Here is a 239,669-nt window from a genome sequence, read left to right on the forward strand (position 1 = left end):
AAGCAGGAAGCAATGGCGTGGGACCCCTGCAAAGCTTTCCACCGTCTTTGACTTTATTAGCCCCTTTCTAAATAGCGTCTAAATCTTTTTTCTCATTTTCATCATTCATTCTTTCACTCATTCTCTCACAAATACTAAGTAATCGTCTATTAGCTTCAAGGCACTCACAACTCCAGGCGCCTGGGAAGGCAGCAAACAGCCTAGTAGAAATAAACGTGCATATTAATCACTGAAACCCGGCCCTGCATGTGATAAATGCCTTGGAGGTAAAGGGAGGGACCACAAGAATTCAACGGAGAAAGGGTTTTTTTTTGGGGGGGGGGTTGTTTTTGTTTTTGTTTTTAAGATGAAGAAATGCTCATGATAAAATGGCATCTGAGTTGAGCCATGAGAATGGATAGGAAACAGGGAAGTTGAATAGAAGGCCGGCTCGGAGAGGAATGTGACACCCTAAGCAAACTGTAAGCTCACCCAGTGCACACTCGTGGTCTTGTCTCCTGTAAGTACTGTCTTAGTCTATGCCCAGCACTCAGGAGGTGCCGTCTGAACTTTCTCAGGTTTGCTACGCCCCCTTACCGGCTCAGGAACACCACCCCTCTCCTCTTTCCTGCTCACACAGGGATGAAAGGAAGAGAGATAAGAAAGACGGGACTGGGCTAACCTTCCTTCGCTCCTCAGCTGCTTCTAGCTTCTTCTGAATCTCTTCTAAGGATGGGTCTCGCCGTCGAGGGAGGGAGGCGTTAAACTCGGGCACCCCGTCGAAGGAGGGTGGCTTCAGGATGACTTCAAAGGACTGGCCCGAGGTGCACTTGTTCAGCTCGATGACTTCCATGTCAGAGATGACGCACCAGTTCAGGTCCACCGTATCTGCTATAGAGGGGCAGAGTTGGGGCTGCTCACCTGCCGAGGAGCGGCTGCGGCCCCAACGAGCATGCGCACATGCACACAGACACAGGGAAGCTGGGGGTCCCAAGGCACACCAATGACTAGGGTCTGGTGGATCCTGAACACTGGACCCTAAGGCCAGTGGCTTTGACAGAGTAAGGTTTGAGGATCCCATGAGCTGTGGTTTGCGATCGCAGCTGCAGGCAACGCCAGCCGCTGTTGTTCCTCGCTGGTGACAGACATCGGTTCATTTCACCCCGCGCCCGCCCGCAGCCCCTCCTTGCCCTGTCCCTCTGATGGCCTGTGAACCTCTCCCCTGGCTCCCGCCTACCCTCTTCTCTTCTTTCTCTCCAGTGAGCACTGCCTTTCCGCTGGCTTTGACCTTTCCTCCTACACTGTCTCCCACACCAGCCTAAACGGAAAAAACAGTCTCAGGTCATCATCCACAGGCCCGCCGCTCTCACCGACAGACCGAACCCATCCCTTCCTGGCAACCAGAAATGAAGAGATGACCTGTCTGTGTGAGAGCGTGGCCATCCAGTACTCGGTGACAGCACCACCCAGTACTCTGGGGACTCGGACAGCACCACTGTCACCAGGTAGGAAGTGCGCTTTCCACTTCCGGGCTGCTGGGAACATCACTGTCTGTCCCTAGAAGCCCTGCTCAACACACTAAGTGTTCGTTTTTTTGCTCTGTGTCATTATGGACAGAATCTCAGAACCTGTGTCTGGCTTGTCCTTGCATCCTCTGGGGTGTCAATTTATTCGAAGAATGTGCAAAAGGGACCCTAGGAGCAAGTGCCTCAGGAAGGCCCTCTAGACCCCTGGCCGATACCTGGCAACTCCAGGCCACATCCCCTGGACTCAGACCCCTCAGGCTCTGGGGAAGAAGACACACTATGACCAGGACAGTTTTACGAGATGGGGGTCAACGGGGGGGGGCACCCACAAACACAGGACACAGAAGCCTCCACCCTTTCCTTTCCCAGCCGAGCTCCCACTTACCTTCATACTTGTAGGATGATTTATTCAGGGGATCGGACAGGAAGCAGGAGCAGAACAGAGACACCAGCGGGAGCTCCTTCATCTTCTCCTTGTAGGCTACGAGAGAGCAAGCCAGTGAAGATGGGCCCACCAGCCCCAGAAGCCGGTGTTTCCGTGAGTCATCCCAGGCTTTCTGGCTCCAAAGTACCGGAGCCTAGGCCACCTCGGGCTTGAAATTTGACCTTCCAACTCACACAGCTGATCCCATTCTTCTGTCCATACCAAACGCAAAGTATTCTCTAGTAAAGACCCCAGGCGCCAGTCCCCATCCTGGTCCCCCATTTCCATCTCCTACTTCCACCCAAGGACAGACTATGGCTGCCTAAAGAATGAAGCAGTTAATACAGGAGGCTTCCTTGCTACTCTCCTTGTGGTCCAGGCCCACTCTAGAGGGAGTCAGACTGGGAGTCTCCTCAAACCTTCCCAACACAGAAATCAAACCAGGGGAGTGACTATCCACAGAGCGGAAATGTACCCCTGACACCAGGAGTCTCCCTGGAGGTCACCACAGGTCATCCTGGGGGCCCCTGCCGGCCCTTCCCCCACCGCACCCTGTTTTCTGCGCAACATAAAAGACTCCTCAGTACCAGTCCCACAACATGCCAGTGCTCATTTTCTCTTAAAAACCTGAAAGCATGATTTCAACACTATATAAAGATATTATTAAAAATTTTTAAATAATGCACAAATGGGCAAATGAGGAATAAGAATTTAGCTGTGATCCCACCCAACACCAGACATGACTTCGCCTCTGCCTTGCCACCAGGTCTTTCTAGGCATCGGTAAGAGCACACATGCACAGAGAAAGAGGGCTGAGGAGCTGGTAACATGCCTGCCTTGCAAGTCCGAGTTTTGATTCTAGCACTCACATGTAAAAGCCACTGGCAGGCAGGAAGAAGAAGATCCCTGACACTCACTGGTCCGTCAGTTTAGCCATATCCACAAGCCTCAGGCCAATGAAAAACCCTTTCTAAAAACGAGATGAATGGGTCTAGAGAAACAGCACCTGAAGTTCTTCACTGACCTCTACACGCATGTGGACAGGCATTTATGCCAGGCACAAACGTGTGTCGTACATACACATGCCTCTCAGCACACATGAACACACACAGAGAGAAATGGCTGGTGCTATAGTGTTCATCACTGAGTGCTGCAGGTACCTACCTGCGAGGGTCATGTTGGCTGGGATCTGGTGCTTGGGTTGACTGCACGTCACAGCGAGTGTTTATTGCCAGCTCAGAACAGGATCACAACCCTAAGGAAGAGAGAAGAGCGCACATTGACAGGCCTTTCTAAGCACCGAGGGAATGTCGGGGATACTGTATCTGCTATGACCTCGAGGCCCTCCTGTCTCTGGCTTTCACTCCCCGCTCACCCTCCTCCACATCTGCCCAGGAAGATTCAGTTCACACCAAGGATCCCTTCACAATGGATTGGAGGCCTCGGAGCATGTAAATATGGGGTCCCCCAACTTCATCCCTGGGGGTGTTTGTCTGTCTCCCTGTGCAGTGTAATAACCTGGCCCAAGGTCAGGGAGAAGGGGAGAGGCAAGTCCTCTGTAGGAATTGCTTGGAAATGTCTATAAATCCGACATCTGTCTGACCTTCTCTAGCCAACTCTGACAGGAATTGAGTAGGAAGAGGACAGAAGATATGAAACCTGCTTTGAGATACCTTCCTACTTCCCTGTCCTCCAAGAGCTACCTACCAGCTTGATCCCTTGACTCCACTGAAAATGACCCTGGACCTTGAGGGGAGACACACACTTAGGCATACCATCGTGATAAGTACATTAGCCCAGAGACATGCATGGGTATGTGAGACCATCTTGGGACTGAAGACAATATAGGAAGAAAGGAAAGGTCAAGAAAGGAGATAGAAAGGTCAAGGAAGGAGTACCTTCCTTGAATACCTGGGAGATGAGAGGGAACGGCACTCCACTGAGGACCAGTGGTGAGTGCTTGGCACTTGGTATTTGGCCACCTTTATGGTCTCTGTGCCAGTGGAGAGTGATGTGAGCCAAGAGGCTATTACTACATTCCTTCATCCTTGGGAGACACAGAGGCTTGACATCCCTTTATTTAGAGAGGGAGTGTGTCTCCCCTCTGGGGCCAAAGCCCATGGAGATGGGAGGTCCTGGGGGAGCAGTGGGTTCAGTTCCAGCCCCAGAACTAGACTAGGGCAGAGTTGATGGCATGTGACATCTCACCCTGTGACGCTGCACACCTAAACCCTGCACTTACTGTCTTCATTCTGCAAGGACTTGTACTTGTGAAATGGGACAAGCTTTACCCACACCCAGAACCCAGGAAACGCCCTTCCTCTGCCCCCTGCATCAAGGTGGCTCTCACCAGCCATGCAAATAAGAATTCTACTCCCCCCCCCCCCCCCGTTTGTCAAGACTAAGAGAGAATAATCGAGCACAGATTTGAAGCAGCAAAACCCAGCTGCCCTTAGAGGGCTCTGTTCTCCATTTTCAAGCCAAACACCCTGCCAGAGCTTTCTTCTGCCAGTACAATAGGCCTTTTCTCCATGGTGTCAGGCTGGTCCTGATGGTACCAGTGAATCCCTGAATATGGAGATAGGCCTGGTGCCTGAGGACAAAGTCCTTCATCATGAGACCAGTATTCATTCAGGTCCATAGCAATTGAAAAGTAGAGTGACTAGATGAGAAACGTTGGTTAGGGGAGGCAGGGACCTAAGACCCTGGTTAATGAATCAGAAGGGGAGATGGGAACAGGGAGAAGAGGAAGAAAACGCGATGCAGCCGTGTGGGGGGCGTGTCCTTACCCTGGACTGGAATGACAAGATCCTACACACATAAAACGCTTTCAACTTTCTCCCAGTTGATCTTTCTACGAACCTAAGTTGTGCCAACAAGGCAGACGCCATCATCTTTGCATTCAGGTGAAGAACCTGCAGCTCAGAGACGTTAAGATACCTGCCTAGGGTCACAAAGCTCTAAAGGGGTCAGCATGGGTCCAGACCCAGAGCTTCTCCTCTCAATGGAAGAGCAAGATGCCTGCACTTGTCCCTCGTGGTCCCAAGGACACAGAAAAAGCCAGTCTAGCCTGGAGGTGGGAGGGAATTTTTTTTTACATATATACATAAGTGCTTTCCATATGGGAAAATCTGGGCTATGAGTCATGGGAACCAGAGTCTGTTAGAAAGCCAGAAAAGAAAGACCAGGGCAGGGATTGGGGAGGTGACAGAGTGGCAAGGAACGTGTCACAGATCTCAGTTCTCTGAGGTTCGAGCTAGCACAGTTAAAAACTCACAGTCACAGAACATTCACTTTATTACACACTCACCCCAAGTTTCACAATTGCCTTTGGGTGGTGGGTAGAAAATCTCTCTCGTAAATGAAAGTGTCAAGGCTCAGAAAAATAAGGTGACATTTCTAAGCCCATTTAGTGCCCTGGGTTGGATAAGGAGTGAGCACATACCCTCACATTACAAATGTGCTTTTATGTGGAGAAAGGACCATTGCAGATGTGATTGACAACTTCAAGATGAGAGCATCCCTGACTACCCAAGTGGGGCTTATGAGTGACACATGAGAGGACAGAAGCAGAGATCAGAATGAGGCAGCCACAAGCCAAGGAATGCCTAGAGACACCGAGCTGGAAGATGCAAGTAAGGATTACCCCTAGAGTCTTTTGATAAGTTGATTTTGAACTTGTACCCTCCTGCTGTGTGGTTGGGTATGCGCCAGCCACAGTAGTCTCAGTACATGACAAACCCATGATTCCTTCACTACATCTCAACAGCTAGTGTGTGCACATACATGGCCTGATTCGTTACTCAATATAATCTGTGTACGTGGACCCAGAGCTACAGGGGACCCTCAAAACTCCCATGCTGACACATCATTACCCATGAGGCACTCTGAGACAGGCTACAGTGGATACCACAGGCAACCACGCTTTCTGGAGAGCACAGCAATGCAAAGCAACATTAAGCCCCTGGGGGTGGCAATCACAGTAGGGAGCCTGGCTTTCCCCATTATTAGCTTGTGACATCAGTGCTTGGTGGCAGCTAGTCCCATCCACCTCTCCCAGCACTCCACCTGTGGTGTGGCTCCTGCCCCATAGCTATGGTCAAGTCACCGTGTCATAACAACACACGGCCTAGAGGTAGGGACTGCTGGGTGTGTCCACAGCTGCCAGGGAGAGAAGTAGGGAGCATGCACAGGTCAGAGCACAGAATGTTAGAACTCATGGAGGCAGCAGGAAGGGGCAACAGTGGCCAGCAGAGGGGCAAGGCAGAGCTTACCTATCAGGAAGAGAGGTTACCCGTGACATCAGGCATCTGAGCATTAGAGGGCAGCCCCCATGCTAGGTACACCCAGATCCATCCCAAGCCTCTTCCCATGCTTACTGTTAAGGCAGAGGCCAATCCTAGCCCTTCAGCAGCCCCCAAGGAAGGCAACGGGAAGCTGTCTGTACACCGAGCTCTAACGGCCAATGTGACACAATCACGCAACAGTTGCCACAGAAACAATAATAAGGGCTCAGAATGGTGGTTTCTGGGCTCCTGCACAGAGCATGGCACAAATGTTGGTCAAAAGTAAGAGTCTCCTGACCACCCAGGACACAAGCTGCAGGGACTGAGCCAGGGTAGCAAGCAGTGAGAGGACTCAAGTGTCTGCTGTCCAAATCAAGAAGACAGCTTATCTCAGGTTAGGGGCGGGGGGGGGGGGGAGGCATTATATAACATGGGCTCCTTGTGCCTAGAACCATGCAGGAGCTTTGGAACTTGGCTGTGCTGAAGTGTGAATTATGCAAATTCAAGAACAGAGGGGACTCATTGGGCTGCCTGCAGACTGCCTTGAGTGTCAGAATAGGAAGAGGAAGATGGCAAACAGAAACCTCCACACCATTGAAGGGGTTTCTATCTATCTTTTCTATCTATCTACTCCATTTTCAAGCCATTGACATCTTTTCACTGAAAACCAAGATGGATGGTGATGCCGAAGGTGACTACCTGCTTTGTTCCAGAGGAGTCACAGATATATCTCAACGTAATCTAAGATAATGAGGACACTGAAGCTCAGTGATGTTGAGTAGATTGCACCAAGTCATATAGGTCATAAGATGTTGAGCTGGGAGTTGAGTCGGTGTGTGTTTCACGGGAAATCTTCTGTCTTCAGGATCTACCATTATGGCCAAGAGGTGTGTCTGGTGGTACCAACTTAGGGACAAGATTAGGAGGGGTGATTGGAAGCCATGGCCAGGTTCAAAGTATTGGGAACCCGCCTTGATCGAGTCACACTCCGGAGTCACACCCAGCACTGTTGTCCCATTTATAAAATGGTCCTCACACAGTGCCAGCGTCTGAGTGGCTGTGTATGGAAACACAGCTTCACTAGCATATTTAATAGGATAAATCTGTGAGTGATATCACGCACCCAAGCAACCAGGCCGCCAAGAAGACAATCAGACATAGCAAATAAAACAAATTAAGTGGGTGTGGTTGATGGTGAAGAGGCAGAGTCAAGGCTGTGGACTGGAGGGGAACCTTCTAGCTGGAAGAGAGAAGAAAAAAAAAAATAGCTGAATTGGAAAGATGGAGCCCTTCACATGATATCAGAAAACAGGTAGACAGGCAATCATAGGGCTGATAGCTGCACATAAGGTGCCTATGAGACCTCCCAGTGACACCTAGATGAGGACTATCATGTTTGGTGAGAAGCCAGGTCATCCCAAGATACTGTATTGCACTTGACTACCCACCCTTGCTCTGCCCAAGATGTCAATCCTATGCTCACTGGGGACAAGGGATCCTGAGGTTACACTGTGAGTTATTGGTAGAGGAAGAACCAGAATATGGTCCCGGGTTCCAGTGTGTGAGCCTTTTTCCTTTGTCCTGGGCCCCTTTCACCTTCTTGGATGGGATGACAGCCCACATCGGGGTCTGCAGAGCTGCCCTCAGTATAGAAATGGGTTCCTAGAAACGATGCTGTTGTAGGATATTGTGGAAGGACCAAGGCTCTAGGCTTTCTGAGATCAGTTAGTGACCTGGAGCCACAGGAGTGTGCTGAGTGCTCCAGAGAGACGTGGCCACTTATCCTGTATATGTCCAACCCTGGAATGTCTCAAACTGCCCACACAGTGTGCAGAGCAGACACATATTTTGTCTCTGTGAGAAATGCCCAGCTTGCTATTGCTACTGGACTGTTTAGAAACCCACGTGGACTATTTCTGAGGGATCAGCAGTTAATGCGTGTCCAAGTGGTTTAAATAGAGCTGTCTCTGGCAAGGGTTCTAGAAGACAAATATAGGGATTCTGGCGCAGATTCAAGATGGGAACTTCGTGGGCGTGGATGTAATGAATTCTAGCCTGGCTCTTCTAACCACAAGAGTGCAGAAAGAGGCCATTCCAGGCTGACTCTATTCTATGTCCTGATGCCATGTGCTGCCCTGGTGACTTCACTGTCACACATCTTCACTTTGGGCTGAAATCATGGTCCCACAGAGGAATAGCCTTGCTTATTTCCTGCCACCTCAAGGCTCTGAGTGGCAGTGTGTGCTTTATCTGTATCTAAAATCAAAAGGAGATCATTTATTTTTTCATGAATGCGGTTTTCATTCTTTCCACACTATTGAATATTGAATGCTACGCCAAGCCCTTTCTTAGGTATTGGAACAGCCACAGATAGTTTGGTGCTGGAGGGAAACTGAGTGGTTAGGGCCTCTGGGAATTCTGCTGGGGCTCTTCCAGCCTCTGGCAGATCCATGCAGAACCTGTATCCTTAAGGGAGAAAGGTGAGAGAGTACCACCAAGCAGGGGCAAGTAGGACATGCGGAGGGGACCTGGTAGGCAAAACATGGTGTGAGTGGCCGGCTTTGGAGACTTAGTGTTGAATCACCCGATGAGTGCTTCTAAGGGCTCCAGCAGAAAGTGACACCAGGCTCGTGGTCAAGATCTCCTCGAGAAGGCATAGCAGATATAGCAGGCTTCAGAAGGAAGCTTCAGGTGCACTTCGAGGACATTGCCCTGCTAACAGCAGAACCCTGGCAATCTGAGTCTGCCAAGACCTCAGAGCTCTAATAGCCATGCTGAGAGGCAAGATTGGGATGGGGAACCACAGCCGGAAAACCTACAGCCCCAAATAATGCACTGTGAAGGGACATCTTGGGCTATTTTTATTTCCAGTTCAATACATGCAGAGGAATCCCTGCCAGAAGTCAAGTTCAGGGCAGGAGTTTCCATTCAGGTATGCTAGCTGGAATGCTGGGAGTATGGGCCAGACACAGATAAGGAGTCAAAGACACTTGTGGGCATCTGTGTGTGGAGAAACACTCCTCATTCCTAACAGCAGCAATGCAGATGTTTAATAGCATGCATAGTATACCACACACTTCCCAGTGTGTATGTATGTATGTATGTATGTATGTGTACACACACACACACACACACACACACACACACACACACACACACACACACACATTTATACACAGTGCCACATGGCCTTATGATTACATGTCAGGAACAAAGAATCAATCACTCCTGATGTCTACCACTTAATCCTATCAGCATTTCCTTCTAGGGTTTCTCTCGCCTACCCCTAAGTTTATTATGTAGTTGTAATCATTTCACCCTTCCTGAATCCTTCAGTACAGATACCAGACACTCATTTACAAGATGATCATCTGGGGGAGGGGTGAGGAACAAAGGAACAAGAAAATACCCCTCCCTGTCCTTTTTTAAAAAGCATTTGGGTTTTTGTTTTGTTTTGTTTTGTTTGTTTGTTTCTTTCTTTCTTCCTTTTATCATTTACACTCTATTCCTGACAGGAGGAAGGAAGCCCTGGAGATATACATATCCACCCACACACATATGTCCTTTCCACTCTACCCCTAAATCCCTCCCACCCTACCCCTACACACGCACATTGCCTCCTTCGCCTCCTCATCCAACAGAGTCAAAGCCAGTAACCTCTTCCATCCATTGCAGCTGTATGTCCCTCCCACAGGGGCCTAGTGTCTGACCCTGTGGACTGTAGAGGATCAGGGGGAAGTGGCAGAGAAAATGGACAGACCTGAAGGGGCAGAAGCCTGAACGTAGCTGGCCTGATTTATGACGACTTCCACAGGGAGGACCTGGCACAGAAGGGTATGGGACAGAGCACTGGGTTTCCGTGGCTTATCTGGGGACTGGATCTTGAAGTCCTGGCCAAGTGGGACACAAAGACAGGATCTTTGTGTTCCGGAGGGGGGGGGGGGGAATAAAACAAGGTTTTCTTTGGTAATGATCTTGATCATTCAATATCCAGATGTTTAAAATCAAACACACAGGTAGATTTGAGTTTTCTCTCTATGTGGTTGGCGTGGTACAGAGACCATCCCCTCTCTTTACCATCTCCCAGCTGCTCTGCTTTCTTTGTCCCACATGTCTGCCTTTGCTGTTCAACCATCTTATTCTCTGTATCCGTTTCTCAGTCTTTGATGCCGGGTTTTGTGTTGTCTTAAACACCAGCAACTAAACCTAGTGCATGGTTGACAGTGCTCCGCCACTGAGCCACATCCCTACATCTCCATCCTTCTCGCTTAAGCATCAACCAGCCCAGTTCCCTCCTACAAAGCAAATGTGGTTGATGGGGATAGTTAAGAGAGGACAGGTAGTGAGCCTCACTGAGACCTTAGATACCTCTTCTCTCTCTCTCTCTCTCTCTCTCTCTCTCTCTCTCTCTCTCTCTCTCTCTCTCCAAAATGAAATCTAAATATTCATTATATATCCAAACCAAAGTAGAAGACACTCCCACTCCCAGTTCCCTTCTTTCTTATCTTCGGAAGATACATCCCAAGAGCTTCCTTGGGTGTCTAGAACCAGAGACAATGCTGAACTCTCTATACACTATGCCCCATTTCTACACATGTATACTTAGAATAAAGCAGAATGTATATGGAGGCATGATTAAAGACCAAACAACAGCAGTTATAAAAGAAAACAAAAATAATATGATATTGGTAAAAGTTACTTCAAACTCTTGAATTGCTTTTTTTTTTCCTGTAAATTCCCATTTAATATTTTGGGATGTAATGCATCTTGGGTAGCTGAGACAAAGGAAGGCAAAATCATGAGTAAAGAGGCAATTGTGGTATATCTATTCAACACTGTGCTGGGTGTGCATGCTATATGGTCAAACCTCTAGTTTTAGGAATCCTTCAGAGCATGCCATGCCCCTGAATAAACATCCTTTCTGGTTAAACAACACTGAGATTTCACTGTAACTTTGGGTCACTTAGCTGGTACCTGGGAGCAGGGGCACACAGTCCACAACATGGATGAAAATGGGAGAACAGCATGCCAAGTAAAATAAGCCAGAAAATGTGTGGTTCCATTGCTAGGGGGCACCTGGCAGAGCCACATTCAGAGGTGGAAATGAAGGCGTGAGTGTTTAATTGGTACACTGTCTCACATCTGCAGGATGAAAATATTCCGGAACATTGCATGGACAACATTGCCGACTTAAAACAATGAAAATAGTCACTTTTGTGTTGATTACATTTTACTACAATTAAATTTTTTTAACTGAAAAAAAAAATGTTCAGCCTAGTGAATTTTTCATCAATGTGTAGGCTTGGGGCTAGAAGAGACAATCAGAAGTTACTTAGTTCAATGATCCTCAACTATTTATTGCCTGGAATCCATAATAAAAGCTAGATTTTATGCCATGAGCCAGCATATGAATGCCAAGACAGAAACATATATGTGTATTTGGATAGAACACACACACACACACACACACACACACACACACATATATATATATATACATACACACACACACATATATATATATACATACACACACACACACACACACACATATATATATATATATATATATATATATATATATATACCTAGCTAAAAATATAGAACTAAAAAGGCACAAGAAGCAGTAACCATTATATGAGGTGTGTTCTGTCTTTTTTCCTACTCTATTCTGTCTAATTTTATTTTTCAAATATCAGTTACATTCTACAAAATTGATTTCATTATCCAATAGTTGGGTTTCAGCCTGCAGTTCAACAGCCCTGGTCTGGATTACCCCCCACAGTAGAGATGTCCAGTATCTCTCTGCTGGGTGGTCATCCAGCTCCCCCTGAATGCCATCAGTGATGGGGATCTCACTTTCCACAAGGCTGCAGGCTCTGTGATGAACCTTCCTAGCAGATAAAGCTCCCAAATCACTTCCCAGTTGTTCCAGATGTGACTGGGTGGAGCTGGGGAAAAGTAGATGTCTAGGACCAGGTGGAGGGATCTGGTCAGCTTAGGAAAGGACCGAGAACACACCTCTATCCACAAGGCAGGGAGCAAGGGGGGGCTGGAGGCAAGACCAGGGTACTGGGAGGTCATGGCTGCCTTCTGGCTCTGCATTGACCTGCCCCCTCTGCCTCTGCTTCCCTCTACCGCTATCATTATTTCCACATCTGGTGCATGATCTCATCACCCAAGCACCCACCCGAGGGAGAACTCTCCTCCCCGAGGGGCCCCAGCCTTAGGGGAGATGGATTCCAACACATTCCGTCTCCACCCTTCACCCCTCAGAACTCCAGCAGGTCATTACCAGGTCATCCCATCAGCTGTCCACTTGGTGTGGGGACATGGGGTATCCCTGCCTGGGGTCTTCAGACAGGGTGACCTAAGGCTGTCTGACCTAGCCTTTGAGGTATCCCCCAAAACTGTCCAGGTTGAGGACAATGAAGCACTTAGACACCTAACTGTGTTCCTGGGAGAAATAAAACAAAGACAGGGCTGCCACGTGGGGACACAGCTATCGGCTGGACATCAGAGCTCTGGATCCCTGCATGAGGGAAAAGAGGGGGAAAGGACGCTAGAACTCCTGGCCGGGGTGGTGGGCTGAGCGCAAAGGGGGCTGCCTGTGACTGGTTGAGGACCAGCGAACCTGGGTGTGGCTGTCCTGCCAGCTGGCATCCTCTGCCTTAGAGCCAGTTGCGGAGCCAGTTAGAATTAGGTTGACCTCAGGGTGGGGCGGGGCAAGCGAGAGGGGATGATCTCACTGCATCCTTCAGGCCGAGAGAGAAAAAGTAAGACTGCACAGAGCTGGGAGAGAAAGAAAAGACCGTGCTCCCCCCCCCAAAAAAAAAAAACAAGACCAAGAACGAAAGAACAGATGAGAACGTCAAAAAGCAGAGCTTCTTCAGCTCGAATACGGGGGTCCTCAGTCAGAGCAGCCTCCGAGGAAGCTGAGCTCCAACAAACCTTCTTTTCTCAAAAGCACATTTTTTTAAAAAAAAAAAAAATGCAGAAATAACATGAACCTCCACGACACGTCCCACTCCTCTGGAACAAAAATGATGCCCAGAGCCCACCCTCACTCCTCTTCAAGCACCATCGTTTTGCCTCACCCTGCTTCTCCCCCAGGATTTGACAAAGTTTAATCGACCGAGTGAACCAAAGGCAACACAATAGACACCAAACCCTTGTTTCTCCCCCTCTCTAGCTGCTGTTGTTTCTTCCTTTCGTTTGAAAAACCCTCCGATTATCCGCCTCTCAGTTCTACTTACCTGCAGTCCGGTTTCCAAAGAGAGCTGTTCTCTTCTCACTCCCTCAATTAGTGGTACCCTAGGCTTCTCTCAACATCAGCACCACTGCTGGGCTCTCGCCATGACATCACCTCCGAGCTCCCTGATTGGCTAACAGTGGGTTGCTTGGCAATTGGACAGTCTCCTCCGGCGGCGGAGCAGGGATTGCCTGAGTGAGTAACTCTTAGCAGGCTGGGGAGTGGAAGATGATGTCAGACAAAGAGCCTGCTTCCCCCCCCCTCCCCGCTGCCTGTGGGGCTGGGGAAGCAGAGGGGGCGAGTATGGCCAGGAGGCAAAGAGAGAGGGTGTGGTACCACGAGGTGGGGGTGCAGGCACAGTTTGCAAGCTAGGGGAAGGATGAATGACTTGAAGAATCTTTAGCTCTCCAGATCTGGAGGAGGGAGAATATGGAATCTAGAGGAGCAATAGGAAGAACAGATGAACCCTAAAAATAGCCCCCCCCCCTGGGAACTTGGTGCCTGTTCCCAGCTCCATCAGAAGAGCTGACACACGTGAAGGGTGGTTTAGATGGCAGGAAAAGGCTGCAGAAATCCCAGGTCCAGGAACTGCTGAGGGCTCTGGTCTCACAGGTGTCCCAGGAGAACGGGTTTCCCTCTGGCCTCCCTCAAAATCATGTTGCTCCGTCTCTTCTGCAGAATCTACAGCCCACTCAGGCAGCCTGAGCCAACCAGAGGGAGCCACAGGTAGGAAATTAAACTGGAGATCATTACACCAGGGCTATTCCTAAATGTGACGGATTCCTGGGGGCATCAATGGGTCACTAGTGATGGCTCTCTTCAGGGACTGAGGTGACCCTCTGTACAGATGCATCAGCTGTTCACACACCGCCTGTCAGCTGCAGATAGCAGGCACAACGGGAAGAACAAGGGCCCTGTGGAGCAAGACACTCCCTCCAAGTGCCTCTCCCTCTGCTGGCCCTGCTATGCATTCTCTGTCCTCGAGTGCTACCACCTCGCCTTGCTGCGCGCCCTTCTCTTTGAAGGGTGTAATATTTTGTTATAAAATAAGGAAAATGTAAAATTTACTCTTACCTCCTTACAAGGAGACAGTTCGGTGGTATTATACGGCCACCACGTTGCATACAGACTGCCACCACCCATATTCAGGACCCTTTCATCCCTTCAGCCATAAATCCACCTTCCCTAACCTGTCTCCTGCACAGCTCAATAAAGCTGCATGTCCTGTGCACCTAGTGTGAGCGAATCATATTACATCTGCCCCCCCCCCCCCCCCCGGGCAGACTTCCTTCGTTCACATGTTTAAACGTCTTTGAGGCTCATTCGTTTTAAGGAAGGTTTGTTGAGTATTGAATGGTATTGGGGGTCCTCATCCTCTACCACCCCATAGACTGAGAACACACAAATTACCTTGAATCCAGCTCAGACTTGGAGGAGAATTTCTTTTTCTCTTTCCTTGTTGTTGTTTGAGACACAGTCTTGTTAGGTAGCCTTGACTGGCCTGAAAAATCACTATGTAGACCAGGCTGGCCTTGAACTCACAGAGCCCCTCCCTCCTTTTCATGAGTGTTGGGATTAAAGGAATGCACTGCCATACCCAGTTTTGAGATGAGGTTTTAACAGCAATAGCGTTGGTGAATAAAGCGTTGGCTGCAGCATACAACACATATGTGCTCACTGTATAGACTGTCCTGGAGACTGAGCAGAGACTCTGGCTCTGGCATTCACCCCTCACCTGCTCCCCCAACACAGCCAAGACACACAGGTTGGCTTCTCTGTACTCAGCACCCTGTGTTGCTCTGCAAGTGTCCCTTGTGGACACACATCTCCAAACCCCTGACTTTACATCAGGAGGAAAGGTCGACCTTATGCTGCTTGGGAGTGCCTGAGACAGGAGCGTGCCTGCCTTTGGGCTTCAGAACACATTTGGTTGTTCTTTCAGGCATTATCCTCAGCAGTGCAGCCAGGGAAGAATGCCATCCTTACTGAAATTCAATAAGAGCTGCCACCTGCCACATGGACCCTCAAGTTTCCGGCTCAGACTCAGAGGCGTCCCTTAGCATACCAGACTGGGGTCCAAATTTAAGCAGATAAAATGTGCCTACAGTCTTCCCTCCCCCAGTCTGCCCTTCCCAGCCTGAGGAGTCTGGACCTCCACAGGCAGATTGGCTAGCTCTGGCAAGAGAGGGAGGGGGAGCAGAGAGAGTGGGTTGCCATGACGATGGCAGCCAATCAGATATCTGCTGCTACTGAAAGAGGGAAAGGTGGTCTGAGTGGCCCTGCCTGTGAGGGAGGGTGGAATGGAGGAAAGGGGAAGAGGAGGGGATAGGTCATCACTACCCAAGGCAAAGAACAGGGGTGAAGGAGGGAGGTGGGCAGAGGGTTGCTCCTTTTACTAGAATTATCTAACTATTGCTTGAGTGACAGGCTATGATGACCACACACACACACACACACACACACAGAGAGAGAGAGAGAGAGAGAGAGAGAGAGAGAGAGAGAGAGAGAGAGAGAGAGAGAGAGTCACTCTGTAGCGGATTACCCATACCATTTATAACAAAGACACTTCAAACAGGGCACCTGTTAGGGCGTAAGGCCTCAATCTGAATTTTGAGGCACAAAGAGTAGGAAGATCATGTTAGAAAGAAAGAGAAAGGTGTGCCAGGTAGAGCCACTGTCGGGAGTCTCAGTGGATGTCTCCCCACCCCCCGAGCTGAGCTGATATAGAATGATAAACAAGGAGAAAGGCTCCATTATTGTAGAAAAATATACCACGCATCAAAGAAAGGCAAGGCCACAAAAGGAATCAGTGGAGTCCGGGCTAGGAGGTTAGCAGGGTAGGAGTGAGGCTGGAGGAGGCAGGTGGGGAAGGCTGCTGCTCCTCACACTGCTCAGCTGAGAAAGCCAGGCGGCAAGAGGCTGTCGCTGTACCTGCCGAGCCAGCTTCTGTGTGAGCCAGAGAGCCAGCAACCGGGGCTCCAGCTGCAGCAGCTGGACCTCCAGCAAAGGCTGTGGGGCCCAAGATATGCAGATCTGCACCCTGGTCCCTGCACTGCCACCTGTCGTAGCTCAGACTGTACGTGACGGGACACTCAGCGCTCAGATCTCCACCTGCTGCCTGATGGCACCGTGGAGACCCAGGTCATGCATTTCTAACCCAGGAATCCCATGACAGGTGCCTCTCAGTGAACTGACTCACCGCCCTTGTAGAAGAAGAGTGCCCAGTCACCTCTGCATGCATCTGGGGGTAGTTCTGCTGAAGACCCATAGGACAGTCAACCTCTGGAGCCTCCGTGTGAGCCAGAGAGCTAGCAACCAGTGCTCCAGCTGCAGCAGCTGGACCTCGGGCAAAAGGATCAACCCTCAGGAAATAGGATCCTAGCCTGACATGAGAGTTTAATAAATCTGAAAACCTTGTGTCCACTTGGCTCACACCAGTGCAGTAGCTAAAACTCTACATTGTAAGTGGGTGGTGTTTGTCCTCCTTTGCTTACAGCGAGGCTAAGGTCTGAGGGTTTCATTATGCAGACTTGGTTGAACTGAATGTTGTCGGTGACTTTCTCGGTGTGAATAACAGCATGTACATATGATGTCATTGTTAAATGTGAACGCTTGTCTCACTGGAAGAGTATCTGCTCTGACTCATGAGCCCTGTGACACTTTAAATTCTCTTTCAGCCAGCAGAGACACAAATAAACTCAGCTCCTTCGCCTTTAAGCCTTGCTGGATGGCGGGAGCCACTGATTCATGCGGACTGTCGGATTCGTAAACTAAGTCAGAACAGTTCACGTTTATAACAAAAGCAGACTATGTTTATAAAAGCTGCTCTTTTCAAGGAAGCTAAGACCTGTGTGTCTTGGAGAACAGCACCTGCACAAAGAAAGGCCTCAGAGAATGTCAGATCTTGGGACTGTCCTTACACACAGGGCAGATGACCCATGAATGTTAGGCTTACAAGAAATAGAAACTCACTTCAAACCTGTGAAAAACACACATACACATTTTTGTTAAAACTTAACAGTAAAATATTTTATTGTTAAACACACAATCCAACTAGAAAATGGACAGAAACTATGAAGATGTGTGTGTGTGTGTGTGTGTGTGTGTGTGTGTGTGGTGTGGGTGTGTGTGGTATGTGTGTGGTGTGTGTGTGTGTGTGTGTGTGTGTGGTGTGTGTATGTGGTGTGTGTGTGTGTGTGTGTGTGAAAATATACAGACCACCTGTTACTTTTCTGTTGCTAACTAAGACACCATGACCAAGGCAACGTACAGAAGAGAGGGTTGGTTAGGGCTTATGGCTCCAGAGGGATAAGAGTCCATCATGGCAGAGAATTGCGGCAGCCGAGAGCTCACATCTTGAGTCACAAACAGGAAGCAGAAGGTGAACTGAGAATGATTTGAGGTTCTGAAACCTCCCTCCGTGACACACTTCCTCCACCAAGGCCACAGCTCCTAGATTTTCCCAAACAGATTTATTTTATCTTCGTGTGTGTGTGTTTGTGTGTGTGTGTGTGTGTGTGTGAATGTGGTGTGTCCACAGGTGTACACGCACACAAGTGAGTGCAGGTGCCCATGGAGGCTGGAAGAAGTTGTTGGATCACCTGGAGCTGGAGTTACAGATAGTTGTGAGAACTAGGATCCTCTGTAAGAATAACAAGTGTTCTTCACTACTGTGCCGTCTCCCCAACACTTCATTATAAACTTATTAAAACAGCTAAGGTTGATGGACACTGTGGTACGTGCCTGCAATTCCAGCATGCAGAAGGCTGAGACAGGAAGATCTTGAGTTTGAGGCTGACCTGGGCTAAATAAAGAGACTCTGTCTCAAAAAAACAACAATAAAAAAAATCAAACCAAAACAACTACAAAATAATAAAAAATAAGTAAATATATAAATAAATAGAAGCTTTAAAAATACCAAATTCAAGTAAGAATGCAGAGAGACTAGATCTCTCATACTCTGCTGGTGGAGAAGTAAATGGTACAACTGCTTCAGAATGTTTCTTAACTAAACATGTATCAGCCAGAGGTCTGAGCAACTGCACTCTTAGACATTATATCTAGAGGATGGAAAGTCTTGTACAAGCATGACTTGGAATATTTTTGTATCTTGCAAAAATATGAAAATATGCTTGATTTTTTTTTGTAATAGCCTCAAGTGGAAATAAGATGTCCTCCACCAGGTGAATGACTAAACAAACTGTGTCGTAGTCATCCCATGGAACACTGCTCAGCAATAAAAAATGAATAGACTATCGGGACAACTTGAATGGATCTTTAGGGAATGATTCTGAGTGAGAGGAAAAAAGCCATCTCCAAAGGTCACGAACTCTATGATCCCACTTATAAGACAGTCACGAGACGACAAGGTTGCAGAAGTTGGGGAGAGATTGGCAGTTATAGGGATTGGGAATGGCATCTCGGAAAAATAAATCTTTATGGAATCCAGCAGCTTTACATCTTTATTGTGGTAATCATTATGAAAGCCATCACAGACGGCCAAATGGGAAGAACTTAGACCAATGTCAGTTTCCTGGTGTTGACACTGCTGGGGAAACCTGCAGTTGGGATCATTGGAAATGAGTGCAGTGGATGTGGGTCTTCTATACTTTCTCTGCAAATTCTTCTGAATCTGTATTTCAGAGTTAAAAGTTACTAAAGAAAGAGAAAAGAAAGAAGAGGAAAGGAAAGGAGTCAGGACCGTTTCATAGAACCAGCAGAGGGATCTATTCCAGAAATCAGGTGGGAGCTGGGATGTGGCTCAGGGAGTTGAACAGGTATAAGGTCCTGGGAGACGCTCTGAGCGCTGCATACATCGGGCATGTTGATGGTATGCCTGTAATCCCAGCCAGCACTTGGGAGGAGGATGCAGGAGAATCAGAAGTTCAAGATCATCCTTAGCTACATAGGCTGTTTGGAGCCAGCCTGGGCTATATGAGAGCCTATCTCAAGGAAGGAGGGAGTGAGGGAGAGAGGGAGGGAGGGAGGGAGGAGGGAGGGAGGGAGAGAGAGGGGAGAATCAGCCCCCCTCTCCTCTCTCTTCTTCGCCCCCTAAGCTGCTGCCACTTTTTCTTCCAGCGGCACCTCATCCTCTCTGCTGCCTAAGAGAGAGCGTCCATTCTTGGCTGCTGTGGCACTGATGTCCTCCGTGTTGGACCACAGAGCGAAATCCACTCGCTAGCACTCGGATCCCATTTAAACTCAGGAAAAAGAAATCAACCAGCCCTGCCCTTGCCCAGGAGTCCACATCTCCCTGACAGTATGGCCACCTGTACAGACACACCTGCCCAGGTCCTTCAGCAGCTCCCACTGAAGAGGAGTACTGGCTGCTTTTCTGTGGCTGTGATAAAATACCACAACCAAAGCAACTGACGGAAGAATGAGTTCATCCAGATGTATAATTCCAGAAGGGTGAGAGGTCCATCTTGATGGGGAGTCAGAGCAGCAAGCAGCAGGCGTGGCAGCGGGAGCAAGGAGCTGAGGGCACACGTCTTGAACCCCGAGCATTAGAGCCGAGAAGGCAAACTGGAGACTCTCAAAAAGTCTGCCCCCAGGGGCATGCTTCTTGCAACAAGACAACTTCTAAACCTCCCGAGACAGGGCCACCAACTGGGGCCCAAGGGTTCAAACACCCAAGGCTGTGGGAGTTGGGCATTTCTCATTCACGCCACCAGGAGAGGTGGTCACAAGTAAAGGCCCCTTCTCCTCCAGCCTGGCCCACCGCCGGGGGTCTATCTGCCGCAGAACAGCGGGGAGGGGTCTGGGCATAGCTACAGGGATGACTCGGGAACCTCAAGGCAGCAATGCATAGCTTGTTCCCGATGGAAGTGCCCACCACGTCAGGCTCAACGCTGGACAGAGCCAAGTACATGGTGATGAAATCCTGCTGTACCTGGAACTGTTTCCCTGGTTAGCCAGTTACACGATTCGGGGTTAATGCAAGGATATCTCCTTGTCCACAGTCCTCCCAGCCATCCTGGGAGGACATTGGGGAGTAACTGGGCTGTGTTCACAAGAGCCTTCTGAGGGGAGCTGGCAACCTCTGGACTTGGGCCTGCATTTTGCGGGGGGACTCAGCCTACCTTCTAGGCATTGATGTGAGTCAAAAAAACAAAACAAAACAAAACAAACAAACAAACAAAAACAACCCTGTTCTCTGGGCTAACCTTTTTCTCATAGCACAATGGCTAGAAAAATCTTAATTGACACTCCATCAATTTAACTTAGGGAGGCCACTTTAGCGGAATGGTAGCCCTCCACAGTTGTTTAAGCTGTGTTTGCGGGTCTCAAGTGTTTTGGCAGAAGCCGGAGGGCTGGGTCCATGTCTGTTTAATGTGTTTTGCCCCGGGGCAGCAGTGGAGAAATTCCACGCCGATCTTTGTTAGTGATATGGAGCATCCCAAGCTGAGCCTTGAACTGTGCTTCTTGGCTGGGTGGCAGGAGGTATCCCACCCTCATGCAGCACCAAAGGTGATCTGGGGAGCAACTGGGAAGGCACAGGGTTCCCCAGCTCCCCTGGCCCTGCCCCTATGTCCTTGTTCCAGTTGCCAGAACCTCGCTGTTTCATAAGTGGTGTGCCAAATTTAGTTCTCGATGTAGGTTGCTGCAGGGCGTCACTGCTGCAGCTCAGCCGGTCCTGTGATTAACTTCCAGAGGAGACTCTGAGTGGTCCCCTCATCCTATAGCTCCAGCAGGAGAGGCATCAGGAGCAGGCTTGCATAACCGACCTGATTTCCTCATCCACGTTAGCCTGTCAGCCTCAGACTGGGTATCTCTCTTGTGCACCTTGCTGGAGCCCCAGGGAGGTTCCAGCAAAACCTGACTTCTCTGCCTCACAAGCAGAATAGCCTAAGTTCGAAAACTCAGCTGACGCCCATTGCACCAGCTACCCCCAGCTGCATGTCACTGGTAGCCATCTCCCATTTGTTCCCAGCTTGGTGGAAGCCTGTTGTCCCCACACCCCTGACTGGCCAGCTGTGAGGCCATGTGCCACTTGATTTCCTGAGGGCGGGCTGCTGCTGCTTATTCAGAATTCATTTTGCTATAGGGGAACTAGAAGCTTCTCCAAACCCCCGGAAACCAAAACAAGAAATTCACTAAGTTTAGAGGAGTGTCACGGAACAGAACCTGGAAATCTACCTTCCCCTTCCTTCTCAGTCTCTTGCTGTGTAAGCCCTCCCCATTCTGCATTTACTCCTATTCTGTAACTCTGTAACTGTATTTAAAAGGCCATTTCCCTCCATCTCTATGGCTCTCCTTCTCTCTCTCTCTCTCTCTCTCTCTCTCTCTCTCTCTCTCTCTCTCTCTGCCTTTCAGAACACCCATCCCATGTTTCTTGATGACAGAGTCACAGACTAGCCCTTCTCTATTCCCATTCCAAAATTTCCAGGTAAGAGAATCTGCCCAGCCCAGTTTAGGACAAGTATATGCATGGTGCTCAGAATCTTGGTCACAGGATGTGTGACTCTGAGAGGGTGTGTGTGTGTGTGTGTGTGTGTGTGTGATGGGTAATAAAGAACTGCTGAATTCCCATGTGTGTATTCCATCAGGGTTAGCAACTCAGGATAAGACAATACAGTGCTCATTACCAAAATGTCATTGAACAAAAGGCCACTGCAGTGGCACATCACTTGAGGTTAGCTGGACCAAACAGAAGAAAAGAGGGGCACAGGAGAGCAGTGGCTTTAGTGTGTCTGCTGCCTAAGGGAAGAGTTGCCTCTGGCCCACTGCAGAGTCACCAGAGGATGGCATCCTGAGAAATGCCAGAGCTGGCAACTTACATGTGGTTGGAGGTGAGAAATGAGCCCCCCACCCCCACTCAGCCATCCATTTCTATGTGCTCTGTGCTTCTCTTTGAGGGGAAGGTTCTGAAACTCATGAGCTGGAGTCATTTCTGGGGTAATCTTGATACATTTCTTCCTTGGCTTGCTCAGGGAGAGCAGCTGGTGAGAGGCTGACTTGAACCCCTCCCTGCCGGGTGTGCACAACCCAGGGCCCAGGAACTGCGTGCATCCCAAGATAGCTATGAGTGTGGCCCAAGACATTCACAGATGACAACATCACAATGCAATGTCAAAAGGTTGAACACTCCTGCTAGACTAAAGGTTTATAGATAATAAGGACCCGAAGACCATGAAAGTAGACTGTAAGTAAGTGTGCAGGAAAAAATATATACAACCCCTCATAGTGATTGCTGAAGATATTTATCCTCAGTCTTTATCCATCTTCCTGAGCAGTTTAGGGTCTGTCCCTAAGGGATCTTTGAACTCTGTAGGAGGGGTACAGAGAACCATTTTAGAGCAATGATGATCATCTTAAAGATGCATTTGCTTATGAAAAAAACTATTTGTATCCAAAAGCCAAAGGAAACCAGAAATGTCAACATGCAGAAAGCTGATGGCATTTTCATATGCTAGCAAAATAAAGCAAGCATTAACAGAAAATCAAAGACAGATGTGTTAGAGATGTGACGAGAGAAGAGACACATGATTATGATCCAATGGGACTATGGTCAGAAAGACCATGCATCAGTGTGTCCAGGTTGTTTTCCTTTAAAAATGGAACTGTAAGTATAATTCCATTTCTGTGAGTGTCTAGGACTGTGGTTCTCAACCTGTGGTCACATCCTCTTTGACACCATTGGAGAACAGATTCATAACAGTAGCAAGATTACAGTTATGAAGTAGCAACAAAAATCATTTTATGGTTGTGCATCACCACAACATGAGGAACTGTATTAAAGGATCATAGTGTTAGGAAGGTTGAGAACCACTGGTCTCGGAGATGAAGTTCCATCTGGAGTGATGAGAAGGTCATCAGGGGCCACCAGACTTGGGCAAGGGCTGAATAGTGGCCTGAGAGGGGCAGAAGGGGCAGAAAGGGAAGGAGGGACATTAGGGAAGATGGAAAGTGGGACAAATCTTGATTGTGGGAGGGAGTATGTGTGTTGACATAATTGTCAAAACTTCCCAAACTCATGAGTAGTCTTCAGTATTGATTGATAAGCTCTATGGTTTTTTTAAAGAATTTTTTTAAGATTTATTTATTTAGTATGTATACAGTGTTTTGCCTGCATGTATGCCTGCACACCAGAAGAGAGCACCAGATCTCACTACAGATGGTTGTGAGCCACCATCTTTGCTGGGAATTGAACTCAGGACCTCTGGAGGAACAGCCAGTGCTCTTAACCTCTGGGCCATCTCTCCAGCCTGCTCTATGATTTTGAAATAACCAAGCACTAGGCTATAATGTAGTATGTCTATATTTACACGTCTATATCACTACATACATCTATGTCTAATATTAAAAGGAGAGTATTGCCCCAAAGCAACAAAAGTGTTGTCAGGGACTATTGTATCATCCTGAAATAAGATGTGTACTCTTCTTTCCATACCAAAGGTAAGCAGTAGCACCTGGGTCAAAAGGGAATAAATACACTGTGTGGCTCAGGGGGTTGCGAGGCAAGGGTGAGGCATTGTGGGCCCATGGAAAGAAAGTTCTGAGAATGGAAAGATCAGTGAGGTGGTTACAGACAGTGATACCTGCAGTGTTTAAGGTGAGAGTTGATCTTAAGAGTTCACATCAACAAAATGAATATGGTACCTGAAGGGAGGGATTTGCTAATCAATGGTTGTAATTGTCCCTTGATGATATATAGGTATCTATTCACCACACTGAGTGCTTTAAGCTGACACAAATTTATTTGCCAAGTATACCTCAACAAAGGGGAGGATGTAGCTGAAGTTTTTCTGTGTCCCACCTGGCCCATGGTCAGGACAAATCTCTCTCATCTGCCAGTCCTGCAGTCACTTGAACCCAAGTAAACACACAGAGACTTATATTAATTAAAACTGCTCGGCCATTAGCTCAGGATAACTATTGACTAGTTCTTACACTTAAATTAACCCATAATTCTTATTTATGTTTAGCCACATGGCTTGGTACCTTTCCTCAGTTTGCCTTCACATCTTGCTTCCTCTGTGTCTGGCTGACAACTTCTAGCTCACCCTTCCTGTTCCCAGAATTCTCCTCTTTGCTTATCCCACCTATACCATACTTCCTGCCTGGCTGGCTACTGGCCAATCAGCACTTTATTTATCAACCAAGTCAGAGCAACACACATTCACAGCACACGGAAAGTCATCCCCAGCAGAGGATGATGAAAGAGACCATTGACTGTCTTCTGAGTGGAGGAAGGAGCATGGATTCACCGGGTGGTTAGAGACAGGAAACTCCAGCCTAGAGCAGCTATGTAAGAACTTAGTATTGACAAGATGATGTGTTGGCAAGATCACCTTGTCCCTGAACAAAAGCTCTGGCACACCTCACAGTCTTGCTGGCATTCAAATAGTAGGTGATCTCAGTATCTACAGTTCAATAATCAGTGTGTGTCCCCAAGTATCCATCTGGGCTGGAAGTCACCAATTTCACCCTTTTCAGTCCAGATGCATTTGGGTATCTAAAGCTGACCTGGAGGTCTTTAGCTTTTTCCACCCTCTCCCCCATTTCCTGGCCCTTTTTCCCTGCAGTTTCTTTGTGGGAGCTGAGGGGTGAAAGCATTTAGTCTTGTTGATCAGAGTCCTCTGGCAGGACCTGTGCATGATGGGTGTCCTTACCAGCTCCTTCATGATGCAAGTCCTCTCCTGTTAGGAACTCCCACCCTTTGGGCAGTGTATAAGACAACTCCAGGATGTATCTCACAGGCCCTTTTTGATTCTTAGAAGATTCTCTTTCTTCTGAAACAGAATTGTCAATCAACCACTACATTGGTCTGGCCAATCTTCAGTGACCTCCTAGCTCCAGAAATCACACAGAAGCTACCCCAGGTGGTTCGTTAGTCATGGTGTCAGAGAGAGACCTATCCTTTGTTACCATGCTTATGCATGCTCAGGGAGGCAAGTAGCAGGGGTGTGAGGTATTGGGAGGGATGGTAGGATTCATAGAATGTCTAAATCATACCTCAGAGAAATCTTCCTTCTGACCCCATTGCCTTTGATTTCCAAGCTCTCATAGAAGAGAGGGGAGTCAGCTGAGAAATGCAAGACAAGGATCTCAGCCCCTGCTGTTCATGTCTGGATGTCCCCCCACAGAATCACCAGCTGGTGGTGAGATCATAGGAGGTCATGGAACCTTCAAAGATTGGAGCCTAGCTGTGATGGCTGTTCTTGGTTGTCAACTTGACTACCTCTGGAATCAACTACAATCCAGAAATGGAGGGCACAGCTGTAAGAAATTATTTTTGCATGGTATGAAACAGGTGAATCCACTCCTAGCCTGGACTTTTTTTTTTAATTGTTTTTTCAAAACAGGGTTTCTCCATGTAGCTTTGCGTCTTTCCTGGAACTCACTCTGTAGCCCAGACTGGCCTCGAACTCACAGAAATCCACCTGGCTCTGCCTCCCAAGTGCTGGGATTAAAGGTGTGCACCACCACCGCCTGGCCTATCCTAGACTTTTGAGGTAGGAAAACACACCTTTAATCTTGGCCACACCTTCTGCTGGCAGCCTATATAGGAACACGGAAGAGGAAGCCTTTCCTCTTTGCCTGTTTTCCCTCACCTTGCTAGCACATCCATTTCTTCACTGGCATTAGAGCCTACTTCTTCAGGATTCCATCATAAACTGAAGACCAGCCGAGACATCGAGCCTCATGGATGGAGCAACTGCTGGATTCTTTATGAATTTAAGGCTAGCCTGGTCTACATAGCGTGTTCTAAGACAGCCAGTACTGTCTCAAAAAAAAAAAAAGTATTTGAAAAAAAATATGCAAAACAAATTAACAGAATATACCAGCCTTGAATAGCCACCCTGGACCCAAGAATGCAGTTATAGAACTCAGTGTGTGGTGTTCTAAGAGTGCTCTGGGGTGGCAAGAGAGAAGAGCTAGGATGTGTGGCTCCAGCTGGAAGACGTCAGAGCTGAGCTGGAACATCTCAAGGACCATCACAGAAGCTCGTAAGGGGCCAGGAAGAAAGAAGGGAGCTTCTAGCCCCTGTCACCAACCCTGTTTTCCTTGGACAGGATACCACACTAGAGTATAAACTAGGCTGGGGCGTTTGGGTGCCCAGCAGGCTGGTACAGCATGCAGGAATTATCCCAAAAAGAAAGAAACACCGAGTCACCATGAGAACTCTCAGGAATTGGGCGGGATCTATTCCACACAACAGCAAATTACCTTATGGTGCCATGCTTCGAGTCCTAAGCACCAACGGTTTCCCCCACAGGGACTGTTGATCCCAGTCTGTTGTGGTTTAAGGTCCATTCCCACACAGTCCAGAGGAGACAGGAGGGAGTCTGGGAGGGAGGAGGGAGGGAGGGAGGGAGGGAGGGAGGGAGGGAGGGCTAGCCAACAGTGCCAAAAGGAACAGGACCTTCAAGGTCTCTCTAGGGGGAATTATAAAAACTGCATGATAAGCAAGAATCAGGAGAAGAGAGCAGCTGCCTTCCCTATCTGGTTCCATCGACAGCCACCCCTCAGTTTCCACAGCGGATTGGTTTCAGAACCCCCAGAGACACCCAAATCCACAATGCCCAAGTCCCTGCTATACAACAGTACAGTGTGTGCACAGAGCTTGAATCCATCTGCCTGTGCAATTTTAATTATTTTTAGATTACCTCTGATACCTACCCTATGCTTCCATATTGATTCGTTGCAATTGTTTTATTCATTATAGTAGTTGGTTCTTGGGAAGTTGAAGTTTCATTCTTTGGAATGTTCTGGAAGTCTGAAAAATATATTTTGGATCCACGGATGTTTGAATCTGTGGATGTGGGACCCATGGATGCAGAAGACAACTGTACTCCACTGTTTTGGGTTTGTAACTTCGCTATCATGTTGGATAGTGTCTAGGTAGAGAAGCTTGAACCAGAAGGACCTGATGCCAGAATGATGTCTCACCATTTCCTCCCAGAGCTGACCTGGGAAGTAGAGCACACACTCTTTGCTCACTGCCTGCTTCCCCAGCCTGTGGACATGCCCTTTGTCTGAGGAGAGACAGAGGACATTGTCCCTGGGGCAAGAGAATGCAGGTGAATTGGGTATGATTTCATCCTGGGTCTCCAAAGGTGCTCTCAGCCCCAAAGGGACACCGTAAGCAGGTACTCCAGGGGCCGCAGCAGCTTCAGGTCTGTGGAGTATGCCGTTACCACAGCCTGACCTCTCACAGAGGATGACTTCACTAGGGTAGGGCCTAGGGGAAGAGAAAGAGGGAAATATGTTCCCAAACACGCTTGACTGTCCTTTAAAGCCTTCAATGGACCCCCAGCAACTACAGGGAAAAATTCAAACCCCAGGGCCATCCATAGGCCCTCCTCTCCCCTCTGTCCCTGACTACTGCCACATACAATCAGACACACTGTGTGAGCTGGGCTCTTCAGAGAAACAGGATAGTATGTTACAGACAAGGATGTGGTTATAGATATGGATAGAACTAAAACTCACTATAAAAATTAGATCACGGCAGGCTATGCCAGCCAAAAGAACAGATCAGTGCCTAGACCAATTGTTATTAGAGCTTTATCCAGCAACTGATGAGAGCAGATGCAGAGACTCACAGCCAAACATTAGGTGGAGCTTGGGGAATCCCTCAAAAGAGTGAGGAGAAAGGATTGTAGGAGCCAGAAGAGTTGAGGACACTAGGAGAACATGGCCAGCAGAATCAACTGACCAGGGTTCAGCTCATAGGGGCTCACAGAGACTGAAGTGGCAATCAAGGAGCCTGTATGGGTCTGAGCTAGGTCCTCCATATGTTATGGTTGTGTAGCTTGGTATTCTTGTGGGACCCTAACAGTGGGAGTGTGTGTAGGGGGGTATCTCTGACTCTTTTGCCTGCTCTTAGGACCCTTTTCCTCCTAGTGGTTGCCTCACCCAGGCTTGATATGAGGGGATGTGCCTAGTCTTATCTCATCTTGTTATGCCATGTTCAGCTGATATCCCTGGGAGGCCTGCTCTTTTCAGAAGGGAAACTGAGAAGGAGTGGATCTGGGGAGAGGGGACAGAGTTGGGAGGAGTGGAGGGAGGGGAAACTGCGGTTGGGATGTATTGTATGAAAAAAGAATAAAAAATATTAGATCACGAGGTTCTGACAGCTGAGGGGCCCCAGAGTCCACAGTCTGCAAGCCAGAGGATCAGTCTGTAGGAAGTCCTGAGAACCAGGAAAGGGGAGGGCTGTTGCACTGAGTCAGTATGTAGAATCTAGGGAGTTGTTGCTGTAACTCCTAGGCCTGGGGAAGAAAGGCTCCACTGTCCACGGACAGGAGAAGATGGACGTCCCAGCTCAAGGAAAGAGAGAGAAGGAGTCCACCCTTGCTCCCCTTTCTGTCCACCTTGGGCTCTCAACACACACTGACAAGGACAGGCCTCCTCCGCTGGGTCTCTACCAGATGTTCTGCCCACACTATATACGGAACCTACATCCGGTCTGCAGAGTAACCCTGCAGGCTCTCCCAAGATGCCGCAGTATCTCCTGCTGCCCGCGTTCAAGCACACCACCATCCCTCATGCCCAGGTTGACTTCCTCAGTCTCTCTAGCCAGCTCCGCCTCCTCTTTGAATTCCCAGCGCACGATGCCATCTCCCCTGAGACACCCTCTCTCACGCAGTAAACAGCCACCTCATCCGTCTCCCAAAGCACGTGAGGGCGACTCTGACAAACAACATGGAAAGGTGGCAGCTTTTAAAATGGGACCCACGGGGAAGTCAGGAGGGTTAAAGCAGCGGCGGCGGTGCTTGAGTGTAGAACGGAGTCTGAAGGAGGGGGGTGTCACGGTCGTACCCACTTTACACAACCGTCACAGCGGTGTGGCCCGGAACTGGCTTTATAACATCAGAAGATCAAAGCCGTTCAGATTCCAGTGTTCAGTGACTGTCCCACAAGCAGCAAGCAGGAGGCCAACGAGGAGAAAGTGGTTGAGGTGTCAGCAGCCCCAGCTTGTTCCTGATAGAACAGAGGCACACAGAGAAATGACATCCCGGTGTAGAAACAAAACTACCAGCTGTGACTAAGGCTCTGGCTCCCTCCAAACCTCCGCCCACTTTCTGGCTTTTGCACCAATCTGGGGGGGGGGGGGGCGGGGAAGCAGGTGCACATGTGTGTGGGTGCTCATGTGTTTGGAGGCCGGAGGACAAGCTTGAGTATCATTTGTTAAACTTCATCCACCTTGTTTCTTTGAGACAGGGTCTCTCTTTTCATCCAGAACTTGCTAAGCAGTCTACACAGGTTGGTCAGGGAGCCCCCGGGGGTCCATCTTTATCCACCTCCCCAGCACAGGGATATAAGAATGTACCACAACTTTTTACATGAATTCTGGAGATTAAACTGGGGTCCTTGTGCATCCAAGGTAAGTACTTTACTTAGCTGTTACTCCAGACTTAGTAACTACTTTTTGGATTTTAAAAGTAATTTTTTTCTGAAGTAAATCCTGAAAATAAACTCAACCTAGATGCTGATTTTGTTCTGTGTTGTTGTTGTTGTTTGTGGTTTTGGTTTTTGGCTTTTTGTTGTTGTTGTTTTCCAAGGCAAGGTTTCTCTGTGTAAGGTTTTCCTGGCTGTCCTGGAACTTGCTCTGCAGACCAGGCTGGCCTCTAACCCAGAGATCCACCTGGCTCTGCTCCCCGAGTGCTGGGAGTAAAGGTGTGGGCCACCACCATCCAGCCCTGGTTGCTGTTTTTAAATAGTGCAGAATTTGCTTCACTATTTACTGTTTCCATTTGGAACTTGGAGCTACAAATGGAATTAGCTCATCATTATATTTTCTAATGATGACCCTCACAGGAATTGCGCTACAATGCCAGTTGCATGGATCTGGAGAGTGTTGTTTATGTTTCCCAAAGAGAGTAAAGACAATCCTAAAGCCACAAAGAACATACACACTGCTCAAATTTCTAGAGGGGGGGGAAAAGTACAAAGAAAACACTGTACCCAGTAAAGATGGCAGGCAGGAGGGGCGGGGCTTGAGACAAAGACACATGAGAGTGACAGAAAGAACTGTCCTCACTTTCCTCCTTAAGACATCTATGTGGGGCTGGACAGACAGACAGCTCAGAGGCTCAGAGCACTCATTGCTCTTTCTGAGGACCTGGGTTCAGTTTCCACCACTCACATCACAGCTCACCACTGTCTGTCACAACAGTTCCAGGGGATCTGATACATCTGACCTCTACAGGCACCAGACATACATGTGGTGCACATACATGCGTGCAGGTAAAACACTCATACACATAAACATGAATCTTTAAAACTTTTCTGCTAGCCAAAGTGACACATGTCTATAAATCACAAGTTCAAGGTCAGCCTGGGCAACTTAGATATCATCTCAAAATTACATGAAAAAAGAGCTGGCAGTGTAGGTCAGTGGTAGAGCATTTGTGCTACTATTTGGAAGGTCTTATACTCCCCTCCTTTCCCTGGACTCCGCCTACTTCCAAACAAGGAAAACAATAAACTAGGTTATAGGCAATGCCACAAAGAAACATGAATAATTACAACAAGCAGAAATTATATAAGAGCGAATTCTTTGACTTCAATGAAAACAAAAACTGCTTAACTAAAGATTATAGTCATAAAGAAAAAAAAAAAAACATGGACCAAAAATAGCCCCTTTCTTAGAAGAAACACCAGCCAGGAATAAAACAGACACAGACACACAGCAAAATGTGAAAGATCAAAAGAGGCAATACAAACAGAAACTGTAACGTAAGTCTGGTACAGCATGATGTCACCAAGCCTATCTGCTATGACAGTTATTACAGATAGGCTAAACCTACTCAATAAAAAAGAAACAACTCACAGATTTGATTGATTCACACAGGACAGATATTGTGGCTTTATTTGTAATAATAGTAACTATTAGAAATAATTTCCCTCAAAAACAAAGTGACTATATAACCAAGGAAAGGATAAATCCCATACACTGGGATAGCAAATGGCTTCTAAAAAGAATGAATTAGTCATATATGTATTACGTAACATCTCTAAGAGACGCTGTTTTTTTTAAGCAAACTAAAAATATTTATAGTCTTTGATATTTTGTGGATGGCAAAAAAAAATGATGTGCTTATTTTCAGGATATCTGTTTTACTTAGGGCTCATATTGTTGTGATAAATCACCATGACCATAAACTTGAAGAGGGAAGGGCTTATGTTCTTCCACATCACAGTTTGCTTTAAAGGAAGTCAGGGCAGGAACTCAAGACAGAAACCTGGAGGTGGGAGCTGATGCAGAGGAAAGCAATATTTGAGCAGGACAGCTCATGGAGGAGTGCTGCTTACTGGCCTGCTGTCATGGCTTGCTCAGCCTGATTTCTTTTTTTTTTTAAATTAATTTATTTTTTATTTTATAATTTGATTTATATCAGCCACGGATTCCCCTGTCCTCCCTCCTCCCGCCCCCACCCCCCCATTCCCATCTCCTCCAGGGCAAGGACTCCCCTGGGGATTCAGCTCAACCTGGTAGATTCAGTCCAGGCAGGTCCAGTCCCCTCCTCCCAAGCTGAGCAAAGTGTTCCTGCATAGGCCCCAGGTTCCAAACAGCCAGCTCATGCACTAAGGTCAGGTCCCGGTCCCACTGCCTAGGGCCTCCCAAACAGTTCAAGCTAATCAACTGTTTCACTTATCCAGAGGGCCTGATCCAGTTGGGGGCTCCTCAGCTCTTGGTTCATAGTACATGTGTTTTCCACTAGTTTGGCTATTTGTCCCTGTGTTTTTTCCAATCTTGGTCTCAACAATTCTCGCCTATACAATCCCTCCTCTTTCTCTCGGATTGGACTCCTGGAGCTCCACCTGGGGCCTGGCCGTGGATCTCTGCATCTGCTTCCATCAGTCATTGGGTGAGAGTTCTACCACGACAGTTAGGGTGTTTGGCCATCCGATCACCAGAGTAGGTCAGTTCGGGCTTTCTCTCGACCATTGCCAGTAGTCTATTGTGGAGGTATCTTTGTGGGTTTCTGGGGACCTCTCTATCACTTTGCTCCTTCCTATTCCCATGGGGTCTTCATTCATCGTGGTCTAAGAAAGACACAGAGATGGCCCAATGACAGAGAAATGGATGAGATCTACATGAGCAAAGTGGATGTGAGGTGGGGTAATGAAGGGCAAGGGTCGAGGGAAAGAGAGCTTAGGGGAGCAGGAGTTCCCAGCTGGATCCAGAACAGAGAGGGAGAACAAGGAAAAACAGCCTGATTTCTTCTAGCACCCAGGACACCAGTCCAGGGGTGGCAGAGCCGGTAGTGAGCTGGGCCCGCCCACATCAATCATCAGTCAAGAAAACCGTCACGGGTTTGCTCACAGACCAATTTTGTGGGGGCATTTTCTAAATTGGGATTCCCTCTTCCAAAATGACTCTAGCTTGTGTCAACTTGACATAAATTGTTTTCAGTACAGGATCTCCGGAAAAAAACCCGCAATAAACCAGGAGTAATGGTTGTTACCGTTAGAATAAGTAGCAAAAGACACAGGAGGCAGGGGAACTTCCCACCATCCTCCCCGCGAATTTTCTCTTTGTGCCCGAGTGAGTGTGACTAATTTAAAATTTTTTGATAAGAAAATCTTCATAAAATATTAACTAAAACCTTAATTACTTTAACAAAAAATAATTAAAACTTAAAATTGTAGTAAGAAACTAATTGGATTGACTATTAGTCATGTAAGATGTTTTAAAAGTGGTCACAGGGTTAACAGCAAGGATGGCTGTGATCCTTTCAATGTCCCAGGAACATGCTACATACACTGTGTGACACAAAGAAAAATAGGAGACACTGTCCAGCTGCCCTGTCACAACACGGGACACTGAAAGAAAAGTCCCAAGGATAAAGACAGCCTAACAGAAATCAAGCCAGCCCCTTAGATACTTGTGAAAATATTCAAGAAAACTCGGTCAGACTGAAATTAAACCTTGCAAACAGATTACTAAACAACCTACCCTGACTGATTCATAAGTGGGCAAAAAACAAAGACATTATTATCACAAAAAATTATGAAGAGGCAAAAGGTAATAAAGGAAATAAAGAGCTAAAACTTACTTATGTGCTATCCTCATACATGAGATTATCAAAGATAATCTCGTTTGGTTAGAATGAAGAATCAGGGGTGCTCATAAATTATGCTATTTTGCAAACACTCGTTAATGTGCCATTTCTTTCCTTTCCTGTTTTTTTTTTTTTATTCCTGGGATCTAACTTAGGACCTATGCTGGGCATGCACCACAACATGTATTTTTATCTTTGACAAGCTTGTCCCTCTAGGGATTTATCCTAAAGGAGTAACTGGACAGGCATCCTACAGTGCCATGTATGTGCAGCTGTGTTCATTTCAGCCTACTTTATAACACTTAGCCTGGCATTTAAAAAAAAAAATAAATCAGCACGTACACAATTCAATTCTTTGCAGGAAGTAACTTGGACGGCTTACGTCATATGCTGGAAAGTGGGATGTGAACCTATGGATGTACGTTTTGCATCCACTCACTCCTAGGCATCTAAAAAATAGATGCAACGGGAATTTCTCACAGTAAATGAAGTCAAGAGGCTGCCAGAAGTATGTGAGCAAAATTCTATAAAGCATCTGACACTGAGTTTAAATACAGGAAAAGACAGGTTTAGTACGTCTCGTTGTAGGCTAGGTGTAACGGTGTAATCTCGTAATCCCAGCTGTTAGAAAGGTGAGTTGCAAAGATTATGAGTTCTAGACCAGCGTGAATTACATAGCAAGACCTTGTCTCAAAAACAAACAGCAACAAAAATCACAAAGTAGAACAAAACGTTTAATAATATTACCCTTGATTATCCTTTCAATAATCTCCTGAATAAACATACATTTACACACACACACACACACACACACACCCTACAAAACCTTGGCATGCTGTTGGACTCCTTTGCGGGAAGAGTTAATTAACTCCTAATTAATTCTCCAGTCTGGGAGGAGCACTGACTTCAGATTGGGTGATAATGACATCATGCCGGTAGCTGTGGCCAATAATGGCGACCCTGCTCACTAAGGCCCGATCCCTGGGTGAGGCCTTGGGCCCCTTCGGTAGCTGTAAACCTAACGTGGCCAGCTGACTCTGCGGGGATTGACACCCGCCCTGCAGATCTGGTTGTTGTCCCCAGTGCCGGGAGAGTTGATCGGGACCAGCGGCGGCCACGCCCCTAGCCCCGCCCCTCTCCTGGCCTCGGGTTCTAGGACCTCAGATCAAGGAGGAGCTTTTCTTCAGGTGGCTCGGTCCAGGGCTGCTTCTTTTGTTTTCCCTCGGGTGGCTCTGGGGCTTGGCGGAGGATCCGCCCCTCTTGTTGGTGTCCAGCCTGTCCCCTCACTGCCGTAAAGCCCCGTTGTCTCAAGGCCACTCGCCATCTCCTAATCTCACACTCTTATTTTCAGTTCTGGTTACCTTTTTTCTGTCCCAAAGTGTAATGATTTCTCAACTTAGAACACAATGGCCAAGTTCAGTAGGAGAAAAGGAAAGGAAGCAAAAGCCGTGAGTAAACAACTCTTCCAACAGATCCAGGATATGCATGTTGGGTGATGCTACAGTGAACCTCATCGCTGGGTGTGTTAAAACAAAAAACAAAACAAAAAAGTAGATAATTAACTGAATAAAAAAAAAGAACAAAAAAAATCCACTATAACTATTTTGGGCAGGACATTAATTACTACTGTATATTTTCTTCAGCCAAATAATCAGTTTCTCCTGCCTTGAAATATTCTTAGTTTTTATTAAGTGGCCCCAGGACAATTAATAACTTATCTATTGCCCCTACTCTAGGATATTTCGTTATTTTCAAATCTTCCTTGTTTTAAATCTGTAATGCACAAGAATGGATCTTTTCTACATAGCTAAATGTTTCCTTTGATAAAACATAACGAAGTGATCATTTCCCTAAAATATTTTGTGAACCTTTTCATGTAATTTCCAGGTAAATTAAAAATCACCTTTTTTTTTTTTTGGTTTCAAAACCTCTAGGCATTCGGCATTATGTCTACTTGTTCTGATATGTTGTTTTAAACATTCCAGGAAGGGTTCCTAGTTGCTTTAGAATTTAATTCATCAAGGCATGGTGGGGCTCACCTGTGAGCCTAGCTCCTTAGGAGATTGGCTGGGGGATCTGAAGTTCAAGGCCAGCCTGGGAAATTTATGGAGACTCTGACTCAAAACAAAATTTAAGAAGACAAGGACTCGGGGTATAGTTTGGGATACAGCCCTCTGCAATGTGCATGAGACCTGTTCTGTTCTGTTGCTGTGATGAAATACCACAACCTAGAGCAGCGTATAGAAGAGAATTTCTTTTGGCTTATAGTTCCAGGGGGACAGTCCATGAGGGTTGGAAGGCATGGCACGGAGCAGGAGCAGGGAGCTGGCTCATCATATTCCCTCACACACAGGAAGCAGAGAGAGAAAGCTGGAGCTGGATAAGGCTATAAACCCTCAAAACCTTCCTCCAGCAAGGTCCCACCTCCCAAAGTTTCCACGGGATTCCCAAACTGCACCACCTACTTGGAACCAAAAGTTAAACGCACAAGTCTGGTGGGGAAGCATTTTGTATTCAAGCCATTACACTAGGCTTAATTTTCAGTAACACACACACACACACACACACACACACACACACTTTTAAAAGAAAGCTTGAATAAAGATACTGTGATTTTTATAATCTTAGCTAGATTATATTTTCTGATAAATATTGCTGATAGAAAGGATGTTGACATTTTCAGGAAAAGCTGGTGATGGTGATGTCATCCTATGAGCCTTCAGGACACTGACGTCATCGAGGAAGGTCCCTGGAAAGGCTGACAGTAAACTTTAACGATGGGCAGCATGGCACTCAAGACAGTGGACCACAGAAGCCTCACTGTAACCAGAGCTACATCCTAGTGAGAGCTGGAGGCCAGCAAGGAAACGGCACGTCCATCTTTAAAGGTGAATGACAAAGAATCCCAGGCCATGCGTGCCATCAGAGTACTGCAAATGCAAGATGGGAACACTGGCTCCAGGAAAAGCACTGACTTCCACAGATGGATGGCGTTTCCCAGTCTTGAGGTAATCTGCTGTCTTCGGGAGACTCTGAAATTCTACGCAATTACTACACGAGCAAACCAGCAGGAGAGGCCTGGACTTGCCTTGTATGTTTTGATGCTGTTAAATAAAAAATAAGTTTATATTTCATTTCATCGTTCTTAATTTGGGGGTGGGGCAGGGGTTCCAGACATGGTTTCTCTGTGTAGTCTCGGCTGTCCTGGAACTCACTCTGTAGACCAGGCCAACCTCGAACTCACAGAGATCCGCCTGCTTCTGCCTCCCAAGTGTTGGGATTAAAGGTGTGTGCCACTACTGCCTGGCACATCCTTCTTAATTCTTGTCTGGAATGGAGAATCTTTTTTTCCTTTGCTTGCATGTATATTGTGAGGAACCAGACTCCTTGCTACTGTGGTTCATCGATCATTTATTGTAAAATAAATAAATAAATAAAAAAGCAGTTGGTTATAGTATTTTTATATCTAAATTGAGAATCTCTTAAAAATATTTACTTTTATGTGTGCATTTGCTTGCATGTACGTATATGCATTACACTTGTGCCTTGTACCCACTCACTGAGGTCAAGAGGGCATTGGATCTCCTGAAATGGAGTTACAGATAACTGTGAGCCGATGTGTGTGTGCTGGAAATCGAACCTGGGTCCTCTCCAAGAGCAGTGAGTACTGTTAACCCCTGTGCCCCATCTCTCCAGCCCCAGGTATTAGTTTTAATTAAGAATTTTGCTTGGGAGCTGAAGAGATGGCTTGGGGGTTAAGAACACTGCTCTTGCAGAGGACCTGAGTTTGATTCCCAGCACCCAACAAGGTGGCTCACAAACATCTGCCCTCTGGAACTGCATGTTCATGGTGCACCGATAAATGCAGAAAAAAAAATGCATACAGATTAAAACAATTCTTTTAAAAAATAGAATTTGTCTTATCTCTTGAATCAGGGTCTCCCACTGTAACCCAGGCTGGTCTAGAACTCATGGCAATGCTCATGCTTCCGTCTCCAGAGCACTGAAATTACTGACCTAAGACACAACACCTAGTTTAATTTTTGAAAACTCTAATATATATATATATATATACTGGCTGGCATATTTTTACTTTGTACACACTGAATATTGGGATGATGGGCACACACCACCAGGCTCAGCTTCTTAGTGTCCCATTAGTCTCTTAAAACAGTGGTTCTCAACCCGTGGGTCGCAGCCATGGGAAAACACGTATTTCTGATGGTCTTAGGAACTGAGACACTGCTCAGTTAGCAACATTACAGTTATGAAGTAGCAACGAAAATAATTTTGGGGTTGGGGGGGTCACCACAACATGAGGAAACTGTATTAAAGAGTCACAGCATTAGGAAGGTTGAGAACCACTGCCTTAAAATAACTTTTCCAGGGCCAGGGAAATGGCTCAGTGGGTACATAAACTTGCACTCAGGACCGATGATCTGTTTGAACTGCGGGTTCCAAAAGGTGGCAGGGGAGAACAGACTCCTGGGACTCGTCCTCTGACCTCCATGAGTGTGGCAGGCGCATGCGCGCCACACGCACACGCGAGCCTACACACACGTTCCGTAAACAAACGGAGTAATTTTAACAATTCCAGGTGATTCAGAACCTTGCCATTCATGCTCCTTTTCCTGCTATCTGCCCTCTGCTAAACCAGACTGGTTCGCATTCATTTCCATTCCAGTCACTCCTTCGTAAATAATTTTTGTTATTTTTGCAATGCTCTTCTAGATGGTAGAATTTGTTTTGTGACTACAAATGCATGCCCTGGTCTGTTGGAATGTGATAAGCAACTTCAATAATGAATGAAAGAAAAAAAGAAAGAAAGAAAAATGAAATGAGAGGAAAGATGTCGCTCCTAGGTATGGTGGAGAAGGTTTATTGTACATAGCAGGAGAGCATACCCAGAGGCAGGGACATCTGGGAGAGTCCAGAGTGGACATGGCCCTGAGCCCTGTGAGGAGAGGGGGCAGGAAAGGGAGAGGACAGAGAGGGGAATCAGATGTAACTGCCAGGAGGCCCAAAGGCACAAACAGCGGATAACCAAAATGCTTGGATTATATACGGAAGCACCTGAGCTGGAGTTTAGGGTAGGGGTGGGGTATACAAGCCAGGAGGGCCCAGTCACAGGTAGGGACTGAGGAATTGTAGGGAGAACCTGGCTGCCAGGTCCACTTTGTTGTGTTAAAGAGGCACCTCAGCTATTTGTCCCACGGTTGAAACCGAACAAATATCTGTCATTTTAGTTCCAAATTCTTTTTATTTTGTTGTTGTCGTCGTCGTTGAGGGTTTTAATTAAATTTTCATTTTCTGCTCCCCATTTCCTCCTGTATTTGGTTCCTCTCCCTCCCTCTGGCCACGTTACTGAAGTGGCCTTGCACATTTCTTCGTTTCTCCTTGTCTTCCGGAGGTCTCTTCTGCAGGGGTCAGGCTGACATCTTGCCTGATGTCGCTGGCTTCCAATTGTAGCCTTCTGCCCTTGACCCCCTCTGCTCCTGCTTACTGAGGACACCAAAGCTACCCCAGGGTGCTCCGGGCACTTCTAAGGAGTCACCCAAGGTCTCCCTTATCTGAGGCTTCACTTAGCTGTAGCTAACAGGCATTTTTAGAGGTAGAGGCTAGAACATCAAACAGCTTATATTGTTTTAATTGTCCTAGCTTATTAGCTTTTAGGGAAGGGTAGCCTGTGCCAATGAATGGGTGCTAGGGAGTCAGTATTGACTCAGCCCTCATATGTGCCATGCCTTGGTTTCTTGTGGGGACATTGTTTATGCTCCACCTGTCTTCTTTTGGGGGCTCCATACTGCCACAGACTGTGAGGGCTGGGAGGGTACAGATTCAAAAACACCCCTGCAAAGGGGGTGAGGTGGAGCCTGGCTCCCCAGCCCTGACTCTTTCCTATGTACCTTCATGTTCCTCTGGGTTCCCATTGTTCCCAGACTGTCTGTTCTCCAAACTGAATTATGCAAATACCAGCCAGCCCAGTTTCCATGGAAACCACATCTCCCGGATTCCTCGGCCGGTTCTCTGGCAGAAGAGACCCACCCAAGTGACAACCACACAAACAAGGACAAATGGCAGGGAGACTTCCCTGTGCCCGAGGCCATCAGTCTCTGTCAGTACGGAACCATCTTCTTAGCCCTTCTGTGTGGCGGGGCAGGGAGCGGCAGACCACAGCAGGGGAGGCTTTCTTTTGACACCCGGGAGACTGATCCCAGCACATCTCATCACTAGCCATGGTCTTTGTCCGATCCAAACAACCCCACTACTGTAAAGACATCTCCCTCGGTGGGCAGGAGGTAGCATCTGGTGTACTGTTCAGCCCGTGCACTCATGAACCATTGCAGAAATGACAGCACAATTTGATTCCGTGCGATCACACGAACGTTGTGCAGATTCTCAAGCTCTGCTCCCAGAGCTCTGTTCTTTTGCTATGCCTGAAACACCGTATGCAGTCTTTTTTCCTCTGGGCTCAGAACAAAAAATCAAAGCCTCCAGGGAGTAAGTACCACACCCAGGTTCTTGTATCAGCAGTCCCTCCCACAGCAAAGACATCGATTCTTGCTAGTGACAACTATGGATCACAAGGCATTAGCACTATAAGAATTAAATTATTAAATTAAAATATAAGAATTAAATAAGAAATTACCTGGTAAAAAATATTACAAGTGTCCAAGTTGACCTGACATTATGTCTGTAGCCAAGTGAAATAATGGTTAAACTCGACTGTTAAATGTGCACCAAACTCTTTAGTATTATACACATATACTCGCCTTAAATCTCATAACCAGGGGCTGGGAAAATTGCTTGGTTGATCAAATGCTTGCCACACAACATGAGGACCTGAATTCAATCTCCAGCACACACATAAAAATCGAGGCTTGATGGTGAGTTCCTAATCCCAGTGCCCAGCAGAGAGAGACAGGCCGATTCTGGGGCTCACTGACCAGTCAGTCTCAACTAATCAGGAAGCCCCAGGTCCCAGTGAGATTTTGTCCCTCAAAGCAGGATGGACGGCCCCTAAGGGATGGCACTAGAGGTTGCCTTCTGGCCTGCATGGAGCAGCACATGTGCATGCAACACACACACACACACACATACACACACACACACACACACACACACACACACACACACACACACACACTCATAATTACCATAAGCACTAGGGGTGGAGGGATGGTCCCTCTTTCACTTGATGAAATTGAGGCAAAGAGAAGTCCCTCTCCCAAGGTCTGACAGAACCTGAACCCAGGTTGTCCTACTCAATTCCATACCCTGTTCTCTGGACTGCTAGACTCCTTGGTGAGGACTGGAATTGAAACACGTTTCTTAAGGTCTCCAGTTTAAAGGGCTTTAGCCTTGTCTTTTTGTTTTAAAGCTCTAAGGTATGTTATTTAAGCAAAAAGCCTGAAACCACCAGTTGAACTTCGCATGAAACGAGACAGGACAGGCCTCTCCTACAGAGAAGAAATGTTTCCACTTATACAGCAGTCTTCATTTTGAGTTCCCTGCTCCTGGTCTGGTTGCAGCAGGACAATTGGCTCTGAAGTCACGTTTATGTGCATACAGAACACACTCATCAATAGAGTAGGTGCCAGACACAAAATTTCTGGGAAGACCAAGGAGGAAATTGATACTACGGATTGCCTAGGAGAATCGCAGTGAGAGACCGTTCTAGCACATTCTGTGCCTTTGGAGTTCTCTTATTTTGGAGTTTTCTTATTTTGGGGGTGGGGGAAATTGTTGTTTTTGGGTTTTTTTTTTTTTTTTTTTTTTTTTTTTTTTTTGGTGTGTGTGTGTGTTTTGTTTTGTTGCTTTTTTGTTTTGTTTTGAGATAAGGTTTCTCCAGCGTCCTGGAACTCACTCTAGACTGGCTTCAAACTCAGAGATTCTCCTGCCTCTGTCTCCCAAGTGCTGGGAGTAAAGGCATGTGCCACCATCGCCTGGTGCTTGTGCTTTCATATATTGCACACCTGTCCATTTAACGTTGGACCCTATTCTTGTTACAACCTAACAGCTGCCCCCGTTACTGAAATGTGAACTTTCTTGTAGCAGTAGGAATTACCCGTGGGGCTCCTTCCTCACTAGGCAATGACTCCGCTACTACACTACATCCACAGGCTTCCTACTTTTTTATTTAGATGACAGTCTCACTAAGATGCCTGATGCACCAGGCTGGCACATGGACCCAAGCTTTGTGTGCTGTTCTCCTTCCCCAAACAAAGGCAGTGTTTTTCTGGTTTTTTTTTTTTTGTTTTTTTTTTTTAAGACACAGACAGGGACTCACTATGCTGTTGAGCCTGGCCTTGAACTCACAGACCTGCCTGCCTCTGCCTCCTGAGTGCTGGGTTTAAAGGTGTACACCACAACAGGCTTGATGCCTGCTTTATGGCGCTTTCTAGGACATAATTTCCAACCCACAGTGCATGGCCTCAATTAGACAAGCCACATGTTGCTTGGCAACGGGGTCACAACCGGAGATGTATCCTTAAGAGATGTTTTCGTGCACTGTACACATCATCAGATGCCATCTACTGCACCCCGAGATGCTGCGACGGTCGCTCCCGGTCCACACACTTGTCACTGTGCTAATCCTGCGAGCAACTGTTAACACAGTGTCCATGTGGTGAAGCACTGAAAAGGCGTAGGGAGAAAACCACAGTGAGAACTTCTCAGTCCTGGGCTGGGGAGGCGCTCCATCAATAGAGCGCTTGCTTGCTGGGTAAGCGCGGGGACCCAGGCTGGATTCCCAGAACCCACACAAAAAGCTGCGCACAGTGCCGTGTGTTTGGAATCTGAGCTGGGTAGGCAGAAACAGGTGGATCTAAGGAGCTCACTCGCCACCAACTTGGTGAGTTCTAGAAGTCTCAAAAAAGCAGATGGCTCCTAAGGAATGGCACCCAAGACAGACATCAGGACATGGAGACAGACAGACAGACAGACAGACAGACAGACACACACACACACACACACACACGTTTAGTCTATTTATAATCTTTCAGGACCTTCACATGTGACCCATCTTTGACAGAAATACCCTCATGTGGTTATGTAACGGCCATTCCCCACAAGTTGAAATGGTTCCTTCTAGAAGGTGCAGGGCTTCTCTCTCACACAGCTCTCACAGGAGGGGTGCTGAGACAGCTCAGTGGTAAAGGCACATGCTGCCAAACCTGAGTTTGCTCTCCTGGATCCACAGTGATAGAAACCCCTCAAGTTGTCCTCTGACCTCCAGATGGGTGCTGTAGCATGCCGCACCCACCCAACCGAAGTAAATATAATATATACTTAATTATATATATATAAATAAAATATATATAAATAAATATATATAAATAAAAATATATATAAATAAAATATAAATATAATTTTTTTCTTTTTTGATTTTTCGAGACAGATTTTCTCTGTGTAGCTTTGGAGCCTGTCCTGGAACTCACTCTATAGACCAGGGTGGCCTCAAACTCAGAGATCCACCTGCCTCTGCCTCCCGAATGTTCACATTAAAGGCGTGTGCCACCACCACTTGGCTAAATGTAACTTTTACAAGTTTTTTTTTTTTTTTTTTAAACTAAAGGAACCTTTCAAGACCCAAGAACCCCAAGTCCCTCTCCCCAAGGTGGCAAGGGCATTGAACAATGGCTGGGGAGGACGTTCTTTAGTGGAGCTGCCACCCAGCTGTGCAGAAGTTCTAGCAATGCAGCCTTTGGGCTGGTTACCCACACCGGGGCAGGTTCTAAAGCTGTGCGCCTTGGAGCTAGCTGCTCATGCATCCAGAAGGAACCCCAATGAAGTAGTAGGTTCTGCAGGCGTAATCGTCCCTGTGATCTGTGCCCTATCTGGGATGAATTAATTGCTCGTCTCCTCACAGTGACATCCCTGGATCTAGGACTGGACAGGGTAGCTCCTACATTCATCATAGAAACTAACGAGATGGGCAAGTCATAGTGGTAGGTAAGGGAGCTCCAGGTCATGGAGACGATGGAGACTAATGGGTAGGAACATGCTGGGAGAGCTTGTTATGTTCCTATGGTGTTCAGAAAACTCCTTCAGGGTTGGAGATTGTTCGGGGACTAAGAGCACTTGCTCTATGAAGATGGAGTTCCGATCCAGCACCGATGTTAGGAAGCTCACAAACACTTTGAACTCCAGCTTCAAGAAATCTAACACCTTCTTCTGGCCCCTGCAGCACATACATAAACATAAATAATAAATATAAATCTTTTACAAAAAAAAAATCTTGGGCTAGGTATGGTTGCACACTGATCTCAGCACTTAGGAGGCAGATGCAGAGGTCAGCCTCATCCACACAGCGTGTTCGAGGCCAGCCTGGGCTAAACATGAGAACTGTGTAACACTATCTCAAATAAACAAATCCTGGCCTTATTTCTTCACTAGTCAAGAGTCATGGATATTTCTATTGCTCTGATATTGAACCAAAGACCATATTGTTGAAATCCACCCTCCAGAAACAAGAGGGAACAAGGTAAAAACAGGCACTATACACTCATGGATGACCCAGGAAGGAGCTATCCTGTTCCCTGGAGTGCAGAAGCCCCACAAACAAGACTATGTCCCAAAGACCCTCCAGGAGACACTGTACTGAGGAGCCGGGACGCTCTCCACTGCTACAGACGGGTGTGGGCAGGTAGGTGATACCCAGAAAGATCCAGTCTCATCTGGTCGCCGTCATGAAAATGGCCCTGTACGTACCAGGTGGCATCTGAAGGGTACCAAGTTTTCACCCAGCCAAAATCTTACGTGTAGGGGTCAGAAAACCTTGGTTACGAAGGCAGGGCCAGGCAATAGGCCCTCTGGACACAGCACTGGAGAAATTCACTCAGGCTTGGGTATGGAGCCACTCTGGGTGACCAAGAGGACATGGAAGGTAGGTTCCTCTAGGAACCGCACTGGATGAGTTCAAAGGGGGAGACTGAACAGGCACCACCTTCAGCAGTAATGAAGGTATGAAAGAGGACAAGGGGGTGGGGGAGCGCTGGAAAGCAAGCAGACTCCTGGACAAGGAAGGGCCTGTCAGCAGCACAACTGCCCCGATTCCTGAGCCCAAACACAAGCCTTGTGTTTGTGTGTGCTCCAGGGCAATGCCCAGGATCTTGAGGCTATGCAAGAAAGGAAAAAGCAAATGTGCTGGATATCACCGCAACTTTATACGTCTGGATTCCAAGGAACATCATTAAGACAGTCCAAGGGGGCTGCAGAGATGGCTAGCAGTTAAGAGCACTCACTGCTCTTCCAAAGGAACAAAGTTCCCTCCCCAGCACCCACATCAGGCAGCTCACAACCACCTGGAACTAGTTCCAGGGGGTCTGATGCCCTCTTCTGAACTCTACAGGCACTGGCACTCATACACATATGCATATAAATACATTAAAAATGTGAAGATTACTTATGTATCTGTATGGGGGTATGTGCACACATGCATGCAAGTACCAGGTGTCAGATCTACTAAAGCTGGAATTACAAGTGGTTGTGAGTCCCTCAATATGGGCACTGGGAATTGAATTCAGGTCCTCTGAAAGAGCAGCAAGCGCTCTTAATCACTGAGCCATCACTCCAGCCCCTTAAAAAATTAAAGACAGTAAAAAGACAACTCACTGAACAGGAGGAAAGTTTTTACAAGTAATTTATATGACAGAGGAACTTTTATTTAGAATGCACAACAAACTCATAAAACTTTCTAATCAAATGACAGACAACTCAATGGGCAAAGGCTTTGATGTCTCTGAAGTAGAAACACAGCAAGCGTGAGAAAAGATGTTCCAGTTCCCACCGTCAGGGACGGCCACGAGAGGCCAAACGCGACCCACTTCCTCCTCACCAGGACAGCTAAGTTAGAGGGCGGACAGTGCTGGCAAGAATGTGTTACAACCCAGCCCTCGCCTGCTGCCGGGGTGGGGGTGGGGGGAGAAATGGGCACGGCTCTATTAGAAACAGTTTGGCAAGTCCTCAAAGGGTTTAATATAATTATCATATGACCTGGAAAACAGACTCCGAGGTATACGACAGAGAATCAAGAAAAAGACACGGCCACACAAAACTTGCACAGATTTCACAGCAGCCGTGCTCTTAAAAGCTAAAAAAGCTGCGACAAGCCAAGTGTTCACCAACTAACTAAACAGTCCATTCACCACACACCAGGAAATCTTACAATGAAAGCAGGAAGGCAGGTACAAGTTACAATTGGGATTATGTTTACAAAAGCACTCAGAGAAAGCCTGTCAGCAGTGGATGAAGTTTTTCTAAAGGAAGTCTAGATCACTGAAATGACCCTATTTAGAACGAGTTCAGGTGAAAGTAAAAAGCTCACTGTAACAGTAATTTCAGAGGAAACGTCTCACATATAAACTGGACGCCCCGCACCAAAGGCATACCTTTCACATCTCCTTGGATCCCAAAGTGCCCAAGCATCTGCCACAAGGTGGTTTGCCCACACTGGCCCTGCTCCCAGCCTGGCCTGCACTGGTATTTCTTCTGAGGCCCCGCATGCTAGCTAAGCAACGAGTATGACCCATTTTAGCCAATTAGTGGGTGAGAGGCGTGGTTTAAAACCAGCAGGCTTATGTAACGAGGGGTGCAGGCTGAATTTGGGATGTCAGGTCTTAGGTCAATAATGTGTCCCTGATTATGACAGTGCACCTGGGAAGGTAGTTCTTCGTACACCACCACTTGGGACTTGGTGGCTGGCAATGAGACTCTACAGGCATGACTGAGAAAGAGAATGTGGAGGTACACACAAAGGAAGTGGGGGTGAAGTCTGGCAGAGAGCAGAGCAAGAACAAGTGGACTGAAGGCAATGAGGCTGGGGTGCAGAGGGCCAGGACTCTCCCGTCCCGGGGTTGTCAGCCTGCAAGCTGGGGCCTCCCAGTTCCTAACTCAAACAGCACTCCAAAGCCCCTTCTCAGAACTTCTGTCCATGATTCCCAAGACTATCACTAATTCACAGATATGGAAGCTGAGGCCCAGAGAGAGGCAAAACAGTTCATTTTTTTTAAAAAATGGTTTCAGGGGGAACTTTCAAAGCATGAATCGACCAATCAGGGCCAATTCCATGCCAACTAGAAGCTCTGCCTCAGAGTGAGCAGGACAGCTCGGGCTCCTGGCCCGCCCACATCAGCTGTCTTCTCCCTGCACTCTGTTGCTTCAGCCTCTAGGCCACTGGCTTGAAACTGGTCAATCCTTAGCCTGCCGAAAGCCTTAGAGCTGCCTTTCCTGTGACATCCACAAACTCCGAGATGTACTCTAGAGTACCCTACACCCTGTACAGTTGCCAGAGCAGGCCAGGACTTTCCTGTCCTAACCATCCCTGTCAGTGTTGGGCCTCGCACCAACCACCAAAAGTCATGCTGCCCAGTTGAGCTGGCTAGTGCTGCGCTTGCCCTACTGAGACAGGAAAGCCTGGGTGAAGGCTTTACCCACCTGACCAATCCTAGGGGTTCCCTGTGTGGCCCGACAAGGCTCTCTTCCTGGGAAATATAAATGACACACTGACTCAACAAGAGGCATCTCTAGGGGTTGGGGATCTAGCTCAGTGGTAGAGCACTTGCCTAGCAAGCACAAGGCCCTGGGTTCGGTCCTCAGCTCGGGGTGTGTGGGGGGGAGGCATCTCTGATAGGCTGGCCTCGTCATCTCTAAAAATAGTCACACCTACATTTAAAATGCCCATTCCACAGGAAAACATTTTCGCCAGCAATTCTAGGACAAAGGAAATCAGAAAACCCACACCTCAAAGGTGCCACGACTCTAAATGGTGCCTAGATCACCAAGCATCTCCTGATGGTTCTTAACTCTGGGGCAGATAGGGGACCAAAAATACAGACAGAGGCATAGAAGGAATTCCCGAAACACGACGAGACAGGATGCAGGACGCTGCATGAGTGTCAACAGTGGGCTACCAGAAGACGTTGGGACAAAACAGGCCCCCAGCCCAGTGTCCAGCAGACCCTGGCAGCTCAGATGTCCAGCTCTTCCTTGATGGAGACACGCAGGTGGCAGATGCGCAGAGGCTCCGGGGGACCATCGCCCCGAGAGGCCCCCAGGTAGAAGTAGGGCCTCACTTCCCCAAAGTGGGCGTGGAAGGTATACAGGTGGCAGTGGCGCTCCGAGTCATAGAAGGACAGCTCACCCTCCTCACACTCCAGCTCCACCCGCAGCCGGCGCGGCATGGCCTGGACCAGAGGGGGGGTGGCCGTGTCTGAGGTCATGCAGTGGTCTCCATCCACACCCTGCGTGCGGCACAGGTACCAGAAGCCTGAACGTGTGTCGTGGTAGCAGCTGTGCGAGTGGCCTTCGCCACCTCCATCAGCCTGCGCCTGCGCCTGCACGTGCGCTTGCACCCTCACCACGCCCACTCGCCAGCTCGGCAGACCACCCACATCCACCTCCCAAGAGTGGGAGCCCTTCGAGAAGACCTGAGAGCCCAGCAGGCAGGGGGCCGAGGAGAAGCGCTCTGGATTCTCCACCTGCACACGGTAGCCATGGTTGATGACACTCGTGAGGTCATCAGCCACTTTGAGCCAGCCAGCAGCCGTGTTGGGATCCAAGCTGAAGGGCACTAGAGACAGAGAGAGAAGGGGGGAGTCAGCAAACTGGCTGAGGTTCCACCTGCCCAGTGCATGCAGGGATATGCCCTGGGCCGCTGGGGTAGCATAAGTCAAACTTCACTCCCACCTCCCCCAAAAAAAAGATATGTCTAAGTCCCAAGCCCACCATTAATTATAATCCATTGGGAATGGATTATAGAGACATAGGTACTAGAGAAAGAAATGTTACATGACCAACCAAGGCAGGAGTCATTTGTCAGTCACAAGCCGAGGACACCCAAGCAATGCCAGCAAATACCAGAATCTAAGGGCCCTCCCACACAACTGAGGGGCATGGTTTTGCCCATTTCCTGGCAATGAGCTTTCAGCCTTCAAAACTATGGGAACAGACTTTGGTCATTTAAGCCAATTTGTGGTCCTCTGTCATGGCAGCCAAGGGAGACTAACACAGGCAAGTGACTAGGAAGTAGGAAGGTTCACACGCTCCCAGGACACCTAAGAGGGTCAACTAATGTTCCCCTGGGCCACTACCATTTCTAGGAAGGAAACCAGGGCACGCTGGCAGGAGAGAGTCAGAGTGACCTTGGGGGAGGTGACCTAGAGTTGGGTTTTCTGTTATGAATGCTAAGAGTTATGAATATAGAAAGGAGCGTTAGCCTCTCCGAAGTGCGGCAGAGCAGGGAGGACCAGAGGCCTCAGGCAGCCTGGAAGGGGCTGCAGGGAGAACCGCCGAGAAGCCTGGCCGGTCTCCGCAGCATGGGATGGTTTCCATTTGCCTGAAGCACCTTGCTGCATGTCCTTACCAGATTCAACAGACCCAAGCATCTTCTTCCAGACACGGTACTGCAGGGACTCCAGATACTTGCACGCATCCATAAGCAAGCCAGGCTGGAGAGGAGCTGGCTCCACGGTGCAAAACAGCCTGGGAAAGGAAGGCTGGGCATGGGCTGGGGCTGGGGCCAGGCAGGCAGGCAGGCCTGGCGGAGTCTACTACAAACAGACAACAGAACTGCTTTCCTTGCCTCATACCTAAGCTTAGTGGCCATCGGTCCCAAGGCAAACCTGGACTGAGCAAGGAGCCACTGGGCAAGGAGCCACTGAGCAAGGAGCCACTGGGCTGTCACTGGGCTACCACTGGGCTGCCTTTAGGACCCAGCAGAACAACTGGGAGACACAATGGGAGGGTCTCCAACCTAGCTGCCCTCCTCATGGTCATAAGCCAGGCAGTGGTGGTGCACGCCTTTAATCCCAGCACTCGGGAGGCAGAGGCAAAGGCAGGCGGATCTTGGTGAGTTCGAGGCCTGCCTGGGCTACAGAGTGAGTTCCAGGAAAGGCGCAAAGCTACACAGAGAAACCCTGTCTCAACCCCCCCCCCCCCCAAAAAAAAAAACCAAAAAAAGAAACCACACTTGAGCAATCAGCTCATGAGAGGTCCAAGCTAGAAGGGCCTTAATGGTACCTGAATCCAAAAAAGCCACAGTGTTGACTGGCCTTGCCTGAGCACCTGCAGAGACTGGAAACTCATCATAGCCCAAAGCACTCACTCTCATCTTCAGACAGGACACAACTTTTCCTTATTCATCCTGGAGAGCCCAATGAGCACCCACCCACAACAATGTATGCCAAGGCTCTCAGAGGATGGAAGCCAGCCAAAAACCAAGTCTGCTGATAACTAAGAAACATGAGTCATGTGCCTGGTTCTGTAAATCCCTGTGCAGAGTATCGACCCTCTATGTCCCAAAACAACTCTGTCTCCATGCCAACCAGAACTGGAATGCCTTTAAAGAGCTCCCCTTGGCTGGCCTCTGGCACTCCCTCTGGATTCCACCCACCTGGAGAGCATAGCTGTCTGGCCTGTCAGCTGCTGGACAGGGTACAGCCCTGGCCTTCTGTCTGCTCACCCTCTCCCCTCCACCAGGCTTGACAACTTACCGGCGTTTTCTGCTCTTGTGTTTCTGGAAGAAAGAAAAAAAGCAGAGACACAGAATAAGAGAACGCAGGGAATTTCTGAACAGGAGTTGCCAGGTGCCCTACACTCATGGATGAGCAGATCTGACATCTCATACCCTACGTGGATCTCATCTCAGATTCAATGTCCCTCCTTGGAAGTCCCAGGTGCCAGGGCGAGGATGCAGCAGAGGGAGACCCTGTTCACTGCACATGAAGCCCAGGGCCAAACTTAGAACTGACCCTAAAATTCATATGGAGTTTCAGGAAATGCAGAATAGCAACCTTGAAAAACTAACTAGTTGGAGGACCTCATACACCTCAATTTCAAACTGGCTACCAAAGCCACTGTGATGGGAGTGGTGGGACGAACGAGGACAGAAGTGACAGTCTAGATAGAAAGCCTCATCATGCTTACTACGCCTGAGCTTCTAGAGACCAAAGCCAGTTGATAGAACTGTCTTCTCAGCAAACGGTATGGGTACAACTAAACAACAACACAGACTCTGCCTTGTGTCAGATCAAAACAACAACAACAACAACAACTGAAATATGTCTAAGACCTAAATATAGAGCTCAGACTGAGAAAGGACTTATACCGAACATAAAAGGAACTCTCAAAGCTAAACAGTGAGAAGACGACCCAACTGAAACCACAGCTGGGCACGGTGGCATACACCACTAGTCCAAGCACGCAGGAGGCAGAGGCAGGTGGATCTCTGCGTTAGAGGCCAGCCTGGTCTATAGAGTGAGTTCCTGCACAGCCAGGACCACATAGAAACCCTGGGAAAAAAAAAAAAAGAAAAAAGGAAGAAAGGAAGGACGAAAACCGTATGAAGAAATTAAACAGACACCTTAAGGAAGTGCTGCCAACGACAAAGGCCCACGAATGAAAAGATGGCCGTTGTTAGCTGTGTCTGGAGACGGCCCACTGGAAGCACACTGAGACAACACCTCACTTAGGAAGGCGACGGAAAGGAAAAGTGGCTAGAGGTATAGAGACTTGAGTCTCATACTCAGCTGATGGGAACACAAAATAGGATGGCTACTTTGGAAAACTGCCTAGCAGTCCCTTAATGGGTTAAAGTAGAATTATCAAATAATCCAGAAGTAAAAACATGTCCACACAAAACCAGGACATACGTGTTTGGAGTTCTATTCCCCATAAAAGCCCAAAGCAGAAATAACTCCAATGAGTAGCGATGGATGAATGATGGGTAAAACACAACACACAGGGAAATTAACCGACCACCAAAGGAAAAAAGTCCTGACAGATGCAAGAAGCTTCAAAACACACTTCTGTGACAGGTGTACATGTGCATGCAGGTGTGTATAAAAATTCCATTCATGTGCCATATACAGAACGGGAAATCCAGATAGAAAGATTACTGACTTCCGGGGGTTATGGGGCAGCTGAGAACATGCCCTGCTTGGGCATGATGAAATGGTCTAAAATACTGTCATGATGGCTACACCACTGTGTACATGGACATCACAGGGCTGTGCTTGAATTAAACCAGGTGTGGAAGCATACGCCTCAGCTCCTGGCACTCTGGAGGCTGAGGGTCCCAGGATCATTTGATATAAGGAGTTTAAGGCCAACCGTGGCAACATAGCAAGATCCTATCTAAAAAAAAAGAAAAAAAAAAAAAGCAACAAAAAGAAGCCAGGTATGGTGTCCCACAACTTTAATCCTAGCACCCAGCAGGTGGGGCAGAGGGGAACGTAGGCCAGCTTGGTCTTTATAGCAAGCTCTTGACCAGTCAGCTCTATCCTGTGAGAATCTCCATCCATCCATCAATGGTCACAAATCAAAGTCACTTCTTGTAGAAACACAGAGGTCCTTGTGCTCATAGATTAGCACTAGAGGAACCTGGAACGTTAAACATACAGGGTTCTTCTTCACCAGAGGCTGGGAGCAGACGTGGCTAATAGCTGGGAGACCTTTGCACTATCTGCGTGATGGGAAACCACACACCAGATGCTCCCCCAGACCCTTATCATAAGCTTGTTTTTCTCAATCTATAGAATCCCTCTTTACAAGGAGGTGTCACATGTAATTAATCTATAGAACCCATCTTTATGAAAGATGTCCCATGTACTTTACAAAGAATTCTGATGCAGTCACATTTGATCTTTATTTAGCTTACTTAATGCTTTATCATCAACACAGAATTGAGTTAATTATCACCAGGAAAGTTTTTGCCCATTTGTGCTGTACTTAAATATGTCTAAAATAAAACACTTGGGGTCAGACTCTCAAGGTCTGAACACCACCAGCTTACTGAACCATCTACCTTCTCACCTCCCACAATTACTCTGTTGGTGTGCTGGTTGCAGAGACCACCTGGCCACTAGGACTGATTTATAAAGTAGCTTTCAAGTCATAGAAACTTCTCTGCAAGGAAGGATAAAATCAATAAAAAGAAGAAAGAAAATGAAAATGTTTTCAAAGGAAGAACAGAACTCCTTTTCCGTGTGTGTGTGTGTGTGTGTGTGTGTGTGTGTGTGAGAGAGAGAGAGAGAGAGAGAGAGAGAGAGAGAGAGAGAGAGAGAGAGAGAGCACACACTCATGCACACATGCCTGGAGTCAGAGGTCAACCTCAGCTCACCCCCCAGGTGCCACCTGCCTTGTTTTTGACCTAAGTGTCTTTTACTGCCCTGGATCTCACCGAGCAGTCTAGTCTGGCTGGCCATGGAGCCTCAGGGACCCCCTGTCTCTATCTCCCCTGCACTGGACCCAGCAGAGTGAGCTACCATACTCAGCTTATTTTATGTGTGTTCTAGGGATCAACTCGGCTCCTCAAGCTCATAAGGCAAGCGCTTTACTGACTGAGCCACCTCCTCAGCCTGGAATCACTCTTTCTCTAACAAGGGAGAGAAGGCAGAGGGAGATTCCCCCTAACCCCCGAACACAAAAACAAAGAAAGTAAAGGTAACGGATAAAGGGTCAGACATGTGTCATGCATAAAACCTAAGCTATGATCCACCTCTGCAAAGGGAGGGAAGGAAGGGGGGAAGGAGGAGAGAGAAACAGAATACTAAGGCTAAAGGGCTCAGCAGGTTATGCTTGCTGTCAACACCTGTCAGCTCTCTGGCTCACACAGCACACGACTGCCTGCCATAAGCTGCTCTCTGACTTCCACACAGGCCCTCTGCAATGTGTACCCATCGTGGTAGTTTGAAATGGCCCCACAGACTCATAGGGAGTGGCACTATTGGAGGTGTGACTCTTGGGCTTTGAGGTCTCAGAAGCTCAAGCCAGACCCAGTGGCTCACTTTCTCTCTTCCTGCTGCCTGCGGATCCAGATGTAGAACTCGCAGCCCCTTCTCCAGCACCATGTCTGCCTGCACGCTGCCATGCTTCCTGCCATGACAATGAACTAAGCCTAGGAACCGTAAGCCAGCCCCAATTAAATGCTTTCCTTTATAAGAGTTGCCATGGTCATGGTGTCTCTTCACAGCCAAAGAAACTCTAAGACACCTATCTACAATAGGTAAAAATAGAATACATTTTTTAGAATTTAAATTATTGCATACTTTTAAAAGACTATTTCACTTAGGGGTGGAGAGAGAGAAACCACCAACCAAGCAAAGAGAAGCAAGAGTTCGTGAAGAGCAGCGGTGAGGGTAGGGGGCTATTCAAAGCTGCAAGCGTTGCTCCGGCACAAGCCATGCCAACGAGGTCCTGGCAGCATCACAGGAAGCCTGCTGAATGGGGCTGGTGCTCTGAGCTGCTGGCCCGAGCCTGTGCCCCCTCAGGTCAGACACTGAGCCTCTTACCATGAGGAAGGTCATGTCGTCTTCCTTCATCTCCATCTGCAGACGCTCGATCTCCCGAGCCAGTGCCTCGGTCTGCTCGGCCAGATGCTTCATCTTCTCCTCAGCCTGCAGGTGCTTCTTCCTGCTCTCTTCCTTCATGGCATCCAAGGTGGCCTGCTCCTCCACTCGCAGGAAATCGCGCAGCTTGTCAAACTCATCCCGGATTCGGCCTTCCAGCCAAGTGGTCTGCACCTGCACCAGAGCGGGAAGAAGGACGCAAGGTGTCAGGGTTTGGGCTGCCCCTCAGCGGGTGACTACCTTCAGCAACGCAACTCAAAGCTCTAGGTGTGATGAGGAACCCCTTTAAAGACACTCACACTCTAAGTCATAACCACGGAAGCACTGAGGACAAACCACAGATCCTCAGAGGAAAAGCAAAGAAATGCGGAATGAAGAAACCACTACTTAACATATGATGCTCCAAAGGCTCACAGAAAGAAGATGATTGAGAATGTAAAACATAATTTTTTGGTTTTGAGGCTTACTATGTAGACCAGGCTATCCTTGAATTTATAGGCATCCACTGCCTCTGCCTCCTCAGTGTTGGTATTAAACATCTCATCTGAGGAACTGCCTAGTTTCAATAGGTTTGTGGACACATGTGTGGTGGACCCTGGGTTGTTAATAATGTAGGGGAGCCAGCCCACTGAGAGGTACGCTCTAAGTAGGTGGTCCTGAACTGGAAGAAAGCTAGCTATGAGCTGGTCTGTCAGCCAGCAAGTCAACAGCATCCTCCATGGTTCCTGCTGTACTTCTTGGCCGTGATGTGACTTCTTTGGCTAGAGGGAATGCTCTACAGGATGGCGAGCAGGCTTGCCTCGGGTCCTTGCTCTAATGTCCCTCAATGATAGACTGGGGCCTGCAGACCGAAACACACCCTTTCCTCCCAAAGTTCTTTGTGGTCATGGTGTTTGTCACAGCAACAAAAAACTCGCTTATGTCTTGAAGGTATAATACTTTCAGTGTTTATCAGAGCCACAATACATCCCTTAACTCCCACTCAATGGCCGAAGTAGAACATGTAGCAAGATCACTAACTAGATGGAATTCATACGTGTAACTCTAAGGTGATTATCAGGAAAATAAAGCACATACTCTAGTTACAGCAGGCTGTCCTCTACTGCAGGGATTCAAAGTTCAATACACATTATGATTCTGGGACAATAATGACAAAATGACTTGCTAAAAAATTAAAAATAACAACAAAAATCCAATTTACTGAAGATATGGCACACTAGGAAAATTATGTGCAACATATATGATGAACATAATCTACCCTCATTTACCAGGAACATTAAACAATTGGAAAAGAGCTTTTACTCCCAACACTCAGGAAACAGGGACAGGTAGGTGGCCTCTATGAGTTCAAGGCCAGCCTGGTCTGCATAGAGAATTCCAGGCCAGCCAGGGCTACATAGCATGACTCTGCCTCAAAAAGACCAATACCCAGACACCTGGGAAAATGTCTTCCAGCAGGTGCAGCAAGTTCCCCTTTTGGACTGGACTTTCAGTTCAGTACACACTCGGCCCTGACATATTGTGATGGTTATTCTTGGTTGTCAACTTGACTACAGCTGGAATGAACCAGAATCCAGAAATGGAGGGCACATTGTTTCTCTAGAGAACCCTGACTAATACACGTGTGATGGTAAGATGATTTCCTGAAGACACAGGAGCCTCAAGTCAGCTTGTTGGTTTGTGAGACATCTTGAGAGGGTTCTTTCCATTGGTGCTTCTATACTGAATGCTGAATGCCTAACCAGGAACTACATGGAGACTGACTTCTCTTTTACTTGGTAGGGCTAAGGGACTTGCCTGGCCACACTGGGTTGGGTTTGTTCTGCTGCTCAGTCCGTTACTTTGCAACCTGCTTCGGATGGTTTATCTAGCTCTAGCCTCTCACCCGATGTGCTACTTCTTCTAACCGCTGCTCAGCTGGACTCACTTGACCCTCCAGTACTGTGTGCTCAAGGTCAAGGCCTCATTGTGCCCTGATGTGGCATTCACACCATCCGAAAGCTTATGCCTAGAACTTCAAGATACTGGGAATAATGAACGAACTTGCATTCCTTACGTTCTTATGGGAGCAGGTAAAAAGTAAAATAGAAAGGTAAACTGCCGGTTATTAAGTACCCAGGGAGACACGCGGTGGGGTAACAAGGTGTGGCTACCTTGGAAACTGGTCAAGAAGCACCTCCCAGAAAAGATATACGAGCTGGGACTTCAGTGTGTGGGGCCTGAGGAAACTAGGACCAGTTAAGGAACAGAGATGGCCACAAGTATGAGAGTAGTGAGTTCTCCAAGGCCAAGGAGCAGGAGACAGGTTGATGGGCAGTATAGGGCAAGAAAGTCTTGAGGTCACCAGAATCAGGGCCACCAGGGGCAGTTTAAGAACGGCACGGGTGACACGGTTTACCAAACCTCCGTGCCTGGACACTGATTCAGGACAGTTGAGGCTGGCGGGAAGGCCAGGTGAGTCACAGCTGTGGGGTGGGGAGTTTGACAGGCGCAGTGCATTCTGGAAGGAGGACTGGAAGGTTTCGTACCACCTCTAATGAGCCCTAGGTCACCACTGGTTTGACCATGAGCTGATGACAGATGACACTCACGGTGCAGATGACGAAGGTGGCTTCTTGATGCACTCCTGTGACTGTTGGCCCGACCGTGCCCTTCGTCAGTGTCCGAAGAGCCCCACTGGTATCCAAGGACATGGCATGAGGGCTCAGTGGAGGCCAATTCTGAGTCAGCCAAAGGCAGGGACTCATCTTCCCTCACCCCTCAATCCTCCCAGACCCCCCACCTGCCCCGGCACTCACTCACCTCATTGTGCTTGGCGATGGCCTCATAGGTCCGCCTCAGGGACCAGAAAGCCTTGGCTTTCTCTCGCAGCACATGCTCCATGTTCTTACACTTGGCCTAACGTGAGGAAGAGAGATAAGTCAGAACTGGAGACCAGGCAGGGGGACTAACACAGCTGTTCACAGCTGGAGTTCCACCGTGGAGTCCAACCACAAGCCAGTGTGCTCCAAATGCTGTGGGCACAGCTGGAAGCTCGGGACAGCCCCAACCTTGAACTGCATGTTTCCCACCTCGGTCCTCTAACCCAGGACTGACGAAGACACCTGGTGCGGGTGGGGGGCAGGTTCAGGGGTTCCAGAGCTGGACTTCTGCCCTACTCGTCACAGTACAGCAAAGAACAGCCAGCTCCAGCTTATGGCTGATCCTAGAACCCTGGAACTGTGGGTATACTGTCAAGATGGCCTGGCCACTGGAATTCCCTAAACTGGACATGTCTACAGCCACTCTGAACAGGGTTGACAATATAAATGGTTCTGGTCATTTCCCAAGAGGCAAAATATTCAAATGAGATCTCACCTAAACTTGTCTCCGTACCCCACCTTCTCCTTTAAGGGTGTTAGGAGCACAGGAAATACCCTCGTTACAAACTCATACACTTTTTTATTTGTTCCATTTTCTGAGACAAGGTCTTACTCTAGAACACAGGTTGGCTCACTACGTAGCCAAGCCGTTCTCAAACTCATGGTGATCCTTCTGCCAAGTGGTGGGATCACAGGCACAAGCAATCCCACCAAACTAGTTCTCTGTACTTAACATTGTTTTTTAGTGTTTTGCTCTTGTGGGTACAGATGTATTACGTAGCATGTGTGTGCCCACGTGCTCTTGAAGTATGGAGGGGTATGCTAGGTAGGTGTCCTTCTCAATCACTCCCCACCATAATCTGTCGTTTATACACATATATTCCCAAACACAACCTGCTCAGTCTGTAATGTTACTTGTATATGTGCTTTTCATGGCTGAACATTTGGTACTGGATAACCAGTTAGTGTGCTCTTCCCTGGGGAAGACACTCTCTCCCCCTCTCAGCTTTGGTTGCCTATAGTTCTTTGTGTAGGGCTGAGGCTTCGTGGGCTTTCCCTCATCCACTCTGGAATGTCCATTGGCATGAACAAATGTCCTTGTTCAGCTCATGTTTAGGCAATCATGTTGGTGAGACTTCATGCGTGTTGTTTCTGACATTACCAGAAGACAAAGACTCACAGCAAACTCCCTGATCGTCTGGTTCTTCTTCAGTGTTCCCTGAGCCTTGGTCCACCATAATTTCAAGATCAAGTCTCTCAGTGAATCCAGAGCTATGTGGTTACCCAGCAAATACTAAGGATTTCCCTATTTCTGCCCCCAAACAGAGATAAGTTCAAGTAATCATGTGATCACACTTTTTATGTGGGTTCTGGGAATTTGAACTTGAGCCAAGCACTCAGCAAGTACTAACCCATCTCTCTAGCATCCTGTTTTATTTTAAAAAATAAAAAAATAAAACTTTATTCTAAAACACACACACACACACACACACACACACACAGACACACCACACGTTTAAGGAAGGCACTTAAAACACTTGCCTAGTACCAATGTTTTCTTTTTAAAGATTTTTATTGTATGTGTGTGTCTATATGTATTTCTGTGGACCACATGTGTACCTGGTGGCCAGAGGTCAGAGAAATGTCAGATCCCTTGGAACTGGAGTTACAGACTGCTGTGAGCCACCATGTGGGTGCTGGGAACCAGAACTCAGGTCCTCTCCAAAGGCAGCCAGTGTTCTTAACCACTGAGACATCTCTTCATCCATTCAAAGCTTTTAAACTTTTAATTGTTGTTGCTAAGCTGCAATTCTGAAGAACCACCTTTAAGTTTTAAGTTGGGTTCCTCCTGCCTTTGTATCCAAGGCCTATTAATTTCTCTCCATTTTTACCTTTACCTCTCTATATTCTATGAGAGTGTTACAGACTTCTTCAAAAAAAATCTCATCAGTAACAAATCTAACACTCGTAGCTATGGTTACTGCCATTTCCTGAGCACTTAACAAACCCGAGTCTGCACTAGCTAGCCAACTGTGAACTTAGCTCTTCCTCATCACTTGAGCTCCTCCTATCAGGTGGGTCTATCATTAGTCCATTTTAGAGAAGGGACTCTGAAGTGCATAGGAGGACCCTGTTCTCTGCAAGTGTACAAACCTGAATTCAGATCCACAGCATCTACATATCAGCAGCCCCACTGCTGGGTCCCTGGAGCTCAATGGCCAGCTGACCTAGCTCTGCAGAACCAGGATGTCAAGCTGTCAAGCTACAGCGGTGAGTCTGAAAGCCCCCAGGACCCTCTCTGTGAAATTCAGCAGCTAGATTAAGCTGCTGAATTGTGGTAGTTCTCACACAGGACAAGTTCCATGCCCAAACATCCCATTCCACCTGGGCCTGACTCATCGGTGAGGAAAATCAGAAAAGGTCTGGCCAAGGCAGTTCAGAGGCTCGGGATTTGGAGCGGGTCACAACAGGTCTGCTGCTGAAAATGGAAGCCAGGGAGTGCTGACCAGTTGTCAGGAAACCCAGGTTCTGACCTAAGAGCCTCACTGAGTTCATGCCCATCTCTACAGAGTGGCTGCATTTCTCCTTCAGGAAGTGCTAAGTATCCCCGAGTTCCCATCTGCTTGACTAGTAAAATGTCTCCTACAGTCCTCCTCTGTGGACCTGGTTCTGTATTCTCAGGAGATCGATCTGCAAGTTACCTCTGAGTGTCTCAGCATTTCCACTGAAAGATGACCCCAAACTAAGATAAACCTACACTGATTCACCTTACCCAGTACTGACACATGCCTTGTTTCCCACCAGCTCGGCTGACCGGGCACCAGCATATACCAGAGTCCCCATCTGACCAGAAATGTGAAGACAAACATGTTGGCCCACCCACATGCAGGCGGTCAAGGCCCAAGAAGTTTCATGACGAGGAGTTTCTGAGCTCCTCATCAGCGACACTGGATGGCTGGCTTACCAGGCTGTCACTCCAAAGAAAGTAATAGACTACATCTACCAGATCTTTGCCAAGGACAAAGATTTCATTTCAATAACGTAAAAACCCCTGAAACTAATCTCCCAGCTACATGTACATTTATTTTAGTTTTACTGCACAGCCTGTCAACCTCTTTTGGTTACTGCTTGCGTATGGCAGAGGAAAGAGAACTTTGCCATACGCACGTAAGCAACAGCACATCTAAGCCATACTGCTAGGATATTTTTTCCTTTCAGAAGAAATGTGGGGTTGAGGAGATGAAGTTTTGCGCAAGTAGGAGAACCTGAATTCTGATCCCCAGCACCCACACGTCTGTAATCCCAGCGTGAGATCCTGGAAGGTCAAGGGCAACAAACCCATTGAATCACTGAGCTCCAGATCCAGTGAGAGATCACTGCTCTCAGAATGTAATGGTAGAGAGATCACGGAAGGGTTGTCACCCCCTCTGGCCACCCCCTCACCCACCAAACCTGAGGCCACTGTACTTGAGGCCTTTCTAAGGTCCCCTGGGCACTCAGGTTGGTCAGCTATCTTGTCAACCCCCCATCATGTCCCACTGTGTTAGGACAAAGTCCCAGCTCATTCATATCCCCCTCAGTGTCTTAGGAATGAATCTGCCCAGCAACAGTAATAATAAAAAAAAAAACACCACACACAGCCTTTATGACTTCTACAGGGCTGTGGCCCACCAGCCTAACAGAACAGCCAAAGGGCAGGAGTCTTCGTTCTGCTCCATTTCAGAAGTGTTGGTTCCGTCCAAAACGGGAGTGGAGGGTGGAGGGTGGCGGAGCAGAGGTGGCCAAGAAACAAAGAAAGGGGTTACAAGACACAGCCCCCAAAGGCACATCCCACAAACTGCCTTCCTCCAACTAGGCCCCACCTCCACTTAGCACCTACCCATGAGGCCATCAAATGATGAACCTGTGAAAGGACTCACTCACTGACAGGGAGGGTCAGGGTCTCATTCTTGGAACACCTTCAGACACTCAAGGAGCTGTACTCGACTGTCACAGTCAAGATGAACCATCACACAGCTTCGGGGTTCTGTGGACATTACATTGTTAACACTTAAGAGGATCTAGCACAGAGCAAGTCAGTCCTCAGAGATCATCGTTGCTGGATTATCACACAGTAGCCAAAGGGATCTTTCTTCTAAGGCCCAATCTGGGGATTCCTGAGGGGTACCCAGCAGGGCCGCACTTAGTCTAGCAGTCTCCCGACTCTTACCTTGTGGTGGATCATCCTACGCTGCTTGCTCCCTCAACCCACACCCATGTCCAACCACACAGAACCATGCTCGTCTACCAACTGCCTCGCCTACTCCTCCGAAATGTCAACTTCCAGAAGCGGTGTTCTAGTTTGCTTTCTGTTGCTATGACAACCAAAAGTAACAGGGAAGAAAGAGTTTGTTCCAGCTTAACAGGTCACGCTCCATCACCAAGAGATATCAGGGCAGGAAATCAAGGCAAGAACTAACACAGAAACTATGGAAGTCATGGAGGTACGCTGCCTTCTGACCCACTCCAAGGCTCATGTTGTTCAGTTCACTTTCTCATGCCACCCAGGACCACAGTGTGCGGGGGCTCTCCCATACCAATCACCAATCTAGACAATCTCTCAGATTGGCTGATCCCTTCTGGGCAATCCCTCCATTGAAATTCCCTCAGATAACCCTAGGTTGTGTCAAGATGAAATTAACTGGGACAGAGAGGCTGTCTTATGAACGCAAGCAACCCTAACACCTATAACAGAGTGCGTTTATTTCACAAACGCCATCTCTGTTAGCGCACAGCATGTGCTCTCCTGGGATCTTTCAGAGCAGCCCATTCCCTGCTCTTAGACTCATGCTGAGCACCCACTGGCCCCACACCACCATTCTAAAATGAAGGATAAAAACTTGGGCCTCAGCCGGGCAGTGGTGGCGCATGTCTTTAATCCCAGCACTTGGGAGGCAGAGCCAGGCAGATCTCTGTGAGTTTGAGGCCAGCCTGGTCTACAGAGCAAGATCCAGGACAGGCTCCAAAGCTACACAGAGAAACGTTGTCTCAAAAAAAAAACGACAAAAAAACAAAACCCAGAAACAAAAACAAAAAAACAAAACTTGGGCCTCCTGGCTTCCCCTGGTGTCTAATGCTTTCTCTCTTCTAGAACCTTCTATATGCTGTACCATCTACTTGCAAACACCTCCCTTAGCCTTCTTCAACTGGTTAATGCTTCTACATCCTTTAGATATTTGCAATAAACTCCCAGAGACTGCGAATTATTAACTTGGATCTCATCTTCTCCATGTTCCTGAGACCTCCCGGTACAAGAACAAAAGGCTGTCTCCAGGCCCATGTTCCCTGTCCCCTGGCTCAGGGGTCTTCAGTTGAGGCTTGACTCCACTCATTCTGGGGGCACCACCCATGCTAAGCTGTACCTCTGCCAGCACCGGGGAAACCAAATCAGGACCCGAGCCTACGGACTGCCCACTTCAGCTATGCCAAATAGAGAACTAGTACTTCTGCTGGTGGAAGTGGGAAAAAAAAAAAAGAGGAACCACTGCTGAGCAAATATAATGGCTGGAGCTGCATGCATGTAGATGGCATCCATCTGCCCCCCTCCATTCTGTACGGAACTGCAATCAAGTGTGCTGATCCTAATAAAGACATCTTAGAAAGTGTGTGTGGAAAGGGTGTCTGAAGCTCAGGCACTGTGGGCTCTTGCCTCCTCTTTACTATGGTAGGCTTCCTGGCAGCTAACACAGACCCTTCCATGTGTAGGTCTGACTCATGTATTAGTAGCTGATGAAACAAATTTTGGCTGTTTCACAGTCTGTCGGTAGCTTTGAAAAATAAAAACAACAAGCCTCTGCCAGAGTAAAATGGACACTTCAGAAACCCTTTTCAAAAGTCAGTTGATACACCAGGATTAAGTGCTTTGGGAAAGCAATGGAACATGTCTTTCTAAGCGATTAAGTCAAATGTTTTCGAAAACGTCTGACCCTGTTTAGTTAAAAACATATTTTTCCCCTCTTTTAGAACAAAGACTTCTCACTGGGCCTAGAGTCACAGGCCTGTAAACTCAGGCACTCGCAAGGCTGAGGCAAGCAGAGAGCAAGTTCGAGGCCAGCCTGGCTAATTTAAGAGCTTGGCTCAACACCAAAACCAGGCTGGGGGTTTGCAGCTGCGTGGCAAAGTACTTGCTTGGAATGTATTAAGCCCGAGTTTGATCTCCTGCAGTACCGACACCCATCCTTCCCCATGCTAGTTTTGCTGTGTCAGTTGCTCTTGGTTTAATTATAGCCACTGGAACTCCACAGATACTTGGATGCTAAGAGTAATCGGAGTAAGGCAGCAGGCCAGCGCCACAGCTATGGCTCTGAAAGCCGTGGGACGCCGCTGGGCTGGGGAAATCTCAAGGCCCCCAAACCCGAGCTAGGGCCTGGCCTTCTCCACTACTAAACTGAACATGCCAAGCCCGAATGTCTGAGGGCGGTACCACTCAGTCATTGTTCAGAGGGGTCCCGACGGCGGGCAAGAAGATGGCTAGGCCCGGAGGCAGTGGGGGGAGTGGGAGGGGGACAGTCCTGGGGTCCCCAAGGTGGTCTGGGGAGATGCTTACCCGGAAGTCCTGAGCAGTGTCCTTGATGGGCTGCACGCGGTGCTCCTGGTGCCGGGCGTCGGCCTGGCAGGCGCAGCACAGCAGTTCCTTGTCCTCCAGGCAGAAGAGCGTAATCGGGGCGCGATGCGCGCGGCAGGGGCGCGGGGACCGGCGGCCGGTCCAGCGCGCGCCCTCCGCCTCCTCCCGCAGCAGGGTCTCCACCAGGTTGTTGAGCGTGTGGTTGGTGCGCAGCTCCCCGGGATTCGCTCGTTCCTTGCACACCGGGCACAAGGGCGTCGACTGCACCTCCCAGCAGCTGGTCACGCACCGGCGGCAGAAGTTGTGGCCGCAGCGCAGAGTCACCGCGTCGCGGAACGGGTCGTAGCATACAGCGCACAGCAGCTCCTCTTTAAAGGAGAGCGAAGGCCCCGGGGACACAGAAGGGCCCGGCTCCATCGCAGGGGCAGCCCCGGTCGAAGTCACCACCGCCGCCTTCATGCTTAGATGGCGGGCGTTGTCCTTGCTCGACAAAGTCTGGAGAGCGACCGCGGCTGCAACCTATCGGGCGGGCTTCGAGGGGGCTGGCCCACCCACTTCCGGTCTGTGCGGGGTCTCCCGGAAGAGGTGTGGTCCGCGGTCTCTGCGGGCTCCCGGGCTATCCACGTAGGCACCGAGCGGAAGGATTTTGGTGCCAACCGCACTGAGGGGCTTCCGTTGTGAAATGAAAAGGGAAGCGGAGGGTCGCCATCATTAAGTAATTCCCAAAGTCTCAGACTCCCACCATAGATGGACGTGGACGTTCGTGTTTTACCTCGTTAGGTCCCCGAACCCGGGTCCCAAACAGTGGCTGGGTCTTGCAACCCTGGGAATGCTTTCTCCAACCCTCACATGGCTCGTTCCCCTGACTTTATAGAGTCGGGCTTACTGCAATCTCGGGGTGGCGGTAAGACCTGACAAGTTGCGATTCCGGGCTTGTGGTTGGATAAACGAGTCCCGTACGTAAAATGGTGGTCTCCGTAAAAAGGGCGCGTGAGAGGAATAAATATGGAAGCATGCTTATGGCATCAGTCAAACCTCCATTAAAGCCAGGATAAGGAAGTCGTAATGAATATGCTTGTAATCTCAGCGCTTGGGAGACTGAAGCAGGAGGATCAGGAGCTCGCGGCCAGTCTGGGTTACACAGGGACATTTTTTTATCTTCTATTCTGGATTCTTGCCAAGAACGACAGCTGAAAACTACCCATTCCGCTCAGTGTGACTATTTTGTATTGCACTTCAGTGTGATTATTTTGTAGCCTTCCGCCATGGACTATCTCTCCCGGGATGGGCTGCCATTCCTCTGTTGAAAGATAACTCCTGTGTGTAGGTAGTGCCCCTGCATGTTTTGAGGACAGAGACCCAACTGCCTTTTTCTGACAGTCTTTTCAAGGGCGTTTCTAAACATCCTTCAATAGCGGTGAGAGGTAAAAACAATGTCATGCCAGATGAAGGTCTGGCCAACTACTCCCTGTTACCAAAGATTCCAGTTCGCTGAACTTAAGGTTTCTCTCCTGTAGCGTGTGTCACACAGGAAACAGGCCCAGTGAGGAACACCGATGGCGTTAATTATCTCTACTAGTGATTATGGTCCTTGCTGGGACCCTGGAGTCAGTCACATGCAAGTAGCGTTGAAATATCAGATCCTTTACAGCACTTACTCATATCTTTCCACACTCTGCAATAGTCCTTATCTCCTGGGATTGACACCATTAATTCATACTGTCTTCAGAGGGTGTCTGGTGTGAACCCTTAATGTTCTGTAGTCAGTCAGTCACCCAGGGCCAGTTTCAGTTTGTTCCTGTCCTGTTCTGTTTCAGGATTGGGATGGAACCCGGGAGGATTTAGGTGAGTGCATTTCACCATTAAGCCCTTGATTTGCTAAAACAAGATCTCACTTTTCTATGTGATTTGTAATCCTTCCACCTTAACCTCTGAGTGCTAAGATTATATATGACTTTCGTTTCCCAGGAGCTTCCTAAATGCTAAGACTCCTGAGCCCACCTCAACTCCCCTCACCCATCCCACCCCGTGTGTGTGTGTGTGTGTGTGTGTGTGTGTGTGTGTGTGTGTGAGAGAGAGAGAGAGAGAGAGAGAGAGAGACAGACAGACAGACAGACAGACAGACAGACAGACACAGACAGACAGACATTGGACCTACACTTTTTTGTATGTTTCGTATATTCCCAGAATGGGGTGGTTCTCAAGCACACCCAAGTTTGAGAGCCACTGATCTATAGCTACTCACCAAGCTTTCAGAGGCTCAAGATTAACTTTAGAAGCAATACCTGAAAACACCAGAAATGTAGCTGATAGCCCTGTGGGACAAGCGGCTCCCTGGAAAATCTTGTCTCTTTCAGTGATTTTGTTATATTATTTATTTTGGGGCAAGGGGCCACAGTGTTTGTGTAGCGTTCAGAGGACAACGTGTGGGAGCTGGTTATCTCCTTCCACTCTGTGGCTCCAAGACTCACACTCAGGTTGTTAGCCATAGTGGCAAGTAAGTGCCTTTACCTGCTGAACCAGCTCACCAGCCCTCAGTGTGTCTCCCTCCCTCCCTCCCTCCCTCCTTCCCTCCCTCCCTCTCTCCCTCCCTCCCTCCCTCCCTTCATGTCCCTAAAGATAGAGATTTTTATTTTAAATATTTAAATATTTCCTATTTATTTTCTTATGGCCTATGCTGGATTTATAGGTAAATGTGATAGAAAGGTTTTCTTAATCTTAGTAACGTTGGGCAATTACAAGACTTTTTTATTATTTTATTTCATATAGTATTGGTGTTTTGCCTCCTGTATATCTGTGCACCCACCGCCTGTGTGTGTGTCTCGTGCCTAGAAGAGGCCATCAGATCCCCTGGAACTAGAGCTACACATGGTTGTGAGCTGTCATGTAGGTGCTGGGAATCAAGCTCAGGTCATCTGGAAGAGCAGCCAGTGTTCTTAACCCAGTAAGCAATCTCCTCAGCCCCCCAAACATTACCTGGGAACCAAAAGTAGTGGCCTCTCATTACCCACAGGAGAGACTCAAACTCACAATCCCTGGCTTAGGAAGCTAGTACCTTAGCCATTAGGCCGCTGGGGCAGAACCTCATTGACTTCCATCATGTTCTCTTATCCATGAGTGCCAGTTGTGTGGACCATTTGTACTACTCTCCCTGAGTTCCATTTGTCCTCGTCTAATTTTCTTTGGTTTGTTGTATGTTCCCCACTCTGACTCTGAGGAGATCCACAAATCAAAACAGAGAAGAGAAAGTAAAGATTGGAACTCATGATGTAAGCCTGAATTCACTGTAGACTGAGCTGGCCTGGAACTAACAGATACCCACCTGTGTCTACCTCCCAGGAGCTGGGATTAAAAGCACACACTGTCACATCAAGCTAACATGGGTGATTCAACTGCAACACAGAAATGAACATGAAGTCCAGGAGGTCTGTAGTCCTCTTGGAATTCTGGAAGGGCCCAGTCCAGCTGTGGAGTGAGCGAGGTTGTGATCTAGAGCTCATCATTTTGCTTTCCTGCCTTCCTTTTTCTCTGCTGTATTAAGAAATGTGGAACTGGTTGCTTCAAGTTCCTTCCAGGCCCAACACTCTGGAATTGTCTTATTCTTTGCATAATTTCAGGAAGAGAAAGGTTCATGTTTCTCTAGAGATCAAGAAAAATAAGTCTTGCTAACTATAAGCCAATCTGGCACCAATTTTGGCCATTGCTTTCATTAGAGAGGGTGTTATTCTGAGGCACTTACTGGATTTCATATTCCCCGTTCTAACTACGGCACTGGCATAGTTCCCCCTGTTTCTGTCTTCTCCCAGCACACACCAAACAGGCCCTGAAGAGTCCCAAGCACCTCGGCATCATGTAAAACATAATTTTTTAAATGTTGCACTAGATAAACATTTACTAGGAACTGAGACAAGAGCCGGTGTTCGGGTCTGTTTCCTATTCCTGTTGCTAGAACCACAGACGTTCCTATTCCTGTTGCTAGAACCACAGATGTTTTATAAAGAATAGAAGTTCTGGAGGCAGGGAAGTCCAAGGGTGGGGTGCCAACCTTCCCACTACATAACGATGAGACAGAGAACATCACGGAGCCAGACAGGCAAGTGTGCCAGCTCAGCTCTCTCTTCCTCTTTTAAAGCCACTGATGCTGTAATGGGAGGTTGTGCTGGTTAATTTTTGTCACCCTGACACAGGCTGGAGTTGTTTGGAAAGAGGGAACCTGGATGGGGAAAATGTCTTCATATGATTGTTCTGTGGGCCAGTCTGGGAGGAGCCTTTTCTTGATTAATGATTGATGTGGGAGGGTCTAGGTCACTGAGGGCTACATGGGACAGATGGGACAGGTGGTCCTGGATTGCATTGCATCAGGAGGAAATCTGAGCAAGCCATGAAGAACAAACTGGTAAGCAGCAGGCCTCCCTGGAGTCCGCTTCAGTTCCTGCCTTGAGGTTTCCTGCGTTGGCCTCCCTCAACAGTGACCCAGGAGATGTAAGCCAAACACATACTTTCCTCACCAGGCCGTGGTCTCTATTCTAGGAATAGAAAGGAAACAAGGACGGGGTTCCACCCTCATGACCTCATCCTAAGAACCTCCTAAAGCCTCATTGCTGTGGATATCACTCTATATAAATAAAACACTGATGGCCAGTGACCAGGCAAGAAGTATAGGCGGGACAAAGAGAGAGGCGAATTGGGGAAACAGGAAGAAGTGGGGAGAGACACTGCAGCCACCTCCAGGACAAGCAACATGTAAAGACGCTGGTAAGCCACCAGCCACATGGCAAGGTATAGATTTATAGAAATGGGTTAATTTAAGATAAAAGAACAGTTAGCAAGAAGCCTGCCACGGCCATACAGTTTATAAGTAATATAAGCGTCTGAGTGATTATTTTATATGTGGATTGTGGGACTGCGTGGCTTGGTGGAACCTGGAGAGAAGCCCTCCAGCAACACCTCATTTCAAATAGAAACATAAATTTAGGGACTGCGTTTCCAAGGCATGAATTTCTGGGTGTCTGCCGAAACCCTAGCAAGAAGGAATACAGCGAACAAGCAATAAAGACCAACTATGTGCTGCCTTCAGGGAATCTACTTTATAGCTAACTGTTTAAGTAGCACAAGCAAACAAAGAGAAAAGGGTAATGCTGATCACTGGTGTGGTTCTGTCCATCTCAGGGGATAGAAAGTAATGGAGCAAAAGGCTGATTCAGCAGGAGAATCTTTAGAGATAGGCAGCCAGAGCTGCAAACACAGGAGAGCTTGTTCATCAGTTGCCTGGGCAACCTGTAAGGAAAGCACAGTGGCCTGATGCTTTCAGTAAAGACTCCATTGCTTAGACCTGCTCTAAAGCCTAGAGCCTGGAAAAGAAGATGAAGGGTGCCTGGTTGTTCCGGGTAATGCAGGGAGATTGTCCCTAACAAGTAATGTGCAGTGCAAGTGACCAGGGATGTGCCAAGGGTCCTCTGGATTGATTGGGCCCCAGACGCCTTTGATTCAGCCTGTTATGCTTATACTTATGATCTTTTAAACTGTAAGCACACATAAGGGCCCAAGATTAGTCATGAAGTTGGCCTCACACTACCTCCCTGGTTTTCCCTAGGACTTCAGAGAATGGCTGAACCAGCACCACTATTCTTGCTGGATGGAAATCAATATCGAGAAAGGGCCTAAGCACATGCTAAGAAACCCTTTCTTAAAACCCTCCAGCAGGCCAGGCAGTGGTGGTGCGCACCTTTAACCCCAGCACTTGGGAGGCAGAGCCAGGCAGACAGGCAGATCTCTGAGTTCGAGGCCAGCCTGGTCTACAGAGCGAGATCCAGGACAGGCACCAAAACTACACAGAAAAACCCTGTCTCAAAAAAACAAAAAAAAAACAAAAACAACAACAACAACAACAAAAAAACAACAACAACAAAAACAAAACAAAACAAAACATAAAACAACAACAACAAAAACCTCCAGCAGACTTTCTCAAAGTTTATTGGTCTGTGGGGCATGGTGGCACACACCCTTAATCCCAACACTCAAGAGGTAGAAATAGACAGATCTCTATGAGTTGGAGGCCAGCCCAGGAGACCTGGTCTCAAAAACAAAGAAACAAAAAAGCCTTATTGGTCTATGATGGAACTGAGCCAATCAGAACTGACCTGAGTCACATAGCAGGGAATTGTCATCCAGATACATTTCAGCCTCTGCTTTTTCTACAAAAGAAGGGAAATCTCGCCACTGGACAGTTAAGTATAGATTCAAGACAACTGTTACCACTTGCAAACTTAGAGATTTCACATAAAAACTTAGATTCCTATCTCTGCCTTTTGCGTTAAAAATTTGTCATTGTGGTATAATATACATGATGGAAAATGCATTAGTGATTCTCGAGGGTGCAGCTGGGCAGTGTTTAGTATTTTCCGTTGCTGTGCAAGCGCTGTGTAGAGCCCAGTACCTGGAAAACTTTTCATCTACACATTAACCAAGTCCCTGCCTTCTGCTCCCTGGAAACCAGGCCTGTACTTTCATCTCTATGTACTTGACCACTCCAGATACCTTCTGCAGGTGGGTGGATGCACACTGGGCTTGCGTTTTTTGTGACTGGTGCTTTTTCAGCTAGCATGAAACATCTCACACACACACAGATGGTGATGACAAAGTGGGGCACCAGGAATAGCAGCCCCAAGGACACCTCAAGGTTTAACCCTGCTGCGGTCCATTTCATGATGTCCCCCATTTTTAATACGAAGTCCCGTGCATGTATGAACCACGTTCTGTGTATCCTCTTGTCCACTGGAAGTTATGTTGCTTCTACTTCCTGGCAGCTCCTAAATCCTACTGTGGATATGAGTGTACAGAGACTGCTTTGAGATACTGTTTTGCAGTCCTTTGAGGATACGCCCTGGTATCGGAGACTATGGGGGTCCAGCCCCTCAATAGTCCCCTCCTAGGGTCTGGGAAGAATCTACAACCAGCTGATAATTAATCTTTGAAGAAAAGAAATGAGTCTATGTACAAGAAATTCCTTAGTCCATACACTTTATTATTCTATCAGTTCTCTCTCTACAAGCTTATACTCTGCTCTCATTTTTAGCTCATTTCTTGCCCAATTTCTCTTTACATTTATCTTTTGTCCCCTCCATGTTCTATCTTAATTCCTTCATCTAGTTCTGCCCCTTCTAGGTTCTCATCCATCTAGGTCTTTTCCATATCAGTTCCTCTCCCATCTCCTTCTCTCTCATCTGGTTCTTCCCCATCTGGCTCTTCCTCATCTTCCACCTCATTCCTCTAGTACTCTCTTCTAGCCCTTCAATCTAGTTCTTCCCCATCTCAGTTTGTTCCTCTCAAGTTCTTACCCATCTAGTTTTTCCATTCTCTTTTTTCTTCTTCGTTTCCCTGTGTCCTGGTATGTATACACTTACAAGCAGTAATCTCTTGGCAGTGCAAAGCCAGGCTTCCAGGGTCAAATGGAGGGGTGATAAGAATCACGTAGAGAGGCAGTAAGTATTAATTATCATTTGCAACCCCAAAGGGAAGTGACCAATGGGGAAATGAATTACCTAAAGGCTAAATTCAGGTAACATCTAAGAAGAGGGATCTTATGTGCTCAACTATAACCTTAAGTATGATTGGTAGAAAATGTTAAGAATCTATAAGTTGCTAGGTCAATGGGAGAAAATAAAACTGTCTTCTTTTTTTCCTGTGGCTCCTGTCTGTCTGAGCTATCTGCCGTTTTTTCTGCAGGGTGGGGGGAAGTTGCTCAGTCTCTAGGCAACCTGTGTACAGCTAGATGCCTCCAGTGATAGTTAAAGGGAGATCTGGCACTAGAGGTAAGATTTGGGAAAGGAGGAAGTTAAGTTTAATTGGCACATCCTCCAGGCCTTCTCAAACACTGTAGCCTGGATGCTTAAGTCTGTTCTTAGAGAGTACAGAGGTATCTCTGATAAGGTACTTTCCTCCATCTGGGGATAGACCTGGCCGGATGCTGCCAATGATGATAATTACAGGGAGGCTTGAACTGGAGTTCTGGCTGAGCATAGCTGTCAGCGCAGAAGGTTATCTAAATATTCCTAGAAGTGGTTAGGTAAGGAGTTAGCGGTCTATAAAATTAGTAAGGCTGTAAGAAAGGAGGGTCCGAACTAAATTGTGTAAAGCTATTATTTAAAGTCCACCTGACCTAGGCGGTGTCTCCTTGTGGAATTTACCTTAAATCAGGAGACTTGATTGTGGACTGTTATTACTGTTAGTCCTTAAAAGTGGCTAAGGGAGATACCTGATTCCAGAGGAAGCCTTTCCTGAGGCTATTCTCCAAATACCTTGAATGTGTGTGTCCAGAGAGTGATCAGTCCACACTGTTAGCCTGTCTAAGGAAAAAATTAATTGGGGAAACTGTGAAGGCATACATGATTTTCATAACAGAATACAGCTGATATATAACAAGCCAAATAACATCAAAAGTTCCTTGGAATTTGGCTTCCCCTGGAGGAATTCCTTGATCCCTCTAGGTAGTGACTTTGCCAATACCAGCTGAGTTCTTATGATATATTCCTGCGGCCTGCATCACCCTGGGAGTGGAATTGTTAGCTCATATGCATTGCCCCTTATATTTCTGAGTGGCCGCCATGCTGCCATGGTCTTTTCCCAGCAGCAGGAACCCTAGCTAAGGCAATGACCTACAACAACCTTGAACTTGATCTGAGGTGCTGTATGGGCAGACAGCACGCGCAGGGCAAAGTGCACGTGTTGTGTGTTTAGTACGAAGGTTGCAGTGAAGTCATGTGATGGAACACAGTCGAGTGCTGCTAGAAACACGCCTGATTCCTTGCATGTTGAAGCTCAAGTTTGGGTCACCGACTGTCATTGCCAATTTTTTTATGATCCCATATTTCATTAAATAATTTCACATAGAGTTATGGCCCACAGCTTAAGAAGCTGAGAACCAACCACACAGCCTCAGCCATCCCCATGGTTTCAAATACCACCGAGAAGTTTATCACCCGCTCAGCCACTACCCCAAGCTCCAATCCCAGTGTGTTAGGTCAGGGGTGGAGACGATGGAACTGGAAAAAAGATGAGTAAGAGAGATATCGGGAAGACTAATGGCTCTTGCCCATGCCCTTGTGGAACCCACTATTTAAATGGGGAAACAGGGATGCCATCAGCTGGGCATGCTAGAAGGCACCAGCTACTCCTTACTGAAGCCATAGGGACTGCTTAGAGACTTCCAGAGGACGTTTGTGGGTGAGAAACTGCATCTGTGACATCCTTCAAAGACAATCATGAGAATAACAAAGGAAAGACTCTGTTCTGAAAAGAGGAAGAACTCCCGAAATCACAAGAGAGGGGACATGGCTAAAAAGCATAGAGAAGCAAAGAGGTGCACAGAAAATCATCCCAGGTCCCAGCGGGGGAACCACCTAAGCTAGGCAGCACTGGTGGACAGAGACTGGCGATCTCAGCCACAGAACCATTCCACAGTTCTCACAGCTTTCAATTCCACTGGGGATTTGTTTTGAGGGTGACATTCAGGACAGGCTAGCTTTAGACAGGAAATCCATTTGGTCACACTCCCTATCTCTGAGAGCAAAGCCAGGGGCCATCCTGAAAGGGAGTCTTTTGTTGAAGACTGGGCAACCCTGCACACGTGAAAATAAGGAACAGTCACAAGCCATGGAGCCCGGGGCTACCTGTCTCTGAGTGACCAGCGGCTGTGTGAAGCAGTTGTGGATGAGGAGAACATGACACAGACTGAGAAGTCCAGGTGGCAGGTGACTGCCGGCCATGAAGGCATGGTGGCCAGTGGCTCTGTAGTGGGAATCCCCATCGCCTGAAGACAGTGATGGAGACAGACGGACGGAATCCTTGGTCAGTGGGCGGCTCAGCCTCCGAAGCTGCCCCTCTGCTGGTGGTGTGCCGTAAGGATCCAGCACTGGTCCATAGGAACCCCTGATTTCTGCATCCTCCTCCGTCCTACTCAGTGTGAGCCTGGACCTCCAGTGCAGGTCTCGGTGCTGTGTGCCTCCTCCGCTCTCCATCAAACTCCAGGGGACTTCCTGGATTGTCTTAGCCACCTCGGGGGGCATACAAACTGGGGTCCCTGGAGCAAGAGGGAGCTTGCCAAATCCACAAAACTCAGCGCGTCCAGGAACAGCTTCTGATACATGTCTATGCAAACGTCTAACTCCTGCCTCAAAAGGAAGAAGAGTTAGTTCCTTTAGGAGCCGAATATAAGTGGCCACAGTCCAGGAACACAGACACGGATTGGTTCAATCCATAGAAACAGTTTTGTGAAGTTTTTGTAGTACCAGAACAATAATAACAAAAAAAGTCATAAGTCATAGCACTTTGAAAATATGTTGGTGGGAGTGTGAAGGCAATACAGACTCCATCTTAGGGTAGGGCCACCATCTTAGACCTCCTGCTGTACTCAGTTCCAGGAAGGACCTCAGGAATGTGCCATGACAACTCGAACAGATACAGAGCAGTATGCTCCTGCAGACATTCTGCCTGTGGTTTATGGCCCTTGAAGATATCTAGATAATGCTGCTGAGCAGCCCAGATAATCCTGCCCAGCAAGTTGTAGTTCCCTGCCAAAAGGTCTTACCCAATAGTTTGAAATGTGGTTTCGCACCCAAAGTCTAGACCAGTAGTTTCAAAAAATCACCTTGCCCCATATCCCTTCTACCCAATCCCGAGATGCCAAAGCATGTAATTCCCTGCTTGCAGTTTTTCCCTATAAAAAACTTCTCTACACCTGGACTCTATCACCACATTTCCCTCCATCTGCCTGGTGGTGACCTAGGTTTAACATGACAATAAAAGGACCCTTATGTGCTTGCATTGGAAACCGGCTCCTCGGTGGTCTCTGGGGTTTTGAGAACCGGGTAAAATAGGAGCATCAGGTAGATGGGTTAAAACACAGCTTGGAATCCTCAGCGATCAGCCTCATATGCGACCTGACGATACGTTTGGCCTTTTGCTTGGTGGGAGCTAGCGGTCAGTTAAGTGAATACATTCTAACCCCGCCACAGTGGCTGAAGCTCTGTCAGTCAACCAACCTCGCAGGAAGGAGGTTCGGAATAAAGTGTGGTTCTCTCTAAGAACTGTTCTTCTTGGATGCCTAGAAGGGAAAGCGCCTAACCTGAAGGGACAGGCAGTGTGGTGATATTGTGTTCCCCAATATATTGTGCACCTTAATAAACTTACCTGGGGTCAGAGAACAGAACAGCCGCTAGATAGACATAGAGGCCAGAAAATGGTGGCACACACACCTTTAATCCTAGCCTTCTGGAAGCAGAGATCTATCCGGATCTCTGTGAGTTCAAAGCCACACTGGAAACAGCCAAGCATGGTGACACACGCCTTTAATCCCAGGAAGTGATGGCAGGAAGCAGAAAGGTAGATAAGGCGTGAGGACAAGGAACTAGAGGCCTGGCTAAGTTTTCAGGCTGTTAGCAGCAGTTCAGCTGAGATTCATTCTGGATGAGGACACAGAGGCTTCCAGTCTGAGGAAACAGGATTAGCTGAGGAATTGGCGAGACCTTCTAAAGATCGTGCTACATTGCAGACCCTTGACAAGAGACTTGGGTACAAGCTAGGCTCAGCACCACCCTGAAGAGCAGAAATGACAAAAGACTCCCACTTGAACTGGCCATCCCCTCCACCTCACAGACACCCTAATGCTGTCATTTTCTAAAAGTTTATTTCTTTTCCTTTTTTCTCTTTACTGAATAGACTTTTAGTGTCTTTTTTTTTTTAGCGTTTATTTTTAGTTTACCTCCTTGTGTTGACCTATTTTAGTTTGCATACTTTTTATTTTGGGAACCCATTATCTCTTGTGCTTTTCACCCCCTCTTGTTAACTTGATTCTTCTTACTCCCCTCCCCCCCATTTCATGGTCTCTTCTTTTCCTTATTCCTGTCTTATTTTTACCTTTACCTTAATTTTTATTTATTTATTTATTTATTTATTTATTTATTTATTTAGTGTTTCAAGATAGAGTTTCTCTGTGCCCTACCTGTCCAGACTGGCCTCAAACTTAGAGATCCACCTGCCTCTGCCTCCTTGGTGCTGGGATTAAAGGTGTGTGCCACCACCACCTGGCTTAATATTTAAATTCATCTTTTACTCTAAATTACTTTGCCATTTCATTTTCTAAGGTTATTGGTGATTCAGCAGTTGGCATCAATCAATTGCAATCATATTTCTGTACCTGGGGTGGGTTGATGGTGTTTTTACAGCATTGTTTTCTCCTCTCTAAGTGTCTAAGTGGTCTTGTGGATTGAGTCCTCAATAAATGATTGCTTACTAAAAAGACCTTCAAAAGAAAACAAAACCCAAAAATACCCCAAACCCCAAACTGGAAGAGATCCATTCCAATTGACCCACAAATCATAACACAGAAACATAAGCATGTGAATCAATGTAATAAACTCTGCCAAAAGATCATAGCTCCTTAATCACTGTGTCTAAAGACACTGAGATGATTTAAAAATGTGAAAAGGATTCTAAAGTCTAATTATAAGAGACTGGAAAGATGGCTCAGTGTTTAAGTGTGATACTGTTCTCGAAGAGGACATGAGTTCAGTTCCCAGTACCCACAACAGATGGCTCAGACCTGCCTGTAACTCCAGCTCCAGGGGCTCTGATGCCCCCCACAAGCACTGCTCTCACTTGTACATACCCACACACAGACACACACAGATACATGTAATTTTTCAAAAATTAGAGCGTTTATAAAAGTCTAGTTATAAAACAATCAATGCTTTCAAAGAAGATACAATCAAAAAGAGAATGAAGTGAACTTGTCAGTTTACGCCTTAGATAAGAACGTCAACAACAGCAATAAAAACAAAACACTTGAAACATGTTGGAAATTTTCAAAGTTCAATAAATCAAAATTAAAATCAACCAGAAATCATCGATATATGAGATCAAGTATAAAGAAAAGGTTGTCAAGGATTGAGGACACAGTCAAGGACATATTATAATCAACCATCATAAGGAAAAAGTAGCAAGCATGGGACATATTATAGTCAACTATCAGTAAGGGAAACAAAGCAAGCATGACCCCCGCATTCAAGAACTCTGAGACATGATCAAATGTATAACTCCACAGGGATTGAAGAAGGAGCCGTAAACTGAAAGCATAAAGTATTTATTCCATGAAAGTTTACACTAAAGTCTAGGGAAATGGATGGACATTCAAGCAAAAGAGGCATTTAGGACCCCAATGAGACATGAGTAGAAAGGAAGCCCTCCCTGACACACTGTAGATAAGATGCTGGTACTGAAGAGCAAAGAAACAATATCACAAGCTGCTAGAGAAGTTTAAAAATCAAGTGCATCAGAATATCTAACCTCTTAGCAGAAACCTTAAAAGCCAGGAAAGTATGGAATGATAGACTTCAAGCCCTAAAAGTAAATAACTGCCAACAAAAAAATCATTATGCGCAGAAAAGTGATCTTTAAAAATTGATGGAGAAATAAAGATTTCCCAAGCTAAGCATAAAGTGAAGCGATTGGTGGCCACTGAGCCAACATTTCAGATGACACTGAAAGGATTCCTATACCCAGAGGAAAAAGCAAGAATTGTAAACACAAGAGCTCACAAAGGAGTCAGCTTTACGAGAGGAAGAGATGAGCGAGTGAGAACTAGGAACGAACCAACATTCAGCAAACTGGCAAGCCCCTAAGGGGAACAGTGGAGAAAGAAAGGAAGAAACAGTATTTCAACCAACCAAGGAAATCATCAATAAAATTACAGGAATAAGAAAATCCCCCTTAATAATAACCCTAATATTAATGGTCTTATTTCTTTAATCAAAAGAGACTAGCTGAGTGGACTAAAACCAAGATCCAGCTGTTTGCTATCTGCAAGAAACATTGACCTGACCATCAGAGACAAAAACAGAATAGAAAATTATACGCCAAGTGAGTAGAAGCCAAAAGCAAGCAGGAGTAGTTATATTCATATTTCACACAGCTCATTTCAAGTTAAAATCAGACATATGAAGAAGGTTACTGCATATTAATAAAGGGAATAGTCCATCAAGAAAATATAAACATGGGTGTACTTTATTTCATAAAGTAAACACTACTCAACATAAAATAACAGGTCCATATGCAATACTAGTGGATGGCTTCAATTCCCCACTCTTACTGGTTGATAGGTCTTCCAAACAAAAGACCAACAAAGAAACTTCAGAGTTACTCTGCTCTATAGGACAAGCGGCCTTCACAGACATCTCTGGAATATTCCATGTAACACATTCCTCTCAGTATTCCATGGAGCTTCCTTTTATGTAGATCACATTTTAGGCCATAAAATCAGTTAACAAGTAAAAAACAAAATCTGGCCTCTTACCAGGTCATAATGAAATATAAAGAAAATCAGTAGAAAAACTACAGGAACTATGTAAAGACGTGAAGCGTGAAGGATACATTCTTGGTGTGGCTCATTGAAGGAATCATGGGGAAAGTTAAACAATTCCTCGTATCAAATGAAACCAAAACGATTTGACAGAAATTGTTTGATGCAGTAAAGGCAGTTCCAAGTGGGAGTTTAGAGCTCTGAGAGTGTAAATTTAAAAGAAAACCCGAGAAGACAGTGGCTCAGCAGTTAAGACGCACATACTACTCTTTTTTTTTTTAATTTTTATTTTATATGCATTGGTGTTTTTCCATGGTTGTTGGGTCCTCTGGAACTGGAGTCATAGATGGCTCTAAGCTGCCATATGGTTGCCGGGAGTAGAACCCTGGTCCTTTGGAAGAGTAGTCAGTGTTCTTCACCACTGAACCATCTCTCCAGCATCCCGGTACACACTACTCTTGCAGAGGATTGGAGTTCAGTTCCCAGCATCTATGTCACATGGCTTGCAACCACCTGTAACTCCAGCTCTAGGGGAATCCTACTCCTCTGGCTTCCTGGGAAGCCTCTACTCACGTACGCAGACCATCTACACATAACTAGAAATAATAAAAAGAAACCTTAAAAAGTATAAAGAACACAAATAACTAATGCTGCATCTCCAGGTCTTAGAAAAATAAAAACAAGCTGTGCATGCCTTTAAAGCACACGCCTTTAATCCCAGCACTCGAGAAGCAGAGGCAGGCGGATCTCCATGAGTTCGAGGCCAGCCTGGTCTAGAGCCAGTTCCAGGACAGGCTGCAAAGCTACACAGAGAAACTCTGTCTCTAAAAACCAAAATAAATAAATAAATAACAAGCTAAAGTCCAAATTAGTGGATGGAAAGAATGATAAAGATAGACAGAGATTAATGAAATGGTCATTAAAAGAGTAATACAAAAGCTGGGTGGTAGTGGTGCATGCCTTTAAGCCTAGCACTCTGGCAGCAGAAGCAGGCAGATTTTTGTGAGTTCAAGGCCAGCCTGGTCTACAGAGTGAGTTCTGGGACAGCCATAGCTGTTATACAGAGAAAGCTTGCCTTAAAAAAACAAACAGAAAGAATAATACAAAGAATGAACAAAGCAAAGAGTTGTTACTTTGCAGAGATAATATCAATGAAACCTTAGCCAAACAATACAAATTAATAAACTTAGAGGTGGCAAGGATAACAGTAAAAATCCAGATCACTATAGCACACTTTGAAAAACTATTGCAGAACATTGGAAAATAGAGAAGAAATGAGTAAATTCGTAGACACATCATGTCTACCAAAATTAAATGAAGAGCCTATAAGCAACCAGATCTATTATAAGTAATGCCATTGAGGCACTAAAAAAGAGTCTTTGTGATAGTTACTTTTATTGTCACTGTGATCAAATGTCTGCAAAGAAGCAACTCGGCGGGCATTAAGTTTGGGTTATAATTTGAGAGAACATACTGCAGGATGTCAGAGAAGCCATGTTGGTAGGGGTGTGAGGTGGCTAGGGAATTGCACCCAACTGGGAATCGGAGAGATGTGAATGCTGGTACTCACGGGGCTTCTTTCTTTTTCCCTTTGTATTCTGTCTGGGCCCCATAGGATGGTGCCGCCCACAGTTAGGGTGGCTTTCCTTCCTAGGTGTCTTAGCTACTGTTCTATTGCTGTGAAGAGACACCATAACTAGGCAGACCCACTGTCAAAGTCTATCAGACCTTTAATAGAGAAGTAAAACAATGTTCCTCCAACTATTGCAGAAAACAGGAAGGGAAAGAATCCTGCCACATTCAGGCAGCGTAAAGGCAGCGTTACCCTGATAGCAAGACTGAACAATGCTGCAACACCAAGAATGAGGAAATGACAGACCACTTGCCTTCCTGAAGAACACAGACGCAGACATTCTCCATAAAGCGTTTGCCAAGTGAATTCAACAACGTACAAAAGATCACACAAAATGATCGAGTTGGTTTCATTCTATAGATGCAAAGATGGCTTGATATATGCAAATCTAATCAATGTAACACAGGGCATAAATAGACTCAGGGACAAAAGTCACTAGATCTAGAAAGGACCTTTCTCAAGTTCAACCTCTTTTCACAATAAAAATCTTGCAGAAAATAACTAAAGGAATGGACTTCAATGCAATGAAGGCTACATATGGTAAGCCTATAATCAATATTATACCAAATGGGAAATATTGAAAGAATTTCTCTATCATCAGGAATGAAACAAGGTATCATCTCTCCCATAATTAACATGATGCTTGAATTGCTTATTTAGAGCAATAAGGCAAGAGAAAGAAATACAGAGGATACAAATAGGGAAGGAAAAAAGGGAAAGGTATTCCTATTTGTAAGTATTATGATCCTAGAGTTGTAAGGCCCTAAAGATCCCACAGAAAAACTTAGACCTCACAAGTGCTTCCAGCAAAATAGCAAGACACAAAATAAACACAGAAAATGTGGTATCGTTTCTAAATGCCAATAACAAACTCATCGAGAAAAAATTAGGGAGAAGGACTCATTTATAATAATTTAAAAAATAAATATCAATGTGGTGATATTTTGAACAAATAAAATTTGCCTGAAGATCAGAGGACAGAACAAGCCACTTGATTAAACACAGAGGCCAGACAGTGGTGGCACATACTTTTAATCCTAGTACTTAGGAGGCAGAGGCAGAGATCTGTCTGGATTTCTGTGAGTTCAAGGCCACACTGGGCTACATGAGATTAATCTAGTTTAAAAAAGAAACAGAACCAGGCAGTGGTAGCACACACCTTTAATTCCAGCACTTGGGATCATACACCTTTAATCCCAGCACTAGGAAGGTTGAAGCAGGAAGTGATATGGCTGAGCGAATAAAGGAATATAAGGCAGGAGGAGACAGGAATTTACACTCTTTCAGGCTGAGAAGTTGGTAAGGTAAGAGGTGGTAGCTGTGGCTTGCTCTACTTCTCTGATCTTTCAGCTTTCACCCTGATAGCTAGCTCTGAGTTTTTATTAAGATCAATTAGGATTCCTGCAACATATCTAAGAGTCAGGTGTAGTGACTTTAATACCTTTAATCCCAGCAGATAGTTGGTTACATCTACAACTTCAAGACATGATCACAGCAAGGACTTTCTGAGCGGGACCCTAAGAACACAAGAAACAACCCTAAGAATTGACAAATGGGAATACATGACATTAAGAAGCGTCTGCACAGCAAAGCAAACAATCTCTGGAGTGAAGAGACACCCTACAGGAAGTGTGTGTGTGTGTGTGTGTGTGTGTGTGTGTGTGTGCCCACTGTACACCAGACAGAGAATAAGTATCCTGGATATATAAAGAGCTACAACAGTGAAACACTATAAAACTAAATTGTCCCATCAATAAATGGACACTGATAAATAATTCTCCAAAGAAGAAGTATGAAACAGTCACTAACTACTTGAAAAGGTGTTCAACATCCTTACCTATCCGGGAGATGCCAATGAAAACTGCCTTCAGATTCCATCTTGCCCCAGTCAGAATGGCTACCAACAAAGGAAAAAGGGGCAGCAGATGCCGAGGAGGGTGCCAGAGTCATACAGTACCCACATACAGGGCTAGTTGGTTGACGCGGCCACGGTAGATGAAAATATGGAGGCTCCACCACAAACTAAATAGAGAACCTCTGTGTCATCCAGCCATACCTGTTGAGGAAATACCTGAAAGAATACAGTTAGACACCACAGAGACACTCAGACGTCCATGTTTACTGAGCTCTATTCCCAGCAGCCAAGGTATAAAGTCAACCTGCATGTCCATCAACAGATGTGTGAGTAAAGACAGTATGGTACGCGCGCACACACACACACACACACACATGCACGCACGCACACACACACACCCACGCACGCATACACACATGCACACGCACATGCATGTGCACATGGTAGAGTTTTATTCAGCTACAAAGAAGAACAAAAATTATGTCATTTTTTTTTGGAAAATAAATGGAAATGGACATCATTATGATAAGCAAAATAAGCCAGACTCAGAAAAACGTGAAATGTTTTCTTTTAGATGCAGAATCTAGATTTTAAAAATTATATGAATTGGGCCTGGGGGTGCCAGCCTGTTGTTCTTCCTACTTGGCTGGAGAAAGTAGCGAGACTGTCTAGGGCAATGGTTCTCAACCTGTGGGTCATGACCCCTCTGGAGTTGAGCGACCCCTTCCACAGGGATCCCCTAAGACCACTGGAAAACACAGATACTTACATCACAATTCATAACAGTAGCCAAATTACAGCTAAGGGAGGGTAAAGTCCCTCCCTTAGGAAGGTCTAGAACCATGGTCTATGGCGAGGGTAGACACCGGCACAACAATGGATGAAGAACACAGTAAAGGCCAAGTACCTGATGTGCATGCATGAGGATGTTATAATGAGACGCGTGTTTTTTAAATAATTTATTTTATTTTATTTTATTTTATGTGCATTGGTGTAAGGGTATCAAATCTCCTGGAATATGAGTTATAATACACACAGTTGTGAGCTGCCGTGTGGTTGCTGGGAATTGAACCTCAGTCCTCTGGAAGAACAGCCAGTCCTCTTAACCACTCAGCCATCTCTCCAGCCCCAAAACATGTATTTCTTTTTTTTTTTTTAGAAACGAAAAGAAAAAAACTGCCCAAAGGGATTTGGAGGAAAGAATACCCCAAGCCAAGAATACAGCATGTGTGCACAGAGCAGAGAGCCTGAAGGAGCAGAGTGGAGATACGGCTGTAGTTCGTGTGTGTGCCCACTTGGGGGCAGCACACACAAACCTAGCTTTTCTCCAACAGCCAGCCTCTGCGGTTCCTTCAGGCAGAGCTTCCGTCCATGCCACAAGACTGTCACCCACCCACTCCCAAATGTAAGGATTCAGAAAGACACCCCCTGCTGACACCGGCAGACAGTTTCTTTACCCCGTGGTCCTTTGCCCCAGACACTGTTCCCACATCTCCACTGGCACCCCCACTTCACCCCTCCAACTTGTCCTTTCTCTTCAAACTGTAGCTGAAGAATCCCACCTGGCCGCCCCTGACCCCTCACTGCCGTCGGCATCGCCTCCAGGCCTGCGTGTGAGCGCAGAGACGGTTGGTCGACAAATGGGTGAATTCGGGATGATGGAGAGGATCCAGCTGGCCCCGCAGACGGCAGGGTCCGGTCTATTGTGGTCTTACAGTTGAGGGTGGGTAACTCTGGCTTCAACTTAGGATTTTCAGTAGACATGGAGCATACAGCTAAAATCTACATTTTGTTACATCTTAAGAAACATGAATTTTATAGCTTTAATAGATTTTATTTGTTGTTATTGCTATTGGTTTTTTTAAAGACAGGGTTTCTCTGTGTAGTCCTGGCTGTCCTGGAACTCACTCTGTAGACCAGGCTGGCCTCCAACTCAGAGCTCTACCTGCCTCTGCCTCCTGGGTGCTTAATTTATTAACTTAATTAATTCTGTTTTCTCTTGAGAAGCCATCACCACCACTTAGGAAGGTGAGTGTTGGTTGCTCTTGGTGTTCTTCCTCTGCTGAATTGAGAGGTGGGGTGGGGGTGAAGAAGTGTCATGGAGATTGTGTTTTTCACACGTAGCTGGGCAGCTTGATGTCACACAGTCTCAGGATTGCTACTGTCAGAGACCAAACTGTGACTAGACCCTGAACCCTACAGGATGCAGGGTAAAGACATCTGGGAGAGGGTCTTCTGCTAAGTCCAGCTCACTGACTTCCACTCATGAGAAAGTCAGAATCTTTCTAGGGTGAGAGAAGAGATGTCACAAAGTGCCTTCCATCTGCCTCCAGTCCCACTGTCTTGCTGACCGAGTAAAGAGGTGGCCAGTCTCTTCAGAGGGGAGCGACACTGATGTAGGAAGAGGGCCCCAGAAGAAAAGTGGGGCTTCTCTATTCTTTTCTGGTTCATTTTTTCTATCTATCTATCTATCTATCTATCTATCTATCTATCTACCTACCTATTTATCCACCTGCCTATCTCTCTCTCTCTCTCTCTCTCTCTCTCTCTCTCTCTCTCTCTCTCTCTCTACCTGTCTATCTATCTATCTATCTATCTATCTATCTATCTATCTATCTATCTCTATCTTTAAGACATAATCTCTCGAAGCCTAGCCTCACCTCAAATTCCCCATGTAACCAAGAACAACCTAGAACTTCTTATCCTCCAGAGTGTAGGAATTAAACCTCCAGAGGGTTAGAATTACAGACATTACAACATTTAGTATTAGGCTGATACCCATTCTACCATCGGAGCTACATTCCCAGTCCCTTCTCTGACTGTTTTTGAGCGGTGCTCTGGTCCTGCAGGGTCTAGGCTCAGAAACCCAGTCTTCAGTGTTTCCAACCTTGTACCAGTCATGTCAGCATCCCTGATATTCACCTGTCCTGGAACTGGGGACCACTTCAATGTGTGGGCACACTGGGCCACAAAAGCTGAGAACGTGAGACAGTTCTAGTGACCAAAGGCTGCAGAGAGGGGTGGGGGGAAGAAGCCAGGGATGGTAGGAGTTGGGGGGTCAACCAATCACAAGAGGCTGGGGACACCTGAGGACCCCTCGTGGGGCCCTAAGGCAGTGGCTCTGGCCCACCCTCCCACCCCTCCCGGGTCAGCCGGGCAGCTCCCGGAATTGCAGGCGGCGTCTATTTCAGAGTTTATGGTAAGAGGCTGGAGCCTGCACACACAGACAGCACACCCCACCCTTTAAGGAAGTAGGGAGGAGAGCAGCAGGGGTGTGGTTAACGACCGAGAGGAGGAGGGGGGGAAAACAACCTGTCAGCCTCTTACTCAGCCTCTGCGGGCAGAGCCGCGCGTCCTACCTGCGGCGGCTGCACTCACCTGGCCCAGCCCGGAGCCCTGGCCGGAGTCCGCGCCTCGCCCGCGGTGAGTCCTGCACGTCGCTACCCAGCGCCGGGGTGGGGGACCCGTCGATCGTTCGACTTAGGTGGCAAGCTGGAGGGAGGGCTACAGTTGTGGTCCTTCGGGGAGCCGGGGACCCGCCTGGGAATTCCTGGAAAGGCGGCCAAAGACCCGGAAAGTCCGAACCTCTGAGCAGGTGCCCGCCCTGAGCTTGCCGCGCTGAGCTGGGGAAGAAGGGATCTATTTTTGGACTTCTTCTGAGACTAAAGGGTGTTTCCCCCGTTTTGTCCTGTTAGCTTATTCAGACAGGGGGAGGCTGGGGCTACGGTTTGAAGAAGGCTCAACGAAGCTGCTTGCTTCTAAAGGTCGGATCTGGTAGCCCCAAACCCAACCTCGGGCTTCAGAACCCAACTTCAGCTCCAGCACAGACCTCTGCCCAGACACTGCGTCCTCTTCTCCCCAGTGCCCTTCGGCACCCTATGTGACCACATTCCCAACCCTATCCCCAACCTCTGGACATTTTTTCTGGGTCCTCCAAGAGGGACCATAGCAAACGTGTGTGTGTGTGTGTGTGTGTGTGTGTGTGTGCCAAAGTTCCAAAGTTCACACTGGCCGCAATGGTTCATTTTGAAGCTGCTTTCTTCATGCCACTCGAAGGGTTAAGTTCTGGGCTGCTGTTCCTGCTGCCAGGCTGTGCGTGGGCAAAGCTTTGGGTGGGTGAACAGTGAGCATATGGGTGATGTTCTGAGGCCCACCAAGCCCTGCCACCTGCCCTCAACCTCAGCCATATGACACCAGCATCTCCCATCACCCCCAAACTAGAAGCAAGATTCAGCTGGGCGCTTTGAAGGAACCAAGCTGGGACCTGGGGGTGGGGTGGGGGTGGCATTAGCCAGGAGGACTTGAAAGCGAGAGGAAGGACCGTAACAGATCTTGAGCCAGTCTGGAGCCCGCTGAGACCATGTGCTTGGTATGGAAAGGGTAGGGGTACCAGGCAGCCCCTGTGTGCTCAGGTTGACAAGCCCTGGCCTTTCTCAACTGCTATGTGTGGGGGCGGGGGTGCAAGAAGGATGCGGAGAAGAAGAAAAAAAAGTGACTCATGACACTAGGGAGGAAGGAAGGAGTCACATTCGTTAAGAAAGACCTAACTTTGGCAGGACAGTCTGCCTTCCTTCGCTCACTTACTAGCTTCCTAGCCGCATCCAGGTGCAGCTGACAGGTGAAGAGAGACTTGGAGGAGTCTGCTGTGGCTCCCGTTGGCCACGCTAGAGCTAGGAGAGGCGGGGCTGCCGTGGGAAGACGCAGAGTTCCACCAATACAGTGCCGGAGGGTGGGCAGGGCTGGTCAGGGACAAATCCTGAATCCTTCTGGCAGAAGCAGCTGTGAGAACTGAAGATCAACAGGGATTAACCAAGCAAGGGGAAGAAAGGGAGCCAGAGCCCGGGAAGTACAAAACCCAAGGCGAAAGGCAGCAAGAGCCAACGGGAAACTGAAAGCAGCCGAGTAGCAGAGCGTGTTGGGAGCACAGAGTGCAGGGGTGAGGGGGAACAGCAACCTTAAGTAGAGGGTGCTCCCCAAGGCCTGGGAAGGCGTGCTCAGGCTGCCATGGCAACTCCTCTGGGCGCAAAGCTTGGAACCCGGCGCTGCTTGAAACTTCCCAGCGTGCCTCCACTCTGGGACGGAGGTGCCAGATTTAGCAAATGCAAACAAGGGGCATTCGGATTTGAATTTTAAATGAGCAAATTGGTTGAAGATTCTTGTTCTCAGTGTTAAGTGTGTTTCATGCAGTATTTGGGAGATACCTAACACTCAGACATTACTCACAGTTTATCTAAAACTTAATTGGATGTCCCGAGTCTGTCTGGGAAGTGGGGGTTGGTGCTCTACCGAGAAGCCTAGAATGGGAACTAAGTCAGTGCCCTGAGAACAGGCTCAGGGCGTGTTTATTTTGTGACAAATCCTGATAGATCTAGTTCGAGGCTCCTTCCATGATTGGTCATGATATTACTATTGAGAAAAGAAAATCAGCTCCTCGCTCAGTTTATTATTCAACTGCACAGCCGAGGGTGTGTGTGTGTGTGTGTGTGTGTGTGTGTGTGTGTGTGTGTGTGTGAAGAAAGTGTGAAAGCAGCTAGGCTACTTGGTAGTACCTTGGAAAGAGATTGGACCAATGGTCCTAGAATCAGGCCATTAGATTCTCTGAGCCTAAGAGCCTGAGTCAGAGTCTAGAGTAGGATCTTTAGGGTAGGATCCTTGATAATATATGAAAATCTGCACTTGAGTGCTGTGCAAAATGTCCTACATGTGAATTTTAAATAATCCATTCAGAGACAGTGACCAAAAGAGCACCCACAAAGTGCTTGGGGGCGCATCTATTTCCGTTTGCATTTATAGGATGCCTAGAGGTCTCAGGGGAAATATGTGGCAGGTTTGGTTCCTGCTTCTAGTGAAAAAAAAAAGTTAGCCTCTGGACAGGGGTGGGGGTGACTAGTGGGGGAGGGTGAGACAAAGTTATTTCCTCAGGGTTTCTTGCCCATTCACTAGCTGCTTCAAAGAGGGAGGAAACAAACAGCTCTCTTTCTGGAGAGCGGCAGGTGGGAAGAGAGGAGCGGCTTGAACTCTAAGGGCAGAGAAATATGAATGGATGAAGAGGGAAGCTGCACACGACACCCAGCACACCACTCAACACCCACAGATGCACCATAAAACTAGGGCTACATTATTCTTCCTTTTCTCCTTATTACAAAAGGGGGGAGTTGAGAATTTGTTGACGAGAGGAGGGGGGATGAGAAGTGTGTTTCCCTTGTGGACTGCTGGGTTATAAGTGGCCCTTCTCTCCAGTGGTGAATCACCCTATCCCCCTAGCCCAGCCCATTTTGTCCCCAGTCCCTTAGCATGCCATTTGAGAAAGAGATAATTAGAGATATTCTGTCAGTTCAAGTTATATGCTGTGCATATTTGCCTGGCCAAATGTGGCTAAATCCTGCAGAAAAGGAAAGTGTGTCCCTGGCTTATCTTAGCATTCCCTGAATGTGGCTATTCAAGCCCTTCAGGTTTTCAGGGAAATTAACATTCCACACACAGAGAACATGGATGCGGGTATGGAGCACAGACCACACAGGTCTATCAGAAGCCGTTGGTCTCCCATAGTTCTAACTAGGATGGATGTAATTCATCCTGGAGTTGGTGTGTCCAATTCAGAGATGTTCAGGAAATGAGCTCTTGTATGCAATATTCCAGCCTCACCATTCTTCAGGGATAACCATCTCCCTTACCTGTGGCTGCCTAGCTTGTCCTCTTACAAACCCTGGGAGACTCTAAATCTGGCACTTAGCTCCATGAGGAGGTGACAGTCATTCCCTATGGTCAAACACTGTTAGGGCAAGTACAACTGCTAGAGAGGAGAGGGGAAGGGACGGAAGCTCCCCTGAGGTGGACCCTGATTAGTGGGGTGGGCCTCAGTCTCTACTTTTCTCACAGCCCAGGATCTAATCATCTCAGGCTACCTGACCTCCCAGGGGAGTGGGAGCTTAAGGTAGTTAGCCAAGAGGCAGTGAGAACAGACAGGCACAGCTGGGATGGTTTGGGAGCGCAAGCAAGGTTTAAAAAAAAAAAGTTTGGTAGTCATGTGATTCTCATATACTTCAGGCCAGTCCTAAGGCAAGAGAGGAGGAACAGGGCCCTGGTAACACCGACAGGCAGCTCGAATGGTCAGGAGCCCAGGCTTATGGTGACTCTAACTGGACCTCTATGACCTTGGGAAGGTCATTTAGTCGTGGCTTCCTTATCTGTAAGATGGGGGTGGTAGCAGGGCTTTTGAGGGTGAGGTGAGGTGGTCTGCATTAGCCAGGACACAGCTAAACTAGAAACAGTAGTAGCCATCACCCATAGCAGGATAGGAGAGCCCTTACTTCCACCTCTGATTCCTACGCTATGCTGGGTCACCCTGTGAGGGCCAGAGCACTGGTAGTCTGGTGGTGGAGCCAGGCCTTCAGAGCCCTGGGGCTATAGACAAGCACCAAGAAGTATGGGCTAGCATTTCAATATTAGCATCCTCTGGGGCATGCTCATGTACAAACTTAACCTCTGCTGTGCATAAAACGTAATAGACACACAGTAGACACTCAGAAGTGTGAACTCTCCCATGTCTTGATATTTATGGGCTGCATCCGAGCCCATGAGGAAGCAATGATTTTTTTTTTATGATTTTGTTTGACTATGTAGTACACATTTGTGGTGTCTGTGGCTGGGGGATGGGGGTGGGGTGTTGTGCAAATGCACGTGTGTTCATGGTCCAGGACAGAGGTCAGCCTCGGGCATCCTTCCCCTGAATGCTGTCCACCTTGATTTCCCAGCTGTGTCTGTCTTCATTCCTTTTCCTATTGCTCTGATACAACACTTTGACAAAAGCAACTTAAAGGAGAAAGTCCAGTCGATCACGGCAGGTTGGTCAAGGCAGCGGGAGCTTGAAGCAGTCAGCCACGTTTATATCCTCAATCCATAAATGGTGCCACCCACAGTGGGTGTGTCTTCCCACCTCAATTAATGCAATCAATCAAAACACTCCTCCACAGGTAGTCCCAGATTCCAGATTCTGTCAAGCTGGCAATTAACACTAGCTGCTGAAGGGTCTCTCACGCTAACTTGCTGATTCTGCTGGGTCAGTGGCTAGTTAGCAGTCCCCAGGACGATGTCTGCTTACTTCTCCTTAGGCCAAGCACTTTATTAGCTGAGCCATCTGTCTGCTTGCTTTTATAAGTTTTTTGGTATAGCTATGGAGCTCAGCTTGGCTTCAAACACCCCCACCCCCACCCTTCTAAGTGTTGAGATTTCAGGAATGTACTGCCATGCCCAGGAATTCATTTCTTCTTCTTCTTCTTCTTTTTTTTTTTTTTTCTGGTGCTGGGGAGGCAATTCAGGATCTCCCAAATGGCAGGCAGCCACACTCTACCAGAGTTGCACCTCAGCCTTATCTTTCCTATTCCTGAGGCCATGGGATACTTTCTGACACAGAAGAACATTCCCTAAGTGCCAACTCAGACAGGCAAGAGGCAAAAACTCAACAGTTTTTACTTTGGCTGCTCCACTCCCAATCCAGTGTGCTCTTGAGTACAGCCAGGCTAAATTAGCTCGTTGGCCAGGAAAGATGATGCCCGCTGATACCCATCAAACTCTGGAACTTGAAAGACCATTTCATCGTGTAGGCAGCAGAACATGGTGGCTGTCCTTTCTAGGCCTTCTCATTTAGCATGCAAAGCTCTGAGCTGTGTGAGGGGGTGGTGGGGGAAGGGGCAGCCTTTTGAGTCACTCTGCCGTTTCTCAAGGTATAATTATTACTCACAATGACAGTTTGATTAAGAGAGCAGACTCCAGGCTGCACGTTTTGATGCATTTTTACCTAGATGCAATGGGCAGAGTGATACAGTGCAGTTTGGTTTTTGAGAGATAGACCCTTCAGATAGACTCAGGTGGTCTTCCTGGCAGGCACCTCTCTGCATTCTGGGTCTCCCCAGCTTTTCCTTTTGCCCAGTGCTAAAGGGGCCAGAACTCTTAGAAGGTACCTATTCAATGTGATTAATGCCAAGATGAACCAGGACCAAGTCCCAGCAAAGTCAGGCACCTTCATAGCTAATGCTTTCTCCCTCCACACACCCCTGACATCTTAGCTGTAGTTCACTAACACCCGCACCCCACACATCTCTCTCTTCCCTTTTATGCTCTAAAAATCCACCCACACAGAATCTGGGAAGACCACTGGAGAAAGACAGGGGACCCACAGGAAGCCACCCAGTCCAGACTGAGGCATGGGTGGGCTCGACTCTTGTCTCACAAAGCAATCTTCTTCTAAAGCGGTTCACTCCTTCCACCAATGCTGAGGGGAGCCTTCCTTTTGTCTGTGTGTCTGAGATTCCTGACGCACACCCCGATCCCACGTTACTCCCTGCCCTTGGCATGGCTGTTTTCCCTGTACCCATGGGGCTCAGAGGTTCCTTTCACGGCCGCTGAGAATTTCTGCCGAGTTTGAGTTTGGCTCTTCCACAGGGTTCCTTTCCACAGCTCCAGCCCTGGCCACTTGAAGCAGGCACACTGTGCCCTGGTTTCTAAAGCAGCCCTGTCCTCTTTCCACCCCCTCCAGCACCCAAAGCTCTTTGTTCCTCTGCAGCATGTGGTGACGGCACATTTCAAGTCAGTCTTCTCCTCGGTTCACCTCCACACCTTCCTACTCAGGGAGTTGGCCCTCCAGGCAGGCTCCCCAACATCGGTGACAACATCTGGTTCCGGCCTTTCACTCACTGCACAGGTGCCTGCCAGCTTCTGACTTTCAGAGTCATCAGCCGAGGTAGTTGTAAGGGGGGTGTTGTAAGCCCTGATTCTCAAGCTTCAAGCTTAGTGCCGAGGAATCTCTGCCTAAGCACCGCTTCAGTCTGAGTGAGCCTGGGCCCTTCAGTGACTGGCTGTACAGTTTTGAGAATGTTTCTCGACTTCTTTTTTTCTTATTTGAAAAAGAAGCGGTACCACCTGTGTGACAGAATCCTTGAGAGAAATGCTTGACGCCTGTCACCATGTCCCATAAAATGTCACAGGCACCATGCCAGGGAAGAGAGATGATCTGGGGTCAGAACGATTGTGAGTTTGAGTCTTAACTCATTTTCTATCTGTGAGAGCATTACCGAGCCTTGGTTTCTCAGCTGTAATTCACTTCCCACATTTGTTCAATGTTCCTCTGCTCCGCCACACTCTACACACTCCGGTAGTAGTCGTCTTACCTCCCCAACCCAAAGGCTCCTATCTACCTCAGCAAGCTCACAGTCTGCCGGGGCAGAGGCTACCACATGGAGAGAAATATCTGTAAGAGAAGATGAAGACTTGTGGTACCTGTGAGAAAGGCACAGCATGTGGAAGACGGGAGGAGAGAGCCATTACTCTTGGCTAGGATGTGTCTCAGAGCTTCCCAGGAAGGTGGTATTGGGAAGTGCTCTGAAGGGGAAAAGAAGATTCATCTGTGGGAACTTGGCATGGTGGTTGTGTCCAAAGAAAAGTGTAAATAGGAGCCTGGAGGTGGGTGGAAAGGTGGAGTTTGAGTGACTCACTTCGGGTGGAGCCGAGGGTAGCCAAAGGAAACAAGAGTTAACACAGGTAAAGGGTGAGATAAGGCCTGGATGGGAAGCTAAAGACAGTGGACGTTGTTGGAAAACTAGGGGACTTTATTGAGAAGGCAGCGTCTGGGAGCTGTTGAAGATGTTGACTTCGGTCAAGGGGCTGTGATGGCTCCCTAGTCAGATTTGGGGAGCAGGGTACAAAGAAAACTTGAGTAGACTTTGAACAGTCCAGGCCTTGCGAGTCAGAATAAACTGTGGGATGCAGGGAGATCTCGGGGGTGGGTGTGGGTGTGGGTGGTGGGTAAGGATGGGGAAGGGGCATCCAGCAGAGTATCCAGGTGTCAATTTTCTTGGCGCTGCAATTGGTTCTTTGGAGAATTTGAAAGCTTCAGTGAAGGCTTATGGGAGCATTCGAGTGTGTAGGCTGGATAGGTTGCTTGCATTCTTCCTGATTCTTTTTTTGTTTCTGTTGTTGACGCAAGCACACACACACACACACACACACACACACACACACACACACACACGCATATTCATTTCGATGGACCTTGTTGTTCTGAGGTCTGTGTTAACTACCAGCCTGTCTACAGTATCCCACTGTGGTCTCTGAACACACAGCACTTTGATCTGCAGATCACATCTCCAGGGAACACCAGGGCCCTCCAGTCACATCTCCAGGGACCACCTGGATATGACTTCCTAGGCTCTGTGCCAAGTCCTCGCTGCAGCCCCCCTACTTCCAAGTCTAGAGAGCTCCCCAGTGGAGTGGCTCCCCTTCAGCTGGAGTCCTTGTCTCTCAGGGGTCCCTCCTCCCAGTCCCCATCTCCATGCCCTTGTTCTCCTACACGCTCAGGAAGGCTACACTGGCCTCCTTCCTCCATGTCCTCATTTCTCCCTGCTTACATCTTGTCTGTCTCTGAATTTCACAGGTTCTTCTTCACGCCTCCCATCCCCTCCTTCCTTATTCTATGACCCCTACTCAGAGCTCAAGCCCTAATATGACTTCATATTATAATAAGGCCTCTCTCCTCATCCCATCCCTAGGATCTCTCCAGGATGGAATTCCAAATTCCTCAAAGTTGTGATTTAAGGCCCCCCTTTTTAATTTTTGAGACTATTATTTAATTACAATGTTTCTTTCTTTCCTTTCCTCCCCCCAAAGCCTCTCATACACCCCTGTCTGCTCTCCTTCAAGTTCATGGCCTCATTGTTTAAAACTAATTGTTATTGCATATATATGTGTATATATGTATATACATGTTATATATATATATATATATATATATATATATATATATTATGTATAATCCAAACAGTCCATATAATGCTATCTGTTCAACCTTAATTGAAACTTAATTGACCCTTCCTACCCCGTGTCCTTATACTTCCCAAACAAAATCCTTCCCCTCTTGTCAAGCTGCCATGGTCATTTGTACCCACAAATCTCTGTTCCTGTGGGATGGAAACCCCAGTTCCATGCAGCTTTCCCAAGCCACGTCCTGCCTGATCTTTTTCTAAAACTTAGTCCATGACCCCCTTTGGAAACATTGTGGCCTCCCGGTTCCTTGGCTGCCATGATCTGCAGAGTTTATCAACATAGCTTCAGATGCAATTCTTCCATGGCAGGGAGGTGCTTTTCCTTCTCAGTCCTTCATACATCCTCAGACTCTAGGGTCATGAGACTTCACGTCCCCATCTCTCCTTCCCTACACACTCATGCCTGTCTGAACCTGGCTACACAGACTAGCTCTTCCTCATTCCTGGCCCGAGGCGTCACAACAGGCTGTTGTGACACAGAAGACATCATCAAGCCTCTTCAGGGCCAGGATGCCTTCCTTCGAGGCAGAGATTTCCCAAAGTCCAAAGAGGGAGTCATGGATCAAGATGAGGAGCCCCCAAATCCCTTTACAAATCCACTCTTGAGTTCCCCAAATGCCTTATTGACCATCTCCTTCATTCTCTTGCTCTGAGCTTGTCTGGGCCAGAATGAGGAAAGCCAGGAAATGGAAATCGAGGTCGCCTCAGTGTAGAGTTAAAAGTACACAGGAGAGAGACCCACCAGGCAGGGGTTGGCAGGATCCCAGGGAACAGCAGGGATCATCAGTGTACCTACAGTCGCTTGGACTTCACCCCCACAGTGGGCATAAGCCTATCTCTTGTCTCATGGACTCTGAGCTTCCGGCTCTTGTGGTCCTTAGAGGTGAGGGCACCTGGTATTCGTTAACTGTTTATTTGCAGCGCGATCTGTCATCCCTTGGTGGGGACCCGACTCTATAGAAAGATACTGTCTGTATGCTTGTGCTGAGCGTTCAGCCCCTAACCTATGTTCACACCGAGAGGTGCCTGAAAGTTTGGAGAGCCTCGCCCTGGGTTGGGGAGCTTGGGTCAGTGGTATGTGTAGCTGGAGGTTGTTTACACAAACTCTCTGAAAGGTGTGTAATTTTCACCTCTGGACTCACACATATGTTTCTGGAAAGACAGTTCATAGCTTTCCCTTGATGCTCCAAGGAACCTGGAGCTTAAAAGATTAGAACCCTGGGGCTGGGAAGATGGCTCAGTGGGTAAGAGTACTTGCTGTACATGTGTATGGATCTGAGTTTGAATCCCTGGAACCCACATAAAAAGCTGGGCATGTCTGAAGGTGCCTGTAACTGCAGCTCTGTGGTCAGGGGAGAGGCAGATGGATTCCGGAGCTTGATGGCTAGCTAGTCTAGCTGAAATGAGAACTTCTGGTTCAGTGAGACCCTGTCTGAAAGAGTAAGATGAAGAGCAATCGAGAAGGACTTATGAGACCTTCCTCCAGCCCCCTGATGGACCCTATACATAGATATACAAGTGCCACACACACATACCATGTACCACACACAAACACACATGCAGCCACTAAATAATTTTTAATAAAGCTCAAGGCATTTTTGTCAGCTAGGTATTATTGTCAGCTATATAGAATTCTTATAAACATGACCTCACACTTGAGCAATTGTTTCATTCAGATGGGAGGCCCCAGGGAGGACACAGTATACTGTTCTGAGAGGCACTGCCACATTCCAAGGGCACAACATGGCACTGGCTGTGGACAATATGAGCCTGAGACACCCCGCCCCCATCCCGTCCCGTTCCCAGTGAAGAGGACCTTTTTAATGAAGCTAATTTGAATATGTCAGATTTTAGGATAATAGTCAATATATTATTTAGAGACACATTTTGTATCACATGCTATGTGAAATAGTATGCTCACTTAGAAAGTTTTCCCAACTCTTTCACCTATCTGATCAGTAGGGCCACCCTTCATCAGCTGTGGCCTGTAAATGTCACATCCCACTGCCTGGGAGAGGTAGCTACCCTTTATTAATTCACAACGTGTTCTCTTTTACAATAATGACATTTTTGAGCTATAGTTTAAATACCACTACCGGGCGGTGGTGGTGCACGCCTTTAATCCCAGCACTGGGGAAGCAGAGCCAGGTGGATCTCTTGTGAGTTTGAGGCCAGCCTGGTCTACAGAGCAAGATCCAGGACAGGCACCAAAGCTACACAGAGAAACCCTGTCTCGAAAAACCACAAAACAAACAAACAAATAAACAAAAAACAAAAAAAGCCCACAAAATGTACTCTTTCATTTTATTTTTAAAATTTATGTTACTTACTTATTTTTTAAGATGTAATTTTTTATGTGCATAGATGTCTCACCTCCATGTATGTCTACATAATGGTGTCAGATCTCCTGGAACTGGAGCTGCAGACAGTTATGAGCTGCCATGTAGGTGCTGGGAATTGAACCTGGGTCCTCTGGAAGAGCAGCCAGTGTTCTTAACTGATGAGCTGTCTCTCTAGCCCCAAATGCACCCTTTGAAACGCACAGGTCAATGGGTTTTCTAAAGTGTATGCTCACAGGTCTGTACAGCCATTGCCCCTGCCAGTCACAGATGTTGGCATTACTCCAGAAGGAACCCCTGAACCACTAGCTCTCATTCTCCACCATTGCCCTGGCATTGCTTGTGTGTTTTCTACTTGTGTGGACTTTGTCTTCTGGACAGAACGCAAGTGAAGTCACAGGCTCTGTGATTTACTTCCTTCTTACAGCATAATGTTCTGAAGGGCTGTGCATGTTGCCATGTCTCTTAGCTCTTTGTTCTGTTTCCATTGATGAATAGCATTCTATTGTATGGGTATATCACATTAAAAAGGTGTTTGAGAATGCCGTACATAGGTACACTGTAGTTACATCACTTCTATCCATACCTTTAACCTCTCCAACTCCTCCTGAGTACCCCCAAACCCCTGTCCTCTATTGCACGTGTACGCGTGTGCGCACGCACACAAACACACACACACACACACACACACACACACACACACACACACACACACACACGCAGAGTCTAGGTAGTGTTTATTGTATTTGCATGAGCATAGGGCTGATCTCGGGACTTGGGTACCAATCAGTTCTTGTTTCTGAAGAGAACAAGCTTCTCTCCCTCAGTAGCTATTTATTGACTTTAATTCTTTAGTTAGGGGTGGGACCTTGTGACGCCTTCCCCCATAATGTGGGCATGTCAACTGGTGTGATCTTGTGCAGACAACCATATTGTGTCTAGGTGACACCATCTTACAGCAATCGTCCTGGTTCTCTGGCTCTTAGGATCCTTTTGGCCTCTCTTCCATGATGTTTCCTGAATCGTGAGTGTAGATGCTGTGTTATAGATGTCTCATTTGGGCCTGAACATTCCACTATGATTTATTCTCTGCGCTTTGACCAGTTGTGGTTCTCTGTAAAATCCCCAAAAGAAACGGAAATAAGAAGCTTCTTTCATAAGGGATGAGAGCTATATTAGCTATGGATATAAGGATAAGCATTTAAAAGGCACTTGAAAAGTGGTATTAGCAGGTTCTCATCTTCAGTCTATGACCTCTCAAGCTATGGGCTCTTAACTATGTTTCCATTAGCAGATTTGAGCTCCTGCCCACTGAGTGGGACTTAATCCCAACCAGATGGCTGTTGGTTAGCCCCAAGATAGTAGTAGTACCACAACTGCTCAGTTGGATGTATCTTGCCAGGCTATGTATCTTGCTCACTACTGCAACAGTGAGTAAGGGTCCTATTTTCCCTGAATCCTTGATGGCCTTTGCTGTCAGTTGATTTCTAGATCTTAGTCATGAAATATCAAAGTCATTTTAATTTGAGTTTTGATAATCACTAATTTAATACTTTAAAAGATACTTTGTAGCCATTTTTATTTCTTCTTTTGAGAATCCTCTGTTCAGGAGGATATGTGGTGGTTTGAATAAGAGGTCCTTCCAGAGGCTCCTATTTGAATGCTTAGTCATCAGAGAGTGACACTATTTGAAAGGATTAGAAGGATTAGGAGGTGAGGTCTTATAGGAGGAAATGTGTCACTGGAGGTGGGCTTTGAGGTTTTAAAAGCCCACACCAGGCTCAACCTCTCTTTCCCTGCCTCCTGTCTGTGGATCAGGAAGTAAGCTCTCAGCCACTGTTTCAGCACCTGCCTGCTACCATGCTCCCCACCATGATGGTGATGGATTCACCCTCTGAAACTGTAAACCAGACCCCAATTAAATACTTTCTAAGTTGCCTTGGTCATGGTGTTTTGTCACAGCAAAAGAACAGCAACTGAAACAATTTCTCCACATTCTTGTCTGCACTTGTTACTGTTTGTAATTTTGACTTTATCATCTTAGTGGGGATGGCATATCTTATTGCTAATTTCATTTTGATTTCTTTGATGACTAATGACATTGTGAATCTTTGCAAATCCTTGTGGACACTCAAGATGTTTTCTTTGAAGAAATAGCTATTCAAATCCCCTGAAAAGTACTTCTAGAAGTCCACAGTATAGCCATCTAATGCATGGCTCTTCAAAAGACTTCCTAAAACACTTAGTTTATAAAGCTGTGCCTATAATAAAAATTACTGTTCTAAATCATTGCTTGAAAAAGAAAATAGTTCCGTCAATGACCTTTATAAGCATACCCAGCTAGCAAAACCACTCAGGCGGCTTCAGACTCATATTTTTCCCAGTTGACTTTTGTTTGAAATACGGTCATTTAGAGAGAAATTCATGATTTGAAAGAAATGTAAAGGGTTGGCTATTAAATTTTTCTTTTCTGATTTGGGGGAGGAGAAATCTCATCTTATAGTTACACAGATGTGATATTTAAAAATGGAGCAGTGAACAGGATGGCAGGATGAGTAGATGATGGCAGGATGGTGGGTGGGTGGATGGAAAAGCAGGTAGATGGAGAGATGAGGGGATGGATGGATGATGGGTGCAAGGTGGACAGATGGAGAGATGGAGAGTTGGATGAGAGATGCATGGATAGATGGGTGGGAAGAAAGACAGGTGTATCAACAGACTAGTGAGTGGATAAACCAGAGAAGGAATGCAATCTAGTGAACTAGTCAACCAAGCATCCAGATCAGTCTTTCCAACTTTACTTAGAATCTTCTCATTCCCACTAAAAAATGGAGTTACTTTTTAGTTTACACTCCACAGAGCTTTATAAAAACAGGTTTTTGATTACAAGTTTGAAACAAGATACTACATTTCCTGTTGCTTGGACTATCTTTTCCATATTCTTTGAAAAGAGGAAGTCTTGCTTGCTTGGTTTCTAGCTGTGACTGAGAGAAGCTCCAGATTTTGTGTGACTCACGGGCTTCTCAGGTACAGGACACACTGCAGGTGCTTCTCATATTTCATCATGTTCAGGACCCTATAAGCACTTTTCCTACAGTGTGAAGACTTTTGGGTCACTGTCACTCTCAGGACCATATCCCTTCTTTGGTGTCCAGGTGGGACAGGCTTACTAGAGGCCACAGTCCCCATGACTCACCACCAGCTTCCACAGTCAGAAAACACATGTGAGCTAGGGAATGAAGCTCTGGTGTCTGGGGACAGAGTAAGCAAGGGAAAGAGGAAATATGTCAGACAAGGAGGTAAGAGAGGAAGCTGTGGCCAGGTACATGAAGAAGTGACAGACGGGGTCCAAAGCTGCAGAGACGATTTTTAAAGCCTCAGACCCTGGAGAGGGGGGAGGTAGCAGGTGCTCTGTGGATAGACCATCACGGCAACAACATGAAGGGTGGGTGCCTGGAAGATTCACTCAAGGGGGCGTATAGTGGGAATTGGGTACTGGAAGCAAGATTTAGTAGAGAGCATTGTGGATGGGGCTGGGACTTGTTTTCTCTTCTCCCCTCCTGTCCTCCTGTTACCCCCTCCTCTATATTTTATGCCCCCCCCTCCTTTCTTTCCCAACCACTACTCGACCCTTCCCACCCTTTCCCTTTTCTCGAGACACAGTTATCACATAGCTCAGGATGACCTCTCACTCACTGTGAAGCCAAGCATGACCATGAACTTCGGATCCTCGTGCCTCTACCTTCTCATTGCTGGCATCACAACCATAAACCACAATGCCCAGCTTTGGGAGCATTAGGGACCAGTGTCAGACCAAGGTTTCATGCATGCTAGGCAAACGCTCTACCAGCTGAGCCCAGGCCCCAGGCTTGACGTCTGTCTTTGTTGATGGTGATCAGTGGCTTTGGAACTGGGGGTTCAGATGTGTATCAGTCAGGGAAGGCTCCCGACCCATTCCATGGGCTCTTAGCATTCATTGTGTGTGTGTGTGTGTGTGTGTGTGTGATGTACTTATTGTGGGCCGCGTGCTGTGCTAAACACTGTGGATGCAGAGGTGAACAGGAAGCTGTCCTCCAGACAAGGATTGCTTCAATGCACACCACATGAGTCACCAGAGACTGGTACAAATGTCACTGAGTCTCTAAGGCCAGAGTACCAATGCCACCAAGGGGAGGCTAGAGTGACTTCACGGATGACGTAGTTCAAAGATGGGTTTTCAAGAGCGAATGGGATCAAGCCAACAGAAGAGTGGGGAGATACTTCCCACGCAGAAGACACGGAAGACTGGCTGGTATGGGAAAATGAACAGCTCAAGGTATCGAGATTTAGCAGAACTGTGGTATGTGCAATGCAAACAGGGGGCGGAGAGGTTCTCTGTCATGGTGGCCTGGCACTTGGCATTATTCTCATGCAGCCAGAAGTCATTGAATGTATAGGAGCAGGATGTTCAGCTATATGGGTTTTTATGTTGGGAAGAGAGTCAGCATTTTGTTTTGGATAGGAGGATTCTGGTCCCAGGCCAGAGGAACTCTAGCGCCAAGCACAGAGAGGTTCCAGCTTTGAGATTTGCAGATAGGCATTCTGGGGCGTGGTCAAGGGCTATGAGCCAGGCCGTGGCACTGATGTACAGCAGGGCACCGTGTAAGTCCCCCGGGGACACAGACCTCAGTGCCTGCTAGCCTTGGGCATCCACCATGTCCCAGCCACCCCTACTGCTGGCTGTCAGAGAAGCTGGTGTTGTGGAGTGGTCCCCCAAGGGTTGTTCTACAGAGCCTACTTCCTGCTTTCTTTCTCAGTGCCAGTATAGAATGTGGGGGAGTGGGGCAGAGGGAACAGAGGGCTTGGCCAGGTAAGCAAGAACTAACCTGTCTCCAGCGGAGGTGCAGAGGGCGAGACAGGGGCCATTCTCCAGGAATGGGGAGCTCACAAAGAGCATGCCTACCTGAAATGCATGGGTGGGCAGGCAGATGTGTGGTTTTGCCCCTCAGTTGGAACAGGCGATTGCAAAGGATCTCCATGGGTATGCAGAATGAGAGGACTCTGACACAGGGAACGGGCTGGGTACTGACAGAGGCTCACGCCCCTCCTTCCCCCAGAGGCCTCTCCTAGAGCACGTGGCTGCTCCACTCTGCTTTGCCTGGCACATGTTGTCTTGAGATAAAATGATTTTTCACAAGTACACACTTTGCTAAACAAAGCGGTGGGAAGGCAGAGGCCTTGTTTTGTGCCCTCTGTCTCTTAATCCTAATCCAGCAAATGTCAGGATTCACAGCTCGCAGTCGGCGAGTAGAGCACTTGGTCAGATCCCGGGAGGCTTTAGAGAAAAGATCTGCAGGCAAAAGCAGGTTCGGAGAGACGGTCTCTGGCCCCTCTGGAAATGATGGGTGGCAGAGGGACTCTGATTGAAACAAGACACATGGCCCCTCACTGGCTGCTGCTATAGGACAGTGCATGGAAGGCTCCCCAGCCCATGGACAAGGCCACCTGGGTAGAGAATAAGCCTAAGCAAAGCATGTGAGAGGACTCAGGGAAGTTGGTGGCAGCCATGATCACCTCACTGACTGCATAGCGACCTTTGATCCTCCAGCATAGCCTAAGAATCTCAGACAGACTCACTGAAGCTTGCACTCCTGGTTCCGGACCCACGGCTTTTGCCCTTGTCCGGATGCAGCCTGAGTATCACACTTCTCACAGCTTTGCAGGCCGAGCAGGGGGCGCCGTTTGAAAGCCTCTGGAGTGAGGGGCTGTAGAACAGTCCCCCAATCAGCCCTTCAGTTGTGCTACTTAGGGGTGCGTATTAGAAACCCCTTCCCCGGAAGCTTGGAGAACAAACAGCAGTTGTTTCTTCTTTCTTCTTTTTGTCTTGGTTTGTTCTGTGCTCCCTGAAATGGTTCTGATGAACCCTGCATAAAACACCACCGCCATCTATCAAGACGACCTTCTTCTATCTGCTCAGGGTACACCGACCACAAGGCTGGCTTTGCCCTTCTTCCACCATACTGTCTTTCTCAGGGCCACCTCTCCTGATCCCCAGCTGTCTCCCAAACACATCCATCTCTGTGCTGTTGTTCGCGTGGGCCTTTCCTTCTGTTGTATGGCATCCTTCATTGCGTCTACAGCTTCCTGAACGAGTTCATGAACCCGGAGGAAGTCCTAGTGCCCGTGTCCTACTCGATGGGTTCCAGGGAGCCTGTGGCTGGCGTCTGCTGTAGTACAGGAAGGGAGGAGAAAGAAACCAAGATCAGTCTGAGTCATTCCCACCCGCTGCAGCCCCCAGTGTGGAGATCTATCTACAAAGACCTGGACAATGGGGAGGAGGGGACAGCGGGCTGGGAGCCAGAGTCAGTGGATTCCTCGGTCTTGAAAATAGTTTGATTTACCCATCTCACCCTGGGAATTTACCTCCCCGAGAGCTGTACCAGGAATGTTTTCTTCAGGCCAAAAAGAAAAAGAAAAAAAAAAAAATTCTGGCTTCGGCAGCTACATCTGTGTCAGGAATTTCACCTATGATCGATCGCTTCTGGTTACTTTTTAATCTTTTGGGCTCATTTCTTCCAGATCTTTTCTTTTCACGCCTCTCTGTGGATGCAGAGATGAACCTTCTCTTGTGTCCTGCAGCTCTCCCCTAGCTCCCTACTGGAACTCCTTCCACCAACCTTGTCTCTGAGGCTTGCTCTTTGCCTTGGTACGTCCTAACAAAGCCCCTGGTGTCCCCCAGGATTATGGAGTCCCCGTGGCCTGAGGATTCCACACCAACCCCAGAAGCTCTGGAAGGTTCCACACTTGTCTCTGGGAAGTTTTCCCCTTGCTGTTTATTTACACCTGTCTAATGGTAATGTTACCCTGAAAGGGACCAGCGGTTCCAGAATGTGCCTTAGCAGAACCCAGCTAAACGTTTTGCCATCCATGCTGGTAACTACCCTTCGATCTTTTCTAAGTCATTAACCATTGCCGTGCACACTGGTTTCCAGAGAATGCTTGGAGAAAGAACTCCTGAGCCCAACATTTGCTCCGTTCCTTCTCAAGACAGTGGTAAGCATGCTTGCTCGCCTCCCTGCCCCAGACACCATGATCCTGAGGGCCCCCAGAGGTTTCCTTAGGAATGGCTAAGGCAAAGAGTGAGCCTCGGAGACAGGGCTCGGGGGAGGAGGTCCAGTAGGGAGTTGGAGGAGAGCTGCAGGACTGAAGATGGTGTTCTGCAATGTCTCCCACCCTAGAGGGAGCCTTGGTCTACACACAGGCAATTCTCCATCGTCAGGACACAGGTCCCAAGGATGAACACTGAGGCCTCTGTTTCTACGTCTGCTCCCTTTGCTTCCCTGCCATGGGACCACACACACTTTGCAAATCCTCCAGTTCAGCCTTCCTACACACTATACCATGCCCAACACTGACAGACAGTGTTCTCCTTACTAGGGCATCGCAAAGATTAAAAGGAGATAGATACGTATGTGTTTAATGCACTCTGCGTGGTATGTCATAGATAATTGAGCTGTTCGGTTCTTCTGTGTATCAGTGGAAACACTTATAGAAGACACAAGTGTGTGTCACTGAAGGGCCAGCATAGTCTCTGGCAGTTTGAGACTTACTTCCTGCGCTGCTGATTCTCCTTCTCCTTCTCCTTGTTCTTTCTCCTCCTCCTCTTCTCCTTTTCTTCTTCTTCCTCTTCTTCTTCCTCTTCCTCGTCTTCTTCCTCTTCTCCTTAAGATTTATTTATTATGTATACAGTGTTCATCTTGCATGCCAGAAGAGGATACCATATCTCATTACAGATGGCTGTGAGCCACCATATGGTTACTGGGAATTGAACTCAGGACCTCTGGAAGAGTAGCCAGTGCTCTTAACCTCTGAGCCATCTCTCGAGCTCCTTCTTGTGCTTCTTACTGCCTCTACGTGGTTGCTTCTTCTTGGCTTCATCACTTCAAGACACATCAGAGAACTTGGTCGTCCCCCCCAATGACCCCAAGATGTCACAGACGACAGGAAACAATGAGGATTTTGCATTTTGCATGGAGACATGGAGGGAGATAGGAGAGACAAGGTTAGAGGATGTCGTATTCACCACCTCTCTGGCCTCCTCCCTCCTCCTCCTTCGGTTTCCCTGCCCAGGCTCCCTGAGTCTGATCTTCTAGTTTCAGTCATTGAAGGGACAGTTTCTATCCAAACAGTTTTCTTCCTGAAAGTACTTCTGTTTCCGTCCCCTCTTCACGATGGACTCATTGTAAATAACGATGCCGGATCTTTGAGACAGATGAGCCAGTGTTGAAATCTTGGTGAACTTGAGGCAAGACTGGACTCAGCAGAGGGCAGCTGCCTGACCCTGGCAGAGCTGGTGTGGTGGTACTTGGGTAGAGCAGGACTCATTAGGTCCCCCCCCAAGGCAAACTGAGCCAGGGGTGGAGTGTGGGTGGGTTTTGTGGCTTGTGAAGAGGTGGGTATTTGTGTCTCGCAGGCTGCAAGCCTGGCATTCGGATGGTGGCACTGGGTGGCTTGTCTGTCTAGGATGACTTCATTGACTTTCTTATCAACTGAAGAGACAGGCAAAGATAGATGGATTGTGGTACGTACAGGTGATTCTTGGCCTGGAAAAGAAACGAAACCTTTGACAGGCCTGACATTTTCATGGGGAGATGAGTCAGAGAGGTATATGTGATACGTGCCACAGAGAAGGCCAAGAGCCAGGGCCCTGGCAGTCACACGAGGAAGGGAAGCAGCGGGAAGCAGGACATGCCACAGGTTACAAGAGACACTGTGGTCTCCCAAGTCTTAATCATGTCTGGTTCCTTATCAGGGAGCTGTTTTTGCATCCCAAATGGTCTTCGTTGCCTCTTACTTTTTCTCTACCTGTTGATAGCCTCGTCAGCTTGCTACCATCCATCTTTACGAAGCCCTCCTAGGTCTCCTCTCACCAGGTCAGAGAAATGTCCTGTACCCACTCTAGAGGCCACACTACCTGGGCTAGGGCTGTCTCCATACAACAAAGTTTTTAGGAGAGAATGGGGTGGACTGCTCTTGGCTCTCGAGTGCAAACTCTCTCTTTATGGAGAGCATTGTCCTCCACCTCAGCAGTTGCTGGAACTGTCTCCTCCCAATGACACTGTCCATCATTGGATATCTCCTGTTGCTAGAGGGTTCGTCCCCTTGCTGTGCTGAATTCTCAGACCTCTGGAACTAGAACAGCCATGAAGCCTACAATGGCTCTCAATGACAGGGGCCCTCCCCTCCCCCAAAGGTTTTCTAATCTGAGTGCAACACAAAGACTCACTTCCTTTCCTCCTTTCATGAAGGGAGTCTTCAAATGCACGGCCTCTCTTACTCTCTGTGTTCTGGAGAAATGATTTGGTCATTGCCTTGAAAGTCACGGCTGGCAGTACACAAAACACAGTGTGTATGACATCACCCTCCTCCTCCTCCAAGATGGGGGTCTCACTACGTAGCCTTTGCTTGGCTCTGTAGAGCGGGCTGGCCTTGAACTCAGAGATCTGCTTCTGCCTCCCAAGCTCTGGGATGAAGGGGGTGTGCTACCCTACACAGGATCTCTTGCCAAGACCACGCCATCGAAGCAAAACCGACGGAGCCTCCTTCCCATTCCACTTTTCAAGTCTCCCTCAGCATGCAGTTCTCCAACATGCACGGCTCCTAGAACCTCGGCCTTGTGCATCATCTTCGTGCTGTCGCCTAGTAACAATATGCTTAGCAACCAGTAAAGGAAGTGTGATCACACCTCCCGGCATTGTACATGGCGCACTGCAGACAATACAAACAGCTCCTGATTCCTCACTGCGGCTCCAGGAAGGTAACTTTCAGAGGTGGCCAGCATTCTGCTCTTGAGATAGTGTTCATCATCCAGGGGCCCAAATTGGCTGCTGTTTGGCTTTTACTTGGCATTGGGTAATATCTCTGTGGGGGCGGCTGGGTAGGTGGTTCTTGAAGGGCCGGATCTCACTGCTTGCACTTGTTCTCAGGATGCCTGTGATGCAGGCAGGGCAGCTTGCAGAATCCTCTCTGCTCCCACGCAGCCCTCCCTGCCCCCAGCCTGCGCCCCCCGCCCCCAGCCACTGTGCTGCCCACATCCTCTTCCATTTAGAGGTGATGCTCCACACCCTACCATCTACCTGTCAGCTATTGCTCTTCCTGTGTTGAGGGTCTCTGTCTTTCAGACACTCCCGTGCTGGTGGACAGTCTCAGCTCTCCAGGATCTGTATGTTCTCTCTCTCTCTCTCTCTCTCTCTCTCTCTCTCTCTCTCTCTCTCTCTCTCTCTCTGTCTCTCTCTCTGATTTTCCATTTAGGTGTCTCCCAACCCTCAGCCTCTGGACCAGATATCACACAGGATAGGCATAGGATTGGCTAGCTACCTGTTCAGGCTCAGACTCTGGCTGACTGCACTGTTTCACAATCCACGACACCCAGGAGTCCCCAGGGAAGTCATAACAACCCAGTTTGGGGTCAGGACACCAAGAGGCCACCTTGTTGTTCTTCCTTTAGTCCTGCTGTCTCTTAAGCTAAGGGTAGCTTCTGGTTGGAGCCTCAGGGCTCAGGATTCTGCAGAGACCACAGAGCGTAGCTGAGTCCCACCACTTGGTCCCTGGGATGATAGCAGGCTCAGGTCCCAGCAGCCACGCTCTCCTTTCTTTCACCTTGGAAATGGACCCTTGAGTACAGGACTTGTCCTGTGCACCCAAGAGCTGCTTGCAAGGCTCAAAGAAGACAAATGCACCAATGTCCTTTGTATATGTCAAGCGTCTTGGTGGATTTTTGAGAAGAGAATTTTCTTGGACAAATCTGGTCCTGTCTTTGCTGTGAGATGGAAAGAGATTCTGAGATATCTAAGGCTGAAACAGAGACATGACAGTCACCCAGTCTCTAATGACCTCGGCTGGAACATCAAATCCTTTCCAAGGTGCTTTATCTGGAAGCTGTCAGAATAAATTATAGCAACACTTACACCTTTTATTCCCTGGGGCCCCATGATTCAGGTGGCTAGGTGGCACCCGGTTCAAAATTTAATCTAAGAACGTTTTACAGGCCTCTTCTCATTCTGGCTTGGGGAAAAAACAAAACAAAACAAAACAAAACAAAACAAAACAAAAATGAGTCAGAGCATGACCAAGGCCTCATAGAGTTGCTGAGGAAGCATCTCAGAGGTAGGGGTTTGGGGTTTATGTCACCTGTACTTCCACGGCAATTATGTGTGGAGTAGTAGCTGAGTGAAAGGTGAATTTGCAGATGGAGGCTTATGGAAGCGAGAAGCGTTAAAGCCCACTACACGGTGGTTTAGAGTAAGTCAAATAGAACTTGGGTGTTATTGAATCTTGGCGGTTGGGAGTCTGGCCAACGATGAACAGACATTCCAGAGGCGTGAGCACTTTCCCCCAACACTTACCTTAGGCAATCGGAGGCTTTTTATAAAAGAAGGTCTCAACAGGAAAGGTGGGGAATACAGCAAGCATGCGAGGCTCTGTCCTCTGCTGAACGATACTTTTCGAAGCCTCTAGAAAGAGGCATGCTGATGCACTGAGAGACTTTACCAACTCCCGCCTCAGGTCTGTGACCCCATTGGGGTGGTAAGCAAGGCTTCTTGCTAAAATTACTGATTTTTAGTAACAAACAAACAAACAACAAACAAAAAAACCTCTTAGTACCTAGAGGTTAGATATAATGCAAGGGTCAGCCATTGACCACGTTAGAGCTAGCTCTTAAGAGACAGGTATTGCATGTGGATCTGTGCCGAGGCAGATTTATCAACTTTCTGCCCAGACAGCTAGAATAGTAAATCATAACCAAAGGCAGATAAGTCAGGAGAGACCCTGGTAACTGCTCAATCTACCCAGCATTTGCAGCTTAGGAAACAGTCCCCAAGATGTGAATAGAGGTTAATTGTGATTATTTAAAAAAAAATGTTTCTTTTACACTACAAATAAAAACACCCAAGCAAGACAACAGGAAAGCATTTGCCCAAGGCTCTGCTATCACATGGAGACAGAATCTGCCTAGATGCCCCAAATCTGTTGACTTCCACACCTCTGCTTATTCCAGGGAAACTCCAAGCAAGGCTGGAACTGAATCTCCAAAAAGATCTTTTATAATCCCAGCATCGTCTTTGCTATTTCAGACATTAAATTGTCAACACTTCACAAGTCACAGGATCATTTCAGACACATTATCTTTTGAATAAAACATAGACAAGAGTCTATGGGGAAATGTTAATCATAAAATAGCAGTAGTAAGCCAATCTCTCAAAACACATCTGCTGCAATGGGGTTAAAAACCACCCGCCCAGGACCAATGTGAAAGTAGAACGTGTGTTTGCTTTTCTGTAAGCCGCAGCCCACGTAGCAGGCAGGGAAACAGTGTTAATGGGGTGGGTAAGAGCAGTTGGAACGCCATCCCCCGCACAGGCTCCTGTCTATAGCTTTTGTTCCCAGCGTCTCTTCAATAAATATGACTCAGTCTGATGTTCGGGTTCCACTTCCTCTGAGCCGGGAGCTGACTCTGTGGTGCCTATCCTGGGTGACTCAGGGGCCCAGAGGCAGGGCTGCCTCTTCTTTGCCCAGCCAGCCCAGCTCCCTCCTGCCCGTGGGATCTCTGCTCTCCTTAGCTTCTCCAGCTTTCTGTATGCTCCCTGAAGAACTAGGGTGGTGTCTCACCCCACCCCATTGTACATAGATCTTGGAGAGCAGCCAAAGTGCTTTTTACACCCACCCACTCCTCTGCATGAGGTATAGAAGGCCAAGTGAGGGTCACAATGGATTCCTGTGAGAAACAAAAACAAAAGCTGAGGGCTGGAGAGATGGCTCAGCAGTTAAGAGCACGGACTGCTCTTCCAGAGGATCCCAATTTGATTCCTAGCACTCACACAGCGACTCAGAGTTGTCTGAAACTTCAGGCAGGGATCCATTGCCTTCTGCTGGACTCCATAGACACCAGACTGTGGTGTACATATAAGCATGCAGGCACAGCACTCATACACATGAAATAGTAATAATAAAAATAAAGATAATAAAACATCATAAAGACCCCCCCCCACAAGAAAAACCATCTAGCCTCTTTCCTCTCTTCTAAATGCCCAACAAGGCAAACAAGCACTTCATTGGGGGTTGGGGCTCTGGGGGGTGGGGGGGTGGGATAGTGAGAGGTCCCACACTTGTGAACCTGTGTTTTGTCATAAGAGTTATCCAGAGGCTGGGGAAGATAGATCGGTGAGCAAAGTGGTTGCCGAGTGAGTATGAGGACCTGAGTTCAACTCCAAGCGTCTGTGTGAAGAAAGTTGGGCTCGGTGGTGTGTACCTGTATCTAAGCACTGGGGAGATGGAGACAAGGGAATCCTTGGAGTTCACTGGTGAGGAACCTACTCAGCAAGTTCCAAGCTAGTGAGAAAACCCTGTATAAAAAACAAAAACAAAAAACAGGTGGATGGAACTTAGGGAACAATACCTAAAGTTGTTCTCTCGCTTCCACACCCACACACGCACACGCACATGCACACACACACACACACACACACACTCACCAGCCATAATAGCAGCTTTATCTATTTGGGTGCACATTTTACTAAAGCCAAATGTGATTTTTTTTTTAACAAGAATAGTAACATTTTCTGCAAGAATAATTTAAGACAATGAATGCAGAAGTATGGGGTCTTCTCCCCTAGGTAGGCTGAAGGGATAGTCTCACCTTAAGGATGTAGAGAAGTGGATAGATGCATGTTCAAAAGACTGCCTGCTAACCTAGTCTCAGAATTAAAGCAGATTTAATTAAAAATATTTATTTAGCAAATTAAACATTTTTTGCTACATCATTTAAAAGATTTATTTAGCATTTACTGTGAGACTAGAAATTGATAGTACAAGTTTTTCATTGGTAGGGCGTGTGAAAGGTTGAATAAGATGTCTCCCATAGTCTTGGGCATTTGAACATTTGTTTCCCAGTTGGTGGTGCTGTTTGGGAGATTTAGGAGGTGTGATCTTATTGAAGAAAGATGTCACTAGAGGAGATGGTATTTGAGAATTTAAAGACACAAGCCACATCTAGCTTGCTGTCTCTACTTTGTGCCTGGGGTTCAAGACGTGCATCCTCAGCTTCCTGCTCTTGCTACCATGCCTTCGCTTTGTATCATGGACTCTATCCCTATGGAACTGTAAGATCAAATAAACTCTTCTGTAAGTTGCCTTTGTCATGGTGCTTCATCACAATAGAAGAATCACCAATACAGGGTTATCAGTGTTGAAGGCTGTGTGTCTTGAGGGACTTTAGATAAGGGTGGTATGGCAGAAGAGAATGACTATGGCAAGCTGTGCAGCACTCTTGGCTTTGAGGGAATGTGCACCTTGTCCATGAGAGCACCCCCAATTTCCATGGCACCCCCAATGCAGTACTTGTAGCTAGTCAATCCTAGACATCTCTTCCATTTAATTTGCTATCATGAGCTAGGAAAGGTTTTGCTTTCGAATCATTCCCTCACAGACTGATCTGTGTGTATGGGAGCACAGATCCCCAGCATTTACATTCTCTCATGCTTCTCAATCTTATGTCTTCATATATCCTTTGTGGTTCAGCCCTTGATCTCTTGAGTAATGGAAGACCAGTGCCTGACCAGCTAGGACACATTCTCAGGGGTGTGCTAAGAGGACTCTGTGAAAAGGTAGGGTTTCCCACAGTTTAACTGTTAGGTGAACTTCAGCCGCATGATTCCCTGCTCAGCTGCTGGAAGGTGTTTATCTGGGGAACTCAAATGTAGTAACTCTTATTGTTCTCTTGGACCTGGCTGTGGGTGGTTGTGATTGTTCATGTTGATGTTCAGCTTGATTGGATTGTGGGTCACCTAGGAGATTAGTAAAGTATACCTCTGGGGATGTCTCTGAGCACCTTTCCAGAAACATTATATCATGATGATTCTGACCTAATCAAAGGTTTAATCCATTGATGAACTCAAAATTTGAATAGAAATTGGTAGAACTGTATGAAGTGCCTAGTTGGAGGCAGAGGGTTGCTGGACATTTGCTTTTGAGGCAAGATTGCGGCCCTGACTCCTTCTGGTTTTTCCCTTTTGTTTCCTGGATGCTATGGAGTGAGACACTGTCCTTCACTCTGTCCTTCTTTCCAGAAGTTTCTTCCTTGCCATGGTTGTAAAAGTAATGGATCAAGATGACCATGGATTGATTCCTCTGAAGCCATGAGCCAAAATAATTCCTCCATCTGTGAGTTGTTTCCTTGGGAATTTGAAATGTCAATCAAAAACTGACTAAAAGCAGAGGAAATGGCATCAGCAAGAAAAGGCCTACTAGGGAAGAATAAAGAGGAATGTCACTGCATTCCCAATTATCGTCAGACTCCCTTATAGTTACAGCTCAACAGACAACAGAAGCCCAAGAGGGTGTTCTCTGGTTCCCATACTCAAGGCATAGGGAAGACCCAGGAAGAGACTGGGTTCAAAGAAGATAAGAAGAGGGGCCTCAAACATGGCCACATATACCTGTGTCTGCCCTTCTGCCTGCCTCACATCCTGTGGCTCTTGAACACACTGGCTTCCTTCTTTCAAAATAGTCTCTGCTGTGGTCACAGCCCCATCACACACGAGACAACTCCTTTCCTTAAGCTAGAGTTTAAAAAAATGTTAGCTTTGGCTAGGACCAGGTGTCCACTTCTGAATGATCCCCTCAGTCTGGAGGGTGAAGGAGGATGTTGGTTTCATTATGTTAATATGTTCCATCCTGGGTGCAGAGTAGGATGAGGAAGCTGAAGAGATGGTCTACCACAATGGGCAGCCTCCACGTCAGGTGTGAGGGGGCGCGAGAAGGGGAATCCCCATCAAGACAGTGAGAGACATCCTCCCGTCCTCTGAAAGGGTGGGAGGAGGCATGGCAGGTGAGCCCCCTATAATATTTTATAAGCCCTGGTGGGTTGGGTAGTGGTTTCTGATCAGTGGCCACACATCTCTAACTATAAAATCTGGGAAATTAGAGCATTGAAAGTGTGTGGAAATCGGTCATGTTATGATATGGCTGAGAACTAAAGCCTTGCAAAGAGAGCCAGGTAGCAAGGTCGAGAGGTAGCCATCAGCAAGTCCTTTGTACAGGGCTGTGCGGCCTGGCCCCCTCCCGGGCTGTACCGCAGCCGCTGCTATGGGAAGAAGGCAGCAGAGTTTGCTTCCCAGCTACAGTGGCCTGCTGCAGTGTCCTTTAGAGCAGCAAGTGTCTTTTCTCATTGTTCTCTCTTCCTGGGCTTGAACCCAGGGTCAGCATTAGTGAGGATCCTGTCACAGAACCAATCCTGGTTTTCAAAGATGATATTTATATCACACAGCTCATGTCGGAAATTGAAGAGCCACCTTACCCCTCCAGTCTTTGCATGGGCGACGTTTTTAGACGGCTATTTCTGGGGCTGCCTTTTGACTCTCCTGACCATGCTTTGCTCTTGTTCAAAGAGTTTTCATGCTTTAACACTTTGCTGGTTGGTATGGAATAATGGCTTCCCAGAGATTTCTACACCCTGATCTCAGAATTTCCAAGTAGGTTGTCTTACATGGCAAAGGAGGCTGAGCATGAGGGGATAAGTCGAGGCTCGTAAAGAGATGAGCATTCTGGCCAGGTTATGTGGATTTCCTTATAAGAGGGTATCAGGACTGATGGCTAGGGTAAGAGAAGGCAATGTCATGGAGAGACAGAGATGGAGAGACCGCAGGGGTCGGGTAGGGGAGACCATGCGCTGAAGTTTGCAAAAAGTCTCTAAAATCTTGAAAGGGAAAATGTTCTTCCCTTGTCTGGCTAACACCTTGATTTTAGGACTTCTGACTCCAAGGACTATAAGATAAACACGTGTTATTCTAGGCAGCTGAATCTCATGGTAATATTTTATAGCATCATTAAAAAACATCCATCTATCTTTCTGGAAAGCAAGTTGGCAGTATGAATTAGGAAATCGACAAGAATTTTGATGCCTTCTCACTGAGTCATTCTACTTATATATCAAGATGTTTGGTGTTATTGTGTGTGACACAGAACCTTGGGACTGCCAACCTGAGGGCCGTGGGTGTTTTTCCTCATTGCAACACAATCTGAGACTAGGATTCTTTTTTTTTTTTTTTTTTTTTTTTTGGTTTTTTGAGACAAGGCTTTTCTGTGTAGTTTTGCGCCTTTCCTAGAACTCACTTTGTAGACCAGGCTGGCCTCGAACTCATAGAGACCCACCTGCCTCTGCCTCCTGAGTGCTGGGATTAAAGGCGTGCGTCACCGCCGCCTGGCTGAGACTAGGATTCTTATGCTGATGGCCCTCCCCTAGAGGATGTTTCTCTGAGCAGTATGTTGTCCTGGCACATGGGGACAGATGACTATCTCAGAAAGTGGCTGTGATCGCAGGTCTGACCTACTGATTCAGCAGATGCTGGTGGACCATGGCTGCACACCAGGCCAGAGGTGGGAGTTCAGAGTTAAGGATTTATGTGGGATTATGGGAAGGTACACGTGGTTGGTTACAGAGATGGTGATCAACACAAAGATTTCTCAGGAATATTGACATGCCACTTAAATTTTAGAGGATCAGTAGGAGCAGAGGGTAAGTTAAGCTGAGTTAAAGAAGGCATTTCTTTCCCTGTTGGTACACAAGTTAATAACAGGTGCGGTCCCTGCTTGCAGCCTGATAACTCTCAAGGCTCTGGACCCTGTAACAAATCAAGCACCCCTGAATTACAGCTAATAGAGGAAAAAAAAACAGCCCAAATATCCTTCAGTAGATCACTGGTATATCTATACAGTGAAATACTACCCAGTCATAAAAGTGATGGAGTTGTGGATATACATCATAACTGAGGTGAATCTCAGCAGCATTGTAGGGAGCGTAAAAAGGTCAGTTTCCAAAGGTTGCATGCTAGATGGGCCCATTTATATAAAATTCTTTAAAAGACAATCCCAGCCTTTACAGTATTTGGGAGGTCAAGGCAGTAGGAAGATCATGAGCAGAAGGCCAGCCTACTATGCAGAGTACCTAGCTAGCTTTAATAGTCAGATTTACCCAGACTAGAGTCATCTGAGAAGAGGATCACAATTGAGGGCTTGCCCAGATGAGATTGGTCTATGGGCAGTCATGTCTGTAGGGGATTGTCTTGATTACTAGTTGATATTGGAGGACCCAGCCCACTGTGGGTAGCGCCATTCCCTAGACAGGTGGTCCTCAGTTGTATAAGAAAGCTAGTTAAACATGAGCCTGTGCAAACCACCAAGAACCATCCTCCACGGTTTCTGCTGTACTTCCATGTTTGTAAAGTGAATTCCTGTTTGGGATAATGCTGTGTGGAATAGCAAAGAGGCCTGGCTTCAGGTTCCTGCCTTGAGTTCCTGCTTTGATGTCCCTCCATAGACTGTAACCTAGAAGCATAAATCAAATAAATTCTTTCTTTTCCTAAGTTGCTTTGGGTCAGGGTGTCCATTTCTCATAGCAGCAGAGATGATACTAGAACATACAGGAAGACCCTGTCTCAAGAACCAAACCAAAAAAGACAACCTTGGGCAGATGCAAAACAAGTTCAAGGTTCTAGAGGTGAAGATGTTCATTATGTGATTATGACTTTCAAAAGGCCACCACACAGGGAAGTCCATTCACACTGATAGAAGGATGGTGATTGTGATGGTCACTGTGTGAATGTCCATGCGAGATGAAATGACACAGAAACACACACACACACACACACACACACACACACACACACACACTCAAGTGAATTTGTATTGCAGGTGATGAAAACAGGGGCTGGGGAGACCAAGAAAGTCTCCTTGCTCAGCCAAGAAAGTGCCTGCTGCATAAGCAGAGGACCTGAGTTTGGGTCCTCAGAATCCACATGAAAAGCCAGGAACAGCAGTACACACAGGCTGTGACAGGAGGACCCCCGGGTCTGACTAGCCAGCCAGTACAGCTGAACTTCAAGTTCAGTGAGAGACCCTGCCTGAAAAAACCAAATGGAGAGCAAAGGAGACAGATGCCTGACATCTATTTCCACTCTCAACACACTTCTCATGCATGCACGAGTGTACACACACACACACACACACACACACACACACACACACACACAGTGAAGACTGTAGTTTAGGCCCACTATTACAGTTTTGTGGCTTTGCTAATGTACCGAGAGATGTCATCATTAGGGAAGATGAAAGGTCGGCCATGAGTAATGGGACTCGGCTAGTTGTGCATCTTCCTGTGATCTATAACCATTTCAAAAGAAAAAGAAAAAAAAAAGCTACAGGCTAAAACTTCCCCAACACTGCTTCTGTTCCTAAGAATAATGCTTTCAAAACCTGAGTATATTGGGGGCCCTTTGAGTTATTGTTTGAGCATCTCATGGTCCTCCTGTGGCTTCCAGAGGTTTGCTCATGGCCACATGGGACAGGGAGGTGATACTAGCAACTGACAGCAGAGGGGAGTGGAAGCTCACTTCCCCTGACATCTGCAGTGCACTGGACTACCTCATGCCCGCCCATCCCATCACCTACACCCAGGCTATCATTCCCAACTACGGGAACAAGGAGATTGGCTGTGCTTGTGAGACATTGTTGATGCTGTCGTGTAGTTTGAATCTAGCTTTCCGTTTCACCAACTCTTGACAAGAGAAGAGACATAGCTAAGAAACAGGCTAGAGAGAGACTTCCTTGGGGGGGGGATCTGGACAAGGGGATAGAGGGCTAAAATTGAGGTAACAAAACAGGTATTTGATGTAGACAGAGTTTTATGTATTGAACGAGGAATACCAGGTGAGATTATATCAGATGATCTGAATTCTGACTCCAACGCTCCAGTGTCATGTGACCTCTGAAAAGTTACTTAGCATCTTTGGGGCTTGGTTTTCTTTCTGCATGTTGGTACCACTCGTAGCAACCGGGCTGAGTAACTTCTTCCGACACTTGCTGCTTTTGTTTGTATTTGAACTCTATGTCTGGGTGTGTATGTGTTTATGATCAGAACTTCTCAGTTGGATTTCCTGCTTTAACATTACAGTTCCTCCACACAGACTCAGAGAGTCCCAAGAGATGGTTCAGGCAGAGTTTATCATGTTCTTTGGCCTCTGTTAGTTCACAGCACCCTTTCTCCTTGCTTCCTCCTGTAGGTCGCTCAGACCCCTTGGGTTCCACCAAGGTGGCCTGGGGCACAGGGCTCAGCTCGGGAGGGAGGACTCAGCTGACTGAATGCAGCACAGTTCTGTAGGGCTCAGGCCAAATGAAGCCGTGGAGGAGAAAAATAGAAATTCTTTTTGTATTTCTGTTAGTGTTTGCTTTATATTTTTTGTATGTCTATGTGTGCTGTGTGTACATGTGTATACAGATGTTCAGTTGTGAACCTAGAGGCAATGGAAATCTGGTCCTCAAAAGTGAGCTTAAGAATTTTGATGGCTGAGACATCTCCTTGACCCAACTTCTAGTATATTTAGCGTATTTCTTTTTTAAAAGCATTTATCTATCTATGTATCTATCTATCTATCTATTTATTTATTATTCATATGAGTGCTTTGCCTGTATGTTTGTATGTGCACCACATACATGCATGATGCCTGCCAAGTTCAGAAGAAGGCATCTGATCCCCTGGAACTGGAGTTACAGATGGTTGTAAACCACCATGCTGATGCTGGAAACTGAACCCAGGTCCTCTGTAAGAGCAACCAGTGCTCTTAACCATGGAGCCATCTGCTCAGCCCTTATTTAGCATATTTCTATTATGTCATTTTATGTGGGTGTTAGTCATACTTGGTGTCTACTTTTTCCACACTGTGACCTTTCATTGAATCAACTGTGTCTGTTGGAGTTCTAATATCTTAACGGTCTTTGTAACTTTTAACACGTGCTTGAATGAAGCCCAACATTCGTTAACATTGCAGTTTCCTCCTCAAGGCAGAAGGTGTTTATGACAAGCTGTCCCTAAACCACGATCAACTAGTGTTTCAGTGAGACTTTCTTTTAAATATCCCCACTCCCCTATTTAGTCATTAGGATTATTGTCTTGAACTTTGTGTGCTTTCCCTGCTACTTAAATAACGCAGATATATTGTTATTGTATAGTTTGAAAGATTGACTCCTGGCCTTGCACATGAGTGGCAAACACTCTACTGTTGAGTCCCTCAGCTCCTCCTCCTCCTCTTCCTCCTCCTCTTCTTTGAGACAGGATCTCACTGTGTAGACCTGACTGTTCTGGAACTCATTATGTAAACCAGACTGGCCTTGAGCTCACAGAGAGCCACCTGCCTCTGCCTCCCCAGTGCTTGGATTAAAGGTGTGAGCCCATAGCTCGCATCCCCTGGGCTTTTTACAGTCCTAAGTTACCCTATCACCCCAGTTTTAGATTTCCTGCTTGAATGTGTATATCTGCCACTGCTCCTCAAGGTTGGCTCTTGCCTGTGTGGAACATAATCACAAAGGAGCAGGCATTTTGTGTGTGTGTGTGTGTGTGTGTATTTTAATTGTGAAAGCATCCTATGGTGTTTTGAGCCCCCCCCCCAACCCTAACTAACATTTCTAGATGTTTTAATTGTGGACGCATCCTATGTTGTTTTGAGTGCCCCCCAACCAACATTTCTAGATGTGTTTATATTTTAATTTCTTGGATTAGAATTTCCACTGCACAGGCTTTGGCCTTCTGTTTTGTTTTGTTTGTTGGTTTGTTTTTCTTTTCAAAGCTAGGCTCCAGCCAGAGGTCAGGCTTCCACACATCAGTGGGCTAGTGAGCAGGGTTGCTGGTCTGGATCTCCAGGCCAATACAGCTCTTTATTCTCTGGATCTAAAGTCAGACGACATCGCTCTGTGCCAACACTGGTCTCCAGTCCTGCTCCACGAAGTTCCATCTGGTTCCCGGCGACCACGCCAGCTTTAGCGCTCACTCGTTGCTCTGAGTTTGAGTCCTTTGATTTCGGATACCTGGGAGTTTCCACTTTCTACTTGGGCATAATGGAGACTTCTGGTTTCATTTTACCCAGCATTCCATGCATGTGGGGAGAGGAGCATGATCTACACAAGTCCCTTGACTAGAGCCACTGAAAACCACACGTGTCTACTCTTTTATGAGGGCAAATGCTCACTTTTGTTCCTTCAGGCAGCAGATGTCAATGAATCCACTCCATCAGGGGCTCCCTGCCCTCTCAGCTCTTCATACACAGCAGGGTACACATACCAGTGTCAATCTCCCTAAGGTAGCAGTTCTCAACCTTTCTAATGCTGTGACCCTTTAATACAGTTCCCCATGTTGCAAAACAATTTCATTGCTACCTCATAACTGTAATTTCACTACTGTTATAAATGGTAATGTAAATATCTGAGATGCCGGATATCTGATATGAGACCCTCAAGGGGGTCTTGACCCACAGGTTAAGAACTGATTCTCTAAGGACTTCACTGGCAAGGCTGCTAAGGAAGGCAGTGGATGCTCTCAGGAAAGCCCAGCCCTGTCAGAGGCCTATAGGACCCGAGCCAACGGGCTCCTCCATCGGTCAGCAGGACCCGAGGTGAAAGGCGGGAATCCTCCTAGCCCAATGCTCCAAACTGCCATAGACTCCCCAGTGACATCATATATACTGAGAAGGAATTGGGGAGGAGGAGGAAGAGAGGAGAGGAGAAAGATGAGGGGGAGGAGGAAAAAGAGGAGAGAAGAGAAAGAAGAAAGGGAAGAGGAGGAGGAGGAGGAGGAGGAGGAGGAGGAGGAGGAGGAGGAGGAGGAGAAGAATCTCTACAGAGCACTGACCCTGGTGTATTTGGATGAGATGAAGTGTGGGGAGCTAAAGGTACCCTCCTCCTGCCCTCTGGTCTAGATGTGGGAATCCCCACCCCAGGATGGCAGCCAGGAAGAAGGGCTTCCAGCTATTCTCTAGACAAAACTTGTGGGTCTCAGCCAGGTTTGGCGGCCCACACCTGTATATTCCCAGCACTCAGGAGGCTGGGGTCAGAAGATCGGTTCAAGATCACCCTCAGCTACATAGTGAATTGGAAGCCAGCCTGTGCTACATAACATTCTGACTCTCACAAAATGAAAATAAAAACAACAACAAAGATCCCATTGGTCCAGAGAGCCCTGAACTGGGGGAGGCCACTGAGTGGGGTCTCCTAGGTCCCATGTGCTTTCACTGTGGATTGAAAGGTTAGGCTGAGGGAGCGGGAAGGACTTTTGTGTCTGCATCTGAGATGGTCTCCCTGTACCTTAGGTGATGCTGAGAGATGCTGAGTGGCCCTATGTTTTCTGTGCTACCATTGACACCAATTGGGCCTCTGTATCCAGTTGAAGGGCACATGGGTGTGCATGAGTACACACACACATACACACATACACAGAGTCATCTGTAATCTTAGTGATCTAAAACCCTCCTTTGGAATTTTTCTCATCCTTAAATCTGCTTTTGCCACTTCCTCAGCTCAGTAGGTCAAGAACATGCAATCTTCGTGTTCTGAAGGCACCACCTGGGTTTCCGTAGTGATGGGAGGGGCAATCTAAGTCTCTCTTGAGATTTCTTTTTATTAATGTACATCGCTGACAAATCCCCATCAGGCTGGTACGAACCCGGGCCTCACCCTCATCCTCTGATGACTTTGATAACCCACTTGTCACTGTAAAAGCAGGGCTAGGTTGAAGTCAGAGTCTGTTTGCACCTCCTGGGTCTACCTCTTCCCCTGAGCTAACCTGCTTCCTCTCCTCTCCTGGGTGTGACTCACAGGTAGCTCCTGTAGGCGGGGCAGGTGTGGTGTGTCATTTCCTTACTCTGAGGAGACCCAATGTTACACTGTTTTCTATCCTCCCATTTCCCATGCCCCGCTTACCTTACCCTTACAGGGCTTGGACGGTTGCCACAGACAGACTTCCAGGGGTGCATCGGCTGTTGTGGGGGGAGCTTCTCTGTCCTCACTGAGGAGTTTGGGAGAAGCAGGAGCCAAGGTCAGGTTACTCATCCTTCTCCCTCACTCTGCCCTGCCCATCCCCCTTTTCTTCCTCAAACCATCCCCCCAATTACACCGGTCCCCCAGCACTGGTTCCCATCCTCACCATGCTTCTCTGCTACCCAGTGTCCCTCTGGCCTGGCCATCACTGGAGAGGGGGGCCCTGTCCCCCATCATTTCTGGCTTTCTGTCAATCGGCCTTCCCAGGATGAGAAGGTGTTGACACCCTCCTCAGGAAGGGTCTGGAACCACTTGGTGGAAGGGAAGTTCAGCTAGTGCTGCTGGTCACTTTTCTGGGACATTGTCTTTTAAAAGTCTTTTTCTTTTTTTCAGTTTTTTTTATTATTTTATTTTATAATTAATTTAATTTTACATATGAGCCACGGATTCCCCTGTCCTCCCTCCTCCTACCCCCCATCCTCCCCCCCCCCTGCAATCCACCCCATTCCCACCTCCTCCAAGGCAAGGTCTCCCCTGGGGAGTCAGCTCTAGTCTTATGGGACAAAGGAACTCCTGTGTGACCAGAGTAGGCTGAGAATTCCCCTGAAACTCGCTCCCCCCCCAGGGGGGGGGGGTCAGGCTCCTGTTCTGCTCAGATGAAAACTGGGAAACCCCAGCCTCACTGGTCAAATGCCCTGTTAGGACAAGGTCTAGGGGAGGGCCAGTTCACTCTGTCGGACCATGGCACTCCTGTGGTCTTAGGTCTGATGTTGAAGGAGCCTCCTGTGCCAACTGTAAAGGCTCTTGGGGTGCTGTAGATGAAGGAAAAGACCCTGAAGACACTGTCTTGTGAGAATCCCTTGAAGGAGTTGACCCATTTAGGCAGAGGGCAGCTGAAGGAGCCAAGAAGGGGGCCAATAGGTAGTCGTGAGATAGGTTTTGTCCTTAAGGCAGACACAAGAAACGACAGAAAATATACTTGGGCCTTCTCTTCTCCTTTCCCTTCCCCCCCTCCCCCCCAAGGTGTTCATTTGTGTGTATGAATGTGAGCATGCATGCGCAAGTGTGTGGGGGACCAGAGCTCAACATAGGAAGTCTTCCTCAATTGCCCCCCACCTTATTCTTTGAGACAGCACCTCTCACTGAACCCAGGCCTTACCACTTCAGCTGGACGGGCTGGCCAGGGAGCTCCAGGGATCCTCCCATTGCCTTCTCACGGCACTGACATCACAGACACAAGCTGCCGTGTCCAGGTTTGACATGGGTGCCGGGGAGCTGGACTCGGGTCCTTGTAAAGCAAGTACCGTACCCCCTGAGCCCCCTCTCTAGATCTGCACTTGAACTTCCTAAGGAAGCCTTTCTCTTTCTTCGAGCAATGGGACAGACAGGCTGCAAAGATGTAGAGGTAAGGAGCCTCTTGTCTTCAAGAGTTCAAACAGAGGGTGGCAAGGGCTGGCCAGGGCCGTTGCTCCTGTGACCGGTACAGCTCTTTTCTGAGGGCCTCTGTGACTGGGATGGGAGTCTATCCTGGTCTCGTTCAACTCTGCTTGCATCTGTAGCCAATCCCTGCTGTGCCTAGACCTTCTCCTTTGAGTGACATAGACACTATTGCATTCCTGGGCCTGCATCTGGTAGTGGGCTGTAATGATGATTCCTGGGCCTGCATCTGGTAGTGGGCTATAATGATGATTCCTGGGCCTGCATCTGGTAGTGGGCTGTAATGATGATTCCTGGGCCTGCATCTGGTAGTGGGCTGTAATGATGATTCCTGGGCCTGCATCTGGTAGTGGGCTGTAATGATGATTCCTGGGCCTGCATCTGATAGTGGGCTGTAATGATGATTCCTGGGCCTGCATCTGGTAGCGGGCTGTAATGATGATTCCTGGGCCTGCATCTGGTAGTGGGCTGTAATGATGATTCCTGGGCCTGCATCTGGTAGTGGGCTGTAATGATGATTCCTGGGCCTGCATCTGGTAGTGGGCTGTAATGATGATTCCTGGGCCTGCATCTGGTAGTGGGCTGTAATGATGATTCCTGGGCCTGCATCTGGTAGTGGAGTGTAATGATGATTCCTGGCTGAAGCCCCAGAAGTGTCGGCCCTGGGCTGAGTGAATTCAGGTACTCAGTGTCTCTGGGATGTATGTGGTATGTGTGTGTGTGTGTGTGTGTGTGTGTGTGTGTGTGTGTGTGTATTCTCATGGGTCATTTCACCACCCCCCAGGCCTGTGAGTTAAGACTGCTCTCTCTGGAGCTGCAGAAGAGGAAGTGAGGAAACAGCCAGGTCCCTGCAGGGAGGATTAGAGATTCTGGCTCCCTGCCCCCAACATGCTTGTACATGCTTGGGTGTCTGCATTCTTCCAAGAGAGCCCGGGGCCTGGATCTTCACACACACACACACACACACACACACACACACACACAGAGCCATTTTTGCTTTGCACTTTCACTACAACCCTACAACATCTGCACTATCCCATTTGCGTCCCCGGGGAAGGAAGTTAAGAACCAGAACAGGTGGCAGGGCGCTTGTGGCATGGCTAAGAGGGGGTAGTTAGAGCTTGCCCCAAGGTCTTTCCGTCCATGCTACAAGATGCCACCAAGAGCTGATTCAAGAAGGGCTATATGCGCCAGCAGAGACTGTCTCAAGAACAGATAGGACTGTTCCGTACCACACGCCTGGGTGAATGATGACCTACTCCTTGTATTCCAGGACCCGTGCTAAATACAGCTTCAGAAAAGGGGTGTTCCATTCCTCACTCAGCTGCAAAAAGCCTGTAGGCTGGGGAAATCACTCTATGGATAAAGTGCCCCTTGCAAGGACCAGAACCTGAATGTGGTCCCCAGAATCCATACAAAAGAGTAGGACTTGGCGAGTGTACTTGTAATCCCAGCACTGGGGAGGTGGAGGCAGCTGGGTCCCCACAGTTTGCCTTCTAGCCAGCCCAGCTTACTTGGAGAGCTCCAGACCGATGAGAGACTCCATCTCCAAAAACAAATCAGTGTGGATGGCCCCTGAGGAACAGAGGTTGACCTCTGGCCTCCACACACACATGTTTAATGCATGTGCAAGCACACTCACACACTCAAGCACACACAAGGACTTGTGGCCAGAAAAGGGGACATAACAGATTATAGTAAATAAAAAGTGCCACACAAAAGTAGAGAGAGCTCACCTCACTGGGGGCATAAAGAAAGTTGCATTGGCCAAGAGGGCATCTGAGGTGGCCATGTGCAAAGGGGGCTTGCATCGGCAGAGATGCAGGGTATGGGCTGGTGAGCTTGCATTCTGTGGCAGAGGAGCCAAACAGAATGTTACCATGAACTCTCCAGCTGTTGTGAAACAAGCATTAGTGACTTTCTCTTTCTCTACTCTCCCATGATGGTCCCACGCCCAGGCAGACTCCAGCCCAGACTCGATGAAGCGCTTCATGATTCCTCCCATTGGCTGGTGTAGACGGCATCAGCAATTGGCTCTTCCTGCAATTGGCTCTGGATCCTTTGGATTCTGCCTTGGGATAACTCACTTCACCCACGCCTTCTTTATCTTTAGTGTTGCCCGTATCCTGGGTAAAATTATTCTTGCCTGAAATCAATGAACAGGCCACCAAATTGTTGCCACCCTCAGGGTCTGTTCCTACTCATCTATCCCCTGGCTAGCTATGGCTGCAGCCACCTTTGTGAACCTCGGGGCTTCTTTTGCACCTTGTCTTTCCTGCCATTTCACCAGGAACCTTCTCAGCCACCTCCTCTTCTTCACAAATGCTCAGGCCCCACCCTCCTTGTGAGATGAGATTAACTCCCTTGCTTGCCCAGCTCACTGTGCGTGGTTACATTTGTACTTCTGCATAAACCACACCGTGCCCGATGGCATTATTTAGCATGTGTGTTCCTCTCTCTAATTCTAAGATTCTAAGCCCTCCCTGGGCTTCTGTATCCTTTGTATCCTCTCTCTTGTTCTCCCACTGCATGGGTACTTGGCTATCTAGTAAGTTTATGGCACTCACAGGCCTAGCAGTATATCCCCAGTATAGTGTGAAAAAGGCTGAAGACAGGGACACCCATAACATGTAGTTTAACCTTGACATTTTTTCTGTAGGATTATTTGTTTGTTCATTTGTTTAGCAAGAACAAGGGCCTGCCCAGGACCTGCTTCCTTTCCTAACCACACGAATTGGTCATATTTTCTTTTTTGCCCGGGTGAGGATGTGGTAGAGCAGATAAGAATATAAAACCCAACTCTGTCATTTCTTAGCTCTGTGATATCCAGTTACTTTAATCTCCCCATGCCTCAGTTTCTCCATATGCAATGCGGCAGAGGAATAATAGCACCAACCTCTTCACTTCATTTTGAGAGTTAAAAATTAGCATGGATGACTGAAACATTAAAAGTATCTAATAGATGCTCATTACCCAACTCCTGGCTGTTATCCGTCCTAGAAGACAAAATGGACACATTCAGGAAGGCCTGAGATAACCCTGATAATGAGGACTTGTTGCTCAGAACTTGTTGGTAATTTACCTTCTGCTGACATCAGAGGTCCTCAGTGGATGGAGATAGGAGCTAACAAGGAGCATCACACCAGCAGTTCCCAGGAAGGCTCCAGACACCACGGATCAGACTTCATCTCTTAGCTTTGTGGAACCATCCACACTGAGACCTGAGAGGCCTTCAGTCAGTCCTGGCTCAGCTGCCCTCTTCCTCAGCTCTGCCACAGTCCACCTCAGCTTCATGCTAAATGGGGCAGTAACTCCACTTCCTGGGACTGACAGGAAGCCTGAAATCCAAAGACATGAATCATGGCTCTTTGGTCTTGAGTAGCACAAGTCACAGCCTAGAAGATGTCAGAACTTCCATCCTATGCCAGACATAAGAATTAGTTCAATGTTCTGAGAACAGACTCAACCCTCAGCACCTCCAGCTCCTTAGTGTCTTTGTCCCCTAAGAGGAAGGTCCGGCTTAACTGTCCAGGTCCTGGGTTTTGAATTGACCTAATTTGTCCCCTATGTATACAGCAGAATCCAGGGGCCATGTCTGGCTTCCAGATCAGGGCTTGCTCTTCTTGTTGTGATGGTCCTGACTTTTCCTAACTAACTTGAAGAGGTCTTTCCAATAGCCAGATCCTCCTCTGCTCCAAATTCCACCTGTCACACTAGGAGCACTGTCTGCAAAGAGAGGTCAGACTCCCTGGGGCAGACCATACCCTCTTCCCTGTAGCCGTGGAGAGAGGAACCATGACTGCCTTGGATAGGAGGAGGGAATGGCAGAGAACGCCCACAAGTGTCCCCTTCCACAGGCCCTTTGGTGTCCCTGCCTCCTGCAGAGGGCTGTTCTGAGCTGGGATCCTGCAGAAACCTCCTCTGTCATTAGAGGCGTTTTTTCAGCATGTCTATTTTGGAGCTACAGCTGGGTGCTTCTCAGAATAAACAGAGCTGTGATATGGGGATAAAAGGAGAAAGGAATCTTACCGGCTCTTTAGCCTGCCGCACTCCCCAGTGTTTTCCAATCTTCCATTCTCAAAAGCCTTTCTCCGAGACCCCTTCCTCTACAATTCTGCCTCTGGGTTCTCCTATAAGCACAGGTCCCCTTCACAGGCAATGTGGGGTATCCTGTTCTGACCAACTCTGTGCTGGGCTCAGGGGCCCGACAAGTTCCAAACTGCACAGATTTAATGTTGAGGATCACAAGAGTTCATTTGAAGGTTGAATATCCCTTGTCTAAAATGTTTGGAACCAGGAAGGCCTTAGAATTTTGTAATATTTTTGATTTGGCAATATTTACATAGACATGATGAGGTATCTTGAAGACAGGTCCTGTGTCAAGTCTAAACATTATTTATTCCTCATGCACAACTCATACGTTATATAGCCCCAAGGTGGTTTCATACAATGTTTTAGAGTGCCTGAGTTCTGGAAGGGTTAGATGTGGAATTTCCCACCTGTGTGTCATGTGGCTTGAGAACACAACAGACACACAGTATCTCTGTCAGGCTTTGGATTTTCAGACTGGGGAGACTTAGCATGTGTTGAGGACTTTCTTGATAAAGGGTACAAGAGCTGGTCCAGCTTCTTCCTGCTGAAACGACACAACTAAGATGACATTACCCCCGGGATTGTGCTCTGGTTCTCAGGTATCCTAGCACTGACCATACAGCTATTCTCCAGCCTTATACTGTCCTCATCCCAAAGCTGTGCTGTATTGAAATCCTTAAGAAGGGAGCTAGTGCTGCAGGGAACAGAGGGATAAACCTGATTTCTTTGTTTGGACAAGGCAGATTTGTGTGACCCAGCCAGTCCACGAACTCAGATGGCCCCCACAGTAAGGCTCCTAGTCCGATGCTCTCTGAATACCTGTGGTGAGAAGACACAGTTACTAAAGGACACATAAGCAGAATGGTGTGTGGCCTCAGTTGAGGCCAAGTCATCAGGTATCCCCTTGCAAGCCTCCCACGTGCGTGGCAAGTGGGTTTGGTGGTGCGTGGGAATGACAAAAGCCTCTGGGTCAGCTTTGCCTGCCAGCCTTTGATTCCTCCTGTTCCCTCTCCTGCTGAGACATGCACAACAGCATTCATCCCTTGTCCCTTAGCTGCTGCCTTGCCTTGCAGCTCAGCCCACAGGGTCCTTAGGAGATGTGTAGAGTGCAAGCAGATGATCATCCTGAGAGGTGGAGACAACACCTCAAAACCTTCTTCCTGCCCGAGGCCAGGAGTGGTCATCTGTTGTAGAATATTATTTTTAAGATGTGTTACATTTATCTCTGCTGTGGAGCATTTGTTTTAATGACGCGAAGATGTGTTATATTCTTTTCTCTTATATTTGCTGAACTCTGTGAAGCTGTGTTACTGTGCCTGTTTAACACCTGATGGTCTAATAAAGAGCTGAATGGCCAATAGTGAGGTAAGAGGAGAAAGGTTAGGCAGGGTTGGCAGGCAGAGAGAATAAATAGAAGGAGAAATATGGGAGTAGGAAAAGAAAGAGCAAGAAAACAAGGAGAGAATGCTAGAGGCCAGGAGTAAGAGTGAAAGTAAGATTTACGGAAGAAAAAGAAAAAACCCAAAGGCAGAAGATAAATGGGATAATTTAAGAAAAGCTGGCTAGAAACAAGGCAAGCTAAGGCCGGGCATTTATAATTAAGAGTAATCCTCCATGTGTGATTTATTTGGGAGCTGGGTGGCAGACCCCCAAGAAGTATAAAAAACAAACAAACAAACAAACAAACAAACCCCAGACATCCTCACCTGCTCTGTGGTCTCACTTAGCCTGGTGCGCCAGATCCACATGGCTCTTCTGCTGCCTGGAAGCATCTCTGGGAAGTGTTGGGGGTGATGAGACACCTGCGGTGTGTTTTTGCTCTTGGCGTGGTTAGGTTCGTGAAGACAGACCCATCCTTGGTTAGGTTCCCAAATTAGTGTAGAGAAACCTCAGTGGGCAGTTGGGTAGCACAGCGGTCGGCATGGAGCAGGACAGGGCTTCTGAGCTCTGCAGGTCCTCCCCACTAGTTTAGAGACTTATAAGTGTGAATGCCAAGGTCACATCGGGAGACAGGTCCGACTCTTCTGGGTATACTGCGAGAATGTGGGGTTTGAACTCAACTGAACTTGGGAGTGTATCTCATTTCTCCTGTCTTAGCCTCGTGACTTTGGGCTGGTTCTTTAGTGTCTCTTAGAGTCCATTTCTTTATTACAGGGGAGTGAGAACTCTATCAAAGAATTTCTCATTCTTTAATTCAAAACAGCATTTATATTCCAGCACTCAGGAGGCAGAGCCAGGCGGATCTTTGTGAGTTCGAGGCCAGCCTGGTCTACAGAGCGAGGTCCAAGAAAGGTGCAAAGCTACACAAAGAAACCCTGTCTTGAAAAATAAAAATAAAAAATTTATTACCCCCCCCCCCAAAAAAAACAGCATTTATTTAGCCTACTCTGTACCAAGCATGACCCAGGAGTGGGCATGCTTTGAGAAAGGCTGATGTGACATCTGTACTGAGGTTGCCTGTGCATTCTGCTAGGAGACAGGGGTTATACGGATTTAATAAGAAAGTTTCCTTGCAGTGCTTCACACCATAGAAAATACTTAACGATCTACAGTCAGCGTTAGAAATCCAGCACAAATGAACAACAGTTTTAGAAAACATGTTTGCATCTGGCAAATCATTTCACTCCTCTTTCAAAACTGTAGCTGCTTTTTGGTTGTAGGGATTATATTAGTTGGGGTTTCCTGGGGGAAGAAGTCAACAGGAGGTATTGAAAGAGATTCACTGTGAAGAGTTGGATCACATGATTATAGAGAGTGCTAAGACTCCAGTTCTGGAGTCATAAAGCTGGAGACTCAGGAGGGCTGGTGGATAAACTCCAGTCTAAAAATGGCAGGCTTACGCCCGAGGGTGAAGCCACACTTCAGCTTGGTTTGAAAGACAGGAAAATCCAGAGTTCCGTTTTGGGCAGGTGTCCTCCCAAATTCTCTCTGACCCTGGAAGGATTCAGTGTCTTGTTCTCTTCAGTCTTCAACCTTTTGCATGAGACCCACCCACCTGGAAGAGGGGTGTTTGCTCTATCCAGTTTACCATTCAAATGCCAATACCATCAAGAAATGTACTGGCAGATCCACTCAGAATGACGTTTAACTAGATGTCTGATAACCTCATGGCTGGCCTAATCAAGTTGAAAAAAAAAAAAAAAAAGACCATCATGAGGCACAGTGGTCGGGGAGGTAGAGGCTGAGAATTTCTTTGTAGGACAACTGGAGACCTCTGGGCTCTACTAGACAGCTTCCGGGTCCTGAAGGGAAGGGGACCCTACCTGTGGTTCAGGCAGGGAATCTCATTTCTAATCTTAGTTAGAGCTTGATCTAATACAAGGGGCATCTTTTTATTACTTTATATTTTGTTCATTTGTGCCAACATAAAAACAGTCCACATTAAAATCTGAATTTGTAGTTTCTCGTGAAAAACAAGAAATCAGTTACGAGAGTGCAGATGTCTGTTTGCGCATGGAAAACACGTCCAATCTGAGCCCGTGCTGCCTCCTTCGGTCTGTGTACTCACTGTCCTGCTTGTCTTGGCCTCTTTAGCTCTGGCACCCCTCTCCAGCTTCTCTGAGCAGCTGCTGTCTAAAGTGCTCCCACTCCGTCCACCACCACAGTCCTTCCCATCGCTCTTTGCTGGGGAAGGGCCTTGGCAAGAAAACTGTTCTCCGTCTAGGGCTTACTCAGGGCTTACTCAAACAGCTAGAGGGACCTGGCTGTGGCCAAGCAGCAGGAAGTGGCCAGCAAGTCTCCCCTGCTTATCATGCTTTATAAACTTGTGCTAATATTTAATAATTTATATATTATTATTACTATTTGAACTCTCAGGAGAGACTACTAGGAGAGGTCATATGAAGGTCAGATGTCCTTTTCTCCTTATTAGCACTTTTAGAGGGGGAGACCTGGAGAGATGGGCCTTGGCATAGACTCTTCTAGAACCACAGAATGGCAAAGATAACGTTGCTCCGTTTCTGAGCACAGCGAACAAAATAAACATGTTTAGGTTAGAGAAAGAAGTTCTCTAAGGGGCCTAGAACTTCTGCTTTTACAGAGCTGAAGGGATAGCACACTGAAGAGGGCTTGAGGCAATTCTGTATGTCCCTATCAGTCCACACAGTCCCACGCAGTGACTGCCACTTGTGACAAGGAAGGTTATACATAGAAGACTGTTGGAAGGTAGAACAGTCTGGTCATAAGGTAGTGAGGCCCTGGTTGGGGGCTTCCAGGGGGTGCACAGACCCCATTCTTAAACTGCAGGCTTTTGACTTGGGCATTGTTGATGCTTTCATGCACACATAGGCACCGAAACCTTTTGCATAATGCAAAGAAAGACACAGGCCACGGAGGAGTTGGAGCTTTAAAGAGGACGTATTTTAAGTCCTAAGGTTCAGACCATGGTAGGCCCATTTTGAAGGCACCTGGGATTTGTTTGAATCGGGTGTGATAATTTATACTTGTGTAGAAATGACTGTGGGGAAGGAAGACATTTGTCTTAGAGATCCTTAGGAATAGGAGTCACAGCAGGCCATGTGCCAAGCAGGGAAGCACTTAGTGTGGTTTCCATGGGAAAAGCAGGTGAGCATTGGAGGCTGTGAATAGTTTCTGCAGACTCCAGAACCAGACCTTTCCTTGGCAGCCTGGTCTTTGGCCCAGGGGTGCGGAGGGCAGATGGGGATGGCTCAGGGTCTGAGAAATCCTTAGAAGAGGTGGTTGGAGCTTGGGATCCATTTGGTTGTCTTGCAGATGAAAAGCATGCTTTTAGGATCTGCCTGACCCAAGAAGCAGCTTTCCCAAGTGTCAGAGCATCAAGTACAGGGTCTAACCAGTGGTCCTCAACCTTCCTAATGCTGTGACCCTTTAATACAGTTTCTCATGTTGTGGTGACCCCCCAATCGTAAAATTATTTCATTGACACTTCATAACTGTAATTTTGCTACTGTTATGAATTATAATGTAAATATCTGACATACAGGGTATCTGATATGTGACCCCTGTGAAAGGGTCATTTGATCCCCCAAAGGGGTCATGACCCACAGGTTGAGAACCACTGAACTAGCACCATGGCCCTAACAAGGCTTTCACTCTGTCCTCCTAAGGTGGAAAAGATCAACTTCTCAGGTGCCCCAGGAAGAATGTGCCAGGTTAGTTGGTGCTTGTTTTTTTCTAGCCCAGAGGTACTGTAAACAGAACCAGAAGTGACCCAAGAGTCCAGCCTTAACTCCCCTTTTGTAAAGAGAGGACTTGAACCCAATGAGTTGAGCCACCTTTATCAAAGTCTCACGGTTGGTCTGGGGGTGTAGTTCATTTGTTAGAGTGCTTGCCTAGCAAACGAAGCTCAGGTCTCAACTGCCAGCATCATGTAAACAGGACCTTGTGGCCCATACTTGTAATTCCAGAACTTGAGAACCTGAGACAACTTACCTCAAGATGGGAGAATCTCAGATATAGGTCCCAGATGGTATCTGAGCTCTCCCATTGGTGGAGGATAGGGTTTTGTTAATACATTCCAAAGGTTTTTAATCTGTTCATCAGGATATTAGGTCTTACACAGAGGTGAGGTCTGACTCTTTGTGGGGCTAGAGATAGTCAAAGAGCATTTGTAGTTAACTCTGGTGTGCAGCATTCTGAATGCTCCACAGTGGTTGAAGTTTTAACCAGCTTCTGTAGACTGGGCTACTCTTCAGGAATTCTCATTCAAAAGTCCATCCTTTGCTATATAATATATTTCAGGCTAGCCTGGGCTATCTAAGGCCTTGTCTCAAAAACAAAAGACATGGTTAATTGTAGAGCAGAGCCTAGAACTCAGTGCTATACCCATGTCCCTCGCAGCTGGCTAAAGCTGGGGAGAGCAGGCCCACTGTCTCTGTCTGTAACAATCCTTGAACATTAGGAGAACGCGAGCTCAGAAATGCTTCCAGTAGCAGCACAGACAGCTCCCTGGGACCACAGGAAGACAGCAGCATTAGTGGGGCCCCTGCCAGGCCTCCCAGTTCTAAGCTTAGCCAAGAACCTAAGATGTCAGAGCCAGGATGCAGCTTAGGATGAGCAAACCTCAGCCCGGTCCCAACCTTGGTCTGAACCAATGGGTGGGTGGCTGATTTCCCCTCTCTGGTACCAGCCAGCCTACTGACTATCACCCAGTCCCTCTCAAATACCCACATCATCCTTCCTGTTAAAGATCCTTTAATGGGGCCAGTAAGTGAAGGCTGGGGAGGTCTCAGAAACAGAGAGGCCAAATTGAGACCTCTACCTAGTGTTTAAAGAGAAAGAATCCAGAGACGAGGCAAAGGGAGGAATCTGGAGGGGGTCTCATTAGAGTTAGAAAGTACAAGCTCAATGGGAGGCGGGCTTCCCCAGAGAGCAGCAAACCCTGGGCTTCTGGGTAGAGTCTGAGATGAAAATGTTAGGGGAAGAAAGGTTACTCATAGGAGGGAAGAAATATTCGTGGGGAGGTGGTGGGCACGAGGAAAGGCAAAGGTAGGAAATTCCAGGAATGGCTTGGGGATTTTTTCCTGAGTAGAGTTTACTCCCACTTTGTGTCCTTACATGGGATTTTTGGATGTGTCATGACATCAGGTGCATGATGGGAACAGTGGATTCTGCAAGGTGAAGCAGTTAGGAGTTGTTGGTCCATGCCTGTTCCAGCTGTCTTTGGATGGTCTTGTGTCTCTACCTATCGTTTGAGAGGTCACATGATGTCCTGCTGTGATACAGGTCTGAGGTTCTATCAATCTCTAGGAACTTTGAATTTATCTCTTTTTTCCCCCAGTGTGTTTATTCACACACACACACACACACACACACACACACACACACACACACACACACGTTTATTACATCTTCAAAACCCTTTGTTCTGATTGGAAGGTGAAGGGTAAGTCATGTGTTTTTAATGACATTCCCCAAGGATCATGCAAGTTCTAGAAGGCAGCGAATTATACAATTTCTGATACCCCTTCTAGTGCTGAATTTTATAGTGTTCTGATTTAGTCAAGTCTGGTCCAAGTGAGTAAATTGTTATTACTGCACCACAGAGGCAGAGGAGGGCGGGGCAGACAACGAAAGGGACATCTGAAGCCATTAACTGTTCAGAGTGGAGGGCTGAAAACCAGAACCCAGGCATCCTGTCTCCTGGGGCCTTGCTCTCTCTTCTGCCCTACAGGCTCCTCCCTCAGCAGGCCCTCCTTCCTCCTTCCCCCTACGGTACACAAGGTTTTCACGGTGTCTGTTCACGTTTGGCTTAACCTTCTATCCTTAGAACCTGTTTGTTCCCAGAAGGGCTGTGGGCTGGGCAGTGAGCAGGACAGCCTGTGTTCTAAATTCTTCCTTTCCTCACCTGGCAGATGGCCACGCAGTGAGACAGTTGACAAGTAATGGCAATGTTGACAGCTGAGACTATAATCCATGAGTGGGAACGGAGTCTGCTCAACTAGTGCTGTGGAGATGAAAGGGTTGGGGATTGCCACCTCAGCTGGAGGATGAGCATGGAACAGAGTTCAGAATGTGCTCCGCATCTCACAGGAGCCAATGAACAGCTATACGGCCCTGAGGAAAGTTGTATTGCCCCTTAAAGCCTACTAAATTCTAAGTATCCAAGGCCTAAACCAGAGAGCAGGGACCTGCTGGCCAGGTTCAGATGCAGCAACTATGGGCTGGACCACTGACTTGACCTTCTGGGGGTGGCTTTCAAAGTTCCTGGTTATCATACCTGGTTTTGACAGACCTTGATAACTAGAATTCTTGAGATGGGAGTTAAATGTATGTGAATAGTAGTGACCTTGGTATGGAAGGATTAGTGAATGCGGCAGACCTTCACTACAATGTTGTGTGAGAGCCATAGACCACTGACTGCACAGCCAGAGTGAGGCTCCCGACCGACACTTCCAGAGGGAAAACGAGAATCTGAAGGCAGATGCAGAAAATCTTCACTGTGTCCTAGGGAAGAGCTGGCGATACTAAAAATGGTCCCGAAGTGGACTGGGTGGGTTGTAGATTTTCTTGACAAGGTGGATCCCTTATCACCAAAATATTTATGGAGATGCTTGAAGGAAGGATCTGTGATCATGACCACGATCAATATTCTGTATCAGAGACATCTACCTGGGACTTTCAGAGAAGGTTCACAGATGAGACAAAGAAATAGGAGGGTGTTTTGTTACAGTAACAGCACATGCTCCAGGGGTGGGAGGGGCATGCTTCCCAGGAAAGCAGAAGACCCCGGGGCTCTGAATAAATCTCATGGGCAGCTTTGATGGAGGGGGGATTATTCATGACTAAGAAGTGGGTTATGAATATTAGTTTAGTTCATCTTCCCGACAGTTCTGGGTTCGGTTCTGATGTCTGGTAGCCAGGATCTTAGCCTGGGTCTTCGGGAGGTGTTTAATGTCTTTGTCCTCAGGTTGACTTTCATCTGAAAAGCAGAGGAAGTAGAAAACCAGCTGGGATTCCCAGGGGCAATCCTTCCCTCGCCTTGGAGTTTACACAGGTGGTTGTCGCCCGTCCCCTGCTGCCCCCCCCCCATTGCCCCTGGTATCTGTCATCCTTTTCTAGAATAGGACACATGACTACATGGCCTCTTGGAAAAGGTCTTCCCTCCTCTTTATCTCTTTCTTTCCTCTCACTTTCTACCCCCTCAGATTTCCCTGTCACATTTCCCCTCCCATAAAGGACTCTCCCAGGGGTCAAGGATTTTAACTCCCAGGGTCCATTTGGGAAAGCTTCTTGCCTAGACAAGGGAACTTACCCTGAGATTTCATCAAGCAGGAACCCTCACAGGGATTTTTTTGGGGGACTTCTGCAAAAGACTTAGAAAGGGGTAATGTATTTAGTTCCTTAAGGAACTTGACCGTTGCTTTACGAACTGTGAATATTCGTGCCCAAGATGTTGTTGGGAAATCATTCTTCTTAGCTAATCTTCTGGGGTTTTATAGGAAATAGGAGCGAGGGCCAGAAGATGAGTTGCCCTACTCAAGTGATCTGGGTCTCTTTCTGAGTGTCAACTGAATGCACCTACAGAGTATAAAATCTTGTTTTGTGTGTGTGTGAGTGAGTGAGTGTGTGTGTGTGTGTGTGTGTGTGTGTGTGTGTGTGTGTGTGTGTACCAGCAAGTCCTCAATCATCACTGGAGAAGTGAAATGTGGTCTCTTTGGGGACCACAAAGAGACCTAGCTCTCTGAGCTCCTAGCTGGGTCAGAACCTCCCACTACCTCCCATGTGTCGGCCCCCGCCACACACACCTTGTGTGCCAGTGGAGGTGGCCCACACCAGTCCCCTGAGCCTTCCGCTCCAGTCTCTGTCCTTCCGGCCACATGTCTGCGGTGAGCTGTGGAGGAAGGTATTGCTTTTCTTTGTCTTAACTTCTATGCTCTTTAGAAACCTTAATGAGAAAGAGCTGAAGGGCCTGTAGGCCAAACATAGCTTTTCATTCCACGCAGGGAAGCTGGACTCATGGTTTTTTTTTTTTTACAGGTAAAAGCCAGGATTCTGACAATGTTTCCCCTAGCATGGCTGCACCGGGGATGTGAAAGCTTGGGAGGGTGCAGGACCTGCATTCTTTTCATATTTGGGTCAGCATATCTTAAGACGTGGCCAAAGCAATCCCAGAGAAGTATCCTCTGTTGAATCAATCCAACATGGAACGGGAAAACTCCTGTCTCAAATAACAGACTTCTTTGCTTTATTTCTTCTCAGTTTACACTCTAGCTGTAAACATGGAGATGGCTTTGCATCCCAACTATGCATAACTTTGAGATCTTGTACTGATTTAACTGAGTATGCCTATGTCGTCTGCTTACTGGTTACTTTTTAGGATGGACAAGAGTTGATTCTGAGTGAGGCTCTGTGTCCAAGTGGGATGGAGGGACGATGGAAACACCTTGCTGGTTTTCTTAAAATTTTATCTTTTTCTTTTTCTTTTCCTTCTTTCCTTCCCTCCCCTCTGTTTACCTCCCCTTCCCTTCTCTTCTCTTCCCTCTCCCTTTCTTTCTTCCTCTCCTGTCTTTCTTTCTTTCTTTCTTCCTCTCCTGTCTTTCTTTCTTTCTTTCTTTCTTTTTTTCTTTCTTCCTTTGTGTCTTTCTGTTTTCAGATAAATTGCTTCTCTCTCTCTCTCTCTCTCTCTCTCTCTCTCTCTCTCTCTCTCTCTCTCCAAACTCCCATTCACAGGGCTTTGCTGCTCAAATTGTGGTCCCCAAGGGACTGGGAGGAGAGTCTTCTCCTACCCACCCTGGCCACCTGGATCCCCACTCCTAGGCCCGACTCTGGGTCCATGTGACCATTTCCTTTCACAGCTCCTTGGCTACAGTTCACGCTGTGAAGGTTTCCAGTTGGGGTTTCCAGGGTCTCTTATTTGAGTGTCTAACCAGGGGATGAAAAGCCTGGCAGCATTAGAGCGGACGTCAGGAAGCAGATATAGAAGAGCTCATGCAGAAGGGGTGGGATAGCTCTGCATCTGCATCTGGGTCCTCCCTGCTTTGACTTCTCATAGCTGGAGTTTTAGAAGACCAAATTTCCCCCAAATTTTCTGAGCTCTGAATAACTGAAACTACTTGCTTCTTTTCTTCATATCCATTTCTCAATAGAAGGCTTGAGTAACAAGACACTAAAATAGAAAATGACCAGGGCACTGGGAAATGAGGCCCTGAGATACCAACTCAGCATTTACGAGTTGTAACCCACTGGGATCTGTTACAATTCAGCTGTAATGAATACCACACTGCCAAGGGGAGGCCTGTGGCCTGGGAACTGGGGGTTCTGGGATCCCACTGATTGGTACACCATTTAGTCTCCTAAATTCAGTTCTCACCAGGGAGGCAAGGACCTGTGGCTCCTTATGCGTCCTGAGAAGGTGTTAGAATTACCTAGGGTGTCAAGGGCTGGGAAACAGGGAGATGCTGGGCCCAGGAGACAAAGTTTCAGCAGTATAGAATGAATTAATTCCAGAGCTCCAACAAGCTATGACTACTTGACAGTTGCTGGGAATATATTTCACCTGCCACTGCCCCCCACCTCCAAATGTTAACCGTGTAAAGAAATGAATATATCAGTTAGCTTGGCCATAATACTGCATGCTTTTAGTATATACAATTTCAAAAAAAATTTAAGAAGGCTGGATGGTGGTGGTACATGCCTTTAATCCCAGCACCTGGGAGGCAGAGGCAGGTGGATTTCTGTGAGTTCAAGGCCAGCTTGGTCTACAGAGCAAGTACCAGTACAGCCAGTGCTGTTACACAGAGAAATCCTGTCTTGAAAAACAAATTAGAAAGAATCAAAGCTGTGCACGGTGGCACGCGCCTCCAGTTCCAGCTAGTCAAGACGTAGAGAGGAAGGAGGATCACTTATATCTAAGAGTTTGATGTCTACAGAGACATCATACCAGCACTGTCTCAAAACGATTGTCTTTTACAATCACTAGAATATTTCTGGAAAATACAGATGGCTGAGCCCCACTCCCAAAGGTCTTCACTAAGGAGTGCAGAGTGAACACATGAGAGATATGTCCTTTTGTGGTACCCGTGTGCACATGGACAGGGTGAAGAAAAGAGCTCAGGCATTATTTGAGTGTATATTACTGATCTAATGGGAACTGATCTCTCCATTAGAATACAGAGCCCCAGGAGGCACTACCCTGGGTGTGTCTGGGAGTGGAGCCTCCTCACTGAAAGGCCAGAGTCTGGCTTATTGCCATCTTTGCGGGTTTGAGTGGCAAGAAACCAGAGTGCTGGCCCAGTCCAACTCCATTGAAACCCTGGCCTTTTCTCCACTTTCATGAGATCCTTGGATAGTTTATTACTCAGTGTGTGGCTCCATGCATGAGGTTGGTGGTGGTAGTGTGTGTGTGTGGGGGGGTGGCGTTGGGGGGTAACAGTACCTTTGGGTTTTTATTAGGATGTAATGGGCTTGTCTTGTGGGTACACTACTTGTCATGGAGGAGGACAAGGAGAAGATTATGTTGCCTGTGCTGTTTTCAGAAATAACTCTTTTTGGGACAGAAAGGGGGGATGGGTGAGTGCTCAACATCTCAGGGCTGGAGAGAAGAGAAGTCACAGGATAGCAAAGAACTCTGAGACCTGATCAGACACTGATCCTCCAGGACAGTGTTTAGGGTCCAGTGTGACATTCCAGGGTCTCAGGTCTCTCTGGCCAGGCTGCATCAGTTGCCTGTCTACACTGTTTACCCCACCTTCAGTTTGGATCCGATCCAGAGATGGCTGTTTGCTGCCTGGCTTTGTGCTAAGAAGACTGGCCCCTCTTCGTGGTCTGTGTGGAGAACACAGGAAGTCAGACTGTAAGGAAAGGGCTCGAGGCAGAGGCGCAGCTTTGTGCAAGTGGGACAGACGGTCCATATCTTTAAATACATTTAACCAATATAGCAGCAGGAGAGCTCAGAATCGTGTAACTGCATGGGATTCTAAATGTGGGTGTGTTTATATGTAGTTACAAATCAGTATGCAAATTCCATTCTCTGTGGCTTAACATTTTTATATACATCCTTTCATGTACTACTACTCTTTTATTTTTATCACGCTTCATCTCTGTGTTATTGATATTGCTGAGATTTCCTTCTGAGCCTTTTGTTCTGATTCTCATCATTTCCCTGTGGTAAAGAGTACAGCAATGAACATCCTTGTACAAATGATCCACTTCCCTCACCTTAAACCCATGGGGGTGTCCTGGATAGCTTTGTCAACCAGACACAACTTAGTATGATCTGAGAAGCAAATCTCATTTGAGGAACTGCCTAGATCAGATTGGCCTGGGGCGCGTCTATGGAGGATTGTTTTAATTGTTAATTGACATAGGGGGGCCCAGCATACTGTGGGCAGCACCATTCCCTAGGCAGGTGGTCCTAAGCTATATAAGAAAGCTAGCAGAGTGTGAGCGCCTACCTGCTAGCCAGCAACCAGCATCCCCCATGGTTCCTGCCACATTTCTTCAGCAATGAAGTTAGTTCCTTGGTTGGAGGCATTGCTGTGTGGAATACCAAACACTTCCTTCTGCAGTGATGGACAGTGATCTGAAAGTGTAAGCCAAGTAACCCCCTGTGCCCCCGAAGTCACTCTTGGTCAATGTTCTTATCATAGCAATAGAAACGAAACTAGAATGTGGGATGTGTTTCCCAAGCCTTGTTAACAGGTGTGAGTTATTTGGTATTTAAAAAGCTTGCTCACCAGAAAGGCAATTCTGAGTAACTCACCACCCCATCAACATGAGTTTCTTTTTCTTCCCTACGGGTCTCTTGGCTCCTTTTGAGGAGTTTATAGTTGGTTTCTTAATGTTGTTTCCACTAGTATTTTTAACCACGAGGGTGACTCCATCTATTTTTAAGTTCCCAAGTCTTTTCACACACAGGTGGTATCCTGTTTGCTTGATGGGCATCTAGATTGTTGTTTTATTCGATTCACATTAGAACGAAGGCTGATTGCTGTAGTGTACAGATGGGGCATCCTGCTGTCTGATGGTTTGGCTGTCTGTTTATATGACGCAGAGCTTTGGTGTAGACTGGGTTTGTAGACTGGCAGATTGGAGGCTGGCAGGTGGAAGCTTGTTCAAGAGGATGTTTTTGTTGTTTTTAAGGTGGTAATGGAGGGGGAGAGCAATGTCCATGCTGAAAGTCTTGTGTCTATACTTTCCAGTTTTTTGTTTTTAAGTACTTGGGTTTTCTTTTCATTACCATTTTTTTCTGTTCATGAAATACATGGATCACATAAGACCCCTTAAATAAAATTCTTTGTTTTCATCTTTCTGCACACCCCGCTCTGCTGAAAGCCTGCGTTCCTTCCAGGGGTGTATAGCTAGCAAGGGGTGAACTTATGGGGAGGATTTTTTTAAACCGCATTCTAGGAGCCATGTCAGAAAATGTGCAACCAAGCTACGCTTTGACACACAGACACAGTCTGGAGGTGCAGACCCCATAGTGGAGTTGAGTCTGTGTACAGACTGTGTGTCTTGGGGAAAGAAGGGAAATGGAGCTGGGCGGTGGTGGCACATGCCTTTAATCTCAGCACTCAGGAGGCAGAAGCAGGCGGGCCTCTGTGAGTTCGAAGCCAGCCTGGTCTACAGAGCAAGTCCCAGGATAGGCAGAGCTATGCAGAGAAACCCTGTGTCAAAAAATTTTAAAAAAAAAAAGGGGGGGGGGGATTGAGCTCTCATCCAGCTTCTGTCTTGTAAGAAAGGAGACTCTAGGGTGGCTCAGTCAGTTGTCCTTATCATCCTCAAAGTGGCAGAGACATCTGTCTCCGGAGACATCGGCAAAATCGCGAGAATACGGACATAAAAAAGGGGAACCATGTGTAACCTAGAAGGCACCTCATCTAAATATTTACCAACCAAAAACTGAAAATAGCTGAAAAAAAAAATGCCATTTGTTCTGAATATTTACAGCCTCAGTATCATTTTCTAAAGTAATAGGATAAAATAAGCGTCTGCGTATTGAGTATTAACTACCGTGTGTTAAGTATAGTCACCTAGAGAGGATTTAAAGTCTATAGGGAGATGTGCATAGGTTAGATACAAGTGCCATGTCATTGGTCGGAGGGGCTGGAACAGCCTTTGATGTTGACATCTGTGATGTCTTAGAGTGAGTTCCTTGTGGACACTGAAGGATGCCTGCATGAAGATAGAGGCCCTCCCCGCTTGCCCTCTGGTAAACCTTGCTGAAGGAATGGGCCCAAGTCTTTTACCTTTGGTCCTCCAGCCTCCTGAGACCGACACTCCATCTTGTCTTCCCAACTCTTACTTTTCTCCTGGGTCTCAGGAGACCTTGTATCCTGTGTCAGAGGGTCCCACACCCCGGAACATAGACCCCCCAAGCCTTGTGGTCCTTAGTGAGCAGAACCCAGCCATGGCCTCCTGTGTACAAAGCCCAGGGGAAAAAAATTTTTAGAGGTTTTCTAGGTTAGTCAACTGTGTGTTAACTTCTGATGGTTCACATCACTTTAACTAACAGTGAGTTACATTACAGTTAGTTTTATCCCACATTTCTAATCCACAGGGCTGCTAAACCCAGTCTTCCCCATGCCACGAGGGGAAGACTTGACTTATTTATCTGTCTATGGCAGGTTGTTTCTGTGTAGCACAGGCTAGCCTCAACTTGATAATCCTCTTGGCATCTGTTTCTTAAGTGGTGGATCATAGCTGTGTGCTACTATACCCGGCTTTTTTAAAGTTATTATTATCTGTAAGAAGGGTTTATCCTATTTCACAAGTTAAACTTGCTTTGTCCTGAAAGTCTGGAGATTTTGAGAATCCTTTTGTGTGTGCGATTGTGAGTGTACAGGTGTGTGTGTGTGTGTGTGTGTGTGTGTGTGTGTGTGTGTGTGTGTGTGTAGGTGGGGTCTGGGATGGAAACTTGTCTGCCTCAGGTGTCATTTTCTGGGTGCTGTCTACCTTCTTTTTTGAGATGGAATTTCTTTTTTTTTTTTTTTTTTTTTTTTTTGGTTTTTTGAGACAGGGTTTCTCTGTGTAGCTTTGCGCCTTTCCTGGAACTCACTTGGTAGCCCAGGCTGGCCTCGAACTCACAAAGATCCTCCTGGCTCTGCCTCCCGAGTGCTGGGATTAAAGGCGTGCGCCACCACCGCCCGGCAAGATGGAATTTCTTATTGGTTGGAACTCACCAACTAGGCCAGGCTGACTGGTTTGTCTAGCTCTACCTTCTCAGCAATGGGATCACAGGCCACATCATCCCACACCTGGATTGTGGGTTTTTTTTTTGTTTTTTTTTTTAACATAGGTTCTGGGAATCACACTCCAATCGTCATGCATGCAGGGCAAGTACTGCATTGACTGATCCATTCCCCCGGTCCCCAAGAGTCCTTTATGGCCTGTCATGAAATTCATCTCTCAACTTGATGCTTCTCATCTGATCGCCATAAGCTCTCTCTGTGGCGTTCAAAGGCACAGACCGGCAGGGACAGTTAGCACAGGAGTCTACCCCCACCAGGTTCTTGCGGGTACTTGGTTAGCAAGAGCTGTTTGAAAACCTGTGAAGTTCCCCACTTATCCTCTGGCCTGCTCACTAACCTCTCAAGAAGATGTGGCCAGACTCAGTCAAATGTCCAGACAAAGCTCTGGTTGATTACAGCTCCAGGCTTCCCTACCCGAGAACCAATTTTGTATTTCACGTGCTCGGAAGGGGAGCAGTCATGGAAGAGTTAAGCCTGGGACTGGGGAATAACAGAGAGTGTGGTTTCTGAAAGATCTTTCAGTGCAGAGAACCGCGAGCACCTCTGAGGAAGGTTTCCATGCACCTGGCGCTCTGCTCTCTTGCAGGACTGGGTGGGGAGACCGTTGAGTCAACAAGGCTGGATGTCAAAGGTCAGAGGTGGGCTGGAAGCCAGCAACTCTGAACACTTGTCTTCCTTACCCCAACTCTCACACTATGCAGACAGGGCAAGGCTGGGCTGCACTCTGGTGAGCCAGCGTCACCCATCTCTCCCCAGTCCTTGCAAGACTTTTAGAGAGAGCATACCAGTAGTTGAAATTGGCCGCGGCGGAAATAGTTACACCAGAGGAATTGGCACGTGCCATAAAACAAGGCGCCCCTGTGCACAGCCAGGACCCCAGCATGCAACCAGGCTTTACCCTAACTGCTCCTGCTGCCTCTGAGGTCATACTGTGAGTGAAGGAGGCACCCCCCACCGCCCACACGGTGGGGGCTCCCTCCTGGACCCCAGATTAGGCACAAGCCACACCCAAACACTTGTTCCCACAGAGAGAACCTTTATTAAGTGGTGAAGACTCAGGCAGAAAACGATAGCAAATGACCGTGTAGATGTGATTTTTTTTTTTTAAAGGAAAAGAAGGGAGGTCTATGTGAGAATGGGCTAGAATTCAGTGGCAAAGGAGATAGGGGGTGAGGCGAAAGGGGAAGGGGACAAGGGAAAGGAGCAGGGGTATTTGTCTCAGAGGGACAAAGGACTGTCTCTGGAGAGAGAGGAGACAGATGTGGCACATAGGCAAATGGCAGTTTATAAAGGTAAAGGCGGAAACCCTGCGTTAGGATGAGGTGTTTAATTTCAATTGGACATGTCAATTAGGTGAACCAAAGGGGGCTTTTGACAGCTGGACCTTGGTGGTCAGCCTCAGGAGGAGGAAGTGGTCAAATAAGGGAATGGACTTGGTGGCTCGCTTTAGGAATGCAGTCTAACGGTTTCTAGCAAGGCCGAGGGAATGGGGGAAGGGCAAGGCCTGCCAGAGCCACACGCTCGAGAGGACCAGTGTCCCTTCAGAGAGTAACCCTATTACCAGGCATGTGTTATAAAAATAAAGCCTTCCCCCACCATATGAAGTTCAGCTTCTTTAATGACAAGTTGCCATCTTCTGGTCTTGTTTCTCAGTGACCCATCTACCACTCTGATCCCCAGACCAGTATGTCATTTTGTTTCCTGATCTTCTGGGTCATACTTTCCAGAGTCCCAAAGCCCAGTGGGCAGGTCCTGCTCAGTGTTTGTCCAGCAGTACACTTAGGGTTGCTTTGGGGTCCCTATCATTCTGTGACTGGTGTGTGTGTGTGTGTGTGTGTGTGTGTGTGTGTGTGTGCACATCCTGAATTCTCTCTTTTCTTGTCTGCTTGGCTTCGTATCATCAAGCCATGGTATAGCTCCAGAGACACAGAAAAGTGGAGAGAAGAAGGGGAGAGAGTGAGAGGAGAGGAGGGAAGGAGCAGAAAGAGAACACTGCAGAAAAGAAGAGTGGAAGGAGGGAAGGAGGGAAGGAGAGGACGGAGGAGAAATGGTAGCCAAATAGCACTCATGAACTGGCAAGTAAGGAATAAAAGATTGTGACTTTTAAAGTTCCTTATCCTTACTGTTATTATTATTCTGGTGTTTATGTTTGTATGTCTCTGTGTATGCATGTGCAGCTGCACTTGTTCCTCTGTGAACACGCATGTAGAAGCCAGAGGTCATCGTCAGGTGTCATTCTAACAGGAACCTTGGTTTTCTCACTGAATCCGGAGTTGCTGACTAGGATAGACTGTGAGCTCCAGGGTCTTCCTATCTCTGCCTTTCCAGTGCTGGAATTTTAAGTGTGTGTCCAGTATTTTATGTGATGCTGGGATTGAACAGATCCTCACGCTTGTGTGGCAAGCACCAACTGGGCTCTTTTCAGCCTCTGCTTGGCTTGAGAAGGGTCTCACTCCACAGCTCAGACTGACCGGAAGCTCATGCTCTTCCCGCCTCTGTCTGGGTGCTGGGATCATAAGCATGATCCCATCACGAGTGCTAGGGATTGTGGGAAGCAACCGAACCCAAAGGCCAAACAGATGAGATGAATCGGGTCAGCAACAAGGGCCAAGCCTTGAACTAATGGGGGGACCAGAGGTCCCCTTAACAGGAAGGTAAGGTGCTGCATCTCCACTGTTCTCCTTGCCCTCCAGAGAGCCAACCCCAGGCAGCTGACCTGTATGGGGGCAGGTGCTGGTAACAGAAGACTCCAAGTGGGTAATGGGTACGGGGGCGGGGAGCTGAAAATGTGGTGGAATCTCAAATGCTTTTTGAATTACCCTGAATTATAGTTGGCAGTAATCACAACCTTTCCAGTTCATTCCTTTGCCTGGAAAGAAGGGAAGAGATTAACCAAATGACAGGCTGGGGGTCCTGGAGCCGTAGAATGCTGGCCCCACAGGAACCTGGGGCCTGAAAGGACCAAGTCGGTGTGTGCAGCATGGAGCCCATGGGGACCAGCCGTGCCCGGGAGCTCAGGAGGCTCCCCAAGACGGTGGGGGTTATTGCAATTAGTTAAGTGCCTGTGCCCAGCAGGCCCTGAGATAGGAAAGGCCTGCCTTCCCCATTTTGTTGATGTGGAAACGGCCAGGGGAAGTGACTCAGAGGCAGAGTGGAAACAAAGTATGTCTCTCGTGACATTCTGACTTCTCCTGGTCTGAGTGGCTGGCCCTTGGACTGTCTCCCGTGGGGCTTCCTTCCATGGAACATGCTTCTTCGGTGTTCTCAGGTCAGGCAGGGGAACTTGTGTGGGCAGAGCGGGAACTGGGGGTTGGGGACACTTTCCAGGTAGACAGATGGGCAGAGGAAGGCAATCTTGGTTATAAAGGCAGCCCGTGCATGGCAGAGACCAAGAGAGCTGTGGCGGCCCCCTTGTTTACCACTGAGGTGGGTTTTAAAAACCAGGTCTTGCTGTTATATCAGGTTTCCAGTCCTTTCTTTAGCTAATTTCCAGGGAAAGAAAGAGAGAGAGAGAGAGAGAGAGAGAGAGAGAGAGAGAGAGAGAGAGAGAGAGAAGAAAGAAAGAAAGAAAGAAAGAAAGAAAGAAAGAAAGAAAGAAAGAAAGAAAGAAAGAAAGAAAGAAAGAAAGAAAGAAAGACACGTGCCAAGGACTGTACTGCAATACTCCTGATTCTTCAGAAAGACATTAGCTTCTTCATGTCCCAGTAGAGGTAACTAGAAAGGTCACCTGGTCCAGATGGCACAGCTGTGAGCTGCAGAGACCTTAGACCAAAATTGCCAAAAATGACTGCTGGCGTTTCATAAGTGAATGGCCACTGTAAACACAGGGAGAATGAGTGCCTAATGTGAGAATAAGAGGATGTCTTTCTAACTGCATACATTAAGTCCTGGGAATGGCGGCCAGTGCCAGTAACCTCTAAACTCAGAATTCCAGGCAGGAGACTGTGGAAGTATAAGGGCAGGACTGGGCCATGTGTAAGTTCCAGGACATGTGTCAAAACAAACAACAAACAAAAGCATGGTGGCACTCACCTGTACTCCCAGCTCCAGAGAGGTGGGGCTGGGAGAGTCGAGAGTCCAAAGCCAGGAGCTAGATAATGATGGAGTTGGAATCCCGGCCCCCTTGTGAAAAACTGAGCATGACTGCGTGTGTCTGTAACCACAGCATTAAGGGTGCAGAGACAAGTGTCCCAAGAGCTCCCTAGACAGCTAGGCTGCGTTACAATGCCCACCAGGCAGAGGACTTTCTTTCTCTGTGACGTATGTCTCTGGATCCTTAGAAACCTTCCCTAGGCTGGGAGCACAGAGCTTGGTACTGTGGCTGAGTCATCTGGAGAAGATTTAAATCCCACTTCAGTCCTGCAGGTAGACAGCTCGCCATTCCGGAAGAACATAATTGAGTTTCTTCCAGAAGATTATCAGGAGCTCAGAGACTGAATAGCCCCCAGGAGTACCCTTTGAAAGTTTGGGCCAAAAAGTTCTTATGGCCAATCAAAACGTTTCCTGTTTTAATCTGGGCCCGTTTCCTTGTGTTTGTTATTCTTTGCCTGTGGTCTGGGCATTTCTGGGAGCTGGGAGGTATGCTGAAGCCTGAGGTGGCTCAGAGCTGGGGTTTCACTGGTGCCATGGTCCGGCCATGCCTTAAACAGCACTTGGAGGGCCAGAGACAGACCAGGACACTGGGTGGAGTGGTCACCAGGGCTGGGAGAGCCAAGAAGTCTGGAGAAGGGGGTAGGACGTTGGCTCAGGAGCTGAGGGTCAGAGGACTTTGCGATCATTGAAAACCAGAAACAGGCTAAGGCTACAGATGAGACCGAGCAATCAGGAGGCACAGGCAAGTCTCATTGCCGGGAATAGGAGCTTCTGGTGGGTTGTTCTCATCTGACTAGGAATTCAGTGATATACATTGGTAGCTTGAAATCATCCATGGTGGGAATATGTACCCCAGAGAATGGAGGAAAAGACTGAAGATGAATACTTTCCCCTGGAGTAGTCACATTAGATTTTGGAACATAGGCAAGGAACAGCCATGAGCCGATTGCCTTTGTGTCCCATTGCCAACAATGGGCTTTCATTCCTTCTCTTCCTTCGTGTTCATGAGTCTTCTAGAAGGTAAGCCGGGTATTATTGTAGCTGGAGAAAAGTCAAGCTGTTTCACTGGAATTTTTTTTTTTTATTCTGGGACAGAGACACAAGCCAAGTGAGCAGGAGAGACCATAGAATCGAGGGTAAATCTCAGACCATGAGGACAGGCTTCCCTAAACACTACCTTCCAGTTATTTCTGCTTAGAAAGAGTTTAGGTAACTCATTGCAGATTGCTGTCTACTGAGGGGAGTCTGGGCTACATTCATGTGTTAACAGAAATACGGGTGCACTGCCTTGTGGGCTGGGGTCTTTGGACTCAAATCCTTCGTTTTCATTCTTAGTTCTTCTAGGACCAGTGGAGACAAAGTGCCCCAGGGAGGCTCGAGATGGTTTCTGGGCTGCTAAATGCGGGCTGACACTTTGGTTCTTGTAGAGTTTATGTCACCGTTGGGGTGGTACTGCCTGTGTGTGTGTGTGTGTGTGTGTGTGTGTGTGTGTGTGTGTGTGATATTCAGGACCAAATCCAGATCCTTGAACATGCTAGACAAGTGTTCCAGCCCTCAAGTTCACTTCTTAACAGGCATGAATTCTTGACCAATATCTTAAACCTTCTCAGGCATGTTTTCCCATCTGTGAAATGGGCTTCTTTGTTTCTGCCCATCTTTCAGGATTGATAGGCAAAGTGTGTGTGTGTGTGTGTGTGTGTGTGTGTGTGTGTGTGTGTGTGTTTTAAGATTTCTCTAGAACCTATAACTATTCTGGCATTTCCTGCAGCAAATGTGTTTTCTCAGGGACAAAATGCAGAACCGAGGGGCCCACATCAGGCTAAAGGTAAAAGCAGATTGTGGGTGACCAGAATGACTTTGCTAAAATATTTCTGCCAGAGTCCTATGGGCCACAAGCCTGCTGGGTTAGAGGAAGCTGCTCAAGATCAGATATCCACATCCTCTGGGCTTACAGGCAATGCATGACTTGTCAGCTGGTGTGGGTGCTAGTTGGTAAGAGGTAGACTATTCGTATTTGGTCATGGTCGGGATGGAGGACAAAATGTTCACTGAGCTAGACACTGTTTGGTCAGGTTGGAGGATAGGCGTGGTTCTCAGGTTAACCAGGCTGTGGTTTCTCATTGTTACACACACACACACACACACACACACACACACACACACTTGATTTTTTAGAGTAGTTTTAGGCTTACAGCAAAATTATAAGAAATGCAAAGACTTCCCATAATGCCACCCATCACCACATGCACAGCATCTCTCATTTCTAGCATCTCATGCCAAAGTGGAATGTTTGTTAGGGCTGGTGAAGACCCACTGATGCCATTGTGGCCTTCTCTGTAGTTTGACATCAGAGTCCTTCCTTCACGTACCTTCTGTGATATAGACAGGTGTGTAAAGATCCTTGCCTACCATTGTGGAATCACAATGAACATTTCTTTCCATTGTCCTGGCATCCTCTAAGCTGTCTGTTTATCCCTCCCCTGATTCCTCACACTGGCAACTGCTGGTCTTAAAACTATCTCCAAACTTTTGCGTTTCCACAGTTGGAACCACACAGGATGTATGTAGATTCTTTTTTTTTTTTTTAACTTAAAAACATTTGTTTAGCTAGGTATGGCACCAGCTTTAATCTCAGCACTCAGGAGGCTGAGGCAGGTGGATCTCTGTGAGTTTGAGGTCAGGTTGGCATATATACTGAGACCCTGTCTCAAAGAAAAATAAAATCACAAAAGGTTCTTCCATGTGTTTCATGGCTTGACAACTCTTCTTTCCCTGTGTGTACACATGTATATATATATATATATATGAGGGTGGCACACATGTGTGGGAATGTGCATGCACCAATGTGCATGTGCATACAGACTTGAGAGCAACCTTGGATCCTAAAAATGGAGTATCACCTACCTTCTTTGAAACAAGGTCTCTCATTGACCTGGAACTCACCCAATAGGCTAGTCTGGCTGTGCAGTAAGCCCCGGGATCTTCTGCACATCCATTCATCTCAGCTAGTTACACATTTTGGCAATTACAGATGAGGCTGCCATCAACCTCCACAAGCAGGTGCTATGTGTAGTTGTTAAGTTTTCAGCTTCTTTGAGTACATACCGAGGGGCGCAGTCCCTTGATGGCGTTGTAAGAACATGTTTGGTTTTAGAAGAGATTGCAAGAATGTTGCTCGAGTTCTAAAAGGTCTTTTAATAAAAAACCCAGAGCCAGCCATTGGTAAATATGGAAATATCAGAGAGACAAAGGAACAAGCCACTGCCACATCTCACCTCTCCAACTCCTCAGCCTGAAAAGGCCTCAGTCAACTGGTCTCTAGCCGAATGAGCTTCCTCAGCCGAAAAGGCTTCAAGCTGAAAAAAAGCCTCTAGCTGAACGGGACGCTTCTGCCAAAAAACCTTTAGTTCCTGTCTCCTCACGCCTTTAAACACCTTTCTCCACCCAGCCATCACTTCCTGGGATTAAAGGCGTGTGTGCTTCCCAGTACTGGGATTAAAGGTGTGTGCCACCACTGCCTGGCTCTGTTTTCTCTCCTAGACTGAGTCAATCTCATGTAGTCCAGGGTGCCTTTGAACTCACAGAGATCCAGATGGATCTCTGCCCTGTAAGTGCTAGGATTAAAGGTGTGTGCCACCACTGCCTGGCCTCTCTATTTAGTCTAGTGGCTTGTTCTGTCCTCTGATCTTCAGGTAAATTTTATTAGGGTACACACTATATCACCACAGGCTGCTGTGTTCAGGGTCTCCACATTCTCACGGCAGCTTTCTCACCCTCGTGGATAGTTCTTGCAAGAGTGGATGCAGCAGTTGGGGCTCGGAAGCATCTGAAGGTCTCGTTCCTAAGCTCCTGCCACTTTGCCTTGGTCCTGTCTAGGCACAGGCTAGACCTTCCCTGCTTACTCTTCAAGTGGGGATTCTTTCCTCCATTCCTCTCATCAGTCAGTGACACACATGACATATGAATATGGAGAGCTCCCCAGTTGTCACCATCTGCTCTTGAATTTTACTGACCCATTTAAGTATTCTCTCTTACTGTTCCCCAGGATTTCGGGGGCAGCTGGGGTGTCTAGGACTTGCCTACTGAAGTCGTGGCCCTTGGGAGGAGGTTGCTCCCTATATTGACAGGACACTCCATGAGATTACCAAAGACTCAGATACGCCCTGCCCTCTTCATTATGGCTGCAAGGGATAGTTATCTGTTGTAAACTGGACGTGGGTAGGATGTCTTTCTTTCCAGCTCTGAGTCCATGCTCCCATGAACACGACACAGCATCGTTGCTGTGCCAGGCTTCCCGATGGGCTCTCGAGGGTCCAGCCTCTGGCATTCACTGTTAGCAGCAGGGGTTCTGTTTCGATTGGCTCATGCTGCTGTCCTAAGGAGACAGGCTGGCTTCCGAACAGAAAGCATTTGGAGGCTAAAAGGCAAGATCGAGGTGCCAGCATGGTCAGGTTTGGATGAGGCCCTCTTCCCGGGGACACGCAGTTTACCTGGTGCTGTGGCAGAAAAGGGGTGACAAAGCTCTCCTGGGTTCCTTTTAAAAGAACCCTAATCCCACCCATTGGGGCTCTGCGTCTCAACATCGGTACCTTCTCACACCGGCATCTTGGGGGTTAGAATTTGAGCATCTGGACATTAAAGGACATTAGCATTCAGTCCATGGCAGGTAAGATCAAGTCCACTGCAGATAAGGTCAAGTCCCTGGGGTCAAGTGTCATACATCACTCAACATCCCCGCTCAGATGTCTGTCTCAGAGTCTTCCTTATGAAAGCCTTGTACAAATTACCGAGTACAGATAGATGTCTGCCAGGGCCAGCAGATGCTGAAGCTGGCAGGTCCGCACACCTACTGGACTAGCTGCAGTTACACCTTTGTACTCCTGACTAGGACAATGCCATTTGGGGACAAAGCACGTTCCTCCTCTTCTCCATCCTAAAGTAGCATCGCCACCATCCCTTCCAGATCCCCCCAGGCCTTGCCACTTCAGTCTTCTCCCCCATCTCCCAGCTGCCAGCTCTGCATCTTTGCCTAAAGGCTTTCCGACGTCTCCCTTGTGCAGAACTGACTGGAAATGCCAGGGACACTGAGCATAAGAAGTGGGAATAAATGCTCCCAGATCCCTCTCTTTCTGAGTGAGATAGGCTCCATCCAGGTCCCTGTAGTTCCAAGCAGGTGGAAATTGGGCTTGCTCAAGAGCACCCTCAGCGCCCAGCCCTTTGTCTGTCTTCCCTTCCATGTCACATTGTTCTCACACTCCTCGGGGTGCTTCCTGCAGATACCCCTCAAGTAACATCTGGATTCCTCCTAGATCGAGGAGAATTCAGATAGATTGTTACTGCAGAATAGAACACTAGGGTCTGAAATGTATAGATAGAGAGAGGCATACAAATACAAATAGACCTCTAGAACATATACACATGTTCTCCTCGCTGTCAATCTTGTCCCAAGCTGTAGCTGCCCTTGTGAGCTCTGAGCCTTCTGCTCCCCCTTTCTGCCTGCCCTGACCTAAGAGGCAAGTCTTGTTTCTCCCCACATCCCTATGACACCTCCTTTGTCCCTTCCTAAAACAAATCTCCGTTTCTGTTGTTGTTTGTGTGTGAATGCTATATGTATGCATTTGTGTGGGTCTGTACACATGTACATGTGTGCACATGGAAGTAGAGGTCTTTCTCATTCAAGATCTCTTGTTGAATGGAGAGCTCATGGATTCAACTAGCCTGGCCAGCAAGCTCCAGGGCCCCACCGGTTTCTCTCTTCTGCCTGCCCCCAGGGCCGGGGTTATGGGAGCACACCAGCACACCTAGCCTTTGTAAGGGTGCTGGGGATCTGGACGCAGGTGTTCACATTTGCACAGCAGCCACCTTATTAACTGAGCCCTCTTCCCGGCCTCTCTTATTTTGTTTGAAAGGAGTAGTTCCTTAGAGTTAGCGACTGTTCACATCTTTTCCTGGTACCTGGCTCGGTCTAAAGAAATAATAATCATAGGCTGTGTTCTGCTTCTAAAATACCTGACTCAGCCGGGCGGTGGTGGCGCATGCCTTTAATCCCAGCACTTGGGAGGCAGAGGCAGGCGGATCTCTGTGAGTTGGAGGCCAGCCTGGGCTACCATGTGAGTCCCAGGAAAGGCGCAAAGCTACACAGAGAAACCCTGTCTCGAAAAACCAAAAAAAAAAAAAAAACAAAACAAAACAAAACAAAAAAACAAAACCTGACTCCGTATCTGCCAGCTCCATTATCCTCCCCTCCATTCCTGGTCTAGGCAATTCCCCCTAAAATCACACCCACGTGAGAAGGGCCACCTTTTATCGCTAAGAGTAAGTCTCAGTACCAGGGCCTAGCTCATTCTAGAGCAAGGTGGGTGGTTTTTGTTTTGAGGCAAGGCTCTGTAGCCCAGGCTGGCCTCACCTTTGTGGTAATCTTTCTCCATTGGCTTCCCAAGTGTGAAAATGACAAAGGGTGAACCGTCATGCCCGACGTTAGTGTGATTGTTTTAGAAAGATTCTTGGAAATTGAGACCACCCAGCCCTCACCACGACACATCCAATGTCAGCACCGAGGACAGAGCTTGGAAATACATTGGTGACCCCAGTATGAGCCTCGGCTGATGTCATCAATGCATAGTTACAACTTTCCTTCCTTCTTTTGGACATTTCCTGCTTTATAATTTTATTTATGTATTTTTTATAGTGTGTGTGTGTGTGTGTGTGTGTGTGTGTGTGTGTGTGTGTGTGTGTGTGTGTAAGTGTAGCCATGCACATGTGTGTATGCAAGCACACGTGTCAGAGTACAGACTACTTTTTCTGGAGTCAGTTCTCTCCTGCTGCCTTGTGGGACTGAGGATGGAGCATGTGGGGGTGGTCAGGCCTCTCCCGCTGAGCCATCTCACGGGCCCCATTCCCTGCTTGAGAGCAGCAGAGAGTAAGTCCTTGATAGCTCGGTTGGATGCAGAGGTGAGGCTAAGCACAGCTGAGATTTGGGGTGAATTACAGTTTACAAGGATTCTTACAGCTTACAAGGATTCATACAGTTCACCTCTGTGTCAAGCCAGGCTGTCATCAGTACTGGCTGCGTCATGTAGAAGCCCAGGCTAGCTCCATCTATCAGGCAGAACAACTTTCCACACTAAATAGTGTGGGATGGGGGCTTCTTTTCCCCCTTGGTGGGTCTTTCTGTGATACCGGACACTCTGCACGATGAGTTCCTACAGGATCCAGGCCTCCGACATTGAAAACTCTGGCTTGCATTGAGGTGGTGGGCAGACCAGCCAGGCTAATGGCCTGGTCCTGATCTGGGCACTGTGTTGTCTTCTTCGTTCATTCCCTTGGGGCCACCTAGTCCCAAGTTCTGTTTCTTCTCAGATTTTCCTCTCGGTGGCGGCTCGTGTCTCCCTCCTCCTGTGTGTCACTGTCTCCCTCCCTGCTTCTTCTGCTCTGCTGTGTCATGCTGCGAACGCCTCCTCTCACAGCTGCTGCATGTGCTAAGTGCGGGCCTCTTGCCTGGGAGCCAGTGTCAGAGGAGAACAGGGAGGGAGACAGGTCCCCTAGAGGATGGAGCCCGTGTGCTGGCGAGCCTCAAGTCTGGACTTTATACCTGGATGCTTTGCAACTGGCTCCTACATGCCGCAGCCTCCCTGGCCGAGGCAGCTGGAGGCCTTTGCGAGGAATTTTTAGGACGAAGAGAACAGGCTGTTGCATCCGTCATGGAGCTTGGGGGTGTGCCAGCCTGGGGGATGAGGCATGTGGCTTTTAGGAGCTCACTCTGGGGTTGTCTGTGTTGTCTCCGCAGGACTGCAATGTGCCGGTCCTAGCCGCTGTCTGAGAGGATGTCCGGGGTGTCTGAGCCCCTGAGCCGAGTAAAAGTGGGCACTTTACGCCGGCCCGAGGGCCCCCCGGAGCCCATGGTGGTGGTCCCTGTAGATGTGGAGAAGGAAGACGTGCGCATCCTCAAGGTCTGCTTCTACAGCAACAGCTTCAACCCAGGGAAGAACTTCAAGCTGGTCAAATGCACAGTGCAGACGGAGATCCAGGTAAGTGGTAGGAATCATTCTGTTTCCTTAGCCGGTCTGACCCTCCTACTTCCTGGGCAGAGGAGCAGCCCTTCTTGAGCCCAGCAGCCTCTTGTAGCACTGTCCAGGCAGGGGACAGGTTGGCATCAGCAGAGATGTTTTCAGCTTGCCAGGCCAGCCTCCTCCAGCTGTGCACACTCCATTTTTCTAGGCAGGACTACAACATACTGACTGATTTTAACCTGCACTTATTGAGCACACATGATATTGAAGTCTCCCATGAGTGGACACGATGAGGACATACCCATTCTCTTCCAGAACACGCCTTCATGATGCCGGGAGGGGAAGAGAAATTGGTCCTCGGACGATTCCCCCAGAGGGCTCACAATTTGAACAAAGGAGTCTGGGTACCTTGGGGGACGTCTCCCCAGGTCCAAGGGAGCTAAATTGGCTCTGTGTCACCAGCTCTTCTAAAGTCTCAAAAGCCAACGTCCATGAATCCACCGGTGACTCCTTTCATTGGCACTGTGGTGGTCCTGGCTGCCAGGTCACTGTGCTGTCTTCCACAGAGCAGAATGCATTGATGAGTGTGCCATCTCTCCTAGTTAACATCCTTGCTGTGGTTTGGTGGACTCCTGTTTCCTGTAGCTGATCTGATTAGGGCCTCGCTTGCTCGCTCGCTCGCTCGTCACGTGGCTTCTGATGAGAAAGTGTGAGAATGTGCAGAGAGAAAGCCTCAGCCACCTCTCAGGAGGCACCTTTTCTCCCTCCTCTGCTGACACTTGAGTCTTGCTTGGGTGCACCCTTTCTGTACATGGCTGATGCCATCCACTGCTAGCTCGACTCATTTGTTCCCCAAAGTTAATATGGTTTCCAAGCTGCAGGGGTACCCTACTGCCCAATCTTGAAGACAGAGCAAGAGTCTTCAGTTACTCTGACTAGGATGCACTCTGTGGAGACAGCAGAGAGAGGGCACTGGAGGGCAGATGAGACTGAAGTAGTGACGTCACTCCCCACGAGGAGGAAACGGTGGAGAATGGCTAGAAGGCTGGCTCAGTGAATGAGCAGATTTCACATGCAGCAGGGCTGTGTTTATAAGTATCCAAAGGAAAGTCGGCCACAGTAATGGAAGGTGAGGGACACTCCCCTGGAGAATCTGGAGTTAGGCAGGAGCTAGGGAATTGCATAGAGTTGCTGTTGGTTTGGTTTCTAGGCAGGGCCTTGCTGCATAGCCCAGGTTGCCTTCACGCTCACTCTGTAGCCCAGACTAATCTTGAACTCGTGATCCCTGTACATCGGCCTCCCAAGTGCTAGCATTACACATGCACAGGATGCCACACATAGTTCTGAAGCAGAGGAGATCTTCCTGAGGTTGTGTGATGGCTTTGTGGGTATTTAAGGGCAGAACGTACACCAGGCCTGTGGAAAGGGCAATGGACCAAGCTCAACAATGGCTATGAGTGTCTGAGGAATTTTCTGGAGCCGATAATAGAGTGAGGTAACTGTCTTCTAGGAACTTATATCCATTTTGATTTTTTTTTCTGTTCATAATGTTTCCTATGGACAAAACCTCACCTTCCAATGTCATCTTGTCATTGCAAGCTGTGACTTTCAAGCTACCTGGACTTCTAGTCAAGTGAGACTCCATCTGGGTTGCTTGTATGGGCTTAGACCTGAGTGCTTAATGGATGTGTGTGCAGATTCTCCCAAGGGGACCCTGCCCAGCTGTTGCTTTGTGATAGGAACTAGAGATGATAGCTGAGGAGTACCTAGCACATAGTGGGTCCCTGGAACCAGAACTGTTGGTTGTATGACAGGTGAGGAGTACCTAGCCCATAGTGGGTCCCTGGAACTGGAACTGTTGGTTGTATGACAGGTGAGGAGTACCTAGCCCATAGTGGGTCCCTGGAACTGGAACTGTTGGTTGTATGACAGATGAGGAGTACCTAGCCCATAGTGGGTCCCTGGACCCAGAACAGTTGGTTGTCTGTTCTGTCATTGCCCTGCACAGCTGTCTCTGAAAGCTGCTAATTTTCCAGATGGGGGGGAAAAAAAACCTTCCATGTTTTATCCATCTACTCAACTGTCTTATTTTCAAACTGAGACAATGACTACATTTGGATTTTAAAACAGAACAATGTTGTTCAAAGAGTATGCCCCAGGGCTGGGGTGTGGCATAAGAAATCACTTACCTGGTTTCTATGTCTACAAAATGAAGGGAGGGAGGGAGGGAGGGAGAAAGAAAAGGAGGGAGGGATGGGGAGGGAGGGATGAAGAGGAAAGGGGAAGGGGGATAGAACCACAGGGAAGCAAGAAGAAGAAGAGATTTGGACTGGATTTTGTCTCAGTGGTAGGGTACTTGCCTATAATGGAGAAACCCTAGGTTCTATCCTGAAAGCACATCCCCCAGGCGTACCCTGAAAATCATGAACACATTCTTTTGCAGCAAGACTTCTCAGAACCCTCAGTGGGCTGTTTTGCCTGATGAATTACTAAAATGGGGCCACAATGTGGTGTTTTACATTTGCTTAAAGGAACCCTTCTTTTGTATGTAGGACCCGTTAATTCTCTGGCAAACCTAAGGCATGCCCTCCCCACACACACACACCCTAAACTCTGTAACAGAGCAGAAGGGACTGAGAGAGGAAGGGTGGTGGGAGATGGGCTGGAAGGTGGTAGCTATAGCAAAAGGGAGACACAGACTTGCATAAACGGCATGTTCTTGGGAACAGATAAGTCGATAGATATGTGTTCATCAAGAAGGTGGAGTCAACAGAAACTGATCATTAATTAAATGTGGGGAGGGAACTAAAGGAAGGAGACAAAGATGACTCAAACTTTGGCTTGGACAGCAGAATGGGTGCTGGCATCATTCACTGGGACGAGAAAGGAAGCACACCCTGAAATTTCAGCTTCACTTCTGTTGTGTTCGAAATATTTTTGAAATGCCCCTGTGGAGGAATGTGGGCCTGCAGCTCAGAAAAGCAGGACCCAGACAAGAGGATTTGGGTACCATCATGCAATGGATGCCATGCCAGAGAACCAGGTCATCTCTGAAGAAGGAGTAGAGTAAGAGAAGGTTCCAGTGAGGGTGATCAGGGAGGCCAGATTTCAAAGAGCTGAGAGAGAAAAAGGTAGTAAAAGAAAAGAGAAATCAGCAGAGGCAGAGGAGCCCAAGACAAGAGTGGTTAGTGGTACAGGATGATGCTAAAGAAAGTCTTCAGGTGTGGTGGTTCCCCAAAATATTGTACACCCTAATAAACTTATCTAGGGTCAGAGACAGAACAGCCACTAGATACAAAGGCTAGAAAATGGTGGCACTCACACCTTTAATCCTAGCACTCCAGAGGTAGAAATCCCTCTGGATCTCTGTGAGTTAAGGCCACATTGGAAAACGGCCAGGCATGGTGACACACGCCTTTAATCCCAGAAAGCGAGCCTTTAATCCCAGGGAGTGGTGGTAGAAAGCAGAAAGATACATAAGGTCTGAAGACCAGAAACAAGAAGCATTTGGCTGGTTAATCTTTCAGGCTTCTAGCAGCATAGTTCAGCTGAGAGCCATTCAGATATGAGGACACAGAGGCTTCCAGTCTGAGGAAACAAGATCAGCTGAGAAGTTGGCCAGGTGAGGTTGGCTGTGGCTTGTTCTATCTCTATGATCTTCCAGTGTTCACCCCAATAACTGGGTTATTTTATTATAACTCAGGTTTGATTTTATTAATAAGAACTTTTAAGACTCCTGCTACAAAAGCCAGAAATGGATTCACTGGCTTCAGGGCTCCATGTCATCGATGACATTTTTCTGGGTAGTTTTAGCACAGGAGGCCTTTGGTATGGGTTGGCACATAGAGAGAGAATTAACCAACATAGCAGAGCATTTTGGGCTGTGAAAGGAAGGAAAGAGGGAAGAGAGTAAGACCATTGCTACCACTGATGATGGCACTGATAATGGCAGGAATGATGGCAACTATGGTGGTGATGATGATGGTGGTATTAGTGTTGATGATGGTAGTGATATTGGTGGTGATGGGGTGGTGGTCTTGGTAATGGTGGTGGTGATGCTGCTGTGGTGGTGATAGTAGTGATGATGTTGGCAGTGATGATGGTGATGGTGACAGTGGTGGTGGTGGCAGCAGTAATAATAGTAATAATAGCAGTGACTATGATGGTGGTGGTGATGGTGATGGTGGTGGTGGTGGTGGTGGTGATAATGGTGGTGGTGGTGATGATGGTGATGGTGGTGGTGATGGTGGTGATGATGGTGATGGTGGTGGTGATGGTGGTGATAATGGTGGTAATAATGATGGTGGTGGTGGTGGTGGTGGTGGTGGTGGTGGTGGTGGTGATGGTGATTATGGTGATGATGATAATGGTGATTATGGTGATGGTGGTGGTGGTGATGATGGCAGTGGTGATGATGGTGGTGGTGATGATGGTGGTGACGATGGTGATGATGGTGGTGATGATGGCGGTGGTGACAGTGGTAGCAGTGATGTTGGTGATGATAGAAGCTAACATTTTTTAAAACCCCACATACATACTATTTCACTGACTTCTCAAAAGGCCTCTCTGAAACACTTTCTATTTAAGGAAACTCAGTGCAGAGGAGTTAAGCAAATTGTTAGCTAAGTGGTGGGTTTTGTTTTCAAACCCAGACAACCCACCTCCAGAGTGTACACTCTTAACCAGTTCAGGCTACGGAAAGAAGCGACTGCAGCTCAGAGAAGAGAGGAGTTGGAAGTGAAGGGCTCTGATGACGTATCAGAGATGCAAGAACACGGGGGAAGTGTGAAGAACTACGGCCTGCCTCGGGTAGACAGGACTGCGTTCCCCAAGATGAACACCGGAGGAAACTGGCTAGGGAGTGGGGGTCCTCCACTCTGTTTTGTCTCTCTGAGTATATTTGAGGTGCCGTCCTATTTTCAAGTGGCAACCTTAAAAACACCATTGCTAGGGGATTCTGGAGAGAGATTCCATCTTGACAAAGAATTTGGACTGGTCAGGCTGTGGACAGCGACTGAATGAAAGCCTGGCTGTGGATGAGACCACACAGAGAAGCATCCTGACTATTCTGTCTTCCATCCCACAAATGTTGTTGTGTTCCTCCAGTGCCTGGCACATGCATGGGACACTGGCATTCTCCAAACATGGGCAAATTCCCTGTTCTTCTAGGGCCTCCTGACCAAGGCTGTGATGTTGACTCACACCCATGAATGCATCTTTAAAACACAATGCAAGTGCTCTGATAGAAAGAAACAGAACCTGGGCAAGCATGCCATGCAGAGGAGGGGTTGGTCCAGGTGCCAAGGACCAGCTTTGCTCACTGCCTATTTGAGGACATAGTCCCCAGGGTAGGTAGGGATGGGGCTCTGGCCCAGCATCCTTGCCTCAGATTCTCCTGAAGTTAGTGGCCTTTTCCTCCCCTGCTTCCTAACCTTATACTCTCCTCCCCCCATCACTTGGTCTTGACTTCAGTGAACTTTTCTGTCTCACTCTATGTCCCTTTATCATCCTCCCAGTTCCCAGACTGCTGCCAGCCCTTTCAGACTTGCCAAGCACATTTCCCTCTCTAAGAACACTGCGTCAACTCCAACCCTCTCTCTTAGTCATGTGTGATGAAACAGAAGCAACAGGACTTGCCCCCCACACAGCTCACATTGGTGTCATGGATCCACAGCGTCCTTACTCCAGGCAGACTGCGCTGAAAGAAAGCAGACACGGCCGCCCTTATCCATGATCCTAGCTCTCTAGACAGGGAAGCAAGAGGATGGTGAGTTCCAGGTCAGCCTGGGCTACACAGTGAGACCCTATCTCCAGAAGAGGACAGGACTGAACATGATCACTGGCCTTAGCACCTAAGTCTTCACAGAAAGCAGGCAGCTGCTAAAGAGACCGGCGGTGCTCAGATGAGGAATGTGTTCTGCCCTTCCCGAATGCCCACTTTCCTTTGCTTTGATAGTCATGGGAAACTGTTTGCTAGGAGCTGACTCTCTGTGGCAGGTGGAGGCTTATGTCATTATGTTTCCCTCTAAGGTGCTCATTTGCTAGTCTGGGAAAGGGATTAAGACAACACCTTGCAAACAAGTAGCAAGGACGTCAGCTGCGGGAGCCTCCTTTCCTGTTTTCCTCTTTGCCCGCTCATACTTCTTGCTTTTCTTTCTTCTCTTCCTCCATCCCCAGCTCGTTTGCAGATAGGGTGACCATAGTTCCTGGGTTACATCTCAGCTTGCACGCACTGTCCAGGGATGATTAGCAGGGTCCTGTTAAGGTCAATCCAACCATGAACTGGAGGATGAATTCTACGATCACCCAGGCCTAAGTGTCACACCCCTCTCTGATCAGCACACTGAAGGGCTAGCTTGCCCTGTCTTCTCCTTCTGGCTGATGCCTGCTGATCCATTCTGTGCCCAACTCTGCCCATCCTTAGAACTTCTCAAGTGGGAAAGCCCTAAGCAAAGGATGGGCTTGTGCCTGTGATACAATATATTTGGAGTTGCCAGAGACCGTATGCAAGAGTTGCCGGAGCCCATGTGATGATACAATGTATCTGGAGTTGCCTGAGCCCTGCACCACCTCCATCCTAGATCCATTTTTCAGCCCCTTCCATGTACATATGAGTGGTCAAGATTTATTCTTACCAGGTTTGGCAGGCTGGAATCTGTAATCTCAGCATTTGGGAAGCTGAGGCAGGAGGATTGCTGTGAATGTGAGACCAGCCTGAGCCACATCGTAAGTTCTGGGCTAGCTAGGGTTACATAACTAAACCCTGTCTTAAAAGGGGCAGGGCTGGAGAGACAGCTCAGTAGTTAAGAGCACTTCATCTTGCAGAGGACCCAGGTTCGATTCTCAGAAGCCACATGGTGGCTCACAAGTCTACAATGCAGCTTGTAAGGGATCTGATGCCCTCTTCTGGCCTCTGTGGGCACCAGCCACTCATGTGGTGCACATACATACATGCAAGCAAAATACTCAGACACATAAAATAAATACATCTTTAAAAAAAATAAAAAGGAAAAAAAGTCATCTTGGTTTTGTCTTGAAACTACCCTGTCCAACCAGGCTTCCCCACCCTGTCCAGGTGCATCCTTTCTACCCACAGTGGGCTCTCCAGATTGCAGGGGACCTTTGGGTGCTGCTTGCCTGAAAGCAGCCTACTCTGCCCCCACTTCCACTCACTACCATCACCTGTGAACCCCCACAAGCCTCCCAGAATCCCCAGGAGGAGAAGATTCAGGTACTATGACACACAGTCCTGCCCTATACTGACACTTACCCCAGGGGCTTCAAGTTTAGACCTGCTGCCTAACTAAATACAGGGTGTTATGGGTAAATGTTTTCTGTATCCCTTGATTCATATGTTGAAGCTCTAATCCCTAATATGATAGATATTGAAGTAAGAACCATTAGGAGGTGCTAGCATTGAATGTTGGCGTGTCCCTCAAAATACTTGTGTTGGAACCTAATACTTAATCTGACAGCATGGGAATGTGAGGCCTTTGAGAATGTGATTAAATCATGAATGTCATTAGAGATGCTTAAGAAGAAGTTGAGGACCTAGTGAGCTGGTTCAGCAGTTAAGACTGCATACTTATCTTGCTGAAGATTGAAATTTGGTTCCTAGCATCCACATCAGGTGGTTCACAACTGCCTATAACTCCAGTACCAGGGTATCCGACAACCTCTTCTGGCCTCCATAGGAACTATACTCAGGTACACATCCCGCCCCCCCCCCACAATACACATAATTAAAAATAAAATTTTAAACATTGTTTAAAAAAAGATGTTGAAGAGAATGAGCCTACCCACCCCCTCTACTGCGTGAAGACTGAGCATAGGCCCCATCTTGGCTCAGGTTCTTCATCACCTCGGCATTCCTCACTTCCATCCTTCAGAGGCTGTAAGATCAATGCCTCAAGGTTGGAGGTACAACAGGAAGAAAGGGGAAGCTATTCATAGGAGAAGGCTTGGCCCACACCAGGCTAGCCCCTGACATGAGAGCAGCCCATGAAATATGCAGGGAAGGGCTCAGTCAGGAAACCACAGACCAGCACCACACAGTGACATAAAAAGAGGCACATTTATACACACTTCCTCTTTTCTGCACCCTTTCTCATTTCCTGTGTGTGTTCCCAGCCCTTCACACATGCAGACACTTACTGCAGTGAGGAAAACGAAGATGTGAAGCCTAATGGGTAGAGACTTCATTTAGAGCCTATCTATGTGCATGGACTCAAAACGTCTGCAAATGAGGAATCAGGTGTCTGTGCTGTTGTTCTATTTTTGATCTGATGGGTTCATGGTTGAATGTCCTCCTTAGAGCTTTTATCACCTTGGAATGAATGCTTTCAGAGTGATAAGTTATGCAAACTTTAGTATTTTGCTCTGCAATCCCCATTTGAAAATTATCTGTTATACGAACCAAGGACTCAGAACTTATATAGCTATTGTCTCTGTTTCCTAACTCTGCCTTAGCAGATTACCAGGAACCAATGATTAAAACAACAGACATGGTCCTCTCATAGCTCTAAAGGCTACAAGTCCCAAGTGCAGGTGTTAGAACCTCACATGCTCTTCCCTTCACTGCCTCTTCCAGTATCTGATGACTCCTGGTGTTCCTGGGCATTGGTAGCATCTATCCATGGCACCTTTCTATTCATATCACCTTTTTTTCTGCAACTTTTATAAAGACACCCTAGATTAAGAGCCACACAGAGAGTCCAGAGTGACTGTCAACAGAGATTTTAACTTAATTCTATCTACATAGCCCCCCTTTTTCAAATGTAATCTAAGATGAGGACATGGGCATGTCTTCCTGGAACATTCAATTCCCTATTAGCCATCTGTTTGGACTCAGGCATATGCCGCAAAAGCACACAGATGTGCAGAGGAGAATGCAAGAGTGTTTCATATACACGTCACCTTGACACCCAGCTGGGTCAGGGAGCTGAGCCCAGATGATATAAGTCTACCATTTCCCCCTACTGCCATGGGTCTCAGTTGCCGGGGAGCCTATGGACTGTGTGCCCTGGCATGAGGTTTCCTGTGAGGCTGTCAGGATACATGGTACCCTGCCACTTTTTAAAAGATTTATTTTTATTTATGTGTATGGATTTTCATCTGTGCGAATGAAATGTTGGGTGTATGTGTGGGTACCTGCAGAAGCCAGAAGAAAGCATTAGATCCCCTGGAGCTGGAGTTACAGGTGAATGCGAGTCATCTGATATGAGTGCTAGGGACCTAACTCTGGTCCTGTGGGAGGGCGGGAAGTGCTCTTAACCACTGAGCCATTCCTCCAGAGTAACTTCATCATTTCTTAGATCACCTCATCCCATCCCCTAGCTTGTGATGCTGACTTCAGTGGTACCCAGATTTTCAGTGTGGCTTGCAGTCTTCCATAATGTTCTCCTGCTCACCTGCCTGCTCTCCCTCCCCACAGGGTGTCCAGATCTTAGGCAAAGACTCAAAGCTCATCATTATCTCTTGAATTCCTCCTTCTAGAAACCAGTTAGAATTCTACTGTGTTGTGGTCACCATGACTGGGACATGAAACTTGGATTTCAGTGGAGTTGTGGCCTTGTGTATTAAACAGCCACACACAACAAAGAATCTTTTTGCCCTGTTCTAGTTAGGGTTACTATTGCTGTGAAGAAACACCATGAGCAAAAGCAAGTTGAGGAGGAAAGGGTTTATTTGGCTAACACTTCTGCATCATAGTCCATCCCCAAAAGAAGTCAGGGCAGGAAATCAAACAGGGCAGAAACCTGGAGGCAGGAGCTGATGCAGAGGTCTTGGAGGGGTGCTGCTTACTGGCTTGCTCATCATGGCTTGCTTGGCCTGCTTTCTGATAGAACCCAGGACCACTATCCCAGGAATGGCACCACCTACAATGGGCTGAGCCCTCGCACATCAATCACTAATTTAACCATGCGCTACAGCCCAGTCTTACAAAGAATAATCTCTGAATTTAAGCTCCTTCCTTTCTGATGACTCTAGCTTGTGTCAAGTTAACATAAAACTAGCCAGCAGATGCACCAAATGTCAACAGCACCTTGTTGACACTCACTGATACAGATTATTAGGCACTACAGCAAATGTGAATTCTCTAGATCCATCCTCCACAGCAAATAACACTCTTTCACCCCTTCATTCTGAAGCAATTAAATGTGACCCATTACCCATGCCAACTTCACAATGAATTATAAAGTCATTATTTTCAAAGATATCTTAGTAGGGGGAACATTTTTTTTTAAAGAAATATATTAACCTGTCTGGTACTTTCCTGTCTGCCTTTTCTTATTCTTTCTTCCTCCTGAAGCTCATCTTAGCATTAAGAGCTCTTCCTTGTGGCATATTAACAAATCAGAATTTGAATAGAACAGGTCTATATTTAACTGAGTATTTTTATTTTTGAAGACAACCCTTGTGCTCTATGTCAATTAAAGATTGATCTTGCTACTGTCTCAGCCTTTTAATTCTCTCTCTCTTTTCTTTTCTTTTTTTTTTGAGTTCTACCTTCTATCTCCATGTAGAAAAAAAGAGAAAAGGAAGATACTGCTGTATTGAGCTTGATTCTCAGGCCCTAAAACTCTTCCAGGCCTTTTCTCCAAGCAGAATGAAGTCATTTTTCTCTTCACCGTTTTTTTTCCAGAGGGCAGATATGGCCAGATCCACTCTGGGTGTGGTCTGATCATCCTGGGATGATTTTATTATTTATCATCTTCCTTCTGTCTGTGCTAGCATTCACATCTGCTCATGCTATCTCGTCACTGCTTATTGGCCCACCATGATAACTACTGTTTATTGAGTACTTAATGTATACCAAGCATTGTCTGAGCTCTTCATGTACCTGGAGTTGACAGAAGGCAGGGCAGTCAGAACATATTAGCCACATGTCAGAACATATTAGTCTGTCATCTAAAAAGAACTGGAAATAAATTTAAATCTGCACTCTTGTCTCTTGGAGGGTTGTCACTGGAAGACTGTTTTTGAGGCAGGACATGTTTCTTGGAATCCTCAACAGATCATCGATTAGAACTCACAGATGGTCCATGTCCATCTGATCCAAGGTCAGACAGGCAGTTGGTTTTGTCCTAATTTGTCAAGGTCTTTATTAGATGCTGAGGAGTCTTCTAGCAAAATACCACACGTAGGATGGCTGAAGAGTACAGAAATGTGTTGTCTCATGGTTCTGAGGCCTAGAAAGCCGACATCAAGGTGTGGGTAGGGCCCTCCCCTCTCTGAAGTCTGTGGAGGAATTCTCACATGCCTCTTCCCCAGGTCTGGCGATCTGCCTTTGTCTTTGGTGTCCTCTGGCTTACAGATCCTTTACTCAAATCTTGCTTCTTCACCTGTCCTTTGCATTATTGTGTGCATGTCTCTCTTGGTGACCTAATGTCCCCTTTTATAAGAACACAAGTCAGATGGGAGTGGGATTACCTAGTGACCTCATTTTAATTTGACTAGTCTCCAAAGACTGTTTCCCAGCAAGGTTGCAGTGGAAAGGAGGCAGAGGTTGTGTCTCCAGTATGTCTTTCTGGAAAAACAAAATTCAACTCACAACAATATGTTGCTGGATGAACATTTGAAGTTCATTCGAGTCAATAGAGGAACCAAAAATGCTGTTAATCCAGGGGAATAAGAAATGGCTTCCCAGAGGCCCTCACATGCTGCCTAGGACTAGATCCAGGGGAAGAACCCAAAATTCTATCAGTTCAGGAGAATCAACAGCATGCAGGACAGAGGGTCTGCATGGAATGACTTTGATAAGGACACTCCTAAAACATGGCAGGGAGGGAAGAACATGGAACTGAATCAAAGAAGCAGTTGGGACTAGGCTATCTAGGTGAAGGATGATGGGAACCAGGCTATCTTGGTGTAGGATGGTGGGGATCAAGTTATCTTGGTGGAGGATGGTAGGGACCAGGCTATCTTGCTGGAGGATGATGGGGACCAGGCTACCTTGGTGGAGGATGGTGGGGACCAAGTTATCTTGGTGGAGGATGGTGAGGATCAAGTAATATTGGTGGAGGTTGGTGAGGACTATACTATCTTGGTGGAGGATGGTGGGTGGGAGGGCCCCAGCTATCACATTAGTTCTTTCTTTCTTTCTTTCTTTTTTTAAATAACCTGGCCACAAATGTGAAAAAGCTTAACAACACTTAAGGAAAATTTGGGCATTTATTAACTAATTGAGCCTGAGGAGAGGTCACTGAGGAGGTTCTGGAATGTGATGGTACTGGGTAGAAGGAGAGTGAGAGGTCTGTTACTTGGATGATCTACTTTTGGGGATTGTTTAATAGTGAGAGGATTACATCACTCTGCAATCTCAAACTTGTGTGAGGGGAATGGGGAGAGGAGTCAGTAGGTCAAACACTTGCCACCCAAGCATGAGGGTTGGAGTTCAGACTCCCAGCACCTATAGAAAAGCCCACCTGTGGTTCCTGACCTCTGGAGGCAGAGACACAGCATCCTCACATCAAGCTGGCTAGATAGTCTAGCAAAGTCAGAGAGTTCTGGGTTCAAGTGACAGACCCTGCCTCCATATGTGAGGTGGAGAGTGGTTTTGGAAGACACTTGGCATCATCCTCTGATTCCACATGTATTCACACCCATGTGGGTATGCATACACACATGCATACACGCTACACACAAACATACAAGCATTAGAAAGAAGACATACACTCACTGTGGCAGCTATGACATCACTGGTGATGTCATGGGACTACTCTCCTGAATGTGGTCTGACACCAACTGAAAAGTCACCATATGGTGTATGACCGTAAACCCTCTGGGGTATGGGTACAAGCTGTCCAGACACATTCCTTCTTTGTTTCTGACCTGCAAGTGGAAAAGTCAGAGAACAGAGAAGGAGGAAAAGGTCATTTGGAGTCTTCACACTATTTAATAACTTGAATAAATCAACATAAACCAAGAAGGAAGGGAAACTCTAGGAATACAAATGTTTGTAAGAAAGTACCAGAAGTCTTTTAGAATCTAGGCTGCAACCAAAGGCAGCTAGAAAGCCTGCCCTTCAGCACCTGGAAGCCCTGGTATGGGAAGAAAGCAAGGTCTTCCTGGAGCAAAAGGAACCCTGGGCCTATCTAAAGAGCGAGCACTTGTTAAAAACTCAGGTTCCAGATGGCAATTGTGAGTAAGGAAACATCATGTACTATCATTTTTAAGGAGTGCTTTGTTGATAGAGAAAGACATATTGACTCATTAATGGCAGCTGATGAGCTGGGGGGGGGGGTCTGGCCCCAACTCTGCCGCTCCTGCTGTTTGCGTGTGGGAAGGCACAAGGGAGGTCGGGCTGGAGGAAGCTCAGGGCAGATGAGTCCCCTAAACGGAAGCCTTTTCATCCTTTGGCCTATACTCATATGCTTCTTTGTAGCTGGGGGGTTTTACTCTTTTGGGGGGGCCCACCACCCAGCTCCCAAATAAATCATACACAGAGACTTATTCTTACTCATAAATGCTCAGCCTTAGTTTGGCTTGTTGCTAGCCAGTTTTCTTAACTTTAAATTATCCTATTACCATTTGCCTCTGGGCTTTTTCCTTTTCTTACTTCTGTTATCTTACTTTCACTCTTACTCTGTGTGGCTGTGTGGCTGTGTGGCTGTGTGGCTGGCCCCTAGCATCCTCCTCTCCTTGTTCTCTTGCTCTTTCTTCCTTTTCCCAGATTTCTCCTTCTATATAGTCTCTCTGCCTGCCAGCCCTGACTATCTCTCTTTCCTGCCTTGCTATTGGCCGTTCAGCTCTTTCTTAGACCATCAGGTGTTTTAGACAGGCACAGTCACACATCTTCACAGAGTTAAACAAATGCAGCATAAACACAAGTAACACACTTTAAAATAATATTCCACACTTCTCCATGGCTGAGGGTTGTGTGCTCCCTGGAGCCATCGTGACATGGCCTTTCATAGTGTGCACGTGGTGGGTGATGACTGATGCTTTGAATACAGAACTGTGTATAGCTTGATAGGCAAGGATAGAGGACCACAGGGGGACACTGGCTTTAGGGAGTGTGTCATCCCGTCGGAAGACCTGTCAGAACTAGATTCACAATCTAGCTTTTTGTTTACTTGTTTGTCTGGTTGATATATATATATCTTATTTTTATGATAATTACATCATTTTTCCCATTCCCTTTCCTTCTCCTAAACCCTCCCATGGACCCCACCTTGTTCTTTTTCAAATTCATGATCTCTTCTTTTTCTTTAGTTGTTGTTGGTGGTGGTGGTAGAGTGTGTGTGTGTGTGTGTGTGTGTGTGTATTCCTAAATATAAAAATATAACTTACTCGGTCCGTATCATGTAACTTGTATGTAAGTTTCCAGGGCTGACCATTTTGGATTGGAGAACTCATCAGTGTGCTCTTCCCCTGAGAAGAAGTTTTCTGCTTCTCTCAGCATTCCTTAGTTGCCTGTAGTTTTTTGTCTAGAGCCGAGGCTTCATGAGGTCTCCGCTTTTCCTTTTATCGTGTCTATTGGTGTCGTCTTTGTTCAGGTCACGTTTATACAGCCATGTTGATGAGACGTCATGGGTGTGGCTTCTGACCTTTCTAGGAGCCACAATCTCGTGCGTGGTAAATCCCTGTTCCTCTGGCTCTTATAATCTTTTTGCCTCTTCTTCCACAATGATCCCCGAGCCTCGGGCACAGGATTTGTGTTGTGAGGGTATCAGTTGGGACTGGGCTCCACAACACTTCATTTTTTCACTTTGATTAGTTGTAGTTTTCTGTAAAGGTCTCTATTTGTTGCAAAGAGGACTTTCCTTGAGGAGGGGTGAGAGCTACATAGTGTAGTTAGGCTTTATACCGCTTTTGTAAAGTGTTGATTATAGATTCTCCTCCAAGGTCCATGACTTCTCTAGCCTCAGGTAGCTGACTGGGTTTCTAGAACCAGGTGTCATTTTCCTCTTACTGAACTGACCTAACGTCCAATTAGAGAGCTGTTGGTTACCACCAAGGTTTGTGTGCACCCTTAGGGTCAGAGAGTCATGCTGGTTGTTGTTATGGTTCACAGGCATTGGTTAAACAGGATTATTGGTTGTTTCCTGGCTTTGAAAGCTTGCATACTGCCTCCTGGTACCATGAAAGCTAGTCCTTAGGGAGAAGGTTTTCAGTTCAGATCCAGCTAGGGTCCTCTGGGCCCTGTTTCTGAAGTGCATGGTCACATCCTAGTTTGTGTGATACCATGTTGATGTGAGCATCAAATTCATTTCTCCGGGCCATGTCTGGAGGATGGACATGGTTTGCAAGGAAGTTCTGACACAATGTGTTTCCACAGCCACACAGTTAACAGACTTCACAGGTTAAGGACCCAGCTCACCAGGCCCCTCTTACCTTGAATCTTGAGCCACCCACACTTTTACTATAAATTGGTGGGTTCCCACTTTCTCCTCGCATTCAATAATTGAATAGAACAAGTCAAAGAACTGAGAAAAGGGCAATACTTAAAGCTTTATCCTAATAGATACAAATTAACACCAGCCAATGAAGATGTACACAGAAATTCTGAGAGAATCCCAGACAGGAAGCCTCTGTGAGCTCAGGATCCATCAACTGCTAGGCACACCAGTATGCATGACCAGGTGACCATCCTGATTCAGAGATATGTTAGGGCTTCCAAGAGAAGTCATGGCTAATGGTGAGTGGACTCTATGATCATATGGTTCAACATGGTCTCCCCTTTTCCTCCCTCCCACAAGCTCAGGCTAACTCTCAGACTCAAAGGTACAACTCTCCAAGAACATGGTTGGCCTTTACAATCTGAAAAGCCAATACATGGTTGGCCAAGGCCCCACCCCCACCCCACCCCACCCACTTATGAAACTATGGGTCCACCATATGTTAGAACCCAGCATGAATAACAGAGTCAGTCCTATCACCTGGGAAATCCCAAGATTTGGAACCAAGAACAAAGACCAGCCAAATCCTCTATAATCCAAGCCCAGTAACCAGTCTGGTCACATGGGAGGAGAGTGGAAGTTCCATTCAGCAAGGCTGTCTGTCCCCAGCAACATTCACACTCACCCTCAGGAAAGAATCGTACAGCTTGGGCTCCCCCAGCCTTGTCTCAGGTGGGCACCTCAGGATGATCGTGTGTAGTTCTTAGGAATGCCCAACATGCTCCGAACATTCTTTTTTTTTTTTTCTGGTCCAAAGTGATGTTTCAGACTCACTGTGTGCTGCCTATTTTCCCTCCCAGCCCTGGAACCATCTGTTTCTACAAGTGTCTGAGGCCATTTCTCTGAAAAATAGTGTTTGGAAACTGAAACCTAGGCTTGGTTTGAAAAGCACTGTGACATGGAATTGCTCATTAAGCCCTTTTAGTAAAGACAACTCAAAGTGAAACACCCTCCCCACCCCTTGTAACTCACCCAACCCACCATTTCAAAACAGTCCCTTATTCCATGGTCCTCCCTAGCTTTCCCCTCCCCAGAGTTGGAATACTTTCCCTGACAGTAAGAAGTTCCCATTAATTTCAAGACTTCTCTCCCTTTGCTCAGCTCCCCTGTAGGTAATCGATCCCATCATCCAGTTCTCTCTGTCCCTGGGCTGCCTGCCTGGGCCAGCTCCCCAGCCCTCTAGTCGATCCCTTGGCCCCTACCACCACTTCCGAGAGAAGGAAAGGGGCAAGGGAAGAGAGGAGGCAAAGAGATAGAAGAATGAAACAAAATGTTGTTTCATAATCGAGTTTAAACCAGACCCTGTAAGAAATTACTGTGTTAAAATAATGCTTTTTTTTTTCAAGTATTAACCTTGAGCCAAGCAATGTTCCAAAGAGTTTTTAGCTCATCGTAACAAAACCACTTCACTCAGGCACTAGTACTTCCTCCTTGTTCTAGATGAAAAATCTGAATCGGGAGACCTGTGAGGACAAAATTCTCAAAGAACTAATTTAAAAAGGAAGGAAAAGAGATGGAGAGAACCAACTGTGCAAATCTGTCTCCAATAGTCACTCTTAGTGGCCAAGCCTCTTCTCCATCCCCGGCAGTTTCTTATGAAGTCCAAGACCCTTGGTCCAGTAACTCTACTCTTTTGGCTCAATTAAAAGCAAATACCAGTGTATCATTTATACACAGAAACACTTCACATTAACTTTCAAAATTTCACAATAGTAAAAAAAAAAAAAAATACAGAAATGCCTTAGGTTTCTAGAAGTAGAGGGCTAACTAAACATATTAAAATTTGTTGATAAGTAGACTATCACTCATCTCCAAAAAGGAACAATGAAGCTGGGGACATGGGTCAGGGATAGAACTCTTGCCTACCGTATACAAGGCCCTAGGTTCGATTCCCAGTGTAACAAAATAAGAAAGAAAGAAACATTACCAGGGTGTGATTGATGATGTATACCTGTAATCCTAGCACTTAGGGGGCTGAGACAGGAGGATGACTAGGTCAAGATCATCCTGAGATACATAATACCTTGTCTCAAAAAAATAAATAAAAATTAAAAGAAACTATGTACTGATATATCAACAATGTGGGTGAATCTTAGACATTATGCTGAGGGAAAGAAGTTAGGGAGAAAAAATTAACATACATTAAATACATGAAATTATAGGGAAAGGCAAAATTCATTGAATCTAGGAAAGGGGATGGGTGTCTGATGTGAGAGTTAGACATAGGGTTGACCCAGACAGTGGATTATCTAAAGAAGTGGAAACATGTATCTCAATTGGTATGTGGGTCACATGAGTGTATTTATATGTCAGTACTGTGTGGCTAAAATTTATAAATGTTAAGGTTATTTATATATATACATACTCCCACATCAGACACTCATCTCCTCTCCTAGTTTCAATGAATTTTGCCTACCCTACAATTTCGTGTGTGTGTGTGTGTGTGTGTGTGTGTGTGTGTGTGTGTGTGTGCATATCACCTTAAAGAAGAAGAACTGTATAGAGAGAACAACAGTGGGTCATGCTTGGGGAGTAAGTGGCAACATCTGGTCATTGCTGACACTGGGCTGTGTGTGCAAGGAGGGCTCTTCGACTCCTGGATTTATTCTGCATATCTTAGAGATTTTTCAGTTCTCCCTAGCTCAGGGTTCTGAGCGATGACAAAATGAGGTGCTAGCTTAATAGATTTCAGTTTGGTAAGGGGAAGGTTCTGCATTTCGGTGCCAGAGGTGGGGACTGCAGGTGGGGACTGCAGGTGGGACTCAGTGGAGATGTGAGGCATTCTGGGTAAAATATCGGGGTGACCACGTGGGCAGAGATGAACAGGAGGTCAGTAACAGAAGTAGGTGGAGATAACGACAGACCAGTCTGCTTCACAACTTTGACCTGAGAGAGATGCCCTGCTCTCCAGAGCCCACCATAGATCACACCCTTCACCTCCAGCCTCAGTTTTGGTTTCAGAGCCGGTGTTAGATTGTTGGCGTGTCGCCAACATGCATCCCATTGCCCGTCATGCATCTCACAGACCAGGAGTGAGCTGCTCTGAGAGACATTAGCTTACTTTGTAGGGAAGGGAATTTTGTGGCTGAGGGTCTTCTAGTTCGCATTCCAAGGAGTTCAAGAGAATTGGAAAGAGGCAGCTGGACCAAGACACCCGGGTGTCCAAGCCGATGCATAAACTAGACATTCTTTTAAACCAAAATTACTTAAATATTAGTCTTGACATTTTCCTAGTAGAGAGAAAAAAAACCCACACTTTCTTCTAATTCCAATAAAGGAATTAATTGCACTTTTGCTTACCAAATTAGACAACTTCTTGGGAGGCATGTTTAAAAAAAAACATACAGTCTAAACAATGAAGCATCCCTCCTCTCTCTGGCCAGGCTAGTGTAGGCTGGTATATAGGCTGATGTAGGCTGGTGAGGGCTGGTGTGGGCTGGTGTGGGCTAGTGTAGGCTGGTGCGGGCTGATGTGGGCTGCTGTAGGCTGGGTAACCATGCATTTCAGACTTGAGGCTCACATAGGCCAGTATCTGTGAGGTTTTAAATCTGCATCCAGGGAACTCTGCTCTGTCAGGAGTGGGCTCGGCTCACTCACTGGATGTGGACCCATGTGAGAGATGTGAGCACCAACAGTTAAGTGGGCCAGTCAGGGCCTTACCGATGGATGGGCTTCCAGACAGCCCTGCATTTGACCTTCATGCTCTCTGTCTGGGCCAGGAAGTGGTGGCACTGAGCTGTGAGCATGGGAGCCGCTGAAACTGTGGGTAAAAGAACAAAAAGAAATCCCTACAAAAAAACAAAAACAAAACAAACAAACAAAAAACAGAACAAGAAGGTTAGTGGTTCCTATCAGCTTTCCTGAAATCATGCTTTTGCGTGGGCAATATACCACTCAATTCCTTAAAGTTGGTCCCATTCTCTGTCTCCTCCCGCAGTTCAGAGGTCCAGGGCCCACGATACCAGCTTAATTCCGCCATCAGTTTCCTTACCAGCTATAATGCAGCGGTGACACTTGCTTCTTTTTCATGTCACATGGACTCAGTGAAGTCATGTGTGGAAAAGACCTAGCCGAGCCTGGTCTTGTGCTGCATCCTGCTGGCTAGACTGGGAACCATCCAGAAGGCGCTTTTCACAGGGCACCTGCTCGGCTGGTATTAATTGTTTTGATCTGTGCTCTCAGCCTCTGCATCTTGTCCTCACTTCTGCTACCTCCTCCCACTTCTGTGTCCGTCTCGTTTTGCCAAACTGTTCATTCATCGGCTAGAACACCGTGTGTCCCAAGGCTTGCACTAACTGTTAGAGCATCTGAAATAAATAATATCCACGACAGATTGCCGCACAAGGTTAGGGGATGTGCACGGGGAGGCTGTGGAGAGCCCGGCAGGAGGTACCCCCCGAATCTCAGCTCTTTCATCTCCTCCCTAGGAGATCATCACCTCCATCCTGCTGAGTGGGCGGATAGGGCCCAACATCCAGCTGGCTGAATGCTATGGGCTGAGGCTGAAACACATGAAGTCAGATGAGATCCACTGGCTGCACCCACAGATGACGGTGGGCGAGGTGCAGGACAAGTACGAATGTCTACACGTGGAAGCTGAGTGGAGGTAGGAATGGCACCCTCCCTTCGAGCATTCTCGGGGTTCAGAATCTTCTAGAAAATCGGAGTGGCTTTCTAGACTTAGTCCTCCCACAGTGTCCTGATGCAAGTATTTTCAAAACCTAAGCCAGGCTGACAGCGAATCCCCATCCCAGGATAATACCTAGGCGCAGTCCCAGACCAGATGTGGTTGGTGCCGTGGTGAAGGGGAGCAGAGGGTGGGAAGGGAGGAGAGCCTAGGTCAAAGGCTGGTCTTTGAACTAAGAAAGCTAGTATCCATTGGGGAGAAGAGGTGACAGTCAGAGCTAGCTAGCTGTGAGGCCCAGTGCCTGCTGGCCACCTCTCTGGCATGGTTCTCTCCCTGGTCAAAAGCAGGAAAAGAAACTGTTCTGGATCCATGGACAGAGGCATCATGGGTAGCCCTTGCATGCTGAGGGATAGAGTAGCTTTGGCCCCTCTTAGGAGTCTGGCTTCCCAGTGTCTACCAGAGTCTGTCTTGTTACAGGTATGACCTTCAAATCCGCTACTTGCCAGAAGACTTCATGGAGAGCCTGAAGGAAGACAGGACCACACTGCTCTACTTCTACCAACAGGTGAAAAGACCCCAGTGTCTCATAGCACTTGAAATGCCGAGTCTCATCTGTTCTCTTCGGGGGAGCTAGAAAGATGAGGCCCGGCCTCGTAAAAGGCTTCCCCCTGCAGCTGTTTCTTATGTCCCCAGCTCCTCTTGAGCTTTGGTGTGGCCAGGCAACTGGCTAGTGAAGCCGGAAAAGCAGGTTAGTGCCGAGGCACTAAGGTGTGCTGTCCAGCCCCCTTCTGCCACTGACCACCCTGGTATCCCCGGGACTCCATTTGCATGAAATTTGTTTTCTCCTCTTTAAGTCTAGAAGAAGAATCACGGCATCCGCTTTAGAGAGCTGTTGTGAGGACCAAGTAATGTCCATGGCAGGATGCTGGTGATTGGCCTGAGGAAGAACCAATCACGCTTTGTAGTTCTTACCAATTCTCATGGTGCAAAAGCCCCTGTGGTGGCCGCTTTCAAGCTACCACCTGGCACCCACCAGCTCACACAACTTTTTAAAAGTGTGCTAGCTGGCTCTCTGGAGCTGTCTGAGCCTCCCTCACATACCAGGGGACTAAAGAAGGGCCGGACACAGCCCCTGCACAGAGGAAGCCCGGAAACGGTGGAGACAGAGCAGGTGCCACCAGTTTCTTTCTGATCTTAGCCTGCACCTCCCTTCTTGTTGGCCAGAGGCATTTCTTAAACTCTGAGTGACATCTATAACCACCTACCAACACAGGCGTGGATAAGTTACCAACTTCTCCCCAAAATCTTCCTTCCTTTCTTCCTCCCTCCCTCCCTCCCTCCCCCTCCCCCTTCCCCTTCCTTTCTTCCCTTATATCTATTGCTTACTATGCCCCCCTTCTATTTTTCTTACAATACTAAAGGCTATACCTAGGACATCACACTTGCTAGGCAACTGTTCTTCTACTAAGCCGAATCCTCAGCCATCCCCCCCCCCCACAGCGTCTCATTTTTATTTCATTAGGTATTTTAGACAGGCTCTCCCTATGTAGCCAGGCTGTCCTGGAACTTGCTGTGTAGACCAAGCTGGCCTGGGACTCATAGAGCGTCATCTGCCTCTGTCTCCCAAGTACTGGGATTAAAGGCTCGTGCCACCATGCTGGCTCTCATTAAGTTGACAGACTCCCAAATAGCCTTGAACTTGCAATCCTCCAGCTTCAGCATCCAGAGTAGCTGAGATTACAGGCCTGAACCACGAGGCCTGGCTTTAGTTTTATTAGCTCCAAAATGGTGGTGGGAGGAGGGGATGGAGACACTGGTCCATGCTGGGAAACTGTCTCAGTTGCTTTCCCAATGCTGTAAAGAGGCATCATGACTAGGACAACTTACAGAAGAGTTTATTAGTCTTAGAGGTTCAGAAGGTGGGTCCAAGATCATTATGGTGGTGGGCTTGGCAGCAGGCAGGTAGACATGGTACCGGGGCAGTAGCTGACACCTTACATCCTTATCTACAGGTAAGAGACAGAGAAGGAGAGAGACCCTAGGAATGGTCTGGCCTTTTAAAACATCAAAGCCTTCCTCCAGTGACACACCTCCTCCCACACCACCTAATCCTTCCCAAACAGTTCCTCCAACTGAGGACCAGGCATTCAAATTTATAAGCCTATGGGGGCCCTTCTCATTCAAACCACCTATATAGACACCACGAGAGACACAGCCCAGGAGACATCAGTGTGCTTAGGAAGGCATGAGTCTGACCCTCGGTCTTTCTCCCACCAGCTCCGGAACGACTACATGCAACGCTATGCCAGCAAGGTCAGTGAAGGCATGGCCCTACAGCTGGGATGTCTGGAGCTCAGGTAGGTGATGGAAAGCCCTCTTCGGGGAGAGCGGTGCCGGCTTTGGACATGTTGGCTTGTGTCTCCTCTAGGAAGTGCAAGTGGGTATATGAGAGACAGGGAGAGGAGGAGGGGAGGCTAGCAGCCTGAAGGACTCACCCTCTAGGCTGCATGGTAGACAAGGTCTGAGAAGGGCATTTCCGCTTGGTCTGGTCTCCTCCTCCATCCACCTTGACCTGTCCCTGCCCTTACCTCTGGGCTGTCTGTCTCTCCCACCTGCCCATCACTGCTGCTGTCACTCAGGGCCTGGGTCTAGGAAAGCTCTCATAGATGGGAATCTCAATCTGGGCTGCCTATGGCTGCATCCCAAGCTCCAAGAGGTAATTACGTAATCTGTATGTATGTTAACATACCATTCAACCATGACTTCACAGTGAATGGAGGCGGCATGTGTGCATACTTAATTATAATCAGAGACAGAATGAGTATGTCCCAGTCTTCTACCAGGAGACATTAACTAGGAAGAAGAAAGTTGAACTATTCCTAGAAGGAAGTAAAAGATAATGGGTGAGGTTAGGGTGGGGAACCGGGGCATTTCCAGACACAGGGATCAGAGAACACAAACGCTTTGGTTGAGAACCACAGGGGATGAGATAGTGGAAGCCATCACCATTATGATGGCAGGCTGCTGACATCCTTAGAATGGCATCATTAGAGTAAGACAAAAGGATAGTCTAAGAAGCCAGGCTCTACTTTTAGCTGTCGGATCCCATTGCCATTTGGGGCAGAAGAGGATCCTGTGGCTAAACTTGTGTTCTTAGCCTGGTCTTGACCAAGGCCACAGCATCCTCAGTTTGATACCCATCTGCCACTCTACCTCTCTCTCTGCTCTGCACCCCCATTTACGAAAAAGTAGATTCAACATCTGACTGCACATTGTGGTTACCTGGGAGGTAGATACACTAGAGTCCTACCCTTGGCTCTGTGGTCTACAAGACCTGTGTGGGACCTTGGAAGATGAACTTTTAGTCAGCTTTGGAGGCGGTTTAGATGCAGTTAGTTGACCGGAAATGCTGGAAGACTTTCAGGAATGTTACCAGGGAAACTGACCAAATGTTACTTCCAGTTAGCCCAATATGTTATTCTGGGGGAATTCTGACTCTACCCATAACTTCCAAATAGACTGAAGATAGAACTCTGTTGCCACCTCCATGGGACTGGAGCCTTGGAGAGAGGTTGATGGGCTCCTTGGGGCGGGGGGGGGAGGGGCGCTGTGCCAACAGAAGGTGAAGATTCCATGTTGATTCAAATATCTGAGATTATTAGCCTCTAAAAGAAATCTCATAGCCTTATAATTAGTGGCAGTTGGTCCCAACAAGCAAGGCCCCATGAGCATCACCATAAGGACCTGTCATCTTAGGTGCTCAGAGCTGGTGCACCAGGGATGTCCTGAGGTTGGTTGCTTGTGCCCCTGTCTGTCTTCTGGGTCTGCTCAACACCGCGTACTATAGGAGTCTTCTCAGAAATGAGCCAATTTGGAAAAGCGGCTCTCTTGAACTTCGTATCTGTGGGGCTCATGCCAGACTGTGGTGTCATTTTGAGATTCCAGTAAGGCCCCTGTCCAGATCTGTTGGCAAGTAATTTCATTTTCTTACACTCTCCAACCATCTCCAAACTGGTATTGGTTATAGCCCAAATGCCAAGCATGGTACTCAAGGGCTAGACAACCAGAGAGGTATCTTAGTTGGCTTCTAAAGACAGTCTCATCAAGAGTGCACAGTGTTCTGGAGCCTGTCCCCTAATCACCATAGGAGTGTCCCCAAACCCATACTTGTTTCATGATCCAACATCCTGCCCCATGTGTCCTAAGCCTCAGAAAGAGTCAAGCTCTGACTCTGAGGGCCAGGGAATGTGATGTTCCAGAGGAGATCTACAGAAAATATCTACGCAAACCTAATAGGCTTCTGGGCCCAGTGATTTTCAAATGGAAAGGTAGAATGCAAGGCTTACATGGTGATGTGATGAGTGGATCTTTAAAATCAGATTACTACTATTTCTCACCAAGAGTAAGACTCATTTCTGAAAATCAGACCGTATGGCAGAACCTTCTAGAACTGTGGTTCTTTGCTGAAAGTCATGGGCAATAGTGCCTCATTCTACCAAGATCAAGGGTTGCATAACCTGCCTACAGATAAATGACATCACCAGAAAAAAATAACATATCCTTTCCTGGCTTAAAAATGTATGACATGAGCATAAGACAGGAGACTGTTGACATCAAGCCTCAGGGGACCAGGTTCCTGTTGAGAAGAATTGGGCTGGCTGGGAAGAACAAAGAGTCTAAAGTGGGATGCCTGAACAGGACTCTTAAGTTTTCACTTGCTGTGCTGCTCTTGACAAGTTACTTAACCTCTCTGTGCCCTGATTTCTTCATCCTTAAAACAAGAATGATGTTAGCAATAACAATCTTGGAGGGCTGTTAGGAAACATGAGTTTTTAGTTAATATATTTACAGTCTTTAAAACAAGGACAGGGACAGATGTGTTCTGGAATTCGTTGTTTATTCATTGAATGTGTAAGGGGTCTGGGATCTGGAGAGTCCCAAAGAGAGGGTGAGGGGCCAGGAGGAGGTCCGAGGCCCTGGCAGGCACCCAAAGGGTGGCCAGGATGGAAGAGAACTCTGCGAGGGAGAGCAGGTAGCCTACCTCTGTCTCCGTGCCAAGTGGGCAGGCTGGAGCCCCTTCTTATTACTATTAATTATAGTTGTGGTATAGGATTTCACGTGTGCCAGGCATGTGCTCTAGCACCGGAAGAGACCCCTGGGCCCCAGTCTACTCACTTTTGTTATCTAGAGAAGTTGTAGGTCCACAGCAAAGATGAGCAGAAGGCACAGGGATTTCTCATGACTCCTGGGCCCCGAACATCCACAACTTTCCTGACTGTGAGTGTCCCTCAAGAGCAGAGTGATTCCTACGGTCGATGATTATCCACACATGTACCTGTGCCCCCCAAAGCCCACAGCTCACATCAAGGTTTCCCTCAGTGTCACACACTCTGAGTGTGGACGAAGGCGTGTGGCCACTATCGAAACGCCACGCGAGAGTTTCACTGCTTTGAACAACGGCTTGCCTCTCCCTCCCGGGCCAACACTCATCTTTTTAGTGTTGTCATGGCGACATGACTGTCACACAGCTGAAATGATAGCCAACTGACGCTGATTTGTTTGTTATTTATAGAGGAGTTCTTTATAGATGCCAAATACATCACTTTGTGTAAATATCCCACTACAAGTTAAAATATGAAGTTCATGGGCCATATGCTAGAAATTAGTCAGAAAGACCAAGTAACTTATCTTCTTTGACCTGAGGCTACCAGGAATATTTCCCATACCCAGCGCAGCAACTGAATTTTCTGAACCGAAGAATCATGGTGAATGTGTCACCCAGGATTTGTTAGGTAGTGACTGACAGGTTAAGATTAGGATTAAAGAAAGAATACTCACCTTGCTTTGATTCAGAAGGAACTTATCCTTGTGGTTAACCTATAAATGTTGATAGCAAGTTAACATTTTTATTACTGCCAACTGGATTTGGCGTGTCTTTATTTTCTTTATTCCTGGGGATTGAGGGTGGATCTGTCATGAGTCTGCACCGGCCCGTAGACTACTGCCATCTAGCGTTTGCTTCTCAGAATTGCAGGCTCAGCCTGGGGAGAGCCAGCCAGTACTGGAGGCACTCTAAGCAGATCTCAGCACAGGGTCCCTGGGGAGAGCAGGGTCTCTAAGGACCCTCCAGACCTCCGAATGATGCATGACGGATCCAAACATTGGAAGCATAGGACTGAAGCACAGTCGAGTTACTAGAAACTTCTGTCCATGGTGATTCTATGACCAGTTTGCAGGACACGGAAGAAAGGGGCCATCAGGGACAGAAGGAGTGAGCTATGAAAACTGCATGTCAGGAGACTAGGGCTATCTGAGCCTCCTTTTCCTAATTCAATACTATTCTATTCACTGCTTTCTGAAACATTCTAAAAAACGCTGCTGGTTTGGGGTCTCATCCCAACACGTGTTTGCCCTTTTGCTTAGCAGAAGGTTTTCATTTCTGGCACAGGGTGTTATGTATCTCAAGTTACTGTGAAACTCACTCTGTGTCCGAGGACAACCTTGAATTCCTGATCCTCCTCCCTCTACCTCCAAAGTGCAGGGATAACAGGGGTGCAGTGCACCACTATACCTAGGTCAAAGCTCCTCAAAAATACTGCTCAAATGTTTTGTATACATATTTCCTTTATCACAAATCTCAAATCCCATTCATTCATTCATTCATTCATCCCACAAGGACTGTATCCCCAAAGTGACCTTAAGGGACCACACTCACTTGCTCCGGGAGGACAGTCTCTTCGTAGGATTCATCCACTCTGACTGGCATACTTTTTTGTTCCCCTCTTCAGCCTGAGAAAGACTCCATTTTTAAGTTTTGTTTTTGATTGACACATCATAATTATCTGCATTCATCAACATATATGATTTCTTTATGGTAAGAATGTCCACAATCCTTTCCTGTTGCCTTTGGAATATTACATTGTTATTAGTTTCAGTTACCCCACTGTGCAGCAGAGCGCACAGCTGATTTCTCTTCCCACACTTTACCATTACAAGGTGGTCAAGGTGGGGGGTAAATGCTTTCTGTATTTGGGCAACTTCTTTAAATTGTGTAAGTCAGTTCTACCTGCCCAGCTTTATCTGCAGAGGGGATTTTAAAGCAGGTCTAGGAAGCATTTATTTAAGGAAATGATCATCCACTCCTCCTGATGAGCCAGCCCAAGAGTCTCTTCATCTTGAAGGCTTTTCTGTCCCCCTGCCTTGGCTCATGTATCTTCCCACCAGCTAGACTCTGACATCTTCCAGAGCCTCGACTTTAGGTTAGTAGTTCTGTCTATGCTGGCAAATAAAAACTTTAGTGACTTGGTGTCTTAGTTTTTTGAATCCTTTGCAATCTCAAATCCCATCCCTGGTGGTATACCTCATCCAACAAAGCCACACCTCTTCATCCTTTCCAAACAGTTCCACCAACTGGAGACCAAGTATTCAAACATGTGAGCCCATGGGAACCATTCTTATTCAAAATACCACATTTCTGTCCTCAGTCCCCATAGGCTTGTGGTCATATCACAGTGCAAAATGCACTTAGTCCAACTTCAAAAGTTCCCATAATCTATTACAGTTTCAACACAGTTTAAAAGTTCAGAGTCTTCTGAGACTCAAGGCACTCTTTTAACTGTAACCACATATAAAATAAAAAAGCAAATGACACATTTCCAACATATGATGGAACTGAATATACATTACCATCCCAAACTGGAGGAAAGGGGGCACAGTGAGGAAATACTGGACCAAAGCAAGACTGAAAACTAGCGGGGCAAACTCCAAATCTTGTCGCTCTGTGTCTAATGTCAGAGGGCCTAGGCGGCTCTACCCCTCTGGATCTGCTGACTACAGCATGCTTCTCTCCCTTGGGCTGTTTCCACTCCCCGCATTGCCGCTCTGCCTGACAGATTCTCATGGCTCTCAAATCTCCAATATGTTGGGATCTCCAGAGCAATCCGGCTTCACTTTCATAGCTTCATGCATTGGCTTTCCAGTGCCTCCATGCAGGACATCCACACTACACACCTGGCTTCAGCGGCTTTCCTTAACCGTGGAGGAAGATTCCACAGCCCCTTTACTCACGTGTCCTTCACGACTCTGAGTCCAGGACCATGTGGACAACACTGCCAAGTCTGGCTTCCGGTGTGGACAGACCCTCGCCCCTTGAACCACATCTGCAAGAGATCTCCTGTATTGTTGCTTTTCAGTGGCAGAAAATTCCCCAGACCTTTCCTTTTTACAAGTTGGAAGCTGAGCTATGTATGGTCTTCCCAGAGAGCAACGTCTGTCTCTTTATTCTATTTCATGTCAGGCCTCTCCTTAGCTCTTTCAGTACAAGCATTGGCTCCAACGTTAAGTTTCCTGGTCCTCTTTTTCTCTTTAAACCCTATATTGTGTATTTCTTTTTGCCCTGCTTGCTCCTTTTCATTGCAGATCTGTATGAGACTGCTTACTAATAACCATGTGACAGAGTCAATATTAGGCTGTCTTGAAATCTCCTCTACCAAGGAAATTAATCCAGTACTTTTTAATTTAACCTCAGGCAGATTCCTAGGACAAGGGAAGAAAGCAACCTCATTTTTTTGTCAAAATATCACAAGAATGGTCTCTAGCCACATCACCAATATTGTTCTCCTCTGAAACCTCTTGAGCTGGTGGTCTTCTATGGTCCACATGGCTCTCAGCACTATGGTCTTCCAAGCTCCTACTAGGATGGCCCATTAGGCTTCACTTAAAGCATCCAACTGCTTTCCTAGTTCAAAGTCCTAACATTTCCCACATTCCTCCAAAAAGCAGCATAGTTAGGCCTGTCATAACAATACTCCATTTCTAATACCAACTTAGTTTGACTTAGTTTTTTTTTTAATTTCTGTGATGAAACACCATGATCAAGACAACTAATAAAAGAAAGCATTTAATTTGGGCTTATAGTTGAGAGGGCTTGCAGTTAAGTCCAGGAACAGCTGAGAACTCACACCTTGATCCACAATCACAAGGCAGAGAGAACACTGGGAATATTGAGAGTCTTTTGAAACCTTAAAGCCTGCCTCCGGTGACACACCTCCTCCAACAAAACCACACCTCCCAGTCCTTCCCAAAGAGTTCCACCAACTGAGGACCAAGTATTCAAACATAGGAACCTATGGGGACCATTATCAAACCACCGCATATGGTAATTCAGAAAGAACTAAAATCCTCTTTTTCGGTTCCTTGACAATCAACATTTGTACTGTTAGAATACAGCTGTGTGAAGCAAGCCAGGGTGTGCATTACCTCGGGCACATGTTGTAGCTCACTCAGTCCACAGTAAGTGTGAACATCCACACAGTCTAGAAGAGTAAAGTGGCAATTAACGAGGTAATCCCATGTAGTTTATCTGGTAGTTAAAAGAGGTTTATTTCGGAGTAACTTACAACCAGTAAAGGGGTTGGTTACAGGATCCAGGAGAGGTGAGATGCAGTCCAGTGTGGTTCTCTGGAGAACTTTGACTTGGTCTGCAATCCAGCACCCAGGATCATGAGGAGCCAAGACAGAGTCGGCACGTACACATCTCAGGTCTTAAGGGGTCTCCTGTCTTGGCCATGCCCCAAGGGCAGGTCATAGATAGCTGTGGCAGTTACCTGCTGCCTCACTAGGGGTAGTGCTTCAAGGTCAAAGCTGCAACAGCTACCCACCACAGAACAGTCCTGGGAAGTTTGCTCTGAGGTTTTCTAGGGATGTGATGGAAGCAGGTATCACTAGCTTGGGAAACTTTTAAAGCTGCCATGATTGACCCTAGAACTTAACCACAGGGAACCTTAGATAGGTGGTGGAGGCACCCTGGACATGCCCCTTATATCTCATAGTTGAAGCTCCTCCTGCTACCCAGCCATCCTGTGATTTCCAAATTTTCAGACCTGCCCTACATAGGCTCCCCCGACTTCTCAGGCACTGCTCTATCCAGAGAGAAGTGGAGGAGGGGAAGAGCCATGGTGTTTTATTTCCTGAGTGCTCTCCTCATTTAGGGACATTCAGGGCTGGGTAATTTCTTGTCATGATGAGCTCTACATGTATCCACACTCTAGTACACATCTCCAGATGTTGTCAGCACCATGTGGAGCAACAAAAAGCAGCCCCAGATATAGATAAGTGTTCCAGACTGTGGAGGATAGTGTCAAGTTGCCCCCATTGAGGACACTTGAGCCCATGCAAGGCTATACAATGAGAATTTGTTTAGTAAATTAAACATATACAGCACAACTACAGATTTTAGTTTAGGCTAGTTTTGAGGCAGGGACTCACTCTGTAGCCCAGGCTCACCTGGAGCACATTATATAGTTCAGGCTAGCCCCAGACTTTTGACACTTTTGCTACATGCTAAGATTCTAGGTATAACCATATTCTTTGTTTCATTTCCTGGCTTCCTTTCATTTGACATGGTTTAAGACTTTCTACCTTTTTTCTTTGCTTGGAAAAAGGTAGGCTAGAGGTATATTCCAATATTGTTAACTAGAATTCAGTAATATTCCCCAGGCAATGATGAATTGTCCCCACCATACCATACTCAGCCAAACATGTCCCTCGTTGATTAAGAAAAATAAAATGAGAGATCTTTAATTTTCTACCCTACTGCATCCCATCCCACGACATTTTAAACACATTCAATGGGGAGGCTCCTGTTGCACTGTACCTTTCTCACTATGGACCCATTCTCCAATCTGTCTCTTACTTTGTGTCTCTTTTTTCTTCTATGTCAAACAGTGAAAACAAATGCAGATAATGGCCTGGTGTGTGTGTGTGTGTGTGTGTGTGTGTGTGTGTGTGTGTGTGTGTAAGGTGGAAGAGGACCTTACATAAATGACTTCTGCGTGAAGTTTATATAACGACATTTCCTTCATATATATGACATCGTAGAAAAGAGTTAACCTTAGTCTTCATAGCTCCAGGGGATCACTAAGAGGAAGGAACAGGGCAGTCCATGAAGTACACATGTAATGGTGGATAGACTTCCTCTGAAGACCATGACCTTGGGATGTTTACATAGCCACTGGTCTCACGACACTCATTATCTTAAATTTTTTCATGTAAACAAGTAATACTAACTTAATATGGAATGCTGAGAACATGCAGGAAAGATAAAGAAAAAAAAAACCTCCCTAAAAGTATCTAAAATTTACTTAAGCAGGGGTGACCTTGTCAATAGGCAATTCTATTCAGAAGGTTGGTTTTCTACCATTAATATTAATATCCATCAAGAGGTAACCATTTCTATTGCTTTGTAGTATATTTGAGAGTATACTCAAAGGTACTGAGTCTTAAAAACTGTTAAGGACGGGGCAGTCCATGTTGGATGTTGGAGGCGGGACATGTTTCTCCTGTGATTCATGGTGTAGTTGTTTTTTTCTTTGCCCAGAGTATGGAAATACTTCCTTGGAATCCTTAGTTTTTAAACAGTGTTATTTATATTTATCTTTTAACTGATCAAGAATAAACATTGTGGGATCTGGAGAGATGTCTCAGGAATTAAGCATGCTTACTGTTCTACTAAAGAACCAAAATTCAGATCTCTTGCCTACACTGAGCCCCTCACAGAGACCTATAAACTCTAGCTGCAAGGGATCTGGCGCCCTCTTCTGGCCTCCATAGGCAACAGTGTGCACGCATGCACATGCTAGCACACGCACAGACACAAATCTTAAAATAAATATTCTAGACAAAGCATGAGGCTAGAGCATTTCTATGTTCCGGTTAGCTAAGTGCACTGTTCCAGAGTCCTGAGTACCACTTGACTGCTTGCAGTGTTACTGCAGAAGTATCTCCAGGTATCTGTGGCCATCTTCATTAAGGGGACCTGAGTGACTATAATGTCAGATCAAGAGTAGGACAAAGTCTACAATAGCTGATGATTGATTCCTAGTCACAGTGGCCTTGACAGTGTAGGAAGTCTGGTGTACTTGAGGGCATTGTCTATTTCATTTCATATTAAAAACCGCAATTGCTACAAGTAAGCTCTTATCATAATTTATACTATTATACTCTGTAGTATTATTTATAGTGTAGTACTTGTTACTTTATATAGCCATAATACATAGTATATATAGTCATATAGCATATGTTACTATATAGATGCATTTCTTAAAGATGGGAAATTTTTACATTATCTAGCAATAGGATTATTAATTATTTTCATTTTTTCCTGTGAGTTCTAAAGTTTTATATGTACTACAGTTAATTATCTAGATGGAAATACAAACATATACACCCACACTGGAAGGTGATGTCCCTGGACTGAAAGCGTGAGGGCCAGCTGCCCTAGATTATTTGGTTTTAGACAGGTTATACGCACACATGCATATGGAGGGGTGTGTAAGAGGTCATCTTATTGGAGTCACTTCTCTCCTTCTATCATGTGTGTCCTGGGGACCACATATGGGTCTTCAGGCTTGGTGGCAAGTGCCACCACCCTCAGAGCCCAAGGGTTGTTTGTTTTTACTGATACCGATAGAACTCTTTTCTCACTTGGTTACATCACTGTGAAACCCAAGGGCTAGAACCCCAAAGCACAAGGCTAGAGTCTCCAAGGAATGAAGTTTGTGGGCTTCCTCTTTTCTTGCAGTTTCATGAATGTCTGGTTTTATTACTCGTTGAATCTTGCCCTCCTCCCCCTGAACCCCCCACCCCTCACCCCCTGCTCCCGTGGCCCCTACATCTGGTAGAGAAAGGTGCTTGAAGGCCAACACATGGAACTAGATGTCCTTCTCTGAGGGCTTCGCCCTCCAGCTATCCAGCCTTCCTCAAGCCATGTCTCCCTCTCTCCCCAGGAGATTCTTCAAGGACATGCCTCACAATGCGTTGGACAAAAAGTCCAATTTTGAACTCCTGGAGTAAGTTCTACGTCCAGCATAGCTTCCCCCACCCCTTCCCCAGTGTCCTGCTGTCCTGTCCACCTGTCCATCTCCCCAGCCCAGAACCCTAGGACCCAGTTCCCTGGTCTCCAAGCCTTCTCACCTCCTTTTGGTTGGTCAGAAGTCCAGTGTGTGTGTCGAATGCGGCTTCTGTTTCCCTTCTTTCAGAAAAGAAGTGGGTTTGGACCTGTTTTTCCCAAAGCAGATGCAGGAAAACTTAAAGGTGAGGGAAGCAGAGGGGAAGGAATCCAGTGAGCCCTGCTCAGTGTCTGTCCTGGGAAAAGAACCAGAGGGATGGGAAGAGGAGAATCTACGGCCTTGGGCTACCTGACATAAGGCAGCTGATGCGTGTGGTAGGCCCTCCGGGCCTGGGGATCAGGATGAGGTGCACCTGGCTCCAGACTGCCTTAGAGGCTTGATTCATTTTATGACCTGGCTCATGGGAGTCCATGTCTCCTGCCTTCCGTCCCAGGGTTAGGGTGAGCTTCCGCAGAGACAGTTGTGAGCTTTAGGGAATGCGTGTGGGCTTCTGTGGCGGTGGGGACCCATGTGGCAGCAGTGGGCAGCCTCTCCACAAGACCCTAAGGCAGGAACCTGAACTGACTCAGCACTGCCCAACCCCCTCCCAGCCTAAGCAGTTCCGGAAGATGATCCAGCAGACCTTCCAGCAGTATGCATCACTCCGGGAGGAAGAGTGTGTTATGAAGTTCTTCAATACCCTGGCAGGCTTTGCCAACATCGACCAAGAGACCTACCGCTGCGAACTCATTGTAATGGCCTCTTCTTCTTCACTTCACCCTGCCTGACCTCCAGGCTTCTGGGATGGGACTCCAGGGGTCCAGTGTGGGGGGAAAGAGGAAGGTGGGCGGGATAGAAAAGCGATGGGAAGAGGTGAACTGTACAGTGGAGTTTAAGATGAGAGGGCTGGAGAGATGGTGGTGTGAGTCTACTTTAATGAGATGTTCTTCAAGTTTCTGAATAGGGCTGGGCGGCACGGGAAACTGACCCCCCTTTCTCCTTTTATTCCAGCAAGGATGGAACATTACCGTGGATCTAGTCATTGGCCCTAAAGGCATCCGTCAGCTGACTAGTCAAGATACAAAGGTAGAGAGAGCCCAAGAGCGAGTCTCACTTCGCTCTGGCTCAGAGGTCTTTCCCTCTTCCCTGGCTCCTCTTCTGCCTCCCCAACAGCTCTTCTCCCCGTCCCCCATTGCTCAGGGCAGACTTTATAAGGCCATGCCCTTGGTGTAGATTCGTTGAGAGGATCTGGGGATAGCAGCATGTGTCAGATGGGTCATTACTGACCATGATGCTGCTGCACAAAGTAGGGGAAGAGTGAGAGAGTGCCATTGCTGTTCTTGTGATGCATAATGAAGAGACTCTCCCAGGACTCCCTGGGAACCTGGGCTCAGTTCGGGCTCTACCGCCAATTTGACATAGGCTCTTGACAAGAGGACCTTCCTCCCTTCCTCTTCCCCAATGCGAACATCTTGGGCTTCTGAGATGGACCTTCCAGCCGCATTCTCTCCATCCTTCAAAGAGACTCCCCGCTCCCCACCCCTCATCCTCACCCCCATCTTGGCCGAAGTCTTTGATCAGATCCTGGGGTTGAATGGTCTTCAATTCTCTTCTCTTTTGCAGCCCACCTGCCTGGCTGAGTTCAAGCAGATCAAGTCTATCAGGTGCCTCCCATTGGAAGAGGGCCAGGCCGTCTTGCAACTGGGCATCGAGGGTGCCCCCCAGGTGAGCATCTCTGGGGGACCTGGGAGCTCTGTGGGTGAGATTTATTCAATTCAGCCTGTCAAGTCCAGCAGGGACTAGAGATTCTGTTGACAGATCTTATTAAGAAAACTGTACCCATGACTGGCAAGATAAAGGCACCTACCACCACGCCCAATAATCTAAATTCAATCCCCTGGCCCCAGCCCATGTAGTGGAAGGAGAGAAATGACTTGTATGAATTGTCCTCTGGCCACTGTGTTCACACAGTAACGACTTTGTGTCCTCTCTTCTCCACACCCTAATAAATAAATAAGTATAAACCAAAAATTAAACTCTACCCAATATCCAAACAAGGTTCTATGATAATGATAAGATTTAAAGAAACATGAAAATTATTTCTTTATTTTCAGGAAAGAAGTAGAAAAGGCTTTAGGGTAGGTAGAGGCAGCTGAAAATAAGGTACAGAGCAGAAGTCAAACATTTAGCAAATCAGCATTGATTTAGAAATCAAGATCTGAGGGACCTGGGGGCTTTTTTGTAGTTAGAAATATGGGCGAGACCTCAGACCACCAAACATTTGTCTCTCCTCTTAGCAGCCTGTGCTGAGCCCCCAGTCTTATTCAATTCCCGCTTCTTAGTTTCTGTAAAAACATAAGGTCTTGTGCTGTCTGCTCAGAGATCAGAATAAGGGTGACCCAGACTTGGCCTTACGACAAAGAGCGCCGGGTAGGCAGTGGGAGGAATGGCCAGCGTGCCCCCTGGTGGCTGTCTCTCACAACACACACAGTACTCTGGAAATGTGTGGGCGGAATCCCACAGAGGTAGGGCCAGGTCCTGTAACCTCCCAGTGGGATGGATTCCAGCTGAGGCTCTGCTTTCTCACCGGTGACTGGCCTCTTCTCTGCAGTCTTTGTCCATCAAAACCTCGTCCCTGGCAGAGGCTGAGAACATGGCTGACCTCATCGATGGCTACTGCAGGCTGCAGGGAGAACATAAAGGCTCTCTCATCATGAATGCCAAGAAAGGTGGGTTTCTCTTTGGAGATAGAACGGCCTAGAGGTGGAGGGCAGAGGGAACATCAGGCGTTGGCCCTTAAGTGGAAGCAAAGATTTGGGGAGTCTGAGGAGGTGCTGAGTCAATTCTAGGTGGTCAACTACTGGAAGTAACTTTTGGAGGAGCTGTGCTTGCAGTCGCTGGCATACATATCAGAGCTTTTGCTAGCATGTGGCTGGCTGTTCTGTGTGACCCTGATCGGGGACCGGTCAGGAAATGGGCAAGGCTGGAGCATGTGATATGGGCAGGAGGAAGTTCACAAGGAGGGTTCTAGTGCCAGCCCAAGTAGTTTCCACTGTGGTGCTGACTGACAACCTTAGAAGCAGGCTCCCATCCGCCACCCATTCAGGCCCGCATGCGGCCGGTTCTAACCCTCCCTCCCACTGTTTTCTGCTAGATGGAGAGAAAAGAAACAGCCTGCCTCAGATCCCCACACTGTGAGTATGAGAGGGATGCCAGGCTAGAGACAGAAGCTCAGACTCGACGGGCTAGGGCTGGAAGAGCATGCAGTGAAGGCTCACTTCCCTTGTCTCTGAGAGAATGCCTGAGTGTCAGCCTTTCAGTGTGGTGTGCGGTCCTTCCCAGTCCACACCCATGGGAATGTTCCCTGTTCCACCTGGTGCCGTCTTAAGAAATCGGCTTCTGTCTTTCCTTCCACCCTTACCCTTTGGGGTCCTGGGCTACACCCCCAGCTCACTGACAGTCAGGTTGACTGCTTTTCAAGATCCAGCCAGTGCCGGGTGGGGGGATGGGGGTAAAGAGAGGCTGACTGAGGGGAGCGTTGCGGGGCTCTGAGGTCAGCCAGCTCCCTGCCCTCTTACCTTCTCCTGCAGAAACCTGGAGGCTCGGCGGTCCCACCTCTCAGAAAGCTGTAGCATAGGTAAGCATGCTCACTGTAGCCTTGGCCTCTGCCCCTCCCTCATGCTTCCCCAGTGCCTTGGCTCCCTCTCCTGATGTTGCCAAGCCTTCTCTCCAAGTCACAGTGAACCACCTTCCCCGCCACTTCTCAACAATGGCTCAAAAATACCATCCGGGGCTGGCCTCGAACTCAGAGACCCGCCCTCCTCAACCTCCTGAGCGCTGGTATTAAAGGTGTGCACCACCATCACCTGGCAGAATAGTTTGTACCATGCTACTGTGTTGATCTTGGTCACTTTTCATGGCACAAACATAATGGACTGAATGACTCAAAACCAGTCATTTATTTCTCCCAGCTCTGGAGACAGGCAAGTCCAGTTTCTGCAGATTCTGTCTGGAGAGGCCCTCTTCTGGGTTTGCCTCCTTGCTGTGTGGTCACTCAGTAGAAAGAGCAAGCTTTAGCATCCCTTCCTCGTCTTCTTTTAAGAACACTAATTTATATTAAGAGTCCCTGCCTCATGATGTCATCTAAGACTCATCACTTCCCAGAGACCCACACCAGTCATCATTCTGTAGGGTAGGACTGCAGCATATGGATTTGGGGGAGACGAAAACATCAAGTTAATAAGAGAGTCAAATGGGTAATGTGGTACTTGAAATAATAAAACCACGGGAGTAAGCATGGACTCAAGCTGAGGTGTCTCCAGCTATGTGGCTTTCTTGAATCCTGAGACAGGAGGCTGGACTGGTCAGCATGACCCAGGCCTCACTCACTCCTTTGACTGCCCTGGCTTCCAGGTAGGAGCCATGGCCTATTTCCTGGCTGTGTCCAGTAAAGACACCTGGCCCACGGGCCCCTTTCTGTCATTACAGAATCAGACATCTATGCAGAGATTCCCGATGAGACCCTGCGAAGGCCAGGAGGTAGGTTCTTGTAGAGTCTGTGACCCCACCCACCATGGTGACCACAGTCAGGGCCCCCAGGAAGTGACATCATGAGGACTCCTGGGACACCTCAGGGGAAACCTTTATTCTCATCTACATGTGCTCTGACAGAGAAAGCCTGAGGGACCCTTGGTTGAAAGATTCTACACAGATTGGCCTTACGTGGGCCTGTGTAGCTCAGTGAGGACCTTAAGAATGTAGACCCAGGGAGCAGGGAGCAGGGTGATAGATCTCCCTGGATCTGAGACAATGGAACAAGTCAGATGCTGTTTCCCAGCTAAGCCCTGGGATCTTTGCTGTTGAATACTCAGTTCTCCCTGGGGAGACCAACTGGACTCAGGATTCTGAGACACCCCCACCCCTCCGTTTTCTCCCTCTGTTCAGGTCCACAGTACGGTGTTGCCCGTGAAGATGTAGTTCTTAACCGTATTCTTGGTGAAGGCTTCTTCGGGGAGGTCTACGAAGGGGTCTACACCAATCACGTGAGTCCCAGGCTCTTTTCTGGCAGCCCTCATCTGTCTGTCTGTCTGAAGGGTGAGAGAGGAGTTGGGTCATAGGTAGCAGCTGACTGATACACAGCGGGTCCTCATTCACATGGCCCAGGACTATTTCTGGAGCACCCAGGGAGTGAAGGGAATGATCCATTCCCAGAACTGGGGAGCAGTGTCCTAGGGGTAGAAACGCAGTGGGCTCTGAGTCTTGTCGGGGATTGCAGGAGGGTAAGTGGGGTAAGATGCAGTTAGAGCGGGTCCTGAGTGAATCCAGCAGGATTGGTGTCCAGGTCACTGAAGCCTGGGTGAGCCTTGCCTACCTATGTGGTTATGCTTTGGCAGGCTGGAGAAGGCCGAGCCCAGTGAGAGTGGTGTGGTTGAGAGCCGACGCTATAGACAAAGAAGGAGCCCCTGTGCGTTCTGCGCATGCCTGCTTGCTTCGGGCAGATCATGTGACTTGTATCCTCACCTGGACACAGGGAAAGAGCTTTCTGGTCGCTGAAGCCCTTTCTAGTTCTGACACAGAACGATCCAGAAGGGAGGGAAAGAGCATGAAAAGAGATAGAAAAATGGGGTGTGGGGGAGAGCTTGGGGGGGGGACAGGGATGAGGTGCCATGGAAGGGCCGCTCTATTTGCCTTCCCTAGGGCGGTAGCCAAGTCTGCGATGGCCGTGCTGAGGGTAGGGAAAGAACACTTTCTCCTGAGAAGCACGAGAGTCCCTGAACATACTCTTCTATTGCAGAAAGGAGAAAAAATTAATGTGGCCGTCAAGACCTGCAAGAAAGACTGCACCCTGGACAATAAGGAGAAGTTCATGAGCGAGGCAGGTAGGCGTCCCCCGGGGAGGAGCCCCCAAGATGCTCCAGCACTCAAGGATGAGGGGGCTGGGAAGGAGCGAGTGCAAACAATAACGGGAACCCACCCCCCACTCCTGATTGTAAAAGGACTCTTGTCCCATATTTCACAGCTGGGGCAGGAAACTGAATTGCTCATATGCAGATACTTATATGTCTGGGGATGGGTTTGTAGCTTGGTGGTAGGACACTTACCTGGTATGCGAGAGGCCATGTTTGATCCTCAGCAGTAAGGTGGGGGTGGGGAGATACTTTCTGTATGACCTTTGACCTGCTCCACCACCCTTGCCGCCATGCAGTGATCATGAAGAATCTTGACCACCCCCACATAGTGAAGCTGATTGGCATCATTGAAGAGGAACCCACGTGGATCGTCATGGAACTGTATCCTCACGGGGAGGTGAGCTCAGCGGCCAGATGAGGAGTCCCGGGTGACATCTGGGCTGCTGTTGAGCAGCGGATGGAAGGCATTTTATAGCAAGGGATCTTTACAGCTTCCTGCCTTCTATATTTAGCTGTTAGGTGGAGGAAATGGCCAAAGCATATTGTCACCTTTGAATTTGTCCCCTAAAGGGAAGGAGGGGTCAAGTGGCTATTGGTAGCCCGGTGCCTTGGTGCCACATTGGGGCACAGTGAGTGATTCTGATGGCATGTCTCTCTTCCGGCAGCTGGGTCACTACCTGGAAAGAAACAAAAGCTCCCTGAAGGTCCCCACCCTGGTCCTGTACTCTCTACAGATATGCAAAGCCATGGCCTATCTTGAGAGCATCAACTGTGTACACAGGTAGGAACAGCATGAGACTGCATGGTCTGTGCCTGGCAACCAAGAGTACTCAGCACTCAGCACCCGGGTAGTCTCCATGAAACATTTCCTCACCTGGAGAGTTAAAATGTTCTAGGGTACTGAGAGGAAGTCCAGAGTCTGAAGTCTCAGTGGAGCTTTGTGCCTTCAGGCCAGTGCTGGAGAGGGCTGCACATGCCCAGAGCTCCATCTCCTTTGCCCCGCCCACTGGGTGACACATGACCTAGGAAGAAGTGGGCTAGAGAAGCGTCCAGAACATCATAGGGTCTGTCACTCTCCATCCTGGTTCCCCGATATCCCTGACCCACCAGCCACTTTAACTATGACTGTCGCTGGCTCTTCCCCACTCTCCACCAGGCTTTGTTCTCGCTCCCTTGAGAACATGAGCCCCAAGGAGACCACGCTGGGGGTGCTCACTGCACCACTGACATGGCCTGTGTAGCTTTGAGCATGATTCTGTGCCAAGCCATTTGGAGATACAAACAAACATTCCCTCGTGCGTCCAGTGAGTCCTGTGGAGCACCCACTCAGTACTGGCCCGTGTTCCAGAACGTGGAACAAAGTCGTGATCAAGAGAAATAAGAATCCTTTTCTTTGGAAAGCTCACAGTCCAGAGTGCGAGGGTCAAATGTGAGACGCACACGGCCTGGGGCCAAGGCACTGTGGTCATAGGTTGTTTCCTTTATTTATCTGAAGGTTGGTGTTTTAAAACCGTCTTTTGAGCCGGGCGGTGGTGGCGTACGCCTTTAATCCCAGCACTCGGGAGGCAGAGGCAGTCGGATCTCTGTGAGTTCAAGGCCAGCCTGGGCTACCAAGTGAGTCCCAGGAAAGGTGCAAAGCTACACAGAGAAACCCTGTCTCGAAAAACAAAAAAACAAAAAAAACGTCTTTTGAAACAGCAGGAAGTGGCCTCACCTGTGAGAAGCAAGTGAGCCTTTGGGGGTTGGTGGTGACAGTAAGGGTACATACAGGTGGCCCATGCCAACAGGCACTCCTCAAGGAGAGCCAGATGCCTACGAGTTTCAGGAGTTATGATCTCTTCCTGGCAGAAGCCTGCTGGAATGTTCCTTCAGGCTGATGCCTGGTTCTCCTCACTCGTACCAGAGTCCCGGGGCCTCATGCTAGTCTTCAATCCTTCTTTCAGGGATATCGCTGTCCGGAACATTCTGGTGGCCTCTCCTGAGTGCGTGAAGCTGGGGGACTTCGGGCTCTCCCGGTACATCGAGGATGAGGACTATTACAAAGGTAAGGACTTGCTATATATGTAGAATTCAAAATCCCAGAGCAAGGAAGCCGGAGGGTCAGGCAGCCTAGGTCAGTGGTCTTGGGAGAGCAGGAATACAATTCCGGCTCTTACATCCCTAAATAATTCCTACAAACCTCTTTGTCCGCACAAAGCCTCTGTGACTCGTCTCCCCATCAAATGGATGTCCCCTGAGTCCATCAACTTCCGCCGCTTCACAACTGCCAGTGACGTCTGGATGTTTGGTGAGTGGTGATTCAGGGGGGCCCCGTGATCTAGGCTGGAGGCCAGCACAGGGAGCAAGTGTCTTCCATGTTCTCCTCAGGTCCCAGGGCCACTGAGAAGTCCCAAAGGTAGAGAGTCAGTGGAGAGCAGAAGTAACATGGGCTAAGGCCTGGTCGGGACAAACTGGGCTTGTCTCCCTTGTAAAGACTCTTATGACAAGCATGTACTACATCTACCATCACTAAGGACTATATGGGAAAGGCTTCAAGGAATCCTCAAAGACAACCGGCTGGTTTCTTTTGATGAGGGGGTATAAGAAGAGAGAGGACCCGGCTGGGTATGACGGACACAGCACTCCATACATGACATATGGCCCTGCAGCTGTTTCTGGGAAATATCTTTGTTCTTCTCATTTTCCACCCGAGGAAATTAAGGCTCAGATGAGTCAAGGGTTTGTCCAAGATCCCACAGGCAACAAGTGTCAGTATGAAGTTTATAACTCCATTTGGAGAGGCTTTGCTCTCCCCACACCCCCATGAGGAAGTTCTGACAATCCAGATGTGCCCTCCTCTGGATCCCCAGAATCCCAGTAGCTCCATGAGGAGAGTTCTAGGGAGTAGACCATGGTTCATATACTATAAGTATAGGCTATCGATGTCTTGGGTGGATCATTGAGGTGGGGGAGACCTCAGAGCAGAACGCTCCTCCTCCAGCTGGGACTAAGTGCCAGTGGCCAAAGCTGTCCCTGGGGAGGGCAGGTTGGTCCCTCCCCTGAGCCTTCTCCCTCTGCTCTCAGCTGTGTGCGTGTGGGAGATCCTCAGCTTTGGGAAGCAGCCTTTCTTCTGGCTTGAAAACAAGGATGTCATCGGCGTGCTGGAGAAAGGGGACAGGCTGCCCAAGCCTGACCTCTGTCCACCTGTCCTTTACACGCTCATGACTCGATGCTGGGACTATGACCCCAGTGACCGGCCCCGCTTCACGGAGCTTGTGTGCAGTCTCAGGTGAGCATATTGTGGGGCGCTATGGGAAGGGGATGTGGCTGTGGTCTCCATCCCTGTGCAGTGAGTGGGTGTCCTGCTCCCCCTTGTCAGGAGAGTTCAGGTTAAAGCCGGCGACTTGCCCCCCTAGTGGTGATAGGTAAAATGGAACTTATATTAGAACTTCCTTCTGATCATCACAGGGAAGGTGCCCTCCCTTCTAGTAGAAGTATAATAGGTTCCAGATAGTGTCGGAGGACAGAAAATTGAGACCAAGTTCATTGCCACATGCAAGCTCAGAGATGAGGGCCTTGTTCACTCAGATGCCTCATGGAGCAGACTACTTATGACCATGATCTTTCTTGTTCTCCCTCTCCATTTGAAATCCTTCCCAGTTATGGAAGAAAGGGGGTGCTTTTGACTTGTTATCAAGACTGTGCCCCAGAAGTTACCTGTCTGTTCTGCTTGAGGATCAGTGGCCTAAGGCTTGGATCCTTCTCATTGCCCAGCTGCTGTTTCTCCAGTGCTAGAGGTCACTGGTGGAGGGGATGTTTTCTATCTTAGGGGTTCAGGGCTTCCTTCTTCCTGCCTACATCTCACACGTGGTCCAACTTCTTTTTTTTTTTTTTTTTTTTTTGGTTTTCCGAGACAGGGTTTCTCTGTGTAGCTTTGCGCCTTTCCTGGAGCTCACTTGGTAGCCCAGGCTGGCCTCGAACTCACAGAGATCCGCCTGGCTCTGCCTCCCAAGTGCTGGGATTAAAGGCGTGCGCCACTACCGCCCGGCACAACTTCTTTTAGTTTCCTTTAGGGTGGGGATGAACAGACCACTGTTAAGGACTCAGATAATAAATATTTGGGTTTTCAAGTCTATGCAAGTCTCTGTTACAACTCCTTGGCTCTACCATTGCAGCCCAAAGTGCTGGTAAAGGAAGGAGTGGGCTGTGTTTGATAAAATTCCATCTGCATACACCCAAACTTGGCATTATGTTTACATGCCATAAATTTAAAAAAAAAAAAATTCAATCATGAGAAAATGTGGTAGCCTTTCTTAATTTGAAACCAGGCAAAAATAGGTAGCAGGGCAGGCTTAGCTGTGGCCATCATTTGCTGACCTCTGCCTTAATCTGACTTGCTTAATGATCTTAGATAAAATAGCAAACATTGTGTGTGTGTGTGTGTGTGCACGTGCATGCGTGCATATGTGTGTGTGCGTGCGTGCGTGCGTGCGTGCGTGCGTGCGTGCGTGTGTGTGTGTGTGTGTGTGTGTATACAGGTGTGTGTGTACTGGGGATCAAACCCAGGGTTTTGCACATGTTAGGCAACTATTCTGCCACTGCACTACATTCCCAGCTCTGGTGATTTTATTTGAGGGTGAGAAAACAGGCCATAGGCAAGACAAGGCAGTTCATGCTTATAATCCCAATGCTTGAAAGGTACAGACAGTAGGGTCATGAGTTCAAGGTCATTCTCAGCACATTAAAATAAACAGTCTGATAGGAGGCCCAAGGGAGAGGCTAAGAATGCCCAGGTGGGGATGACCCTGCATTTGTTTGTGACTTGGAGTCTCTAACACATTCTGCAAAACCACAGTCTTAGGAGGCCTGTCTGCTCCTGTCTGTCTTCCCTCTGTGACCCTTTAATTAATTCTGCACCATCTGTTGGTCCTTCACAAGGATAACTTAGGAAGCCAGAAGGTTCCAGGATTAAAAGTAATTGAAAGATGTAATCTGGGTTGGAAAAGGAGGGGTCTTGAGAACCACAGGGAGCCTTGGTCATTGCCTGTCTCTGGGTTGAAACTCATTCCCACTCCTTGAAGAGACTCAGAGCCCAGAAGAACTCAGATACCTCCTTCAGGCACAGCCTGGCAGTCCTTCCTCCAGGGTTAAGAAAGGGTCCAAATGACACTCCCCAGTCTTGTGTCAAACTTTGAGAACTTGCACAAAATGTTAGTGAACTGCCAGAATCCTTTAGATTGTCAAAACATAGTAGGCTATGCTCACAGTGTGTGTGTGTGTGTGTGTGTGTGTGTGTGTGTGTAAATTTGAAGGTACATACCACATGGTATGCACGTGACAATGTGCACTTGATCTGTTTTCCTTTGAACACGTGGACTCGAAGACTCTGCAGTAATTCCAAGGGTCTCTGGGTTGAGATGTATCACACTGGGACAGAAAAGAAAGACCTCACTATAGCTGAGAGTACCCTATAGCTCACAGCAAGCGACAGAGTGGGAAGCGGGAAATAGCCAGTGTTATGGTGAATCTGCGCCTGGCTCATGAACTCAGATGGGACATTGGAAATGTACACAGGGCTTGTTGCCAACAGCTGGTACAGGACGTCTGGAGATGGGGAGGTTGCTCTGTGGCCAGCTTCCGCCACCTCTTGGGCTAGCTCTCTAAGGATTCCTACCCGTTGTCTATTTGTGTGACCCTCTCAAACCTTGGTGCAAGGGTGACCTCCATATCCTAATCTGTCTCAGAGAGGTCTCCAAGTCTCTCATGGATTGGGCAGGTGGAGATGGGATCTGGTGACTCTCTACTGGTCAGGCCTCCACTGGCTTCAGTGTGCCCCCTTTGACCCTGTTTCTCTCTATCTGCCCTGACTCGCCAACAGTGACATTTATCAGATGGAGAAGGACATTGCCATAGAGCAGGAAAGGAATGCTCGCTACAGACCCCCCAAAATATTGGAGCCCACTGCCTTTCAAGAACCCCCACCCAAGGTAAGCCAAGTCTGGGCTTCATCAGTCCTGCGGTCAAAGCAGAGCCAGGTCCCTTCGTGGCCCAACTGCCCACTCACAGCACAAGGAGCTTGCTTTTTTACAATCCTCTTTCAGTTCTGGACCCAAACCCCAACCATCCACAGGTGTCCCCTCAAGAGAAATCTGGGGCCAGCACACAGCCCGTGGGGAAGCTGGATCAAGAACTGTCCTTTAGTTCCCTGTGAAAGCCTGTGTGCTTCTAGGGATGGCAGATCAGGTGTCCACTCTGATAAGGGAGGGAAATGTCCCTAGCCCCTGACAGTCAGTCTCTATGTCCATGCCTCAATGACAGCCTTAGGCTCAGGATCCAGGACTGTACTGCCCCACCATCACATGGTTGAGTTTCCAGAAACCAGGCCTGTGTTGGCTAGAGCTGGCAAAACAAAAAACCACAGGCAGAATGATTTAAAGAACAGACATCCATCCCTCACAGTCTCTGAAATTTGGAAGTCCACAGCCCAGAAAACCTCAAATGTAGTCTCTGGTGAGGTTCTCTGGTCGCTGTTTTCCTCATCACTGTGATGAAACAACCAATGAAGACAACCTAAAGAAGGAAGGGATTATTTGAACTGTGCATTTAAGAGTAGAGTCCATTATAGCAGGGAAGGCATGGATGCCCAAGGTCACATGATATCTGCAGTCAGGAAGCAGAGAGGTGAATGCTGCTTCTGAGGTAGCCTTGCCTTTTTATGTGGTCCAGGATCCCAGCCCACAGAATGATGACTGTATATCTAGAGTGAATCTCCTCTCAGTTAGTTTAATACAGAAACCCCCTCAAAGACATACCCAGAGTCTTGTCTCTTTGATGATTCTAGACCTGTCAAATTGACAATATTAATTGTCACGGGGCCCCTTCCTAGCTTTCAGATGGCATCCTCACGTGTCATGGAAGGTAAGAGGTAATGAAAAGGACTCTCTTAGTCTACAGTACTGTTCTCATCAGGGTACTCATCCCATCATGGGATGACCTCACCCAACTCTACCTCTTCCTCAAAGACCGCAGCTCATAATACTGTCACATGGGAGTCAGGATACCAATATACAATCAGGTCCCGTTGGGACTGGGCACAGAGGATGAGTCCATTGCATCACCCAGTCTGGGTCAAGGCCCTTTCTCCTAGTCTCTCTCACTTGTGCTGTTCTCATCCCTTCCCATCACTAGCCATGGAACCAGTGCTCAAGGTGTGGCTGCAAAATGGATCCAGTGCCAGTTTTGTTCCCATCTCTCTATTGTAAACAAACAGAACTGCCTCGGACCCGATAGTTCCTTTGGTGTGTCCTTTTTGCTGAAGGGGAGAGTCAGACTTGACAAAGCTCTGTGTTCTCTTTCTAGCCCAGCCGGCCCAAGTACAGACCCCCTCCACAGACCAACCTGCTAGCTCCCAAGCTGCAGTTCCAGGTAAATGTGTAACCAGAAGGTGGGGAGGTTCGACTCCATCCCTCCTCAAGGTCCTTCCTGACGTGCCATGCCGACACCCTTGGGGTGCAGCAGCAAACACCTGCTTAGGAGGTAGAGATGCCTGGGTTGGCTCTTTCTTGGTAGCCAAGAGAGAATTTCAACTTCTATCAAAAGGACAGACATGCAGTTCTTCCGGAAGTCCTGCCTGCAGTCCAGTCCCGCCATCTGCAGTGTCTGCTGCTTCCTGTGCCTGCCTGCAGCTGCCTTCCTGTGTCCCTGGCTTCCCTGACCTCTTACCCTGAACAGAGCCTCCTGGGAAGGAATTCCAGGGTGCTGGGGATGGATGATGATCCCTGAGACTTGAGTGTCGCCCAAGGTTCTATGCAGAGGCTCTGGACAGGACCTAGGTGGCCAGTGAAAAGAGAGCAGGGACCCATCTAAGCTGTCTGCATCCGTCATTGCCAGCCTTGAATCTACCCAAGGCTGTAGCCTGTGACTCATGTAGTCCTGCCCTGTGTCATTCTCTTGCATCTGGGTGAGAGATGGCCTGGCCTCCTGCCTTTCCTTCCCCTACATCCCCTAGCACAGAGTTGTGGCTTCAAAACAGAACACCCCAAGGAACCAGTACCAATGTTAGCTCTGCTGATGCTCCTCACAGGAAGAGTGAGTCTCCCAACCATGCTTTCCTTGTCAGGGAGATGGCCCTGTGTCAAAAACAAGCCCAACCAAGAATGGAAATGTCTTGTATGGGGTGACAATAATGCCTTTAAAACAGATATGTCAGCTGGTGAGGTGGTTCAGAGGGTAAAGGCACTCGCTGCCAAACCCGACGACCCGAGTCTGGTCCCTGGAACCAATGTGGTGGAAGGAGAAAACTGGTGTCCAGAAATTGTCCTCTGACCTCCACAATCATTATATGGCATGCATGTGAGCCTGCACACACACACACACACACACACACACACACACACACACACACACACACACACACAAAGCTAAAACAACATTTAAAATATTATATTGTTAGACTGGGGAGATGGCTTTGTGATTTTTAAACACTTGCCATGGAAGCATGAAGGTTGAAGTTTGAGGCCTCAGAATCCACATAAACTCCAGGTGAGCACGGTGGCTGCCTGTAATTCCAGCCTTAGAAGGCAGAGATGAGGAGTCCCCAGAGCAAACTGGAGGATGTTGTGACAAGTTCTAGGTTTGACCAAGAGACTACGCCTCAGTGAATAAGGGGGAATAGTGATTAAGGATGACTCCTGACATCAATCCAGGACCTCCATGTATAGTTCAAATACATATGCATGCACAATAAGTTTTCAATCAAAATAATTATACCCCAGACACACAAAATATACATATACATACATGCATATACACACACATACATGCACACACACATACACACATACAGACTTCTGGATTTTGACCCTGTGGATTCAACTAACCAATAATGGAAAATATGAAAAAAAAGAAAAGAGCAAAGCCCATATCTACTTGAAATACAGATTTTTCTTGTTATTATTCCCTGAACAAGATAGTATGCCACTTACATAGCCTTTCCATAGTATTCAATATCATAAGCAATCTAGAGTACCTTACAATACATCAGAAGACAGCTGTAGATACACAAATATAACACCATTTTATGTAAGGGATTCCGTATCTACAGTGCATCCTGGAACTACACATCCCTGGGACACTGAGGGATAACTCGTGTGTGTGTGTGTGTGTGTGTGTGTGTGTGTGTGTGTGTGTGTGTATTCATTCATCTGCAGGCTTATCATAACCTACACCACAACTGTGAAACAAGCCCCTTCCCAAAGGGTCATGAGGTCCCAGCCCTGGTCTCAGGAGATGAGTCATCAGTGAGCACCCTCCCTTGCGAAGAGCATTGTGCAGGAGGATTGGCTACAGATGAGAGGCCACATTGCTCTGCCACATCTCTTCGTAGGGGCCAGGAAAATCGCGCATCCCATTCTTTATCTGCCATGGTAGAGCAAGTCTGCATCCCCACAGTGCAAATGCGTCCCTTTTTTGTGCTCCTGTTCGTAGCAGCTAATTGTCTACCCTCTTGCCTTGTCCCTGTGCCTTGTGCTTCTTTGCTTCTCATGAATAGGTCCCTGAGGGTCTGTGTGCCAGCTCTCCTACACTTACCAGCCCTATGGAGTATCCATCTCCTGTTAACTCGCTGCACACCCCACCTCTCCACCGGCACAATGTCTTCAAGCGCCACAGCATGCGGGTAAGAGGACTCTGCATGCTGGGTGTCAGCCTCGCCGAGGAGGCTGCTGGAGGGGGGTGGCTTGGGAAATGCTCCGTGTGTCCATGTGCCAGGCAGGCTACTGAGGGCTTCTGTGCCCTCTTCCCTTTTGCAAACACATCAGCTGGACAGGACCTGCTTTTGTCCATACTGGTGCTGTGGCCAATGATGTCAGACTCTCTCTCTTTCCTGAGTCCTAGGAATCAGGTACTCCAGGCAGTGCAGAGGCTTTTGGGCAGAGCATAGCAGGCCTGGGGCTGCTGAGGAATACAGGACCCTGGAGGTCCCACCCTGTGCTGCATTCCTGACTGATTGCTTTGGTTGCTAACTCTCTCCCTGGAGAAAGACTTCATGGTGGCTTTCCCTGCTGCTTTTGTGAATGGTGCTTCTGCGTGGAGGGTAGAGACTGGCGTGGATACTGACTCACTAGCTAGCTCCCCTGTGGCCTTGTTCTCTTCAGTGACTGCCGAGGCCCTGAAGGCTTCATGGACCAGATGGTCAGGTCTTCTGTGCAGAGCATCTTGGCTTGTGGGCAGATGTCCACCTCCACCAACCATCTCCCTTATGGTCAGTTGCCGTGAGCGCCTGACATATTTTACTAAGTTATGAAACATACCAAAACACTTAGCATTTTAGCTCTTGCTCTCTATATATGTACATTTCAGACTCATAACTCTAAAGCTTTTTGTGGGAAAAAAAATGCATGTTGATTACAATACCTTTTTGAGAAACGTAGGTAATTATGTTGATATGCTTCTGTGCTGCTTATTCTTAATTTAGTAAAAATTTGAAATGAGCATAATTTAGAATTCCAGGCAGTAAGATCTGTTATGAAAGCAATTTTCCCCAAACTCACTCTGTTTTTCTCTCTTACATTAATTTAACCAATTTCTGACTTCGCATGTGCTTACCCATAATTAACCCACAGTTTCAAGCATGTGCTATAATTTAGGCAGTGTTCACTGCCCCCCACCCCTGCCCTGGACCCTTTTATTCAGAGTTAATTAAGTTTCAGAGAGCTTTGTTTAAAATGGCGTTCTTTTAGAAAGAGGCTGTTCAGTGCCTGCGAGGGGTGGTACTGCCCTTGCCCAAGCCGAGCGTCACTGCCAGGACTGTTCAGTTCCATAAAGACAGCCTGTGCAGGTCTTTTGTGCCAGGGGATTAGCAGTGATTGTCAGACGAGAACTCTGCCTGAAAGAACATAATGAATATTTCTTTAAATAAGTTTTTTTAAAAAGTTAAAAAGTATAAACTCTTTCCCATGGCATAGATGAGAAAGTATCGCTCTAGCGGTGTGCCGACAAGGGATAATAGGTTTCCCAAGAATCTCCCAAAAGCATTTCACAAAGATTCAGAGACAGGAAAAAAAAAAAAAAAAGATTTCCCCTATAGCATGGCTCATCTGGGAGTCTGTGGAGCATCCCACGGTCACGATGGTAGCCGTCTCCCTCCCTGGGGATATTGCAATTCAATAATGAAGTTCTGAAGGGTAGACTAGAGTGCTGTCCTGGGTGCTGAAGGAAGACATGGGAGGCTGGGCCTTCAAGGCACAGGTGCAGGCTCACCTGGCTCGCTGCTGCGGAAGATTTGGACAGGAAAAACTGGAATGCAGGGGACGGACAAAGAAGCAGCAGTGCTAGGAGCCAGGAGTGCGTGGTAAAAAGCTATAGGGTGGGGGAGGGTGGGGCACTGTTTTGCTAGAACAAGGAAGGTTTTATGTGGAGGTGTAAATGAGGCAGGAAGGATGATGAGCCATAAGCAAATTACAGAGAACAACTCGTGAACGCCGTTCTGCAGCACAAGTTCCTGATTCCTTCCAAGAAGTGTAGGTGTCTGTCGCCTAGGAAGAATACCCAGGGTACATTTCGACCAAACTGCAGCGTAAAGAGGTTTAAAAGTTATTATTGGGATTATTGGAGCTGGGGAGATGGCGCCGTGGATAAGGCACTTGCCATGCAAGCTGGAGGAGCTGAGTTTGGATCCTCAAACTCACCTCAGTGCTGGATGGGTGTGGTGGCCCACCTGTAATTCCAGCTCTAAGAATATGGAGAATCCCGGGAACAAGGGGGCTTGGTAGACTAGCCCATTTTGGTGAGCTCTCAGCTCACCTGAAAGAGAGGTACTGTGCTTCAAGAACAATTGAGGGAGATACCTATTCCACCTCCAGCCTCATGCACATGGTCCTGCAACACATGTCAACATGCATACACACATGTGTGCACATACTTACACAGATTAAGAATAAAGCAAAAAGCTTCTCCTTTTGCCCTATAATATGTCATTATAAGGCATCAGAACAAGCCTTCCAGCATGTGTTCACTGAAGTATCTACCAAGGTTAAGCCTGGGGCATATAGCACATATACCCAATGAGGATCTCTTAAGACCTATTTGGACTCCAGTAACTCATCCTATCAGTATTTAATCCCCCCAGTCTATGGATCTAACTCTGTATTTAGAACTTTTGACACTTAAGTCCCACTATGTATTAAAAGCCTGAGATAGCTGTAGACCATAGCAGTCACGGGTATTAGATTTAGCTGGAGACATTTTTAACTTTAAAATGTTTACCTTCTTTGGGCAGTGGTGGTGCACATCTTTAATCCCACCACTCAGGAGGCAGACGCAGGTGGATAACTGACTTTGAGGCCAGCCTGGTCTACAGAGTGAGTTCCAGGACAGCTAGGACTGTTTCACAGAGAAACCCTGTACCTTCCTTTTGGAGCATTGGTGTCTTAGTCTATATTCTGCTCCTATAACCATACCCAAGGCTGGAACTTCACACTGGGAAGAGGCTTATTTAGCTCAGTTTTGGAGTGTTAAGAATATGGGCAGACACCTGCAGGGCTCCAGTGAGGACTTTCTGGTCACATCATACCATGGTAGACAGCATCATGTTAGGGGCATGAACTATGTGTTCTATCTATTATTTATTGAATCCAGTGAGAACAGGAACATAATGGTTCTTAAAATTCCTGTTCTCCCAGCATCTGGCTCTATGCCTGCCACATAGCTGCTTAACAGATAATTTCTGAATGGGTTAGATCAGTGGTTCTCAACCTTCCTAATGCTGCAACCCTTTAGTACAGTTCCTCATGTGGTGGTGGCCCCAGCCATACAATTCTTTCATTGCTACTTTGTAACTGTAATTTTTCTACTGTTATGAATGATAATGTAAATATCTGTGTTTTCCAGTGGTCTTAGGTGACCCCTGTGAAAAGGTCATTCGACAACCCCCGCCCCAAGAGGGTTCAAGACCCACAGGTTGAGAACCACTGGGTTAGATGACTATCATAAGAAATCAACACTGGTAATTGAATCTGTTTGAGTGATGGGCAACATACCCCAATATAACTATTTTAAAGCTATATTGTAACAAACAAGCCTGTTTTATAGGGCTTAGTGGGAAACTCTTCAGAGGCCTGGAGACATGTGGCTTGTTAATATATATATATATATTAGCATTTTCTTTAAGTGACTTATAAACCAGCCACTTCAAAGGGAAGGGACTGTTGATTCACCATGTGCTTTTGTAACAGGATACCTGAGACTGGGTGATTTATACAAAAGTTTATTACCTCCTGTTTTGGGGACTGGGAACTCAGAGATCAAGGGCCACCTCTAGTGAGGGCCTTCCTGCTGTTTTCTGACCTGGCCGAAGACATCCCATGGTGAAGGAGCACAGAGTGCAAGCAGAGAGGCAAACTCACCTTTCTCCCGGGAGCCCCTCCCGTGGAAACTAGCCCATCCATGTATTAATGGCATGAACTTGTTCATGCACTCAGCGCCTCCGTGATCTTTAAGTCACACCCCACTTCTCAACACCATTGTACTAGAAGTCAGGTTCCCGACACATGAACCTTAGGGGGCCACATTCTAGCCATAGCAGAGACCTCTGGTGTTCATGTCACAAAAGGGCCCTGTTACTGGTAAAGGGTTTTGCAGTCAAGAGGACACACACAGCCTTCTTCCTTCAGTAGACCCAGGAGGCCAAGGTGATCACTCACAGCAGATAAAAAACAAAATAGTTCAGAGGGACTGAGAAAATAATTATGTAAATGTACCCTGGATAGATGGAGGGAAAATAGGAAAACATCAACACCCATGTAGGGTGATAAAACTAAGAGTAAGTCCAAAGCGCCATAGGTGAGTGAAGACCAAGGTTAGAGCTAGTGAAGAGGAGGAAGCATTCACCTTGTGTCTGTGGAGTCATGCTCTGGAAATTTCATTAATCACCTGGTCTCTTAGCACGCTCCTTTCTTTTAACCTCTGGTTATATCCTTCAAGCTGTTCCCTTAACCAAGAGTGCATGACTGATGGGCACGAACAGTCCTGTACCCCTGGAGCTTAAGGTAGCCCCACGGCCTGCAGAAGCTTCCAGACCTGCCACCAGCATGCTTAGGTAGAAACAAGTTCCAAAGGGTTTGGGGCTAGCTTTGTATTTCCGAGTCTATAAAATGTCAGTAGCCATCACAAATGCCAGCCAAGAAAAGAGGTGGATGGTTGAAAACAAAATGTCATTGGCAGACCATGTGACGGTTTGAACCCACTGCTTTGGGATTTGGCATCCTGTTGCAGCCAGGTGTGTGGATGAGTCTGAGACCAGAGCAGAACATCTGGTCTGCATTTGTGGCTATGGGTTAAGGAACAGACAAGAGAAGAGCAGCCGGCAATGCCAACGTTGGGCTCCCTGGGGGGCTCTTCAGTAGCTCCTCCCTGGTCCAAGCCAAAGGATGGGGCTCACTGCAGCTGTTGTCCCCACAGGAGGAGGACTTCATCCGGCCCAGTAGCCGAGAAGAGGCCCAGCTGCTCTGGGAGGCAGAGAAGATCAAGATGCGGCAGGTCCTAGACAGACAGCAGAAGCAGATGGTGGAAGATTCCCAGTGGCTGAGGCGGGAGGAGAGATGCTTGGTGAGCGCCTCCCCTCTTTTCCTGACCAGGGGGGGCGGATGCTCCTCATGCGTTCTCCATGCTTTCTACTCCGGATCCTAAGTCCTTTGCTTTGGTCTCCTCTGCAGGACCCTATGGTTTATATGAATGACAAGTCCCCACTGGTAAGTGACCGGGAAAAGCCTGTCAAGAGCCACAGGCTGCAAAAGCCTTATCCACACAGGACCCCTCGGCCAGACCCCTGGGTCTGCCTGTCTCTGCCCCTTAGGTTGACCCCAAGCTTCTCCTGAAAGGCTGTGGGACTCATATTGTCAGTGCTATCTTGGGCCTCTAGAAAGGCCACTTGGGGTCAGGAGCTCTCAGGTCCCCTCACTCGTGGCTGTAATATCTAAACTGGATGGGCAATGAGGAAATAGGACTTTCCCTGAATGCACAGTAGTGATTCCTCTCTCTCTCTTCCTTTCCTTACAGACCCCCGAGAAGGAGGCCGGCTACAGTGAGTGCTTCCTGGGGGGGGCAGTTTCCACCTGGAGTGTTGGGGGTGTGGCCCTGTCCTTGCTCACTGTCCTGCAAGGAGCAGAGGGTTGCCTTTGATTTTTAATAAGGAAAGCTACCATTTGCCTTGTTTTAACCCTTGGGTGTGGAGTCAGCTGGGTTTTGGCAGGAACCTCCCCTTCAGCTCTGCCCCAGCCCCCAACTCCCCATCTACCCTGGCCCTTTCTGCTCTTCTGGAGTTGGCAACTTCTTTGGGTCCCCTTTCCTTTTGTCTTTCTTAAATGAGTCTGGAACACTCTCCTTTTTTCTGTTTTTCACTCGCCCTATGGGAGGCCCTTTGTTAGGTCTAGACCTACCTTCCCAGTCCCTACTGGTCTTCTCCAGGCCAGAGGGATTGAAGATTCAAAGTCACAAAGATCTCTCCAGAAGCTTCTACTGAAGGCATGGAGGGGGGGGCCAAAGAGTGGAGCTGCTGCTGCTGAGCTGATGATGATGACGATGATGATGATGATAACAATAGTCACAAAGAACTTAGCACGACCAGGCACAGCCCTCAGTCGCTCACAAATGTTAACTCACTTTGCATTATATCAACACTCTGGGGTTGGTGCAATCTATCTCCATCTCACAGATGAATCGGGGACCCAGGACAGTGACGTGACTTGTTTAATACCACACAACTACTTACTAACTGACTCAGCTCAGGTTTGAGACCAGACGTTCTGGGTTCCAAGGTCCTTTCTGAGCCGACAATCTCATTCTCCAGATGAAAATTAAGCCTGGGGGTGTAGACAACTGCCTTGGGTGGAATGAGCTCTCCCGTGTGACGGTTACGTGAGAAGCAAGCTTACTGGCTTGCATCTCTGCCCACTGTCACACCGGCTCCCCCAGGCTGGGTGTGCCGTTGCTCATCAGAGCAGAGTCAGTAGTATGACAAACCATCAATGCATGTCTTAAAATCTACCCCACCCCCACCCCGAGCTGCCACTGCACCAGGGTGGGCCACACAGACCGCCACCTGCAGACTGCGGGTTTCTTTTCCACGGACGCTGAGAGCCAGCTTTGCTGTTCTTCGGGAACTTGCCCGTCTTAGAGGAAGCACACCAGGGCTTGGAGTCTCCTACGCTCGCTGCACTCCTGCGTCCCTGCCTTGACTTTCCCTTTCTATGCCATGGACAGATCCTGTCCCTTAGCTGCTGGGAAGTCAGGAAGACCAGGATGCTATTTCCTTGGTCATCTTCCCGGAATTTGGGTTTTACACTCTTGGAATCTCCTGATGGTAGGGAAGGGGAGTTGGCTTGATTATAAGAAAGTAGAAGGAGAAAGACCAGGTACTGAGACCTTCACCTGCTCCCTGTCCTTCCTGTTACAGCCGAGTTCACGGGGCCTCCACAGAAGCCACCGCGGCTCGGTGCACAGGTATGTATTGGGGTTACAACCACCCAAATCCATAGATCGGAAAGGCTCAGAGATAATCCAGTCCAGGGTCATTGTTGTAGAGATGAGTCCCAGAGAGCAGATGTACCTTGCCTGAGGCCTCATAGCTAATTCGTGACAAAATGGGAAAGGAACCAGTTTTTTTTTTTGTTTTATTTTTTAACCTCCTGGTCTCTTCCCTGACCAGGGAAAGGGTCTCATTGGTTCAGCCTAGTATCAAGAATATCGGGGCCTCTTCTCTCCCTGAGCCCTACCCCAGATTCTAGCATCCTCCTGTCCCTGGTTTTCTTGATTCTAGAATGTGTATTCTCAATGTCAGCTTCCCACAAAGGTCACCTGAGAAATGTTAAGACAGTGTGGACCAGATGATGTTTAGACTGAGTTGGTGTGACTGCGTGTTTTGTTAACACACCAGCATTCTGTTTGGGTCCACCAGTTGGAGGATGATGACCCCAGAGGCAGAAAGGGGGGCTGTTGTTGCACAGAAGAGGTCTTTTCACTGGTTGAATAGCAGTGATAGAGGGGTCCTTCTGGTCCCCCATGAGCCACGGGCCATCCACTCCTTCCTTTCAGTCCATTCAGCCCACAGCCAACCTGGACAGGACCGATGACGCCGTGTACCACAATGTCATGACGCTGGTGGAAGCCGTGCTGGAACTCAAGAACAGGCTCAGCCAGCTGCCCCCTGAGGACTATGTTGTGGTGGTAAAGGTAACTGACAAGGTGGGAGTGGGTCAGGGAGGTAGGGGCTGCCCAGCCCTGGAAGGAAAACTACTGTGCCCCACTAATGGCCAGTCCCACAGACCCCAGAGGAACAAGGGGACTCTTGGGAGTGCAACCCAGGCAGTCTCAGAGGGCAGATGCCATCCCAGAGTGCAGCCCCAGGAGGAGGAGCTTTCTCAGAAAGCAAGGGAGACAGCTGCCCTGCTCTTGCTCTCTTAGAATGTGGGCCTGAACCTGCGGAAGCTCATCGGCAGTGTGGACGATCTCTTACCCTCCTTACCATCATCTTCTAGAACAGAGGTGAGTGTCCTTGTTCCCAGCCACACCTCCTGAGCCTCCTCCTGTCCCCAGCTGTAATTCCTACCAGAGGCTCACTGGGGCCACCTGGGCAGCCTTATTTCTCCCAACAGATACCTCCACAGAGCATCGGAGCAGTTAGCACCAGAGGGCTGAGCCTGCTCTGGGACTTAGTGAAAATCCCAGTCCAGGTCTCAAATAACCTCAATGGATATTTGCAAGGAGGAGCATACCTTCCTCCCTCCTCTCCCACCGTCCCCAGTGAGCCAGTGCACTTAGGTTAAGGTAGATATGCCATAGATAGCGAACTACTGCTAAAGTTGAGGGTGAGTCCTGCTTCTCTGATGGAATGATGCCTGGGGCATGCAGAGTGATGTCCCAAAAGTGGTGACCCACACGCAGAGTGTCGTACATGGCAGAAGGAACTTTATTGAGCTGTTAAAAGTAAGGGTCCCCAGAAAGAGAGGATATGATGGAGTATCCCGGAGGAGAGTGTCAGAGTCAGAGACAAGGGACTGTGAGGACCGCAGCTGAAGTCAGAGGAATGCCCCTGCTGAAAGGGGCCACAGCTAAGGGAGGTGTAGCCTCGGAGCTGGAAAAAGCAAGGGACTCTCACCTGGACTCTCTCACCAGAATATAGCTCTGTTGGTGATCTCAGCCTCCCATGGGACACTCCTTTCAGAATTCTGACCTCTAGGACTGTTCAGTAATGAACATGGAAAGTTTGCACTGCTGTGTTCTTGTAGCCATGGGAAACGGATCGATTTCTTGTCCAGAAAAATACAGTGCATTGATGCCTTGACTCCTAGTGGTCGTCTATGTGGCATAGCCTATCATGTGCCCTCTCCTGCTCATGGTTTCCCAAGGCTTAACAGAGCAGGAACAGGGCCGGCTAGCCTCTGGGTGACCTAGTAAGGAGTCCCAGCTGGGCAGGTGCCACCACCAGAGAGCTGAGATGGCTCCTGAGAACCCAGACAACTCACTGGGTGAATTTCCCAGTGCGGGTCTGTTGGGAGGGTTTGGCATGACCAATTCATTCATTTTGTTAGGGAGATAACTTTCGTGCCGTGTATTCATCATGCTAAGCACTAGCAATGCAGCGGTTAAATGAATAAATGTGGGATCTGGTCTCTTTACTCGACAACAGACAGGTTAAAGCATAGGTCTTTGGTTAATTTTCTCATGGCTATGGCAAAATACCCTAGGAAAATGTCAGAAGGAAAATGTCATCGTGGTAGGGAAGGCACGGTGGAAGCAGTGTGAGGTGACTGTTCACATTGCGTCTACCGTCGGGAAGACGAAACATGGTAAATGCTGGTGATGCTCACTGTCTCCTATTTATTCATCCCGAGACCTCAGCCCGTGGAATGGCTCCACCTCATTAGGGTGGGTCTCCGCACCTCAGTTAATCCTGTCTAGACACTCCCTCACAGATGCGCCCAGGGCTGTGTTCCCATTGTCACTTTAAATGTCATTGTTTGACAATCAAGATTATCCATCAAAGTAGGTGACTGTGTTTGACCTCTGACCAGCGTGCAGGGATTACTGCTGTGAAGGAGGGCGCTATCCGGTTCAGTCTGGCATGGCTGGCACCTGGTTGGCTAGGGAGCTGGTGACCAACTCCAGCCTGTGCAGAGGGGTGGATTCAGGATTCAGCCCATGCTTGGAGTAATCGGCCCCCAGATGTCTTAGCCAACACCCTTTTTGATCCATCACTCATGCAGCCTCTCCTGTGTGCTTGCCCACCAGATTGAAGGGACCCAGAAACTTCTCAACAAAGACCTGGCAGAGCTCATCAACAAGATGAGGTTGGCTCAGCAGAACGCTGTAACATCCCTGAGTGAGGACTGCAAGAGGCAGATGCTCACAGCTTCCCACACCCTGGCCGTGGATGCCAAGAACCTGCTGGATGCCGTGGACCAAGCCAAGGTTCTGGCCAACCTGGCCCGCCCACCTGCGGAGTGATCGATCAAGGGAGGGGCTGCCTGCCTGCATCTTCTGCCCCAACCTGTCATGGCGTACCTTTCCTGCTGCCTTGCCTTTGGTTATTGGTCTTCTAGGGAAGGCTGAGGAGAGTCTTCCCCTCACCACTTTGCACGACTCCCCCCTCCCCACCCCACCCCGGACTGTGCTGCTCTGGCTGCTTCTGGACAGACACGACTCTGGGCACAGACACAGGGTGGGGTGACATAGTTCATAGGGTACCACCGTCAGCCGCTCCCTCCTACCCCAGCCTGTGTGCTGGAGTATCACTGGGGTCACAGTTGTACCCCGACCAGCCAGGATGGCTTTCTGCATGGACATGTGAGGGCCAGTATTCCTCTCCTTCTTTACCCCTCAGGAGACTCCTGACACAGAGGGGACAGAGGGGGGCTTTTATTTGTAGAGAGGCCGGTGAGATGAGGGCTGGGCCTGGCTCTCTTGTACAGTGTACATTGGAATTTTATTTAATGTGAGTTTGGCCTGGACGGACAGCCATGGGCCGTAGTCCAGGAACAAACCGCTCTGTCCACAGGGCTCTGTGTTTTTATCAAACCCAGCGCCACAGGGAAGAAGTAGAGAGTCGGAGGTCAGAACGGGACTTGATGTCCTTCCTGCATTTCTCTTCTCCCTCTTCTCTTCTCCCCTCTTTTCTTACTCCTCTTTTTCTCTTCTCTCTTTTCACATCTGCTCCTTTCCTCCCTCATGTGTTTGTGGAGAACATTCATTTCCCACCCTTCTTTTTGATCTGTGGTTGAATTAAAATTGTTACCATTCGCTTTGTGGTTAGCTTGACTGTATCGCTTATTTGATCCGCTCCCCGTGGGAGGAAGCTGACCTGGAGCCCCAGCCCATGAGGAGGGTGGGGTGGTACCTGGAAAGTTCCAGGAGGACATGGTGTAGTTCCCTCTGTGGGACATTCCTCCCCTGAGTGTCCCCAAACCACCCTGACTCTGGAGGGGACCAGATGATGCCAGTGGCAGCTGAGGTAGCTGGCAGGAAGGCATGACACTTTTGAGAGCAGCCATCTCAGCTTTATTTCGCTCACATGCAAGGAGGATGGGATGTGGGCAAGTACGCAACGAGCATCTCCCCATCAGGAGAGCCCATCTGAGGGCTTGGAATGGAGGGAGGAGAGGCTGCAGGCTGCGTTCACTGGAGGGAGGAAGAGCCAAGACCTGAATTGGTGACTGAGTGCGGACTCGTGGGAACTGATAGCAGGGTGTCCAGGTGAGGTCTTTGGGAAGCAGGCTTCCCCTAGGTCTGTCAAGGAGCCGTGTGTGGGCTTCAGACAGAGAGCACCCTAAGACAGCGAAGCTTACCCTGCTCTGCTTCCTGCCTTGGTCTCTATATCTGTTAGCAATCTGGGTTGCTATTGCTACTAGCTTCTGAGGTCTGGCTCCTCAGGGACTGAACGATGTTCTGAGAGGCCTGATCCCCTGGGCTCCTATGCCGTGGAGGGTCTTGTAGTGTTCCAAATGCAAGAACGTGCTGCACAGAACAGCTCAGAGCAGGTTAGCCACCTGATGGGACTGAGGGAAGGGTGGAAAAGAAAGCTCCCTGAAGATGTGACGTTACACAGCAGTCCTGGAGCCCAGAGCAACCCTGTTCATCTCTTTCCACTGCTCAGAGTAAACAAACGGTCCAGGTGCTGAGTTCTATCCCCCAGCATGGGGCTGGGCTGGAGAGAATGTGAAAGCCGAGACCCTGCCCTGAAGGACGTAATCTATGCAAAGCGTGCTGACAGAGGAGGGACTCGGGACCAGGGCCTGTGAGTGAGAAGAGGGGTACCAACCATGCAGATTGCCTTCTTTGTGTGTCCCCTGATGATCTGAAAGTGGCCCTGACCCCTGGCAACAATTACTGGACCTCTTTGCAGCCCAGAACAGTGAGACATGCTACTGAGGGCAGCCTGGGGGCTCAAAGGAGCTTTCAGATGAACAATGGGCCAGCCACCTCCACCCAGTTCCATGCCATCCCTCTGCCCCAAGCATCCACCAGGACATCTAGATGAGTGGTTCTCAACCTTCCTAATGCTGCGACCCTTTAATATAGTTCCTTATGTTGTGGTGACCCCCTCTACAACCATAAAATTGTTTCATTGCTACTTCATAACTGTAATTTTGTTATTGTTAGGAATCATAATATAAACACCTGATATGCAGAATATCTGATAAGTAAAAGGGGTCAAGACCTTCAGGTTGAGAACTCTTGTGCCTCACTCCTTCTGGAAATAGCCTTGTGCCACTGATATTACCTCACAAAACACACAGAGACAGGTTCCGAGAAGACGCTGAACTTCATCCTCAGTCCGGATTAAAGATACCCCAACCTGCCTTCCCAGGCTCCCCGTCCCAAGTTGTTCTCTCTGACGCTGAATCCAAAGTGCTGTTCAGAGCTCTCCCGCACCAGGTGCTCCCTTTGTCCCCAAGTCCCCATCTTTGGGGCGCTGTTCTATTTCTCTTTGCCCTGGTCTGACCCCTCTATCCCTTTGTTCGATGCTTTGGTTCATATACAGTTCCTATCGCTCTTTCAGGAATATCTTGTCCTCCCTCAAGTCACTGCCATATCGTCACCTTCCGCAGAGGAAATGCCTTCACCCTTTCTCAGCATCCCCAAACAGGGATCGTGTTGAGTGGTCTCAGCACCTGGCACAACAATGTCACTGTGAGCTGTTCCAAAGAGGATCTGAAGTCCAGACTAGTTGGGGAGCCTCATAGGAACATAGCAGACAGATGGTATTGACCCAAAAGAACATGCTAGAGATGGCTCCAGTTAGAGAAGACCAGAAGATGGTTGTCAAGGCCACCTTGGAGCCAACATAGAGGACATAAAATCAGATCATTCCAGCCAAGAATGGAGGAAGGAAGAGCCCAATGGTCCCCAGGAAGCAGACGATAATGAACAGCCAGAGGAATATCCGATCTACCACCATGGCCACATACTTCCAGTCTTCCTTCACCTGAAATTAGAATCAGGCTTATGGTAACAAAAGCCAGGCTTTGGGAAGAAGTGTCCTTCCCATGCCCAGCCCCATGGAGGCAGCAGTCACCAGCCACACTGAAGGCTTGGGAAGCTGAGGTTACCCCAGGCATAGAGATGGGTGTAGGGAGAAAGCAGGCTTAGCTCAGGGCTGACGCATCCCTGGGAGTCCCATTCTATCTTTTGCTATGTCCACGTGCTCCCAAGTGTAGGAGTCCAGAGGGATACAAGAAGGTGCGAGGGCCACCAAGAGGGTTTGGGCCCTCCAAATCAGAAGAATTTAAATGCAACTCACAGCAGCTCTGTAGCTGCCACATGCTGTGCTACCTCCCCATCCACCTGCAGGGGGCAGAAAGAGGCAGTTTGTAGCCCAGGGTAGGTCAGCGTGGAAGAGCTGGGTCTCTGCGGCTCTTCCACTCATAGCAGAGGATCTAAATTCTTCGACATTTACAAGTGAGTGATAATGTTCTCATCGACTCAATCAGGTCACCCCACAGTGACCTCAGGCCTTTCATCCCTCCCTTGGTTGGTAAGGGGATAAAGCAGGTTCTGAACACTAAGTACTATGAGCAGCCTTGGAAAGGAGAGCCCACCCTCATTCAGCCCACCCTCAGTCCAATGCTGTTCAGAGTCTGCGGGGCTTACGAGTGAATAGGGAAAGGTCACACAATGCTCAGAGTCCAGATGGAGGAGTTCTTCTGACACAGGGGAGTGTGGAGACCAGTGACACACTGAGGCCACTTATACTTGGCCTCCGTCTCTGTAGACAGCATTCCCTCACTCCTTTGCTTGCCCCTACCTCCTCGCGAGAAAAGCTGGCCAGCAAGAGCCATGCAGAGGGAGACCAGCATCTGAGCGCCGAAGCCTCTAACCACCCTCTCCCATTAGGTGGAGCAGAGGGTGACAGGCCCTGTGGTATTCTGCCATCAGCCAGGAAGTGACCAAATAACCTCCAGCTAGAGTGCCTCTCTTGTGATAGGGTCCTGACTCCACAGACATGATTGAGAGACACTGGTCCTTACAGGAAGGGAAGGGTTATCCAAGCTGACGCCCTGGGGTGGCCGTGTTCCCTACTAAGCTGGCAGAATCACCCACGGAGGGACCCCTCCCTCAGCCCAACTCACCGAAGAGTCAGCATCCTCAGACCTCAGGTGGTCAGCAATGTAGTGAACGTCTTCTAGTGCCTTCTGTATCTGAGGTGACAGCATGATCTCGCTATCCTGTGATGGAGCCTTGGCCTCAGGCCCCAGGGTCCTCAGATGCAGGTTGCCATGGCCATAGAGGACACCCACAGGGGAGTCTGGGAGACCTCCACACATACATATATCTTCCTCCTCCTCCTCTTCCTCTGTCTCCTCCCTTTCTTCAGCATCTGTGTTGGTCTCCAGCCAGTGATAAGTAGGACTGAGCTTCAGACCCGGAGAGTCACGGAGCTCCACAGGTGGCAGGGGCCGGTTCATCATCAGCCAGCGGGGCACCCGGCCTAGCAGGGCCACCCTCACCCACGTGGGCATGTTGTGGGTGCTGGGGGAGCGGTGGTGTACATTGAGCACGAAGACCGTGATGACGATGGAGAGGGTGACGAAGATCATGGTGAAGAGCAGGTACTCGCCGATGAGTGGGATGACCAGCGAGGTGGATGGGATGATCTCTGTGATGAGGAGCAGGAAGACGGTGAGCGAGAGCAGCACCGAGATGCAGAGCGTGATCTTCTCTCCGCACTCGGAGGGCAGGTAGAAGACCAGCACGGTGAGGCAGGAGATGAGCAGGCACGGGATGATGAGGTTGATGGTGTAGAAGAGCGGCAGCCGGCGGATAACGAAGTAGTAGGTGACGTCGGGGTAGATCTCCACACAGCAGTCGTACTTCTTGCTGTTATAGGTCCCGGTGGCGTTGATAATGGCCCACTCGCCGCTTTCCCAGTAGCCCTTCAGGTCGACCGTCTGCTCCATCTGCTCCAGGTCGATCTTGGCCTTATCGTAGGTCCAGGAGCCAAACTTCATCTTACAGTTCTGCTGGTCGAAGGGGAAGAAGGTCACGTCGATGCTGCAGGAGCTCTTGTAGATGGCCGGGGGCACCCAGTGCACGGTGCCCGTGAAGAAGACGTGGGCCTTGGTCATGTGGGTCACTGCAAACTCCCCGTCTGCACTAGGGAGAGGAGATAAGCTGGGGGTCCTGCATACCTGCTTCCTCCCGGAAACCGGTAGCAGGGCAACTGGGTAAACCAAGTCAGCCATTGGTTGGCTAAGCAGGGCTGTTCACGAGTTGTGTGAATCTCTGCTACAGACAAATGGATCCTGAGTTGTCTTTTCAAATACCATGGTTTTATTTAATTGCAGAAGTTAAAAAAAAATTTAAAGAACTTAACAATAACCATTATTGCTGTTTCGCCATTATGCGTACATATCTGCCTGTCATAAAGACTGTACTTCAATTTTACATATTTTGAATCATGGGACATTTCTAGTCTGATCCCCTATTTTATCCATTTAGCAGGTTGAAGTTTTTTGTTTTTTGTTTTTTTTTTTTTTGCGCCCGCACATGTGTGCGCACAGGGCGGCAGCGGGGGGTGGGGTGGGGTGGGGAGTGGGGGTGGGGTGGGGGGGTTCTCACTAAGTAGCTGGTGACTAAGGCTGGTCCACAATTTGCTGACTGGATTTGAACTTGTGATCTTCCTGCCTCCATATCCTGTATTCTGGGATTACAGGTGTGCTCCCCCCACACCTGACTAGGAAAATGTTTTTTGAATGTTCTCCCTTGCTAGCGAGTGGGAAGTCAGCTTCAGAAGGAGGGGATCGTGGCTCTTGCACCCAGATCTTTTGTTTCTTTCCGGAGACCTAACATTTTGGCTGGTGGGGAAACTCCTTGCAACCTGTGCATTCAGCACAGTATTGGGGGCCAGTTTCATCTACGAGGGCCTGTACCTGTGTGGTGAAAGATGTGACCCCTGCCCCTGGGGAACTACATGGAAATGAGACGGATTCACATGACATCATCATACCATGGGGCATTTGGAATGCTCCTGGGGGGACTGACTTCTGTCTGGGCTGAACAGGGCTGCTGTGAAGGCTCTCGTTTAACAAGACCTCGACTTGTCAATGGCAGTAGGATTTAGCTGGGACGTGAGACAAGGGCATAAAGCAGAGGGGCTTGCGGAAGGGACTGGCAGGCAGGACTGGAGTCTCAGTCCCCCCGGGTGGGAGTCTAGTCTAGTCTTTAAACTCCTTCCCGAATTCCTACGTTAAACCCAAACCTACGTTAAACCCAGTCATGATCGTTTTGGCCATTTTACCACTAGATGGCAATAGGCTCCCATTGGGGGCAAGAGACCATGTGATTGCGTCGACCTTTTGCCTATTAACCCGGAGGAGTGTATGTGGGGCACACGCTTTAAATGCCTGCCGCAGTTTGGACTGACCTTCGTTCTATCAGAAGGACCTATGTTGCAATCAGGGATCAGTGACCAACCCCTTACTGGCAATCTTAAAACTCAGATGTGTCTGCCTCTGGGACTTTGCTCCTGATCTCCATCACACAGAAGCAGAAACTGGAAGGATCCTAGGTGCCAGCTCAGGGCACAAAGATGGGGTATGACGCCTGACGCAGAGGCAAACAGCAGCTGCTTGAGGGTTAGACTGTCGGGGGTTGATTATACTATCCAAAATTATGTGACCCCACCCACCCACCCAGAACCTTCTATGCCTATTCTTATCTCAAGAAAGTAGTGGTGTCCCCCAGAGACCTGCTTTACAAAGTGATCAGCAGGAGACACCGCCATCATTTAAGCGTTAACGTCTGGGCTTCTCAGTGAAGCCTTACCCAAGCAAAAAACAAAGTTTTAGTTTCTTTCATGAGAAATTGTGTGTGTGTGTGTGTGTGTGTGTGTGTGTGTGTGTGTGTGTGTGTGTTATGTGCATGTGTGGGTGCTGGTGCACATGTATGTGTGTATGTGTGCAGTATGCACTCAAGTAGGGGGTGCTGGTGCATATTTGAGTGGATGGGCCTGAGGTTGATGTCAAGTGTCTTTCCTTCTTTCCTTGATCACACTCCATCCTTTTTTGTTTTGTTTTGTTTTGTTGTTGTTGTTCTTGTTGTTGTTTTGAGACAGGGGTTCTCTGTATAACTCTGACACTATCTTGGAACTCCCTCTGTAGACCAGACTGGCCTTGAACTCAGAGATCTGCCTGCCTCTGCCTCCTGAGTGCTGGGATTAAAGGTGTGTGTCACCACTACCCAGCCCATTTTATTTCTTGACACAGGATCTTAAGGATCTTAGGCTATCCATTTTGGCTAAACTGACTGGCCAGTGAGCTTCTAGGATCCACTTGTCTCCCCTGCCCCCAGTGCTAAAGTCTCTCTCTGTCTCTCTGTCTCTCTCTCTGTCTCTCTCTGTTCTGTCTCTGTCTGTCTGTCTCTCTCTCTCTGTCTCTCTCTGTTCTGTCTGTCTCTCTGTGTCTCTGTCTCTCTCTGTGTGTCTCTCTGTCTCTCTCTCTCTGTCTCTCTTTCTCTCTCTCTCTCTGACACACACACACACATACCACCACCACTACCCACACACATTCCCAGCTTTCAAGTGGCTGCTGAGGATTCAAACTCAGATCTTGCTTCCACAGCAAGGGCTGTTACTCCCTGAGCCATCTCCCGACTCCTGGGATATATTTGAATTAACAGATGGCTTCTTACTTGTTGTAGAGGACAATGTCTGGGATCCAGATCATCTCTGAAGGGACCCGGAGGGAGGTGATGTTGCCAAACTCAGCTGGGTCCCAGCGCAGTTTGTAGTCATTCCACTCCTGCTCAGGAGAGTGATCAGTCATATCAGGGCACTGCTGCATGGGGAACCCCAAAATGCTCTGAGATAAGCTGTGGGACTCAGAAGTCCCCAAGTCCCTCCCCTAGCCCTACAGAATTAGAAGGGGCCATGATGCGAGAAAAAGGCTCTGACATGGGTACCATCTCTGATTACCAACCTGTTTGGCTCTGATGTCATTAGTAACCAAAATCCTGGGATGCCAGCACCGGCACACACCACTCTAGCCCTGCCTCTGGCCCTTGTTCTGACACTCGAATGTGTTGTGCATCACTCATTTTCAATGTAGGGCCTGCCAGAGCTGGACAGTGAAGCCAGGAGCTGTGACCTTCAAACTATGCTCTGGAGACCCCCCCCTATCCAGGGGTCCTGTCAGAAAGAGAATGCTCTAGGTCCCACACCACAGCAGGCCCAAGTGGGCTTTAAAACCAGATTTGGTTTGTTTTGTTGTTGTTTGTTTTGTTTAATGGGGTTTTATGTAGCCAAGTTGCCTCCAACTTGCTATCACAGTAAAATGACCTTGAACTTCAGCTCCTCGGCCTCCACCTCCCCAGCACTGGGATTGCATGCATGAGCTACCACACCCAACTTATGTGGTACCGGGGAACTGAACCCAGGGCTTCCCAGGCAGGCACTGTACCAAACTAGGCTATACCCTTCAGTCCCCAAAACAGAGTTCTGACTCTCTGTCGAGGTCATCTTTCAGGATTTCAGGTTCAGACAACATTTGGGGACACTGACACCAAATGGGGACATCTGAATGTCATAGACATGATAGATGAGTTGTCCACTTTACAGATGGGGAAAGTGAGGCTCCCAGAGGGTTAATAACTCTCCAGCATCTCAGGCTCATCTCAGGCAGCTGTGGAGGGCCTGGCTCCATCACAGTGTTCTTTCCTCTACTCCTACACAGGTGACCAGGATAATCGTGGTGACCCAGGTTCTAGATCTGCCCCCTTTCATGACATGACTGTATGCCTTTCAAGGCTTCTTCCTTACTCCAGTTCTCATTGGTTCATCTGTAGAGATGGGGCTCAGAACCTCCAATGACTCAGGGGTGAACAGTGTCAAAAGCAATTGTCTCAGAGCAACCTCTGACCCAAGTGTCTAACTTAGAAGTAGCTATCACACAGCCAGACACCCTCCAGGACCCAGTGAGTCGGGGATTATGCACAAGCCAGCCCCAGCGAGCAGGAGATCTGTTTGAATAACTCAGAGATGCTATCATTGGTCCTTGTGGCTTTCTGCATGCTAGCCTCTGAGACAGGACCAGCCAGGTACCCATGGGGCCAGAGTAATAAGCTGAGGGAAAGGGCTAGCTTCCCGTCCCATGGTCTTCTGTCATCCCCACTTGAACTCCTTGGGTTTAGCTGGGCAGACAGGAGGGGTAAGGTAAGATTCCCACTCTGCTCAGGCCTCAGTCCCCGAGCCTGCCCAACCGCAGCCCACCCCAGAGCTCCACACACTCTTCAGTTCTCTTTCCGTGGAGAGATGCTATCTTTGTCTCCTCCTGTCTCCAGCTCATTTACTGACTGAGCCTGTAGAATCCCATCGGATTGAGGCTGGACCACTTCAGGTCCATACATGACCATCAGCTTCTACTTTCTGTCTCTTGGGACCTTCACTATGGGAGGCTTGAACCACCAACTGAGAATCCATTAACTCTCCTGTCAGAAACACTAGGGAAGGAACCTGAGGGTGTGCATGGAAGGAGCTAGGAGCCCAGCCTTTCAGAATCCTTCAGAGCTTTCCAAACACCCCTCTACGGGCCGGGCATGTAAGGGAAACCATTTTAGAGAACAACAGACTAACCACAACTGGCCAGGTGCCACCAAGTACCTTGGTCACCATTCAAAGCAGAGACAGTCCTCTGAGTACCAGGTCACAAATGCATGTGCAGTGGTAAATGGGTCGCTGCTTTATGCCTGTGAGCTCTGACTTCCTTTGTCAGGCAGAACAGGCTCTGAGCCACTCATAGAAGGAGATGAGTCCTGGAGCTGGGCACATCTGGGTGCCCCCTTGGTCTGTGAGGTAGTGGGCAATGATTCAGTAAGCTGTCCTGTGAGCTATCCTGCAGGACCTGGGGCTATGAAATGCTTGCTTCAAGCAGCGGGTCCTTTGGTGCTATGGGCAACAGTGAAGTAAGATCATGGCCATTCAAAAGCAGCCCCCCGAGGAGAGCAGCCCGCCTTACCTCACACCGTAAGTGACTACTGATCATGACCAGTGCATTCAGCATCTGAGGTCCTAGAAGGGGCTGGGGACTGGGGCCATGCCTGTCAGATCCTACAAAGGAAGGCTTACCTGCTTTAACCAGACATTGGTGGTCATCATTTGATTCTTCTCATCCTGGGGTAGCAGAGACAGAGAGTAACAGCAATTGGGGTGACTGACACACCAGCCCAGAAAACGGAGTGCCTAGGAGGCACTTTTGGGGCCCACTCACAGGACACCCAAGCCCAGACACTTCTCCTGACTCAGTCACTAGCACTCAGATTCCTCAGGGTCACCCAGGACATGAAGGGGGACTTTGGACATGTGTTTTAGAAAACTATCTTTTGACAACCCATGCTCTTAGGGGCTCCAAGGCTTGGGAAGGAAGGCACCATGGCAACCCAACTAGGTAGCTGTAATTTGTAGCCAGGGTGGGCTTTGAGGGTTAGTGGGAGAAGGGCTGAGCTGAATCCAGGGAGGACCATGAGAAAAATCAGGTGGGCTGCAGGGCTGATCAAGGGAGCATGGGGTGAAAAGGAAGACCCACCACATCTATAAGCTGGGCAATGGATAGTCCAAAGCGCACGATGACCACATCTGAAGTGTTGGGCACTGGCCGTGCCCAGCGATTGTAGCCTCCAAACAGGTGTTTGAACAGGCGGTCCTCAGCCTGAGTGTGCGAGCCCCGCTGGGCCAACACTGTGGGATAAGAATAAAAGAGAAAAGGAGTCCGCATGAGGCCAAGGAGGTGAGCCTGTGGTTTTCCTTCCCTCTCCCATCAAAGCAGAGGCACTCACCATCACGTAGCCTCAGCATGGGGGTACAAATAGGAAGTACATCTCAAACCCCATTGGCGAGTCTGTAGATTAATGCACACCAGCACTTAACACAGCCCCAAGGACATCATACAAGCAGCATACACTTGCGGTGCCCTTCCTGATTTCAAGTAAAGAGTCAGGGAGTGAGGGCTGCCACAAGCGAGCAAGAAAGCTCAGACCTAGAACCAAACAGGTCTCAGCCAGAACCAAAGAGCCCCAAGGGTGGCTGAGAGGGGCTTCACCCACTGCTGGGAGCTGGCTGATGGTGAGATTTTTTTTTCCTTTCCATCCACTCTTCTAACAAGCTCCTGATGCCCATGAGAACATCTTCTCCCATGTAGGGTACCACCCTGAGTTCTTATATCACCATCTCTGACCAGGTCTCATCAGTTGGGCAAAAAGCTCTGCAAAACTGTCTGCTGGAATTTATCATATCTTTCCCACTGTGATTTTGCATGATAGCATCCCCATTCTGGGGCTCCGCTGCCTGAGCAGACAATGAACTACCTTAGGAAAAAAAAAAAAAAGGCCCAGCAGCCACTGGGACAGAAAGCAGGGCAATGACCACAGCCACCATGTGTGCCCCCACATACCTGTCCCAGGCTGTGTGCTGGGTGCAAGCTTCCTTCATTCCCATAGTAACCTTGAGTGGCCCATGATGGATGCTGTTTGCATTTTGTAGACAAGAGTATTAAAAAGCTTGGGGGCATTCAAGGTACCAAGCTGCTAGTGCTAGAGAAGACAGCCCCTTGTCTTCACCCTGTGGTACTGGCCACCCAGCCAATGACCTTGAATGCCCCCTGTAGCCTTGAAGTGAGCTGGTCTTCAGGAAAGTCTACCATGGGGTCTGTGAGCACACAGGAGTAAGGCGAAGTCTGAGTAATAGTGGTGGCCCCCACTCACCTGCTGACATCGGAAGGAGACACCAGAAACAGAGACGTAGGCAGGACTGGAGAGCAGGATGGGAGGGGGCCATGGCTTCGGAGGGTCCTGGTCTCCCTTGGATCCCTAGGAGCTGGCTTCCGAGAGGTCCTGTCTCCCCCCTGCAACTGAATAAGCCAAGGGAAGGACTCTTAGGGTCAAGAGATGTGACGTGTAGTGTCTTTGTCCTTCATACTCCACGAAGGTTTGGAAGCTGAGGGAACGGCTGTCCGTGGGCCTGCCTGGAGTGCTGGGCCTTGACTGCTTTGCTTCATGGAGGAGCAGCTTTCTCCTCTCTTCCAGAGTCAATTGCTGACAAGCTAGGACACGACTGACCTTCACAGAGGAAAGCATTATATTCCTTCCATAGCGGCCTCAACTCTTCATCTATGAAGTGGGGATAACCATACTGGAAAATGGTGGTCAGCAGAAGAATGTGGCTACTAGTGACAATGACCCAAAAATGCAGGCAACCAAATGCCCATCAGCGATGAACAATGGAGCAAAGGGTGGCATATCTTAAAAATGGGATACATCAGGAGGAATCAAGCGCTCACATGGCATTTGTGATTGGTGGGATGAACTTCAAAAACTTGCTCTGGGGAAGAAGCCAGCCACACAATGCAGGAATCTGTCAGTGGGTGCATTCCAGGTCAGGTGAATCTGGAAACCTGATGAGGGGTGAGTGAGTGGAAGGGAATGGGGATGATCAACAGGCTGTCTTTGGGGGCAGGGTACGGACTTGGAGACGGTTCTGGAATGACATGGAGGTGATTGTTGCATGATTCTGCGAATATAATAAAATTGACCAAATCTTGTGCTTTACAAATGATGGATCGTATTTCAAAAGGCTGTTATTTAAAAATGTTCTTGGTTAGTAAGATGTGACCATCCTCTGTAGATGATGGGATGGTGGACATGGAACTGATGCAGAAAGGTCTTGGGGTTGAGAAAGACAGATACTCATGGTGGTTAAAAATGCCTCACATGGGAGAATTGGAGAGGAGCAGCATCCTAATCTACTAAGTTATTTTTCATAGCGTAGGGCTCAATCACATGACTACAATGGTTACTAAGTACTGCCTTTAAGAGTTTACATATTCAGGGGTTGAGGAGATGGCTAAGTTGGTAAAGTGCTTGCCTTGCAAACACAAGGACCTGAGTTCGAGCCCCAGACCTGTCTTAAAACACTGGGTGTAAGGGCCTGTACTTGTAATCCCAGCACAGGGGAGGTAGAGACAGGTGACCTCTGGGACTTCCTGGTCACCCAGCCAAACCTAGTCAGCAAGTCCTGGCCCCAGTGAGCAACCTTATCCAAATAAATAAATAAATAAATAAATAAATAAATAAATAAATAGTAAAAAATAAAAAGTGACAATGCTTGAAGAACATCTGAGGCTGTCCTTTGATCTCTAAACATATGTGCATACATGTGCACCCACACACATGTGCACCATCACACACACAGTTTATATATGCAAATGTCTATGTGGGGTACTGTGTGTGTATATGGCCTAGAGATAGAATAATGGCTCTTAGCACAGACACGAGGTTTCCTTTTGACAGTGATGAGAATGTACTGGGACATTCCAGAATGTTTTGGAATGGTGATAGGTGTATTAATGTTCTTAAAGCCCTGAATGCCCCTAATAGTTAATTTTATATTGTGTGTTCTTAACCATGGCTTCAGAAAACATGAGTAAGAGAGTGCTTTAAACATAGAAGCAGCCATATCCATGCAGGAATAGGAATCCCAATCGTTACCAATGGAGCTGTGAAGCTACCGTTCTCTGGCCCTCATGCTCTGGTCTGTCCTGTCCCCATCCCAAAAAACCAGCCGAGAGGCTAGCATCATCAGCAAGCTGCTGTCTCTCCCCCACATGGTGGTCACCCTGCATTGTGCTCCTGCCCCCATCCAGAGTCTGCAAACATGGTTTTGAGTCCTGGTCATGTCCCTAACACCACTGGCGGTTCAGCTTATCTGTAGGACAAGCTGTAACCTCCCAGATACAGGTCCACAGTCCAGTGGGGTCATAGGTGTCCATATGTGAACTCTCAACACTGAAGAGAAGGGCCTGGCATTTGGGCTGCTGCTGAAGGGTGAATGCCCTGTGACCCAGTGGCAGTACAAAGTGACTGTGCCAAGTAGGGGAAGAGTGAGCAGGTGAGCATCAATATGCTGCAGTTTGGGGGAAATACTTACTACGATAATTGAGATCTCCAGGGTGTATCTTGGGAGTAAGCTCTTTCTGCGTCGATTTTCACCAAAGGTCTCAATTCAGAAACTCATTGAAAAATTGAGATTTTTGGCCCCTGACCCACAGGCCCCTCCCCCACCACATCCATCACCTTCACCCAGTCAGATTCTGCAGTCTTCCTCCAGGGTCTAGCCCACAATCGAGGTCCTCACACCTCATCAAGGAAACTTCTCTTGGAGGCATAGAGAGACCATCTGGTCCCAGCTGACTCATTTGTAACTATCTCCTGCACCTAATGCTCCAGATCATTGTGAAATCCGGTGGGAAGATTGTATGAGCCATAGAAATGGGTTTGTGGTGAGATCGAGTCTCCTAGAAACGTCAGAAGCTACACCCACGAAGTCTCATCAACATGGCTACCTAACCATGAGCTGAACAAGGACGACTACAATAGACATGCTAACATGGATGGGCAAGGCTCATGAAGCCTCAGCCCTACCCAAAGAACTATGGACAAGTAAGGAATGTTGAGAGCTGGAGAAATAGTCTCCCCAGGGACGAGCACACCGATTAGTTATCTAATGCCAAACGGCCAGCCCTTATACATATGAGCAGGATTATACAGACTGAGTAGGTTTTATTATTGTATGTAGGAATGTATATATGTCAACAAGTTTTTTTAAAAAAGAGGCCATGCATTTGAAAAAGAGCAAGGGGCAGAGGTGCAGGGGATGGTTTGGAGTGAGAAATGCAAAAGAAAGCAGAAATGATGTGATCACATTATGATCTTGAAAAAAATACTTGAAACATTTTGACGTTTTCGTTTATCCCCTGTTCCCTTGGGAGGACACTGCCCCGGTCACTGGTTACGGTTATGCCATGCTATGCTGCCCACAGCATGACCACGCCTTTCCCGGCTCTGTTCTTGTTCCCGTAGAGGGGCCTGGCTTAGTCCTAAGCCCTCCTCAAATGTCCCAGGGAGCAGGTAGAAAAGGCTAGCGATTTCCCAAAGGTGTCAGCTCTGGCAGACTCTTCTAGAACAGCACCCCAACAAGGAAGCAGCAGGAAGACCTGCCATGGGAAGCAGTCCTCATACATGGCACCATCCTCAGCCACCTCTGGAGTGCTGGGCCTGCTTCCCCAAGCCCAGCTCCTTCACCCCCAGGAAGAGTGATCAGGGCCAGCATGCTCTTTCATCTCTTCATCTTTCTTTCTCCTGTGTGCCTGGCGTCACCTGTTGTCTTCCAGGTGCCAGGGTTAGAGGCGTTGAGAACTAATTGACACTTTTCCACATTTTCCAAATTCTCTACCTTAAGCATAATATTAAAATGTCTTTCTTAGTACGGAACAAAACCCATCGTGTGTTGTATGTCATCCTCCTGCCTCGAGGGTGTGGCTTCACTCAAAAGTCACATAGACCTTAGATTCCTGTCTGTCATCTGAATGGATATAAGCGATCTGAGTGAATTGTGTGATGGAAGGAATAACCCACATCCCCAAGAGACATAATAGAGAAAACATTGTCTGTGCAGACAGTGGAAGACTATATAGCCTTAAAAAAAAGGAAGGTCCTGCCTGACCTTGGTTGTGACAAAGGCAGACCTTGAGTTACTAACTGAAATAAGATGGATGCAAAGAGACAGACACTGTATAACTCCACTTCCAGGAGGACACACCTGGAGTCATCAGATTCCCAGAGACAGAAGTAGAGTGTGTGGGGGTGGGGAGCAGAGTGTCAATGATTCTGGAGACAGAGGTGACGGCAGGACACCATGTTGCTGTACTTGCTGTCGATGGGCTGAGGGCATGGTTCACCGTGTTACCTGTGTTTTATCACAGTAGTGACAGTCCGTCTGGGTCCATCTGTAATCTCACCAGGTTTACGACATCTGAACTCTCGCGTGCCACCCAAACTGGGCCAAAGGTGGCAGGGGCTCCAAGAAGAGTGGAATCCTGCTGTGCACTCCCTCCTTGGGATGAGGACTCAGAAGCCCTGTTGTCAACCTGCGCCTGGAAATGAAGACCAAGTTCTCGGTTCATGCTGTGCCCCCTGTAAAATGTGCCTGGGGAGAATGGAGGCCAGGAGAGCGGATGGGGAAGACCAAGGCTTGCCAGTGGGGCTAGGAAATGTGAGCAGGGGAAGTATCTGCTGTCACAACCTGGTTACTTAATTTATGTGTAACGTGTGCATGTGTGCGTTCTATTGTATGGGTTTGCGTGTGTGTGTGTGTGTGTGTGTGTGTGTGTGTGTGTGTGTGTGTGTGTGTGCTAGACATATAGAGGCCCCAGGTTGACAGTGGGTGTCTTCCTCAATCAATCTCTACTTTATTTTTTGAGGTAGAGGCTCTCACTGAACCTGAAGCTTGCCAATTCCAGTCAGTCTGACTATCCAGCTCGCCGTTGGGGATGCCATCATGTCTCTGCCTCTGGAGTGCTGGGATTATAACCAGCCTCCACACCGGCCTGGCTTTCACCTGGCTTCTGAACTCCAGCCTGCACACTTGTGGGGCAGGCTCTTTATCCATCAAGGCATCTCCGCAGTTCCCTGACTACCTCTTCTTTATTCATTCCTTTCCCTACCTCACACTTTGCCAAGGCCAACAATGTGTACACTGAGAAACAGGGATGGAGAATGGTGGCACGAACTCTAATTGATCTTAATAATAAAAAGCTGGAGCCAGATGTAGGGATTAAGCGCTGAAAGATCAAAGATGTAAAGGCGCAAGCCACAGCCACTTCTTACCTGGCCAACCCCTCAGCCAAAAAAGGGACTGAGCTCCCGTATTCCTCTCTCTGCCCAGCCATAGAGACTCTCTCACCACTTCCTGTCTCCACCTCCCTAGGGCTGGAATTAAAGGTGTGTGCCTCCACCACTTGGCTCTGTTTCTCTTTTAGAGTGGCTCCATCTTGTGTAGCCCAGGTTGGCCTTGAACTCCTGATCTTCCTGCTTCTTCTTCTTCTTCCCAAGTGCTAGGATTTAAGGCGTGTGCCCCCACTGCCTGGCCTCTATGGTTAACTAGTGGCTAGCTCCACCCTCTGATCTCCAGGCAAGCTTTATTTGCTAGAACACAAACAAAATACCACCACAGAGAACAAAGTTACTTGGAAGACAGAGAGGAACCACAAGAAAGAATAATTCCAGATAACTTACCTGTCACACACACCCTGGTGTGCTACCTGATGCATTCATTTGTCCCCTGTGTGTGCTCTGAAGACATCTAGGGATGCCCCTAGTTCCTTGGGCTTCTCTTCAAGACTTAAACAGCTATCTGTTTGGGGAAGTCCTTCCTTAAGTCTGATTCTGTGCAAACACCTGAGAAAGACTTTAGCTGGGTTAAGCTGAGAGACCTGGAATATGTGGCTAGTCCTTTGTCTCTCTTGCTCTCTTTCTCTCATCCTCTCTACCCTAGGGGACTTCAAGGTCACCAGGCCTTCAAATGTACCTGCATGTGTGAGTGACTTAGGTTTCACTCCCATTGCCTTAACCAGCCAGGGGTTACATAGAGGAGCTACAGAACTCAGTTCCTGGGCCCAAAGAGATGGCTCAGTGGCTGAGGCCTGGGTTCAGTCTTCAGCACCCATGCCCATTATGCAGCTCACAATGGCCTGTGAACCTAGTTCCAGGGATCTGATACCCGCTTCTGGCTTCCACAGGCACCAGGCATGCACATGGTGAATAGACATACATGCCCAAGAAACGGTTGTGCACATAAAATGATAAATGATAAAAATTAAAAACCTCAGTTCCTTATATTCAGCATCCCATGGGCATAAAGATACACTGTTTTGTTCTTATGCTGGAAATAGGCTGGATGAGCGCTGGGAAGGACTATTCCAGAGTCTCCCTTTATGCTAGCTTCTAGAAAGTCTTCCTGAGAACAGTTTACATTGATATCCCTCAGGGTCACAAAGCACTTTGGTACCCTTGCCCTCATGAGGACTCACATCACTCCTGGGAAGGTCTAGAGGAAAAGTACTAATGTCTCCTGTGTATAATTAAAAGGCTGCCATGACTCGGGGAAGTCGACAGATTTACCCTAGTTCATAGAGCTTAAAAAATAAGATAAGACTGGGAGCAAGCTTGAACTCTCTGCTTCCAAATTATATGGTGATGGCATCAACCACATGGGTGACTATGCAAGAGCTCAGTCAATACTTGGCTGTCTTCTGGAAACACCAACACTATGACCATCATTGCCAAGCCACCGTTAAGATTAGGATCTGTGAGAGGAGAGGTGTTCATTACCAAGCTGGGATCACCTGGATCCAAAGCTCTAGAATATTCCTGTATGCAGGTCACTGACTTTCAAATGATACCAAAGACTGCAATTTCCAAGGTTACGGTCTGCATGCACCACACAGAATAAAGATCTGCTTCCTCCTATTAATGAGGCCAGGGGTGCAGGCATGCTGAAGTTGGGCTGTTTAGAGATCCAGGGAGAGATGTCTGTTCAGGGCTGTCTGGAGCACCGTGTAAATGGGATGCAATTGGCTCCAGAGGATGTGTTTGACTTGCCTCAGATTTCCACCTTTTGTAATCAGCCCACTGTGATCATTTCATTAATTTGTCACCGGAAACCAAAAGGAGAAACTGTTCCAGGTAATCAGCAGTAATTAGAGTAAGCTTCCAGCACTAGTTACAAAGATAATTTAAAGTGAGAGGCTCTGAACTGTGAGCCCCAGCATCCCTGGATTAGCAGTTCTGGGATAAGGATGACAGTGGAGTGATGTCACTATGTATCAAGTCCAGGTAAACGACGTCTATGCAAACAAACACACAAATAAAAACTGTTCGTGCGTAAAGGGCTCGGGGGTGAATGTTCCCATTGGGGTGATGCTCACCAGGGTCTAGCACATCCTCCACAGCCCCGGCACCCTTTACAGCCTTCCTCATCTACCTAAGTCCGGTTCCACTGAAGCCAGTGCGACTCGGACCCTCTTCTCTGTCCACCTTCCTACTGCAGTGCCCCTTAGCTGCTCACTCATCGGAATGCAGTCTGCCCTTTCCAGAAACACTGCTTCTTCCTTCTTCCCCCAGATATGCTTAGCTCCCCCTCCCGAGTGCCGTCCAGGAACCCCTCATGCAGCACCAGACAGGCAGTCCCAGTTCCCCACCAAAGAGATGCCCCAGATCAGAGGAAATGTTACCGATGGTTCATTTTTCCAAGTAATATCCACTCCCGTGCTCCTGAGATGGGGAGTGCACTCTGTTTCCATGGCATCACTGCTCAGTGACCTGCTCGTCACAGAAGCTCAACCTCTCAAGGTCAGCTGGAATCTTGAAGGTCGTGTACCTTCATCAGCTGATGCAGTTCCCTGTCTACCAACTCCAGCCTTGATCCATACAAGCCATGAGGACTTGCTACCTTTCACGTCAGTAAACCCCTCCGCCTGTCTGTCAGTCTAATTCACCTAAGCCGAGTGAATAAATGAAGGAACAAGAGAAGGGTGGTGATAAGGGCACGGAAGCAGACACTACTACAGGACAGGAGTAGCCCCCACCACTCAGAAGCGTTGCTTTCACAGGGTTCTGACGTGGTCCAGCAGGGTCAACCTGGGGGCTGAATTCTGCCCAGCAGCAGGTGACTTCCAGCATATTGATATGGCCAAGTGCTCATAAGTTGCTAACTTCCTTCTGGGCTCACACCCACAGTCTCCCCAGCATGCTCAGCACCCCTAGTCTAAGCCTTAGGAATAACTTGCTTACTTACCTGTGGTCATAGAAGAAGACAGGCCACTCAGCGCATGCAGGGAACCGGTTGGCTGGGAGACTGTAGGTAGCTGACGAGGGTCCCTCAGAAGCAGAGTGACAGGTGCGGAATGGAGCTCAGTTGCTTCAGCTCATGCATGCACAGGTGCAGAGACTGGAGGTCTCAGGAGGCACTGTTGGGATGAGGGACTCGGGCTAGCCTCCTGGGAGTGGGTGGCCAAGTTCAACAGAGCGGTCAGCTTTTCTGGGACTATGCAGCTCCAGGAGGTGGCGGAGGCTTCATGCAGGTGCCACTGAAGAGGCTGTCTTAAAAAGCCACCAGCACTAGAGCTTCTGCAGGTGAAGTCCAAGCCTGCCCCCGGGAGAGACCACGGGCAAAGCAAGAAAGAAAGCAGGCTCATACTGTGCTCTCATACTGTGTTCTCATCTCTCTCTCTCTCTCTCTCTCTCTCTCTCTCTCTCTCTCTCTCTCTCTCTCTTTCTCCCTCCCTCCCTCCCTTCCTCTCTCTCTCTAACACACACACACACACACACACACACACACACACACACACACACACTGGAAGGAGGAGAGGAGGAAGAGTCTATGACTATTCACTTTGTGTCCAGCACAGACAGACGCAGCTCTGGCTTCTGTTCAGCCAATTACTAGGATGGCTTGCTCCCGGCTCTGAAGGACCCTAGGCTCCAGGACTGTCACCTGGAGTGTGCTTGGATCCTGAATGCACCTCAGATGAGGTCCCCCAGAGTGGTAGGTCTATCTGTCATAACAATGTACAGTTGTCAGCAGAATAGGAGTGAGCTGTGAAACATCCAGCTGACAGTTTCCTCCGTCCGAGGTGGCTGCCGTCCTTTCTTACCTGCAAAATATCGCCTCACTCCAACCACTGTCTGAGGATGCCAGGGACAGACCCTGCCTGCTTTGGCTTCAGGCATGCCTTCTTACCCTCCTTGCCAGTGACCTCGATTTCTTATCTTCTAGAGATGCCAGGATGCCATGCTCCAAATCTATAAGCTGACGATGCCTTTACGATTTGTAGGGTTTCACAGCCAGGGTTGTGCACCCAGTGGCCTGTGATCTCCACGACACCCCCGATGAATTTAGCAGTCCCAGGCTTCCTTATGCCTTCACTTCTCCTTCCTCACTGCCCCTTCCCCTCAGCGCCTCCCATCTCAGTAACTCCGAGCTCTGCCTCCCCATTGAACTGCTGGTTCTCTCGGCTTTCTGTCTTGGATGGCCATGGGCTGCTGAGTTCGATTTCCAGTTCTTCTCAGTCATGACTTTGTGACCTCAGGCAAGTCTCAAAAGGTGGTTGTGCCTCAGTCTCCTCGAAAATAAAGGGGCCTGTAAATGGTGGTGCCCATCCATAGGCTTTCTATGAGGACTACATGAGTTAGTTTAAGCACCCTGAGTTGCCTCCAAGAGTGAGAGTGTCTTTGATGTTTGTACAAACACAAACATTGGCATGCATTATACTTATTGGTGAGCATTTGATTGCTAAAATCAGGAAACACTCATTGTCTCAGTAACCATGATTAAAAATGTTACTACAACATTTTGGCACATGCAAAAATGAAACTGGCTGCATGTCTTCTTCATCTGGAAACTGGAAGATGGGAAGGAGAGGAAGAGGAAAGAAGCAGAGATGGAGGGAAGGAGGAAGAGGAAGAGATGGAGGAGAAAGAAAAGAGGAAGGAGAAAAGAAAGTATCAGACTATATCTGTCAAGATCCTCAGCTATAAGCAATAGAAACAACCATCATTTAAGTAAAGCAGAAGATAAAGCCAATGGGCAGCTCTCAGCAGCACTTACAAAACTGGTGGGCCTGCTTGGAAGTCAGGTGGGAAGACAGGAGTCATCAGGTCCGCCTCAGCCCAGAGCAGCCCCGTGGCCTGTGTGGTGGGTGGGCTGCAGAGCCAGGCATCCAAACTCAAAGCATCGCTGGTACTGCCCTCTCCGCTGTCCCTGGAAATCAGCCATTGCTGCTGCCGCCACCGCCGCTGCCACAATCAATTCTCCTCCCTCCCTGGTTATTCGTGTTGCTGGCTCCTCACACAAAGGTCAGGATAAATGCATCTGATTAACGGTGCGCCCATGAACTAGATGCGAAGAAGGCTGATGAGGCAAGAGTCTGTGCTGGGGGCTCTTGGGTAGAAGCTGGGCTTTGTATCTTCAACAATGGGGGGGGTTCTAAAAATATGTAAGAGGACTAAAATTCTGGGAACCCCCTCCCATGAGAGCTTGCCCTCTGTGTGGAGGCACACACAACCTCATGTCAAAAACCACTCAATCCTGCTTGTTCTAAAAACTCACTCAGAACTGTTTGAATTAAGTCTGGTCAGAATCAGATACGGGAATGACCACCATGAAGACAGTAGTGTATACTCACAGATCCCTGCACACGAGAGGCACAGTGTGCTACCCGGAGCCGCGCAGGAGGGTGCCCGAGTAGGCAGGAGGAAGAAAGTACAAAGGAGAAAGCTCTTGACTTGTGAGCCCCCTACCCTCACCACCGTTCTGGACAGGTTAGGGTTCTGAGAGGTGGATGTTCGCTTTTTGTCTGTTTGTGCTTTATGAGGCAGTATCTCACTATGCAGCCCTAGATGGCCTGCCTCCCCTCTGCCTCCAGAGTGCTGCGGTTAAAGTATGGGCTCAGTTTCCTAGACAGCTTTAACTGTTACCTTGACTCAAACTAAAATGATCTGGGAAGAGAGTCTCACTGGAGAGATTGCGTACACCAGATTGGCGTGTGTGTGTGTGTGTGTGTGTGTGTGTGTGTGTTTGTGTGTGTGTGTGTATGTGTGTGTGTGTGTACGTTGCGAGTTGTCTTGTTCGTTCATTGGTGTAGGAGGGTCCATCCTTCTGTAGGTGGCACCATATCCCAGGCAGGTGGTGATTATGAACTGTATAAGAAAGCTAACTGAGTATGAACCTGCCCCAGCCAGCAAGCCGAGTTCTCTATGCTTCTCTTTGTTTCTGTGGTTGTGAAGTGAATTCCTTGGTCCAGAGGTAAAGAAGAAAATGCTGAACTCCAACAAACATCCCTCAGACAAACTCGAGTGCTCATTCTAACCTTGGAGGTGCATTTTTGGAAGGTAGTGGACAAGACAGTAGCCACAATGGCATCCACAGCACAGGGCGACATGCACAGGATCTCCACTCGGGAAAAGCGCTACTTCATTAGGGTGAGTTTTGGTAAAGTTTCTTGCAAGTCATTTATGGCCTGTGAAGGAGAACAGTCAGGCTGGCTGGTATACAGACCTGGAAAGTTAGTGTAAGCTGCTGTGTGGGTAATTGTCAGTTATGTGATAACAGTCATCCAGGTTAAGACCATGCAGAACAGGGCCATGCAGACCAAGGTCATCAGACCAGGGCCATGCAGACCAGGGCCATGCAGACCAGGGCCATGCAGACCAGGGCCATGAAGACCAGAGCCATGCAGACCAGGGCCATGTAGACCAGAGCCATGCAGACCAGGGCCATGTAGACCAGAGCCATGCAGACCAGGGCCATGCAGACCAGGACCATTAGATTTCCCAGTACAAATAAGAACAGTCTGCATAAGCTCATAGCATTCCAAAGCTAAAAGTGTGAAGTTCCAGGACCTTATTTATGTAAATTCCCCAATTGAGTATTGCTTCTTTTTCTAGTTTGTTATTAATGACCTTCTCTCTACAAAGCTTTCATTCCCTCAGTGTTCTATTCTGTCTTAGATGCGTCAGAATCCTAGTGATGCCAGTGATGTGGAATAGGCATTATTACTCAGTACTTTGAATGGGAAGGAAACTCACCCTAAGGTCTTCCATTAGCCAATTGATGACTTTATCATGCCATCTACTACGAAATTTCCTATTAGTCAGACTTCTATTACTGTGATAAAATACCCGAGGAACACACATAAGAAAGAAAGGTTAATTTTGGTTCACAACCAGTCCGTGGTTGGTTGTTTGGCTTTGTTGCTTTGGAGCCTGTGGTGGAGGAAACTGCTCACCTCCTGGAGTCTGAGAGGCCGAGAGAGAAGCAAGAAGAGTCCATGGTCCAATATGCTCTCCATGTTCACACCCCAGTCACCCAACTCCCTTCTGCTAGGCTCGACTTTTCAAAAGTTTCCACCATTTCTCAGGACCCCCCAGGCTGGGGACCACAGTTTTAAAGCACAGAGCTTGAAGGAACACTTAGGCAGAGCATAGTGTTCCCTTAGCTTAAACCTTGACACCCAAAGGCCAAAGTATTTCTCGCCACCCCAGTGGTGACCAGGATGCCTCTCAGCCTTGGGGGAGGAAGCTCCACGGGGCTCTTCCTGTGTCAGCAGGAAGGGGAGAACATACAGACAGACAGATAGCCAGTCTTCCATCATCTGTGCAGCTTACTGCTATCACATCTTCACAAAAACCATCAATACTGTGTGTGGTCGTGTGTGCACATGTGTGTGGATACAGCGCTCACGTAGGGGATCAGAGGACAACTTTCAGGAGTCTCTTTCACCATGTGGGTCCCAGATATGGAACTTAGGAAGTCCTGCTTCACGGCAAGCCTCTTTATCAGCTGAGTCACCTCACCAGCCCCATGTGTAGCTGTTCACACACACAGACTAACCCCAAAGTAGAAAACACACTTATTGTTTCCTAAATACCAGTCAAATCTTCCTGGTCTGAGAATACAGGAATCTGTGTACAGACACACTCGTCTGACTATAGACAGAAGCAAGCAGAATCTTGTAGATTTGGGGCCTGTTATGTGCCTCCTTGGAACCTGTCCGCTGGAGCATGAGGGGATCTGATGATGGCCCAGGACTGGAGGCAGGAAGGGAGGGTGGGTAGGAAGATCGTCATGGGTGCCCTGCAGGCAAGAAGGTCATGGGTTTTGTAGCCAGGGCTGATCGAAGCAGCTTTCTGTAGCCAGCACCATTCTTCATTGCAATCTTCCCAGCACTTGACGTCTCCTTTCTCCTCGGCCAGAGCCTGGAACTCAACTAATGCAAGAAGGGGACAAATCACGGGCTGGCTATGCGGTTGAAATGCAAGCTTGGACTTCAGCCATCTGGATGGCTGTCAGTGTCTTCCTCTCATTTCCAAATGTCCTTTCACGATATGTCTTGAAACATTTCCCTTTCAATGTTAAAGTTTCAAGAGGCTGAGGCAGGAGCTTTGCAGTTCCTGACAGAGTTATAGGGAGGGGTTTGCTAATCCCAGAAGGAGGCAACTGAGAGGACTGTCTGTGTGCTCCCAAGTGCCAGCTCCAGCACATTGGAAGGTCTAGCCTTGGACTTGAGCAAAGGTTATGCTCCTAGTATAGGAAGAAAATGAGGAAATCTGCAGTGTGGACGTATGTGGGTTGATGAGTCCTGGGAGCCAGCGGAATGTCAGTTTCCTCAGGGAAACAAGGAAAGAAAAGGCACTGGCCGAGAGAGAGAGAGAGAGAGAGAGAGAGAGAGAGAGAGAGAGAGAGAGAGAGTGGTTCTGGGGCCTGGGAGGCGAAGGGAGCTTCCATAGGGTTCTGGGAAACCAGGGGGAATCACGTCAGAGAAAAGTAACAGCTGAGCTGGTAGTTAGTCTGATGATGTGATATTAATGTCTGTGTCCTGAGGGGTCTGGGAGCAAGTGTAAGGATCCAGGCACTCATCCCTTGGGGCACACAGAGAGAAGAAAACAGCAGAGCACTGGAGGGGACCTCAGTGGAAGCAGGTTCCTTAGGTAAGAGCCACGGGCCAGACAATAAGAGAAATGGAGCAGGGAGGGAGGGGCAGGAGGGGAAGGGAGAGGAGAACGGTCAAGGGCATGGTGGGTTTTACTAATAATGCACCTGAAGTTCCAGAAAGCACAGTGAGACTCAGAAGACAGCATAGAAAGATTTGTGGGGGTGGGTGTAGCTAGAGTTTTCCTGCCTTGCCCACAGTCAGGACAAATCTCTGTCACCCGCCAGTCCCACAGCCGCTCAGACCCAACCAAGTAAACACAGAGACTTATATTGCTTACAAACTGTATGGCCGTAGCAGGCTTCTTATTAACTGTTCTTATATCTTAAAGTAACGCATTTCTACAAATCTATACCTCGCCACGTGGCTGGTGGCTTATCGGCGTCTTCACATGCTGCTGGTCATAGCGGCGGCTGCAGTGTCTCCTTCTGCCTTCCTGTTCTTTTATTTCTCCTCTCTGTTAGTCCCGCCTATACTTCCTGCCTAGCCACAGCCGATCAGGTTTTATTTATTGACCAATCAGAACAACTTGACATACAGACCATCCCCCAGTACAGCCAAGTGCAGACCATCTCAGACACCTGCACTCAGGCCCATGGTCCTAATCATCCTCTATGCAAACCTGCTGGGTAACGCCACAAGGAACCCAAGAAGGGCTCCCACAGGACATACATTAACATCCCACAGCAGGTGGGGGTGGGGGTGGGAGGGTAAAGAGTAAGATCTGTCTTTGGTGGCAATGCTAATATCCACGGCAGCTTGGAGAATTGAACTCAGAAACCAAGCAAGAGTAATAGCCACAGCCCAGATCGGAGAGCAGGACCAATCCCATGAGGACGCTGCACTGCAGTTGACTGCGGAATCCATGGGGCCTGCACCATCCCTACCCGCACAGCAGCTGATGAAACATCCATTTGAGAGCCTCTCTCATATCCTCCTTTGGCTCACCAGTCCCGTGTGGAGTCTGGGCTGATGCACCTGAGCTAGTGAGCCTAGCTCACAGGCCTTGACCCTAGATTTACATCTGGATGGGAAACAGAGTGGACAGAAATTTAACTCTATGGTCCAAGCAGCTCTTCTATTAAAATTTGAGAGTTTGTATCTAAGCAATACATCATACAGTGTTCTTGTTTACAGTTCTGGAGTTTTCTTTCAGTCATATAAGCAGAAGAGGATTATTAAGGATCTTAATGACTCAAAGACACTTGGGGAGGATGAGAGGGCCACCTCCAGGTAGCATGCTCATTCAGGACTAGACTGTAGACACTCTATCTCAGCCTCCCTAGAAAAAAATAGCTATTTCCATGCCCACCATCACTGGGAGAAAGTTCCAACACATATCCCCGTTTCCTCGGGTTGTCTACTGTCATGCCCAGTCTCTAAAGGAGCCAGAGCCCATGTCACACGACCAGTCTCGAGGGTGGAGAGGGGAGGGAGGCTTTGGAGAATGCAGCACTTGTGGAGTCTACAGGGAAGCAGCCCACAGAATGTCAGAAGTGTCAGAATAGAGAGAAGCTGTTTGAAGGAGTTGTGTGGCCCTGAATGACAGATGCCACTATAGGATGGAGCTTCCTGTATGTAGGAGACGACACTGAGCAGCTGAAATAATGACGGACAAGAGAAATGATGAGTAGCCACGAGAAACATTCTGAGCCTCAGTCCTCTGCAATCAACCGGCCACATTTTGAATCCAACATTCCATTAAACAAAAAACTCCCCCGTGGTCCTTATCTTTTGTCTGCTGCCCTTACAGATGAACCTAAGGTACATACAACAGTACCTGGGTCATTGTAAGTACTTTGTAAATATTTGTTGAATGAACTTAGAGAATTTCACACTGAAGGTAGCAACACCATAAACAGACTAAGCATCAAGCAGAACATGAGTTTAGCGACTCTAAGAAGCAGCTTAAATGGAATCTCAACCGAAACACCACCCATAGCCAGGAGAACCCTCAATGTAAACTCCTCATCCAACCCCTGAGAGTGTAAAACAGCTTTTAAAATCAAGCTGGGGGCTGGAGAGATCCCTCAGTGCTTAAGATCACTGGCTACTCTTCCATCTGGGGTGGATTTCCTCATGTAACTCCAGTTCCAGGAGACTCAACACCTTATTCTGGCCTCCTCGGGCATTTCATGTACTTGGTGCACAGAAGTACATACAGGCCAAACACCCCACACACACAAAAAAATTAATTAATTAATTAATTAATTAATTAATTAAAGTCAAGGCTGGGAAACAGAGCAGCAAGAGATAGCAGTGTGAGGAAATCGAAAACAAAACCACGTGCCAAGCCTGATGGTGCAGGGTCTACCATCCTAGCAACTCTGGAGGCTGAGGAGAAGGGACCATAAAACTAAGGCAAGCTTAAGCTAGAGCATGAGTTTAAAGCCTACGTGAGCAATTTAGTGAGACTCTGTCTCAAAACAAAAGATAAAAAGAGGGCCAGGGTGTTGCACAATGGCGGAGCCCTTGCCCAGCATGTGTGGTACTCTGACTTTCATCCCCCAGTACTACAAAACCCAGTGAGTTCTTGTGGTGGTTTGAATAGGTTTGGCCCCCCCAGACTCAGGTGTTTGAATGCTTAGCCCATAGGGAGTGGCACTATTAGGAGGTGTGGCCTTGTTGGAGTAGTTGTAGCCTTATTGGAGGAAGTGTGTCACTGTGGAGGCGGGCTTTGACATCTTATATGTTCAAGCTATGCCCAGTGTGGCACACACTGGTGTCTGTGGATCAAGATGTAGAACTCCTGGCTCCTTCTCCAGTGCCACATCTGCCTGCATGCTGCCATGCTTCCTGCCATGACAATAATGGACTAAATCTCTGAACTGCAAGCCAGCCCTAATTAAATGTTTTCCTTTATAAGAGTTGCAATGGTCATGGTGTCTCTCCAACAATGGTGTCTCTCCAGCAATAAAACCCTAACTAAGATGGCTCTCTACAATTGTTAGGAACACAGTAATTGACACCTCATGCCATTTATGAAATGCCACTATTGTGTCAGCTGGTTGTTGGTTTTCATGTTAGCTTCTAAAGCATACACAAATATTACAATGAGCAGACATGAGGATCAGCATTCTAAACTAAAAAAAAAAAAATCTCATTTCCATATCCTTTCGAGAGACCTAGAAACTCATTTGCCCATGCCTTTGGAGGCTGAAAACACAAGAGGGCACATTGACATGGGGGTGGTCCATGAGAGTACAGAGGAACGTAACTGAGCCCATTAATCTAGGGTGAAATTGAGTCATAACTCAATGCAGAGTGTCATAACATGCTGAAGAGCCAAGCTAGTCACAGGAATAAAGAAAAGGCAGGTGTGACAGCAAGGAGCTTCCTCGGAACTGTATCAGTCAGTGTTCTCTAGAGGGACAGAACTGAATCCCTAGAGGAGCCTGGAGAGCTGCTAGTCTTCAGTCCCCAAGAAGCTGGTTCTACTACCTCGAAAGAGTCAGAAGCCCCAGCGAGAGGGAAGACAAACCTCAGCTCAACAGTGAAGGCCAAGAGGCCAAAACAGTGACCCTTTCCCTTCTACATCCTTTTATCTGGACTGCTACCAGAAGGTG

General features: G+C 47.9%; 4 protein-coding genes and 1 long non-coding RNA gene across 12 annotated transcripts in view; 2 read left to right on the forward strand and 3 right to left on the reverse strand.

The window, feature by feature from the left end:
* The window catches only part of Stmn4 (stathmin 4), a 17,591-nt gene extending 4,002 nt beyond the window's left edge, over window positions 1-13,589 (reverse strand). For 2 of the 6 annotated variants that reach the window (XM_028890003.1, XM_028890005.1), the window contains exons 1-4: window positions 13,472-13,582; window positions 3,094-3,184; window positions 1,891-1,986; window positions 662-870 (exon numbers count right to left, since the gene is read on the reverse strand). In XM_028890003.1, the coding sequence (XP_028745836.1) occupies window positions 662-870; window positions 1,891-1,986; window positions 3,094-3,106 (318 nt within the window). In that variant the 5' untranslated portion in view covers window positions 3,107-3,184; window positions 13,472-13,582. Of the gene's footprint in view, window positions 1-661; window positions 871-1,216; window positions 1,298-1,890; window positions 1,987-3,093; window positions 3,185-13,471 lie in introns of all 6 variants that reach the window. The other 4 variants (XM_028890001.2, XM_028890000.2, XM_028889999.2 and 1 more) reach the window with 4 other exon arrangements.
* Window positions 13,590-45,114: 31,525 nt separating this feature from the next.
* Trim35 (tripartite motif containing 35) lies at window positions 45,115-64,120 on the reverse strand. Its single transcript, XM_028889995.2, has 6 exons — window positions 63,284-64,120; window positions 56,639-56,734; window positions 53,780-54,010; window positions 49,982-50,004; window positions 48,853-48,971; window positions 45,115-48,060 (listed from the first exon to the last, which is right to left on the reverse strand). The coding sequence occupies exons 1-6, from the start codon at window positions 63,758-63,760 to the stop codon at window positions 47,459-47,461; spliced, it is 1,548 nt and encodes a 515-aa protein (XP_028745828.1). The 5' UTR covers window positions 63,761-64,120; the 3' UTR covers window positions 45,115-47,458.
* LOC119088514 lies at window positions 60,903-62,974 on the forward strand. Its single transcript, XR_005092165.1, has 2 exons — window positions 60,903-61,181; window positions 61,910-62,974. It is a non-coding gene; the product is annotated as an uncharacterized LOC119088514 (long non-coding RNA).
* Window positions 64,121-84,406: 20,286 nt separating the features above from the next.
* On the forward strand, window positions 84,407-211,543 carry Ptk2b (protein tyrosine kinase 2 beta). Of its 3 annotated transcripts, none has more exons than XM_028890027.2 (31): window positions 84,407-84,565; window positions 152,211-152,451; window positions 172,265-172,443; window positions 172,942-173,029; window positions 174,742-174,821; window positions 185,250-185,312; window positions 185,502-185,556; window positions 185,963-186,103; window positions 186,363-186,437; window positions 186,975-187,076; window positions 187,963-188,080; window positions 188,506-188,545; window positions 188,942-188,988; window positions 189,840-189,890; window positions 190,296-190,393; window positions 191,146-191,230; window positions 191,557-191,657; window positions 191,926-192,041; window positions 193,204-193,304; window positions 193,458-193,547; window positions 194,324-194,528; window positions 197,118-197,226; window positions 198,599-198,664; window positions 200,790-200,915; window positions 205,697-205,843; window positions 205,951-205,986; window positions 206,294-206,318; window positions 207,690-207,736; window positions 208,328-208,465; window positions 208,697-208,777; window positions 210,524-211,543. In XM_028890027.2, the coding sequence occupies exons 2-31, from the start codon at window positions 152,248-152,250 to the stop codon at window positions 210,737-210,739; spliced, it is 3,030 nt and encodes a 1,009-aa protein (XP_028745860.1). In that variant the 5' UTR covers window positions 84,407-84,565; window positions 152,211-152,247; the 3' UTR covers window positions 210,740-211,543. The 3 variants fall into 3 exon arrangements, with proteins under 3 accessions (XP_028745860.1, XP_028745861.1, XP_037064338.1); XM_037208443.1 differs by lacking the exon at window positions 84,407-84,565 and adding an exon at window positions 143,465-143,600; XM_028890028.2 differs by lacking the exon at window positions 200,790-200,915 and having other exon boundaries at window positions 84,408-84,565.
* A 1,328-nt stretch (window positions 211,544-212,871) lies between these two features.
* Window positions 212,872-222,622, reverse strand: Chrna2 (cholinergic receptor nicotinic alpha 2 subunit). Its single transcript, XM_028890030.2, has 6 exons — window positions 222,482-222,622; window positions 221,308-221,459; window positions 220,851-220,895; window positions 218,420-218,529; window positions 214,861-215,884; window positions 212,872-213,716 (listed from the first exon to the last, which is right to left on the reverse strand). Exons 1-6 carry the CDS (start codon window positions 222,552-222,554, stop codon window positions 213,591-213,593), a joined length of 1,530 nt encoding a protein of 509 aa, XP_028745863.1. The 5' UTR covers window positions 222,555-222,622; the 3' UTR covers window positions 212,872-213,590.
* Window positions 222,623-239,669: the final 17,047 nt, after the last annotated feature.

This window comes from Peromyscus leucopus, chromosome 9 (assembly GCF_004664715.2).
Source record: "Peromyscus leucopus breed LL Stock chromosome 9, UCI_PerLeu_2.1, whole genome shotgun sequence".
NCBI classification, from domain to species: domain Eukaryota; kingdom Metazoa; phylum Chordata; class Mammalia; order Rodentia; family Cricetidae; genus Peromyscus; species Peromyscus leucopus.

Coding starts and splice junctions, on each gene's coding strand:
- Trim35 (XM_028889995.2), bottom strand. CDS start 63,760: ATGAAGGCGGCGGTGGTGACTTCGACCGGGGCTGCCCCTGCGATGGAG. Junction 56,735..63,283: donor ACACTGCTCAGGACTTCCGG/GTAAGCATCTCC, acceptor TCCTCACGTTAG/GCCAAGTGTAAGAACATGGA. Junction 48,061..48,852: donor GCTTGGGTCTGTTGAATCTG/GTAAGGACATGC, acceptor CTCTGTCTCTAG/TGCCCTTCAGCTTGGATCCC.
- Ptk2b (XM_028890027.2), top strand. CDS start 152,248: ATGTCCGGGGTGTCTGAGCCCCTGAGCCGAGTAAAAGTGGGCACTTTA. Junction 197,227..198,598: donor TTCAAGAACCCCCACCCAAG/GTAAGCCAAGTC, acceptor TTCTCTTTCTAG/CCCAGCCGGCCCAAGTACAG. Junction 206,319..207,689: donor CGAGAAGGAGGCCGGCTACA/GTGAGTGCTTCC, acceptor TTCCTGTTACAG/CCGAGTTCACGGGGCCTCCA.
- Chrna2 (XM_028890030.2), bottom strand. CDS start 222,554: ATGGCCCCCTCCCATCCTGCTCTCCAGTCCTGCCTACGTCTCTGTTTC. Junction 221,460..222,481: donor TCTCCTTCCGATGTCAGCAG/GTGAGTGGGGGC, acceptor CTTATCCCACAG/TGTTGGCCCAGCGGGGCTCG. Junction 215,885..218,419: donor GACATTGTCCTCTACAACAA/GTAAGAAGCCAT, acceptor TCCTCTCCCTAG/TGCAGACGGGGAGTTTGCAG.